The sequence below is a fragment of the Plectropomus leopardus genome, chromosome 2 (genome assembly GCF_008729295.1).
Source record: "Plectropomus leopardus isolate mb chromosome 2, YSFRI_Pleo_2.0, whole genome shotgun sequence".
Classification (NCBI taxonomy): domain Eukaryota; kingdom Metazoa; phylum Chordata; class Actinopteri; order Perciformes; family Serranidae; genus Plectropomus; species Plectropomus leopardus.
The window spans coordinates 34,145,275-34,415,599 of NC_056464.1; the positions used below are offsets into that span (position 1 = coordinate 34,145,275).

At 39.6% G+C, this 270,325-nt stretch overlaps 5 protein-coding genes across 7 annotated transcripts; 1 reads left to right on the forward strand and 4 right to left on the reverse strand.

The window, feature by feature from the left end:
* Positions 1–3,351: 3,351 nt before the first annotated feature.
* Positions 3,352–125,644, reverse strand: arhgef10la (Rho guanine nucleotide exchange factor (GEF) 10-like a). The gene is made up of 22 exons (XM_042509431.1): positions 125,563–125,644; positions 125,333–125,460; positions 123,182–123,290; positions 121,960–122,060; positions 120,168–120,245; positions 118,728–118,907; positions 117,502–117,618; positions 110,467–110,559; positions 109,377–109,547; positions 105,455–105,600; positions 104,409–104,581; positions 100,229–100,344; positions 98,780–98,907; positions 81,922–82,022; positions 64,036–64,157; positions 38,916–39,002; positions 32,630–32,844; positions 30,571–30,728; positions 27,759–27,901; positions 17,230–17,401; positions 10,427–10,549; positions 3,352–9,082 (listed from the first exon to the last, which is right to left on the reverse strand). Exons 2-22 carry the CDS (start codon positions 125,456–125,458, stop codon positions 8,538–8,540), a joined length of 3,204 nt encoding a protein of 1,067 aa, XP_042365365.1. The 5' UTR covers positions 125,459–125,460; positions 125,563–125,644; the 3' UTR covers positions 3,352–8,537.
* Positions 125,645–163,513: 37,869 nt separating this feature from the next.
* chd5 (chromodomain helicase DNA binding protein 5) lies at positions 163,514–221,092 on the reverse strand. The gene is given in 41 exon segments (XM_042509444.1): positions 163,514–165,062; positions 166,649–166,775; positions 167,886–168,049; positions 171,019–171,214; positions 171,399–171,531; positions 171,756–171,864; positions 173,272–173,424; positions 173,566–173,643; positions 173,734–173,929; positions 174,143–174,222; positions 174,359–174,491; positions 174,494–174,520; positions 175,584–175,728; positions 176,872–177,005; positions 177,804–177,892; positions 178,048–178,134; positions 180,478–180,652; positions 180,972–181,144; positions 182,255–182,501; positions 182,623–182,747; positions 182,867–182,984; positions 183,223–183,354; positions 183,609–183,750; positions 184,176–184,349; positions 184,600–184,721; positions 185,005–185,142; positions 186,317–186,517; positions 186,699–186,890; positions 187,630–187,738; positions 187,930–188,061; positions 189,923–190,134; positions 190,690–190,896; positions 194,220–194,438; positions 197,930–198,096; positions 198,437–198,563; positions 198,758–198,870; positions 198,957–199,198; positions 199,768–199,886; positions 201,230–201,448; positions 209,203–209,351; positions 220,903–221,092. Coding segments are annotated over 41 exon segments (6,000 nt in total). The 5' UTR covers positions 220,970–221,092; the 3' UTR covers positions 163,514–164,934.
* Positions 221,093–223,394: 2,302 nt separating this feature from the next.
* rpl22 (ribosomal protein L22) lies at positions 223,395–227,272 on the reverse strand. The gene is made up of 4 exons (XM_042509495.1): positions 227,194–227,272; positions 226,674–226,784; positions 226,270–226,394; positions 223,395–223,580 (listed from the first exon to the last, which is right to left on the reverse strand). The coding sequence occupies exons 1-4, from the start codon at positions 227,203–227,205 to the stop codon at positions 223,436–223,438; spliced, it is 393 nt and encodes a 130-aa protein (XP_042365429.1). The 5' UTR covers positions 227,206–227,272; the 3' UTR covers positions 223,395–223,435.
* A 1,465-nt stretch (positions 227,273–228,737) lies between these two features.
* Positions 228,738–258,669, forward strand: rnf207a (ring finger protein 207a). 3 transcript variants are annotated; one of them, XM_042509464.1, is made up of 19 exons: positions 228,738–228,820; positions 228,963–228,991; positions 229,205–229,395; positions 238,462–238,594; positions 239,407–239,551; positions 239,808–239,889; positions 239,980–240,055; positions 240,542–240,667; positions 242,918–242,964; positions 244,357–244,429; positions 245,812–245,880; positions 246,263–246,331; positions 248,264–248,370; positions 251,531–251,708; positions 253,656–253,841; positions 254,118–254,169; positions 254,261–254,378; positions 256,112–256,204; positions 258,159–258,669. In XM_042509464.1, exons 3-19 carry the CDS (start codon positions 229,205–229,207, stop codon positions 258,307–258,309), a joined length of 1,896 nt encoding a protein of 631 aa, XP_042365398.1. In that variant the 5' UTR covers positions 228,738–228,820; positions 228,963–228,991; the 3' UTR covers positions 258,310–258,669. The 3 variants fall into 3 exon arrangements, with proteins under 3 accessions (XP_042365398.1, XP_042365390.1, XP_042365407.1); XM_042509456.1 differs by lacking the exon at positions 228,738–228,820 and having other exon boundaries at positions 228,932–228,991; XM_042509473.1 differs by lacking the exon at positions 228,738–228,820 and having other exon boundaries at positions 228,932–228,991; positions 256,112–256,200; positions 258,159–258,298.
* zpr1 (ZPR1 zinc finger) lies at positions 235,880–237,664 on the reverse strand. Its single transcript, XM_042509485.1, has one exon. The coding sequence runs from the start codon at positions 237,531–237,533 to the stop codon at positions 236,202–236,204; it is 1,332 nt and encodes a 443-aa protein (XP_042365419.1). The 5' UTR covers positions 237,534–237,664; the 3' UTR covers positions 235,880–236,201.
* Positions 258,670–270,325: the final 11,656 nt, after the last annotated feature.

Sequence of the window (270,325 nt, forward strand, 5' to 3'; positions counted from 1 at the left end):
AATTATAACCATATATTTTAGATTATGTTACAGAAAAAACATTTATAAACTTTGTTGTTGTTGTTGCTTTCCTTCATTTTTAAATGTATTTTTAGGGTCATTTTTACTATTACTTTTTGCGTAGTACTCAGTACTTTTTAAAATTGTATTTTATTTATTTATTTATTTGTTACTAACTTCCTGCTAATTTAGGGACCGTGTCTTATGAAGTTGCTCATTGCTTTCTAACCGAGATTTTGAAAGAAGTCAAAACAATTTGCACAAGTTTTAAGAACATCTCATACATGAATTGCTTTGTAATACAGAGAAAAAATATCAACATGGAAACAGACTTCAAAACAACACCAGTGAAGAAACATGAGCTCTGCAGCACAACGCAGACACCAGTGCACGGAGCACAGTCAGCGTTAGCATGGTGAAATGTCTGACGGCAAACATTTGTCCTACAAACACGAACTTCAGTTAGCCGCCAATCTAACAAACAACACAAACAAATAAAAAGATGCTGACTTCACTCACCGTTCTCACACATCTGCTGGTCATTGATTTACACTCATTCTCTCTCTCAAATCATCAAAACTTGATGCTTGGTCAAAATACGCCACTCTCAGTACACTTCAGCGTCAGTTTTGGACGCTCGGGGACGCGTCAATTTCCACTCCTCACATGCATTGTGTCTTTTCAAAATAAAGTTCTGCTTGTTAAATGCATGCAGTCTTTTTTTAAAGTAATATAACAATAATATAGAACTTATATAGAAAACACACACACACAAAAAGGATCAGCAAGAAAGAAGCAAATAAAAGGAATAAAACAGGCAAATCTCAAAAGGCAGTTTAAGTACCAAATGGATATATATTTTTAATATAAGAATAAAAGATGATAAAAAATAATGCAAAAATAAGAAGACAACATCACATCACATAAGAAAACAAGAAGAATGAGATAAAACAGTAAAAAAAAATAAAAGATAGGTGAACAATTAAATAAATTAAAAATGAAAAGATGGTAAGAGCATACAGCACAAAGCATGTAAAGAAAATATACAAATATCTCTTATACTATACTATCTATTATATATATAGTATAGTATATATAGCAGTATATATACTATATACAAATATGATCCGTGTAAGCATAATAGGATCCCTTTAAGTGAAAAAGCAAACAAACAAACAAATATCTGTGCTTGTTAGTGTTCATATAAAAATACATCTCATATGCAGCCTCAAGGTGATTTACATGAAACTGCAGTATGTTTAAAAGCCTCATCTGGTCCTGATAATTATCTAAATGTTGCTCCACACACCTGAACCTCCATCTGACTGATATTTTTACATCATCTATGGTTTCTCTCCTCATTGACCTTTCCTGATAATTTCCTGGAGGCTGCTGAGGCTGATTTTAGTGGATGTGCGGCTCGCTCCGCCCGCACCACGCCACTTGATGTGACATTGTCAGCGCCAAAGGGGGGCCTTTATGTGGCCTGACTGCTCCACGTGGAGTTCGGAGGAGGAGGAGGCTATTAATGTAACTTTAAGGTCAAAGGGCAACAGCACACATTGACCTGATGATTGGTCACGAGGAAACAGCACTACGCTTTACTTCCTAGCATGATGGATGGATCTGTATTCTGTGCAGACTTCTTTGACACGTGTTGAGAGAAAGGAAGGATAAAGGAACAGGCGGGGAGAGAGATGAAGAGAAGCAGAGAGAGATAGAGGAGGGGAGGAGGAGGAGGAGGAGGAGGAGGATGGCAGGGGTTCCCCCGTGTGTTTTCACCTGCAGTTTGAGCTCGCTCGTAACAATCCCGCTCGTCTCCCTCAAGTGTAGTGTGCCAGCGACGACATAAGCCGCTGGCACTCCACCTAAGATGAAGGTGAAGAGGCATAAAGCCAAATCTCAGTGGTGATCATTTAACTAAGGTTACTCATAACTGCACTCAGAGAAAGTGCAGTTTGCCTAAAATTGACAAGAAATGTCAGTTTAAGGAAATTTAGGATGCTATTATTCCCTAAATCTTGTTTCGCTTTTGTAGCTGAACCCTTTAAGCCTGAGCAAATTAGTTTGATTTCTTTCAAAAACATGAGGAAAAGGTGATGTGTAACAACAGAAGAAATGACCAAAGAACCTAATAAAACAAAATTAACTGAAAATTAGTTAAACAAACAAAAAAAAAAGACACAGAAAGTCACAAAGAAGGAAATGAACTGGAAAAAGGGCTTAAAAATTATAATAATTTTATATATGAAATTATGATATTTAGAGATACATATTTTCCGTACCTTTTTTCCCTTTTTTTCTTAGACATTTTTCCTTAAAAACAATTTTCTGAATCTATGAATAAATTGCACTTTGTGGAACATTTCTTACCAAGCTGCTTTGCTTTTTTTCTCCCATGTTTTGAAAGAAATCGCACCAATTTGCTCTGGGTACAAAGGTTTAAATATTTGTGAAAGGCAACTGAAAATAACACAAGCAAAAGGGATGTTGCCCAAGGTCTCAAACGATATATTGGCTGAAATGAAATACAATATCATAAATGTCTATATTCACCTGAAAATAAGAACTGTTTTTATTACATACGGAGCAGGTCCTTGTATACAGAGTCCACCATATTGGTGCGCTATGTTTCTACAGTAGCCCAGAACGGACAAATCAAACACTGGCTTGAGACAGGAGCATTCGCATTTTCATGTCAGACAGAGATCAGCAGCCCCTCCGTGAAGAGAGCATTTTTTTTTTTTTTTTTTACATTTTTGTTTTCCAATGTGAAACTGCTTTAGTCAGTATTTTTACCAGTTGAACCCCTTGATTTCTTTCAAAACATGGAAAGAGGACAATGGAGCAACTATAGAAGAAATTACCCAAAAACTGGCAAAATAAATTCTCCTTTAAGAGACAAATAAAGCAGACGATATGACCCAGATGTGATATAGAGGGTCGGATATTAATAATATAACACCGATGAGAATAAAATTACCATTTACATTGTTTTTAACATTGTTTTTTTCAGTTCCTGTATTCTTACTCTTATGTGACAAAAATATTAGTTTTTTTTCTAAAGCACTGGCCTCCAGCAGATGCAGAGGTGAGTTTTTTTTTATTTGAATAACCAAAAAAGTGAGAAAATAAGCCAAACGATACATCAAAGATGGGATTTTCTGCTGCTGAGTCATAGAGAAGCAGCAAAAGTGCAACATCATTTGCATCATATTGCTACAAATATAATATACAGCATATCTCTAAAACCTAAACTACTGTAACTTTAAACAGCATCAACCAGCATCACTCTAAATTGGATTAAAAAAACACACCAAACTCACATTTTAACATGTTTTTAATTCAGCATAAGCTTGTTAGACAATGTTTAGACATTAACATTCAAATATTGTACCAAAAGAATATGAGCACTGTGGTTCCACATGCCTGAGATGGCACGAAGCGTAATACTTTTTGCTCAAAGGATTATTCTGGTTTATTACTTGTGTTTTGTACCCTTACTCTTGCAGGTCTGGCCATCGTTTCAATCAGTTATTGTAATTTTACTCACCAAAGTCATCAGTGAGATGCTGCTCTTACAAAGTCTGAGAAAGGAACAGTCAGATGATCAAAAAGGTCGTAAACTAAAGTGTGGTTACCTGACCTGAACCCGATGGGACCTGTTAGGACGTTGCTCGAAACTCAGTGTGCTTGCTCGGGGCATTTTGGCCTTTCCAGCCAGCAGCAGCAGCTAACAGAACGTAAGAATTGCTGGAAGTTTGCTTTAACAGAGGAGAAAAACCCTACAGCCATCCATGGTGGATGCCATCACCTTCCTTCACAATAACGCCAAATAAACCATGACGCTTGGATAATAAAAGTAGTTTAGTTAACAGCTGTTACACTTTAAGATGAGTTTGTGGTAGCGATGTGCGGGTTGACCCACAGCCTGAGGGGCTAACACCGTGTCCTAAAAGTAAGCAAGCATCTCTCTTTCCACACTGAATTGTTTAAAAATGCACTTCTGTAACGTCATGTAAACAAATAACTGTACCTATCAGCTGCGCGCTCTTGTAAACAAACCACGTAGTGTATCAGCTGTGCACTCAAGATCATACTCAAGACATAACCACTTTAAAGACGAGTGAGCCCTAGCTATCTTCCTACGTTTTATTAATAAACAGAAAAAACAAGATTTATATTGTAATATTTACTGAAAATGACTGACAATATAGCCAACAACAGGCAGATTGTTATTGAAAGAAACTTTAGCTCTGGTTTGCTGGTTTATGGGTCGGTTTTGGGTCACTGATTAACACATATGTTTACGGGTCAGAAAGGTTTGACTTGATATACACTTATTCAAACTCTGTTTAAATAACTGCATGACATTTCGTAACTTGCGAGTGTGACATTTGTGCCTTTTGATGGTGATTTACAAGGCGCCTCGTGAAATCATAGTAAACAGGTAAGGTGCAACTATGGTGATAAAAACTGTGTGACAGGGAAAAATGTAACACTTCAGTCCTGTTCCTTTAAGTTTCAGGTCAGGTTTTAACATAAAAACAGAATGCGTGTCGGGTTTAGGTGGGGCTCAGTTTCTACTCTCTTTGAACGAAAATATGCATCCGGAGCCAAAATATTACAAAGACGACACAGTTGTACAACAGATGGTCAACTGAAGGTCTCAGCGGTTTGGAAATGTCAAAGTTGAGCTTGGAACTCGAGCTTGGTCTATAAACTGTGACGGATCATTTCAACACTCACTTTGGAGAATAAAATAAATATTTTCCTGATATTTTTTTTCCAAATAAGTCTGGTTATCCAGGGTCTATAAACCTGTTTGATCATGTGACTGTTTGCGTTTCTTCTTTAAGAAATGTCACCTTGTTCTCAGATCTCAGCAGTTTGCTTGTAGAGTACGTGCTGTAATAACTGATGGCCAAATCTTTAAAAAAAAAAAAAAAACATTAAAAAAAAGAACCAACTTGTAATAAACTTTAACACCACAGGAAAATAAACGGTCTTATACAGTCTCATTTAAAACATCAACACTGTTGCAGTCGTCTTTTCAAAAGGGATTAATTAGTTCAGTAACAGATCTAATTAGTAGTACAGTACGTTCATTCATAAGTATTAATATTCAGTGCATGGATATTACCTGTACACATGAAGTGTGAGCAAATGAAATGTATGAGTCAGTGTCCATCAAATGTCACCGTACTTTGGAGATTAAATCTCAGTTGTTGGCGGAGAAGCTCATGAAACTCTGTGAACACACACTGATTTAACAAACTGTCTCTATAGTGACCATCAGGGCCGCTGTGGCTCCAGCGGCTTTCAATCTCACATGAATTAACAGTATACGTTTCTGACGTGACATTGAGATTTACATTTAGATGACAGCATCCAAGGACGGTTTACATCATCGTATATTTTCCTTTTTGAATGATTCTGGCTGACAGCGAGATGTTTAAATGCTTTTGAACTTCGGTTGTGAGGAGGAGAAGAAAAGGGAAAATAAACCTCAATGTGCCTCAGGGAAATACAAAAACATGAACTTTACGCTTCATCTGTGATGAAAGGATAAGATGAGATTCCACGTGTGGTGGAGGGGCTAAGTAGAGATAGAGGTGGAGAAAAATGATATACCATAACCTTCAGCATCGCTCGGTTTATTGAAAATCCACAAAGCTGTGTTCATACTCGGAAACTTGCATGATACTCCACCTACTCGTTCAACATGCTGTGAAAAATGTGCGCTGTAAGATATGTACTTTTGCTTCTGTGTGCAAAACAGATGCCAATGTCAAACGTCCAGGCTGAAAAATGCTACGATAACTTTTAATTAAGAAGTTATGAAGCAAACACTTCAAACACTGTACCACTGAGTGCTTCTCATACCAGCTCCCATTCAACAAACTCCTGTTGTTTTTTCAAAAACTCAATATTTCATAAGTTAAAAAAAAAGAAAAAAGGAGCTTGCAAAAAGCCTCGAGACTTTTATTATTAAAATGTGGTTAAAAGGGTTTTATAAATAAGCCTATTAGGTTAAAGACAGACCATGTGATCTTTTAACTTAAAATCAAAAATGGAAATATGAGGTTTCCACCCAAAAGCCACGACAAGCTGTTTATGTGCATCCTCAAAATTTGATCATAAAATAGTAACATTTGCATTAACATAGAAGAATTTACTGAATATTAGCATGAAAACAAGTGCTGATGGGACAAAGTTTACTGAATGTAGTCTAAGGTCTCCACCTGCGCAGAAATCCAACCTGTTCTGAGAGTTTTTTAACAACGGATGAAAGTTTTGGAGTCAGTATGTAAACGTGACTGACACAACCTGAGGTCGTATTTATTTTTAGAAGTGCGAAAAAAAACGACTCGGTGTGCAAAGGCCTTTAGTCTGGAACCTCCCTTCATTTTCTGTTTCCAACGGGCGTCATTAATGGTCGTACATCAAAAACCAATCAGGTCGATGAAACCTGACATAGTGCTCTATAACAGACTGATGAAACCGACTACAGCGTGCAGCGATGAGCTGTGATGGTGCAGCACCAACATATCTGTGCACACCTTTCTGCCATCAGAATATGAAAATAGTCCTTAAACATAAAGTTCCACATCAGCTGCAGCCAACTTGTTTTCAAGAACGCCTCAACAGCGCGCCTCCTTTTTTTTTTTTACATCTTCCAATTTGTGCTGTAACATGTACACACCGTCTAATGACTTCACCCATCTTTTCCCGTCGTACAAAAACTAACAGCTAGGTCTTCCTGCCAGTCGTCCGCTTCGTTTGTTCACTCGAAAATCTCGTCTGAATGTGAGACTTGCAGTTTCGAGAGTCGAGACTCTGGTTGTTGGTGAATGGAATCTTTTAATGTGCTGTTTTTGGCCAAAATGTGCTTTTCACACACTTTAGGTGCAGAACTGTTCATTTTATCACCACATGTCCTTATGTGTGGAGTCTTTCACTTTTTTCAACATCTGTTTAGATCTTTTGGTGTGGGCCAGATTTAGCTGTGGTGTCGCCAACACGAGGGCGCGCGGCTGAAGAAAACATCATCACATATTTCGCACAAGTTTCCGTAAGTTGTCAGACATCTGAAACACACACCATATAAAACATGGCTGTGATTGGCCGACTCCAGCCAAGCTGTCTGGAAATCTGTCTGGACAGGAGGAGGACCAGACGCATCTGCCAGAGCAAATAAAACCTGCAGACTCGTCTCGTCCTGGCTAATATCAGAGATAACACACATCAGTGCCTGTTACTGTAACACAGACCCTTCTGCTATGTATTGTACAACACCATTTTTAATCGGAATCATATTGTATATTAATGAAATTTGATGTGCACGTAAACATGCTCATCAGTGTCTCTCTCAGGTTCCCTCCGTTTGCTGCAGCTCTTTGATTACATCATTCGTTTGTAGCGTTTTGCTTTTGATGTGTAACTGGAGTTTCCAGCTAAAGTGAGCTGCGAAACAACTCTGTGTGCACATTTGTTTTCTCTCTGATGGATGACGGTGAATAATGGAAGCGATATCTGGTATTTACAGTACTTGGGCAAGATAATACTCTAAAATGTGGCACCAAGAAGTTTCATTTCCTCAATAACTCTGTAATAATTACAGGATTTCTACAGTGCAAATATAGATTCTGTAATGCAGAGCAATAATGTCTTTGACTGGTGAAACGTTTGTTTTGTAAATCAGTGGTTTTAAAAACAGTTTTGCAGTCTCACAACCGTTTTGTTTTTTTCTGTTCTACCATGACCCTCTTTAATAAAGGCATGGTAAGATCTTGGAAGCGACCCATTTTTCGTAACCAAAAATCATTTCTGCAACAGCTGCAACAAAACAGGAAAAATGAAATAGTTTTTTTTTTTTTTTTTTTACGAGAGCACAGATTCAATTTCGAGACACAATAGAAGTATCGTACATTCACATTGTATGGGATGAGAGAGAGGCTGGCAAAGCTAATAAAGTGATGCTAATGTGCTTTGTGATGCGGTGGAGGTCCCCAGCTTTCAGCTCTAAACAGATGGGATCTCTCCCACAGGATCAGATAAAAGATGTCCATCTCTAACTCTGCAGAGCATGGCAGATTCAGCAAAGGCTGCCTGTGAAAGGCGTGCTGTCCACGGCCGCTCACACACGAGTCCTTCGCATAAAATAAATGTGGCCGAGCCGACGCCGCAGTGATGAGGTTAAATTGAGGCATATCAATCTTAACGAAGGCGAGAAGAGGAACCAGATCAAGACAATCACACGGAACTAATCTGTGTCGGCTTCTGGCAGGGCTGAGAGGGCGATGACGCACAACCCTCAACATTCAAAGCGTCCTATAGGCAGACAGTACCTCTGGTAAACAGCACGTCTTAACGTCCTTATTCCGCAGGCTAAATCACCTCAAGCTCCACGACATCGGCAACGCCGTTACATCATACATGTTTATTCAAATCCCTTGAATTTATAAGCGCCTGATTCAAGGCTGCGCCGGGTAAACGTCTGTAAAGACCCGTCACCTTAGCGTAAATTTTCCATATCACACCGTCAGAGGGAGCTGCCATACCATAAGAATATTCTCTAAACCCTCGCCGCTTGTCCTAGTACCTGCTTCTGATCCCTTTCTCAGTCTACGGAAGCCCTTGCCTCCAGAGATAACCGCCGCAGAGATCACCCTGTCCCTGCGTCCCCCGTCCCTCTCACAAGGACGTCCCCGAACCCACATTTCAGGGTCATCGCTGAGCTCATAGATAGATCCATCTTCCACACTGTGCTCCAACGACTCCAGGGAGGAGTCAGACGCTTCGTCGCCCAGCGCCGTCAGCGGCCGTCCAGGTAGTCCTGATGTGGAGCGCAGCTTGTACTGCAGCAGAACGCCGCGTCCTTTGCCTCTCCCGTCTTCCTGGTAGGACTGCTGCAGGGATTCCTGAGAGGACGTGTTACTGCGGTCCTCGCCACCGAAGGCGGAGTCTGGGCCGTCCGCGACAGAATCCCTCTTCAGCAGGTCAGGAGACAGAGTGCTGGAGGTGGCGACCAGGAAGTCCACCGGCCCGCAATGGGCATTCAGAGAGACCATTCCCTTTCCTGTCGGAGGCAGGCAGACGCGTTATTTAAATGTCAAAGTACAAAGCCAAATACATGCCTCGGCCACTACCGTTCAGCCCTTAACCCTTTGTTTAGCATGTTCACGTCTATGGGTAGGATGTAGACTAATAAAATGTTTTTAATTTTACAATTACCAAAATTGAAAAAAAGAAGAGAGTTCAATAACTTAAGATTATTTATTTATTCATTTTTTCAATATTTAGTGTAACATAAAAATTTGTTGACATTAATGAGAAGGGCATTCTGTCACATATATATTTTTTAAAGTGAAAAGTACTTGTAAAAACATTATTCAATTAGCCTTTAAAAAACTTTTGAAAGATTGACATTTTAATACCATTTCAGGCCTTATTTTTAGATGAATGAATTTAATGCTTTGTAAGGCTTTTTAAGGATTTGCGGGAGCCTTGTTAACTGAAGACCAGCAGCGACGTTGCTGTTCTAATATCAGTGCAGACTGGCAGGGTATGAGCACAGGTTGCTAACTTTAGCCTGCAGATTACCACTAGTTGTCTGGTAATGAATCAATGTTTTTTTTAATTTGATGATTTGTTTGATCGATTCATAGTGTGAAACTTAAGATGTGAACGAACCTTTTGCTTGGATGTTGCCCAAGCAAAAGAAATCACCATATTGCAGCAACACTCGTCTTGTCTCTTTACATAAACCCCAGCAAAGAGATGACACAGGATCCTGAAGGGTTGTCCCGTTTCGTAGACGAAGATTTAAACCAACCCCCATTGTAACCTGGTTCTGAGGGGCAAGGTGCGACCCAAATGCAAAGGGTAGGAGTAAAAATATGCACTGTGACTGGGTCCAAATCATTGTCAGTTAAATCTTTTTATGCAAATCACAGCACAAACTGCATGGGTTGAAAATGACTTGCGCCCTTGGTCATGCTGTACATCACTTAACTGTATTTTTTATTAAATGCTGCTGCTGTAACATTAATAATAGAAGCTCAGGTTTGTGCTGTTTTCACATAGCATTCAATAAACTAGCTGGGAATAAGGTGGTCATGGTGTAAGGTTTTGTGCGAGTGGGAAACTAAAGACCTCATTCACTTGGCATAATTAACAAAACGCTGTCAGGCAGTTTTTAAATTACCCAGCTACAATATATATATATACAGCATGATTTGTGTGTTGCCTGCAGGGTAATATTTGCAGTGATTCCTGGAGCCACAAGAAAAATGTGGAGTGTGACCTCAATAATGGGCAGTGCAGAGTAATTTTCTATCATGAAAAATAACTTCTTTGCTTTTCCTTTTGACCTCTCGAGAGGCTGTTCAATCACAGTCAGCCGGCCCCGTCCGATCCATACCTGTTATTTTGGGGATGCCCTCCAGTTTGGGAACTGGAAGAGTGATAATTAAGCCTTGGGCGGTGCCCACCCACAACAGCCCCTGGCAAATCAGCAGACTCGTGACTCTCATGTTCTTTTGACCTGCAATGTAGAGAACATAGAAAATTGATTTGAGTTTTCTCCACCACCTGCTGTTATAAAATTACACATAGCACAGAGTGCTACGACAGAGTATGAAGATTTTTTTGTATAGCATAAAATATGCTCCCCGTTGACTAAAGGACACAACTTCTACAGACTTCGTGGTCAATCTTTTAGAGAGTGAATTATGAACTCCAATTGATTTTATTATTTCCAGAAGTTCCTTCAAAACACTGTATTTTGGAAGCTGTTCATTCCTAGTGTGATGAAAAAGGTGAAAAATACTTTGATTGTTGGTTATCAGTGCTTGCTCTGGGTAATGTTTAAGCTCTGTGATCAATCTGTATTTGACAAGCTCAACACATGCACAGCACAGCCACCTAGGGCTCTGGGTTACATAAGATTATGAGAAATTGGATTTGTCTACTTGCTACTGACCCAGTTGAAAGAAAAACTTATAGAAGCACAAAGTAGGAAACCCGACTGTGAAGCTGGTGTTTTATGTCTCTGCTTGATATCTGGGTAGGTTTGGAAATATTGAGCTTTAAAGTTTTCACCTCCCATTGTAACAGCAAAACTGACATGCAGAGAAATTTTCTTTTATTGGTAAAATGACAGACATCCTGAAGCTACTCTAAATACTGACATTATAAGTCTTCTGAACAAAACCTTACCTGCGCATGTTGCACACAAACACAGGTGTTTTCAATCATTTTTTTATTAGATCAGACTTCTTCTCGGGCTTTTTTGGGTGTGTTCAATTATTTTGTGTCAGACATCTTACTGACCTTTTGCAACTGTTGTTGCTGCTAATGGCAGAGCGACATGATCCTTGAACATGTTCTAGTTTAATGTCCTAAAAAAGCAGTAAACACACTCAACTTTAACCTGAAAACGAATCTAATCATCCAGAACAACTGATAAGTTTTGTACACATTCTGTCAGTAGTTTGAACAGAAAATTACACTAATAGGTACAATTTTTCACTCTGATGTCTAATGTTAAGGGCGATACGAGGTGATATGGTGAAAATAAAATACTATGATATTTTAGACCAAATACCTTGGTATCAATATCAAGGTAATTGTCAATAATTGTGATATTATTGCAGGGCTGACTATCGGTGCTTTCACAAAACATTTACAAAATTAGATTTCAGATAAATAGTCATCAGTAATGTGGATACAAAAACCGAGTTGGTCCTAACCGAGTTGGCAACCGAGTTGGCAAATAATGGCAGCAGGAAACTGCTGCCATTACAGAAAATGACATCACTTTACTGTAATGTAGCCTTTAAAACCAGGATAAGACAACACTATGAAAGCACTGGGATATAACGTCTGAGACTAGCTACATATCACAATATATTATCAAAATATTGCTCAACCCTATGAAAGTTTCATGTTGTAAGAAATAACAGAGAGTGATGATTTTGAATGAACAAAATGTTAATCTGTGTTACACTTCATTTTAATACAAAAAAATCACTGTGGGCTGTTTAAAGGAGAGATCTGATATTATATTCTTCTCTTATTTTTACATGCCGGCTTTATAATGTCTTTATGTCTTCTATGTTTATTCATGTGAAGCACTTGGTGCGTGCAATGTCTTTGTTTTAAAGCACATTGGGGTGCATTTCTTGTATGAAAGGTGCTATAAAGTAAAGTTTATTATTGTTATTACTAGTTAAGGTCTGTTCAGACCAAATACAAGGAAAATTTCTCACTAAATAAAATAAGCGTCCACACTAGCTTAAATGATTTCACTTGAACAAAAAATCTGCCTGACACTGTGTCATAAAATTTTCACTTTCACTACAGGATCATGGTGGAAAAAATAATAATATAATTGCAATGTCTATAGAACATTTGAAAAAAAAAATGCCATCAGCACTTTGGGTTTTGTCTTGTTTTATGGGCACCAGAAAAAAACAAAAGAAGACAAAACCAAAAAAGAGTGTAGGAAGAGTGTGGGAAGGTGGAGAGGTAGACAAAGCTAGAACGGAAAAGATTTAAGAGGCGCTGGATTATTTACACAATCTTATCATATGTGTATTATGAGCATGATATTAGTATTTCATTTATTAAATATCACAGTGATCGTCATTACTGGTGACAAACTGTGACACCCCTCGTCTGAACATACCTTTAGACTCAACCTGGAGCCAGAGAACACTTTAACAAGACGCCTTTAGGTTAAATATTTAGTAAAGTTATTAAACAGATTGGGGAGAAAGACCTGCAGTGTCAATAACATTCAAAGTTTTTACTTTGAGGTCAATAATTTCATTTCAGAGAGTGCCTCTAACTCATCAGATTTGCACAATGTGAGTCTATGACTCATCTCTCAAACAGAGCACTACATATCTGTCTGCAAGTGGCATGAAATTTAACAATGACTTATTATTTTAAGAGTGAACCACATATGTAAATAATCAAATTAACATATTTTATATAATAGTTTGTGTGTACACTGCAACTTTAAGAGGTCGACCTGCTGGTATGAATCACATGTAAACATAGACAAAGTTGCATTCATTAGTTCGTAGGTTTGTTTGTTTATTCCTGTCTGCAGCTAATCAGATTCAATGAGAGGTTGTAGGTTGGTGTTTGTTTTTATTGCAGTTCTCTGTTAATGAGAGGAAAGAAGACATTCAGGGTGATTTTCTTTCCCTTATAGAGCTTGTTGATTATCCTTTAGGGGAGTATTTCACTGCTGGAAAGATAGCCTTTTCATAAAACTAGGATATCACTGCAGTAGAAAGATGCAAGTAGTTTTGAAATTGGTGCTACATGACCAGAGAAAACAGAGCCAAAGGACACTTTTACTTTTAGAATGCACACCACCGCACCAGACCAATAAACGCTCCCCCAGGTGGGTGACCAACACGTTCTCATCCCAAGTCGTCACATATTGCTGCTTTGTCAGTGACCTTCTACATCTACATATTGCGCTCTAAGTATCCTTCTGCATATGCTATTAGCATTTCGGGACAGCACTACTGTGATGTCAACAAATGCACATGGTGGGATGAGACTGTATGTGGTCATGTTTAGGCAACATAAGCACATGGCAACCAGTGCCAATTATGTTGTTACTGGCAGCATTTCAACCTGACGCCGTCTAGCGGTGCATCATGTGGACATGACAAGTACCATCCGACCGTGTTCTCAACTAATGCTGATCATACAAAACAATATGATACGATACGATACGATACGATACAACACTATGCGATATGATACGATACGGCACTACACGATACAATACAACACTACACGACACACACGACACGACGCGACGCAACGCGACACGACGCGACACGATATGATATACTTTATTGTCCTAGTGGGGGTAATTTGTCTTCCTGTTTTTATTCTTTGTCTTTGGCTGAGTGCTGCACAGATTATGCCTCCACACTTACAATAAAAAACAATAATCACACGATTACATCAAAAACAACAGTTTGAACAAAAACATCAGATGTACGTGTACATGCGTATCATGCTGCCGCGGCAGGTGCCATCCAACAGTCCGCTGCCGTATGATAACACCGTGAATGGTTCTGTGCTGCTGCACAAAGTACTGCAAAAGCAGTCAGATTTGATAACTTCAGATGAGGATAAAAATTTGAGGTGACAAATATGCAACGCTGTAGCAGAATCTTGGTTTATAATTAATAATAATATAAGCACTGCTTAGTTGTACCATTTAATCTCAGTTTTTTTGGCCTCAGTGCAGGAACAGTATGGCACCCACTTCCTGTTCACAAACTCTCGCTATTACAGCTAAACAGGGTTTTAAATGTGTTCCTAAGAACGTTTTAGATGAGAGATAGACAGTGCAGTAATGTAATCTTCATTTAAATTCAATCAGCACTGCTTAGTTTTACAGTTTGATCGGATTTTGGCCCGAGTTTGAGAGAGACACCGGTTAAATGGAGGGAATTTTTTTTTACCACAGTTCATTTACACATACCGCCCAAATTGTTTTGATACAAAACTGAAAGTCAGCAAAGTGTCTCTTTAGGCAGTGATTTTCTTTGGATAAAGGTACACATTCTCTTCCTGTGATAGAGCGTGATGCAACAGAAGTTTTGTGCTGTGAAGTTTTTCCATTGCAGAGCTGTTTCTGCAGCACTGCGTTAGTGACGGGGAGGGGATAATTGCAGACTCTTATTATACATGCACATCCTTTGTCTCCACTTAACAAAAGGAGTGAAAAACATTGTTTGTTGTGGATTTATTTTTGCATTCCTTCTGTGGTCCCTCAGCGCTTGGCTCCCATTGTGGCCTAGTTATCTATAGAACCATTTACCATAATATCCATGGCAACCGTAATTGAATTACACCAGCACTCATGTGATCGCAACTAAGAGAATGCTCATTTACATGGGTAGCTGTATTTACATGTTTGTTCTGTGTCATGCTCAGATTATGATGATTTGCACGAGTGGCTCAACGGAGTCATTGATTAATTCATTTTGCTGTGCAGAGATGAATCACCCGAAGTGGGAGCTGATGCCGTGCGTGGAGGAGGAAGTGGAGGCAGAGCAGCGGAGCGCATTCAGCAAACAGAGAGCAGACGCCTTTAGGTGGAGACCTTGGAGGGTCACAGCGGCGGCAAAGACCGGCCTTTATCTCGAAACTGTCTGCCACCTGCTCACATCGCCTCAGAGTCTATTTGTACTGCGGTTACAGAGTTTAACTGAGAGAGTGATGCTCATGAACACCCACTCCATGAAATCTGAAGTTAAGTCGGAAGATGTGGGCGCCTGGCATTGTCTTTAAGAACAGTGATAAAGAGGGATAATGACAAAGGCACTTGAGATTAAGGAGGTATAGCTTAACCTCGAGCAATCTTGCACCTCCAATTTTTGCAGCGATGCACATGCTCTTCAGCGTGTAGTGGGTTTATCGTGGAAGCCGGTATTTGCCTTAAAAAGGAGATGTCTCCAAAGATAAATGTTTCCCTGTGATATGTCACAGAGGACTTTATTTTGGAATATTATTTTTTCACCCTAAGGATAGAACTATTAAAGGCATTAGTAGAGAAGAGATCAGCAGTTTCCTCTGCCTCAGAAACTTCTCTGTTGTTTACTGCAACTGGAATTCCCTGTTGAGTATAAATCACATTAAGGGGAAAGGATTAGGGGGTATATCATTACTGCATGTCCTAGCATAAGTCAAGGAGAAACCTAGGGGAGCAGAGACCCATTGATAGAGAGGAACTATCAGTATTTCATGTGCAGTATCTGTGGTTGTAGAGTGTCAGGGGGGATCCTCTTTTCTCTTGTGAGCGCAACAAATCACAACTTAAGTCAAAGATCCTCTTCCTTTTGTGGACCCCAAAGACATGAGCTGAGCAACTCTTTTTCTTTTCCCCGCATAACTCCCCCCTGGGCGAAGCCTTGAGGCTGTCACCCTCCCTCAAATCTGCTGCATATTTCAAGGGGAAGCACTGGCGCCCGGTGAAAATGACCTCTGGGTCACCAGTTCTCTCCAGATACCACGGCCATAGGAGTCTGCTCTCCTTTAAGTCTCCCCTTGAATGAAAAAGAAAGGAACTTTGATCTAAAAGAGAAAAGTTTGGTGTATGAAACATTCCTGTTTTTATTCTTTGCTCTCTACACAACTCACCAGAGAAAATCTTTTTTCTCTGATGAGATGAAGTGCTACCACAGCTTTGAGTATTGCTCTAAATACATCAATCACAGTCTGGTGTGACTCAACGAAAGGACGGAATTTTCCAAATCCAGATGCATTTAAACCACCCTCCGAAGCTCAAAGTGATCTTCACATGTACTGAATGAATTAGCTGATAGCTCACGTGCCGTGGCGTGAACACGTCTGAGGCAGGCTGACACTGAGTCACATGTACTGCAGTTATCACCATTAGACACTTTTAGGTATGCTTCATTGCTTACTAATTTGTTTACCATACTTTCTTTTCTACAAAAAGGGGAAAACACCCACACTGGCTGATAAATATTTCATCCATCATGAAGGGAGACACACAGGAAGTAATGGGCTATCTGTGGCATCCTAAACGGACTGCAGAGAGAAGTGAAACGGGGGGTGAGAGGATTTTAAAGCAGAGCGGATGAGATGAAACATGGAGTGCGAGGGAGAAAGTGGGACAAAAAGAAAGGGAAATATTAACTCAAAAGGGAGGAAAGTGGGGAGGTGCACACAGAGAAAATGAGGTAAAACGGGCATGATACCACAGAAGCGTGGACGTTTAAAGAAAGACAAGAGCGTTTCCATGGGAACCCTTAGTATGAAAATCTTAAAGGCTGCCAGTTGACTGCTCCTAAATGACTTTATTTCTTTTTATTAATCCCTATCTCTCACCCCATGGCTTTATTATGGCTTTGCAAAGGCCTGAGATGGATACTTATTCAGGTCAGTCCCCGGAGTGCAAGACCCAAGGAGTGACTTGGACAAGACAAGAATACCACTCTGGGGAGGAGAGCCCTCTGATTGCTCTGATATGGTAAAGACAAAAAATGTGACAAATAAAATTAAATTTTGTGGTTCAATTCTGAAACAATAAATCGTGACAAAGAAAAACAATTGTAGTTTTTTTTTTTAACACCAGAGGAAGTGTTTCAGCTGCTCTGCAGGACAGAGGCTGACCTCGAAAAATGGAGGTCAGGATCAAGTGTGATGTGTGAGTACCAGTGTTCAGCAGCGTTGAGCGTGTTGAGATGTTGATTTCCTGCAGAAGCTCCAGTGTTTCTGTGTGAAAGAGACGGATGGAGGAACCCTCGGAGAACGCCATCCACACCCCTCCACCGGCACAGGCCATATGTGCGACGCTGACCATCGGGTCTGGGTGGACTTCGAATTTCTGTAATGGAAACAATTTTTTATAGTTTAGCTTACTTATTATTTCTGTGTCAAGCCAAATGTCTGGACCAACCCACATGAGACTATAAGACGCTGTTAGTTTACAAAATGTTCACTGTGTAGTAAAATAATCTATTGATTTTATTACATTTATATATATTTGGTCCTTTTTTTCCCCCAAGAAAACCGAACATTAAGAATATTGCCAAGCATTGGAACAGTTGTCATATTCAGAAAATGGACATACATTGTTTTGGGGTTGTAAACAGGAGGCCCTACTACAGTACTAAGAAATTTAATTATAATTTGCCTAAATATCAAAGCAGAGAGCGAAAGGGAGGTAAATGACATTTTAAGCAATGAGGATGGGCAAGGCAAACCAGCAAACTTGTGCCTTTTTCCAAAACATATGTGTACCATTTGTCCATCTTGTAGTATGTAAATCATTTTTCAGTCTTAACCGGAAAGTCTGTCTTTTCATCAGTAGTATAAAATATAAAACAACAAAGCCAAAAAAAAAAAAAAAAAAAAAAAAAGCTACATCATGAACAGCCTGTTTTCCCTTTCAGGTCACCGGTTACTGACCCTTGCTCACGCCCCCACTTGGCCTTTGATACCGACACACAAGGCTCCCTTCAGTGTCTGTATCACAGACTGAATAAAAACGATGGACGACATAACAGCTCCCCAAAAGTCAAGCATCGTCATCTTGGTCGCCCCCTGGTGGCTGGCTGTAATATAGGTCATAAACCCCGCCCCCCTCTATTTTAGTGGATTGAATATTGGCAAAACATAAATTCATGCATCAAACACATTTTTCCAAAAGACGGTTTGTGTCATTTTAGATAGTTCTAATAACTCTGATATTTCGATTGGATTTGATTAGTTATTTGATGCTTTAGAAAGGGGGATTTGAATCTGAATCTGTGTGCTCGGGATCAATGGCGCTGCTTGTGGGTGGTCAGATGGATGAGAGGGTGGGAGCTTGACACTGAGGAGATCGCTACACAGGCTTCAAATGATGTCACGAGTGCAAGATGGCAGAGGCCATATCCAGGACATTTTGGCTTCATCTTTGTACAGTGAGACTTCAATCTACAATCCTGAGTCTTCAGTCTTTATACAGTCAAAAGTCTATACGAGATGCACTGGGCTTTCAACTAACTCCAATGTAAACCCATCAGTGGAAATATTAGACACTCATAGCAACTGATGCAGTATAATGAGCAAAAAAGTCTGGACAGGGAGGTTGCGTCAATAGGTGGTTATAACAAACACAGGACTTTCACCCAGAGTTTGTGAAACCAAAATTCAACAAAATTTTTACCTAAACCGGGATCTTTTTCTAAACCTACTCAGAGAACTTTGTGCCCAAAACCCAAAGCCCAAAAAGTAGTTAATCTTATAAGTGTATTTTAAAAATACACTGTACATGCATATAATTAGCAGAGACTGACATATCCAAACTTGATGCTAGAGGTGCAACTATAGCTGTTTATCTGCTGTTTATTCTCAGAGCTTTTATACTCTCATCTCCCCAGCTTTCCCCAAAGAACTAGACAAGTTAAATGTTTCATATTTGAACAATCATCTCAGTCTGTGAGCATCATCCATATTTACGAAATTAATATAAACTTTTATCACACTAAACAAAGTATTGCACAGTTCCCACTTAAAGGGAGATAGGGGATAATATTTTTTTACATCAGTCAAACAGCACATCCACTTTCCCTCTCCGTCAGTCGTACATTCAGTTTCAGCAGTAAGTGGTAAAACACCAGCTCTCAGCTGGGCACACAAGGATCTTTGCTTTTTAGATATAATATAATTCTCAGCACTTTATTCATATTTTTTCTTTCTAAATGGATGCATGAACAGTTCAGTCCATATATCTTCAGCACATTGCTCTTTATACAGAGCAAACACAGATTCTCAGAGAAAACAAATGTTGACTTCTTTTGAGAAATGCCTCACCAAACTCACTTATAGAAAAATGTACACACAATTCTTGACTAAGAGACAATAATTTGTTTATATAAGTGTCTTTCTCATCAGCCTGCTCTTTTTTTCCATATTGTCTATCCAATTCCATAACTGATCAATACATACTGAATCATCCAGCATCCCCCACAATAACTACTGTTACTTTCTGTTATGAATAAAGGCAACATGGGAAGAAGTGTTATCACCCACATCATCCACAAATGAAATTATTTCCATGATGGAATAAGAAACATTTCTGAAACTAAAAGGTCAGCTCTCTCTGGAATCTTATACTGGTCTTTCAAACAAAACATTTTGGAGGAATCTTTCTCCATATAATCTGTGGACAATTCATTTTTTTCAACATTTTCTTTGGTCATTTTTATTTTCAGCCTACCATTCTGTAAGAAGTTTAACAACATCACAACAATTTTCTCCTTCACTCATTAATCGTGCATATTTTATTTTTCAGACTACAGAATCCTCAAACAAAAGGAAAAAGAAGACAGAACGAAAAGAGAAAAATAGTGTGAGAGGACAAGGAAACACTTTACATAAATGAATTAAACACATACAAATCAAAGCAACAAAGGAAAGTCATGACTGCGCTGACTGTATCCTGCTTCATCATAGGACACACATTGATAACACTAGTTTTTAATTGGTATGCCAGTTATTGTGACAGCCACTTTACAAGTTGTGTTCAGATATGTCAAAATATTACAAGAGAACTGTCATGATTATATCATGACATTATTAAGCCAGTAGACGCTGCCTGAATCTCACATGCAGTTGTTGCTCTACACTCGTTTCTCTGTAAATAAACTCTAGCTGTGCCTCCTAATTTTGTAATTTACAGAGTCCCTGACACACGGGGCATATTTTTGCATCATTCCCCTGGCTTCTATCTTTTTAAGAGCACAATGGAAAAAAAGAGTTTCAGGCACACAGTCTTAATGAGTAGCTTGAAATAAATGCAATGAGCCTTATCATGGAAACACATGCAGCCCCTGCGGTCCAAGGCGTGACAAGGGTTGGTTTGGGCATCATCTTGGAACTCATATCACTGTCAATGCACGAGTTGCATGAGGCTGGGCAATTAGTCAGTGAGAGCGGGTGAGTGAGGATGTGAATGCCCCCCCCCCCCCCCCCCCACCCCAACCCGAGTGCACCGGCGGACAGGGATTACCACCTGTTTGTGTGCCCTTGCCATTGGGTCCTCCTTTGTTTGAAATTAGGGAAAAGGAGAGAAGCCTTTGATGTGTTTTCTCTTTTAATTGACTCCTCAGCAGTTGGTGCCTGCTCCGCCAGGGAACGGATGTGCAATGCATCTCTTCGTTTTTCAAGTGCAGCCATCAAAAAATTAGATATCCATAATAAAAAGGCAAATTTCACCTTCAATAACCCATTGCAATTCAAATAAGTTGACAAGTTTGTGAAGAAAAACACAGCCTCACTGCACTGGATATGCTCCGTAATTATCACATTAATCATTATCAAGCGCAGTGGCTCTAAAAGGGACTTGAAGCTAATCAATGGCTGAGAGGCTGTAATTGTTAGATGCCATCTTGCTTACCATATGTTAGAAACCACCTGGAAGGCACTGTGGGCAGCTAAATGTATATACAGTATAGTCTCATCTGAATGGTATACACCAAAATCTCAAAAAGTGTCTGAAGTTGACTATAAGTTGTCTATAAAACCTAAGCAAAAAGGTTTGATTTCTTGCAAAAACAAAGCAACTTATCAAGAAATGGCCTAAATATTAGAAATTGGTGAAAAGTTGCAAGAAAATTACCTGAAATAATATACACAAGAAAATACTCCAAAAAGTGCTGAACATTTTAAACACACACACCCTTTTTAAACACACATTTTCAGGTCTTTTTTATCACCTTTTACTAATTTCTTGCAATGAGTGGGACATTTCTTGCCATGTTTTCAAAGAAATCAAACCAATTTGCTCCGGTTTGAAGGGTTAAATAATTTAAAGATTGAGAAAACAATGTTTTTACATGAATATCAATTCACATAAAAGCCAATAAAGACCAAACAAGTTGTTGCTCTGTGTCAAATAAAGGATAAGTACAAGCCTTAACTGTTGCCCCCAACCAACAACCTGGTATTAGTCTGCTGAATCCAGCGCTGCTTACAGAGATGAGGTGGTCAGTGAAGCTTGACAGCAGTAATGTGCCCTTTACACTAAAGTCGACAGTGTCACACTAACAGCAACATCCCTCCACCAGCAGTGGGAAATAACAGCCAAGCTGAAGCCGCAAACACTACAGCTGGTCTGAACAGCTCATTAGTCCTTCATTACGCCAGGTGACAAGGTGTCTTTGTCCTTTCCCAAGCACTAAGTCCACATCTCCACTCTGAGCTATGGCGAGGGAGTCGAGTGGACGTGTGAGTGATAGGAGAAAACAGGTAGAAAGAGAAATAGTAATGAGAAGAGGAAGGAACAAGGCTTGCCAGTCAGTATTGATCAAAGCCTGTATGTCCATGCATGTCCTACTTTGTTAAGGTTTGGTTACGACTCAGACCACCGCAGTGTTGAAGTTTGTGAAGCTCTGAAATAAAACATAGATTGGCCTTTAGAAACTCACAAAGAAAGCAGAGAAGTGTCTGAAATCATGACCCAAGTGTTGTACAAAATGATGTGTAGAAGTGTGTAAAAATCAAACAAACAAAACATTTGTAAGATTTAAATCAGCCCCTGCTGTGCAACTTTCTACAAAATAAAAATATAATTTGATTAGTTCAGGTTTTTCCTCATTTTCTCCCCAATTAAGTTGTTTCAAATTCCCATTGCGTGCCACGATTCCTGCTGTTGCCGAGCCCTTTTAGTTGGCCTGATGGGGATGTAAACTTTGAGGTGGCACACAGACTTTTAGAGATAATATAAACAAAGGAACGTCAGCCTTGGTTTGGCTTGTGATGCCATCATAAAAAATGTATTTTGCTCATTTTAACTAACTTAAGATGTGACTATATACAACGTAATGGATCTGCGAAGATTGCGACACCAGTGGTCGTCTGGTGGAAGTCTTGTATGCCTGCTCTAAAGGCCAAAGAGAGTGGTAGCAGTGACAATCATCCAGGTAATTTTATAGGCAGCAGTTGAACTTTTTTGGCTTTATGCAACGCTGAGCAACTTTCATAAAAATGAACGGGGCTCTGCCTCCAATGCTGCAGCCAGCTCTCTTATTAGATCAATGGTCTGGACACAGTTCTCAACTTGGAGGTGGCAGAGTCGGCAGATAAAAGTACTAACTCCATAAACAGTGCTCACAACAGCAACAGTGCTGACAAAGTTGAGGGTGTTGATAAAAGGGGAACTGGGGGCCTTTTTTTTCTCCTTGGATGGCAAAGGTATAATTACACTTCTGTCTATGTCTATGAGCAACTATGCTACTCTCTGTTTGATTGGTTAGCACTTGTTGTGTTCCTTGGTTGCATCTTTGCACTGATTTTATATGTAATTTTGTCATGCAAGACCCTCACTTCACGTTCCAAGTGAACATGCATCAGAGACAGAGTACGGCGGGTCATGTTTTTTGTCATTCTAGGTAAAGAAATCCTGGAAACTACAGGCTGAACACTTCCGCACCAATGCTGGGATGGCATAATATGGTAATCACTGTATGAACGCGGTGCAGAGCAGCGGTGACAACCTAGCTAGTGGAAAAAACCCACAGGGACTCACATGTACTGACATGCATGAACCCTGGACCGTCTACCACAACAAAAAACAGAGAAGCTCAGATTACAACACAAGAGGTAGTGTGACATCATTCTCTGCTCAGATTACTCCACTATATCTTACATCTTATATCTCATAACTGTCTTATATAAATAGTTTGCTGCTTTATTGATGCTCTGAATGTCATATACAGCTGCTTTAACTCTCAGGCTTGTCTCCAAGTAATTCCCTTGATTTTAACCTCTGTGGTAATATCTAATCAACAAAACTGTCAAAGATATCATTTGAGGCTTTGTGAGCCTGTTACTGGATATCTGCATCTTAAGACTGATGAAACAGCTTTGAAATCCTCAAATTCCTTCAGCTATATTTATCTATCTCTTTCCATGCAGCGATTCTATTGCTGAGGTTTTGTCAGCACTATAATTTTCATGTATCCCCACTGGGGTGGAGTGTACATAATCAAATAGTACAAAGCTGAGAGTACACACACATTTTTAAGTGGTGATGATCCTTTGGGTTTCTGTTGCAGGTGATTTCATCCATAGTAAGTATACAGCTGTGTTTACCCAAACCAGACTGAAAAGTTTGTATTTGAATAATACGGTCATCAAAGCATCGACTGTGAAGAGACCAAATGAGCCAGTAGGGTGCAACGGTCAGCAGAGTCAAACGAGACGGGCTACAGTGTCCAGCAAAGTCCTGATAAATGATTCAAAAGTGCAGCAAATCTGACAAAGCAGTGAGCATCTGCAGGGGAAAACAACGGGAAGAAGTGAAGTGAAAATGTGTCCACGACCCTTTAGCCTCGCTCCAAGTCCTATCTCTCGCTACAGGTGCTAAGTAATGCTTCTCCAGATCCTGGATATGCATCACAGCCCCTGTGAAGTCAGCCCTCTTGAGTCCATATTAGTGAAGAAGACAAGGTTAGCAAAGAAGTAACCAGCGCTGACCTGGTAGGCTCTGTGGGAGATACAGTGAACCAGAACTGTGCCTCCTCTGCGTGGCCATTCAGCTGATTAAGCTCGTCTCTCTGGAGGACAGAGCTAGGGAAAAGAGGTGAAGGTATAAAAGGAGACTTCCCTTGCACAACTCACTCCTGATGATGAGGATCTTGAGGCAGTCTCAATAAGTTGCTGTCTCTGTATTGATTGTACAGATTTGTCTACGCTTCTTCAAATTTGTTGCAACTTTTAAGAGACAGAAATGTAAATGAAAATATAGAGGTCGACCAATTTAACTATGGTTATCTGCAGAGCTGGGTGCAGATAAGGGCCAATGGCTACACAGCCTCCACAAGTCACAGAGGGCCGTACATCTACGACCTAAGCTGAAGAGGGGAGGATTGTGTTAAATGATGAGTGGATACAGCTCCAGAGAAAGCAGGTCCTTTCTGCTGTGAAATGTATGAAGCGTCTAAATGTATTGTACATTTTAACATATATTTATATCAATTCTGTGGTTGAACCACTTCAGCCTGTCAAGCACTGAGACCCAGGGATGATCTTTTTCTGTAGGCTGATTCGACAGTTAGTGTCACCCTGGTTTCCTCTACAAAAGAGCTGATGGTATTTTTTCATTGGATTTTATATTATTGCAGAAAATATCATCAGTTCATTACAAATAACACATCTTTTAGGATTTTTGAAGGCTAAATGCAATCCCCAGAAGTAAAACGCTAATGTCAGGCTATAGATGAACTGCGCTATGGTCACATAATTTAACGTCATTACCACTACGAGGCTGTAAAGCCATATTCGGCGTGAGGATGTTCTGTAATCTCATCTAGCCATGTGTTAGCAGCCACCTTTTTTTAAAGACACACAGAAGCTTGAAAGTTCACCTGTGGGGTATTTAATGATTTTATCTTGTAGGAAAAAATGTTAAATCTCTTCAGACTGTTCCAGACATCTAACAAAATCCCATTCAATAAAGCCACTGACTTTTAGACAAGGGAACCACAAGTGGGGAAATGCTAACTCATTTCCACATTTTAGGATTCATGATATCATCCGATTAATTGGTTATTGGCTTTTTCCTGGCCTAAACTATCATTTTATCAGCATTTAAACATCAGCTATCAGTCAACATTTACTTTGTACTTTACATGATTAAACATTTTGCTACTTTACTGAATGTTGTTCATCTGCAGACTTTATATTTGGCGTACCAAAACATCTGTAAATAAAGGTTGTAGATATGCCATTTTCCTTATTCTGTTATTTTTTCTGGAAATGTAGCTCAATTATATTAAAAATGGAAAGCTAATTTATATGATTGGGGCTGTAACACTTATACATTCTGTTCATAGTTTGTTTTTCAGTTTGTACAGTTTTATTTTTTTATGTGATAAACTTATATTTACTCAGGGAGGATTTGCTTCGCACACATACTCCTTTTCAACAAAAGACCTTCTACCCATTTACACAGCCACGCACACTCACATCTGGGAGCTGTAATTAAATGGTAATGGTTTGCAGTTCAGTATCTGAATATCATATTAACATTACCCAGAAGAGTTGGTTTTCTGTCATTCATTATTGTCTACCACAGCCGCAGAAGATGCCCCCCTATACACCTCTAATGACACACTGCAGATGAACACCTTGGAGAATGACTGCACAAAAATAGAAAGCATGACAGAGACAACATCCGGGGTGATTTTCTGCAGATAACGCTGAACATTTCTGTACCATAACTCTGGGCTCAGAGCACTACAGCTAAATGAAGCTTATTTGTTTGTGAGAGCTCCAAAAAAACATTGTATGAATCTACAAAGAGTTTGATTCGTTGTCCATGCAGCAGCTCCAGGCAGTAAATCTTGATGACATCACAGATTACAAAGCTGGCTCTCTGAGGCTGTGTGCATAAATCTTTTCAGAAAATGAAAGGAGAGGAATTTTTCCTCAAATGCCGCAAAATAACATCAAAACAAATAAATAAAGCAGCTTGTCAAGCAGTTTCACATATAAACTCATCCATTTACATCTTCAGACCGTGTTTTAGTGAAAACTGAGAATATTTATCAGCTCCAGAGATGGGTGGAGTTGACCTTGTAAGTAGGGATGTTAGAAACATGACAGATTTCCCTGATGCACATTTCCTAACTTAGGGAATTTCTAAGTTTTGATGGCTGAGTGCCAGTTTTGGGAACCAGCATATGATTGAGAGCTGCACAGGAAAAGTGCAGTTGCGAGGTGTCCACCTAAATCACTTACTTTCGCTAACAGCACGAGCACTGACGACAGTGTAACTCCGGCAGCACTTAAGGTGCCAGTAGCTTTCTTTAAATTGTCAGTCCTAACCTGACAGACACTTCAGGGGGGCGTAGTTTGATGCGGAAGCAGAGTGTATATAAATGTACGCTATTGAAAGAGAAAGTACTTAAAGAGAGCACATTTATTTAAAATACAAAAAATGCATTTCATGTCATGTTAAGGGCTGAACAAAATGTTTCTGAGGGCCCCCATTGACCTGCAGGCTTCATTTTCAGCTTGTTAGATAATCCCTTCAGACTAGAGCTTCTGAAATGATACATATTATAATCTCCAGTTTTTCTGCAAAATTGTTAAAATAATGTATTATTTAATAGCGGTGACAATGTAGGGAAGGCTGAAATTGTTTTCACCTCATGAGTCAGTGTGTGCCATGGCAAAATGTAGTCCTGGCAACACCAACTGCAGTGGGAACTACCACAGAAGGTGTTTTGAGTGTTTACTTGGTGTTTTTATGGCTGTCTGTCTGTAGACAGATTTTGTCAACATGATAACGTTGTAAACGTGCAAGATGCTGTCATTAAAATCTTAACGGGTGTACAGCTGAGATCAAAATGAAGGCCAAGTTCAAAGATTGGCGTGGTCCTAACAATGGGGCCAGAGGAAGGGGAACAGTAGGTAATTAAGATGCCGCTGGTTCCCCAACTTTACGCCCCTGGCTCACAAAACTTTACAGTTGTGTAGTTGAGATCACTATGGCAACCAACTTTAAAGATGGATGTGGTCCGAGCAAAGGGTGCCTGAAGTAGAGCAGCGGCCAGTGTTGGATGTTAGCGCGAGCCACTACCCACATGTCGGTAAAATATGCAGGTGGCTGATACATTTTCTTCATTCATCAGACAAAAAAATGCAATGGTATCATATTTGAGCAGCTGGTGAACAAAAAAGTTAATTTCTAACCCTGGCAGGGGCCACTGACCCCCAACTTTATGCCCCTGGCCGAAATTTACTTTAAATCAAGGAATGCTATATCATGGCTGAAGTGATCCCATTGCAAAATGGGCTAAAGTTTTTGCCGTGTATGCCCTAAAAACAAGGCAATTCCATCCAGTTTTAGTTATTTTCAGTTATGTTTGTGTTAGAAAAAATATCCTTTAGAAAGTGCATACACAGACAGAAAATGAAGAGAAAACATGTCCCATTATCTAATACACAGTGTATATATAGGCAAATTTAACAAACCATGCAAAAGCTAAATAAACAAACAAAAAAGCACCTATATATATAGATCAATAGTATACAACCACTTGAAGTCCTGCTCAATGCTTTCCCTTTAGAGAGGAATATCCATTTGAATAATGTACTCCTGTGACAGTTTGCTAAGGTGGAGGCAGTATACTCTTTACTTACACAGTGAAGTGTAACATTATAAGCCCAGCAATGATTCAGTTATTTACCTGAGTGGCGAGGCTGGAGATGTCCATGGCTGTGACAGAGTTCCCGCAGCTCGCCCACACTGAGTCATCTAGTACCAACAGTGTCCTCACTGGTTCTGAGCCCAGGCTTACACATCTGCCCGAGTCTGGGTCCCAAAAATCATCTGGGGGAGAAAAAAAACACGGCTCAAAACTACAACCAAGATATAACGAGGATGTGAAGAAACACTTAAATAACTAGCTATTATCACTGCAAGGCTACAAGTTTTATTAATAAACTCTGAACACATGCCCCACTTCTGTTTGAACACTGTCACATTGAGCGAGGCAATTAAATTAAATTCTTCCCACTTGTATCACAGCAAGTTGGCTTGGTGTTTACTTTCAAAATTCTCTTAAAGCTATTTAACATCGTTGAGCAAATACTGAAGCATCAGCAGAGAGGGCTCACAGTGGAGCCTCGCTCTGTCTCGCTCGAATGTGAAAACAGCCATGTGAGAGAGAAACGAACAACAGGTTGACCAAAGAAAGACTCTGACTTCCATTTCAATCGCAACACTGCGCAGCACAGTGTTTGCACCTTTTCCACCCACATGCTTATAACTGTGGTGTACACTTTAATCCACTTGCTTCTTCCCTCTCGCTCTCTCTCTTCCTCTCTCTTTTTGCTTCGTCAGTGTGAAAATGGAGCAGACCTTTCTTCTTTGAGTTTTAATCACGGGGCACACGTTGCAGCTACCACAGAAGCACATCATAAAGTGAATTACATAAGCATTTCCTTTGCTATGCCTTAATGAAGCAAAATTAGAGAACGGAGAGCACCCAGCCATTTAATTAACATTTTGAGTTGTTTATTTCTGCCTTTCATAGCAGAATAGCTTTACAATGCCTTCTGACTCCCACAGGTTAATTGCTTGGCATGTTGTAAAGGTCATTTTTTCCACCTTTTCAAAATTCACTCTTGTAAATGTCCCTCTGGCCCCTAAGCAAGACCACGTCCACGATTCTCCCTCTTAAATGCAGCACGAGACCAAAAACTTCTCTGCCTCCTCTTGCAAAATAATTTCACTGTAAGTAGACATGATGTCGGATGTGGATATCAGAATCAAAATCAGAATGCACCTTTATTGCCAAGTACATTCACATTTACAAGGAATTTTACTGTGTTACTATGGTGTTTTGGTGCAAAACAATTAACATAAAGGAAGAATAAAAATATTAAATTTAAATAGTATAAGAGCTAAAGGTATAGGAGCAATTTAAAAATATATAATGAATAAACAGAATATAAAGAACACAAAATGTGTGTACAAAAGGTGCAATTGAGCAAGTACAGATGTGAAGATGGTTTGGATATCTTGGTTATGAGAGCTAAAGCATATTATTCACTTTGTAACAATGCGCTTCATGTATTCATGTCCATTTTGATAGTCTCAACCGAAGCTTTGACATTTCCTGGCTGCTTCAAATGTGTCTTTAGACAGTTGCATGGTAGTCAAGGGCATAAATCTTTAACAGATGTGCCGAATCCACAAACATTCCCCAGCAACCTCCAGAGCTTTTCTCCTGTCCCTTTTTTTTATACAAAGCATGAATAGTAATATTTAATCGGCGTGCAGCAGCTTGGTGTAATTAATCATCCTTTCTGCTTGGGAGGAGAGAGGAGCACAGGAGGAAGGCAGGCGCGTTGACATACTGTGGCCAGGTAAGAGGAACTCAGTGATAGAGCTATTGTGCTCCTGCTGGCTGTGAAGGCTGCAAACCACTGCTGAGATGGTGTTAACCCCCCCCGGACTTGTGCGATGCCTGACTAAACATGGCATGCTATCGACCACATGGTGAAGTGGTATTTTCATATTTACAGCGGGTGTGAAAATTGGTAGAAATGTGAAGTTCTGTGAAAAGGGAAAGTGATTCGGTAACACTTTCTAGGAAGAACACATCTATAATGCATCATGAAGGCATTCATAGTGAATTATAATGCATCCGTAATGCTTTATTGACGACATTCATTAACACATATAGTGCTTACTGATCAGTCATAAAACATTACAGGCGTGACTTATAATGATTTATAAATGGCAAGTGTCTCATGGATGCTCTTGAATAGTAAAGCAGAGGCTGACTGATGGGCTTATAATGCATTACAAATACCTATACTCACCTATACACAAACAAAAATAAAGTGTAGTAATGGCTAGTGTGCTATAACAGTCGATGGTGCTATCATTAATTATTGTATGTGATGACTAAAGTGAGGTACACATGATGCATTTATTAAAATTTATTAAATAACTGTTAGCGTTAAGTAAAGAGCAAAAATTTTCATGCATTTATCAGAATCTATGCTGCATCATAAGTGATTACAAACCATACACAAGTATACTTTGAAAATACGTTTAAAAGACTGAAATCTTTGTTTACTTTCCTAAACTCAACCTATGTAACTTTAGGTTAAGTTCATACCGTCATTTAAAAGCTGTATGTGCATTTTCATAATATATACAAACCATTGTATAAGGACACATTATAGAATTCAGACACAATAACAATGACAATACTAATTTATTGTATCCACAAGAATACACAATTAAAAAATATTATCTTGATAATAGCTTTTGTTAAATTTGTTTTGCATCTTAACTTCATTTTTGCTTAATTTTTCCATCATATTTGACCATACAACACACATTCTAAAAAGCAGAAGTGACAATTACACGTTCTCATTTTCCCAACAGACCACACACGGAGAATGGCCACAGGGAGCAATGCTTCAAAAACACAAACCTACAGGCATCAGTCTGAAAACAAAGCAACCTTGGAAGCACCTTACCGTTGTTACCTCTTCCATAAACCATCATGGTCCCATTCCGCAGGCCTGCAAACAGGAAGCGAGAGGAGTGCCTCAGGCACAGCACAGGGCAGCCCTCTGGGTTATGGAGGGTCAATAGGCATTGTGCTGCAGTGTCCACACTGCCGTAGACCAGAATGCTGGAAGAACAAAAGCAGCACAAGCCAACGTGATAAATGAGCGTCATTTGAAATGACAGAGTGCCTCGTTTTCATGCAGTTTGATTTAACAGTGCACTTTGGAGCAAAGCATTGTGTATGTGCAACCACTCTGTCTTTCTTGTGTTTGAAATGCCATCTGAACTTTGCTGCATCTTATTGTCTTCTTCAGAATGACAAATGCACGTTGCTGTTTGTTTCTCTGTCTGAGAAGAAAATGTTAAGTAGCATTGGAGATGACAGTCTTTCGAGTGCGCTAAAATGCTGAAATTGTCTTTTTTATTTCTCCGTACGTATTTTTTTCTTCTTCCCTGGACAGACACTTGCATGAAAAGAGAATGAGTCAGCAAAAAAAAGTGCTGACATATGATTCAAGCTCTTGTACAAATGTCTAAACACTACTGTAAATCAAAATTACAGAAAAGTGGTAACACAACGGCTAAATCTAAAATTCAGGAAAACTATCTGAAAAAGCAAACAAGCAATTTATTCAGGGTAACTATGACAGGCGACTGAGATTAAACCTATCCTCTGTTACACACTGAGGGGATCAGAAGGTTTATTGGATTTGAAAATGAAACTGTGATCTTAGCAGCAGTAGCAGTATTGACGCTGTGTTGGGGGGTATCAACTCTGATTTCTTGTTTTGATGAAATATTGACAAGGAAATCTATAATGTTAGATACTGCAGGAGATTGTAACAAAGGATAATGCAAAGGATATTATTTTACCATAGAAGATGTGGAGTATACTGAATAAACAACTGTGCACTTGAATTTATATTTATTGTTTCTATTTAACAACAAATCTTATTTCCAATTAATCAAATGCAATAACGTTGTTTTATATAACTTAAAAAGAAGCCTGTTTTTCTTCCCTCTCGTGTGTCTGTAGTTCTCTGTAAATAGGCATGGAGTATCCTAAAAAAATTAAAGAAAGATATTGGACTTTTTTTTTAGTGAGCACCCTTTTAAGTGAGAAACAAACAATGAGCAGTGAAATAACTGGAAAGATGCCATCTCCTCCTTGTGACAATATAAAAAGTAAAATAGGAAATCAATATAGGACTTTACGTTAGCGAGCTAAGTAGATTTTCAAGTCACTCATGCGTATATTCGACCCATTCACCAGAATAAATGTTGGCATTGTACATTTCTGCAAATGAAAAATGTCACATTTGTACGTTATTATGTAGCGGACACCTAAGAGCTTAATGTTTTTTTTTAGGCTTTGGCTGGATATACAGAAATGTCGTGGTTAAAAACAACCACTTTTTGTGGTTTTACAAATAACAGCAATGTCACAGTAAAAACAAAAAGTTGCTTTTTGTGGCAGGAAGCACAACAATGTTTCAGTAAAAACTGACTGCTTATTGTAGCACTATCCGGGCAAAAAAACACAGCAATGCTTCTGTAGAAGCCAACCACACTTCCTCGTATTTTCCCAACAGGAAACGTGGCAATATCTTGGAAAAAAACAAACCGCTTTTGGCACTTCCCACTGGTCACAGCGTCATGTTGCTAAAATAAAAACAGACATTTGGTGGCTAAAAAAGCAGCTGAAAACTTGGCAATGACTCACTTAAAAAATGGCTGTTTTTTTTTTTACTTGTTGGTTTTGAAAAGTGGTCCGCACCTTGGCAGGGGTCTAGACTGTCACGCTATACACGAGTCTCTCCACCTCCTCGTGAGTCAGCACATACTATGTCACTATATGAAACGTATAAAACATAAAAATGTAAAGTATTCGCGATTTGCACAAACATACCAACATTTTCTTCTGGTGTCTGGGCTGGGATATCATGACTATCCCAATACTGAAATGATAATATTGAATATGAAAATTGTGTAGCATCCCATCCCTTTATGTGATTAGTCTCGTACCGTCCATCGTCTAATCCAACACAAATGTTGGCGCCGATCCCCGAAGTGGCCTTGTGAACTCCAGCCTCCGCTTCGTCAGTCGGAGAAGGTTCTGGCACATATTCCAGGCATCGGACAGCAGAGCCTACCTGCAGGCTCTTCACAGTCCTCGGCATGGGCCTGTTGAGGGAAAATATCTCTATCTGCCCATGCGAACCTTCTCCTCCACCGGCCACCTGTAGGGAGAAAAAAACCTGGTTGAAAGAGGTCAAGACCCCATGTTAAGCTGCACCAATGGACTGAATCATAATGCCACGGGTAATAAACTATTCTGCTGAAACAGGAAAAAAAAAGAGATAGAAAGAGCAGAGAGCAGAGCCGGGCCAGCCTCCCTCAGATCATGCTTGCAATGTGCGTTCTCTGTCTTAATCAAATTGTAGAGGCCAGAGGATAATGTGTCTTTGGTTAAACATTCCCTACCTGTCAGCAATTTAGATTTCAAAAAAGTTCAAATCAATTATCCTTTCAGACCTTGTCGTTTGTAGTCCTCCCTTGCTTCTTTTTTTTTTTTTTGCGAATATCACTTAGAATTTTAAACATATTATGTAATGGATTCACAATGTCATCTCTGGAACATCAAACAATTCTTATAACTCTGCGATCTTTTCATCAGCGGAGAACAGAGGGGCTCTCGTAAGTTTCTGAAAGGCTCTGAGTTGCTTATCAATGAGGGTTTTTTTTCTTATGAGTTTACAAGATCAAGTGACTGATCTATTGCTCCAGTCAGTTCATTATAAAAGGAAAATAAAATAATTTTCAATCCATTGAACTGACATTTGATATTAACGTGTCCAAGGTCACACTGAAGACACTGCTCTCTGTACCAGAATAAGTAACGCACAGAAAAACAAACTGAGCTTTTGAAAGCTGGGAGCATTCAGTGGCTTAATTTGGATCAAGTTTCTGTAGATGTCGGTCTCTTTTAGAAGAGGAGCTTGTTTGTTAGGTAGGTCCCTAACAAACAAGACAGCAACCTTAGATGTTTTTCAAAAAGGTCCACCAATCATACCATGCTTCCCAAGGCGATTCACACCCCGCGGGCTGAACGTCTGCCTCAATAGAAGCTTGATTTCCTATGTACCACATTTATATTGGCCTTTGTGTGAGCCTGTCAAAGCCAATGCAGAGGGAAGGAAGACAGCAGGAGCCCTCCAACCCATCTCTCATGCAATTCCAATTAACATGGCATTGCTCCCATTTCCAAACAATTAAAGTGTCGCTGTGGGTTTTCAATATGATTTTAGTCATTACTCCTAGGTTGCTTGTCCGGACGAAATACAATGTCCTTCTTGGAAAAAGAAGCACGGCTGCTTGCTGCTAGACGGCGCAGATTTATTCTCCGTATGCATCACATCGTGTGAATGTGACATGAGCTAAATATAGTCTTTAGCTCTTCTCCTCCACGCTCACCCTTATTTGCATGCAATCATTTGTTTGATTTGTATCAGCGTGCAGAATCTGGACAGGAGCGATCCTGTGGGCTCTTGAGAATGAGCCAGAACAAATAATGGTCTGTTGCACAGCGTGAAAAAAAAAAAAAGATAGGGAGGACTTATCTTGCAGCGGAGGAGCCAAAAAAAAAGAAAAAAAAAACACACTACGGCTTCAAGTGACTCTGTGTAACCAGAGCTGGAGGCAAGGCCCCTCTCACCCAGACTCCTCCACAATTAATACATTCACCTGTCCTTCTGTGCCTCCCAAAACACTGCACACTGCACACACCACAGTAAACTGTTCCCGTCAATGAACACTGTCCCCCCTCCTCCCTCCGTTTCCCTTCGCCTGATATCCAGAGCAGATACTGTGTCCTGACAAAGTCATCACTACTTATTTAGAGAAATAGATATCTGGAGTCATGCCCTGGACAGATCCCTGCTCTCAGCTTGGGAGAAGCAAAAACTTCCCAAACAGTAAATGCTCTGCCAGCATTAATTAGATTGCTCTGGACGAAGTGAGGAAGCGTGGGAGAATAGTCATGATGGCACACTCTGCTCAATTGTATTTGCCACATTAAGAAGCCAAAACCATGGGTCACCAGATTGTTGATGTACTCTGAAAATGGATGCTTCTCAAGTTCCCATCGCTGACATTTGCTGTGAAAGTGTAGAAGAAGAGAAACCATAACAGCAGATTTAACGGGAGCTTTATCTAAAAATGAGATGTAGGTTGTTGGGGAAAGTGGGACAAGAAAGGTGAAGGCAAACAGGGAAACACTAGGGCATCAGGCTGATTAGACACAATGTCATTACTCTGATCAAAGCACACAGAAATCCCCATAGCCCATCTCACTTTAACATGATTAGTGTCATCCCTTATTTGACAAGCCTGCCAGGGAGGTAGAACCAACTGGAGGCGGAACGCTCAGCCACTAATTATTCTTGCTGGATCAGCAAGCCTTCACTATTATTTTTTAGCGGCTACCAGTTTGTTTTTGCTGTGACTACTTGCGCTGTACAGTAGGCTTGGGCAGCGTCAAGGTATTACAGTATATCAGGATATTTAGAAATCCTGAGAGTATGTTTTTTAATACTGCCATCCACACAGCTGCTCCTCTTTCTCTTAAAATCATTGTATGTAGTGCACAGCATGCACCACCAGAGCTCAGTCTCTGGTCTCTGCTGGTGAAACAGGCAGAAGTGCTGACAGACACCACAACACCCAGTGTTGGAGGGATAATTTACAGAGCTGTAAACAGCAGAGAGAGTAGGGGAATAAATGCATAAACATTGCATGCATTAAACATCTAAAAAGGAAAATTAAGGATTTATTTCCACCAAACAGGAGCTGGTAAGTGTTGTAACAGTGAACCTACTAACTTGTTACTAGAAAGGTAACCAAGACAGTGTGGGTGAGTTCTATTCTGTAACTTTTCTGTTTGACTAAAATGTGTTTTCTGATGAGATAAGGAGGCAATTAAGCCTTGTCAGTCTTCTGTGACTGAGGGAAAGTTGAATTCAAAAGCTGTACAGATATATTTCTCTGTTTAATAAGGAAAATCGGCGCAAGACTTACTTTTTTACTTTTATGAACTTTTTGTGGGTTTCTAATGAGTATTTATTAGTCTGAAAAGCTGAAAGTAAGCAGCACACTGAGACTGTCTGTCACATAAGGAAGGTATGAAGGTAATATATATTACATAGCCAAGCTCACCGTACCGTATGTAACATTCTTTGTGCCTGAAGGGTAGATGTGCTTAGTGTTCAAGGAGCTACTTATCCTGTTTGCAAGGTTGGTCTCCAAAACCTCCAAAGAATGTTCTCCTAAGTTAAGTGACTTGAGAGTCCATTCAGTATGAAAAACTGTCAGCTGAAAATGTGGAACATTAAACCAAAAGTCCTCCAAGTTGGATTGAGCGTTAAACATCCTTGAAAACAGCATTCTCCATGAAGGAGCCAAAGTCCTTGGGGTCTCTACAGACAAACAAGCTACTGTGTATCAAAGTGTATCAAAATCTATTCAAAATATAAAATGTGACTGCCTCTAAATGCAATTATAATTCAATTCAAAGGTGCATTTTCAGTGTTTACTGAGCATTGCTCCATTTCAGTTAACCTCAGTAAACATTTTTTTTTTGCAAAGATTCAGATTAAAAACTTTCTTCTTTTGGTACTTTCATGCAAAGACACATTGCAGGGAGAGATTGGGTTCCAATCTGGCACATCAAAAAATGTGAACTTAAAATTTAACTTGAACTTAACCAGCTTTGAACATGATGCCCTGATGATTCGACTTTGGAATTGAAAACTTTTAACTTCCAAGTTTTCACATTAAATCCCCAAATAATTAAAAAAAACTACAACAAAAAGACAGAATTACTGCATTGCAGATCTACACCTCCACCAACCAAGTCAAGATGCAGGTTACATCCCTGTCCCCAGATTAACATGTAGCCACAACAGTAGATAGTGTTTCAAATATGGACGTGGCTGCAAAGAGGCTGCATATTCTAAAACATGGATGCTTCACACACATCTTCAACTCTTCCAGCAGCAAAAACTATCAATTCAATCAGCACATTCACAAGGGGGAAACCCAAGGTAAATGTCACCAAATATCTCCCCTTCTGTTCCTTAGATATGATGTGGAGTAATGGCCAGAAAAGTGTTCTTGAAGAACATTGTGATGTCAAGATGAAGTTAACCTTTGACCTACTGGATATAAAATGTGACCACTTTCTCATTATATAGAGATTTTGTGTGAATCTTTTGTCATAATTAGAGTATGAATTTTTGGAGTTAGAGCCAAAAGCATGTCTTTTGAGGTCACAGTGACCTTGACCATTGACCACCAAATTATAATCAAGTCATCCTGTACTCCGAATGGACTTTTTTTTTTTTTTTAAACCAAATTTGAAATAATTCTGTTGGGCATTGTTGAGATACTGCATTCACGAGACTGAGTGGGACAGACGGACAATCCAAGCACATAAAGCCTCTGGCCACAGCTATTGAAAGAGCTGAGGCATTATAAATATAACAGCTACATGTGGGAAATGGGCATTAGATGGTCACAGACATATTTAATGCCTATTAGGGACTTGGTCTAAGCCATGGGAAGGCATGCAGCCTGTGGCTCTTAAGAAAAATGACCAAAAATGACACTTATTAACCTGCCATCCCTCTATATTCCTAGAGTCCAGACCCAGACACCATCCTAATTGGACTCAAGACATACAACTGATAAATTATTGAGAATCATTCCATTTTGACAGAGCATTACTGCACTGAAAAAAATATAAACACAAGTCACAGATTTAAGTTAAAGATCTTAGAATGGTTTATGCTCTCAATAAGTAAACTCTCAAAATTATGTCACACATTTCTTAAAATCCACAAGAGTGAGCATGTCTCCTTTTCCACGTTAATTCATCCACCTGACAGGTGTGGCATAACAGGATGCTGATTAAGCAGCACCATAATCACACAGGTGTGCCTAATGATGGTGACAATAAAGGTTTGATCATACAACAACATTCAACAGATGTCACCAGTTTTGGAGGTGCATGCCATTGTCGTGCTGGCTGTAAGAATGTCCTCTAGAGCGGTTGTCGTGAACTGAATGTTCATTTCACTACCAAAAGAAATTTCCAGTATTGTTTTCTTTAATTTGGCAGTATATCCAACCGGCCTCACAATGGCAGAAAACGTGTAACCAAACCAGCTCAGGATCTCCACATCGAACGTCTTCACCTCAAAGATCTTTTGAGACCAAAAATTGTTTCTAGGTTGGTTTTTCTGCTGAGTTTGGGTTCAATTAGTTATTTGATGCTATAAAATATGGTGTGACAATATGATTAGCAGCTGTCCACATTAATCAGTGCGCGCATGATCAGCGGAGCTTCACGATTTGTTGGAAAGGTGTATGGGCAAGACCTTGAGTCCAAGAAGCGTGAGATGGCACCGCCTGTATATGGGATAATTTGGCGTCTTTTTTGTAAAGTGGGAGGAAGTGGTTGTCCATCTTTATATACAGTCTAAGGGGAGGAAAAAGTCCAGGGCATTTCTGTCATCTGTAATAGTTTGTGCTCCAGGAGAGGTTGAAGGTCAGAGCGGCCTTTGCTCCTTCAAACACTGAAATCACTGTACCCTCAATACCGACTGCACCATATGTCCTTTTCCAAACCAGAGTGAGCATCCAGCCCTCTTTAGAATAACACCACAAAAGCAGAAGTCTGAGACACTGAGCTGCAGTCTGTGTCCTGGAGGACCCACACTGGATTTAGCCACCTTTTAGGCTGAAAGAGGATTACCTGATAAATTGCCCACCTTCTCCAAAAAGGAGGGGGAACAAAAATTGAAACTTAAAGATTAATAGCGGATTCTCGGCATCATTTTTTTTCACCTGAATTTCCACTTTTTTCTAGATCCAGCTAAATTCCCACAAGTCCGGGGATTTCGATGTGATACTCTGGCGGCACAATTTGCCCCACTCATCATAAAACACTCTGTAGCAGTTACCCACCACTTGCCTTTATACTGTACTATATTAATTCACAGTTTCCTGGCGACGTTTTACAGAGAAAAATTGTGCATGTCGCATTCTTAGCCTTAAGATACCTTTACTCATTCTGTTTTTAATGAATGAGAGCAGAATTTAGAAAGGACGTTTAAACGGTCATGGTAATTGCGTTAAAGGCTAAAATTATCAGCAGCTGTAAAATATGCATTGTTTTGCTTTGGCATTGGTTTGAGGTTTTTGATGTGTCTGCCTGTGTGTCAATATGTGTGTCAGAAAACACATTACTTACCCAGAAGTAGCCTTGAGGTAAGGAGGTGCTCGCTGCAGAGAAACCCAACAACGCACAGTGAACAGGATTGTGGAGGGCAGCTTCGAGCTAGAAGAGACAAAATTAATATTGATTTAATACATATCATGGTTCAATACTGCAACCTTTTTTTTGTTCTTTTTGATGAAGTCTAAAAAGAAAAAAAAACCTCTATGTGACCTTAAAACTGGCACTGACTGCTGACTTTTCACAAGGATGTATGTGAAATTAAACTTCCTGCTATATAAAGTACCTCAACTCTGCTGTTCATGAGAACTTTGTCATTTCACATCAGCGTTGATGGATTTTCACCAGTATTATAAGCCATAAATGCAGGGTCCCCGCATTTTCATGGACACAATAACAAAAACTTTTTCATGACTTTTTAAAGATCCATAATAACATTTTCATGATAACATATAACACAAGCAGAATTATACAGTATACACTTTACTCCAAATGTTAATTACATTATTATACAGGCAGTCCCTTGACACAGAGCAATAGATTTACCTAAGTGGGAGAGTGACAGATGACAGATCAGTTGACACATTAAAAAAAGAAAAAATAAAGATAATCCTCTGTACCTTTCGAACTACTGTGCTCTAGGTTCCACAGGTGTGGAAATTTTGGGACTTATGACCCCATGTTAAACCACACTGTCACAGCATTCTTTTTCTTGCCTCACTTGCGTGGAATAATTAAAACACATCATGTTCAAACTTTGATTATACATCATTCAAACTAGCTGGCATACGTGAAGGTAGAGACAGAATGGGGGGAGAAAATTAAGAAATGTATTTGTGGTAAAAAAAAAAAAAAAAAGTCATGCATTGATGCTAAGCAGAGCAGAGCTATGTTACGCCAATAACTACAGAATTTTCATTACATGCAACACAATTCCATGACTTTTCCAAAAATTTCCAGGACTTTTCCAGACCTGGTAAAAGATACTGTGGCATTCTATGATATTTTTTCAGGTTTTCCATGACCGTGGGGCCTCTTTAAATCTAAGTGTACGGAAACTAGGGTGGGTACCCTTCATATTTGAACCAATACTGTTACAAGTACTCAATGGTACATTTTGTTTTTTCTGTACTTTCCGTTCTCTGTATTAAGAAATATTTCATTTTTTGAACAAGTTGTGGTGGACTAAAACACAATTCTGCTCCTCTGGTTTTATCTGGTATGTCTGCTCATCTAGCAGGGATACTAGGCTATTATTAAAATAATACAGAAGAGAAAATAGACCAGAAGCCTCAACTATTGCAACTGATTGGCACTGCAGCAATAGTTTTGACTAGGTGAGAAGCTGATAGAGTGGCAGTGAAGCTCCCTGGCGGGCTTCTCAGTTTCACGCCGCTTCGGCCTCCTCTCTGAAGGTTAGTCAGGCAGCTCTGCACCGTGGCGGAGATACCGACAACTGGCAGCGTGATCACACGTGAATCATTATTCCGTAAAATCAACGTAATTTGGCCAGTATCCTCAAAAGAACCAAGTTCGGTAACCAATCTTGATGGAAACACTGGTTGTGACTCACTAAACACAACACACTGAAACACCAAAAACAATGCTTGACATTTCAGTTATTATTGGAGGTGCATTGGGGTTTTGGCCTTGTTTTAGCTTCCATTACATAATTCTTATTTTTATACCATTAGATTTGTTATCATGCCTAGTTTTGCTGTTACTTTTTTGCTGTCCGCCTACAAGGGTCCTGAACATGCACCGTAACTCCTGAACCAAGACATCAGTCTATCTATTATCAATAAAAAAGCCAACATTTGTGAGAGTGAAAAAAAATCAATAATCCTTCGACATAAAGCAGATTTGTTTGCCTGAAATGGAGTGATGGAGCTTGACATTTACAGTGTAGTGTGTGTGTCGTGTGGCTGATGCATCTAACCCCCCGTGGTGAAAGCTGCTTTTCCAACCAGCAGTCTGTCTGGTAGGAAATGATTATTATTTTGGTGTATGACCGCTAAGGGTGGGCCATGTGACAGACGGAACAGCTAATTGTGTGTTGCTGGGGTCGGTGAGGGGGTTGGGACCCGGTGAGTGTGCGGGATTGGGAGGGGGAGGAGGGAGCGAGGAGAGGGTCAGCGATGAGCACCGCACGTCTTTAACTGTCGTCCTCCACGGCAGCAAGCATCAATCACAGGTAATTTATAGCCTCTCCTGGCCAGGACCCTCCCCCTTTTTCTCTCTTGTTTGTAAACACTAAAAAAAAAAAAAAAAAAAAAAAAACTGGCCAGATTGCTGCTCTCCCCATCTGCACTGCGAGGCTACCCCCCCACCCCCCACCATGTCTGTCTCGATCTATTCAAATTCACGACGCAGATGCATGGCTCATCCTCTCTATCAATCTCTCAGTCCCACTTTCCCATTTCTCATTCCCATCTTTTACTCTTTTTTCATGCCTGCTTTTTCCTCTGTCTCTGTCTTTTTTTCTCCCTCTCCCCCTTCTGCTAGTCCGCTGTCAAGTGCAATGAAATGTTTTTTTGATAGGTAATTAAGCGGCCGCCATAATAGTGTCCATATGGAAGCCCTGTGGTTAAGAAGCAGAGAGCGGCGGTGGACCAGAGGGACCGAAGCACTATAATGACCGGTACTGGTAGTTCGATGGTGGTTGGATTTTATCAGTCACCTGAGACTGGCAAGCATTGTAGGCCAATCTTCTCAGACCTAGATTGCTTTGTATGTTAGCACTCTCTAGAGTCTGTCTGGAAATACTAGTGGGATTCCTCCACTCCGTCAGAACAGCCCATCACAACTTCATAAGGTATTCAAAGGCAGGAATGTGCATTTCAGACAGAGAGCTGATATTTAAATGAAGGGGCTCATCCTTTATAAGATATCCACCATTTGAAAAAATTGAATCCTCTTGTAAAATAATTGTGGTTATAAAGAGGAAATCTCATTTTGTAATATTGTTCTAGCAATGAGCTGCTGGCCCATTTACAGCCAATTCCTGAACATTACATTACAATTTGGGATGCATGTATGGGGATGCAGCGAAAATATGCTTGGTTTCACATGTCGGTCTTTCGGTTAATTTTGCTACTCTTCACTTTGATGCACTGCAAACCAACTGATTCTGTTTGGAGGTAGCCGCACTGCTCATTTGGTGATTACTAGGGGTCGACCGACATTGTTTTTTCAGGGCCCATAGTGATACCAATTATTAGAAGTTAATGTGACCAATATGCATTTACAATAAAAATGAAAAATGTTTTCTGGTTAAATAAAGGTTATACAAAAGAAAACTATTTTATCACCATTAGTTCTGTTAGCAACATTAGCAGTGTGAGCATAGCTAGTGGTCACTGTACAGCACTTTACTAGTCGTTCAACCACTCAAAGAGCTTTCACACTACGAGTCACATTCAACCATTAACGTACACATTTGTGGCCGAGGATACCGTACCAGGTGCTATATGCTACCCAGTTTATTGTTATTCCATCAATGGATGACTTGCTCTACCACCTGAGCCACAGCCACCCTGTGTATGCTAACATAGTTAACAATAAAGCGGTTTGTGGTTATAATGAAGCCATTTACTCAATGAGTATTCCTGGTAGGAGAGCACAGGGTGGCCACCATTTTTCCGTCCCGTCACTGATGCACGATGCAACCAGCTATCTCCCACCAACCCGGGTGCTGTACAGTGCAGAGCAGCTAAGGTTTATGTTAGCTAACCAGTGGAGACTGGGGGTTGGGAACTTTCTGAACAGAAAATTAAAAACAAGACATTTACATTAAAAAACATTAAAACTTCACTTCTTCTAAATGGTTTAGTGCTTTGAAATACAGAGCTAAAGCTCACCAAGTCAACAAAGTGCTGGACTAAAAGGGGAGGCCTCTTATATTTAACATCAATTTGCTTTATTTTCTTAAAAATTAACTGGTTAGTTAAAAGTTTATGGGAGCAGGCAATCAAAAGCAAAATTAACTGAAACCGACATCCCTAGTGTTATTTAAATCTAAAAGGCTTAAATAACATTAAACATGTTTTTTTATATTATCATTTTGGAATAATACATCTGAACAAGCAACATTTTATGAGAACGGTTCACTGGGCTTCATGTACACAAGGATACTGAGACGAGGAAAGATTGTGTTCACATTAAAGTGTAGACAGTGGCTATGATCAATACAGTAAACCATTGGTCCACTTATTGAACTTCTTTAAACAGCCACTGGGAAGAGTCTAGCTGAACATAACAGCAAAGCCTGTGTGGATCATTTCCACCTGTGAATGTGCAAATTATTTCACCATACACAAAGGAAAAGCGGTCTTCAGCTATGACCATCTCTGTGGCGATCCAAATGCTAATAAGGTATCACCGAGGCACCATTTAAAAATCAATGAGATCCAAGCTTTCTCCAAGTCAATTGTCTCTCTTGTTTATAGCACTCTGTGTGTGAGAGTGTGTGTGTGTAGCTGTAGGTGTGAAGTAGAGAAGCTCAAGCTATTCCCAGGTGTGGAGGAAGGATGAGAGAGGAAGGTGAGCCTGTAAGCCGGCTGAGGGAGGTTTGATGGAGGACTTCGGGGAGCGTGGGTAGGAAAAGGGAGGAAACGGGCAGGTGAGCTAATTAAAGCGAGATTTGTTGATGTGATGAGAGGGCGGCCTCCCAGCTGCTGGTTACCAATGACCCAATGGTCGACAGAGAGTCCGCCCCACCCATTACCCCAAGAGGGCGCCAGCCCATATGCTGGATCCAGGTGGCAATGGTTAGCAGAGGCACATGCATTGCTTTCCTGGAAGATAAATGTAAAACGTGTGTAATTACACCCATTCCTGCAGGACAGAATGGATGGGACCATTTATTGTGACTGTCTTTTATCTACTGCAAACATTTTCTGCCTAGTTACACACACCCACAGCTTTTGGCTCTGTGTGTCAACAAATGGAAGAAGCGGCAGTTATTGGTAGTGGTCTAATATGACAGGGAGGGTTTTAATGATTCATGCTTTCGGCTGTCAGACTGTCAGAGCGGTGTCCCCTTGGTAAGAGTGACTTTCCCAAATCCAATTAATGTTGTTTTACTTCCCAAGGCTACTCAGGTGCACTGATTTTCCTTACAGCAATATTCCTCAGTAAGCACTGTGAAATCTGCTCTCAAATGCATGGGGGGATTTACCACACATCAGATTTGTGACAACTGCAATTCCAAAAAGGGCTCATGCATCACATCCACCAGGGGCCCACAATGTTATCAATGACAAGACACACTGCAGCCAGCATTGCATTGTTTGGCCTCCACCGTGCTTATGTAATTGATTTTCTTTATTGGAAAGAGTCCTCTATAGTCACTTATGAAATACTGTATTAAGTGAAAATACTGAGCACACATTTCTGCCCCGTTCAAATGAAAAAAATGAGTCTGCAAATGCTCTATATTGCACCGTATAGTCTGCTGGAAATCAAATAACAAATATTATCTCCATAAACGGCATGCGGACAGAGTTCTGGGTGCTGTATATTAGACCCAGGGAAAGAAATATGGCTGTATTTTTTTTGTAATTCCATAGTCACAGTGCCTTCCCCCAATTCCACATACCAACAATCTTTTACACGCACTAACAAGCACTAATAGAAAACTTCCACTGTTTATTAACTGGTAATTGACTGGTGCTGGCGCTCCCTCCCCACTGCAACCCCACCGCCTAAGGCTACAGGCAGGACAGCCGCAGAGTGAATTGCCAGTCAACCTGAAATTACTTACATCCAGAGCACTGCTACAGGTAATGCACACTAAACAAGCCCGCAACATGAGAAGCTTGCAAAGTTGCTGCTCGGGTTAACAGGAAGGCTGATGGAGAATGGCATTTCAGCATTGATTTCTTCATGAAATATCAAAGGATGCTGAGTTTGTTAATCATGTTTTTTCTTGATTTGACCTTTCATGTCAACATAAGTTGTATGTCCGCTCAGCACCTTTTGTGCACTAAAACTTGTTCTGCAGCCGGTCCTAATTGAGTGACAGATTTCTGACCATTACACTAAAATTCCCTTCAATCTGCTAATAGACTATATCCATTTGGATGATACTACTAGACACAGAAGAAGGAAGGTGTGACCTTTCCTACTTTCCTTCTTTGATTGTTTTTTACTCCTGTGCCAGAGGAGGCAAGCAAGCAAGGACCTAAAATAATGCAAAAGTTGTACTTTTAATAAAAGGAGAATGGTAAAAATGTTGTCAAGAAATATCCATGTGATTTTTCTTTAAAAAAAGGAAAAACTGAAAAACAGATGGTGAAATTTGAATGAGCAAAAGAAAGTGACGTTTAGCAACTGTTCAATGAGTGTGACTGACCAGTGAAACTGAGAAGTGAGAGAATCACCAGATTTCATCTGTGCAGGGTGACAGCATCTACAAAAGCATTTGATTAAGAGAGAAAAAAATGCCGTTTGTCTGAACGAATGAGATTATTATCCCAGAATTATCAGAAAACCTTTTATGAAAACAAAGACATAGATAAGTCACTGAAACATAGTTTAATTTGGAATTAAGGTCTCATGTTCCCTTTCATCAGTCAGTTGAACTGACCCTTTATTACTGATAATTTGAAGCAGAATATTGTATTTTACAAAAGCTGTAATGTCTTACTTTGAGAAAAAATATCTGCTGTTCCTCCGAATAATAGTTGACTTTTTTTCATGAAAACTTTTTTATCATTCGGGGATAATAATCATATTTTGCAGAAAAACAGGAGATTTTTTTTCCTAAGAGAATGCATTATGCCTTTGGTGGCAAACCACATTATTCTGAGTCAATTCACCAAGAACACAGGGTCAACTCACCTGGCTCTGAAACAAAGGCAAGTATGCTAAAAATTAGACCTTAATTGCAGGCTTAACTATATTCCAATGACGCATATTTGCTTTTATTGCTCAACAATTTACTTTTGCCCTGAAGAAGAGAGCAAAAGGTTTCTCTAAAAGTATGAGGTAAACTGACATGACTCCCGCTGTGTCTGAAATCACTCCTTCATCCAGTCAAAAAGGACTAAATAAGGATTTCGGACACTTGCATCATCATTGTTTCATCAACAGGTATAATGTTGCATAAAGGTCATTTTTGATATCCATCACAGCCAAAGCATTCAATTGTGGGTTTTTACAAAAAAAAAAAAAATAGAACAAATGTGTGACAACTTTTTTTTTGTTCCACTGAGGGTGCTTCTAGGGCACAGTACAATGTACACACTTTGGATGATTAGTGCACTCAAATAATTGGGATGCAAATAGGGCATGATGTTGGATTACTTGAGTTTACAACAAACAAACCATGATTCTATTTTCCTTTTATTCACAACGGTTTGGGTTTCTGCAAAGTGAATACATTGGAACTTTGCAATTCTTCACAATTCAACAACACTGCTGTTGGAAAAGATCATGATTTGACTTAAAATACCAAATGTTGATGGCACAACCAATGCTGAAAAAGTGTGCTGCTTAAAAAAACATTCACTTTGGGTGACAATCTTGGCTGGAAATGCAGCTGATGTCTTGCTAAATTTAAAACAAAAACCAACAACAACAAAGAAAATAAAAAAGGTTTTGTTTGTTGGTCTTTAACATTGGTCGCAACGCCATCAACTATCCCCTTCATCTTCTGATGATATGCTTTGCATGAAATGTAAAAATGTAACATCTTTGTGGTTTGCAAAAATGTACAATTCAAACATTTTCTTCTGGCGATTGGATAGACATACTGACATATTATATTTATAAACTGTCATTCTTTTAACTAAAATAAGAAAAAGAAAAATTCAAACAGAACTATGCCAGTTGAATCGGATGTGGCAGTTCAATACAAGGATTTTCCGATTCGTTTTGTTTTCCATACAAAGTTCTAAAGTCTGAACTGGCTCCATGGTACATTCAGTGTGATAGCGGGAATCATGTCATATAGTAAACGAGCTAACAGCGCTAACTACAGATCACAAATGCACAACATTTTTTGCCGACACTAGATATCAACAGAAGCCAGAAACTGTATCATATTGACTTTTTATGAGCTGTAAATTCACCACTTCTTCAGCCTACGGTGAAATCCCTCTCTTCCTCTGTGCTGCTGTGCTCACTCCGCAGCAAAATCTGGGACCAAACATCCCCAGGAGTACACTGCAAAGAAACTTGACAACTTGAAGCAATCTCAGTCAATTGAGGGTCTCTGACTGATAATTCGAGCCTTTGACTTTCAATGGACAGCCCTACTTAGCTGCCAGTTTATTTGGTACACCAAGCTAAAAAAGTGCAATTTGAAACAACGATCCTGAAATAAGGCCCTCGATTTAGAGTGTTGTTGATACAGTCTCGCCATTTGGGAGGCAGCAATTTGTGATGCAGCAATTTGTAATGCTGCTGAGTTATATTCTGTTATACTGACAGGTGCTATGTTTATTCTGGCCGTCCCATTTATACTAATGAGGGTAAGCTAAATAACAGAGACGGCTCTCTGTGTAATGTAATACAACAGCATCACAAACTGCATCCTTTAAATGATCATACAGCTGAGTGTATATACAGTGTACAATATGCTACATAAGCCCTTTTACACACACAATGTTTGTGGACACACAATGTACGGGGACAGCAAAATGTTGTTTGCTCATTATCTGTTTTCCAATACATCATACCCTCATAATGAACCTAATACAAAAGGACAACAGGATCAAAGTTGGAACTTGCTTTTCATGTTATGATTTCATGAGCTCGATGTCACCCTGTGATTTAAATTCCACCAGCATCTACATGCAGAGATCAAAGGGCCAACCACCTGCTGTGCTCGCAGGCCTGCGTTATGTTCAGAATATTCAAAGTCATTTGAAGACAATAAGATTAAACCATCTGCACGACAGGGCTGAGTAGACAGTCTGACTTTTAACTCTTGATAGGCCTCTATCAGGTCCTTTAGAGGTGGTTAGGACTTGCGGCATCAGCTTATTATTAAAACCGGCTCAGGACATTTCCCTCAATTTAATAACCACTGTCTGTACAGTAACGATTCCCTGTCTCCCCTGGCTGTGCCACAGATCATATCAGCAATAAGTGGAATGAAGTTGGAGAGTGGTTTTGCATATCGCTGCTCAGAGCCACAGCCTGACATTGGTAGGACATCACAAACTCATATTCATGACTCGACTGAGATTTTCTTCCTCGTGTCCTTCACCGCTCCTAGCTGTACGATTGCAACACGCCCAACAAATGTGATGCAAATTCGCTGTGTCGCTATGCCCCCTCTTCACACACACACTAAAACACACACACACACACACGTATCCACACACCCACACCGCTGACTCCTGCGGCCATGGCAGTTCCAACTCTGGATGAAAGCAGCGTACTGCCCCTGCATTAATGGGTTCAAAAGAGGACTACGGGCCAAAACTTCTCTGTGTAGTCAATCACTTCCTCCATCTTCACTTCCCTTTTGCCAGAGACAGGAGACATCCGCGCAGGGCTCAGACAAGCTTTGGATGAGCGATCTTTACCCACCTCAAAGACAGAAACTGACACAACTGTTTGTCAACATGGGGTACTAGATGAAACCCTGGGCACAAGAGTGGAAAAGGCTTTCTATAATCCTTAATATCAGATGGCAGGAAACGCAGAACAAAGGCAGCTCTGGTGCCAGCTCAGTCCTAGCCATGTGGTGTTTGCAGCTACTTATGCCAAGGAAGCTCTGCACATCAAGGAGCACCTCCCAAATTTGAATCTGCCCCTTACAATCCTTGGCTCCCAATTCTGTGGTGGCCTGTTTGGCACAACATAAGACAAACAGAAATCACAACTGTTTCACAAACGCTGATCTGATTGTTCACCCACACCACTTTAGGCCCATTGTTTTAAGCCTGTATTTTGATAATTTTGAACTAATTATTTCATTTCTTGACAATAATAAAGGGGATACTTTGCCAATTTTCAACCAGATTTGTATTGACAACGGGGGTAGTATCTGTAAATGAACTGTGGTACACTTCTACCATCTTACCAGCACCCAGGTCTCTCTGCTCATCTCTCAGATCAAAGTCGCTGGATGATGCTTAGTGATTTTTGCTGGGTCTTGGGCTGGTGCTCAAACTATTGATTGTACTTCGGCTTATTTCTTCATGCCCGCTACCACGGATATATAGAGTCTAGAGTTTATATATCAGTCTAACGGCCTCAAGACTTGTATGTTTCCTATTTCTCACCTGATATGTTTTCAGAAACATATTTTAGTGCACTGTTTGACTGTAATACAAGAATTTGTAAACAGGAAATGGGTGCTGTACCGATTCTCGGACAGTAAAAAACCGACGCTGAAAAATACTGAAACCCATCAGTAAAACTAAGCAGTGCTGATCAAATACAAACCAAGTTTTTGGAGGTGTACTGCCTATTTCTCCCTTATAATGTCACTGTTTGGCTATAATACAAGAGTTTTTGAGCAAAAAGCTGATGCTATACTTTTTCCTGTATTGTAACAACTGAGGCTGTTTCTCACCTGAAATGTTTTCAGAAACATATTTTAGTGCACTGTTTGGCTGTAATACCAGAATTTGTTAACAGGAAGTGGACGCCATACTCTTTCCTGTACGCTAAAAAATCTGAGATGAAACAGTAAGACTAAGCAGTGCTGACCAAATATGAACCAAGATTCTGTTAATTTGTTGTCCATTTCTTGTCTCAAATGTTTTTCAGAAACATTATTTGGCTTAACTGTCATTCGGGATTGTTTGTTACCAGCTGGCCGGCATATCCGCGCTGGAAAAACAGCAAAGCTTGGATTATGTCACCCACTAGCAGATGTGTTTCTTAGTCCAGGGCAATCGGTACATTCTGGTAGTTGTGGGTTTTCTACCTATTAAGCAAAAGCAAATTCCACAGTCTCTTTTCTCTGGTTATGTTCCACCAATTTTGAAGGTATTTGTGTCTTTCTACTGCACAGACAGCCTAATTTGATGGGAACACCATCTTTCCAGCTGTGAAATACCTCTTTATTGTCCTATGCGAATCATCTGTTTTATGACAGAGCTGAAAAAGCAAAGATCAAGTCAACTCATTAGTTTCAGCATACACCAATTAAACTGAGTGACAATATTTTTTAAATCCCACAAAAAGTTCATATTTGCACCTGCTTTAAAAGAGAGTGGAACGTAAAGACAGCCTGTCCTTAAATCTCCCAACACGGCTAACAACAACAAATTAAGCAGCATTCAGAGTGGTAGTTGTCCATATCTTGAGAGCAAGTAGCAGGAAGACTAATTAGCAGAGCAGAGAATAAGGAGAGAACATATTACTGCAACAGACAGGATTGCTTTGGCACAATAGGAAATCAAAGAGGAGAAAGGGCTTTCTTCCCTTTCCTTTTGAATTGATGCAGTTTTTGCCTATCGCCCTCTCCACATTGATGTATAATCACAGAGGAAGAATGTGACCGAATTAGCACATTTAGCAGATCTGCAGGATTTCCCTTCTGGGTACATAATTTGTTCCTGCATACTATCTTGACAAGTACAGAGTGAGCAGAAACCCAGGGCCAGAGAAGGAGGACTCTACTCTGAGGCATTGCTAGAGTGTCTATGATTCCCTGTAATTAGTATGTTAACTGTCACAGCAACAGATCAGGCCCTTTGCAAATGACCCCGCTGTCAAACGGTGGGTGTGTCTGCCCTTTCCATGTATATACAGGCACTGCACTGCCCTCTATTGGAAAGGAGAGTCATGAAGGGGAAAGAAAATGCACAGTGGCCAGACAGAGAACATCATGAGTAACACAAACCATGTAACTACTATGTAATTCCCATGTAAATTATAATAAGACAACTGAACTTACATGCAGTAAATGAATCTCTTTAGCACAGCCTTACTGTAAAAAACAGACTCAGCGTTTAAAAAACACCTTGATCCTGTCATTAGCAGCAAATTAAAAAATCTCAAATCCTTTTCTCCATTCCTGATCCAGCTGTTTAGTAAATTAATTAAAAGCTTAGGTACACGGGATGTAATGATGACATGACTACATTAGCATGCTGATGCTAACACAGCCTCTTGGGTATTTGTGCTATTCATTTCATTACACACAGCAACTTTGCTGCCTACTCAGGCAGCACAACCTGTACTGCTGTCCGAGACAATAAGTGGTAGTGAGAGGCTGTTCTGTGGGCAGCCCGTCATAATATCAAAGCTTTATTTACAACTCGCGGAATTAACTGACGGAGAATCTTGTTTTCAAAGATGCTGAGCATGTACAAAGACTTAAAAAAACAATCAATAAGCAAACTCAAATAAATTAAAAATAAACAGACAATCAATGTGCAAACCAGTTGAAATAGAAATTAAATCATACAAAGCAACAACAAATGGTAAATGGATCTGCACTTGTACAGCTTTTCTAGTTGTTTAACCACTCAAAGAGCTTTAACACTATGAGTCACATTCACTCATTCACACACAATTCACACACTGGTGGCCGAAGCGTTCATTTTGTAATAATCTTGGAAACCAACTGCCTTGAAAAAGGAAAGTACATATAACTATAAATCTTAATTTATGAGCACTTTATATTGTGTTAAGTTTACTCGAAATTTAGCTGTATTTACTTAATTCTGTGAAGTTTTTGCAACTTAAAAATGGCAAGTGAAATGATCTTGTTCATTCTAAGTGTTGGCAACTTCCATAAACCAAGTTAGTCTGACTTAACCTGATCATGACAAAGGGGATTTTGCCAGTGATAAAGTTAGGAGTTCTGTTTTCTTAACATGTTTAAGAAAATACTATCATTGACTATCGTGTAACCAGCAGAATACAGATATATAGCACAGTATACTGTTTACCAAAGTTGCTAAAACTTGATTGATTTAATTAAACTTATCATTTTTAAGTTGCAGCATCTTCACAAAATTAAGTAAATATGACTACATTTTATTTAAACTGAACAATTTGATATCAAGTTAATATATATTAAAATTAATAGTTATATTTATTTACACATATTTTTAAAGGCAATCGGTTTCCTATAAATGCAGGGGTTTTTTGTAAAATCGATTTGTTAGATTTTGCAGTGCATTCAAGCTGCCACATGCTACTCAGTTTTGAAACACTCAAATGCATTCACACAGTAATGAAACAGCTACTGGGAGCAATATGGGGTTCAGTATCTTTCCCAAAAATACCTCTACATGCGGACTGGAGGAGCTGGGGATTGAACCATCAACCTTCCATTCAGCGGACGACGTGCTCTGCCTCATAAAAGTAAAATACAGGATAATAAACATGCTATGGAGTAGATATCTGATAAAACTGTTTACAATCAATTAAAACAAGATCTGAAATTAGGAGTTTGAATAGCCGTAATGGTGGCAGGGAGTCAGGGTTTAAGGTCTTTTGCAGATTATTCCATATTTAAGTAGCAATGTAAGATAATCGTATTTTTCCAAGTTCAGTTCTGATCGAGGGAATGTAGAGCTACCACCCATTCTGTGAGTGAGTACCAAGATCATTTGGGTTCAGAGTTAAAAGGGATGAAATACAGGATCGAAGCATCTGTAGCCAAGCTTTATAGATGAATGAAAACCAGAGATGGTACCACCTCACAGCCATATGTGGCCAGCCGACTTTTTGGTAGAGATGGCAGTGGCAGGTGCTGTAAGGATCAAAAATAATGAACCAGGGCTGAGAGGGAGACAGCATCTAGTGACTGTCATGTAAAGGCAACATCAGGCAACAGATGAAAATATTGATTCTACAATTGTTTTCTATGCAAAATAGGAAAGCTATTTTACTGTTTAAATTTAGTAATCAGAGTGTTAATATAGAGTTAAGGTTACTGTCTTATCAGATACCAAGATATCCCATATAACTCCTCTATGTATTTAATATAACTCTCTTTTTTATATATTCAAAGCTTCTCTTGATGTTTTTGATGATGAAATTGTCACCTGAAATCAAAGAACATTTATTTCAAAACAGGTGCGTAGGAGAAGGACAAGTAGGACACCAATGGCAGACAAACTCCTGCACACCGTCTACCTTGCAAAAGAAATACATTTATTGCATTGTTTCTGTATCTAAATCTTCATCTGCACCTTAATGAGGCAAATGTATGCCTAATTAAGGTCTAGTTAGGGAAAGATTGCGTTAAATGTATTTCTTCAAGTTAAACAGTGTAAGGGAGTTTGTCTGCAAATTGTAAAATAAAAATTCTAAATTTGAATAAAGTGACTGATGGTATCAAATGACTTTGTCTTTTTTTATTAAATCATTTTTCTCCAATGAATATACTGTCATCAACATAAATACATGTAGGCAGCGGACTAATCTTAGAAGGAATAAAACAATGATGAGAAAATAATTGTGCCATTAGCAACATTGCGTTACAAAAGAAATGGAAATGAAATATATCAGAATATTTTAATCAAAGTTGTTTAGTCTTTATTCTAAATATCTGAACAGTCTGATGCTGTTACTGTTTATTTATATAAATTATTTCTCCGACTGCCAGTTTGCACTATTGTCTCTTGTATATTGTACTTCTGTGTGTTTCTAATGTTGTATTGTTTTAACGTGTTGTATGTATCTTTGAGCAAATCTGAAGACAAACGTCCACTAAGGTGGACAATAAAGTCTCTCTATCTAGTTCTGTGTGACCGACACACACTCGTGCAAAGGACGAGTCGGAAACAATCCTACGCAGCCACCACTGGCATCTAATCCTACAAATATTATAATACTAATAATATGAGTGCAGCCAAATCTTTACCTGCAACTGCGATGAAAAATAATGTTTAAGCAAAATGAATAGATATGCCAAAAAAGAGAAAATGCTGCACATTCAAATGACCATTAATAACATGATTTTTCTAACGGATCAATTTTTGAAGGTTCTCGAGAACTCAGAATCAAGCACTACAAGGTAAAAAATATCAACAAATCAAACATATGATCACTGTGCATGTTTGTGTGCATTTTCTGGTCTTATTTAAAAATATATATAATACGCACACCTCTATAGCCGCCTGTTAATAGCAGCATATGTCAGTCAAGATTCACACCGGGAGTGCCCACCCACCACAGCTGCCTCTCTGTGATTTTGGGTCTGTGTTTGCTGTTGACATAAAGGGAGGCGGCACAGCTGGTGTTGCTGCTTTTGGGCTTGAAAGTAGCTTCTAACCATTACTTGAGTTCAATAAAGTTGAGTGCTGCTGCTGCTTAGTGCGGGCAGAGGAGAGATCCAGATCTACAAAGAGGAAAGCCTGACCTCTGTACACTCCTGTTACATTAGCCAGGATGTTGGAAACTGTCACAACTCTCTCAGAGTTGTTCTCTGCAAATGCCAAAGTTTGACTTCTGCCCTGACCTCAGTGAGAGGTCCTCTTTGATCGGGAGTGTTAAGCAGTCAGAGCTTGTGTGCTGTCACTGCCCCCTGTATTTGTGACAGTGACATGTTTGGTGTGTCTGCAGTTGGGTTTTGCAGAGCTGAGCCACGCTGACCAGAAGGGCCAGGGCCATATCAGCAGCAGCGACAGGTCTGTTGTGATCAAGCGTCACACAGAGAAATTAGACTGACGCTTCCTCCTGTGTTCTCATATTCTGCATGCAAAAAGCTTGTCTCCCCGCTTTGAACTCAGAGGATCAGCAGCATTGGTCTGCTTGTGTGGCGAGAGCTGTGGTACATGTTTACAAAGCTTCGAAGCCTAAGAGTGGCCCCAAAATGGACAACTAGATTCGTAGTAAGCGCAGGTCTCATTGCATTTCAACAAACACACTTCATCAATAAAAATTGATCAGGAGATATGTTATACTGAATTCCACAGCACATACCCCTTTGCAGAGTAAACCTTGCAAAAAAGATCAGTTTTACACAACATGGAAATGTGTTAGTATCTATGAATTAAATATTGCAGACAGACCACCTGTTGGATTTGGTAGTAGAAACAACATTAGGTTCTGCCCGAGTCCTAAAAAAACATCAGCTGGATGCCTGATGTTTGGTGAGCATCTAATTCGGGGCTGGGTGATTAAACAATTTTGGCTTCCAATGATGATGAAAACAAGATAATTGCGATAAAACAATTATTTTGCCGCATTCAGTTTCACAATGATGTTCTCCTTTTGTCTGTTGTTATAAAACCAGCACACCCCTTTCCATCACAGCAGTGCTCAGTGTTGCCAACTTGGCAACTTTCTTGCTAGATTTAGCAAATTTTCAAATCCTCAAGTGACTGATTCTGAACATAACATGCTGCCACCGCAACCACTGCAGGTGGAGCCTGTTGAGCTTTCATCATGTGATAAGGCAGAGCTCACACTATGACTGCAAACATTTCATTTACAATGGCATCACCTAAATTTGTTGATTTAGCAAAGCAAAAACAGACTGGAAGGTGAGTCTTTTTCTGCACAACGTTCAGGCAGCCTCACACTGCAGACTCTGACCAGGGTGCGTAATTTACATCAGCCAAGCGCCAAATGTGTGTGGGTTTTCCATTTGGTGAGTAAATCTCGGAAGGCTATCCATCACATTGGTGGGTAAATGTTTGTGCCAAATAACAAAATAAAACTATGCTGAGAGTCCCTACCGCAGTTTGGTGTCATTTGTGGGCTCGCTGCTCTGCTGCACCTCTGATGCTGAGGGGCCATCACAAAAACACAAGGACACACACCACGTAACCAGCTGTGTTTTTATGTCTAAAAGCACGCATGCACGCAGTGTGTCTACTGAATTTGATGAATTTAGAGGAATTTGGAATTAATAATTTTATCATTTTGGCAAAATACTTCATTCACGTGTCATTTTCTCAAGACCACACCCATATTCATCGCTTTCCAAAAAGAAATAAAATTATTTAAAACACTGAAACAAATACGAAATGACCCTACAGGCCCTACATCTAAATTAATTTATATGTACCCAGCTCCTGAATGAACACAGATTTTTTTTTCTTTATTTCTTCTCCCCTATTTGCTTTTATATTTTACTTTTTGATTGTCTGCGGCGGTCTGCGTGTTTTGACTCTTTGGGTGCTGCTCTTCTCTTTCATGCAAAAATGTGAACATGGCTATGATGTGGCTTTTTTGACTGTTCTTATTTAATGTTCAATTAAAAAACAAAACAAAAAAAAGGCACGTCTACTGCAAATCTGACTGTCTCTAGTGCTCCTAATTCCACGCAGGACTGTTTACTGTGCGGGAGAAGAAGCTGATGGATTTACAAAGCCCTCAAATTTACTTTATGACTTGATCCTTTTGTACATTCAATAGCAAATTTTACAGTTGAATTGTGAGATCAGTTGTATTCAGTCTTGAACTTATTTTCCACTGATCAGTATATCAAAGTAATTTTGCTTCAGATTTTGCTCTTGCTTCTTCTTAATGTTTGTTTCCAATGTAATGTGGGAGAGCAGGAAAGAAGAGACAGAGAGACTGAGTTGAGTCAAGTCTGTTTACTCTCCATCAAACAGCTATAATAAAGGTTCAGGACAAGCTCACAGCTAACCTGCTGGCAAAGGCAACAACAAAGTCAAAACTCTATTTCCCAGAACCCCCCTCTCTCAACTCTTAACTCTGCTTCTTAAGGGAGCAGCAGTCTCTGGTGGATAACGTCTCTATAATGTGGGTCACCACAGTAATATCTTTAATACCATTTTATCTCAATAAATTGTACTGAAACTTATGTATGCCGTATGTGACACAAAAAGGCTGTTTATTATTTAGGGAATTTAAAAAATGTACTTGGCCAGTGGAATTTTTTCATGGAGTCCACTTGGCTAGAGAGGAAAAACAGTTAATCTCGGAAACTGATTTAAACCATTCCAAAGTGAAAACTAATGCTATAGAGTGTTTATAGCTGCGGATAACTGATCACACCCCCATATACTGGACACCATAGAGAACAACATATTAAAGCATATGGTTAATATGCTACAACTCCGCTACAAAGTGCCTTCATGTTTGCATTTTAATAAGTCCGTTCTGCCTGTTCTGTATGCACAAGCACAAACTGCAGTTCAGGAAATATCAGGTCAGTCTCACGATGGAGAATTACATTACATAACTGACATTTGTGTTATTTCTGTTTATTTATTTTTCTTATTGACAATATGCCAATATTTAAAAGCCTTGACTGTTACAGCAAGAACTATGACCAATGAGCCACCTACAGTTGAATTTATTTTTTAAAGTTCAAGAAAATACTCTATTAAAAAGGCATGTTTTTTTTTTTTTTAAAATAAACTCACAATGTTTTGAAAGCCAGTGATTAATTGTGATAAATAATTGTGATCTCAATGATGACTTAAGTAGGAATAATTATGATTTTTTCCCATAATTGCGCAGCCAAAATCGAACTACGATAAAGTGTATTTGTGTTGCCACAACTGAAATTGCCAACCATGCAATGGAAATCAAACATGCAGAAACTCTGGATCTGTTTATAAGCACTCACTATTTTGTGTATTTAAATCAAAGGGAAGTAGAAAACAAAAATTTTAACATGACACCTAAATGAATTAGCCGTTGAGTATCCACTCATGGCACACCAGCAAGATTCGAGCATCATTTGTGAAAAATGATGATGAAGCCAAGTAGAGCATGGCACAGCCAGCGCTGTTGGTCATAATCATGATTCCTCTGACCCTGATAATTACAGAAAATCCTGCGTACTGTAAAATTATCCTGGACTCCAAATAAGCGAATCTCAAGGAAAAAGAAAAGCTGATCTCAATGAGGCTCAGGTCTGAAAGAAAACGGCGTGCAGTCTCCAAACAGTCTCAAGCACAGGCGCATCCCACTGTTTGTGTTTTTCTGTTTGCAGGAAGGATATTACTGCAGAGTTAGAAAGGGAGCTGCTACGCCCCGGTGGAGCGGCGGTTAGAAGGGGCTTTTAATCCATGCTGTGGCATCTATTCTCGACAAATCAGAGAGGTGGCTGATATCTGCTACTCTGAAAGGTAGCAGACGACCTTCAAGAACAATAGAGGGGGGAGCGTTGCGTAAGGTGTCAACTTGATGACTTTACCAACAAAAATTTGAATTAAAAAAAAAACAGGCTATAGGTGGGTGAGGAAATAAATCATCAGAAAGGCGGTGCATCAGGGAAAGGCCACCTTTTCACACTGTCCTTTTCCTTTTTAATCCATATTTTATAGCATCTCATCTGTGGCTTGCTACAAACTCACACAGCCCTCGCAGTGAACCTTTTTATTCATCTTGGCTGCACAAGCCATTGAGTCATTATGTACGTAAACAATAAATGCAGTGTGTTTGCTGCTTCCAGCGGTGCCGCTCTACAAGCCAATTTTCTGTACATGCAGTCACTTTCATGTGGCTGGCTGAATGCACAGTGTTGCTCTCTTATCACTCCATCAGCAGGGAAGATGGATGACACAGCGAGTCAGAGGGACACGCACAACATGCCCCAAAAGCACCGACTAGTCCAGTAAACAAGCGCAGACCCCAGTCGTCCCGATGCAGCGTGATTTCACCAGATGACGAAGACAGAAATGACCTATAGCAAGTTTAATGGATTTCACACCCATGCCAAAAAAAGAAAAAAAAATGCATAAGTATGTAAATAAATAGTAATAGTGATCTGTGTGATCTATGTAAACTAGTGGGGAGTGTATGAGGGCTGAGATGTGACCAAGCTTTGCGGTTTTCTGAGCTGAGACACAGAAGCTAATCCTCTCAGAAAAAGAGAAAGGAAGCTAACCCTGATGCAGCCCAAGCCCTTTTCCAGTTTGTCATTCCGCACTTCAAAGCATACATGATGAAATCCCCCAAGGTATTATAAGAGCTCTGGCATAGCAGCCATCCTCAACCCTGTCCTAGCCTAATGCCTCATAAACGGAGTCTGGAAACATGTCCCTTTTACTATTTTGAAAGTCTTTGTAGCCTTGGATCTTTAAGAACCTTTTAGAGTTGCAGAGGAAGAGGTGCTTTCCTACTCATTATGCGGTCAGGGATTCCTGCCCCCCCATTGCTGTAAAACACTGCACATACAGTATGCACATGCACCTCTTAGATAATGTTTAGATGAGGACAGAAACCAGGCATTGATTCTCTTCAAAGCTTTGCTGAATGAGCGCTTACACAGAACGACAGTGCACAAGAAAATATGTGTCCTAGATAGAGACAGGCACGTAATTTAAGCCCTTCAGTTCCATTCAGTGACGCCATCCAATGCCACTTGTTATACAGCTTGCTGAGCTGTCTGATCATTCGGTTTCATAAATACATCTATTATTGGTCTCTGGGCTTCCCACTAACACAGCCTGCTGGACAGAAGTGAAAGAAACAGCTGAGACTGGGTTCAAACAGTCAAACAAGGAGATGAGAGGAGCAGCTTAGTTGAGTTCAAGAAACTGCAAATGAATATCATTACCATTCATGCCAACAAACCGCCTCTGTTAAAGTGTTTAATGCAAAAAAGGGAAATATTCTTTTGGCTGCTTCTTCTGGGACAGTGAGTTGCAATATAAAAGGTTAAGTGTTTATTTTAGGGCTGCAACTAATAATTGTGGATTAATCATTTAGTTGATAAAGTGACAGAGAATAATGAAAAATGAACATTGTAAATTACCAGAGCCAAAGTTCGGATATTCAAATTGCTTGTTTTGTTGAACCTGTAGCCCAAAACCCAAAAGTATTCTCATTTTGAAAAGATGGAATTAGCTACTGTTTGGCATTTTTCCTTGCCAAATAACTTAAAGGAATTATAGATTTTCATAAAGGTGGGTGACTGAGATCCTGTTTACACCTGGTATTAACGTGTCTTGGGAGATTGGTTTACAAGTGGACAGCTCAGAGTACACGTTATTGCAGCCAAAGCTTCTGTAGAGACAAAACTGCTACTTTTAGCCCCTATGCTAGTGCACTGCAATGAGGAGAGGCTGCAAAATAATATCTGCCTCTGTCCAAGCAGCACTTAAATATTGTTTAAAATTAAGCTTGTACAGACTAAATAAAATTAAAAGAATACGCAGTACATTTTCACTGGCCTCCATATTGCTTTCTACTGTTTACCAACCTGTTTTCTGGTCTGTCTGTGACCTTGAACGTGACACAAACAAAAAACAACAGAGAGGCATACTTGTCTACTCTGGAGTAGTGAACATGGCTCTATTGGCAATGCGGAAGTAATCTATTACTATTTTTCCTTGTTTAACATTCCTGCATACCAGCACTAATTTTGGTGAAAAAAGAGTAGGAAGAAGGGAGGGACAGCAGGGTATGCTGTCTCTTTATAAACAAAGAAGGATAAAGAGGGGCAAGGAGGGGCCGAGCAATTCACCGGGCTGTGTAATAAAATAAGATTTTACACATGTTAAATATTAACAGCTATTGTATATATAGTGTGTATATAGCATGACAAACCTCCTTCTGGATGAAAACAACACATCTCTTTGCAAATGAAATTAATGTGCATATTTGTATATACAGCGAGGAAGTGAATTACAGTAACACATGGTGCATGTTGAGATGCATTCTAATGCCAGGTGTGAATAGACAGACATAAAGCTGTCCACTTGTGATCCAGTGACCCAAGATGCACGTTAATACCAGGTGTAAAGAAGCTCTTATTGTTGTTGTTTGTCTAATGTATTGAGCTGACATACTATTTAAGCACTGGTTCATTTTGGCACAGTGATGTATGCTAGCATCAAATCGGTGCACTTAGTAATAATATAACTATCTAAAAGTGATTTTTGAATTGGTTTTTTCGTCAAAGATTTAATCAAAGTTTGAACTGATATTTTTCTATTTATCTATTTATCTGTTATATTTAAAGGCATTAAAAAACTGACACCTTGCACCAACATACCACTTGTGCAGAAAAGGACATTACTTGTTCCATTTAACAGCTGATTCCCCTGGTTCAGCTGTTACCCTTTCTGCTATGGTATCTCTTATTAATCCCTTAACCCAGCTACCTCACACCCTCCCTTCGGGCCAACTGCCAAACCTGCTCTGTTTCATCTTTCAAAATGGCAGAGAGGGCAACGAAACGGAGCGTGCACGGACTCTTTAAACAACAAGGACCATCAGAATGTGGTTTGTCTATTAACCGAGATAACGTCTGACTCCGTGAGTGTGTGTGTGAGTGAGAGAGAGAGAGAGAGGAAGAGAAAGAGAGGGAGAAAATGAAAGAGATAAATTGAGAGGAGTCAGTCTGCCCCCGCTGTTCTCACTCAGCAGACTTGCGATAAGGTTTATCTCCGGTGCCTAACGAGTTCGCCCAGTAGCCCTCTCCAGCTCCCACCGAGTGGACCGGGGCGCACAGAGCTGCACACAGCCAGCAGTTGGTTGAGCTCCCTTAGGTGACCTGTGCATGTTGTTCATGCTACGCTGCTTTAGAACTTTATTTTCTGTAGGAAATGGCTTCGGCCCCTTCGGCCACATCTCTTTTAATCTGGGATTTCTTTTTTTTTGCCTCCTTTTCTTCATCCTTTCTACTCACTGTAACTCAGACTGCCAAGAGAAGCTGCAAGAGCTGGAGAAAGAGATGCTGCGGAGCTTTGGCACAGAGAGGCGTGTGTGTCCCAGAGGCAGTGGCTGAGGCAAAGATGGAGACACAGAGAGGGAGAGGGGGGCTGCTGCTGAGTTAAGCCCCTAATCACAGTCTGCTCTGCATGAAGGACTTAAAGTCACTCCATTTAATGCTACCTTCTCTTTAGTCAAAAAAGGGAAAGAAATACTACTGCTTACCTCTTCAGCTTTCTGATACCTAGGCCTCCATTCCTATCACATAGCCATTCTTATGATGCACACAAGTGCATCGTCAAACGCATACAGAGAAACGTGCAAGTCAAGCACAAACACAGAGACGGTAAAACTAACAACATATACTTGCACACACATCAATGTTTTTGCAGCTATGAAATTTCAGATGAAAACATACAGAAAATAAAGCCACGTGAAACAATTTCATGGTAAACCACATCCGTGACTGACGTGCCTGCCATGCCCTTCACTGGCGTGCTCAGGTGCTTCATTTGTTTGTGCGAGAATACGAGCAGATCCTCAGAGACCGCGGGGTCCCACTGGCTCAAAATACATTAATTGACTTGGCTCCGCTTCCAGCCAGGTGTAACACACTTTGGCAGACTACTCCGGAACGTCGGCGAGATCTCTTTTGGGAAATCCCCCCTACCGTGTCAAAGCTACACTTTCCGCACTTCCAGCTGCCGTTTCACCTCACCCTCCAAGATCGTCGGCGTGGCGAGCAGACTATGGGTTGGCGTATAGGTCTTAATCTAATGTTGGAACATTGATTTATGCTTGGGTGTCCCACAGCCATTAAGATAATTGCATGATCACTTTATAACATCCTCCCCCGGTGGCCATGGTAATTTGGCTCCCCCCACCACCCACCTTGCTCAGTCAGACTGTAACCACATTATAGGGGTAGAAAATGTGGTCGGAAATATCATCTTTCAGCCCCTCCAAATTGATTTTATACCACTTCTACTGACTTCTAAAACCCTTTTAGTCTATCTCTCACCTGTGCTGACCATTTGATCTATTGGAGGCTTCCAGGTCTTAACAGCTTGTATTGATCGAAATTCTTCAGCGAGCATCTTAAGGGGATGCTCTCGTGTCACCTTGTAATTCCAGCAGACCAGGTATTTTTGAGTGAGATCATCGGTGAGACAACGTATTTTTAGCCGTTAGGGCGAGACAAGTGGGCTTTGATTGCCTTCAATGGGAAATGACTGTGTAAAATGGCACTATGATCTCTGTCGACAGAATCTTTATTAAAATAAAGAATCCAGCAGCACTATGGGCTAATGGCTGCTTAAGAGGAGAACTTAGCGTCAGTGAAAGTCAAATCGCTTTGACGGATTAAGCCAAAGGGAAGCACTTTGCTTCCTGAGTATCAACACTCAGCAAAGCTCAGATAAAGATACAGTGATTTGAAAGTGACGGCAAGAATAACTGGAATGTCATCTGTTGCATCTTTTAATCAAACACTTCATCAATTCATCAGTAATAGTGATACTGTTGTGCATGCAATTTCATTACACTGATAACAGTGAGAGCATTAAAAAGCAGAATTTCTTCATAAGGTATTATGCTGGGTGCTTCCCCACTGGGAAGAAATTTCATCTTATCAATTAATTTTTATACTTGGATATTCTTCGAATTTCTTTTTAGCGTATTTGTTTGGAAACAATTTGGTTTTTTTAAGTAGGTAGTATGACACTGATTGTGTCGTTGGGAACTAGATGAGTCAACGCTGGACAAGGTCGGGGGTACAGTGAGGTGACGTTGGTAATGTTATTGACCTTCATGGATTCACAGTACTGTAGATTGTTTTCAGGTGGTAGTTGTTTGTGTTGCTCTGCGATGCGGATACATCTCTGTGCTCTTTGCATACAATTTGCTTATACTGCCAAACAACAGGTGATGATGGTTGATGAACGGTTAATTTCGTTTGACCTGTCTGCAGTTGCAACATTCAGGGAAGCTTTTTAGCGGGATAAGGGTGCGTGCTTAGCAATACAATGACTGCATCAAAAGTAGAGGTTTGGCTGTTTAGAGTAGGAAACGCTTGATTTGATATGCAGTGGAGATCTCTAGCCTGAATTTTAAACAAATATCATAGTTAATTATGTCCATTTTAACATGGAAAGCCAAAAAAACATGATCATGATAAATATTCAGATCCTGCAGCCCTACATACAGGGAGCCATTTCATTCACTGGATGTTATTAATCCAGTATATCTTAAAATAGCAAACACTAGCTGTTTGTTGCTATATTAATGTTCTGAATGTCACATATGGTGACTTTTATTATTTACAGTGATTTATATAAAGTACAATTGGTCAAACTTAAACACAGGCTTTCCTAACAATAAGCAGTTTCCCCTCCATAGCAGGTTAATATGCAAAAAGCAAAAGTCATGAGCAAAATCTTAAAGTACAGTATTACACTGATTTTATGAATGCGTTTGATGCATATAATTAAAGACTATGAAATTCAATTTTCTTCCTTTAAAAAATGTACCTTCAGTTTGAGAGTTAATCTGATTGAGATCTTTTTTTAGTAAATCTGATCTCTTTAAGAAATTATTTTTGTCTCATAATAGTAGCAGGGTTTACCTTTCTCTCTGGCGACTTTGTAGCAAAGACAGGCATGTGACAGGCAAGCAGCGGACACCAAAACGGCGCCATCGTCTTCCCTTCATCTTCTCCACATAGCCAGCCTGGTGAGTTCTCCTCTCCTGAAATAATAATAACAAAAAAAGAGTGACTTTTTATTTCTTCACACAAAGGTGGTACTAGCTTAATGTTGTTGTAGTTTATCATCTTGTTTTGTTGTTACTGACATCAAGCATCTGATCCTCACAGTGAGCCAAGCTGTAAACTCTTCTTAAAGCCATGTCAAAACCACGCAGGATAATAGGGTAGACATTTCCACACCTCATGTATGTGTTAGGAGTGCTGTTATTACCCTGTGAAAGTTATAATCAGCCAGAGGCTTATTCCCTGTTGTAGTAGGCGAGGCCAGGTACTGCCAACACAGGGCCTCAACAGTGATTAAACCTGCACTTAATCAACAGTGAGAGGCAGTCCCAGCAGGAAAAATGCAACTGCTGGATTTGAGTTATAATAATGGATTTGGTTGGCATGTTCACCATCTCCGCGCTCATAGCTCTGAGCCTTACAACAGGTGCACCTCTGACAAGGCGCCGGGCAAATCTGCCAAAGTGCTCCCATTATGTAATTTTGTAATCATAAATTTCAATTTACAGAAACTTAATTGTGCATGAAATTTAACAGCTTGCTAAAATTTGCTTCCTGTTTAGTTACCATACATTGCCTTGGAATAAGCTACACGTTATATCTGTTGTCTGCCTCCGAGGCACTGTCACAGATGCATCATTTGCAGCAGTGAAAGTGGAAAGCAGAGTTTTTTTTATAAGAGTTTCATTGGCTCTTACTGTGGCAAACAGGTAGGGGGAGCAGCACCTAAGGGCCAATTAGATGAGCCTGTACTGACAGACAGCAACAAGGTTATAAAACTGGTTTTATTTCTCAGTTTTGCCCACACAGATACAACACTTGTTGTGTCAAACCTCAGCGATGCTAACAGGACAGTTCACCCCCAAATGAAAAATACACATTTTTTCCTCTTACCTGTAGTGCTATTCATCAATCTAGATTGTTTTAGTGCGAGTTGCAGAGTGTCTGAGATACTGCCTGTAGAGAAGTCGGCCTTCTCTCCAATATAATGGAAGTAGATGGCACTCAGCTTCTGGTGCTCCAAGCGCTAAAAATGAAATCAATTTGAAAAACGTAACAGCAATGTCTCTTTCCAGAATTCATGACCCGATTTCTAAACATAATCCACAGACCTTGTTGTGAGCAGTTTCATATAGGAACTATTTTGGCAACCATATCACCATATCATATAAAAAGTAACGGCATCCTCCTCAGCTGAGCTGTAATGTTAGCTAACTCAGCAGTGCTAGTGGAGCTACCAGTAGATGCATAATTCACTCAATAGTTCGCGGGTGCAGTCCGGTCAGCCCATTCTTATTCCCAACTCGTCATATACGGCTGCTTTGTCAGTGATGTAGGTGTCAGACACCGAGGCAAAAAGGCACCAAGTGGTATGATACGCACCGCACAGCGACAGTTTGTAACGCCACCAGCAACTACGGTAGTATAAAGCAGTGGTTAAAAGTGGCGAGTTGTACTCCAAAAGTGGGTGGCAGGTCTGTTCTGAAGGGGCTGTAAGTGACTCCTGAACATGTAAAGTTTGTAAAAAACACACTTTTATTTGAATTTCTGACACAAGGCATTTTTTTTGAAGGATAAGCATGCCGTTTCTTTGCAGCGTCACTGATATTAAAGCACCAATGTGCACTTTTTTGGTTGCAGTGCTATTTATCTACTAAGTGTTACATTACTGCACTTTATTCTTGCAATATGTTTTCTTTCACTGTGCTCTAAGTCCTGGTGTTGAGAGAGTGTAGAGCCTACATTTTCTGAAATAAAATTTAATATATGATGGTAAATCATCTTAGCCTATGTGTGGGTGAACTGTATGCTTGTAACGAGTAGATACTGTACATTTCCTGTATAAACTGAAGTGTATTTTGAAAAGACACAATGCAGGTAACAAGCATAAACTGACATGCCATCCTGGTATCTTACCTAGCACGTCATATTTAGTTATGAAAGTCCACTGATTAAGCAGCGATATTTGACGAGCTGGGATGAGAACATGTTGGCCTGGTGGAGAGAAATTAGTTCCTACATGTAACTGCTCACAGCAAGGTCTGTGGATTACCTTGAGTAATTGGGTCATGATTTCTGGAAAGAGACATTGCTGTTGGGTTTTTCAAATGTTTTTTTTCTTTTTTTGGTGCTTTGAGCACCATAAGCAGAGAGTCATCTAGTTCCATTATATTAAATAGAAGGCAGACATCTCTAAAGCAAATATCTCCAACAATCTGCATCTCACAGTTTAGCAATCTAGATTGATGAATAACACTACAGGAAAGAGGAAAAACATGTATTTTTATATTTGGGGGTAAACTGTCCCTTTAAAGCTTACATATCTGAGATTACCTTAATTTTCAATATAGAATAGAATAGAATAGAAATACTTTATTAATCCCATGAGGGGAATTGTTTTGTTGCAGCAGCTGAATGAAATATTCGTTAAAAAGGACAAAAACATATGTACTCCGCCTTGTAAGAACAATAAAGAAAATGGTACTCTTATATCAAAATATGCGCACCTTACTTCTTTAACAATTGCCACTGAAATCACTGAACAAACGTAAATGTGACATCACTCTTGACAGTTTGCAAACAGGAGATCACAGCGGAGCAATCCTCTTCACATTCACAGCTTGACTACATCTGAATAAATGACAAAACGTGTTTATACAGAGCACAAAGATAAAAGAGAGATCAAGGACAGGAGTGAACAGCTTTGGGTTAGTGTGTTGCATCTTTTCATATATGAAAGATAGAGCTTTCATCCTGTGTTTGTGTGCTTGTTTGCTCCTGGATTTTTCATATTTCCTTCTTCAAATCTTTTCAGCACAACAAACAAGAGTTTCATTCACCTCTATTGTATTCTAAACAGTGGATATCTCACAACATCTGCAAACGAAACAGAAACTATCTGCACGGCTGCACAACTCTAGGGTCAAGATATATGCTATAAGAAATGAATGAATATTGAGAATTTAAGGAAAATAATGTGTCAAATAGTTTTTTTTTAAGCTTTTCACAATGCATTTTTTGCTTGCATTTAATCTGATGATGCTTGATGTCAAAGGTGCAAGATACTTCAAAAATGTAATCACGATTCATCATTTAACTGCTTCACCTTTTGCAAAACATTGAGACTAAACAGTCATGCTCTGAACAAGGTTACAGAGAAGAACGGGGAGACAATTATCAGGTTTTAAATCATTCAGTCATTTATATTTACAGTCATCTCGAGTTGTGGAGTGTTCTTTAATAATTCATATTTTGGAGGGGGGGTTGGCCTGGGGGCTGACTTTTCCTCCGTGAGCCCCTGCTAGGATACTGAGGGGTGTGAGGTCACTTATTAAAAGACTTTAATTGAGGGCAGATTGCTGCAGGTGGGGCAGCAGGTCCAGTGGTTTCCTTTACCCCAGAGTAATCATCAACTTTCTTCAGCTAATTATTAGATTAGCATAAATAATGTTCCATTTAAGTGTGCTGACTTCTCCTACTGAATTTGTCAGTCAGTAAAATAAGTCGAGATAATTTAAAAGAGAGACACAGAGCGAGAGATAGAAAGACAGAAATAGAAGAGACTGGGATACACACTAGCGGATGGAGAGAGAAAGTTGATGTAAGAGAACACAAATTAGCCTTAACCTTCAGTCTCTGCCATGCAGTAATGGTGATGAATAACACTGATCAAATGATAAGCACAGACCTAAATCGACAATGGCACCAAATAAGGACATGCAGGCCCCTCACCTCAACACACACCCTCTCTCTCTCTCTCTCTCTCACTCTGTCCTTCTATCTCTCCCACACACACACACACACACACACACACACACACACACACACACACACACACTCACATCTACACTTATTTGCAAAATAATTTCATCAAATGGACCTCTAAACACAGGAAAACACAATAATAATGACTCGTTTCTCTGCCGCATATCTCTGAGGAATTTTCTGTGGGTACATCACTTTCACAGTAATTTGTAAAAAAAAAAAAAAAAAAACAGAAGAAAAAAATCATATTTTTTTTTTGTTGGCTTTTCGGTTTTTATTCAGGGGTTCTGCATTTCGAGGCAAGTTAGATTTAAAACTTTTTAAGACCATTTATTGTCTCTCAGAATTAAATTTTATACCAATTTTACAATAACTACATTTGGAGGGGGGAAATAAGGTTAGGGAGAATTTTGCCAAAAATGTTTACTGTGACAAAAAATGACTTAAGGTTGCATCGATATATTGGTTTGAAGGTATACTAAAGTATGAAAATTGACATAAATTAGACTGTGCACAATGGCTTAGCTACAGTACTGGAAAAAATGCCATTAGACACCGAATTTCACAATTTTTTTAGTTATTTTCACACTTTTTACACATACTAAGTTTTAATTATAGTAATAAACATTAGTTTGACTAAAATAGCCCCTCTTTTTTAATTTCATTAAGGTTCATTGTAACTGTTAGTAATAATAATAATTCTGTATTTATATCTATACATTTACTGAGATGGTCATACTCATAAACTTAGCATAAAAAAACACAAAGCCTTGTATACATAGCCTTGTACCGGTTTCAGCCATGCTATAAATATTTTTCTGAGGCTTAATCCTAAAATTAGTTAATTAAATGCCTTTTTAGACTTTTTAAAGATCTGCGGGAATCCTGTTATTATCTTTGGGAAATTCACACACTACAGGAGCTCAAGAGTCAGAATCAAGAAAACAAGCAAAAAATATTATAGGAATGGATTTAAAAAATTACAAAAACACAAATTAGCTAAGATAAAAATAAAATAATATCAAATCTGTATACACTATATGTATTTTTCACTTATATAGATTCTTTATGTCAATGATTGATAGTTGCACAGGATAACTGGAATGAAGGTGTGTAATGCAGGCTCATTTTACTACATCTGAAATACCACCCAAGACATCCCTCTGTAATTTCCATAGTGTAACATAATGAGCGTGGAAAACGAAGATATCACTGAGAAAACTGCACTTCATATGTTTTGTTCCATGTGTTAATGCTGTGTTTACCCCGGTGCAATACCCTGTGAATTGTGCCTCATAGCACAATAACATCATGTTTGATTTAACATAAATAGAATTGACAGAAGGGGGAAAAGCACTCATGTCAGCCTCCTAATGGTGATTACAAGTAGGGGGCTAAGACATGCAAGTTTGTGGCTCCTAATATATACCAATTAGTGTCAAATAGTAGAAGTGTGTCGACACAGAAAGCAAACCACAGCAAAGCCACTAATGCCAGCAGTCGGAAATAATACAAATCAAATCTGTTAGTTGCATTACTGCTCATACAATGACCTGGTTATTGTGCATGTAGATGGTCAATTAGTTAGATGTACAGGCTAGGAATTCAAATACGTCAAAACAAAAAACATAGGTTTCATTTCCTGTAGTGTACACAGTGTAGACCTAATTTCATTCATAAGCAGCTGTGTCAATACAAATCACTGAGTATATTTGTTAATCCGCTGTAGGAAAACAGCAAAGCAAAGAGGACAACATGTGCATACATCGTATAGATAAACATCTTAAACAGATAAAAAATCAATTTGATTTGAGCTTCATGACAAAACAGCTAAAGCAAATTATATCAGAATTCATTCGGAGATATATGAGGAAAAAAAAGCTTAAACGTGCCAAAGTATATTCCCTAAAAACACAACAACAGTGCATAGAGTTCATATTTTCTCCACAATGCTATAACAAAACATTGTCAGAAAAAAGTCAAAATATTGTGATTTTACGGATAAAACTAGAAATACTGCCTCATGGTTGAATGCCAGTCAAGTTGCACTTACAGTTTACATCTATGTCTGTGAAAACATGAATGCCTCACACAGACAGCAAAGTTTAGTGTCAGCAGTTCAGTATCTGACCAAATGTCTCCCACTCTGTTCCTGACCTATGACATTGAGTAATGGCCAGAAAAGTGTTTTTGCGAAACATCATGACGAAACAGTGAACTCGACCTTATAAAATGCCATTCATCACTTTGTGGAATTATTTGTGTAAATGTTTGTGTAAATGTTGTCATCATTGGCGCATTAATTCTTGAGTTATAGTCAAAATATATTTTGTGAGGTTGCAGTGACCTTTTGCTCATAAGAATGAGAACGATGAGGTCGCAGTGACCTTAAACCTTTGACCTTTAACTACCAAAATCGAATTAGTTCATCGTTGAGTTAGATGACATGCAGTCGAGGGGCTTTGGTGCAAGTAACAAAACACAAACGAGCCCAGGACACAACTACGTAGACGAGCGCTTCAGTAGCACTTCCAACGGCAACTGGGCGATAATGTAGCTGGCTACATTGTTGCTTTGTTGCTCGTAGTGTCAACACAGCATAAATGCTTAAGTTACACCCCCATTTACTTCTATTTCCAGTGGCTACTAATTTTGGAGTATCACATTAGGCCTGGATCTGCAATTGCTGCATGGATACATTGCATGGAAGACTGTGGGGGGCTAGATTGGTGTAGCGATTCCCACCCAGAGGTATCTGTACCACAGAGAGTACTTCTGCAGTTACCGGGGGGTATGTGGATAGATTGTGGAGAAGCTGAGCCCAAAATAGAAACTATGTCTCAGAAGGAAAAAAAACACAACCCATATTTGTGTTTTGGAGGAAAATAACACACATCCAATATTACGAATTGGTATCATCTAAAGTATAGTATATTGTCAGCTGATTCCTCTGGGAACAGTCTAAAATTTGTCACAGCAAAACACGTGTACTGTCACAAATGCAGTAACACTACGTCACTGGTTTTGAAATTAGAGTGCATTTTACTGTGCTGCAGTTTATTTATCTCCAGTGTTAATTAAAAGCAATCTATATGAGTGATGAGATTCCACAAACGAAAGGTTAAGGTCAGTTTTATCTACTGTGCACTCAGACTCGGCTACTGTACAATAACTGTGTATAACAACATCATTTGTGAAGGTGTAGGATTGGAATACTAAGTAGGGAGATTTAGTTTCTCAGTTTCTTTATTCCAATCATGCTTTTGTTTCAAGTCTTTTGCTGATGAAGATTAATTTGCAGAGCATGGCGCTCTATCAACCCCAGTGACACAAAGGGCAAAGATATAGACTAATTAAATACACCAGTGCAATTGATATTTCCCATGGATCAATGCGAGTGTGGGATCTGTTAATTAAATCCGTGATAATGTTTACTCATCATAAACATTTCCCATGTTTGAGTACAGCGAGATAGGGAGATAATCTTTGCTGTCTGACAGATTAATTTTAGGGCTAGGGGAAAATCCCTCCAGCACATACAAAGTGAATGCCTTTTTTGTGAGGGGGAGTGTTCGGTTGAATGTTTATATTAAAAAGTGTTATCAAAGGGAATCTTTCCAGCTTCCTTTATTGAGCAGGCGCACAAAGCAAAAAGATAACAGTTACACGTGAGGTATGGCTAATGTAATTTGGACAGATGCAGAGAAATCAGCCACCGCAGCAGCCAAGCTATTTGAAACCTTGGGACTAATGAAAGCAAAGCCCTCGCAGTCTCTCCCAAAGCCCATGCAGCAGGGTGGATTTTGCATTCTCTCCCCCTTTGCTTGTCCCCTGTGCGGTATACATCGGCATGGCACAGGTTATCACACAGTGGATTAAGAAGGCGTGTCAGAGTGTGTGCAAGAACCTCCAAGCTACACTCCACTCATCTATTGATCCGTGTGCAAGGGGAAAAAAGCGAGATACTGGCACACTTAGCAGTGTAACCACAGGCAACAGCCCCCTGCCTGCCCTCTGTTCCCTGCAGTGGGACTGATTGCTTGTCTCAATCATCCTTTCACCCCCTCCTCCCCCTCAACACGTACACACACACGCATAAACACTCACGCCCACACAACTTCAACAGCTCCCTCTCTTTGCCGACATTCATTCCTCTGCTTCTGTCTCCGACATCTCGGTAGCAATCTCTCATGATTTGACGGCCTCTTGTTCTTCTTGTGAGGGCCATCAAAGTCTGCAGCCTTAACCCTGTCTGAAAGGGCTGGGACTGCACGGTAGGAAGCAATTAATTCTGCAGTGAGAAAACCCATTAATTAGGAAATGCTTCTGGCTATTTCACGAAGACCCTTCAGAAACAGTAGGGCCACTCGGAGAGGCATAAAAGATGCAGTGGCACACCAGGTTATTAATGGACCCCGGGGCTTTTGGCGAAGCACCACCGTGGGGTAATTTTCACTTTCTATTTCAAGGCCTCGTAACTACACCACATGCACTCACAAAGGGAAGACTGCTGTTTACTGGGAGTGTCTCTTATCAGCGTGGGCTGCCATATTATATCATGTTAAGCCTGACCACCACAGAGGCTTCAACAACGAACTATGAAGCAAAAAAATTCTCTATCTGTCTGTCTGTTTGTCTTTTGCATATCTCAAGAACTGTTCATCCGACCTACTTCACACTTGGCAGCTGTATTGCTGAGGATCCAAGGAGGTGCAGTGTCAAATTCAGTGCAATTTGGACATGCATCATATTCAATATTAGCAAACTATAAGTACGAAAAAAAACAGCGGCCTGTGGCTCTGTGCAGCAGCAGAGGCGGGGCTTCAGGAGCTGGTCACACCAACCGGTCTTAACTAAGACTGGCCCTAATGGCGGTTTTTGTAAAGACCAGTTTTTAGGGCCAACTTTAGGTAGGTTGAGGTAAGTTTATCAAAGAAAACTATGACCTTTCCCTTCATGACAAAAACGAGACTCTGAAGAGTTAAAAATAGAGCTTGACAAAATAAACTATGACAAAACATTTGTCTCATTTTTGTTGCCCTAGGCAAATGTTGTCTTGCCTCAGCTTTCAGTCCCCTTTCTTAAACTGGGAATGTTGGTACTGGCAGTGATAGGAAAGGTATTCAAAACTGTTGTTTTTTTGTGTGTGAAACTATAAACCAATAATAATAGTAAAACTATTCATACCACACTGTGCAAGCATACACATTTTTACATTAACTGAAGAGTGAAAAAGAGGCATTATTTGTACATTGTACTTACATTCACCTAAGTCTGATTAAGGTGGAGCTCTCAACCCTTACATGATTCTGAATAGTTTAAGCAATAATATATTATATTTTGTGAAAAAAATCTGCAAATCTACAACATAACCAGTAAATGTGTCAGTCAGTTAAATGTAGTAGTAAACTGTGTGTCACTGAACCAGAAGTACACAGTAAGCAATATACAATTTAGTTGCATATTTTGTAAAGTGCTTTGGGGGAGTTTTGTTTGACCTTTTAGGCACAAATAATTTTTTAAGCAATATAATAAAATATTTTTCACATGTAGACAAATCTATAGCAGCTAGGGGCCCAGTTGTACTGCTCAGGACCCGAAGAAACAGTGTAGAGTGTGAAGTCATTTGTATGAAATGTTCTCAAAACAAAGCTGCAAGCAGAAATACCACAGGCCCAGCAGCTGGCCCCTTTCAAACAGGCACATTGTGAAAAACCACCATCCACGGACTGCAAAATTTTATGGAAATGCTCAAGGTGCAAAAAGGGTTAGAGAAGACCTCGTAGCATTAACAAGGCATTGTTAATGGGCAATACGGGGAAAGACTTTAATACAGCATGCATGAATCTCGCTACAAGCCGCTGATACTCACACATGTGGCACGGGGAAGGCTGTGAAGTGCAGCAGTGGGATATCGCTATGTTTCCTCTAAATTGAGGTAACAGGATAAACTCTGGTGTGAAGATGTGTCTGGGAAAATGAGTTTTGTGATGTCTAATCACTCACTAAATCATGCATGGGAACATTAGCTATTTGTGGTGTCCACCATTTGGGGACATTTCGGAGCGCGGCACCCATTTCAAACTAAACAAGATCACGGTTCGGTGCGTTTGATATGCCGATTCAACTGTAGGTCTCCCTTGAGCACAGGGCAGGCCTTCCTCCGCCTGCAATGACGAGGAAGCCTCGATGACAGTACGCCATCCGTGAAATTAAATCAACAACTCACTTATTGTAATTACATTTGGTTAAATGGGAAGGCAAAGTGTGGGTGTAATGCAATTAACATGTAATTGTCATCCTGACCAGGTTGGTGCTGATCTATTTCCCCAAAGGATTCAATGGAATCCATCAACCCGCCCTCATCTTTACCATTTATTTTTAAGTGAGTGATTCCATGAGTGCCAGCTTTTCACAGACAGTGCTGCCGTGTACGTGCGGTCATGAGAAAAGTATTATGTGTGAGCTGCATGCTGCAGCTAATGACTTTTTAAAATCATTATTCACATATTCTGCTATGTTAATGTCACTATTTTTGTTTTTAAATCTGTAAATATTGTAGAACAAGAAATTGTAGTATGGCTTACTATATTTCAGTCAATTAAAAATATAATCACAAGTGTGTAGGTAACTGAAAATGCAAAGTTTTATTATAATATTAAAACGTGGAAAGTTAAAAGGGACAGTTCATCCATAAATAAAAAATACATACTTTTCCTCCTCCCTGTAGTGCTACTTACCAATCTCGTCTGGCTTCTCTCCAATATAAAAGAACTAGACCTTGTTGTGAACAGTTTCGATACGATTGAACAGTCAATCGTATCCCCCACACAAAGGAAGTGTGAACAAAAGGCTCATGGTCAGGTCAGCATGAGATGTAAACATTAATGCCATCCTCCAGTGCATGCTCGGAAAAGCTTTTCTCTCCCTGAGACCCTTTAGTGGATAAGGAGCTATAAGAAACAGATAGATGTGCTTTGTATCGGCAAGTTATTCATTTTATAAGTTACAGGAGACTGATTTGTCACTCAGTCCTAGTAAAGTTGCTCCGGTTGTGTTTATGTCCTCAAAACTCTTATTAGCTAATCACGATCAACATTTCCATTAACCTCAGTTTGTGAAGCTATGTAAGAGAGAACACTGGCAAATAATGTTTATAGCTGTTCATTTGCTTTCCTTCCAATCAGTGTTATCTCTATCTAGGTGTAATTGTGGTTAGTTAAGACTGCAGGGATTTAAAATCTACAGCAAGATATGATATATGACACATGATATGAAAGTAGGGATGTCATAATTTAACCTTCCAAGATTATTTTTGACCTGTTAAACATGTTGGTCTATTGGTAATTTCGTCACTCTTCGGTTTACTGCACTGCAGACCCAAAAGCATTTCTGTTAAAATGATGGGCCCATGGTCTGGTCGTTCCTCCAGCTCACCTCACCAGGACTGCGTTACCAGCTGATTACTGAATGAGCACCGCCACTAGCGAACTAACGTTAGCTCACACCAATTGCCTTAATTGGCAGGATTGGTTAGGTTTAGTTAGAGGAGTGGGATTGGTTAGGGTTCAGAGGCTGTGTATGGCACATAAGGCAGAGTAATAGTAGTAGTAGGCAGAGAAATTTACTTTCAATCATTGTGTCCTGGAGCCGACTTGATTTGCTGCACAAAGCATCCTGGGATACCTGTGTATCAGATCAAGCTGGCGACACAAAAAAAGGAGTAATAATTTTAAAAAAGTAAACATTACTCACATCAGCACAGCCACTCAAGCTGCAGCTTCAGTGACTTTTTCAACAGGTCTGTGTAAATCCAGGAAATGCTCAAGTGAAACTTATGGGAAATGTGTCATAGTTGATCAACTCCCTTTTTTAAAAAAACAACAGATTTTTCAGCAAATATCTTAGTTACAATAATATTATCCATGTGAATCTACCATTTTCCGTTAAATCTGTAAAATATGTCAGAAGTCGGTTTGGTACTGCCAGAGGGGATTTTATGATGGATACAAGCGAACAGCGGGGCAGGGTGGATGAAAACTGAGGCGAATTGGTCGCATAAAGTGGGCATGCAGAATAAAGCAGGCCATTCCTTTGCAATCCTAGGATTAGGGCGGGAGGATATGGCTTTAAAATAATATCACAATATTTTTGGGCTATATTGCAATACACAATATATATCTTGATTTTTGGAAATCTCCTCTAAACTACTTAAATACAAAATTATTAAATGAACTACAGTTACAGAAAAGGTTACATAAACTTCTGCTATATAAAGTTAATAAAATGCTGTTACAATATTAAATAAAATAAAGTAGAATAAAGTACTGTTATAGTAAAGTAAAATAAAGTATTGTTATAATTAAATAAATCAAAGCACCATCCGCAGTGCTTTTAATCTGAAGGACCCAGCTTGTGTTGGGCCAGAAGTGTTGACGTTTTGCTGCTGCTTAGTGTGCGTCTGTGAGAGGTAGAGAGCCGTTAACACCACTGGCCAGCAGTCCGTCAGCAAATCCAACAGAAAATAAAATAAAAGTAAAGACTTTCACATCACAAAACATTAAAATTCCTCACCCCTAAATGGATAGCGTTTGAAATTCAGCCCTAAAGCTTACTGAGGCAATGGAGCGCCGGACAAAAAGGAAAGGTCTCTGGGTATTTTACATCTTGAAAATTAACTACTTAGTTACCTGGTAATAGGTGTCTGCTAAAATTGACCAAAACTGACATTCCTAGATACTACATACAAAAGGTACTTCTACTGCTTCTTGGCATAACAGATAAGAGTGTTAACAACAAAAACTAGCATCGGTATAGCAGAGCAGCTGTCAGTAAAGGAAACATCCTAAAATGGTTTAAAATACACGCTGTCCATCATTTTAACTAGAGATGATTAAATCAATATGTTAGTAAAATATGTCTCGTGGTTGAAAGATGGTCTTTATTCTGTGTCTTGAGCTTGATATATAGAAACAGTCTCATTGTTTGATGTCTTGACTGCGGCGGCAGTTTCTCTGTAATGTATCCCCTCCTCTCTCCTCACTCCACTTACTTTTACTGCCAAAACTCCTCTTATTTCTCTCTAATTCTTCTTTTATTTCTTGTCTTTGCTCTGCCATTTCATTCCTTGCACCTCAAAGTGTGTTCTTGTTAGTGATAGATAATCGAAGCTTATTTAACTGTTGTTCTCATGGTAACTAGCACTGGATTGCGGTGTTGGCTCAAAGTCTAAAACCTTACAGCCCCAGATGTGTCAATTTCTGTGGATCAGTGGAAACTTTTCTAAGTCAAAGACGGAACAAAAGATTTTATGTTGATCTCAGCACGGAGTATAAAGGCTGCGACAAACACTCGAGGCTACAAGGTAGAAGGATAGCAAATCAGACAAAGACAGATTGGTGCTGACAGTTGTACCATTATCCAGTCAATCAATAAGAGATGAAAACAATGTGCAATATTTACATTTTGATAGCATATCCTTTGTCTTCAGGCTGTTCGGAGTGTGTTTTCCAGGTTTAAGATCAATAAATGTTTATTGGTATTTTCTTTCAGAGTGAATGCTTAATAAATTCTTTTTAATTTCTTTTCGCAAACAGCGTTACAATAATATTCTTTCAATCCCCTTCAAGTCATACTTGATATTAATGGTTACTATCATCATTATTGCAGGATAGGGCTTTTCCTCCATATGACAGCTATGCTGACGGCTAACTGCAGTAAGTACAACTTTGGTCAACACTTTGTTATAACTGAAAATTTGTTTTTTTAAAAAAATCTGTTCTCTCTTTTGACAAAATTTCCTGGTTCAATCTTGTTCTGTTCTTGAGAAAATAGGGTGCAAAGTTTTAAGGCTGCACAATCAATCAAAATATTATTCAAATCGCCAAGTATAAAATTGCCAGGGCAACAATTTTCATGGTAAAGGTAAAATGTGTCACAACATTCTTTTAGAAATGAAACATTGTGGTGCAACAGAGATGCCCCGGCCTACGAATGTCATTCCAGACACAAGCGGACATGCTTGTTTGGTTCAGACCCAAGAAAAAAATCATCATTAAGATTATTTTTCAGTGAAGATAAAATGCAAAAACTACAATTCCCACTAAAATGTGCGTCTTATATCACAATCGCACTACCTGTCAATACAACTACCTCCCATACACGACCTCATAACTGTACCTGACAGTTTACTATTCCGTTTGCACATGCACAATTGCACTGTTCGAATTTGCACTGTACTGTTTTATTTGCACTGTTCTTTCTACTGCTATTGTAAATTTCTTCTATTGTAAATTTTTAAATTTCTATTTCATATTTCTTTTATATTTGCTAAACGTTAGGCATTCTGTGGACAGCAAAGTAAGAATTTCATTGTACAGGGAAACATGTTTCCATACTGTGCATATGACAATAAACACTTTGAATCTTGAATTGAATCTTGAAAATAATCACAATATGTTTTCGGGTTTTTTTGCTTATTGTGCCGCCATATCTGCCTTTAGTTCCCCTAAGATTTGGGATTCTATCTGGCCAAAGAAAACTATATTAAAAATATTACAGCAAATGGTGATCGTGAGAATGAGGAAGATGCCAACGAGAGTAATTGGTAATGTGACCGTAGCAAAAGCAAGATTAGCAATAAAGTTTTCCACTGCAGGTCTTGGTCAGGATTTTAAAAACATTTCAAAACACTCAGATGACTTTTCATTCTACACAGGACAAAAACAACAATCTTCTTTATACTACATAAGTTGCTCAGAGAGTCAAAAAATGCCGCCACCCAGTGCGTTGTACTGCTGCAAAAGGGTGTCTTGGTACCTGACGCCAGGTGCCACCCACCAGGCATCGGTATTTGATAAGTTAGTTTTGAGAATGTAATGTATAGGTAATACGAAGGCAAAGTGCCACGACCACAATTGTAGTGCATTTTTGAGTGCGTACATTAAATTACTGATCATGTTTTTTAGGCATAAAACTTCCTCGAAGAATATCTACTTAAAATGCATTAACACTCATCAACCTAAAACATATTTGGCCTGGTAGTCAAAAATTTTGAAGCCATTTTTCTTTTTTTTTTTAACTGCTATTATTGCTGATGTTGTTGTTGTTTTTGGTCTATTCTTTGTAATAATTAATTGACATTATGCATCCTGCATCTTGCATTATTCGTCCTGTGGTTTTAATATTTTCCTGACTCTACCCTGGTTTCTTTTTCGCTTGTGTTTAATAGGACTGTTTGGCTTTCTGCTGCTATATCGCTGTCTATGTAGCCCATTTCTGCTTTGCTTTGTCACCAAAGCATATATATATTAAAAACTCTGTTTTTACAGGTGCAATATAAATACTTATTATTTTCTTCTTTTTTTTCAAACAGCATTAGTGTAGTTACTGTGTGTGGTTAGCCTTTGCAGGGCAGAACGGATAACTTGCTGATGATTTGGCCTTGAGTGTCACCCATGTCCACACAGCAGCCATAGGGGAGCAGAGCTGCATGCTTTAACTATGCCACTGTCCTCATCGGTACGCCTGCTGTGTTGCTGATAAAGGTGTGAGCAACAAGGAAAGGCTGTGGATGCTGCGCTTCACTGCAGCCAAAGCATCCTCTGCACTCAGCCTGATGTTTTTGATGCCACTCTGACACAAACCATATACAGCAAGCTCTACTGGCGAGTGTACAGATGTAGTGTATGCTTCATGTACCTCTACACACACCCACTGTGAAAGGTAGGTCAGTAGTACTGGAAGAAAAATCCAATGTGTTCTTTTTTATTGTCATGTGCAAGGATGGAGAATCTAACGATGCAGGGGAGGCAAAGTCTTGGGAAAATGTTTGTAAAGCACAAAACACTCCAGGCTTTCCCATGACCTTCGCCAAACTCGAGGGTCATTGATCCTCCCAGGGCTATGCTTGGGTAGCAAAAGCACAGACAAATATAACTGTACTCATCTGAGCGAGGCATTTAATGGTGTCCTTTAATATACCTCCACTGACTTCCTCTGAAACCTTGACTGTTTCTGTGCTGAAGCTCACAGCAGTGGCCTCTGGGATCTTAGAGACCGCAAGGCGCTGTGTTGAGAGACATACCGCATGCACAACAAACCCAGAATAAAGTGTGTGTGACAAGGAAGAGCGCTCAAAGCGACACAGAGAGTAGGAAAGGAGGGAGGCGAAAGAGGACCGGGGTGGTGAGTGGGTTGAACATGCGTGCCATCATGGCCAAATAAGCAGATTAATGTCCTCAGTAGTCCCGTCTCTGGATTTGCAACTGGATGACAGCACGCATTGATGAAGCCCAGAGAGGAAGACCTCCTATGCTACAGCGTGGTCAGACTGGGCAGAGCAAGGCATGAGCCGAAGGAGAGAGGTTAGGAAGATAAAAAAAGAACTGTGCTGCTCCCTGCTGGGCAGGGTCTGGTCATTCTTTTCTTCCATTAATGTTGACCACTGCTGAGTATTCACAACAAGTGAGGTATCCAAAATATGAAAGAGGAGCCGTACAAATGATTACAGAATTTAAAGGAACTCTCATGCTTCACAAGACCTAGTAAGTAACTTCAAGAAGCCCTACTATGCTTATTTTTGGAAACATAATTGTACTTTGTGCACTGTCGAATTTGGTGCAGTTCGGACACGCACAACACATTCAATATTAAGAAACTATGAGAACAAAAACAGCTTGCTGTGGCTCTATGCAGCAGCAGGAGCATGGCCTCGATGCTGGTCACACCACCTTGTCTTAAAGACGCCCTATTATGCTCATTTTCAGGATCTTATTTGTATTCTGGAGTCTACTAGAATAGGTTTACATGCTTCAGTATTCAAAAAGATGTGTCCCATACTGCCCTTTGCTCTAGCACCTCTGTCTGAAACAGTCTGTCTTATGTCCAGCCTCCCATGAAGCCCAGTTTGCTCTGATTGGTCAGTTGGCTCTCTCTATTTGTTACATTGTGATGTCACCAAGTTACGGAAGTAAACACTGAAACTCAAACGAGCTGTTTCAGGCAGCTTAGAAGCTGTGCCTCCTGAGGGAGAGAGAGCTCCTTTTACAAACACAAAAAAGCTATACAACACAGTAAATGAAAAGGGAAAACACAAAAAGCATTACAGGTCCCCTTAAAAAATCCACTGTGTAGTATTCAGGGGATATACTGGCAGAAAAGGAATATTATATAATAAGAATACTTTCTCTAGTGTATAATCACCTGAAAATAAGAATCAGTGTATTTTTGTTACCGAAGATGAGCTGTTTATATCTACATAGGGAGCAGGTGCTCGCCTGTGGAAATCGCCATGTTTCTACAGCAGCCCAGAGTGGACAAATCAAACACTGGCTTTAGATAGGGATATTTCACATTGGCTACCGCAGTTAGCAGCCCCTCTGCGACAAGCAGTGTTGGAAAACTGCAGATTTATTCACTTTAAACCGCTTTATTCTATGTTTTTACCAGTTTAAATCACCTAGTCTGTTTGTTTTGGAGAGAAACGGACCTCTGTGGATAATTCGGCTCTAGGTTAAAACCTTCTGAACAATGATCACAAAAGGAATTCTAACCAGGAGAAGTTTCAGGTTGTTGCAATCCGCTAGATGCCACTAAATCCCCCTAAATCTTACACACTGTTCCCTTTAAGTCCCCCTGTGGCAGCACAATCCTTCCTGAATGATAAGTAATGTTTGTTGGTATTTTAGAACAGAGGTTATTAATTTAACGTTGTTTAAAAAGTTTGCCTCTCTCCTCAGCGCATAAACTTCAGATGACCCAGTTGAGTGTCTGTTTTTTTCTCTTATTATATAAGTCGCAACACCAGTTGTGCACTTAGCCAATAGAGAGTGGAGCAAACACTGATGATGTGTCTGAGCCTCTGACTTAAAACATTGTTATTACATTTCATTGCATTACATCATCCTGTTTAAATAGAAATGGCATAGTAATCCTTTCTGTGCGTGCCTCTGTGTGTGTGTGTGTGCGCGTGCTTACGTTGTGCGATCTTGGCCAAGTGCAGACGGTTGACCCAGGAGATCTTACTGAGGGGGCTGGGAGTGTTGAGGACCACCATGAAACTGACAGGACGACCTGACCTGGATGAGAGCAGCATGTGCACACAAACACAGACAAATTAATGTTGAATTCTTACATGTTTGTCACAAAGTCTTCACCAAACAGCACAGAATATACACATTATTGTATGTTTAGTTGGTTGTTGGTTTTTCACCTTATTGTTTAATTTGGTCAGACAGTTTCCATCGTTGAGGCCCAGAAATAATCCTGGTATTTATTAGGATCTGATGTCAATATATAGGAGCAGCAACAGCATTTCATTGTAAAAGCCTGTATTGTGTAATGACAGCAAAGCTAAACCTTGAATAGAAATTCATTTCTCTGACCAGAAAAAAATATGTGCAAATGTGTCTTTATGCAACCCTGTCTCCAAGAAATTACTTTTCACACCAGTTTTAGCCTCTTTTTACATTAGCTATCTGTCTTTTTGGGATTGATTTTAAGATCTTATTACTTTTTAGGCTCTTCATGGCCTGGCTCCAGATTACATTGCAGACCTTTTAATCCCTTATGAACCTTTGTGCAGTTTAAGATCTTCAGGCAGAGATCTTTTGTCTGTTTCAGAGTCCAGGCTGAAGACGAAAGGGGACAGAGCTTTTGCAATCAGGGCCCTGAGGCTCTGAAACGACCTGCCTGAGGATATAAGGCTGTCTGAGTGAGTGTCCTCATTTAAGTCTCCCCTAAAAACATACCTATATCAGAGAGTGTATCCTGATTTTATCTAAACTGTCTATTTTATTGCAATCTCATTGATTTTATTTCTCATTTATCATCTTGATTTTAGTTTGGGCTTTTTACTCTTATCTTTTATTTTGGTGAAATTTTATGACATTTTGGATTGTTTTATGTTCCCTGTGTTTTAAATGTGTTTAGATTTAGATTGTGTTTAGCACTTTGTAACTGTGTTGTGAGTGGTGCTGTGTAAATAAAGTGTATTATTTATTATAATTACTAAAAGTTCCCCTCCGTACATATTTTAAAGTATGTAAAAATACTCTGCTATGATTTGTAATTTGTTTAACATTTTTCCCAAATATAAAATTCAGTCAGACAAAGACAACTAGTAGACATTTCATTTCAGTTTCTTTTCACTTTTTCTTGACTTGTAGACTAACTGAAAGTGGTTAACAAAGCTTGTGAAACATACAATAATATCTGCTACAAGAGTTTTTGGTAGATAGTACAAGGAAGCTTCGGGGTCCATTTTTCATGCAAAATCTGCACACTCTGCCATAGTACCAAAACTCCCACAATGCAAACACTAAGTCTACTAAGTCTGCTCTGCACTGGAGGTTTGAGATTTCTTTGCAAGTGTTGTGTTAAAGTCTGTCCCCCAGTCAAATGGTAAATATTTCACCTGGCACAAGTTTGAATCCATTTTAGGGAGGAGCACAGACGCTGCCCCCTTCAGTCGAGGAGTGTGAAAACACCTCTCTGGTGACAAACTTTGCACGGATACCACTCAGTTTACTCAAGGTCAGACATTTCAGGGGATATAAACTAAAGAAAAACACAGATTTATCAGAGGGGCTCTTTAAGTGTTTTCTCAATTATTTTATGCTGACATAATCGATACCCTGATTATACTCACAGGTACTGGTTTTTAATCATTAATGAAGTACTTCTTTTATCTAGCACACCAGAGCTGTAGGGAGGGACGTGGTCAGAGTAGATGTATGTAGCAGACATTACACTAAATCAACTGGATCAATTTTCAGTCTGAGCTGTTTCTTCTTAATATTTGTTTAGGCCAAAATACCTGCTTACAGGTGATCCATGTGGAACACTTTTTAGAGGAAATATCAATAAAACACAGCGCAAAACCTGTAAACAGATATAAATGTAGGCAGGCTGGTACAGATATTTAAGCTCCGTTCCCAAAACAAGAAACCAGAGGGGCATTCAACAGGTGGAGTTCTGAATGCAGAACAGCTTTAAATGAACTCCTGTATGCACTGGATACTCTTCTCCACAGTAATGAAATCCGATGAAAACTAAACACTGATGCACACGCATCCTTTAGATCTGATACCAGGTATGTCACAAAGGAAAAGACTTGGCATTTAAACAAAAAAGGTCATTGTTATAGTCTCTTCTGCAATATTTACTTCAGTTATAGTAAAATTTAAAAAATCCAGCGGAAAAGGAATCACTTCAAACCTACATTTTACCCTTTAAAACCATAAAAAAAAAGGTTTGATTTCTTACAAAGAGATGGGGAGATGGCAATAAGCATTATGACAACACATGGCCAAAAAATTGCAAAAGAAAATAAAAATTACCTGAAAATAAGCGCAAAAAGGTAAAAAAAAAAAAAAAAAAAAAATGCTGAAAATAAAAATGCATTTTTCTAAATATATTTTTCTGTAATATAGTTTTTAATATTAAAGTGTTTAAATTATAAAAATAGTTTTATGGACATTTTACATTTTTTTATATTTTTCAATATACAATTCTCACCTCTTTTTAAAAACAGATTTTAGGCATTTTTCTGATCACATTTGACTACTTTTTTGCAATCAGTGGGACATTTATTGAAAAGTTGGTCATTGCCTTTTTCCTCAAATCTTTTCAAAAGAAATCAAACCACTTTCCATAGGTTTCCAAGGATCAAATAGCTTGTGAAAGGCGTCTGAACACAGCTAAAGAAAGCCAATGTCAATTGAGGTTTGAAAGGGTTAGCCCTACATCTGAAAAACTGACACTGAAGAAATGAGAAATGGACCTTGACAGTAGCCATTGAGGATCATATGCCTTTCCTATCATCTCTTACTTTACCCTGATAATCAGGTTGAATTTACTAGGAGCGGTCCGTCATCACAAAAAAAGCAGGAAAATGTGGGACTTTTATATGAAACAGGGAAAAGTGCATTTTTGGCATAAACTGCAAATGCACTATATAAAAACAGAGAGCAGAACAATCCAGTCAGAAAAACAGAGCAACAACAACAAAAATAAATTTTTCATTTCATGGGACTTTAAGTTTAATACATCAGGATTTTTTTTCTGTCAGAACAGCTGCTTGGCCGCTTGTAGTTTTACAGCAGTTCAGTCCAGTAAGCCGAGGCTTTATGATCAGCCTGCGCGTCAACATTCAGGGCAGGTTGTGACGACCACACAGTCTGGTCACAGTAAATCGCTTCTGGGTGGGCTACGGCGCTCAAAATGCCACTAATGTGTGGGCTCCCCTGGGATCAGGCACGAGCAGTACAGGCTCTGATCACTCAGGGCTTTTTGGTGCCAATTCAGACACAGCGGGAGACCAGATCTTAGATGAGTGTGTCAGTGTGTGCATGTGTGATAAAGAGGGAGAAAGATGGAAGGAAAAAGAGAAGAAACAGCAATGATGTGAGTGTACGGGTCAGGTTATATCATGGATAATTTAAAAAATCATCATCAAAAAATCTGTTGCTTGCAACAATGCTTGCTTGTATAAAAAGCTATGAAAATATATGTATTTAACAACCTGTAGTTAACTTGCTGTAAACATAAATTCAAAAAGTCATATGTCCATCCCACAGACTGTATACAAAGATGGACAACGTGCCTCAAATTACTCAGACTTGATAAAAATGAAGCCAAAATATTCAGGATATCTTGTGCTGGTGATGTCAATTGGTGCAAGAGTCAATCTCCACAGTTTCAAGTTATTATCCGACAATTTGGGAAAAGCATCACTGATTGCAGTCACACTGATTGGCACAGACAGCTGTCAATCATTACTTTAGATCCCTTTTTTATAGCATCAAATAACTAATTAAAACTAAACTTATACTAAAAACAGACTGCAGCATAATATGATGGCAGAAACTATCTTTGGAAAAAATGTATTTCACTTTTATTTATTAATTTAGTTTTTCAGCTTTTAGTTTGGCCCATATGCCACCTGCTAATACGGAGGAGGTGGGGTGTAAGACATATACTGCAGCCAGCCACCAGGGGGCAATCGAGATATTTTGGCCTCACTTTTGGGTAGCAGTCATGGCTCTGCCATCTTTATTATACAGTCTAGGGTCTATACTATGGGCTGGGACACATGCTGCGCCTATAAACACCTTGAAAACACAAGGTCGGGGACTGGGTGCTACTCTTGTGCTTACTCTATGCCAACTTTCATGGGTGCGTCTGAGGTTGCCAAGCCATTATTTAAGTAATGTCTGTGGGACAGTTGTGAGGCACACGGTAGCCGTACACTGTGACATGTAATGATCAACTTCTCCATATTTATTATAAACCAATATTAAAGGAAGAAAGAGAAGATATCTACCAGCTGTGATTGGTTGTTTCCATTTACTTTATACAAAGACGGACAAAATGACAGTTCTCCTAGAGCGTAGCTTTTCAATCTCAATCGCCCCCTGGTGTCTGACTGCAGTATAGGTGATAATTACCGTCCCTCCATGTTAGTGACTGGGATATGGGCCAAACTAAAAAATCAAATTACACGCCAAATAAATTTTTCCCAAAGATGGTTTCTGTCACTGAAGGTAGTTCTCATCACCCTGATGTTTGTTCAAGTGTTTGTTTTTATGATAAGATCGACTCTTTTGAGTTATTCAATTCTACAAAAAGGGGATTTTCTGCCATGATTGACAGCTGTGACGGCCAATCCGTGCCCTCACATTTAATGAAATTGTTCACGATTGGTCGGACGGATGTTTTGATGGAAACTCCCCCACTGTCGATATCGCTACTGCGCAGAATCCGACTCTCAGTGACATCACCATCACATGATGGCAACTGTTGCTGAGCTCAAAAGTTAAATATTGTAATTCAGGGCGCAGCAATTGTGCACTGAAAAACAGATGCTTAGGAACACTTGCGTGCTGCTGCCGCGTCTCTCTTACTCTTGAGTGCGCTTGTTAGTTTTTCAACAATATTGGAATTTCTAACTGTGATATAATACCTTAAATAATATTGATATTCAACATTCAGCCTAAGTGAATGAGACAAGTGATGAGAAGACTGCACTGCGGGGCTATGCAGCAGTGTGTGTGTGTGTGTGTGTGTGTGTGTGTGTGCACACGTGTGTGTCATCTCGCTGTCAGAGAGAAGAGAGAGCGGGAAAGTAGCATTGATAGTCATGATTCTGCAGAACATAAGTAATGAAATTGTTTAAAATACTCAATTTGTATTGCACAGCAAACTCGACAAACCGATATTGTGGCAGTAGATTTCGATCATTAACATCAACTGAAATTTCCTGCCACGTGTTTATAGTAAATACAATAGATTTGAGGGTGCAAAACATGCAGCATGTGTATGAGCTCTTTTTGGACATTTTGTGCTTTGTTCTGTTTCATACATAACCCTTTTCTTAGCCTTTCTTGAAAAGGCAATTTCATTCTCAATAAACCTTTTCACTGCTTAATAAGGGACAAACTGGCATGAATACCAAACATTAAAGTCAACACGAGGTGTATTGTGCTGCAGGAGATGGTATGAAAGGTTTCTATGAGCCGCTCTTGCCTTGAAACTGGGTCGGCATTGGAATCCAGTGTAAAAACCATATTCAAGCCCACTGCACCTGCCATTCTCTGCAAAGCAGCAAGAAGCTACAAACTCCTCAGAGGCACTTTTGAAGCCTGCAGGGGGTGAGCTACTGATGTTAAAATCATAGATTTTTTGGTGAAACATTCCATTAACCTCTAAGAACATTCTGGCAAACCAAAACACAAACCTACTTTTCATGAATTGATAAAGGGGCTCAAAAGTTTAACATAAACAGAATCATTTACCAAAGCTCAGGAGACAGATGTTTTGTTTTAGACTCTGTACGGAGTAATCTATGCATATATTTCCGCTGTGAACGCATAATTTAAGGTTTCACAGAGTTGAAAAATGTTCTGTCTTCTCCTTCGATGTAAATCATGTGAAGATATTTTGCTTAAGGCCTTGTAAGATGTCAGATCACACATCTTTATACTTGAATTTGCATTTTGCCTCCGTCCCTGTGTGGTAATTTGGGTGATTTTGACAAGCGGTAAATATGTTATCAATGTCTTGTACATGTGTGACAAAACTGCATTTCTTTGTGGTGCCCATGCAGAATAGAGATGGCACAAACTATTTCCGAAGTCACATTCAAGAATTAAATGAATAAAGCGATTAGATTTTTTTTTTCTGACAAAACTATTTTTTTTACAAGCATCAATACAAAAATAACAGCAACAAAAGTTCTACAACATGAAATTGGTGCCAGTAGAGGCTGTATTTAAGTGTGTAAATTAAAATGTGTTCTCATTTATTTCTATTTAACTGTTGAACCAGAAAATGGATGTGTCCTAAATTGCTCATTTTTTTATACGGAATAATTTAAAATTTAATTGAATGGCTTCAATTTGAGGTGATATATAATAACTGATTATTATTCTCACATAATGGCAAACTTATCACTTGGCTTCTTACATCAAATTTGTGTTATTAAAGACAAATGTTTAGACAAGGGATTTTAGTTTCACTGGCTGTTCCCTTGAGGACTGCGGGACTTTAAAGTTGCCAAAAGTTAACACTCTCACTGAGCCTCCACAAGCCATCGGCTGTTGTGTCTCCTTTTATCCCCTCAGGTCTTTCTGAGTGAAAAAGCTACAAATTGTATGTAGCTAGAACTGGGCTACAAAGCACAAGACAATGTGAGGCAAACAAATAAATGTCAGTCAAACAGTGTTTTTACAGCCCGATCTTTCATGGCTGCTCAAACTTAAGCACTCAGGTGTCTGAGATTGTGTCAAGCAAGCCCTGGGACCCAATGACGTTGCATGCTGGGAACTAAAGCAGCGTTTTTATATGAAAAAGACAGCGCAAATATGATCATCTTTTTTATGTCTCAGTAAAGACCAGTGTTACAGAATCAGAGGCTAAGCTGCTGATTTTTGTCACAGATTTCTCATCCAGTTCTGTGACCACAAAAAGTGCAACTGGGATGTTGTCTCTGTGACACTTTTACCAGGTAAGTCTTTCTTCATCGGATCATTCAAGCTACTGTGTTATTACTTGAGGCAGGGAGAACAGAGAAAGCTGTCCAAGCTATCCAAAGAAAGACATGCTGCTAAATATAAAAGAATATATATAAAAAATAAAATAACATGATATGAAACACACTGGGTATAACTCCATGAGACCAAGGTCATCCTGTCTGAAGACCACAAAGAATTTCTGAAATGGAAATGACCACCAGAGAACCACGGGTATGTCTAATGAGAGTGCTTTAGAGAGTTTCACCAGCTAATAAAAAACACACCTAAAGTCAATACCAAAGTCGATACTGAAATGGGCCCCGAAATGCAAGGTCTCTCCCAGAGAAAAGTGTTTTTAAGTGGATTTTCCCTTTGTGGGCTCAAATGAAAGCTGTGACTGGAATTGCCACCTCACAGTTGTATGCCTTTGCCAACCAGTCAAGTTCCAGTTTACATCCATGTCTGTCCAGACTCTTATGTTGCCATGACAGCAGACAAAACTTCAAATACGGATGTAGTTGCAAAGAAACTGTAATTTCTAAACGTGGTGATGAACAGTGTGAATGATATCTTATTAGTTATTAGTGCCCGACAAATGGCATTGTCATGCTGTAAACTAAAGTTACATATTTAGGTTAGGTTTAGGAAAGTAAAGTCACCTGGGCTGGGTTAAGGAAAAAAAACTGGGTTTAAAGTTGGGTCATCAAAATGTGGACAAACTAATGACATACCTTACAATAACACAGAGCTCTCTTAGTTCCACATGGGACAAGTTTTCTGGAAGAAAGCCCTGTGTTAGTTTGACCCATCCAACTCACCCTGCCTCCTTGCGATGAGTTTCACTCTTGCTACTAGTTTCTTACTTGACGATTTCATGGTTATAAATCAACTAGTGGCTCAAGTTCACATGGGTTATCTGCCTGGCTTCACACAGATCTTTACCTGACAGAACAGAAGATCTTTTCAATCAGCACAGTTTCAAGGTGAACAACTAAGGTTAGTATCACTAATTCAGTATCTGACCAAATGTCTCCCCTTCTGTTTCTGAGTTAGTACCCATGGGTAGATTTTGTTTTGCAGTAAAAAAAAAGGAAGAATTCATCCAGACAGAATTCAAAATCACAACACACACTGAGGAAAGACAAAACAAATAAACCAGGACAAAAGGTGCTCAGACACATTGCTATCAGTAGAAGACTGGGATAAGGTAAAAATCACAATATCACACTTAATATATAAATAAATATGCACAAATGTTGTTATGACTTGCTCAAATGAACCATTGCAGCTATAACAAAACTACTCCTGTAGTGTTTTGTTTTACAGCTTAAGACCGTAGGCCTTCTACCAGAGGGCAGAAGCTGAAATTCCCCATGCAAAGGATGTGTCAATAGAAACAGAGCTAACTATCCTCTGCGGCTGTCTGGTGTACAGGGACTCTGGTCTTAGCTGGAACTCACCAATCAGACGACTGGACCATTTCACAGTCAATTCAACATTTGATCCTGCTAGACATTTGGGTGAAATTTTGTCATAATTCATTTATGAATTCTTAAGTTAAGGCCAAAAACATAGACTGTAAGGTCACAGTGACCATTGACCACCAAATTCTACTCAGTTCATCCTTGAGTCAAAATTTGTGCCAAATGTGGGGGAATTCCCTCAAGGTGTTGTTCAGATATCTGGTTAACGAGCATGGGAAAGCCAGAAAAACAAAACATAATGCCTCCGGCAATGGCTGTTTGCTGGCACGGAGGCATAAAAACCAACAAATGACTGTTAATAAACACAGCGTGTACTTTATACATGCAGAGGTTGTGTTACATGCCAGATAGAGAAGCACGCAAACTCATCTCCCAGCTGTAAATCCCCACCTAAACATTTAGCTTCCTCATGCAATTATTTAGTAAAATTTATGTCAGCTTGTTATCCTGTGTTTAAATATGTCACTCTCTCTCCTGTCAAGTAACATAAAATAATTTCTTAATGCTGAGCAGGCTAAAGTGAGACTGGCAGCCTCGGCCCTGAGTTAGCAGTGACTCAGCTGGTGTCTGTCCATTGACGAGGGCACTCTGTTGTCTGGATTGATCAGACTTTATTGGAACTTCAAGTAAGCTGTCTGGCCAAGGATGAGATGTCTTTTTAAAGCACTAAGCAGCTTTCTGAAATAATGGCCCTGTTTCAGTCACCTGCACAACTATTCCACGGTGATTCTGAGGCGATGAAAGAAAGAAAAAGAGATCGCAAGAGAGAGAGAGAGTGAGAAGAACAGGGTGGGAGGGTGAGTGTGGAGGGGCTGGGGTCTCAGGCGCACATAAGGAAGACAATTTCACATTCAGACATCATTAGAAGGTAATAGAGTGGAGAACAGTGCGCAGCCTGAAATTCTGCTTCTGTCATACCTGCCGCTGCCCGCTGCAAATTCATTTTCATTTCATAGAGGAAGGAAGAAAAATGGTAGAGACACACACACACATACAGAGAGAGGCAGAGAAAGAGAGATTGCAGTCAGGAAAAGAATAAAGTAAGTAAGATCTCAAACTTCCTTGACATGTTGAAAAAAGTGGAGCTTTCACAAAGAGGTGTAATTCATACCATTCGCTGCTTAAATATAGCAGAGGCAATTTGCCGAAGACAGAAGGGGAGACAGGGTGTGACGAGAATACAACGACTCACTTGGTTGAATTCTTTAGGCAACACTTCATGCCCACACGGCCTCAAACATGCTAAACTGAGCGCAGTCTCCGATTCCTCCCTCCTGCCCGCTGATTGACAGCCGCAGTGCAGGTGTGGTGCACTGCCAGAATAGAGAACTAGACTCGGGCATGCTGGCAGAGGGGAGATGAGGAGAGCTGAGAGGTAAGGAGAGTCAAAACGGGAGGGGAAGGGGAGGGGAGAGAGGGCAGAGTGGGGGCGAGGGAGCGTAGCGAGGAGCCGGCCCGGCTGATTTATGGGAGCAGGTCAGTGCCGAAGCACACGTGTGACATTAATGCACAAGGACGGGACAGATGTAGCAGTGAGTGCTGAGTGGCAGCCTGTCATGCACCCATCCTTCAGTTCACCTCCAACCGCAAGAGAAACAAACAGTCAGAGGGAAAAATGTGCTTTGCAAATGGTGAGATGAGTTAAAGGAGACGGTTCAGCGTCCCTGTGAGAGTTCACTGATCTAATTCCGGACAGACCTGACAATCAGACACAGACAAATATTACAAGAGATAGACTTAAAGTGGGTTCAGACTGAATGTGATTTATGGTTTATGGAGGTGACAAGATTGTATTCGAGATTGTCGAGTGGATACAAACAGACACAGGATTCTCTGTCGGCGATGCAAAATGAGCCTGAAAATAACAGAAACATCTGGAGTTCCTGGTAAGATTTCAGATCAGTCAATCACTACACAAACACACACACTTGCTGCTACAGTTGATATTTTTGCAGTCGGTACATTGGCTGTTTGTGACGTGTGAGAAAAAGGTGAGAGAAAAACTGACGGTTTTCTTCACCTGCTGTCCCCTATTACTGTATCAGTATCCTTTTATGTTTGATAAATTATTAACATCTGTACATCTGTTATTATCCTCCTGTATTTGTAAGTATTTCCATATTGTCGTCATGTTTACATTAATTGGTAAAAAGATGGAAGAAAACTGTGAACACGTTTCGCATGCCATACCTTGAGTAGTCGTCCTGTGACTATCTGCCCCCACCTTGACAACTAACTATGTGCTGCAAGTGTGAGTCACTAATAGCACATTAACACGCCGTTCCTGTGCATAATGCAAGATAATAATTATGTATTCAGTTTGGATTGACATTCATACTGTTGAACACAAGTAAATGCCTGGTTGTCAGTTTTTGTAACACACATCTCTGCTACACCAAAGAATTATGCCAGACCTTGGATAAATATGCATAAACAAGGTTACGTTTAAATTCAATGGCTTGGTGGAGTGTTTATTATCAAGATGGCAACCAGAGAGTGGTGAACAAGAGGCAACCTCCTGAGCTGAGAATTGAAGTCAACATGTAAGTGCCGAAAAGTTCAGTTTCTCAAATGGCCACTTGAGGTTGGCTCCAAAAACCTGTCAGTCTCAACTAAATTCCATGTCAATATCCCCAACTTCACAGCAGAAATAAACATGTTTACAGCGTGGTACAAAAAACTACTTTTATCTCCCCATAGCTGAGCTACTCATTTGTGACAACTGTAAACGGGTACATTTTTTATATAACTCACCTCTTTAAATGTAATTAAGGCTTAAAGTTATGCATAAATAAGGGTGTGGCCTCTGTGAGTGACAGATAGCTGTTGTCGGTTACAGGTTTCTACCATTAGGTAACATTACAATGCCGTTACCCCAGATTCACAGTGTATTTAGCGTTGCTTGTAATAAAAGACCTTCTAAGGAGTCGTATGTTCAGTTTTTCTGTTAGTACAAGTACAAGATCAAGTACATTTTATTTGAATCTTTTTAAAGCTGTTTTTGCTTGCAAAAATTAGCATTAGTATTACCACAATAGACCGTTGATGTAAATGCACCAGGCTAACTAAGGTAGCAGCTAGCATTTGGGCTATCTTTTGCTTGTCTCTAAATATAGTCTTGTACGTAAGCCACACTTGAGGCTTCAAAATGGGAGTCCACATCATGGTGGCTACATCTGTTTGTTTGGGGGGTTTTTTCTATGGTTGGTGGTGTGTTTATTTTGAAGATGGCTACCAGAGGGTAGTGACCTGGTGTTTCTATAGAGATGAAAATTAATGCAGCAATGTACATGAATCCTGTCCAACTATCTTGAATTGAATAGATTATTGATAGCCAAGAGGGCTAAATATCACCGCCAAATATCAGCTTGGGACTACAGTCATCCTACAGTGGATATACAGCTTTGTGTGGCATCAAAGTACTACAAATATGACAAATTAAGGTTCAACTCTTGTTAGCAATTTGCTAAAAGGGTCAAGTGTAAAGGATATAAGCTGATCACTGTACAACATAGCAAAACATAAATCATTAGTAAAGAAGAAGCAAATTAATTTAGGATAAATAGTATGTGAAGATCAGATGAAATATCTCCCAGTAAATGAGCCAAGGAGCACATTTCCCTATTTGTTTTGACTACTCAAGCAGCAATACAATTTTTCCACCACAGCTGACCAAAAGAAATGTATCTTAGGTGCCCTTTAGCCCGTCTGCACCTGATACCTTGCTAAAGTGGAGGACTGTGGTTGTTCTTGGTTGTTTCCAGGTGTGAATGTGTCTACATGTGTGAATGCAAAGAAAACAGCAAGCTGTGCCTGGAGAAAAAAGCTGAAAACTGTGGAGCAGAGGTTGAGGTGTGTTGCAGAGGTGCAGAAGATATTCACTTACCATTATACACTAAAGCACAAGGATGACACAGATGTTATAGGAACACTCAGTCATCTCAGAAGTACACTTGGAAGTCTGACTGAGAGCTAGATGAGGAGACATAGTTCATCTCTGTGAGATCAGTCTGAGACACAAGTGTTCCCTTAAACGCTTGCTTCACAAAAAAGAGTATCCACAGTAACAGGCACACTCTTTTTTTCATCATTTGTCAGTGCCGTGAGTTCCTCAAATGAAATTCCATTCACCCCAATTTTATTAGAGTGGTAGCAAAAAACTGAGAGGTTCATATCTCAAAATACCGGCAAATAAATACAAAACTACCTGCAAGGAGATACCACTAGCGGTAAGCAAGAATTTAATTAACTTTTTTTCCATAATTTGGGTAATAATTTGGGAAAACAAGCCCTTTGAGTGGGATCCTGCAATGCAGCTACCCAAAGCACACCTTTCTTCACAGACGGAACAATCAGAGAAAACCCTCGGCTCTCCAGACACTAAAATGTGGTCTTAAGGACTCTCCAGAGCCTCTTTGAGAGCATGTCTGTTGGCTAAGAGTCTGAACCAGAATGGACCTAAAGACCTAGAGATGGAACCTGAATCAGTCATACTGTTTGACTGAGAATGTAAGGTCTGCCATTCGCCTTGAAGGTAGCCTGCACAGCCTCCATAAAAGGGCCCGTAAAAAAAGAGGCTTCTGGCTGACAATACTGTTGCTTCGTGTTTGCAGTGCTGGTGGGAACGGAGGATGAAGCAACAAACACATTTGGCTAAACTATGAAATTGAACTCTGTATCTATCGCTTGCCAGTATGGCCCATGCATCTCTGCCTGTGGTTGCTCCAGCAGACGCAGTAAAAGGAGGATGTTAATGAACTGCTGTCACACGTAGGCTGGTGCCTTTGAGGCAGCAGTCAGGATTCTCTCCACGTACTCAGTCTGTTTGCAGTGTGGAGGCTGTGATGTGCTGCCTGACTGCAGAGAGTTGCTCGCGGCCAGACAGGAGGGGACCAACTCAGTACAGGGGGTCCCTGCTGCGGTCCCACTCTCTCACCAGCAGAGCAAAGGCGCGGCTCTGTGTGTGTGCGTGTGTGTGTTTGCGTTTTGGCTCCTGTATGTGTGTGTTTCTTTGTCTGAGATGCATGCTGGCTCGTGCGCAGGTGCATTTGTCAGCAGGAAGCACGTGTGAATACATGTAATGCGCACATACACACTGCAAGCACTGTCGGGCCCTGTAGATTGTTACTCAGATTAGCAACAAAACGGATAAGGATGACAAGGGAAAACACAATGCATGTGTGTGCGATTGTGTGGGTGTGTTTGAGAGAGAGACAGAGTCAGTCCGCTGTTCTCCCCTGCAATCTGCCACTGCTGCACCCTGGGTAGTGTCAGAATGGTTTGGGCACCCGCTGTGCCACCTGTCACCCCCGGCCCCGAGGCTCACTGCCGGTCCAGCCACCCGACACTGAGGCCCAGCCTCAATTAGATTGCTATCACACAACCAGGATTGGCTCTTTTTCCCAACAGGAGATTTCTCTCTTTCAGCTGACATTGTTAGCTTTTACCTCTATACAAAAAACTCCACTCTCCAGGTGTGATTTCAGCGTAGGTCTTGCTCTACATTATTTAAGTTTTAAATACAAATCTACAGCTTGGACATATGTAGGGGTGGGAAATCTCCTTGTCAGTGCGGCTGCTAATGACATTATCACAAGAACTCAGCAAATAGGGTACCCCTTGAAGGGGAATTCGGGGACTCTCTTGTAAGCATGACATCTGGCTCCACCAAACATCTGAGTAAGCAGATTGGCCCTGCAGGCCTGGTGTGACAGCCGACGAGGAAGCTGGGAGATGTGGGAGAACTGATCTGCACAGCTCCACTGCTCAAGCTGTCACTTTAGCTTGGCTTGGCACAGTTAGATTCTCCTTGGCTCTGAAGCATTAGGCCCACTCTTCTGACTGCCGCTGCCCTGCTGGCACCAAGCCAAGTCTTTCATGGGGGAGGTCAATCATCACTCTCACTCTTTCTTTCTTCCTCTTCTTCTTCTGCTTAGTCGCTCTCAGCAGGGCTCTTGCTTTTCTATCGCAATCTTTCTCTTTTTGTCCTCCCCTGCCTCTTTCTTATCCTATCCCCACCAGAAGGTACGAAATGGGATCCATTATAATCTGCCATTATTTGCTATTCCCAGTTCCTGTGGAGCACTCTGAGCTACTCATATGCTCTCTCCTTGCCATCTTTGTTCTTCTCTAAGTAGGCGTTCAGTCGCTCCGTAGTCTCTCCACCCACCAGGATCCACTTTGGCATGTTAAGTAGGGTTGGTCATCGAGTCTCGGGCATCGATGGGAACCGGGACTAACATTCCGATTCTCCTGGAACCGTCCAAATTTTTAATTTTCGATTCCTAATTTCGATGCCCAGTCCGCCGACCGAAAGAAATATGCCAACATTGAGGCAGAACAAATTGTATTGCTAATATTGTGGGTCAACTCAAATATCCAGCTAACGTTAGCCCGTGTACTTTTTCATAGACAAACGACCTAATGTTAACGCTAACGTCAGCCAGGCAGTTGACCAGATTCTGCAATGTGCTACTCTGTTCACTCGTTCAAATTCAAACCATGCCCAACCCTAATGTTAAGACAAGACAACTTGTTATGGATTACATAAATGCTCCACTGAACAAAATGGATGTTAAATGGGCTGCAGTTACATTACACCTTTGTACCTTACTGGATAAAGCCCTGAACAAGACCCCTCAAATTCACCCATTCACACACACATTCTGTCACCAACCGTGGCAGAGCTGACATGCACGGCGCTGGTTTGTCCATCAGGAGCATCTCGTGGTGCAGTGTCTTGCTCAAGGACGCTTTGACATGAGGACAGGAGGACCAAGGGATCGAACCACCAATCATATGATTAAAGGTTTGCAGTATTCCACTATTATTCAGATAATGACGACCAAAAGACCACCCACTCTACGTCCTGAGCCACAGTCGCAACCTGTTTGGGCTGATGGAGTGAAAATCTCCAACATTAACGGACATACTAATAATCCACTTTTATTCTAAATATGACAAAATTCTGAGCATTCTTTGGACATACAGCCCATCAAAAATATGCATCTACACTGAAAGTTTAACGGCAGTTTGCCAAAAACAGCTTCTTTCCCATTTACAGTCAGCTATGTGTGTTTTCATGAATGCATTGTACACAAAGCAACTAATTTGCAGTTTACAAGGCTGCGGGGTCGAGATACGTGCATTAAAAAAAAGCCTATATATTTGGTTAGAAGAAGAAACACACGTATTTTAAATACTATAAAAGATTTGGATATTAACAGATTTATATCACAACGCCAAACTTTTCAGGAAGGTAGTTGAAAGAAGCCTGTCTGCATGGTCCGCCACTAATGGAAAACTCTTAAAAAATCCTACTTTGAAGCAAAGAAGCAAAATGGCACAAGCAGCTCCAGATGTTTAACTTTGCCATATTTTGATGTGATAAACTATGTGTTAGGGCACAGTAAACAGAGAATGCACGACTGCATGTAAAAGGGATTAGCAGTTGTATATTCATTTTCTTTAGTCATGTTAAGTAGCTTTTTGGGAATATTGTCTTACAAACACTGGAATATTCTGTGCATAGTCATTTTTGCATTGCAAGTAATCTACTTAGAAGCCAAAAACAACAAAAACTGAACTGTTGGGGTTACTAACTTTTGTACTTACCACAGTTTACTCTTGTGTCTTAACTCTTATAAAATCTAATATTAAAAACTAAAAGCGTTTTGCATTATTCATACAACCCGGAGATAAATAATAGTACTGTAGAGTAGAATCATATAATACATCTCCAAATGCTGAATATTTTGTCTTATAATTTATTAATTTGGCTTTTCAGCAAAGACACTGTGGACATAAAATAATATGAATATTAGTTGAGCAACAGTTCTACACCAAGGTCCAATGTTAGGTAAAGGCTGAGGCAAAAAGTGTCTCAATTAAATCCTGCAAAAGGAACATTTTGTGGAGGCTATTCATTATTCTCTCCAAGTACCTAAGGAAATGAGTTATTTGAGTCAGGTAATTACCCACTCACGACAGAATAAACTGTTCTCGCTTCTAATTTTGCAAAGTGCATATATGTAACCACAATGTCTTGCATTTTTAGTCATCCTTCTCTTTCCTCCTATATTTTGGGCCACAGTAGCTAAATACATTTAAGAAAACATGTTGCAAAACCTCATCAATATGTGCATTCAAATGTTTGTCAGTGGCTGTTATTTTTTAGTGGTGAATATGGTGACCATTCTTCCAACTTTAGAAGTTTTTTAAATCAGTTTGCAACATAAGAGAGGCCTCTGCTGCCACCTGTTTTGTTGTCTTTGCTGTTGTGGTCATTTAAACAGTACATTTTACTTGGAGCACATCTTTATGCGAGATACTACTCACTTGTCTGGCCTGCCGGGCACCTGCAGGCGTAAGCGACATTTGTTCGCACTCTGGATCTGTTCTTCTTTGATGCGGATAAGCCTCTGTAGAGCCAGACACCAGTCCTGGGCCACAGTGGTGTTCAGGTTCTTTGAAGGAGAAACACACACAGTTAAAACTTGTTTTTCAGCTGGAGCATACAGTAGGTCATCTCCCAGGGACATGAGCGTACAGGGCACAGGGGCATACTGTAGCTGTACTTACATATTGATATTCTTGCACATAAACAACCGCACATCCACTCGCGGCGGTACATTATTTGACGCTGTGTGGATGTGACATTTTTATCCCCTCAAATGTAATGTTGAATTCACTTCAACACCAGCATCCACTTTACAGTAAAACCTAGTTCCCTCAAGTCAAACAGAATCAAATCAATTTTCTGAAGTCAATGAGCTGTGCTGAAGTATTTTTGTCTGTTTGTTCGGTGGACAACATTATAACTGAGTGGAAAGTGAAAATCAGTCATTTAGTTCCGTGCCAATATCGCTCCTCCTGAGGACATTGTGCTCATTAAGTGCAGGGAAGCAAAGGTGGCACTATTAGCCTGAGAGGCTCTTTGGTGATTGCTGGAGTATAGCATCCCGGCTGTGTTATGTAGTCTATGGTACTGTTAATGTGTTAGTGGCTGACTACTGGGAAGTGTCCTGATTTGAACGCCACAGGAGGGGCGCTGCCAATTTCTCCTGCAACATAGCAAATCTGACACTTCTGTCTACTGTAGAATATCAGAGGGAACATCGCATTCCCACCATTGTGGCACCGTTGATGGGAGATCGATGGGAGACTTCATGCTTTTAGAAATTGATGATTCAAGGAGAATATGAGACGGCTCTCTGATCACATTTTCAACAACTAGAATTCTTTTGCAATTTCTTTAAGAGGAATAGCAGAGACGAGATTTCCCCTAATGGTTATCCGCTTGCATTGAATCAGACTATTCAAATTAGTTGGGCATACTTCAATTTTGTCTTTGCAGCCTTTGTGATTCCTTAGTGTGTTCTCTGGGCTTATTGCAAAGTAAGCTGCAGTTTACGCAAGACATTTGTATTTCATATATTCTACCCATATATATTTCCATATATCAGTCAATATCTTGAGATGACTGGCTTATAAATAATTCGTTACACTGAAAGTAGATTTTGAAGGAGAGAGAAGCACATCTGAAGGTCAGCCTGGAGAGGTTTTTTTTTTTTTCTAAGTGGCCAATTTGAACTGAAGCTTTTAAAGAAAACCCTGAGAGAAAAGGGCTCAACTGTGCGCTGGTGTGATAGAGTGAGATGGACTGAGGAAACCCGTGCCTGAGATCTCACCTTTGCCCTGACTTTGTTGCATTATATATGTTGTATGATACACATTTTCCCAGTGAGACAGTGCAGCCACAGCAAAATGACATGAAGCGACACGTACCTGGTACATCCCCTGCAGCGTGCCCACGAGGAGAGTGACCTCCTCCACAACAGAAAGGTCGTGTTGCAGCTCCTGCAGCTCCTGGTAGAGACGTGGAGGGCCGAGGATGGCTTTACCTGAGAAGAGGGCAACACACAAAGCCTTAGAGGTTGTAATAATACGAACCCTTTTATATATTTCCTATGCAAGAGAAAAATAAGTACACTTATACTGTTTCAGGAATGAATCACTATTACCTAATTCATATATCCCTCTAGGACACAATACTATAAGCAACAAATAATCCTTCAAGAGCCAGCTACCGCAAATGTAACTGTAAAATGTGTTTTGGGGTTGCCACACATTTTCATGTACAAATATCTTCAAACTTTTCAAGGACCCATAATGAAAATTCCCATGACCATTCACAACATATAACAGAAACAAAACACTTTACAGCTCCAAATGTTAATTATATTATAACAAGCGATCCGCAGACAGAGTGGAGGAGTGACAGCTGACAGTTCAATTAGCCTGTTTGTTATTTTCTTTCTTTGCTCCGAACCTTCGAACTACCATGCTCTACCCTAGGGGTCAACAGATTATCAACCTGGCTGATTATTGGGGCCAATATTTGGCATTTTGCCAATTATCGGGGTATCTGTGTTTTATTTTAATGATCGCCAATAAAATTAATTAATTAAAAAGTGCAGAGAAAGGGAACTTGCTGTATCTGATGTTGAACGTTTCAGTTTTGACTAAACATTTTCTAAAGGCATCCAAACAAGGTTTTGTGTTGGAGATTGTCATGTTCCAATTTCTAATACTGATTTTCATTTTTATTGTAAATGCATATTGGTGCCAAATATCTGTTATCGGTCTCATTAACTACTAATAATCAGTATCAGAATCGGCCCTGAAAAAAAACAATATCAGTCCACCCCTTCTCTACTTCAGAATACGTTCAAACAAATCCAAAGTGTGCAACCGTAAGTCCTGAATGTGGGTTTTGCTCAAAGCATATCTGGACACTAGCTCTCCATCCACCAAAGTTTGCTCGCTCGCTGTGGGTTTTAAAAGGGTTTGTGGAGGTTGATGAGGACACCATCACTGCTGCTGACAAAAGTCTACTTGTTGGTTGCTAGATGAAAGCAATTTCTGATGCACTGTGATATAGTTTTAATATATTCACTAGACACCATTAGACTGTAGAAAAAAAAAGTGCCCTCAAACATTAACAATTGTGTTGAGTTCGAATGTACGTTGTAAGATGTTCCAGGTAGATGCAGCAGAAAAACTAAAAGCAGTTTTTCCAAATTCAGTATTTGCCTGGGGAACACTGAGTGTTAAGCCATCACTTGGATATGTAGAATAATTACACAAAGACTGGTTTAATAAAGTGCTGAGGTATGGTAGCATGTTGCCTTTCAAGACTTTATAAATGAAAAGAAACCACAGCCGATCTCTTCTCACAGATAAAGGTGCCCATCACACCTTATCATAAAAATCGCAATGATGGGTGGAGTCACTGTTACTTGTCTTCAAGATCAGTAACCAGTGAAGGTGTAACTTGACTTGATTAAAAAAAAAAGATTTCAAGTAATTTTCTATCAGTCAACTTGTTATTTGACGGATACAATACCAACTATATATACTATAAACATAGTGTAGATGGTATAAAGACCAACTCTCGTGGTGTAAGTATGGAAAGCGTTCAAGGTTAGAGAGTTCTCCCCTCAAAGAGAAAACAATGACATTGCCTCTGAGAACTCATGGAAGTGCAGAAAGAAAAGTTGCTTTAGCTGAAACTCCAGTGGCACTAATAAAAGCGGTTCGATGTGCGTATGGATCGATCTTCATTATTTGTTGAACTACAGAGAATGAATTTATGAGTAAAAAAAAAAAAAAAAAATATCAGATGGAGAAACTGTTACTTGGAGCTATGATGCCCTTTTGCTGGCCACAAGGAATGCAGGTGTCTCATTAGACGCAAAATTCAGCATCGATTTGAGGCCCGCTACCTTCAAAGTCTCTCTCTCCTACTGCTGCGAATCGATAGCTGTGTCTCCTCCTGTCTGCCATCCTCCGTCCTAGCTCCCCTGGCCCACATCTCCCCAGCAGCAGGCTCCACAAGAGCTGCCTAATTAAATTCTGCAGGTAGATTTTGCTCCTGAGCTGTCCTGCACTGTCACCGCTGCCACATAATAAAGTAGCAGAAGAGCTGAGCCGGTAGGCGGGCTTAGTGAGCCATGCTCCTCCGAGGGGACCTGCCGTCTTTTGTCTATCCACGTGCATAAATGGAGTGAGAGTAAAGCCGTAAGAGGAGAGGGACTGAGAAAAAGAGAGTGGTGGGCTTGCATTGTTCATTTAAAGAGCTCCATTGTAGCTTTTGGGGTTTAATGGGATCTTTGTCACAGGCCGCCAGTGACATCTGTCATCTGTGTAAAGAAATCAATAGGTGAGACATCTGAATATAAAAGGGTGCGCTGTGAGCTGCACGAACAATGTCTTCCTGTCCTCTCCAAAGGGATTGCCTGAAACCCTGTACAGGTTCGTTGAGTCCTCTGGGGCTTGCTGTTGGCTACGGCCCTAGAGGTGAATGTGCTGAGTTGTAATCCAGCGTAATCCCGTTGGTGAGGCAGGATATGGTTTTCACACTCAGACATGGCTATCCACATCGGCCGCCAGGCACGTAGCTCACTGGTGTGGAAGGCCGGAGCCCAGAGGGGTCCATCCCTGCTTTCTCTGGAATAAGTCAGCAATCTAGCTCTCAGCTGCTGTGCCAGTGACGCCGGCCAGTGGATTTAAAGACAATGCAGCTTCCACACCTGCATCAAAACCCCTGTCTGATCCGCAGCCAAAGCCCAGCGGTACATTCTGACAAAAAAAACGCACTCCTGACAGCAGGTCAAAAGAGAAGCAGCAATAAGGGAGGTGTAATGGGGGCAGAATGAAGGTAAGACGGCGTAAACAACTGGAACACTCTGCTTTCAGAAAAAGAGCACGTATATCAGCGGGCTTGCCGTGTGTTGGTAAGAACAGACAGAGTAAGAGACAGTCCGACAGAGACAAAAGGGTAGAGTAAGAAAGACGGGGCTGCATTTCCCTAAAGGCCAGCTTTCTTCAATAAAGAAGGGCACCAGGGCCTGCAGAAGATGAAAAATGACTCCATTTTGAGGCATGCTGAGGGAGCGCAGGATTTAGACGAGACACCCCACTGAATGACATCACAGGGGATGAAACTATAAATAGATGGGACAGCCTGTCTGAATGAAAATTTGGTGGGAACGGTCCCACAGATGTTCGGGGAGGTTTCTGGATAGGCATGATTAAGGTGACCGCACTGTGTCGAAAAGGTGGCAAAAAAAAAAAAGAGAGAGATTGTCAGAATCCAGCACCCTCTGTGGGGCATAACATTTGCAGAGTGAAGGAAGCAAGACAGCTGCATTGAGAGCTAACCTTAAGTGATCCAAAAACCTTGCAGCAAAGTTGTGAGTATACACTACCTGAGCAAAAGCAAAAACTTAATCCGGTGAGAATCTGAACCAGCTCTCAAAACAGTTGCTGCTTGCCGAGCATGACACGGGGAGCTCTGAAGAAGGCGCCATTAATATTTAAGTCATGGAGCTGCAACTTTAAAAAGCCGGTACCATTACATCCTGATAAGGCTTTGTATCTCCCTTTTCCCATGGCACATTTATCAGGGATCTCGTCAAGCTCTGTATACACCAGAGTTTAGTGAGGGGTGGTGGGAGAACTAGTGTTTCAACCACCGATTCCTATCTACTGCTACTGGCTCTCTAATTGGGCCTGGAAAGGGAGGGAATAATCTCTGCAGATTGATGACTCCACTCAAAGATGTGTTTGTGGTCTATCAGAGAGTGAAATGAGACTGTGGGGATGCTGCGGCAGGGGGCTCTCTACCCCCACATCTCTCTCCAAGATAAAACACCCTAGGCAGATTGGAACAAGTGACCGTCATCACTATCCTCCTCACAAACACATCCTCAATCAGAGTGACAAGCAGCGCGGATGCATCTCCAGCCCTCCGCGGGACACTTGAGAACAGAAACAGATTAGCCTTGCTGAGTCAGAGTAAGGGGCTGAGACTAAAAGTCAGTCCAAGTGATGAGATTAACTGGAGGATGACACATGGGGGAGAGGAATGAGATACAACTAGTTTGCTTTTTTTAGTTTTTACCTGAAGTGCAGGGGACGCTCATGCGCTTTGCTCCGCTTGGTTGAAAGAAGGTTTCTTTGCTTTGAGAGCCCTCCTGCCCCACCTCGACTACTTGCACCTGCTGCAGGGGGGCGCTCCACTTCATGGTGTACTTGGGGCCGATAGGGACCAGGCTGCTGATATCTGGAGGCCCCCTGGTGGAGAAAAGAAGAAAACAAAAATTAGAGGAGGCAGTTTAGAATGAAAACAACCTGAGAGAAATTCCCTCCCTATCCGCATCCTGCTAACAGCACTACACCCGCCTCTCCATAGGAGGAGAGATGTCATGAAGACAACTTGGGAGTGGGAATTAGAATCTGTATGATCAGCCATGTTCCCTGCCAAAATTGTACCCCTGGCTGTGAGGAGGAGTTCATTGCTATTCATGTATTCCTGTAATCACGCAGACAATCAACATTGTGATCGGTTTGTCAAGATCCTGGAGGGCAGACAAAGTCAACTTCGGGACACTTGAGTTGAATGAGACGTAGAGTGATAATTACTTTGAAGGCTTAACAAGAGGGCTTTAAGCGACATCTTTGACAGGAGCTTTGCAAAATATACAAAATCCCTTTTCCTGTTTACTTCGAGAAAGGGAAAGCAGAGTGAGGAAGGAAGGGAGAGAGAGAGAGAGAGATGTGATCAATGGTGCTGTCACAGAAGATAAATTGGAAAGAAACCAAAAAATGTTTTATGTCAGTAATCTAGGACTCCTGTAGCTGTAGTTAGGCATTCTACCATTTGTTTAAAGCTGATAAAGCTCCTGCGACTCCAGATAGTGCTCAAATCCCCTAGCAGCTATTTCTCTTTCCTATGCAGTTTGCCAAAATATCCTTGTAAAACCTAGGGCATCACATTAGAGCCCTGTGCCACCTAATAGCTATTTCTCCAAGCAGTGCAGTTTAGCAGACTCTCCTTTCAAAACTTACACACAACTTCATGCTGGAGCTGCACATTATGAACGCATTAGCAAAGTATTTTTGAATGCAAGGGCATTCGGTTCGACTCATTCTGCAAGAGGGACTTACTTGACATTTATGTTGGCACAGATGAGCACATCATCAAAGAGGAAGACCTTTCTCTCCTTCGACTTCAGGACTTGTCCCCGTTCGCCGTACACAGTCTCAATAAGCGTCTCACAAAGGACCAGTGACCCCTGCTCCGAGTTCAGTTGCTAAAAGGGACACAGCAATCAGATCAGAGACGAAGAGGCGACAGCATCACAAAGGGCCAGTCCTCCAGAGTTCAGATCCTGGAGGACACACAAGTCAGTCTGGGAGAACAGATGTCTCATCGGGGATTAGAAACGCATTCATGCTGCTGAAGGTCATTTAATGTGCGCATACGTTAGGGCTGAACGATTAATGGTGATGTAACAGAATGCAACTTTCAAATCGTAAAAGTTTCCCCTTTTTTTTATATGCTACAGGATTTAACCAACCAGAGAGCTGGAAACACCTGCACACACGCCACCATACGCTCCACATGTGACGTATGCAAATGAGAGTAGTTGAAGAAAACAGTTTATAAAAGGCCATGCACAAGCTTTGATGCTCGCAATACTACTGTATAAAAATGGCCATGGCCCACTTTAAGTGCAATCCTCATATTTGTTTATTAAACTGTTGTAAGATTAGCGTAATGTGTGCATAGTGAGTGTGTAGTAGTAGGGTTTGTAGAGAGAAAGCGTGAAGGTGGGTGCTCTCAGGGAAGAAGGGTGTTGACAATTGGAGCAGAGGAGAAATTAGCTATATTAAATGTACAATAAAGGAGATTAAATGTACAGTTTAGGTTTCAGTTTGTCCATAATAACTGATCATTTAAAAAAAAAACGTCCTGTGTCTGGCTTTCCAACTTCTAGATAAATTAACAACATGTTTAAAATTTGGTTAGTATGCACTTAAGTTTGTGTGATTTGTTACTGTGACTATCTGGAGATCAGTGAGATTAATATTTATATTTAGATTTCATGTATAAATGTTCACACAAGGAATATTGTTTTGCAGTGTTTTGTTGTTCTTTTTTCAGATTTTATTTACATTAAGTTATGGGGATTATATTCCATGTTTACAAGGCTTTTAGTTACAAGTAATGTTCTACTATGACTGAAGATTTTAACAATTGATTGGCTAAATAAACCAAAGAAAGGTTATTTAAATAAATTCAAGTAATTTGATTTCACCATAACATGTAGGCTATTGATACATGAAAGAGCAGTATATATGTTGACTAAACCAAAGTTGTATTGGTCATACTAGAGATGTCCGAAAATATCGAAACAATTGAGCATCATAATATTATGTTTTGTGATATTGTATAGATTCTCAAAAACACAATAACTTTTTAATTGTTAGTATTTTTATATGTTCACCTAAAAAATGATCATGTAAATGTGAATGTCTTTGCTCAGATTGCAGAAAAGGTAGTGCTATGATTTTGGTGTTACAGGGACTGTGATAAATACAAATACAGATCCTGTGATATGACTGCAATGACAAGTATGTATATATCAAACTGTTTTGCAAATGCAGTGACAGTTTTACTAAAATAAGATTTATTTTTCACAAAAATCTACCCGTGTTAATAATTTTTAGGGCAAGAACCCCATGACCAGCTTAATTTTTTTAAGAAACACACTATGAACTAACATTAATGCATTTGCTGTAGCAGTTGACAGTTTATAGCAGTGAACAATTGCTTCAAAAAAGGAAGATTTAATTAATTTTTTTTTATCCATCTTCCATTAACATTTTTAAATGAACATATTATAGTATAATTATTTTAGTAATAAAGAATTACTGATATTTTTAAAAATATCTCTAGTAATCTACAGGACTCAGAGCAGCCCTATGGGCTGTCTTATCCTCATTTCAGAAACACTGCCTTACAGGATCGCAATATATTCAGTATATTGAATTATAACCTCTGTATCATGATACACGTCATATCCCATGACTTATGCAAATACACAGCCCTTTGGCATACTATAAAGTCATTTCTTGCTTCTATATGGTGAAAAATGCAGATAAGGAAAAAATGGAAGATAAGGAACTTAAAAAAAAACTCATATCAAATTGTAATTGCAATATTGCTAAAAAAAAATAAATCGCATATAGATCTGTTTAGATCTTTCACACACACAAGGCAGACATACATCTCTCCCCTGTTCCTTCAGCAAATGTAATGTAAGAGAGAATGTACATGTTCGTTCACTATCTTTGTCTGCACACACGTGATGAAAGGAACCTAAAGTCAAACTTCAATTTAATGGGGCAACATGAGCTGCCAGAAACTTTTTTTTCTCGAAACACACTTTCAGCAGATGCTTCAGATCGTCTGTACCATGCTGTCCGTAACTACCACAGAGTACAAACTGGCTTAGCTTACTGTCTGAGCACTGGGACACACAATCCTTTCCACCACAACAAGGCAGCTACACATGGATCTAAGCATAAACAGTTTGCTGCATGCACACCTTTACACACACATGCACCCACACACACAGACACAGTTAATGAATCCAATAACAGATGCAATTTATGCTACAGTATGTTGGCACATGCTGTGCTTTCCAGTCATCCATATGTTTGGCAAAAGGAAACCGCAAAAGAAAGCTCTTTTTCTTTTTATCACTTTGGTCCAGCTCCTTTTATAACTGCCTAAATCAATACTTTTAGTTTTATGCATACTGCGCCAATCTATGCCAGACTCATCACAATTTATACTGCAAGCAGCAGGTTACGTCCAGCTATGGAGTTCACATCCTGATACTTTGATGTTTGTTTGTTAAAAGGTGCGCATATTTTGCGAATAATGAATCTCTCTGCTGTGTCCATTCGACAACCTGCAGTGCAGTAACGCATCGGACCACATTTCACAGGGAAGGATGTCCTATCTGCAGGCAATCTGTAGCTGCTTTTGGCTGTGGCTCAGATAGCACACAAAATGAGTCATTAGTCTGAGTAGGACTGCCGTTTGATGGCCACAAAACCGTACAACTCCCTCAAGAGGTGGGCTGCTATAAGAATACACCCTTAAAGTCTTCAAGCATCAATAGGCACAGAGGACATTGCACCGTGCACGTGTGCATGTGTGAGCGGGAGTGCATGAGTGTGCGAGTGTGTGCTAAACCCATTCTCACTCACATTGTTATCTGTCCTATTCCGGCGACTTAGATACTTTGAGACAAAGAATGAATATTTCATTGGATGGTTATGGGGGCAATAGAGGATACTGTTTCCTATTGGAATTCTGCAGTGTCACCGCAGCAAATGGAATTCTGTGTGGAGTGGAGGAGATTGGCCGAATCAGCTCATCTCAGAGTCCTGGAAAGCAACGGCTGATAGAGAGAAATAAAGAGAAGGGGAGGTTGTGTGTTAGAGAGAGAGAAGAAGAAGACAGAAGCAGATGCGGTCACACTAGAGAAAGAGAAGAAGAGTGCATAAGTGGAGTGAGAAAGTAAGCAAGAGAGTAAGCAAGGGAGTGCAAGAGGGGAACAGAGGGGAGGTAAAGTGGAGAGGGAGGAAGAGCGACAGGGTGAAAGAGATAGCTCTCTTACAGTTTCCAATTAAATGTCTCATTTACCCCCTAATTCTTCTTATTCAGAGCAGCATTTGTTCAGATTTGCAGCGGCAGGACTGTAATTTCAGTGTGGTAATGGAGAGGCAACGCCTCTGCCATTGCATTTGGTACTGTTTAGGAATGATAATGGGCATCATTTCTGGAAGATAATTTCTCTAAATAAAAATGCCTCCCCAGATTAATGTGTGGGAAAGTGATATAAGCGATTGCTGTATACTAGTTTAATTTATAGGTGTTTGGCTCACAGTGATAACAACGCAGCGGAGTTAAAGGTCTTGGGGGCTAGCTCGCAGCTGATGAGATTGGGGCATATGTGCGTGTGCAAGTGCGTGTACATGTGCACGAGGGAGTGCATGTGTATCCAGTCACCTTACTGAGCAGGCGATCACTGACGCTGCGAGCGAGTTGTTGAGTCTCTGCAATCTGGTCAGCTACTCGTTTCTGTTCATTCAGCTTCTCGGCCAGCATCTCCAGCTCTGTGAGAGCGAGCTGCAGGGGCAGACGGTCCACGTGGCCCTTCGGTGTATTCTTGAGCATATCCTAGAAAAAGGTAACAAGGAAAGTTTTAAGTAAAGATACTATAGAGAAACTCTCTCTGTTCAAGGTCTTTTATTTCTGACTGTATGTTGCTATGAATTGAATAGTAGCAAAATAATATGTTCTGCTCGAGAGTTTTGCAGTCTCCTTGAAAAGTTTAAATGTGGGTCAAATTCCCTGTTTGAGTTTAGGTGCGAGACTATCGCAGATTCCAGAGGATTTAACAGTGTACGCCACAATAGCTTTCTAGTGGCTATGTAAACTGTGTAAAGCTCATTGTATTGCAATGTCTCCCCTTTAGTAAGCAGTGTTGGCTAAAACAAACAGGTCTAAGTGTAGGCTTTGTGGCTTGTGTCTATTTTTGTCCTGCATCTATGACCCAGTGAAAGCTCTGTGTTGTCTTGATGTGCATCTCAGATGTACCTCAGCGCCTTGAGCCCCAGTTCCCTGTAATGTATGATTTAATACATACATTTCCTATTTGGAGGACTGAGTTTGGGCTTGAAGAAAATGCCTGATTCACATTCATGACTTATCTTTTGAATTCATGGATAATCAATGCCTACTGAGGGATGAAATGAGCTTCTGCAGATCCGGAGAGTCAAGCTCAAATCCAAATCTTTGCTCAGAATGGAAAGTGGAAGTGTCAGGATGTAAAGCCAGCATTGTGAAAAACTGATGTGGCTAGCTACTTTTTTAGCTCTAGCGAACCTCAGTGTAAAAGTATACAGGGTGCGACTTCTTGTACTTAAGATAAGCTAAAATATACACTCCAGTTTGTGACCTTGCAGCTTTGCATTCGTGTTGCTGAATTTTAATTCCACTCTAGTCTCTCATATTGGAAGTGTTCAGCTAGTGAAATTAATGAATTAAAAAATAATTTAAACATCTATCCCTTTCCAAACAACAAACAATTTCATACCTGCAGGAGCAATATGAACTGAGGGAATCGCTGAATTGGTTTAACCATCAGGCCGTACAGAGTGATCCGGTCAACACTGGATGCTTGCTTCTTCTACAAGCAAAAAGAAACAAAAATAAATCAGAAAATGCACTTGGAAAGAAGTTCTTGCACAGCAAGGCTTTTAGGAGGAAACTATGCTATTCCTACATTAAGAAGAGTTTGTCAGAATCCTCTATAGACCTTGTGTGGGCGGGTGAGTGGGTGAATAAGGTATGAAAATCAGGGTCTGTTATTCATATGAGAGTATGAAAGAGGAGATTTTTTGAGTGTGTTATATGTCTAATGTATTACTGTAGGCGTAGGTCAGGAGAAGATCGTTTCAGTGCAGTGTCAAGTCTGTGCCACAATGACACCATCAGTGTAAAAAGGCAAATCACTGGGCACATTTAATAGATGGTATGGTGGCAAAGGTTAGAAAAGATCAACTGTGAGACAGAAATACAAAATAAAAATAAAAAGACATCATCTGCTCCAGTATACAGATCAGGAGCTAACATATAATCTGTTTTCTTTTTACTTTAAGTGTACTTATTGTTTCTCAGGGTGAGGAAATTAATTTTGCATTTTTTAGATGATACACACAGATTAGAACTAGAAATCTCTTTAATATACACTTCATATTACAAAATAAATTAATTTGATATTGAGACTCTGATATGAGATACAGATAGTGCCTGAGATTTTGGTAAATGTAATATCATGATCCAGCCTAAATGTGTTTTCCTAGAAGTTAATGTTGCAGTCTATTAAATTCAAACATCAAATATCTGAGTATATCTGTTTCCAGCTGAGGGAAATTAATAATGAAAACCTCATCTTTTTTCTCATGAATAGATTTTAGTCTCTTTCACATTTTTTTTCAATACTGAATATCATCACATTGTATTAAAAAATAAACTCAATTTTCAAGGCACAGTATTAGTTAAAAAATGTTGCGATAACTGATTTTGTTACCACTGAACTGTAATTATTAAATTGAAACCACTAAATGTGCTTAATTCTTTTTAATAAAACAAGCATAGCATTAAAATTATATATGAAAATCTGCATACCGTAAAACTTCAAAAACCAGCCTGGTTCTTCATTTCATTCAATCACTGAACTCAACTAGCTGTCATTTGGGGCAGGCATTTATGTCAGACAGGCCTTTAATGCTTTTCACACAAAAGTCTTGCCCAGAAAAATGTAATCAAATTGTTTAAATCTTTATGAATATTACTTGTATAAAAATTACATCGAATGACATATCAATTACGAATCATTTATTTGATCAAGCTCCAAGACAGCGCATCTACGCCAACCTCATGAATGCAGAAAGAGAGAACCCTGTAGCAAAATACTACCGTAGGAGAGATAAAAGTGGAAAAAAGTTGATGGCAGCAACAAGAAAGGAGTAAAACACGCTTGGACACTTCTCTTCTTTAACCAGCAAAGTAACTAAAACCGCCTACAATTCAAGTTTTTATGGTAGTTATATTATCTACTTAGCTGACAAAATGCTCCCAGGATAGGATATGGATGTTTGTGAATGGATCATGTACTATATACTTAAGAGATTCATGACTGAAGATTACATATTGTAAACCTAGTTCTTAAAGCAAATCTGGAGCCCTTTGGCAGGCTCTGAAGCCTCAGCCACTCCTCTTGGGTGCCTCCTCCCTGGAATATAAAAAAATGGGCAGGGCTGGGGGGCTGAGACACACCCAGTCAACCAATTGTGCCGCCTCTCAATCCACAGCACCTCCCTGCCCCATGCACACACACAAAGTATTTAGTTGGCGAGTTTCTGACATACTCCTTACTCTGGTCTTTTTGTAAATATGTAGAATTTTAATACTTTGCACTCGAATGTCAAAAGCTGAACTAAAATAAATCAACAACACTACTAAAGACTTGTGTATAAACATTGCTATGGAACTCAAAAAGTGGTATGGGAGTTTAGTTACTCTTTAAATTCCTTAGTGCATGCTATACTGACTGAGGAAGCTGATGTTGTAGCTGGAAAAATTGTTTTTCTTCGAATATCGAACTATTTAATATAACAGTAACGTAATCAGATCAGGAAGAACCATATGTTGGCTTGGCCTCCAAGTAGCCGAGGGCCTGCTCTAGACACAGCAAAAAACTGAATTTCCTTGGTCTTTTTGCTTTTACAACAATCTCAACTTGGGCGGCCTCAGCTCACCTGCTAGAGTGTGCGCCCCATGTGCCGAGGCCTTTGCAGCAGCCCAGGTTTGATTCCAGCCTGTGGCCCTTTCCTGCTTTTCATTCCCCCTCTCTCTCCCACATTTCCTGTCATTCTACAGATGTCCTATCAGTAAAGGGAAAAAATCCCCCCAAAAATAATCTTAAAAAAAAAAAACAATCTCAGTTTCCAACAGAGAAATAGGCATCCCAAAATACGAGTGCTGAGGCTTTTAAAGACGAGAATACGTTCTACTGCTTTTTGGCTGAAAAAAAAAATTTATTCAAGCCAGAGTTTGCAGCCAAAGACATGCAGCGGAAAGAAGCCCAGGCTGCGGTTGCATGAGTCGTGCAAGAGGATATTGCCAGCAGGGACCCTCCAGAACCTGAGCTGCCGGGGGCAAATACTGACTGACTATGCCTCTTCTCAAATTGCCCTCCGATAACAAAAGATACTGAATCATTCGGCTGCAATGAATTTCAGCGTGGGCAGCTTCTGACCTATTTCACTATTCTCTGTCTTTTTGAGGTGGCGGTGTTTGACCTCTGCTTTCCAACCAAGTAATCAAAGTGGCCAGCAGAACCAGGGAGTGCAACCATGAGCCTTTGCCCAATATATGGAACTACAAGCTTTCAATATTTCTCCATGATGGAGGCAAGGAATAAAGGACTATCAGATGTTCCCAGAAGGCACCCAACAGCTTGGAGGTAGAACGGGCAAGGTGGCAATGAAAGGCTGCTCATGAGAGCGCTGAGTGTTCTCATTGCCCACAATGCACATCAGGTTTTCCACAGATCCATTTCAGGTGGAGCCATACAGTTTGGACACCTTAATGCTTCTAGTGTACATCTGCTAAGAGAGGAACAGCATTGAACTCCCCAAGCAGGGGAGTGAGTTGGCTGTTTATAGCAATTAAGGTTGGTACAAAAACTTTGGCACCATTTTTGTGCTAAGTGCTGTATGCAAATAATCAAAAGCATCCTGACCACTTGCAGTAGCTGCTCACAATGAGGATCAGCATGCGTGGGCAGTTGGAGCAGTACCAAAAACCACAAAACGCAAACAGGTGGTTTTCCTTGACCACAGGTGAGTCGTCTCAGTGTCGTGTTTTTCTTCCAGTTACTGAATGAAAGTGGATTCTAGTACCACTGGAAAAGATTAGAGCTGACTGGCTGAGAAAGTAGCTGCAAATTTCAGTATGCTGCTCTGCAGAGAAGAGTGGTCAAGCTTTAAGATCCCATTAGTGGGCGAGACCTGTGTGAAATGCAGCAGGCAGTTTCTCAAAACAGGAAACAGATTGAATTTGTTAGTCACTTTTTATACTATATCTATCTGGCTTGTAAACAACTCGTATTGACAAATTGCTAAAATAAAAATAGACATACATCTAGTCGTGATAAATGTATCAGGAGCATTTTACTTTTTTTCTGTAAGACATATTTCTGGCAAAGTCACCTACCTCACTGAGCAGAATTGCATTTGTTGCCAGGCAACCTTATCAGCATAGCAAGAAGCCTCAGCATTTAGCGATATGCTGGGACCGATGGAACTGTCCCTTATGCTAATTTTGGGTTAAAACACTTGACACCTACTTTTCATGTCAAGAAAAATGGGAAATGGGCAAGGCTGGATATGTCATTGAACCTGTCAAGTGGACACTTCCCTCCACAGCTGATGTGAACTAGATTAGGACCATGACTTCTCCAGCAGGCTCAATAATAAGTCCAGCCATCCAAGTACCGGCTGCCTCTACACTGGCTCTCACCACTGAAATGCATAACGCAGCACTTCACTGTATGTACATATACAACCACTTTCATCACTATTGGTCTCAATTCTAATAACCGAATGGCATTCTGAGATTTTTCTAAGTTATCTGATTTGCTGTTTACAAAAAAATAAATGTTGCTTGGACAGTTGTCAACATTTATCCAGAGGAGGAGGAATCATTTTGACAACTTCTTTTATTCTATCAAAAACAACTAATTCACATTAGGCGTGTAACAGTGCACTGAAGTCACAGTTTCAGTACAGATCTATATTACACTGAAAGAACACTGAACCAACACTTTCCCAGAAAGAAACCAGTCAAAACAGGCTATAAAACACATCTCTTTGGATTTGAAATTTAAAATACAAAATAAAAAGAACAGTTAAGCATTTGTGCATCAGGAGGAGTGTTACATTTGGTTCCACTTTGGCAATGCCAATGTAAATGCCAATCGCCACAACCACTGCACCAAGTTAAGGTTAGTTTGAACATTTTTTGACAAACACTAATTTTTTTGACAGACATTCACTTTGGACCCAGCAGAATCTTCCTAATTTCATTTACTCCCAACAGGAGGAGGATTCACCTCCCAGCCCTCCTGTTAACTGCTGGGAGCTGATGCTAACCCTAATTTAAGCTATGGATAAAATCATGTGCGCGTCTGCATGACCGCAGCTGTACGCCCACGTCCAAAGTGGAACGTATGTCTGAGCCTGAAAGGCTTCTTAAAGCAGCAGAGATAAGCAAGAATGCTGACTTGTCCTAGTGATCAGCACATCTGGGTGAAGATGTCAAATGGTCTTTAGCATGTTGTACATGTATCCATTCACAGACTGTTCAACAATGGAGCAACGCAAACACACCGTCTTATACAGAGCCCTCTCTCTATTGTACTTATGGCGGACCAGGAACCCACTGACGAGACTTTCAGCTCAGACATTTCATTTACACTCACCATAGTACGACTTACAGCACGACAATCCACCTGTTGCGCTAACCTTTGCACTTGTTGCTAACAGTGGAGAGCTTAAAGTTTTCAGACAGAACTCACATGTAAAATTTGGTTCTGCATTATGTGCATCAAACCACATATCGTGTATTCTGCATGCAGTTGCGTGCATGCAATCATGACCCCTCTACTGTGACTGTGTATAAATACACGAATCATTAACCTTATTTAAACCGCTCACCTAGAGACATATCTTCAAATGTAGCTCTCATATTACGTTGTAATGTCTGCAAACTATTTTCAAACACTGAATTTAATGGCCTCTATCCTCTAAATCTACTGTGCGTGCTTATGATTATGTGCATCCAGTCAGTGCCCCGACAATATTTTAAAAGCAACATAATGAAGTCTGTCATTGATTCACTGTTTTTTTCAGTCTGTGTCTAGCCAATTTATTATTTGGTTTGTCTTCATATTGTCAGTGAGAGCTGCAACAAGCAGCGGGAGAGACGGAGGAACCTTTCAACAGAAAGGATGGGACACATGTTATCTAGAGTTACATGCTGGGCTGTCAGCTGTGTGATCTGGTTCTGTAAATCAGCATTACAGTTCAATGATCCAGGCCATACTCATGCATGAATGCTGAGCGCACAGGGAATTGTTAAACTCAGCACATTTAAATAATTCGTTGGCACTCTCTGTGCACCCTGGCCCTATTTTTCCTTGTTCATGATCCCTAATTGATATCTGCAACATTGAATAACAGTATATAATGCATCTTGATTGAGGTTGTCAAAGTTTCATCTTTTCACATAACCACTAAATTAAGCACAAGTGTTGCAATTTTATAATGTTTTGTGAATCGGCCTGTTGGGCATTCATTCATTTGCAGATTTCTCCATGTTTTATTATAAAACTCAGGAGAGCTTTTCATGATACATTAAAAACTACAATTACTGCCTTGCGGTTGTATGCCTAAGCCAACAAGTAAAGTTACAGTTTACATCCGTGTCTGTCAAGATTCATATGAAGTCATGACAACTGACAATACTTTAAATATGGATGATGCTGCTGAGAAGCTACAGATTCTCTCACTCACATCTTAATCCTGGCAGCACAGAAAAACTATACAATAAGAAGAGAAAAGTGTTTTTGCAGAACATTATGATGTCACAGTAAGGCTGACGTTTGACTTTTTGGATATAAAATGTCATCAACTCATCAATTTATCCCATTCAACATTTGTGTTAAATTTTGTAATAAATAGCGTGTGAATTCTTGGGTTATGGCAAAATCTGTTTTGTGAGGTCACAGTGACCTTTGACCACAACATTTTAATCAGGTTATCATTGACTTCAAGTGAATGTTTCTGCAAAATTTGATGGAATTCCCTGCAAGTGTTGCAGGTTGCTGCACTCACGAAAAAAGGGATGGTGATCGTGAGGTCTGGGACCATGACCTTTGATCACCAAAATCTTATTAGTTCATTCTTGAGTCCAAGTGGACATTTATGCCAAATTAGAGGACATTTCTTGAAGGAGTTCCTGAGATATCACGTTGACAGAGTATGGTGTGTGAACGCCTCTGGCCACAGCTGTTGTCAGAGAGGATGCATAAAAATATATGTGGATAGATACCAGTTACTGATGTAATCTGAAAATAATTATATAATAACAACATGACTACAGGACATTACCTGGACATTTCCAGCGTTAGAAATAACACAGTGGTTTATACAGTGCTTCAATCTATTTTCCTACGTAAAGTGAATATTGCATGGTAAACAACACAATTTCACAAATTTAGGACACACTTTAAACCCATCCTCGAATGTAAACAAAGATTATGTATTTTGTGCAAATAACCACCTTTTTACACACTGAATTATTTGTCTGTCTCTTTGGAAACCTGAGAAGTACAGTATGTATTATTAAAGACCTTAGCTTTGGGGCTTTGCTAGATTCAGCATCTGCTGAACACTACAAAGGAAAACAAACACAGGAGCTAAAACACAACTGAATTTGATTAAAAAAAATTTTTTTTTAAAAACATCATAAAACTTGTATTATGCTCACAGGCTGAACTCACCTTCAAGAATTCCAGAAACGCTGGTTTGGACATGCACGCCTTTTTAATGAGAGCCATGGCATTGGTAAAGTTGTTCACATAATCACTGTATACATCTAGCACCATGGACTTGGAAAACTGTGAAGAAAAATGAAACAAGAACTTTTATCTGAATTTGTGACAACAGCCCTACAATAACAGGGTTTGTCCTGCCATGTTATTTTTTTCTTTACATCAACATTCACAAACACAGTCATGTAATTTCTTCTGACATCTTCGATGTTTGGTCAACCATCCTATTTGCAGGGCAACCCGTGGGTAATTTCAATGTAAAGAGAGGCAAGAAAATGGCCATTTAAGTATAGTGCTTTAAAAAATTGGTTTGTTTACCATCCCAGTTACCGCAACACCCTTCACGAGCCATTTAAGAGGTTGGGTAAAGAGGAATGAGGTGGCTGAGTGTAAGACAGAGTATGTGTGTGGGAGGGGGTGTGTCTGTTGTGCGGCAGACATTTATTCTTGCTCCTCAATTAAACCCACACCAGGCAGCTGATAGTGGCAGTTTGAGGAGTGGTGGGGAATTAGTAAACCTCATGAAGGAATTAACCCTCTTTGCTCGCAACCTGCTTCAGGATCCTGCCTCTCAGATATAACTACAAGCCCTGCAGGTACAGATACACTGCCACATGACAAAGGGGGCAACTCGATGAGGCGTTTACAGTCCCAGCACTTTCCTTCTCCAGTGTGGTCTCATTTGATAGTAAGTCTTGGGATATCAATTGAACAGCCCTATAATGGCCTGCAGAGAAGGAGAGGGTCGAATCAGCCCCTCTAATGGGCACATAATAAGAGGACCTTATGGATGATCACACTGCAGAGACTTACAACAGAAAACTCACACTGAACCCTATTGTTCCAGTGCCAAAATTTGCAAACACGCATCCCAGAGAGCATGCAGTGGAGATATTCATCACAGCTGTAATTGATTCCATGTTTGGGGTAAACTATCACTGTTTGCTCAACCTAAAGCCTGTAGCTCATTATAACTCCTGTGGCAGAGGCTGGGTTACACAGTTAGATAGAACTGCCAAGAAAAATATGAGTTCCTTTATCCAGCATGCAAGTCTTTGATTGCATGGTAGACAGAAACAAACAATGCATACAAGCACATATATAAGGCGGCAAATAAGCCTCCAGTTTGCATTTCTATGTCACAGATACAAACATGCACACGCACGCTCACTTACAGAAGCGACAAATAAGTCTCCGATTTTCTCACAGCTGTCCCACTCTGCCACACGTGACGCTAGTGCAATCTGAAACATGGAGTGGCACTGCGTGATCTCCCTCATTCTGAAAAATATAGGCCGGATCTTTCTTGGACTCAGGATGCGTGGTTCAGCCTCCATCAATGGTCTCTGGTATTCCTGGTGAGATTGTGAGAGAAAATTGGGTTTCTTATTGTTGTTGATTTGTATGTATGTGTGTGGGTGGGTGGATGCTTAAGATGAATCAGCAGTCCACCTTCCTTAAGCATCTCTTCTTTTCAGCGCTGCATAAATAGACAAGTGAGGGGTAGCAGACAAATATCCTCTGAATCGAGGAAAATGAGGAAATGTAGTCATGGTGACTGGAAGCACATCAATCCAAAGGATTCACCCACAAAACAGCATTTGCCACTAGCAAACATGTTCAGAACTCAAGGTGACTTGTAATCATAAAAGCCGGAATAATAATGGCAAAAAGCAGCTCCCAGCAGAGTTACAGATGCAAAAGCAACGTGGTGAAAGGGGCATTGATTGATTCTTCACTCGGCACTCATGGGGATATTAGCATAGCCTACAGAAATGAGTTGGCAGGTTCTTTGTGGACAATGTTCTTTGTGGATGCCAGTAAACATGACTTCTTTGAATCTGTACATGTATAGATATTGTGTGCAACTGAAACGCGAAAGATGAAAACCACTATTTAACACCAAACCTGTATCTATCTGAGCAACAGCAGTGGTAAATTTTGTTGATGTTTTGCAAGTCTCATCTCCACAAACCCATCACAGCGAAAATGAATCATTGACAGAAGGAACACGGACGGGCAGCACAACATGAACAACTGTTGCAATCTGTTTTACAGCAATAATGAAAGTAAGAACCCTCAATGTCTAATTGTGCTTGTGGCCTTTCATCTTTTTATGTTATCTGTCTGGAGAGACTGCATTTACCACTTGGCTGGACTCTCTGAATAACAAGAGCGATTTCAAAAGAGCTAAACCTCCCCAAGTATCACACGCAATCATGTCACTTGACAACAAAGGTAGCGCATTGTATCTTGACAGTGAAAGATTTTGCAGTGCATAAGGAAGCCATTGATTGCTGCTGATTCCATTTCAGTAGGCTCCTCTTATTTTTCTGTGATGAGGAGATAACAAGTCTCCTTCTCCCCACTAAAAAGAGAGATTAAAGAGGAGAGGCAGCACCCCATCCTGCGCAAGCCCGACAGTCTCTCTCTCCCTCTCAGCATCAGCACAACGCCGCAGAAATGAGGACGGCTGTTTTATCGGGATTACTTATGCTGAGACACCTCTGTAATTTGATGGATATCACCGCTTCTCTTTTCAGCGTGATTCATAATGGCTAAATGGTGAAGATATTGCATGTGGCAGAGGAGGACAACAGGGACTAACAGCTCACCTGCAGGATTCTCCTGAGAGACTCCAGGTAGCTCCGCTCGCTCTGAATGATGGAGCCGAGGATATGGCGTCTGACAACCTGCGTAGACAACAGACCAGTCAGGAAATCTAGCACTAAGAGGACATGATGGGGCTGCAGTGTGCGGTATGCTTTCAGTTAAGCACGCCGCAGGTTGATGGATTGCACTATAATCATGTGTTTGTCACAGGAGGGGAAAAAGACTCAAAAGGAGTAGGAACAAGGCCTCCATCGGAGTTCTGAATCATTGTATTTCCTGTGACATGAAAGTGGCTGTTCTAGCTGCTGTAAACACACTGCTTTATCAAACAGGATCAAGAGAGAAGAGCTGAGATGTGTAAAAATACTAAAATAACAAAGTAATACTTTGAATAGAAGCCTAGAACCTCATCTCATATCTGGGTACAGATTATGTTCACATATTAAAGAGGAACTCCAGTATAATTCAACCCGGCCCCTATCTTTCCATGTTTTGTGTCAGCGTTACCAATGGTAAGAACAATTTTTGTAGCTGGCAGTGGCAAAACAGTCTATCTTTTGGGGGAGGTGCGTCCTGTCAAACTACTTCCACTAAAAGTGTTTGCTTTTTCCTCTGAGAGTGTGTTTTGAGTGTTTTACAATATTACAGAAGGACCCTACAAAGAAATGAAACGTTTTTCCGCACTTTTTGCATGATCCAGTCTATTGTGTATCTGTTATGTGTCTCGTTACGCTAACGAGAAGCCTGATTCTGAAATCTCACAAGTAGTGACTTGTTGCAGAAAGAAAATGGTGGAAAATAAGTGAGGGAGTTAGAGAGAGGAGCCATGGTAACACTTTGCTGTGTTGTGGTATGGAAAGCATATCTTATCAAAGATATTTTTAATACCATGGCTGAACATATTCAGCTGATTTCAAGAATGTGAAAAATGAGGCTTCTCCTTCAAAACAGACAGGAACAAACTAAACGTACAGAAAAATGTTTCACTTCTTGGTGAGGTGCTTTTGTAATCATAGTCATAATAACAATCTGAGTCTGTCAGAGCCAAAAACAGGCACTTTCAGTGGACGTAAATTGACGGGGCACATTTGTTTTGAAAGACAAAGCTGCAGACCTGCCTCTCGGTACTTTACCAGTTTCAAAAATTATTGTTCAAGCCACTTAGACACAAAGACATGAGAAAAAAGCCGAGGTACAGACTTAAGTAATAAATCTGATGACTTCAGACAGGCAGTGAGAAAACCAAAAAACTTGCAACTCCATTTGGAGTTGCAAGTTTATAATATATAACGCAAAATATATATACCAATAATATTTTCATTTGCGTACAAAAACCATGTAATGGTCAACAACTAACTCATTGCAATATGGAAAACTTGTGGGTTGAAATATCAGACAGAGATGCAACAACTTCCAGCTTATTTTAACAAATAAAAACAACATTTTAAAAGCATTCCTTAATTTTTAAGTTTAATATATGACTTATATAATATATGACTCTGTTGTTATAATTGCATTACATCTCGTAAAAAGCGCATTCTGACTTGTTTGTTAGAGCTTGAAACTCAAAGTTTAGCACTGGAGACTTGACTTGGAACTTAGGTTCTGGGACTTGAGTGCAAAGACTCGAGATTTCTTTGTGACTTCCATAACAATAACTTGTTCCCAAACCTGGAAAATAGAGTACAGGTAAAAAAAACAGAGTTTTCCTTCAAGTACCTGCCTCTACATTTGCAGATTACAGTCAGTTAGGAAAGAATGGGAAGAAATGGTCGCAAAAATTGTCAGGTTCACCTGGTGGCTGGTCAGCCCCTCTGGCATGGGGCTCAGCTGTGGAGGAGGATGCTTCACCTCTGACACAGCAACATCCAGGTATCCTGCATCGTCCTCCTCTTCTGCAGACATCCAGAAATACAGAAGGAGAACCATACAGACAGGTTAGGAAGAGAAAGAGTGAGTGTGTGTGTGTGTGTGTGTGTGTGTGTGTGTGTGTGTGTGTGTGTGCAACAGAATGAGACAAAGAGGGAAAAACAGAGGCAGGCTTCAGATCTCACTGCAGCTGGAGACACAATGCGACACACTAAGTTTATTACCTCGAAAATATGAAGAGATTTCTATACTCTCTGAAAAATAGACAGCGCGCGAGAGAGAGGGAGCTATGGAAAAGGGACCGAGAGTGAGAGAGGCCTTTGGAAAAAAAAAACTTTCAAAACAATACTGTATCTCTGAAGGAGTAAAGGAGGCACACAGAAGTGTGTCTGCAAAAACATGATCCAACATATTCTCATCTCTGCATTGGCACAAAGACATTCCACAGTCTCACAAAAAAAATCCCCACTTCACCCGTACCCATAAAGACACAGATACCAAAAGCTTCCATCGTTCCAATTAAAGACTTTGGAATGATAACAGAGGATTGGTGGAAAAGAAATATAATGCCGCACAGATTTCCCTCGATCAACACCTAAAAATAGCAGCACTGGCCTCTTTACCTCTTTGTGATGGCTCGGAGATTTGCTTGAGACGTGGGTCTGATATCTATGGTTTATGGAGCTCCTCGATACTCCATTAATGGATGGTAATCTCTCTCTATTGTTCAGCAAGGGTTCCTATAACACAACCTATATTGTAGCACATGGAGTTGCTTCATCCTCCTCTCTCTCGCGCATCAAAAACTTTGCCCGACCACAATGTCTGTCTTAAAACTGAGAACGCCTGTCTGTTTTATTTATTATAGCTGTAATCAGTGGGATCTTTCTTTTTCACAGTGCTTTCATTTCTCCCTGAAGGGATTTGTATAAAGAAAAAGTAAGACTTTTTACTCTATCTGCCTCAAACACTACTTTGGCTTGGATAGCTTTGCACATAAGCAACTGCCTATAATTCAAAGAGTCAAATGTAAGGAGTTAAAGCCCAGACTTCATAACCAAAAGCCATTATTCAAAATAGTTTAACTTTCATCCCAAAAAAGCCAGCTGACCAGCATTTACAAAGTTTTCACACTTCCATGCATTACCCAATTGATCTTTTCTCTGCAGGAAAGAAACTTTTCGCATGACGGCTATTTTGGTCTTTTCAAGTCCATCCTTGGTTCCGCTTCTCGCCGCCTTCATGAGCTGCTGAACCTGGTTGGAAGGAGCACACAGAAACAACGGACGAGCGTTAGAGTGCGGGGAAAATGCCATGCTGCGGAGATTTGATAACCTACGGTGCTCCTCTGGAGAGCGACGGAGAGAAGAGGCGCTCAGTGGGCTCATCATGAATCTCGCCATCTGGGACTCCCTGTGGGTCGCCGTAGAGCCTCTAATCAGCGTCTATGAGCATATCATGGGGAGATTATGGTAACAGAGTGAGCTCCACATCAGAGCTGCACTGCTCGGTGTGGGAGAATTCAGTTGACCACAAACTCCACCCCGAGCATGACTCCACAGACCGAGAATACACACACAGGAGGTGGTAGTATTTTTAAATGGCTCTACTTCAGGAAAGTAGGTCATTAATTGGGGGCAAGTTGCACTGGTGTTTATGGAAGTAAATACAGAATATTATTTAATAATTCATGTGTCCCATAAATGCATCATGATATTAAACCCGGCAGGGGAAAAGAGAGAGAAGAGGCCGACAGAGAGTCTCAAAGCAAAGTCACAGTCCAAAGGAAAGCTGGGAAGGATGGTGCAGAGAGTCGGTTAAGCCTTTGAGTCAGCTGAGCACACAGCAGCATATTTCAGCTCTGGGTGATCATCAATCCTATTGACAAACATCTAGCGGAGTGATTTGAGCTCTGCGAAGAAACAGTGTGATATAGCTGTGTTCGCTTGCTGCTTGGTGATATACCTTGATGTCATAGTTGTGCTTGCCAGACAGCCTCATGGCCAGCTCGCGTTTGGTCCTGGCACAGCGTTCCCTCAGCCGACGCACTTCAGGAGAGAGCTACAGGTGTTGGACAGGCGGGGTCATGGGGAGGGGGAAGGGGGGGCAGGGTGCGTTTAGCCACGAAAAAGAGGAGGAAGAGTAGGGGAGAGGAAATAGAAAAGGGAAATGGAGGCAGAGTGATCAAGGCAAAACAAGCTACGCGACATCAGGAATTAATCACAAGCATAGACAGTGAAGGCTTGGAGCGCTGCTTTTGGTCAAAGGGGTTACGCTGTATAAGACTAATGGACACTGATTTATAGAGGATGGAGGGGGTTGCAGGCAGATTAGGGCAATTATTAAAGAAGCAAACTGCTCTCCCAGGCTGCTCGAATTAAGCAGTGAACTGAACAAGCGGAGAACTTCAGGTACACTTGGTGAAAAATTAATCGGGTGAGACTAATTAAAAACTATGTGTTTTTGATGAAGGCTGTGCTGGCCGGAAATTGTTGTCGGACCTTAATAGTCAAGGTTTCTTCATTAATAGTTCAAGCGGTGCAGCTGGATCCTTCCTTTTGTTCAGTGGCCTGGGACAAGCATGCTGAGAGAACTGTGGGGGGATTCACACCACACCTTCCTGTAATTACCTGAGCAACTCATTTTCAGTCCCGATGCCACAAACATTTTTTTCCCCCGATTCCTCAAAGCATTGATTTATCACAGGATTTGCTTGGATTACAATGGAATTATTTCCATACATAAACACCTTCAATGTGCAAAAATATGCACTGGTAGGTATAATTATATGCATCAATAATGATTCACCTCAGCAAAACATTTTTTTTTTATTAGTATGACAGTGGATTTTCCCCGTATAGGTGCTTGCACGTTAAAGGCTGGTGATGCATAAAGGAAATGCAGCACAGTGTGAATGTGCACACAGTGCCATCATGTGGAAGACTGACACCGTGTAGCTGAGCTGCACAACACTGATGAGCAGCATCCTTGGCAGAGAGAAGGCAAAGAGATCTGAGGCTTTTCAAACACAAAAAAATGCCTCTTGTTTACTTTCATCCCACAATGAAAGTTTAAGGCCTAGACAGCCTATTATATATTTTTCATGTTCTTTACAGTTTCCTTCCAGTTCCATATATTAATAAAGAGGACTGCGACAGGGGAGCAGGAGATGAAATATTCCCCTTGATTATTTTTTTTAAAGTTCTGGAAACCAACCATAACAACCTGGCTGGTCACGTAAAATAAACAGATTTGTGTTAGATAAACACACATATCAGACACACAGTTACAAAACTACCTTGCTCCGTGTTGGTTGTTTGGTCTCATTATCAGACTGTTCGTCGTAGCTTTCAAACTCGCTGGAGCTCCACCCATTGTCTGCATCTGCAGGACCGCTGTCTCTCTGAACATCCTCATAGATCATATCTGCAAAACAAACGCACAAACAACACAAATCAGAAGCTCCTCGTCAAGATTTCTGACAGGACAAACGTCCTAAACAGATGCAATTTTGTCACAGCTACTAACCGTCGTCAGGAGAGAGGGGGTCCTCGCTTGGAACATCATCATAGATCACCTCTGAAGTCTCCGCCGTCTGTGGCTCAGCTTTAGCCACACATAAAGCTGGCAAAGAAAAAAACGGTAGCATCAAAGTAAACAAATACTGTTTTTAAATAGAAAGAGAGTGGTGCCTTCTATCTTTTTATCTCCCTCTCTGTTTGATAGTTGCACCTCCTGTTGTTAGATCAGTCTTTTACATTTCTCCCCCAAACACAACACACACAAAGACATGCACGCACAGCTCCAAACTACATCACCTGAATCCTTTTGGCACAGCAGAACAGATAAAGGACACCAGATCTTCTCGCCTCTGGTTAGTAAATTTGCAAAGCCTTTGAATATTTACATACTTATTGCATCTTTTACATTTAAAGGTCTTGTCCCTTGGGGAGATCTGGCACATCGCGCGTGCATATTGCCATAATGGTTATGTCCATGTGACGCAACATGATTGCATCCAGCTTGTTTGAGCTATTGACCCACTCTATCTCCACGCTCGGCAGGATTTGTCATTAACTGCTTTGAGAGTGTTTCAGCCTAATTTAGCTCAGTGAGCTTTATTGATTTGGTTTTAAACTGTGATTTGTCTGTAACACTTTCTCCTAAGCCCTGAACAGCAACAATCACTGTTTTCAATTAATCAGATTGGAGATGTGTATTCTGTCATGGATTATTTCTCAGAGTTCAGTCTAAAAACTCGAAAGAACCTTGGATACAATCCAGGAGATGAACAAAGAGCGACTGTTTTTCTACAAAAGAGGATTAGCTACACAAATGTTCTTTATATATCACTCACTTTCCTCCGCTTGTGCATTCAGAGAGGATTCAGAACAGAGAAGAAAACAACTGGATTTGGACTATCAGCCTGACTATCAGCATATCTGCAAAGTGACTGGGCCTCTTGGGAACATGGCTTGTTATTTCAAACATGGTAAACCAGAAGTTCCCTGCTGTGTTTTCTTACTTTTATTTAACTTTTCTTAACAGCAGCAGCACAATGGCACTCCAATAAACTCATCTATAGGTCACAATGACACTAAAGAATATCAGAGAAAATACTGCTATTATAAAGAGTAGTTGTTGAAAATGTGGGCGAGAGGAAATGTAGAAAAGCATTAGCGATCAATGTTAGATAATCACATCAAAATGTGCTGTGACTGCACTGGAGGGGTGAAGGGACAAACAGGAAATAATTATTCATAATGATCAGGATAAGGTACATTTAGTCAAACTGAAACAGAGGCTTTCCAGACAATAAACAAATTTGCCCTCCACAGCAGGTTAATATGCAAAATATTTTCAGGAGTCTGGTGTTTGAAAACTGAAGAAAAAAAGTACCAAATGGAAAAACAAATATTGCATAAAGATCAGAACAAAAGTCTTATTAATTTAAGTTGTTTTAAGTTACCTTGCTTTTTCCACTTTCTGTATTATAATTTTAGATATCTGGGAGAACAGAATATTATTTCATTATTCAGTCAGTTAAAATATATTGTACAGGTTAAAAATGACAGCAGAGGCCTGTGTGTGGAAATACATCAGAGGAGTGGGACATAAAAAGAAAAAAGCGCCATGCAGCATTGCAGGGCTCCTTTACATCTCTCATTTCTGAGCCACCTTCAAATAACGGCAGCACTGCTGACTGAGTCAAAATCCAAAAGCAATTTTCCCTCATGGAAATGGTTCTCTATTGATCCTCATCCTGAATTAATTGGATTCATGTCATGTCTGTGTAGGAATCAAATCATGCCACAGAAAATGTGTGCCGAGCCGGTGCCTTTTGTGTCATTATGTGTTAGACTGTCCATGTATTTGTGCATGCGGATGTGTCTATACATACATATGTGAGTCTGGCCTCTTTCACCATAGAAATCAATGAACCATAAGATGACCGTAGGCCTGTAATATGGTGTTCTTGCCACCTTTGATCAAGGTCAAGAGATGTGATGTGCAGTGCTAACAAAATACTGGTAACAATTTACACTGCCAGTGTCATTATGGTGTGGTTCACAGTACTGTTTACGCAACTCTGGTGGCTCAATTGGTTTTCTAACAGATCTGTCTGCAGTGTGAACACCATAATACATAGGTGGAATGAGCCTGAATCCCAAGGCAGGCTTAAATTTAATCTTTTTTGGTCTGAAATTGAACCCTTGATCTACAATATAAGGTGCATCACTTCCCTGTCAATGTAATTTAGTTCTGTACCTGCCGAGATGTCCCTGGAGTCGGAGCTTTCCTTGATACTTTCTTTGCCGTGGTCTCCTGAATCAGTCGCCGTCGCCTCAGGCACCACAGGAAGCCCCCGGAGCTCCTCTCCCGCACGAGGAGCTGAGGTACTGGGCTCGGATGCTGCTGCAGAGGCCCTGGAAGGTACCCAAATATTGGTACAGTTAAACTAACACTGAGTGCTATGTGCCTCATTACGAGTTAATTCCAGTAAGAGGAAGGGGAGGCAGAATGGTTGGAGGTGGAGGTCAAAATAGTTCTCTGCTATCCAAGCATGCAAATGCACACTCCCTAAAGTCTGACGGAGCACATATTGCTGCTGTCAACTTATTCTGATGTTTTTTTAGGAAACTTTTTTGGAAGGGAACACTGTTTTTCTCTATGGGCAGCTGTGGATTTTCACCTCGACCCAGATATGGCATTTGGAGGAATGTGACGACATTGGCCTAAGAACAAGATACCTCTACCAGCGAGTTCATATAAACAAGCTTCACCTTGAATTATATTTGGCAGCTATTCATTGTGTGGATCAAAGTTTTGTTTTGTTAATTACTCAGCATTGTGGTGGATGTGTTTTTTTTTTATTTTTCACAATTTCCACTTGATGTACTGCACTTATTTTAATAAAAAAAATATACAGCACATGAAGTCTTTGTTTGCCTACCCTTGCATGTATTTTGTTGTAGTTATGGAGTCAGATACAGATTAAACCTTTTAAAACATTTATTTCAAAATAACACATTTAGAAGATTGTCCACAACACATTTGAGAGTTAGAGCAAAGTTAGCATTTTGCATTTCTGCAAACCACAGATACATTAACACTTGCACGTCATCATGCAGCTGATGCATTGAAACTTTTCATTTTGACAACACTGTGGTTCAAATGTAATTAGGTTGAGGCTCAAAAAACTCTTAGCTTAGGTTACGGAAGGACCATGTTTTGGCTTAAAATACCGGGTGGGGGGGGGGGGACCACGGCTGCTACAAAAGCTGCAATGTCAAGGTAAAAAAAAAAAAACATGTTCAAAGACACTATCACAGCTGGAAACACAGCCAAGTATCCCATAAACCACCCATATCTGGGGGCTTAAAAGCAACTGGAAAAACAACCAAGTCGCACGTAAACACCCACATTTGGAGGCTTAAGGGACGCAAGTTGTTGGGGGGCTGAAAAGCCACTAGAAAAAGAGCCACAGGTCGCTAATACACCTGTCTGAGACGAAAAAGACACACTACAATGGGTCTCTAAAAACACCTACATTTGGGGGCCGAAATGCGGCTGGAAAACACAGCCACCGTTTGTTACTTAACAGACGTGTTCAGGAGTTTAACAAAAGCAAAAAAACACAGCAGTAGGTCCCTAAAAAACAACCAGTTTTGCGGTTTGCTGGTCTCAAGCAGTGGTCTGCAGCTTGGCAGAGGTCTCACCTGGCTAACACACCATCCACCATCCTTTCTACTTCCAGATGACAAAGTGAGCTCATACACTACGTCACTTTAGAAGCTTTAATGTGATACATAAAAAGAAACGTAAAATGCTGACATTTTCTCCCAGCGTCCTAGCTGCTGTCCAGCATTGCTGTAGGCTCAATTGGGTTCTGGGTGCTGTCTTTACCTTTTATTTTATTTTTTAAGTGTAGTTCATGTCTTTTCTACCCACATAGGACACAATTATTTTTGACTTCTCAACAAGTTGTGCTAGAAGTGACAACTTTGGCTGTATGTGGGATATGTTGATCTACTTATTCAGAAAAACTTTTACAAAACCACATGTGTACAAAAGATATATAATCACAACTACCATTTGTTACTCGAGTGACTTCACTTGCCCCCAAGCACTGTCAAATCATTACATGTCATGCCTGCGGCTTACTATAATCACCGCTGGCTTTTTGAATGAAAACATGCCCTGAACCAGCTATTAAAAACAGCCTGACATCACAAGGGAAAATCTTGTTGACACAGCTATCACATGGCCTGTGTTGATGCTGCCAGTGAGGGATTGTCCTCCCCCACATGACTGATAATATGACAGGATCCAGTGTGTAGGAGAGTCCCATCTACACTAATTAAATCTGTCCCTCTGCTAAACACCTCAGCAAAGCTTGTGATGCCAGCAGCAGCAGCAGCAGCTACTCAGAGTGATGGGCAACTTGCAGACAAACAAGACATGGCAGGAAAATAATGTGCACAAAATGGCGTATATTCAGGAGCTATTGAGGTGGCAACCTTGCAGACTCTTATTTTACATTTTAGTGGCAATGGAAGCTGACTATCTGTATTCAACGATCTTGCAAACCATTATCTTTCCTTGTAGGGTACGGCACCAGGTGAACCGTGTATTATGAGTCAGAGAGGGAGGAAAGCATTTTTGGAGTAAACAAGGCTCAAAAAGTAACAGTAGGTAGTTCAAGAATACTGATAGATAAGATTCACCACATGAATATTGAGACAGTGTCAGTCACAAAAAACAGGTTCTGCGATGACTTTAAAATGATTTAGCTATTTCAGCAAACCCCAACAGTCTGGTACTCTAATCTGCTCCAAAAAGAAGGAGAATCAAAAAATTATATACAGTGGAGCTGCAACGATTAATCTATTAGTTGTGTCAATTACTGAATTAATCGCAAACCAATTCAATAATCGATTAGTTGTGTTTTTATTTTTTCAGACAAAAACGTCAAAGTTCTCAAACTCCAGCAAGATCCAGTGTGCAATATTTAGGAAGATATATTGGCAGAAATGGAATATAATATGATAAGCAGCCCATCTGTGTTTCAGCCGCTTGCAATCTGCAAACCCCCACTAGATACCACCAAATCTTACACACTGTTCGTTTAAAACTGAATATTTTCTGGGGGGTTTTAACGCATCTATGAAAGTAAGGTGACTAGCTTAGCTGTTGACAAAACAAGACATTTGCAGATGTCACATTGAGCTTTGGGAAACTGAGTGATATATTTCACCATTTTTTGACATTTTATAGACTTAATAACTAACCACTTAACTGAGAAAATAATCGACCGATTAATCAACAATGAAAATCATTTTTACAAAAAAGTTTGGCTGAGGAGTGCTACATCACATGTGTAGGTCTCAAAAACAGGTGCTCTTTGGATTCAAGGACAAAAATGACCCAAAGAGGGAGAGGTTAGACTTGTTTTTCTTTTGTAAATAAGTCAAAACAAAAACTTTCACAACAATTTTTTTACAAAAGTTAAAAAACCTTTAATAAACGGGCTTGACATCTACGTGTTACAACATTCAATGTTCATCGGGGCCTGATTCATTTTTACATATTTACAAAAGAAACAACAAGTGTAACCTCTCCTTTTTTGAAAATAATTGTTAGTTGCAGCCCTAAAATATAACTATGACGTAAATATAAACTCATAATTTACCACGTAGAATTCTACACATTATAAATGCTATATAAATACAGTCCTAGTTCTGGTTGTGTTTGTGCCATGCTCTCCCTGTTGTGCTATAAATGCCCACCACATATCTGGAAGTAGACATAATGCCTGCTAACATGTCATATTACAGCTACTGATAGTAGCCATTTGGTTTTGTGGCGGTGTCAAGCTGCAAAAGACTGTAAAGTATTACTCTGCTGCATTCTCTATGATGCTGCTTCATTCATCTCAATCTAAAGAACAAAACCGATCTCAACCCACATGAAAACAATATAAAGAGCTATTTGTCAACACATTCCTTACGATAAATTGATCCCTTGTCATTAAAATTGCTTGTGTGGAAAAAGAGTGGAGCTGGAAGAATGGACGATATATATAGAGCTAGTCTGCCGACTGTATGCATCCATGTCAGGCGTGAGTGATTTGAGCCATGTGGCTATCGATCCAGGCATATCTTTGCGCACCCCTTCACAACTTATCTGTGCCTATAAGCCCTAGTGAGTCATATAGCTCAAGGAGAGAAACAGGAATCATTTTTCAATGCAAATGACATAGCCGGAGGCAGAGCACAGCCTAAAGTAGACTCTGCCTGAATGCAAATCTCACACTTCCATCTGTGTCCATTCCCTTTAGCTACTGTGTCAGGGCAGCACTACCTGCAACAGCTCCACCTGTTTTGCCCCCTGGTCTCTCTCGAGCATAGGTGTTCTTTATAACTGTGCAGGCATTGTGCTGACCATACTGATGGAGCTCTATTTGTCCTCAGGTCATATATCTCCTACATAAACAACTGCCCACTCCTCACATTGAACCATTCCCACAATGCACACAGTGTTACCAGCCGAAGTTGTTCTGCACACAACGACAGACTCTAATTAGAAGTCAAAGTCTTTGCTTCGTAGCCTCTCATTATGTTCGTATGTTTGTTTGTTGTTAATGCTCTCCCAGTATCACTGTTTGATTTTGCTTCCACAGCACATCCAACTGAGTACAACAAGGTGAGGGGGTCTAAAAAAAAAAAAAGTGGCTGTGAAAAATAAATGTGTTCTAGTTTTTTCACAAGGGCAAAAGTCTAAAGTTCTGCAAGGCTATAAAGGGGCAAAAAGGTGAACTCAAACAAAAAAAAGTAACTTTGATGTTAGGGGAAAAAGAACAGTTGAAGTAAAGTTATACTCTCTACAGTTAGAGCTCTGTGCCCATTAAACAGAAGCATACGTGTCACGTTGTCATGGTAGCTTTTGTGCTAATCTTTTCAGTGCTGAAGTTCCATGCGATGTGGTTAATGAAAACAATCTGTCAAGGAGTAAAAAGTGAAGTCAGTAGTAAATGCTGGCATCAAACACTGCAGCAACTGCATATAAAACTCGCAGGAGAGAAATGCTGCCTTGGGCCTAATAGCTGTAACGAGCTGATGTGCTGTCATTGCAGTGTTAAGAAAAACCCATATTTCTGCAATAACAATCGTAAAGTAATTTTGGCAATATTATCCAAAAACTGCTGACAGATCTGGTGGATGTGCTGACAGTCTTAACACCTTGATGGTGGAAAGTGCTATTGATAGCTCTTCTTTAAAAGGCAGTATATTGACTAAACCCAAGTGGAAATGTGCACTCAGCAGAAATCTCCCTGCATGAGAAATTGCCAAGACCTCATTGTGACTCTATTGCCAACACACACACACACAATATGCAGTCCTTCATCGCACACAGCAAAACATATACTGTACACACACACACACCTGTACATAAACACAACCCCCTCTTTTCAGCACAGGAAAGCCCACAGGAATCCAAACCCTGAACTTCACTGTCAGTAGAGTTTTCTGAGCACATTTCCTACAGCAGAAGCACAGCTGGGGGCCTCAGCAAAACCAGACTCTGCATGGTTTCATCATGCAAGCCAGAGAGGCAAGACAAGGCAAATTTATTTATATAGCACATTTTATGTACAAAGGCAAACCAAAGTGCTTTACAGATTAGTCAGGTCAAATCAAAGCTAATATTAGCCCTAATCAGACTAATGAATTATTATATCATAAATTCAATTAAATTTCAAATTTATTTATTAAGACAGGATAGGAAGGATGATTCTGGTAAGATCTGAGCTAAACATTTTTCATGTTTTTTGTTTTGTTTTTTAGCCAAGAGCATTATAGTAAATTTCATAACATTAAATCAGCAATAAGAGTATGTAATGTTATTCCATGGTCTTTTTTTTTAATAAAAGTAATATTCATACTGGTTTAAATAAACAATCTGATAGTATTCCCAATCTCTGCTTAGTAAGAGTCTTATATGATAGACATTAAAGGCCCATTCCATACAGATGTCTGTTAAGTTTACTAATTGAGGCAATTAAAAGCCAGGACAGGTAATTAAAGTTTTATGGTATACTCAGGCCCCGTTAGTTACATTAAAAGTATCAAATTACTTACCAGATTGGTATCAGTATTGCTTTAAGGGTACTGGTATTGGTTCTTGTATCATAATTTTTTAAACGATATCTAGCCCAAGTTGTTTGTCTCTTCTTCACACCGCTGAGCTCCCATGAGTGTAACAGAACAAGGACTCAGCCCCTGCTGCGGCAAAATACCACAAGCCATAAATGACAGCAAAATGCAGAAAGACTGTTTATTTACATCATTTACAGAAGTTATAAGCACTCGTTTCATTTGAGTTGAGCTTGAGAGTTTTGCTGCCATCAATGGTGCGTGGTATTTCATCGCCCTACTCGGAAGAAAGACCAACAGAAGCGCTGAGCTGACAACAACACCACACCACTGCAAGTGGAACAAAAGCCCCGCAAGAGAAAAGCCAATAAGAGTAATATATAAATGTAGCATAATTCACAGAAAAGATGTACAGACAACTTTAATAATGTTAGAGAAATTCCCTCAATACAGCGACAAAAACAAAAAGATTAAAGTGAGATTTTTTATTTTAAAGTGTTTTATTTTGTAGAAAATAATAATAAATAAAAAAAGAATGTATTTTGTAGAAAATAATGATAAATTAAAAACACCAAGGTAAAGTTTGAATGCAGGGGATTTTTTTTCTCAATATATTGCAGAGCTATTCAACTGACAAGTGCAGGCTTTACATTGGATATATTTGCATAACTTTTAAGTAATTGAATTGTGCACTGCGTAGCTGTATTTTTCAGGAAAATAGATGTATTGGATTGGGACTTTGCATTAACAGATACTTACTATTAAATGACTCAGTTAAGGACATCCCTAAAAAATGCATATAGTACATTACGATTCCACGTATCTGTGGACTACTTTAGTATGGTTGCCACTATCTGGTGGTTCTAGCAGTTTCAATGTTATTGTGCTTTCCCTGTATGAAGGTGGTTAAAGTTTAACAGCGAAACACTTTCTTACAGAGTTTATTTAATTTTGTTCTGTATTGACTGTTGAGATTCCAATTACTTAGGGCATTAAATAGCTGTCTTTCAAATGCAGCGCCTTGGTTCAAGCAAACTACAGAATCCTTTAGAAAATACTGACTCTGTCTATCAGCTCCAGGGCTGTTGTTCTGTAGGTGACTTTGACTGCCGTCCTCCTCGTGGAGTGGAGCAGCCAAAGAGACAGTTGCTTTAGAGGAATCAATAAACTATCACATTATCATTTACTGTGCTGAGGCCTTGAAGCAAACTGTCTTTTTGATTGTATGAAAGATGTCTGACTGCACCAGGGTTGGGGTCATTTCACTCATACATCCGCTCAGACAGAAATATATTCTAAGACTACAGTTCACTTCGCATGAGCAATGATAAAGTCTTTGACTGACAGCTGCATTTTAAGGCGACTTATTGTGCTTTTCTTTATTTTCTGTCATTTATATATAGTGTTACAATGATGAATATTCATGTTCAACATTGGCCAAAGATTCAAATAATGTGGGAGTATATGTAAATGTAATTTATGAGCAAAAACCTCAGGCTTCAGGCCACTTTTGAAACAGTTTCAAATGCTTTTTTCTACTTTAAGAAAAGCTGACGTCAGCCTGTGACAAATTTCTTTATTGTTATCTGTTCCAGGCTCAATACTGCAGGTCTTGTAGCCTACGCTGCTACGTGTAGCTGCATGGTAATATCAGAGAAATCTGTTATCTTAGTCACTGAAGTTGTGAATTTCACCATGATTTTGGAGCATATTCCTGCTTGAACATATCCGGTTGTAAAAGATTTGGTTTAGACACTTATTAGTGATTTCTTTTCAGTAGAAAGTGCCACTATACATTGTTACAGTCATTCCCTGGCTGTGAATACACTGTTACATGTAGCTACATGCTGACACCAACAAAAAATGTAATTGTGATTGCTGAAGTTATTATTTAACTAATTAGTTATTATCATTTCTCCCTAATTTCCAATCATATTCCTGCTGAAACATGCCTAGTTGTAAAGATTTTGTTGAAGAAGCTTTTAATGGTGATAGAAAGTGCCATTATTCTCCATCACAGTCAGTCCCTGGCTGCTATACTGTGCAGAGACACAAAGATATGGAAAACCCGAAAACTAGGGGTTGACAGACTATTGGAGGGGCCAATTTTGGGGGCCGATATTTGGCTAATGACGATTATCTGTGTCAGCGTTTTATTTTAATTATCGCAGGTAAAATTAATTAATGAAAAAGTGTGCATATTTCATACAACCGACAACAGGGCAGTCTGCAATACCTGCAAAGAAAGTGTCAGCATGGGATTAACTTTTACTTTGTAAAACCTCAGGGTGCTATATCTATTTATTCATTTTTTTATTTAAATTTTCATTGAACTTTATACAAAAACAATTTTGTGAGAACTTGACGTTTGTGATGTTGTAAGTTTAAGTTTTGATTAAACATTTGCTAAAGGCATTTAAACAAAGTATTGTATTAGAGTTTGTTTTATTCCAAATTCAAAATTTCGACAGAAAAGTTGTCATTTTTATTGTAAATGCATATCAGTTCAAAATATCGGTTATCAGTCTCATTAACTGCTAATAATCGGTATAGGTACTGGCCCTGAAAAACGAAAATTGGTCGACCTTTAATGAAAACACCAACCAATCAGATCAGATTAAGCTTTTTTAGGAGGGGGGCTTAAAGAGGCAGGTGTTAAAAGTGTTTCACATGTAGGTTGAATACAGGTGTTCCAGCACAGACAGTGTGAGAAAAACAGTCTTTTTGAACATGAAATTATGTTAACAGGTTCTAGTTGAAGCCCAAAATACACGTATGAACCAGAAAATAAGGAAAATTCCATATGTTGACGTAGGAACTCTAATTCTACTCTAATAGTTCCACAATTTCTAGATGTCATTTTACCTAAATCACAAGAAATTGTACCCCTCGCAGTACAGAGCCACGCAGTCTGTTTCAGTTTCATGAGCAAAGTTTTTTTGAGATATCTGCGTTTAAAAGGCCCTGCACACCCACACAGCCAGGTGTTTTCAGTAACTCTTGCTGATTAGACCTCTGCTCAACTTGAAGGTGGGCGGACCCTTGCTGGGTATTATATGCGAGGTCCATGTACTTATACGGATGATAAAAGTGTAATTGTCACACCCTAAGTCGTGCAGCAAAGCTATCAGGAGAAGAGGGAGCTGTCACTCTTACACGCCCACACGGCCTGAGAAGAGGTCTAATCAGCCACAATAACTGAAATTACCTGTGTGGGTGTTCCATAGGTGTGCCGAGCTTTTAACCTTGTGCCACCATCCAAATACAATAAAGAGGAGCTGAATTTCATTAGTGCAACTCAAAGTTACAAATATGACATTTGAAAAATGGGTCAGAAACATTTCTTTCCAGAAGAATGTTCCAGTTGATAAACAACAAATTGTAGAAAAGAGTTTTTTTAAATTTTTTTAAATGGGGGCATACATACCCCTTGGGGCTCTTTTGGGTACTGCAGGGGATATATAGGATTTTATTTTTAAATGTTAATTGAAATTATTTCACTCATGCAATTCCTAAAATAATTATTTCATTAACTTGTAAAAGCAACTTACCAAAAGGTGCAGTTAAGTGCAATATCAATCAGTCTTTGAGTTATTGTATAATGAAAAAAAAATGTTTGCATGTCATTAATTAAGTGAAGAATTCTAAACATTTAGCTTTTCAGAGCTGCAATGATTAATAAATTTATTTAATAATCCATTAATGGGTTTGAGCAATGTTTTAAGAAAGAAAAGTGAAAACTCTCTGATTCCAGCAATGTTTATTTTTAGGAGAAAGTTTGAGAATCATTGCTGTAGAAAATAGTTCCCACAGGCTCTTTCCAAGGCAGACATTCTTAAATGTCACAGCAGCAGAAAAAGCACAGGTGCAGATTCCCTGGTATTGTAAACCCTAGTTCACTGAAATGGCTTATATAGACATTTAATTGAATTAAGCCATCAAAGTTAATGGTTACACCTGTCTTTTTCTGCCATTAAAAGTCAAAATGTTTGAAATGAAAAAGATCTTTTATGTCTTGAAGGAATATAAAATCTAATGTGGGCACCACAGTTTTGTAGAGGTTAGCACTGTCCCATCACAGTAAGAGGGTCCCAGGTTCAAACCCAGGTTGCGGTGGACCTTGGTTGGGGGGCCCTTCTGTGCGGAGTCTGCATGTTCCCCCTGTTTCATCATGGGGTTTCTCCGGCTTCCTCCCACGGCCCAAACACATGCAGGTTAAGCGGTGACTCTAAATTGCCCGTAGGTGTGACTGTTGTGAATGGCGTGAATGGTTGTCTCTATGTGTGAGCGCTGCGATAGTCTGGCGAACTGTTCGGGGTGTACCCCGCCTCTCGCCAAATGACAGCTGGGATAGGCTCCAGCCCCCCCGCAAACCTTAAGAGGATAACCTGTTATGGCTAATGGATGAATGAATTTCTGGAAGGAGACTGTGCTATTAGCTTTTTCAGATGTCATTATTTGGAGCTTTGAGCATCACAAATTAATGTTTTGAATAGCTGAAAAAAAATCTTAGTGATGGCTTCGTAAGACTTAACCCTTTGAAACTTTGAGCAGCATAATTTGTCTTGTGCTGCTTTCAGATGGCTTTCACAAGTATTTAAACCTATGTGAACCCTGAGCACATTGATGTGATGTTTTTTTTTCACAAACCTGTGGAAAAAGGCAATGAGCAGCTTGGTGAGAAATGTTTCACAAACTGCAACAAATTATCAGAATCGGATATTTAAAATTATGTTAGAGAATTGTTTTATTTTTTAAAGTACTTTTTCCAGGTCATTTCTGTTTATTTATTTTTTAATTCATTCATGTATTTATTTAGTTAGTTTCAGATAATTTTCTTGTACTTTTTACTAATTTCTTGCTGATTTTTGGACCATTTCTTCTTAAACTTGCTCACTGCCTTCTCCCTGTGTTTTTGAAAGAAATCAAGTCAATTCACTCATGTTTCAAATGGTTAGGTAGAAAAACACAACACTGTTTACATGTCTTTACCACAAGGTTACATGGAAAATAAATGTTTTTTCCTGCTCAGGTGACTGACTTTCTAACTTGAATTTATCTTGACACCTCATAATAGAGTATAAGCAATGCTCATCATATTATACCAAATGCATCATCATGAATAAGGCAATTTTGTGATTTCCCTCTAGAACTGTATCAGCAGCATCACTTTATACTTGACATTACCTCTCGTCACTGTGGGTCTAACACGCCATCTGGCATCTAGATGTTGTACAAATAGATGCGGCGTAACATAACGGTATCTCATACCCACTGTGGCGTGTTTGGATGGAGTGTAAGCATGACATTATCTCAGACATAATGACACACAACACTGATGATTCTCTGCCGCCCTTTAGTAATTTTCCCCATACTGTAATAGGAATCAAAGGCAACTTACCCACTGTGTGACTCGTTAACTGGAACATCTGTCAAAGTGAGGAAAACAGCAACCATGAGTCAAACTACTCCAAAGCGAAGGGGAACGTTTGAAAAATGACAAATGCAACTTGTCAGATTTTTAATAAGACAGCTTGAAAGACTGTGACTTTATGTTTTATACAGTAGAACTTCTCAAAATCTAAAAAGTTTCTGTCAAAAAATTAAAAACGCTTGCATGGAGGATACCAATTCTGCATGGTTGTACTGTGTTTTCACAGCAAAGGTACATAGAAGAAAAGGGCTGTTAGACAAATGTTATGATCGATTTCCTTTTGGACTCCATCATGTAAACTTATGTCATCTGGTGAGGGCGGGATCTGAATCTCAGCTGCTCTCAGCCCTCGATTACATAACAGTAACAGACCTCCACTGCACACTATTATCAACACCCAGAATTCCCCAACGCATCCCCACAGCCCACTTAGCGGATTACCGCACAGACTTGGTAAAAAAGCTTTTTAATTAAGCATTAATCGCTTCACTTTGTCCAACAGAACTTCTCCAAGACCTAAATCTCTTTATCTGGGCGTGTAATTACCAGGGTCTGTTTGGCAACATTAGCCAGGTAGTAAATATATCATACTTATATCTACATAACTTCATCCAATTAAGGGGGAAGTTAACTCTGCTCTGTTTGCCTAAGGCAATAATTAAATCCTGTTAAGGAGAGATTAAAACAACATACAAGCTGAAGTCACTCAGGCAGCATGTGGTTTTGGAAAACTGATCAGAAACATTTACATAGTGAAAAATAATATTTTGAGTCAGTTCATTGTACAGTGACTAAACAGGTAGTGGTTGATGACAGTGCGCATGTTGAGAGAATGGAGTGTGCAGGTTTTGGTTATGGTACAACGACTTGAACCACTACCCCATGTCTCTACAGTAACAAAATAAAAGCTTAGTTAATTTGAGCCAGATGGTGTCAAACAGTCACAGTCCAGACCCATCTGCACAAGTGGAAAACAATGAAATAGCCTACATTGAGTAATGTGCTGTACCTTCATTTGTTTTACCTGTATGTGGTATTTTTCAATGTGCCAGATGAGTTAATGACAAACTTCCACTCCACAAAAAATAAGCATATTCTATTCTTTTCTTGCTTTACATCAGTTTTTCAGTTTTGTGCTGACATTTCATACTCTTCACTACATTCACTTTAACTTCCTTTATATTTATTTAGCAGCCATAGTTATCAGTTACATACTTATATTAAAATTTAATCCAAAATATATTTTCTGCCTGTAAAATATGATAGCGTGCTCATATGACTAATTCTGCAGTTTGACTAACAATTTATAAAGTATGCATGTCAACAAGTTTACAAATAATTCCACATCTACCTGTTACAACTTTAATATACTAGCATACTAATGTGAGTCAGCGCATCGGTAACAATGACCCAATTTAAAACAAACTTTTTTACGTTTTATTGATACAGAACTCTAAATATGACCATGACTTACATAATAAATACTTTGGTGTTACGGTAAATGCGCTACAGTAACCTTAAGGTGAAGTCAGCTAAAGTTACCTTTGTCAGTTAGGTTATCTATTGACGTGTAAAGTTATACTAGTAAATTAATACGATAACAGTGATAGTAATGTAAAGATAGACATTACAGTGACTAATATTTTCATAGGTTGAGTGTTTCGTTTACCGTCTTACCAGGAGTTGGAAGGAAATGTTGATATAATTTTGCATACTTCTGTTCAGTATGAAGACTGTTCCTAGCTCAGCATTAGCTAGGTGCAGGAGCTGAATGTCAAGACGGCTAACGTTAGCCTACGCCAAAATGAGGAAAAACGTACGCCCTCCGTTACACCGCCTTAGTTAACCTTACACCAGTTTCTTCTTAGCTGGCTATCAAGTCACGTACATTCGGGTAACTAGCCTAAAACTTTGGGTTTGTTCAGACTAGGAAGGTGTAACCGTATAAATCATGCGGTTAAGATGAGTTGTATCTTTAGCTTGCTACTTATCTAGCCGTTAGCCGTTAGCTCAACTGTCAACAACGTTCGCCAAAACAAGGTGTTACGTCACTACGCAAGATTGTCGTCACTGTTGGGAAACGCCAGCGACAGTGAAATATATATCTCTATATCTATATCTATATCTATATCTATATCTATATCTATAACTTTCTCTCTATATCTATCGATCTGCAGATTGAGATAGATATAGACAGAAAGATAAATAGATAGATATGCATGATATTAATTACATAAATGTGGCAAAGGGCAAATTCATTTATTTATTTATGGATTTATTTTATAATCATATTTATTTATTTCCTGCTCATGTTTATTTTATTGATGTGTTTATTGATGTTATTGTATATTTTATTTATTTATTATTTTATCCTATTTTATTATTTTCATTATTCTTATTCTTATTGTTTCTTCTTCTTTATTATTATTATTATTATTATTGTTGTTGTTGTTGTGTTGTTATTATTATTATTATTTTTTGTTGTTATTATCATTATTTAAATTCATATTTACTAAAATGGTATTCCATAGATATTGGGCACCTGGTCACTAACTGTTTATAAAGCCCCAGCCTCAAGTGAGCGCTGTGAGGGTACATGTCAATACAACCAGGCACATAACTTAAAAAAATATATATAGAGGGCAGAGTCTCTGCAGAAAAACACACCACCAAACATTTCTACTAGGTCAAAATGATTCATAGTCAGTATCTTATTTTATTTTTGTCTGCATCAAATAAGCAAATTTTTCTGTCAGTGCTACTGTTCTAATTGTTTTGTGATTTTCGCAACAACCATGCACCTCTATACATTGTCTAAGATTTTTGGAGTTGTGCACACTGTTTTTTTTGTACATGACTAAACTTTTCATGTACAGCATGTGCATTTGTCCACTACATTTAGGCAATGAATAATGTTTTCTGAAAATATGTTACCTGCAGTAGAAGTTGAAACTGCATCCTGGCGACGGTGCACTCCTGTCCAGCAGGAGGCGAAGTTCCCGACAGTTTTGTGCAGTCTGTGCCTGTTTGTGGTACACTGTGTGATTGTGTCACTGTCCTCTTTTTTGGAAAACTGGACAGCTTTACCAGAGTCAGAGCGAATCTCTTTACTATCCTTCTCAAGTTTCTCTTCATCTGCGCTGTCCTCAAACGAAAACGCTTCCCCTTGCTCCTCATCTTCGTCCTCTTCATCCTCCTTGGGCGGTTGCTGGGACATCACAGTCGACATAATCCCTGAAAAAGAGACAAATTTAAGTATAAATAGATGAATTAAAAGTGACAAGTATGATTAAAGAATGATTGATACCTCATAATCAAAAAAGTACAGAAAAAAGATAAGTTTTACTTAAGGCTTTGAGTGACAGAACGATAACACTTAATCTTCTTTAATATTGGAGACACAGACTAATAAAGTTAAGGTAATGCTTATTCTCTCTCCTGGGATTAGCAAACTTTGAAAAATCTTGCCCAACTACAAATCAAAAGCAGAGAAAAGATTGCAATCATGTTTTAACTGGTCTTTTCTCCTGTATCTGATAAAAAAAACTGCACTTTATATGAACACAGGTGTTATTGCTCGAGCGTTTAAGAGACCTTTGTGTCTAACTGACTGATGGCAACTACATTTTTTGAATTTGGTCCAGTATTGAGCGAGACAAAGCAGGTCACAGTGTAACGTTAACGGCCATTTGTGAACTGTCAATTTATGTTTTTTGCCATGGACGGGCTCAGATTGTTATCCTAAGTGTCTGAATTTTATTTCCTTTCAAAAACATGGGGGAAAAAAATGAGTAACTTGGTGAGAAATTTCCTGCAAACTGAAAAAGAAATTAGTAAATAATAATAATATTCACCTGCCCCAGATATGCCTATGCACCGCGCTGCACAAAAGCATGGAAAATAACAAAGTAGGTTGAAAAATACCAGTTATCCTTTAAAATGGTATTTTCAGAGTGTTTTTTTTAACTTCCACCCTTCGTGTGATAGAAATTATATTTGGAAAAAGGCAAAAAGAAAATGAAGTGAAAGATTGGTATGTGCTCTGGTCTTTGTAAACAAAGCAAAGCTGCTTAGCAAGAACAGCCGTGTAAATAAAAAACTTATTTAAAGATAAAAAACCTCAGTGTTGTGCTAAACAACACTGAACTGACATGAACCCTTAAACCTGCAGCGTGTTCACAACAAAGAGTCAGACTGAAATCCTCAGACTCGTGATCGAGCTTCGCAGTGTTTTCTTGCAGTGCATTAATCAAAATATATAAACTGAGTAACTTTGTGTGAAAACATAAATGAAATAAAACTGAAGTGATGAACTCTGTGCTACAGAGAGTAGTGGTGGAATGTAACTAAGTAGATATACTCAAGTACTGTACTTAAGTACACATTTCAGGTACTTGTACTTTACTTGAGTGTTTTCTTTTGAGCTCACTTTATACTTTTACTCCACTAAATTTGAGAGGGAAATATTGTACTTTTTACTTCAATAATTTTATCTAAAAGCTTTACTTACTTGTTAGTTTACAAATTAAGATTTTTGTAAAAGAAAATTATAAAATAAATTAATTAATTTAAAAAAAGAAAAAATAAATATATGAAAGAGTTTAGATATATGTTTTTTTATAAATTAAACTAGCCTATAGTTTGTACTACAGTACAGCTGAAAAGATTTATTTGATAAATTAATTAATTAGCTGATTGACAGAAAATTATTTGGGCAATTATTTTGATAAACATCAAAGTAATTTTCTTGTTGTTTATTACTCTTTTTTTTTTGTGTTGAGGGGGGTTATGTATTTTTTGTTATTTTTTCTGAATTGGGTAGGTTTGCAATTACAATAAATATTTAGATAATTTTCTTTTTTAATAAATATTTAGGTTATAGGTAATAGGTTATTTTCCTTCTTTTTTTTTCTTTGTTGTAAAACAGTTTTCAAGTTTTGGGATCTTTTCAAAACGTTCTGAAATTGGGTACTTTGGCAATTAATTTAATAAACATTTAAGTTTCTTTTTTTTTTAATAGTTTAGAACTTTAAGGGTATTTTTTTCTGAATTTGGTACTTTTACTTTTCATACTTTTTCCTGATTATACTTATTTATTTTTACTCAAGTAACATTTTTAATGCAGGACTTTTTCTTGTAACTGATTATTCTCACAGTGTGGTATTAGTACTTTTACTTAAGTAAAGGAACTGAATACTTCCTGCAAAAAAGAGAGAGAGAGAGAGCAACAGTATAATCCTTGCTCTATAAACATTATTACCATTAGACTGTTAGTTAAATCAAAGAGTCTGACGAGGCTTAGTGGCAGATTAATTAAGATATCCACACAGCTGCTGATGAAACCATTTGCCCCAACATTACAGACCTCAATTATCTAAGAGGCTAATTTCATCTTTTCTTATCAAGGAAAACAGGTATGGCAGCAGACAAGACATTTTTGGGAATGAATTAAAAATAATGAAAAATCTATGCAGGCACACCGTATTTGCAAGCACATAATATACTTTACAGTGATTTTTTTTTAGACCCCTGGTGCTTCCTCGACAAACAGCCAGGCCTGTAAAATGTCAGCTGTAATCATGTAAATTAGACATGTTGTTAGCATATTTTCAAAATAAAATAGAAATTCTCCATGACACACATGCCCTCGAGGTATTAAATTGCTGCACGCAGTAATTCTTTCATTATTACACAAAGTGGGGATTTTCTATGACGTACAGAGTGTTTCTGCGCATGTTGGTGTACCGCTCAATGAACCCAGCATCTGCTTTGCATTTTGATTAGCACCAAACTGCTTTCAATGCCGGAACATTCTCGGGCCTGATGGGGCTGTTTGTCGGGCTCCTTTGGGAAAATGACAGCATGGAGCGGAGGCGGCCGAACACGGGCCGGCTGTGAAATTCAGTGTCAGCATTTGTTGTTTAACCTGGATACACGGGCTGTCATGATGTCAGCTCTCATTATCTTTTACTGCAGCTCGCTGACGGCTGAATGTGGACATGTTTGTTGGGAATAGTGACGGCTTTGAATCCTTGAATAACCACCATAATGTGTTGAAGAAGTCCAGCAAAAACTAAAAGTTAGTCAAAACAAACACTGTTGCTTTCTGGAGGAGTCAGTTCTCTGCCTGTTTACGAGTACGAGATGCCACAGAAGCCTTTGGACTCAGCCACGTCCTCTGTAACACAAACACAGTTTTTCCAGTCGGCCCACTCATTGGTCAAATCAACAATGACTCTTTTGTGGAGGGAAAACTTCTGCTCAGCCTCAGAGAGCATTGTTTCTGCATTCGTCACTGCAATACTGATTAGCTCACAGGTCATCTGGGCTGTAGCTGTGCACTGTATGTTAACGCTCATGTCACTCACGGAAAAAAAGAAGGATTTTGTTAGAAGACAGCAGCACGCCTTGGGGGGGTATTACAGTATAAATGAGTATTTAGAAATCCTCAAAAATACAGACGCTCCTCTTTCTATTTAGCTCATACGGAGATGCTGTATTGACGATGTATGTCGTGCTCATCACGAGCGACCAGAGGTCACATCCTCTGTTTAGTGTATACGAGCTGTTAACCATCAGGTGGAAGGTAAAGGGTGCCAGCTCTCCGAACTAATCGGGCTCACAGATCAATGCTCTGTTGACCAAACTGTGAAAAATACCTGAACCTCTGTGTGTGAGGATGCAGCACCTTATTATATGATCAACACGTGCTCACTCCAAACTCCAGTGAGAGCGTTAGGTATCCCAGCCGTTTCAAAAAATAATAATGCATATAAATAAATGTTGCTGCTAATCTTTTACATATACCAGGCTGCAATAATCAAACCATAAATAATCCAGTTTGGATGAAGCATATCAAAAATAAATCATTTATTGTGTATTTTAGACCATAAAATGGAGTTGCATCATGACAAAAACATGGCAATTTGAGGGTTAAAATAAAAGAAAATGCATTAATATTTGATATGTATGATTAGGACTGATGCTGTTTTAAGAAATTATTATAGCTTGATTTTGTATGAGCACATTTTTGTGCGAAGGGACATTAACGTAACTATTTTGAAGGTGCATCAAAGGGTTAATGATATGGTCTATATTTAAGTTTTCTGTTTATTTATCTGACAGTTGATATACTACGCACATTTAATTTCCAAAAGGATCAATATCTATCTATCTATCTATCTATCCATCTATCTGCTGTTGGAACAGGGAGCTGTGCTGACAAACACAGTGACTGTGAGTGATGGGCATAACGCGAGCCGTGCTTTTAGGCCAGTTTTCGCAGAGGCCAAACTGTGGAATTATAATTTCCGAGTCTGTCACGTGGTGCCATTGGGTGCAAAAACACTTTTTTTCCCATTGACTAACATCCCATTGACTAACATTGTGAAAGAGATGCCTGTAAATCAGTGGATTTGTTTTATTTTTTTTAGCTTCACAATACCTGCAAAATGACTTCCTGGAAATATCTGACTTAGATCCATTCAATCTGATAACACTTTGAAAGTCCCAAATCAAATTTTTTATTCCAATTCAGGTTAGCAAAGTGCTAAAATGCAAGTAGCAGGGTCGGCCAGAGAAAGTCTGTAGTGAAACTGCTCTATAAGGCCAATGATGCGGACGGGGTTGAACTTTTTTGGATTCAGGCGCCACTGAGCAACTTTCATAGGAATGAGAGGTTCCCGTCTAACCGCTGCATCCAGTTCTTGTTATACATGAGTGAAGGTTACAGGTCTGTGAACAGCCTGCCAGCTACGGCAGAGAGAACGTGGGGGAAAACAGCACATCTAGGCCTCACTCTGTGAATTAAAGGGATAGTTCAGATCTTTTGAAGTTGGGTTATATGAAGTATTTATCAATAGTCAGTTTATTTTTATACGGTTGATCCCAGTTTGGAGAAGCAGGCCGGAGTCTGACATGGAAGCTAAATAATGTACTGCTGTGGACGGGGTCAGCAAAAAAACATGGATTTTAGCCACCTAAAAAAAATGAATAACAGTTTAAGTGTAGGCAAATTTAAAACATTTTCACTGCTTTACTGTATCATCACACAGCCATTTTTTTTTTCATTTTTCAAGCCGTTACATCACTCCCATTGACAAAAACAGGGATTTAACATGACTGAAGAGAGGAGCTGCTGGTTTACTGCTGCCTCAATCAGTTATTATGTTTGTGTCATTGTGTGACTTCAGCCTTTAGTTCAGATTTACACAGTAACACAAACCGAGGCAGCAGCAGACCAGCAGCTCCTGCGTTAGGCAAAAACAAAAAAAGTAGTGTTTATCTCAATGGAGTCTGGTGGCTTTGAAGAGAGCATCGATGGGGAACTGAAACCATAAACGGCTTCCTCATATAGAAACAGGCTGTCTGACAGAGGAAAAGCAGTGAAAATACACTTTTAAAGTTTTGCTGCTGTCCACAGGATTAGAGTAGTATGGCACACAAATATCCTCATATACCATAAACTCTGGCAAAGTGTCAGGAAGGTTTGACAGAATAAAATACTGCCCAAACCTCAAAAGCAAAATCTCCTTTGAATGAACTGTAATCATCCGTGTAAGATTTTAGTGAAAGTTGCCGCCGCTGTTTCCACAGATGAAAGCCATGCTGACTGAGCATTGAGTCTTGATTGTTTACTGGAGTGAATTGGATTAAGTGTGCATAAGACATCCTGATATCCTGGAGACATAATTGATATTTTCACATTATTACAAATCAACAAGGCAGCTGGTGCCTTGAATAAATGTTGAGCTTGATAACGCTGATACAAAACTGGAAGTTTTTCCAGTTAAAATAACCCTCCTCGGGATGAAAATGACAGGTATTCTGAGCAGCCGTCTTTGAGGGAAGGCATTTGGACAAGTCATCAAACACACTGCAGCTTAGAAAAATAAAGAGCCTCGGGAGTGGAGCTGTGTGAAAGCTATTCTTGAGGGGAAAATAAGATACATCACAGAACGGAGATGAAACCAACTCCTACACACCCTGTCCCTGACCTACATAGAGCTCTGAAAACTCTCCCGCTGCGTACCAAATGTGCTAATGAGTGGAGGGATGTTATATGGGAATAAAAGAAAGTGAGGTATGTGTTTGCTGTCATGGGCGGGCCGTGGCACGCCAGGTCAGACGTGTGCATCCTGACTGAAAACCTCAAATATCAAATAATGTGTTGTTTTAAAATGTAGCACTTCTTGGATTTGCATTTGTTGGTCGCTTGAATTATTTTGTGTTGCTTTTCCCTTCACGTCCTTTCCATTTAAATTGTGCACTCTTTGATTACTCGGTTGGATCTGGTGGGTATTTGGCATCTAATTTATGTTGCCTGATTTAATCTAAGCTCCCTTTTTGTGCTGTACTTCATTTCACAAAGCAGTCAGGGTATGTAATCTGCTTTTAAAAATGAAATGAAATCGCAGGGTTTCAAAACAAAAAGAAGAAGAAGAAAAAAAGAGGTGCCGAAACACTAACAGTATTCAAAGCTCTCTGTCAGGATTCTGCAGAGCTGCATATTTAGTTCGAGCCACTGATTTACAGAGTGCTATGTTTGACCAACTGCAGACAAACCTAACAGCCATCGGTCAGCGGCAGTCGGGTATATCAATAGACAATGGAAGAGGGCAGCAGCTGGTGACGACTGAATGAACAGCACAGGGAAATGTAACAGAAAGTCAGTGAGAGCACGGCTACTTAAGCTTCTCTTAACAGAAAATGGCACACAAACACTCTGCAGACAATGACAGACCGGCCGATCATCAACAACAACAAACGGTGCCAGGCAGAGACGTTTCTGCCTCTGGCGCCGCTTCGTTCTCCAGCTTCCCCCGAGGACTTCCTATCAAGACGTACAAATGTGACTCGGCCAATTTAGGGAACCGCAAACGGCTCCTTGAGAACAGACGGAATATATCTTTCTTTGGTTGTCAAAAGACATAACAATCTGAGTGGGAGTCTGTTCACAGACATTTGTGGATTTCATGGGCACGCTTAAACATAGCATCGCCCTTCCAAAGATTTTTAGAACACAGAAGAGGCTAGGTCTGTTGCATTATATATTATGAATGGTATGAATATTTGAAATTTCACTTTAAGTGAATTTCTGTGGACTGTGTGCCAACGGCACATCATATCGCAGTGTAAACACAACATGATCAGAAGGCTATCTGTGCATATTTGAGAAACTCTCCCCGAGGTCTGCCGTCATGTTGCCACCGTTAAGACGTTCAGGGACATATTATTCATTCAGCAGCCTGTCTGGCCTTCAGATGCCCTCTGCTGTACAGAGCAGCTCCGGTAATGTCAGTCTACAGCAGCAGTGATGTGCTGATGGTGTCACATTAGTCAAGGACACAGTGGGAGTAACCTCCGCCTCCCAGCTGGTATTTGTGCTCACAGCACAATGCTGGACTCCTGTGTGCTGTGATAGACAAACACTGAACAAAGATAAGAATGTCCTGAACGTGACTTAATGATAGCAGAGTTAAATAACGACGAAGGTTTGGGAACATTTTTTTAAATTATATAAATAGTGGAAACAGGTGCCTATAACATGTTAGGGTAGAAAGACTCTTATATTTTATTGTACTTTATTGTAACAAATGAGATGCTTCGTTTATGTTTATGTGCTGAGATATGAATGATGTTGCTGTTGTTTGGTTTTGTTTTGGTGGTTTTTTTTAGGGGGGTGGGATCATGTGTTGTTGTTTTTTTGTTTTTTAAAGATGGCTGTATTGTTTATGTTAATGTGTCTGTTTTTTTTCTTCATATGAAATCTGATTAATCCAAAGTCTTATAAAAACTTAAAAGACAAAAAAAACAGTGTCCTGAATGTGGTAACCTCGCAGCGCTTTAGTGTACTTAGAAAAATAATTTTGAAACCAAAAAACATTCATTTCCAGGATAGTCTGGAGAAAGTACTGATTGGCTCCTTCAAGTTAATATACTTAAATAGAGCCTTTCAAGTTTTTATAAGAAAGCCTGCCGTTAATATTATTATTTGAAGGTTTTACATTTTGTAGTGGTCCTGTTTTAGACTATTTTATGCATTTCCATATTGCACTTTTACCTGTTTTGAATTCAATAGTTGTTCTTTTATTGGCATTTACCTGTTTTAAATGAGATCATCTCCTTTCATTAGTGTCTTATCTGCTTATATGTGGTTATTTCTTTTACTCTTAATTTTAATCTGTTTATATGAGCTTAATTCTCCACATTTTACCTACTTATTTATGAAATTATCTATTTGAGTTTGCACAGTGCTATTTTGTTATTTGTGCTTTAACGTTCATCATGTTTTTTAATTTTTGTTATTTTATTCTGTAAACCTTTTTATCTGGGAAGCACTTCATGCTTAAGCTTGAAAAGTGTTATAAAAATAAAGATAGCTATTATCATAAGTTTGTTTACTTTTTGTAAATTATATTTTATTATTATACTTCATTGAAATTATAGTTTCTTCATGACTCTCCATTTAAGTACCGCACATTCAACAGCTGGTGCCGCCTCAAAAACTTCTCCTCAACGCATATATTTAAGTTTAAAGATAAAATAATCATTAATTTAATGCACTGATTCAGCACCACACTTGTGTCCAGATAGACTATATAAGCTCAATAAGATGTTATGAAAAATATCTTATTTGTAGCGTCCATGTTGTTTCCACATTACAACTTTAAGCTCATGAATACACTGAAGTTGGAGAACAACCGTCCGTGGAGAACAGGAATGCACCATTGGCCCTGGCGGACGTCCCGGCTCAAGACGGATTTATTCAGGCCTTGCATGGTCATTCAGTGTCGTTGCTGCACTGCGTTGCAGATTCACAAGCACTTTGACACTCAACAGGCTGACTCGGTACATACTGAACACTAAAAAGAGTTGTTCAAAACAGATTTGTTTAGTTTGTTCATTTCTGTCCATCACTTGGAGAAAGTCATTTATCTGGGGGATTCCTTCACACAATAATTCAGCATATAACAAGTTAAAGATGAATAACAAACCCTGTAACATAAAGTCACTGCTCGCGCACAGGCTTGACTAGTTGTTAATAAGTGCCACTGACTCAGTATTTATCTTTATGTGTCGGTATTTCTTGATTTCAAAACCAAATCCAATCCATCACTGGCTCCAGGCTGTGACAGAAACTTCTGTAAACTTATGTGGGGGAGGATAAGTTCAATAAGTGCTGCTGTTCCTCCTGACAGCCAATAAAATTAGATACAAGTCATTATTTACTCAGAGGCAGTGGTGGAGAAAATACTCAGATATTTTTACATTAGTAGATGTACTAAAACTACAGTAAAGAAGTACTAATTACAGGTGAAAGTCTCTTGTTCAAATCTTACTCAAATACAGCACAGGTACTCAAGTACAAAAGTTTTATCTTAAAAATGCTTTTTGTGTGTTTTTTTGTTAAACTGTCTGTCTTGTATCTTCGTTTTTGTATGACTTTATATGATGAGCCATTGTCTGTATTATTTGACCTGTGTGTGTCTTTTCTTTTTCGCTTCTCCTTTTAAAACTTCATATTATCATATCATTGTGCTGTGTCTTTATTTTGAGCTGCAGATGCCAAATGGTTCTAAACTATAATCTGCTACTGTGCACCAAATTATATTACATTATATTGTATATTATATATATTGTCATCACTTTAATAGTAAAGGTGGAGTTTAATTTAATTACTTAATATACTGCTGGTTAGTTGAATCAGTAACAATACATAATTTATTAGTTGATTTATATATTATTTTTAAAAATAGGAATCTGTAAAGTTATGGTGTTATCAAGTAAGTAAAGTATAAAAGTACAATATTTTTCTTGGAGGTACTAAGTAGCAGAAAATGGAAATACTCAATATAAGTACCTAAAAACTGTATTTAAGTACAGAACTTCACCTCTCTATTCCAGTGTTAGAAAAATGCCACCATCATCTCATCTCTTATGCACATTTCAGGAGAACATAAAACAGCCATTTAGAATTTCACTCCGACAAAGTTTGGGGACGAACAAGAGACAGACTGAAATAACGACGGGACAAAAAAATCAATGCAACAGAAGCTGAGATATCCTGACATTTAGTTCTTTGTGCGGGTCAAATTCCAAAAAAACAATGAATCCTACACTTCCCCTGATGCAGAGATGCTCGAACTGCGAGGGCGGCGCAGAGGGAGCGCTGTGAGGAGAAGAGAGGTGGAAGCGACAGGTGCACGATGCCATTCGAAAAAAAGATCACAGTTTGGGTCGCTGTAAAGGCTCACTTATCAACACAGCCAGCGTGAAGCGCATCGTGGACTTAAAGAAGCTCTGTATGATAATAAAAGTGAGTCTATGATTCAGAGGTTGTCTGCACGTGGCTCTCAACATGACGTGGTTCACAGCTGATGGTGCTAACAGTGCAAACAACCATAACAGTGTTAACCCGTTACTGACCTCAAAGCATGTGTCTGATGTAAAGTGAGTATGTTTATTTATTTATTTAGTTATTTGGGTTTTTTTATTCTATCTATTGATTTATTTGTTTGGTTGATTATTTATTCATTTATTAGTTAGTAAGTTAGTTACTTCATGCTTTTCAAGAACAATTTTGATTGCAAAACTCTAATTTAACTAAAGGTGGGCGCTACTCTTCTGCAACGTCTGGTGTGTCATTATCAGTAGTAAACTTTTTATTAGAGCACAGAAGAGCGGCAGCACGTAGGAATTCAGTGGGAAACACGGGACACATGCAGTGACATGCAGCGTCTACAGCTGACAGAGAAACTCAGATTACAACACAGAAGAAGCTTGACTTCATTCTCTGCTCAACACGTCATCTCTGCACTATATCTTTGTGCAGGGAGTAACTTTTTGGTTATATTGATGCTCTAAATATTACAAAGAACTCCTTTAAAACACTCAGCACCACTGATTGCTGCAGTTAGAGTCAAAAATTCTCATTGCTTCTAAGTTATAACTCAGTCAAAAAGAAACAATGTGCATTTTTTTTTCAATTCAGTGCCTTAACTTTGCAAGGATAGTCTCTCAGATATGCATCATTTCAAAATCTCAAAAAATAGAAAAAATCCTCACTTTAACTCCACAACTTGCCTGCAAATCATCATATTTTTTTAAGTTTTCTTCAGCAACAAAACAATCCAGTGATACTTGCCTGTACATCCATGGATATACTGCAAACAGGAACTGTTATTGTGGCATACTTGCCAAAACAATACACACATACAGTAGAGGCTGAAAAAATAGTTGTAGCCCACAGCGTGATGCAGATGATATCCCACTTTTGTCCGGCACAATGACAGACTTTGAACAACAACAACAACAAAAAAAAAACAGCTCTGATGCAACAAATAGTTAAACACTCCCTGCCTGGTACACGCCCACGTCTCCTAAACTCCACTCTTCCAGGGTTTAAACCCAAACTGACATGTCATCATGGTTATTTTGAGTCTCAGACGTAACACAGCTTCTCCACAGCCACAAACAAACTGTAATGAAACTGTCCTCACAGGCTGTTATCCCCGAGACACATGAAGTCACCTTTATGAGTGGGAATACCTCTTTTATATGTTCTAGCATACAGATTAAACTTTTTTTCTACCAATTGTTTCTTTGCATAGAGGGTAAGCTGCCCAACAGACACATTTATAAACAATCTGCTTTTGCATTTTAATAGACAGCCTCAGTGTTTTGCTCAAAGTTCAGTAACTGAAGAATTGATAACCAGTACTATCAAACATTTTGCACAAAGTCACTTTAGGAGAACTGATTTTAGTTTGTGTGACGATCCTGTTTGATATTTGTTACCTGTGCATATATGTGTCCGAATTTAAAAGTTAAATCCATTTCTGATTCAAAGTCAGCACTCTAGGGTTTCCTTTCAGATATTGGCCTGACCACGCTCTGAAACAACAATAACACAACAAGTACACAACAAGTACAACGTCTACAGAAACTACTGCAACCACTGGGACACAACACAGAGCACAGCACAACTAAAGCTATCTGAACTACAATTAATGTAGATCGAAAATATCTGATGTAAACAGCCTCCGACAACTTTGGCAGACGCAGTGACCCAACTCTTGAATCGCACCCAGTTGTTGTCTTTGGCATCAGTGGATGTGATGGTCTGATGTCTGATGTCACTTTTATCTGTGCTAAAGAGTTTGTCTGCTCCTTTGATGTGCCGGTCAAATCAGATATCTCCTGTGAAAATATACTCCTGAATCAAAGTGTTCGGTCTTTATTCAGGAAGCGGCCAACTATCTTCAATTAGCTTCAAGATATTCAGTGATGATTATGAGTTATATTATTCAAACCAGTGTAGCTGAGCTGCTCTGGCTTTGAGTCTGTTATCGGAGGAGCTGAGGGCCCTGACACACCGAAACAGCTGTTTTAAGGCTGTTTGGTCAGTGTTGGGCGGGTGGTGAGCGAAATGTCAAAAACTAACTAAAAAGGTAAAGGCCCTGACACACCAAGCCGATGAGCATCTGTTACCTTAGTTCTGGCAGTGTGTCCCGCTCTGTTAGCACTTGTCCGCCCTTGTCCGCTTTTTTTTTTCTACCCAATTCAGCATGTTGAATCGCCGTCGGCGGAGCCCGTCACTGAACGAAATCAATCTGATTGGCAGCTTAGCTCGGTGCACGAGAAGAGAAATGGAAGTGGTCAAAGTAAACAAAGAGCTTAAGTCAAAAGAGGGAGTCAGATTGAAACAAATTATTACATAAGGTAAGACTGTTTTTCTTTATCCACTGAGCTCTTTAACAGAAACAGTTCTCGATGGTTTCTGTTGTTGAATAGCTCATTGTAAATTACATTTGATCTTTAAACATCAGGTTGTGCTGTTAATGTGCTAATGAGCGCCTTCAATCCGTCACTGTCACTCTTCAGGGGTCACTATTTTATTGACGAATACAGACTACAACCGCCTGCTGCTACAGAGAGTTATTTCCTTTCGCACCGGTGCCGAACATACATGCTAACTCGCTGTTTGCTGAAGTCCTTGCGGTGTGACCGAGTGCAACTCCTTTGTTGTCAGTTTGGTGTGTCTGGGCCTTAACAGGCAATAAAAAAGTTCGGGTGACTGATGCGAATGTGACAACAAAACACTGCAGGTTAGCTTCAACAAACATCCCTGAGTTTATCCTTTTAGTTAATTATCTGCCATTCCCAAAGGGATGCAGTCAGTGTGTAATCCAGCACACCTTGAAACATTTGGTCGGCGCGTCGCCGCTATCAAATGACTGATTGTGTACTTGAGCACCAAAAGACCTCGCATGTGTACATCTGTGTGAGTGCAGCTTCTCATGGGCGAATGTGTAGCTAAAGGGTTCCCATTGATAGTAAGGTCTTTGTAGTCGCTTCAGGCCATGCATGCATGGATTGTTAATGTCTGTTGGAAATGCTGGACTGTGACTAAGGAGACAAAAATCTGATACAGTGAATCCATGGAGTTTCTCTTTTTTTTAAAAAAAAAAGGGCACTTGGACATCCGGTTAGTGAGGCAGAAACAGTGGCCTAGCTCAAAATGCAAATTACTTTGGTCAGAGGTCCCTTTGCCCCCCGCCTCAGCCCTCTCCTCCCTGTCTCCCCTCTCTATTCTACTCAGAGTATTGAGGCAGCGTGAAATCCATCCTGGGAGGGGCTATTGTGCTCCGGGAAGCAACCGTCAAACTGGAATGGTTAAGGCCTGGCCCGGGCCGGGGGATCTCTCTCTTTTTATAGCCTGAGGCTGTGGAGGAGCTGTGCAGTGCTGCTGAAAAACAGCCAGACCAGAAGTGAGGTCTGGGACAAGCCACCAATCTCTCACTCATCCTTCCTGGTGTCTGTCTCAGGAACTGCTGCTATCATAACAAGGCCTCACGCTCTGCAGCCCGCGCCGGCTCTCTGAGGCAGGCTCAGGTTTAATCGTCCATGATGGTGTGTACTCTGCCAAAAAGGCCACACGGGTGTCTCCCATTCCCATCCTCTCCTCTTCCATGTTCCCCTTGTCCTCTCCTTTAGCTGTCTGTGACAGAGATTTACAAACCAGCACATAACCCCCTCCACCCACCCTGGCTCCCCTCCATCAATGGCCCCCTTTGGACAAAGCTGCAACATGCTAGCCACGCTGAGAGGAGGAGGGAGAAAGAGGAGAGTGGAGGAAGGAGAGAGTGTTTAGAGGACAACAAATGAGACGCCTCTCACCTCCTTGTCTTCAGCAGTGTGTCCTCCGAGAAGCTTCAGGCACTCCCTGGTGACCCTTTAATCCTGGTGTCCTCCCATACACTCAGCTTTTACCACAGTGCCGGCTCCAGCACAGTCATCTCTGTGGTCTCCTGCGGAGGGCTGCAAGTGGCCGAGAGCAGATTGGAATGCTCCCTGTGCTGTTTACTTTCCCACAACTTCTCCTGCACCGTGAGCACTAGCAGCTAGAGATGAGGTAACCCTCTGTGCTCCCTCCCCTCTGCCTGACTGTCGCTCTGGATCCTCCCTCTATCTCCCCTCTGTGTCCCTCTCTTTTTTCAGATGGGTCCTTTCCCCCCACTCAGCCCCTCCAGTGTCTCATTCTGTCCTTTCTTTGGGTTTTTTCTCCCTCCTCCCACTCTCCAGACCCCTGCTGCTGCCCAGACCGCAGCACAAAGCAGTGAGGGCTCTCACACTCCGCCGGCCAATAGCAGAGCGACAAAGTCAAGCATTCAGCCAATGAGAAGCCCGGAGAGCTGTGTGTGAACCAATCAGCGGAGTTCTTTCGAACAAGTGGGCTGGACAAAAGGAATTAGGGGCAATGCTGTCTGGGAACACTTCCGCGTTGGACTGAAGTTCACACTGAACTGGAGTCAGCTGTGTGAATTTCACATAAACGGCTGAGATTTAAAGGAGAAGGTGTTGAGCTGACACAGGAGATTTAAAAGGAAGCAGCCGAATGAATAGGAGCAAAATATGTGATGCATTTTATAGCATTTACAGAGGTAAAAATGATACTTCACTCATGCAAAAGAGTATTTTATGTAAGGTAAGTATTTTGTATAAAAATATATACACTGACTGTTGGAGGTAGCTTTAATGAAAACGTGTTATCAGCATATAACATTTAGATATAACATATAACATTTAGATTTATTATTTAGTATTTAGATATGACATATAACATTTACATTTAATATTAAACTTTTAGATTTAACATATAACATTTACATTTAATATTTAACATTTAGATATGACATATAACATTTACATTTAATATTAAACTTTTCTATATAACATATAACATTTACACTTACACTGGAGCAAGACATACAGACTTAATGGTGTATTTACCACTTTTTGTGTTTGTAGTTGTTTTATGCCTTTTTAAAATAATTTTGTATCTTCTCGTGGAAGTTTTGAACTTTTAGGATAGTTTATTTGCCTTTTTTGCAGCTGTGTCCCCCTTTTTGATTACTTTTTGTCTCAAAGGTCATTTTGTGTCCCTTTGTTGTTGTTTTCCCCAGTTTTGTAGTTATTTTTGCATCTCTAAAGCAATTTTGTTTCTTTTTTTGGCCTGTTTTTGTGTCTTTGTGTTTTTCTTTTTTCTAGTTTGGTCTTTTTGCGTCTCTGTGATACGTTTTAGTTGAGATTAGGACCCAAAAGAGCAGGCAGGCAGGTTGTCATAACAAAGTGCAAGTTTTACTGTAGCTGGTAAAAATCCTCCAAACATGTAATGATGATACAGACAGTCAAAAAAAGAAAGGAGAACCAAAACTAAAAACAAACCAGGGAAGGAAGCCAGCCTGCAACACAAGCAGGACACAAAACCGAGACAGATATGAACACAGACAAACTGGCAGAGGACAAGGGGAAAGACACAGGTTTATATATAGAGGGAAGAAGAAGACACAGCTGGAGTGGGTGGATGAGGGCAAAAGGAGGGAAACGCAGGGATTGGCTAACAATATGTGGTAGGTTACACCCGGGTGGAGAAAATACGACTAAAACAGTGCAGGTGTGCAGGGAGGACTCTGGGACAAGAGAGGACTAGCGAGACTGAGAGGACAGGTGGGACAGAAAACAGACAGGAACAGACAAAGGCAGGAAGTAATACAAGACATGAAACATGAATAGCTTGACTTTCAAAGTAAAACAGGACATAAACAACAACAAATCCCAAGGATAATGGCATTTTGTGGTTGTTTTGAACTTTTTGTGGTCATTTTGTGTCTCTTTGAAGTGATTTTGTCTCTTAGCAGTCCCTCTGCATCTCTTTTTTAAGTTTCTTCCTGGTCGGTATCAGCCAGAGCTATGTAAGGTTTCACTTTTGGGAGGGCACACATGACAGTGGGGGGTTTGCACATCCTTCTCTTTTGTTCTAGAAATAATTCTTGAGAATACTGAGAGCTCTGAAAACGTCGACTAAAAGAATAAAATGAATGAACCTAAAAAATATGAAATAAGATGCTGAATGTCAAAGCAGCACAAGCTGCAAGTCTGCTAAAAAACAGACCACCACCAAACAAAACAAAACACTGGAGCTCGCACAAAACTTTTCAATATCCATACTACCATACTAATTAGTATTCAATAACAAAAAATTAGCATGTCCCAATAAATAACAGTATGTCAGATGTAGTATGCCTGAAATACCAGGCTGTTATGCTGCATACGGGCACATTTTGCAGTACGCAAGCCAGCATGCCCTCTGGCTATTCTGACCAACAATGCAGTGCACGATATTATTATGGGCACTACTTAAAGATTTTATGCTCAAACTATCTACAGTTTATTGTATATCACACAATCAAATAAAGACCTGACATCGGACAATATCATCAAACAGTACATACTGCCCAACAATTATTATTACATATCTACATATGACAAGGATCAATTATTTTTATTTGATTCTTGGTTTAAATGTAGTAAGGTTATGTATGCAGACATAGCTGTATAAGAACATTTGTTTTTTTAATATATTATTATCACGGTTTTTGTTATCATTATGATTATATTTATTTTTCAATTTCAAGTTTTCCCCTTTACCAGATCAAAGTTCAAGGCCCAGTCTTATGATGAAGCAGTTTGTTCCAGTTGTATGCATACTCCATGCAACAGAGTGCACTTTTTTAGTGCAGCTGCACTTTGCACGGATTGTAAAAAGAGAAAACATGTGATTTGGATTGCAGGGTGTGTGCATCAGGGACAGCAGGACATAAAACCTGGAGCACATGCTCCATGATGATGCCAGTATGGTGGTATTATTAAGTTTGAGAGTTTCTCAAACTTTCATTCATGATCTCTTTTTTTTTTTTTTTAAGTCTTTGAACTTGTCTGTGACTCCTCTGTGAACTGCTTCTGTTTGCTATTTTTGACTTCACCAGGGTTTCTATTCCTGCCTCTAATCACATTTACAGCACTGCTGGCTCATGCAGATTGTGACGTGCAGCGCTGGAAGACGCCGCGCAGCCAACACTAGGCGATGTACGAGGTCAAGTAAAGACGGTCAACTGCCTTAATTAAATCTAAAGTCCTTCTCAGTTAAGCTCATTTGTTCGTTCATGCACCTTCATTTGTCTACGAGGGGAACAATCACACAGCGTTACTGTTGTCCAGAAGATTTATTAAAACACATTGAACAAATACACAGAATACAAATAAAAAGATGACAATTTCACTTGTTCATTCAATTGCTATACAGCACAAATATCAGAACCATAACACTGCTTGGAGCTCATTGTCTGTAAATGCTAGATACACTACCGCCTCCCCAAAAGTGAACCGTCATATCAAACGCTTCACATGCTGTGCATTCACTGCAACAAAGGTGCCTTTTATCAGGGTCTTTTGGTAGCTTTTGAAGCCATGTTAATAAGCATGTACATACATTGTTAACATATTTATAATATTAGACTGAAGCCTTTTTTTTCTAACAGACATTACATTCATACCGACTTCAGTTTGATTGCATTTCATTGGAGTATTGGTGTTTTTGACGTCTCGTGGTCATCACTCCAGAGGGAAAAAGGACATGATTTTTGATTAATGAGTACATACGGTGCACTCTGCAGTTCTATGGCAACACCATCCAGCAGACATTCATCTTTTTTTTTCAGTTTGATACATAAATCTGTACGAGATGGACTTATCTCTGAAAAAATCTTTCAAGTATTTACATGTTTCTGAGGTTCTATCTGTCAAGCAACCTAATACATGTCGTGGTCAAGTAATCAATGGCATGAACAGAAACGCGAGGAACAAAACGGCACCGATAAACACTGACGAAGAAGAGCGCAGAAAGCTGATATGATGCACTTCAAGGTTCATTTTGTGGTGCTTTAAAAGTCAGTCTGGTAACGTGCTGAAACTGGATTTTTGAGTTAAAGCATGTTATCTGATGGGGGGGGGGGGGGGGGGGGGGTCGCAGTAACACAATGTGAAAAAAGGGGGTCAGAAGAAAGCACCTCAGGACAACCGTGTGAAGTTGCAAAAGGAGAGTAAGAAAATACACTCACCAACTCTGTACAACACTCGCCAGTTTAGATGAGTCCAATCACAATCGTCATCCCGACAAAGTCAAATAAGTGCTGTCAATGGCTATAATAATACAAACAGGTAATGCCACTGGTCTTTGGAAAAAACAAAACAAAAGATAAACATGTCAGTAACAATTTGCACTTTGAGTCCAAACATTCGAGCAACGCCTTCGTAGAAAAGGAAACATAGTAAGCTTGAATTTATAAAACATCGTCTTACTTATGTGGACGGCCACTTTAGCACATTATAGATGGAATGAACAGGATATGTAGGTATACCATGCTGACGTGTCTTCGCAGGTAGAGCAACAGGCGACAATGTGCACTCTTGAAAAGAGCCCCAAAATAACTGGCAGGAGGTGAAGATGTTATCTAAAGAGAAATGCTGCGTGACGTTGGCCCTCACTGTAGAAGCACAGAGAATATTCCTGCAAATGTATGTTAAGACTGTGACACGACCAACGACAGTTAGGGCTGGGCAATATATCGATATCCAGAATCTAAGACCATATTTAAAGACGTCTCATATTACGATATCAATATAACATGTCAAGTGTTTCCTGGTTTTAAAGGCTGTATTAAAATAATGTAATTTTTGTGAACTTGCCAGATTGTTCTAGCTGTTCTGTTATTTACCACAGAAATAAAATTACAGTCGTAGCATTCCCATTCAAAGGATACAGTAAGATGGTCCGATTGGCATACATTTTTATGAGTACTGTTGCCTTTGCAAGTGTTGTAGCATCGTGAGATATCTTCCTTAGAAACTAACTTGCGGCCGGTCGGAAACCAGCTGACGTGAGGTTTTTTTTAACCAAACGAGAAGTGGAGAAGTAACATTGCATTTTCAAAAACAGCAGTTTGTTACATTTGAAATATCACTGTAACTGTTTGCTTTGCATTAAATTTCATGCTTGTTGAAACTGTAGCTGCCTCTCAGGAAGGAGTGCGGAAAGTCACCCTCACACAAAGGTGACGTTTTGAAACCGAATAAGCAGTGTAGTACTGTCGTTTTTAAATAAGTACACTTAAAATATCACTGTGACTGATATTATTGTTTTGCTGCCATTAATTTCACGTTTGTTAAAAGATAACGCAGTGTAGCTGCCGTGTTCACACAGCGACAGGCTACAGCTCATTTCCAATGGATGCCACCGACGTGAAGCTACAAACTTGTGCGTTTTTTGTGGACAATGCACTACAGATCAAAGTTCAGCTGGCAACTTTTTACAGCGTCTCAATAATGCAATAAAACATCAACCAATCATATGTTTTTGTTTCTAGTTGTATTTAGCTTAGTTAGCAAGTGCTATAGTAGATTTATGGGCTTTGCTGGGCACACGCGGATCAGAATAATCGAATACATCGTGCATTTATTTCAGGTGTGTAGGATGGGCACGAGTAGGACTAAATCTGCAGAGAAACTCCCGCACACTGTAACGCCTGATGAAGGTCTTTGCAAGTTTGACAATGAAGGAGAGTTTCTCTGCAAATTGTGCAAAGGGGGATGAAATGCGGCGAAAAATGTGATGTTAAAATGGGGCTCAGACATTGATCAAAAGCAAAGACGTCTTTTTGACCGAATACAGCTAACGGTGCTTTGCTGCACGGAGCACACACACACACGCCTGTGACGACATGACTACATTAACAAGAGCAACACTTCAGCTCGCCGATAATGTGTCAGGTCATGCTGTGACGTTGTTGCTCTCTGCGTGAACGCAGCATGACAGCCGCTGCTGCTCAGCCGGCGGCTGAGAGGCATCGTTACCGTGGAGATAAACAGCGTGAAGAGCCATCATCCACCACAGTGAATTAGGGATTTATTATGACTAAAAAAAGAGTTGGTGGTTGTGGGCTAGATGACCAACAAGACTAACTAGGTTTACTTTGTTTCTGTCGAATTTGAATGAAGTTATGATGAGTGAAAAATGCGATTAAGCTAACGTAAGTCTCAGTTTGGTGAAAGAGAGAAACTTAAACTGGTGTAGGGATGCCGAATATGAGCATTTTCCTCAGTTGATCATTGGTAACATCAACGATCATTTATGGGATTAAACATGATTTAAGAAAAAAATACTCCTTATAACTAAATAATGCTTTGCATTGCCTGCTTTATGGTCTTCATCATAAAATAATAAAACTGCCTCCTTTGTTTTTTAGGCTAGTTTATAAATCACAATCAGATCTTTATTTGATCGATTCAATTTCACATGTCCGATCAAACTCTTAACGACCGATTCATCGGTAGCTGATTAATCATTCCTAGTGTACGGCTTTATTTTTCCGCTTTTATAAGAAAACGAAGGGTAATATGCCAAAACTGTTCCCAAACTTGTGAGTGTGACACCCTTTTTCACCCCCGGCCACATGTGGTGTCACCATAACACCTGAAAACAATCACCATTTTCTCTTCTAGCATTATCTTCACAGAAATGATGAGGAAAAAAGGCAAAGAGTATTTTAGCAGAGGATTAGTATTAGCTAGAGTCTCTCTGGCAACTAAAAATGTCTTTAAGAAAGTGCCCTCAATATTCTTAACCCAAAAAAGTGACTGAAGTTTTATTCCACAGACAGACAGTGAAATGAACTAATCCAATGTGTTCATGATGAGCTGTTTGTGTTGGTTTTACTAACTGCTTGACTGCTTTTTAATGTGTTTTCTGTGTTTGTTGGGCCAAAGACAAATTTCCATCCTGGTGGACAATAAAGATATATTCTATTTTATTCTATTCTATTCACCTTTGAAAACAGTTCAGTCTTATCTGCTCATTTTACACCTATGGCCTTTACCCACTTCTCATTACTGATGATTATTGATCAAAATCTAATTGTGTACATGTTTTGTGAAAGCACCAATAGTCAACCCTACAATATCATCGTAATATTGAGGTATTTCATGATTTATTTATATTTTTTCCCATATCGCCCAGCCCTAATGTCAGTCTTCAGCTCTGTGTTGGAAACACACCGCATCAAAGAACAAATCATACAGTATCATCTCCTCTAATGGCACCAAGTGACCTAACACATCTTATTTAACCTCAACGTAAAGAGAAGCAAACAAAAAAGCTCATCTTAGCGACAAATACTCGACTTAAAGTGGCGCTGCGCCGTAAGCACATATGTTCTTATGCGGTTCTAACGATGAAAGGGAGCTGGGGAAAAGTCCCTGGGATGTACGTAAAATCTCCACTCAGGACTCTGAACGTTAAAGAGCCCTGTACAGTGTGTGGATGTGGACCAGATGAGTTCCTGTTTATAGTGCAGTCCCACTGGTCATGGCCCCAGGGTTAAGCTCTACAGCCACTACTAACATTCAAATATAATAAGAATCACAAATATTGTACCGTACACAGAAATACTCAGTCTTCTCTGAAATGCGTTTAAAAATTTTGCCACTCCTGCGGCTTTTTCTCCTCTGCTCCATCTTCACGTACGTTGGCAAGGCTTCTGATTTCATCCGTGTGTGTGTGTGTGTGTGTGAGTACATATTTTCACTATGATTAGACCTATGTGAGGTAAAATAAACAGCAGTCTCTGAGTATATACAGTACAAGAAGCCAACCCACGCAGGTTACAGGTACTGCAGGTTTTTGCGGAGATTACTTTCTCCAGATGAACAGCGGGTGGCAGTCTTTAGAGGATTCAGACAGACTGTGTGTCCAGCTACTGCATACATGATAATAGTTTTTGATGCTTTCAAATCAATACTTTATCCACTGGTTACTACATGAATGACAAAAACACTTATTCATTTAAAGTAACAATATTGGCCCTCAGAAAAAACCTATCAGACCATGACTGAAGACGTCCTACACTCCTCCTCACAGGGAACACGCTCCAGCGGGGCACAGTCACAGTGTACAGTGAATAGGCAGATGGAGAAAAGCAACAGGGCGCACGCAGGATGAAAAAGTCTGGCGCGAACAAAACACACATTCCAAGATTAGAATGAGCCCCAATCAAGAGCATCGGAAAACTCAAGTCATGAGTTTCGCCTCGCAGCACGGGGCTGAAAATAAAAATCCTCCTTCAGAAAGGCTTCTTCATTTCCCCTCCTGATCCTCGGCTCTCCAGCACTGGTTAACAAAAGCAAATATCGACTGAAATACTTCTATAGGATCCTCGAAAAGATAAAAGTGCAATTGTTAGGATAGATACATCTGCATTAATCAAAAAGTGAATCGCCTCAGAGAGCTCTGTAGGTTTGAAGTCAGGAAGGAGCAGGAGAAAGAGGAGGAGGAGGAGGAGATGGGCGGCTGTCATCCACACGGATTCCATCCCTGGGAGTTTTCTGACCTCGGGTCAGTTTTGCAGAGCTGGCCTAGTCCTCAATGCAGATGACATCACTAGGTTTGCCCGACTTGAGGTCGGGCGTAGCCACGTCTCTCAAGGAGTCGAGTGACTTCTTGTCCAGATGGCTTGTTGGGGGTGGAGGGCCGTTAGACGACACTGAAGAGGGGAGAGAGCTTTTATCATTTCATGTTTTTGGGTTTTTGTTTTTTTTTAAAAACAGTGGAAATGTCTCAGAGTGACACCGGCTTCTTTTGGCAGTTTGTCATAAGATTCAAAGAGACCACTATTATCACTGAAATTTTTTTTTCTTATTTCCGTCATTATGTCAATGTGCTCGCAGCACCAGCGTCAGGTAGCCCACTGGTAACAGGTTACCGTGCAGCAAAGAATCATGGGAGTTTAAGATCTTTTTGGGCGGGCCTAAAACCATAGCACGTTGACACACGGAGCTACACTCAGCATAACTCCGCCCCTGACAATGTAGCAGTATAACAACGAGAAGCATCATAAGCATAGTCTGGCGAATGGGCGTGGCCTCCACTCCTCCAGCGGACACGCCCCCAGCGTTTCAGATCAGAGAATACTGTGCATGTTTTCATGATTTTGAGACCTTCTTTTACATACATGCCGATTTTTTTGGTCATTCAAATTTGTCAGGTGTTTAATAACACATCTTTCTGTGATGTGACAAACTCAGAACACATTTTAATGATCACTTTACCCGGATTATAAAAAGCATCTGTATAGGAATTTATAATCATAATCACTAAAGTCAGTTTCCACTTTATCTATGTTTTACTTTTCCTTGAACGTTAAAGTGAGAATTATGAACCGTTTTGATTCAGTGTTTTTTAAAACAGAACAAGCACAGTAACTTAAGTATCTTTTTTTTTATTTAAATAGAAAGCTAAAATGCCAAAAATGTCTGCAAATTCTTAATACCTCCCCCAAGAGGGTATGTTTTTGTTTCTGTTTGTTTGTCTGTCAGCAGGTTTACTGAAAATCTACTGGCTTGAATTTCATGGGTCAAGGGAAAACCTATTAAATATTGGAGTAGATCTGAATCACAGGTCAGATACAAGAATTATTTTCACTTGCATTAACATTGCGAGACGGGCATTTGGCCTTGGTGGAGATCTTTCTGATTGCCATTCTAGTTTTATGTGCATCTAAGGCATGTAAGACGGTCACTAAGGACGTTGGTCACTAAGCTGTGATGTATAGGAAACTAAAATTATTACTCAAATAAGATTTGCTCAGATGAGGGTTTATATAAAACATGTATGATTGTCTGAATGCTCGTACAACAATAATCGGCAGACGGGATGCTTCAGATGGCCCCATGCTCCAAATCTGAGCACTTATGTTGGTGAATACAATCTATTACAAATGAAACTGATCAAAATGAGGCCTTAATTGTAATAATCCAGAATCCTCCTTTAATTTCAATTTAGCAACCACCCAAAAAAAAAGCAAGAGACCTCATCCATTACACCAACTGGCATACCGGTATGTTGGAAACTGGGATACATGTCAAATTCTAATTTTTTATTTTGGGTGCAATTCATGGAAATGTCCTTTAAGTGTTAGAAAAAAAAGTATATCTCATGATTTCTATAAGTCAATGCAAAGCTTAATATCACTTTGCAAATAGTATAATTTAGGTTGTATGAACAACTTCCAGTGGCACCTGTCGTACGTCACCTGTAACACAACTTCCTACGGTAAATGTGGATCCTTACCGCTGACGTAGGGCCCCAGAGGCATCTGACTGTAGTTGACCATCGGCTGTCCACCCGGTCCTCTGAATCCTCCACCGAAGCTGCTGCTGTACATCTGAGAGCAGCCGAACCCGCCCTGACTGAAAGGCTGAGGAGCAAACATCGGTTATCCTGCTGCAACTTTACATGACGCCTCTACGGGATAATAACCGAAGAGTGATGCTACAACAGCTTTTATTACTTCCACGGCAGGTTTGAGTGATGTGAGAGAAGTTTTCTTTGTACGGTGGGAAAATAGCAAAAACAAGAATTACCTGTTCAGACTAATATAATATATCGTATGTAGTGAAGACTTTCAATGAATAAAAGGTATCAACTGTATTTTTGGCAAAGTGGAAAGTTTGACCCTCAGAATCTAATCAGTTTATCGTCGAGTCCAAGTTGACGTTGGTGCCAAATTTGAGGAAACTGCCTCAAAGCGTTCCTGAGAAGGAGACGGACGAGCAACCCCAAAAAACATACTGCCTGTGACCACGGCCGTAACCGGGGCAGAGACATGAAAAAAAACAAAGCAGAGCAGGTCAGATAGCCAACTGTTTCCCTGGTTACGACAAGAGTTGGCATAGCAACCAATAAAGCACAGTCAGAGCGCCTGACCAATCGGCTGCTTGGCTGAAATGATCTCTTGTATAAGAGAGAATAAAACACACACATTCGACTCTGGCGAATAGGTGCAGCAGAGATGGAAGTAATGAGACAATGCAGCCTTTGTTGAATCCTCGGGGACTGAACTGTAGAGCTCAGCGGTGAAAGTAAACAACTTAAGGGAGACTCTTTTTTTCCTCATTACACCTGGGGAAACTCTTCCACAGGGGATAGAGAGCTGGAGCCTCCGCAGGTTTTCGGGAGGAATAATGTGGTTGCTGAGTCGTGACTACGGAACACTTTAAAGTTTTTGGGCCATAGCCTTTTATTTCTGAAATTTACTCAGCCCTGAGGCACATTTTAGGGAGCCTTGTTTCCTCACCGGGCTCCGCTGCATAGTAATCTCCAGCCAAGTCTACACAGCTGAAGAGAGACGAGTAATTCTTAGCAAAACAGCTGTGAAATTCTTCATCTCGTACAGCTCTTAAAACAAATTACTCTTGTGTTTTTAATCAAACAGAAAACTTGGTTCTATGCGACTTCATTTTATTACCAAAGAACTGATTTCTTTCTGAGGCCGCCCTGACCTTCTTGACCACCGGCTCTGGCTCACCTGCTGCGGTGGAGGCTCGCTCCCTCGGCTGGTGAGGCGGCTCAGGATGCTCCTCTCAGACATCTGCAGACGGGCCGACACCGGCGGGATCCTGGACAGCATGTTGGGCAGTCGGGTCACATCAGCTTTCATGTCACTCAGGAGCTCCTCCAGCTGGTTCAAGACTGTGAGAGCACGAGAACACACACGCCACATCAGAGACAGTAGTTTTAACACTCATTTAAGGCGCTTTCACATCAGCGTCACGGATCTGAGTACACCTGACTCCAAAGCCCAGTTTGGTACATTAGTGTGAACTCTGCCCATCTGGCCTGAGTCCACTTGAAAATATGCTCTCAAATACCTTTTAAGTGCTCTTAAAATCCATTTTTATATACTTGCCATTTTTCGATGTTGTCTTTTTAATGGCATGTACACCGCAGTACAACGCAAACATGTGGAAAATAACGACATTGCTGATGTGAAAGATGAGCGGCGGGTGGAGAAGAGTGGCAATTGTACTGGGGCACGGCACGGTCTTACCTAATATGACAATGTCCCTAATTCCTGCACATGCAGCATCATTTAGTGATAAAAATATCAATGACAGAAACCGCTGATCAACTGCATGAAAACATTTTTTTCAAATCTTATTAAAAAAGAGTCTAAATAGCATCAAATCATAAAAAAACAACTAAATTGTGTAATCCAGGGCCTGAAATCAACAACTGTCAGGAACTACATGCCATTAAATTTTTAACTGACAGATAAATCAATAAGGGTCACAGACAACAACATTTTAAAAAGAAAACATTTTAACGCCTTTTTTTTAAGACTTTAGCCTTGGCTCTTTTCCCAAACTTTCATCCTGCTAATCACTGGAAACATGTTCTTGACGGTGAGTCAAATTAACTCAAAATTACACTGCTGTGTCAAACAGGATCTTCACTGGCTGCTTGTTACAGAAGTGGTGTGGAAACATCTTTATTCACGTCAGTTTTTCCTTCCATTTACTGTTTTCCATTTGAAATCATGTTGATTTAATTCATTTTTTTCATGTTTCTACAAAGACGTGTCAGTAACTCAGAACAAGAAATAGTAAGGTGGGTCAGTTGCCTGCGGATAAATAAAGAAGTGGTCCTTTCTGATGAAGGTCTGATAGACTAAAAGCTCACACTTATAATTTGTCTTGATTTTTTTGTCATTTTTTGTTGACCCTATTGTAAAATAGCAAAAAATAGCATTTTTTGTATTACTTGTAATTTGTTACCTTAGTGAGGTATTTCTATAAAATCCATCTGGGTTTCTAATCTCTCTGTTTTTCTGTATTCTTTTTGACCTATTTTCTGTTACTGTTTTTAACGGTGCGAATAAATTAAAAAACAACAACAGACAACTAAAGTGAAACACTGCATAGATCGAAGGGCCCTGGCACACAGAACTGACGGGCCACCTGTGAACTGAGTTTCCCAGGTTTTTGCAGTTCGCCCCGCACCGTTGGCACTAGTCAGCCCCTCATTTGGCTTTTTGGAGGATTAGACATATTGAATCGGCCTCGCAGACAGCGCAGCGGGTCGGTGAGAGAAATCACTCTGACTGGGAGTTCAGCTCACAAGAAGAGAAACGGAAGTGAGGAAAGCAAACCAACGACGAAAGCCAAGAGGCGGCGAGATCAAGACAAACTTGTTACATTAGACAGCGTTATTTTCTTTTCAGCCACAGAGCTCACAGCAGAAACGTTTCGTAACTGTTCGCTTGCATTTCATGTGCTCTTTCAACATCGACACATGGCTAGTAGCAAACTAGTAGTCGTGCGAATCACCAGAGACCCAGGATACAAAATTATCACAACACTGAAGTCCTAATAAAATATTATATGCAATATGAGTTTTGCGGTTTATTAAAAACTTAAAACTGCTAATTATCGCTTCAATGGAAAACATGTTTTTATCTACTAAATTCAAGTTTTCAGTCTTTTCAATTCACTTCAGTCATTTTTATTGCAGCAATTGCAAAAAATATATTTTTCTACACACTATTATTTATATTTTTTTTACCTTTTTTTAAACTGCTAATTATCTCTTCAATGGAAAACAGCTACTTTTATCGTCTTTTCAGCTCACTTCAGTCATTTTTATTACAGCAATTGCAAAAAAAATGCTTTAGTTGCCTACCAAAAGTTTAATCTGCATTTGTATATTTGAACATATTTTTATAATATAAAAAAAGCAATACTTCTACCTATATCAATACTTTATTGCCAAAAAATATATTGCAATGCTATGCTATATCGATATTTTTCGCTACTAACTAGCGCCCTGAATCCATCTGCCTTCTTGTTTCCCTTTTTGAATGTTGAATACAGACGACCAGTTTTTGGTGCATAACATACGTCCTACCTGGCTGCCGACTGGAGTCTTTGCTGTGTGTTCAGGTGCGACTTTGTGGCCGAAAAAAAGGTGATATGAGCCAACACAAGAGATAACCTTCACCACTGCTACTACTTTGATGCCAGTTTGTTGTTTCTCAGCCTAAAGTGTGTGGAAATCTCTTCTATCAGTTCGGACTCAGCACTGTGGTAAAGATTGAGCCATGTTAACAGCCTGAAGAACAGATTGGTCGGTCATCCTGCATCACAAAGAGATTATCTTAGTGCACCAGCAGTTTTCACTAGTTTTAATAACATGAGACTTAAATGTTTCAGCTACAAAACAACTTGATAAGGATTTTATTTTTGCAGAGGAGCTAGAGTAATCACAGCGTGGCATTGATTTTTTGCTTGTTAAAAAAAACGTATTCCAAAAGAGCATCACAAGCAAAAGAAAAACATATCTAGTATTTAACGAAATATGCTTTCTGAATACAGTAATTGGGAAATTTTGATAAGTATAGGGGGATTTTAGGGGATTAAGATTTTAAAATGTGACCTTGCTTCTTTAATGAATGTTTTATGCTCAATCTGTTTGTACACCACAACACAGCACAGATGACCAGTGGGCTGGCAGATGTCTTATGAAAAATTTATATCAGTAATTTTGCCCTGTAAATGACATTTGTGCAGGATTGTTTTCCCAGTTTACTAGCCTTTGGCAGGTGGTGCAGCGATTCTGACAATTATGACTGTTGCTATTTTTTTTGAAAGTGGGCAGCAGACCTTTGTGCAGCACGGCGTTGGCAGGCTTGTTCCCGGCCAGAGACTCTTTGGACAGGTGCTGGTGGGACTCTGCCAGACATTCCACCTCGGCGAAGCGAGTGTTGAGAGCCATGGCCGGGTGACTGGGGTCCTGGGTCATATTCAGGTAAGCTGCCCGCCTCAACTGCTCCTCAATCACCAGAGCCTGCTCCAACAACTACAGAGAGAGAGAGAGAGAGAGAGGGAGGGAAACAGATTGTGTGAAGCGCGACGTGACAGGCAGAAGGTGGCACAATTTGAAAGACAGTGTTTCAATTTGCATTCAGATATAACAAATCCTTTAATCCTTGAATTATTTCAGCCTTCAGTAGTTATTTTTAATTATAAAAACTCAGGATTGCCTTAAAGCGGCGAGCCAGGAACTTGTTCTTCATCTCTAGGTAGTTGCCCTTATGCATCTCGGTCTTGAAGGGCTCATTCAAAATAGCATAACGTGGGTCATTCTGAATGTCTTGCCAACGAGCATATCCGTGTCTGAGAAAAATTCCCGGTCAAGGAAAAATAAATGGCAGCACAGAACCTCATAAAATTCTTCAAATAAAAAAGAAAGATAGGTTTTTTCAGAGAGCGTAGTTTTATATCGCTCCGCACAGTTTGTAAATATCAGCCTTTTCGACTGCAGCTCCCCGCAGGTCATAAGTAATTACATTACTTTGCCAGATGCCGAGCTTCTCGGCTCTACATCTGGGAAAGGATACGTTACGATGCCAGCTAAAAGCCAGTAGTCATGGCGACGGTGCCAGATGTCGTGCATCTTTCCAGAAGACAGCGCCGCTCGCTCTTCGGTTTGCCAGAGGGTGTGCAACTCTGACGGCGGAAACATAAAAAACAAACAGTTTTTACAAAAACAGAAAAGTAATATTCAAGATGTTTCCAAGCACATAAGAAGAAGTGAGAGCACTTTAACGACACAAACAAGATTCATGACCAAACAAAGTTGTTTCATCGTGGCACCTGAGATAACCTGTAGTGACACAGTGGAAAATAAAGTTGTATTATTGGAAGAGGGGAAGTTAACACTAAAACATAACATGAAGACATGAGTGAGTCCCACAGTGTTGTCCTTCTATTGAAATTACATTTAAATGGACAGTGTACAAGCAGCTAGCTGGAAATGAGCAACGTAGAATAAATGTTTGCATTATGTTTCTGCAAACCACAGATTTGCTACATTTTCACGTTATTTTGTAGCGAAAACTTTGAAACTTTACGTTTTTGGTTTTTTTTTACATTTCAACAACTCTATGGTTAATGTGCGGTTAAATTTAGGCACACACACCGCTTTTCATTGTAAATATTACTTTTTTTGTTTTTTTGTTCGCTTTTTATGTATTCATTTCTCTGTTTTCTTTTTTACATGTTCAAAATAAATCTCATCTGATCTAATCTGATCAAAAAATGACCATTTAGTGTTTGTTTGTTGGGTTCATAGTGTAATGTGCGTTCAGATCTGGGTTGCATATAGCAATTATGAAACATTGTGCTGTCCAATTCAAGAATTATGTTCATAAATGCTTTGGAATAGTGATCGACAAATTATCGGCCTGGCGGATTATCGGAGTCCATAATTAGCATTTTGCCAATTATCTGCATCAGTGTTTTATTTTAATGATCGACGATAAAATCAGTTATGAAAAGGTGTGTGTATTACACTCAGCTAACACCAGGAAGGCAGTCTGCGATACATGCAAAGAAAGTGTCGGCATGAGATGAACTCTTACTTAGTAAAACCTCAGGGTTTTTTAAAATTTTCACTGAACATTATTAAAAAAATGCTGGAAACTTGCTGGATATGATGTTGAAAGTTTGCTAAAGGAATTTAAACAAGTTTTGTGTTGGAGTTTGTTATTTTCCAAAAATTAAAAATTTTGAAAGAAACATTTTCATTGTTATAGTAAATACATATTGTTTCCAAATATCGGTTATCAGTCTCATTAGGAACTAATAACCAGTATCCGCCCTGAAAAACCATCAGTCGACCCCTACTTTGGAATAAAGATTACTGACTTTATACATATAGTTTATATATAGTAGTAGTAGTAGTATATATATATATATATATATATATATATATATATATATATATATATATATACAGTTTATAGCTCTGTCACTTTTCTACCAAACATAAACAGCATTCTGCTGATGGCTTTGGTCATCTTTAGTCACTGCCTGGTCCATTCAGGATCAAAACAAAGTCAGATTTATTCTTACCTGTGAAACCTCCGTCAGCAATATTAAACATAAACTTGGCTTTATATCCATTCTTGTCCTCCTTCCTGCTCTCATCCATCTCGTCCAAAGTGTCTTTGTCTCCGTTTAATCGGCCCTCTAATGCATCTTCACTCTTCATATCATCTGCAACAGCTACATGTATGACAGAAAACTTTCTTAAAAGAAGTATCTTTATAATGGCCTGCCACTAAAGTTTGCTTTGAGTTCCAAAAAGCACAGTCATTGCACCATTTTTGAGCACCTGTTTTGTTCAAGGATTCACAGCATGTATACCTGGCTTATTTTCCTTGTCTTCAGTTTTCGCCTGAGGAGAATCACTATCTCCTTTTTCTGTTTCTTTGCAGGGCTCCGCTGCGGATAACAAAAGAAGAGACTCAATTAAATGAAGTTCAGCCTTGCAGAGAAATTAAATTTGCAGCACACGGATTATGCACCACTCACTTTTAGGTGAGGTCTGACTGGATGATAGCTCTGTCTGTTTCAAAGCAAGCTCTTTCGAGTTGGCAGATGGCTCCGTCTTTGCAGAGGGTGACTCGGTTGTGTCCCTCTCATCTCCTGTCTTCTCCTCTGAGCTGGCCTTGCTCTCTTCTCCATCAGCTGCCTTCTCAGGTGCAGATGCTGGCTCTGCACTGGAGGACTGCCGAGGGAAAGACAGACGCAGCAGCAGGGGAAAGAGGAAAGTTGGTAGAGGGCAGAGTTAAAAGGTGTCTAAGTCTGACAGAAGCGCCTTCAGAGGATGATAAAATGAGTGTTGTTTAAAGTGTGATGAGCCGTGAGATGATGGACAACAACACAATAAAGGGAAACACAGTGACAGTGATGGATGGTGGAAGAAAAAAAAAGGACTCACTTCCTGCTCTGATGGTTTCTTGCTGTCCTGCTCTGTGGTCTCCTTGTCTTCAGCGGGACCCAAGAGAGACTCCGTCTTCTCTACAGTCCAGAAAACAACAACAACTCAAACTTTGTTTCTAGGAAAGACACTTTCTTGGGATAAACTTCACCTTACAGCCAGATTAAAAAAAGACAAACAACACACACACAAACAACGCAGACTCTTTGCTCTGACCTGGCGGGACAGGAGTGCCGGGCTGCGTGGCGATGGGGCTGGCTGGCACAGGGGTGTTGGGATCAGAAGATAAACTCTCAGTCAGTTTCTTGAGCTCCATGCCGATGGGAATCAGATCTGGAGAACTCAGCTTTTTCCATTTACGTGCTCAAACTCTTGCACCTACAAAAAAAGAGATTGGCTCAACTGTAAGAAAATGAAAGTCCTACGCTTTAGTGAATGACTGACTGTCCTAAAATAAGGGATCAGGCAGACCTCCGCTGTACAGTCTGTGTGGCACATTGAACCAGATGTTTTGTTTAAATTTGTCTGTATCTGTCTACACCAACTCTTCCCAGGTTCAAACTTAGCATTGTTATAATGTAAATTTAGCTTTAATTTATTATTTGTCATGGATCATGTGAAAAAGCATAAATAACAAACATCAATCGAGAGACTAGATAGACTAGATATGGCCTTAGATTTTGGTTATCGTAAGGCTGCATTACAATAAAGTGATGCCATTTTCTGAACTTACCAGACTGCTCTAGCTGTTGTATTATTTGCTTTTACAACTTTAATGATGTTTATTTATCAAAAATCTCATTGTGTAAAGCCTACAATATTGTGGCAATATCGATAGTGAGGCTTGTTGTAAAAATAGTGATATTTGATTTTTCATATCACCGCTACCACTAACTAGTTACTTCACTTGGAAAAATATTTCTCTGTTTTACATATATTAGTTAAAGTCAAAACTGGCGATTGGCAGGCATGTTTAATGTTACAAGTGTAGCACTAGCTACTTTTTGGAAATTATGCTCCAGCTTCTGATGACTTCTTGTTAACATAGTTGACTGCTTTTATTTGGACCGAGCCACTAGTTTCCTAAACACCAGAGACAGTTCTTACAGTCTCTGGTCTTTACTAGCTCATTAAGTTTTAACAGTGAAACTAAATTAAGTAAATCACTTGTTTGAAACTGGCTAGAAGTTACTAAAACTTAGAATGGACTTTACACAAACTTAAAAGCTCAAAAGCTCCAGAAAACAATTGTTAGGTTTTTTTCTTTACCCAGGTTTATGTGTTACGTTTAAAACAGCAAGGTACCAAAATAATACTTTTTCCTCTCACCTGCCTTTGCCTCCGCCTGAACAGTTTGACCTACTTTTTATAATCTCCCAGCGCTTCAGCAGAAGACTTGGTATTCTGTGTTGAAAAATGCCTTTGGTTGAACAACCGGTACCTTTTTCCTGACAAGGGACATGACGCCGATCCTGGTAAGAACATGCTGACGAGACAGTCCCTCACGTGGGACTCCATCAGCAAAGGTCTCTGCTCCGTCTGCCCCCGGCTCACACAGGTGTCTCATGAACAGAGACACATAGGCCCTGATGAGAAAAAAAACACTTTACAGTACATGGACTGAGTCCATATTTTAAACAGCACAAGTAGGAGAAACCCTTCTACCATGAGGAGCAGATTTTTTAAAGTATATATTAGGTTTTATTGATGTTATTCTTTTGGTCCTTTTTGTTTTTTATATTTGAGTTACAGCATATTTTTGATTTCTGATACATAATTGAGTCACAATCATGGGCGGACTTCATCTGCAGAATGTCACTCAAACCAACATGTACCAACCAGGGAGAGACTCAAAAGAAGCACAAAAGGAACAAAAAGACCACAAATAGATGCAAAGGAACTAGCAGAAGGCACAAAATAACAACAACAAGGGGCAGAACAACCACAAAAATACATAAAATTACTACAGAGACTACAGAGACACAAAACAAGCCAAATATACACAAAATGAGTACAGCACAAAACACAAATCAAGTAAATAAAGGCAGAAACTGACAAAAAAAGAAACATAAAATGAGCAAGACACAACAATAAAGGGGCACAAAATGACTAGGAAATAATATAAAAGCCACAAAATAACTACAAAATAAACTACAAAGCCACAAAATTACTACAAAATAAACTAGACAGACACAAAATGACTACAAAAAGACACAAAATGATGACAAAGAGACACAAAACCACAAAAAAGCAGAACAACTACAAAGAGATACAAAACAATGACAAAGCAGAATAATAACAGTAATAATACCATTAAGGAGTATGATTCCAGCTTTAGTAGTAATGGCAGCAACACTACTTGTATTTTCAATATGGCAATCACAGGAGTAATAGCAGTACTGAAAGTAGTATTTAAGTGTAGATGCTTTACTTTAAAAATAACAAACACAACTCGGAGCTACTTGTATTCTCAATATCTATTTATGTAGTGTTTGGCCCTGGTGCATTTTTAAACTCTGAAATTAGAAACACCAATCTTTGCAAACTTGATATGAGTGCTGTGGAGCTTCGCCCTGGGCTAACCAATTAAATGTGAGGAGTGAATTAAATAGCCCAGAGCAACCTCTTAACTTGATGGCGGGCAGCGCCTTGACTGAAAATTACACTGTGTGAAAAGAGAAATTTTGTTTAAACAAATAACACTTCTTGGGTGTATCGCAGCTTATTACCTGAACTCGCGCTCACTCTTCCCTCTCAGGTCCCGAACCAGCCAATGGGAGTTAAAAGCATCCTGAGGAGGCATGCCCCAGCGCATGATGGCGTTGAGGAAGGCTTTCCTCTGGCGAGCGTTGAACCCAAGGACCTAATAATAACAAGAAACAGATTCAGACAGAAAACAACAAGTAAACAACAGTGGAGGATGTGAGGTATAAAGTCAAAAACAGCTAAATGAACAGCTTATACAGCTTGACAACCCCCCACATAATCGCTCATATATGTATTAAAACGTGTGGAATTGACATATGTGGTGTAATGAACATTCAGTACATGAATGTTGTCGGTTTCAGACTGAAGATGTGATAATTTATTTATCTTATTCTGTCCTGGCTTGCCCCCGCAGAGAGGTGAGCAAGGCCACAGTTTCAGCTGCAGAGTGTTGATGCTTGCAGAAATGTTGGCCTTAAAGATACACTCTCTGAATTTGTAATGGTAACAAATAACAGCCCTTATTATACGTAAATTCCCCCCTATTAAGCAAAATGTACAGAATGAAGAATTATCCTCTTGTCTACTATGTCATACTGCCAAAATGTTACTGCTAACAATGTTACAGAGAATAAATATACAGTATATAAATAATTTTTTAATAATATATTTATAATTTTTATTTTAGTACTTTTTTCAGGACATTTCCTTTTTTCTTTTGTTAATTTTCTTGTAAATTTCTACAAATTTTTCTTGTTAAGTTTCTCACTGCCTTCTTTCCAGATTTTTGAAAGAAATCAGTTTGTTCAGGTTTCAAAGGGTTTAGGGAGCTAGAGTATGCTGAGCTTTCCTCATGCTGCTTGTTTGTCTTAAACATTTTTTGGATGTGTGCGACTACTACGCTTTTTCTTGAGTAATCGATGCCTGTGAAGGACCTACAGCCTGTGATTCATACCTCAATACTGCCCCCAACTCGTGCCAGTAAGGGTGGCAGAGGTTTGTCTTTCTCATTCTTCAGCTGCCGACGAGACTGTCTGCGTCCACCTGCAGAAGACAAATAAAAAGCATTATTATTATAAAGACCTCTTAACCATGATGAGCTCACTTTGAGGGAAGAAGTTTCTCTGCTGAGTTCGTTTTATGATAGTATCAAACCTGAACAATATAATAGTTGTATGATGGTGGTTTTCGCCGCCTACCTTCAGGCCTCTCCTCGAAATCTTCGTCCTCGTCCTCGGACCCCACAGAGTACTCCGAGTGATTGTCTGAAAGATCATCCTGCCACTCTGAGCCACACATCAGAAAGAAACAGTACATTGCATTCGCTTCTGTTGGTGGCCACCTGGGGGCGCCACGGCACTGCAGATTACTACAGACCACTACAGCTCGGCATGCACATATTGTAGCACTTCTGTCCTCTGGAAGCGAGGTGAGAGGTGACTACTCTGCCAGACAATCACTCTAAACTTAGAGTGTACTCTGAGCCGTGATGGGCTCTGAAATCTTTACTCTCTCACTGTCAACTGCTGTTGAACTGTGGCAATCAGGACCTTGGAGCCACTCTTAAAAATACAACTACAGGATAAACCGTAGACTAAAAACTGTTGAACTGTGAGAAAGAAGTGCTTTAAAATGCACTAAAAAGACTATATAAATGCACGAGATAAAGTAGAGCTTTAGGCCAGTGTAACACACTCTGTGGCAGGTTTAATGGAGGTCAACAGCTCTTGTTGAGACTTACAACCTAAGAGGATTTAACAAACATGGAGATTAATTTCTGTGCTGTTCTTACCTGAACTGATACACCCAAATTATTCAGTGTCAAGATAATATCACCTTGTTAGCTCCCGAATGAAGCCAGGTAGCAGCTAGACTGCTGTGACTGGGTTGTTTGCTGGATATCAGAGTCGATCATATGTTATAAGAAGAGCTGTTGACCTGCAGTAAAGCCAGCAGAGAGGGCGTTACACTGGTCTGTACAATGTCATATTACACAAACATCTGGGCACATTCATACATTTAGCTACAGTGTTATTTGAACAGAAAATGTGCCTCAGTCATTGCAGCAAACTGATGGTTCATGTCCACAAGATCCATCAAATCTGCAATTTCCATTCATTAGCCCCTTTTACATTGCATGTTCAAGGCAGGGATTTCGTGCCATAATGAATGTTTCGCCTCAAATGTTTTCTGAAATACATTTCGAGTGAACAACTTCTGTGATATATAAGAAAGTTTGCAAACAAGCCGCCACGTTGGTCAAGTTTCAAAACTGGGAGCAGACAGCCTACGTACATACCTTGTGGCACACCTATAAAGCATCCTATGTTTGGTAGCAGCGTGACCCCATGTGCCTAAAAATGCCGCTATGGACATGTCACATCTTCAGAGATTCATTACCAATTGCCCACTTAACAATCCATAAAGAGAACTTCTATCATGGAGAAACTATTGTGTAACTTCAGCGCTCAGCTCAGAGAAATATCTGCAGCACAGCAAATAAAGCGTTAGTCTTTAAGCTGATCTGTTTAGCTGTGGTTACTTAGATAATATGTGTTTTCATAACCGGCAACAGCTCCCAGAATGCCATTCAAAACCCAACACTTAGTATTGACTGATGGAGGCAGTAATACACCTCGCAGCAGCTAAACTGCTGGAAAATCATTTGGAGAACACAAGAAACAGATCCATACAATAAACCCCGAACAGGACCCAATTGAGGGGCTTATTTAGAACATAATGTCTCTACTTTCTTAGAAATATGCTTGTGGCTCTGCTGCCACCTGTCCACAAGCCAGCTGAAAAGCCAAAAAGCATGTTTCCTCTGCATCTGGTGTGCGCTTGTGTATTTTTGTTCATATTTTAATATGGGGAAGAATGCCAAATCCTGGCACCAGCATGTTAAAATTAAAAGCAGCAATAATAGAACATGGCTGTTACTTCCAAAATGCTGCCAAGAAATTATTTTGTATGATAATATTAAATGTTAAAATAAGAAATGAGTCTTCTACCATTCTTACACTTGCTATTTTGACTGCATAAATCCATTTACGCTGACCAGTGTGGCAAAATGCAGCGAACTGTGTGAACGCGGATGGTATACTCTTAACCCTCGAAAGGTTCAATCAATCAATCAGTTTTATTTAAAATGTAGAATCACCACCAAACAACAATGTAAAAGGGGATGTTTGAATATTATAAATAATAAGGATTGAAATAAAACAAGTTGATTGTGGACACTTTTCACCCTCAATGATCGCCATCTTGGCTATATAGAGGTGGGGAGGGACAATCGAACTTTTGAAAATACTGAGGAAGTTGCAGTGGTTGTGGTTGCTACGGTGAACAAGCAAACAAGCCAACAGATATTTTGTCAGGTGACAGTCACGGTCAAATGTTGGCGAAAATGCTCTGTCAAAGGGGAGGAAAAAGTGCACAACAACCGTGTTTGATTTGAGACGACACTACTCTGTCAAAAATCCACACACTACTCAATTAAGTACATACAGAGTACTATATTGAAGTGTAGGTTGGAAGTATCTAACTTGAGACACAGCATGGGTGAAGACATATTCAAAAATAAAGGCATGCCAGTCCTGATTGACAAGCACCACATGTCTGCTGCCTACCTTGGTCCTCCTGGGTCGTGTCGTTGTAGTTGACCTGCTTTCGGATGCGTTTGCCTTTGCCGAGGTTGCGTGCCAGATCCTCCTGCTGCTGCTCGTAGTGATGGCGGAGCAGCTTCTCCCAGTAGTCTGGATCCACGTTCTCCTCCTGCTTGATGATCTCCCGCTCCACCTCCTCCTGCACACGGACACACACAAAGACAAATAGCGATGATGTTAAATATGAAATGAAGATGCAATTGTTATATGTTCTTCTTCCACCTTATGCGCTAATAATTCATTGTCTAATTATGTTTGTTTTAATGTGCCATGAAGTTACAAGGCTCAGGTACAAAAGCAAAGTTTATTTTAAATTGAGTAATCTTGTTCTTTAAAGTTCGTCGTGCAGCAGAATCTAACAAATAAAGTCAAACAACCATCTCATGAGATCTCTAGGCTGCTTTTTATTTGTGCGACTGCAGATATCATCAGGCTGAAAAACATTTCTATATTCTCACCTCTCCATCCTCTTCCTTCACCACATACTGAGCCACCTTGAAGGAGCTCAGGTACTCGTTCATGTTCTGGATCTCAGTGTCTTCAGTGGCGTCCTGGCTACGGTCCAACAGCTTCGAGATAGCGTCATCATCGTAGTGAATCACGTTGCCCTCCTCACCCTCCTTGTTGTCACCTGTTGAAGAGAGTCGATGACTAACAGACAACAAAAATGCAATTGTCCCGGTCTAAAGCTTTGACCTTTGAAAATAAGGATTTGACTAAAAGGAGAACTTTTACATGACTGGACAACCAACATTAATATGGACTCCCTGACATTTTGTGTTTTGGTCACTTGTTTTCAAGCCTGTCAGAGCCTTTTCTGAGATAAACAAACAGTCTCCAGTTTTGCTTTGTGACTCAGTGGCTTTTTGGGGAAATGTGAATCTGCCAGAGTATTTTATAGCATTAGACAAGAATATTTTTAAGAGACGAAACTCGCTGCGAATTAGCACAAGTTTCAGCACAGAAAGAGCAAGAGAAAACACAGTTTCTCAAGGACTGATTACTCATCGGGTCTACCAAGCTTAGGCGCCCCTATGGCCTTCAACTGTAAACTGTCACTCAAACTAACACATACCGACCAGGGGGGGACTTAAAATGACCACAAAGTGCTGCAATGGAAGTGCAAAGAGAACAAAATATCTACAAAAAAGGGCAAAACTTCAAAGCAATACAAAATGGCCAAAAAAATACACAAAATGACCTCAAAGACACATCAAATGACTACAGAGAAATAAAAATGGCCCAAAAAGGCACAAAATGACCTTGAAGAGACACAAATGACTAGAAAATACAAAAATGACCAAATATACCTCAAAAACACACAAAATGACCTCAAAGAGACACAAATGCTAGAAAATACTAAAAGCAACCAAATATCCAAAAAAGTGAACAAAATGACCCAAAACAGACACAAAATGACCTAAAAAAAAACCACCAAATGACTAAAAAGAAACTAAAACAACCATAAAAAGGTCTGATAAGGTTTTTTTGCATCACTGTGCCCTCATGATGTCTCATGATGTGGCCATGCCAACCTGCATTTAAAAGGGTCAATGAAAACGTATTATTTGGAAACACAAGAAATAACGAAACCTCCAGCTGTGACATTTAATGATGATATAGTAGTTTAAAGCTCAATTTAAAGTGAGAACAAATGTCCTGATTGAGTGCAGAAAGGGTATCATATCAAAATCTGTACCGTATTGTTTGAGCTAGAGGACCATGTGGTGCGTAGACATACCCATAGTTCGTGCTGCTTCCATTTCATCTTTGAAAAGCTCCTCCGTGCCAAACTTTAGGATATCGTCCAGTTCTTGTTTGGACATGGAGCCAGTTTTGGAGCCCAGGCCGGGCCGCACCACCAGGTGGGTCAGCATCATCTTCCTCTTTGCCACCTGAGTGATTCGCTCCTCCACTGAGCCTCGCGTCACGAAACGATAGATCATCACCTTCCTGTTTTGGCCGATACGATGAGCTCTGCTAAAAGCCTATAAGAAGGGAGAGATGGACGGATAGGAAAGTTACTGGGATTACATATAAGTGAGCAGCTGATATTAACAAAAGCTTTCACACAAAATCATTGAAACTGAAAGTCTGAAAAATGCGTACTTGGATGTCATTGTGAGGATTCCAGTCCGAGTCGTAGATGATGACAGTGTCTGCGCTCGCCAGGTTGATGCCAAGACCTCCAGCTCTTGTTGAAAGCAAGAAGCAGAACTGCTGAGCGCCCGGTGCTGTGACAAAAACCAACAGCAGAGAGGCGGTTAGTGTGTGAGAGTGAGTGAAAGCCTTGAAGAAGAGAACAGACGTCCACATGAACTCACACAGACAGATTCTGGATTAACAAACTCACCATTGAAGCGGTCAATGGCCTCCTGCCTGAGGCCTCCAGTAATTCCTCCATCAATACGCTCATATTTATAACCTTCAAACTCCAGAAAATCCTCAAGTAGATCCAACATCTTTGTCATCTGTTAAAAAAAAGGGGAAAACATGGTATTATAATATTATGTAGCAGGGACCAGACCTAATGAAACTCTTGAAATTAAGACTAAAAATCTGCACTCCAAATGGTCTTGGATTCGATGTCTGGGATATTAGCTGATTTACCACCTACAACTGACATTGGCACAGGAATGGCATTTCATGGCCACCAATCAATGAAAGCGATGGCTTCAAGCCCAGACACAATATTTATTCGACTATTACCTGAGAGAAAATGAGAACTCTGTGTCCTTCATCTTTCAGTTTCTTCAGCATTTTTTGAAGCAGCGTCAGTTTTCCTGAGGACTTCACCAGCAGGTTGCCATCATATGAGCCGTTGGGTAATACAGGAGCTTCCTGCAAAGACAAAATCAAACCCAGGCATCAGAGATATCTTAATACTCGGTGAGTGTAATTATTGGCTTCAAGCCACAGTACATTTAAATGTCCAACCAGGAAATTTTTGTCATCTTGTGTCAAAAAAAAAATTGCAATATACATTTCTGCAAACCTCAGGAATGCCTTGCAAATTTCTTTTTTTTTTTTTTTTAATTTTGTGTTCTCTGCCAAATAATACCTTCATTACACTGGTTTTAAAAATGCTGCCTTACCACAGCAGCCACAGGGAACAGGTAGGGATGGTTGCAGCACTTCTTCAGGTCCATCATAATGTTGAGCAGGGACACCTGGTTCCCTCCACCTTTGGAGTTCAGAGCCTCGAAATTCCGCGTCAAAATAAACTTGTAATATTTCCTGCAGGTCAGAGGTCAGACATCAGATTGAATCAAGAGATGAATTTTAAAAAATAGCTCACCACTTTTGGCAAATGAACTCATGAATGAAACTTGATAAAAGGCAGAGAAATGCACAAGAATTAGCATCACATATTCCTGAAGGCTGCGATCAAGTGACGAATGTGTGACGGGAGTTAAGAAAGAAGTCCTCGCACAGAGGGAGGTTATGGTTGTGGATTGGTAAAACAAACATAAAAACGGAGAAAAGCTCAACTTCCAGTCACATCATCTGGGCATGTTAGTCTGATAGATCGATACGTTTGCATGTATTTTAAAAGTCCAGTTTAGTCGGACTAACACAATAATTCGATTTTTCTAACATAACGTAAACATGCTGCACGTCAGCTCTCGTTACAATGACTTCTTTGTATCACAGTAACTTACTTCTGCATGGGGCTGAGCTCCACTCGCACAATCAACTCTGTCTTTGCAGGCATGTTCTTGAAGACGTCGGCTTTCAGCCTTCTGAGCATATGAGGGCCGAGCAGGTCGTGCAGCTTCTTGATCTGGTCCTCCTTAGAGATATCAGCAAACTCCTCCAGGAAGCCATCCAGGTTACTGCACAGATGTAACAAAGAAGATTTTTTAAAAAAGTGAAATTTAGCCACAGAGAAAAGACAACCTCCTGCTTCTTAAGTTTTGTTAACGACATTTTAATAATTCAAAGTATAAATTCAAGACACACAAGATCTGTCTATCCATCAATCCCAGAAGGGGATGTATGTGACGCACCAGCTTGAGGACACTGGTAAAAGTGGAGAAGGAAAGAAAGACAGGGGAATGATAAATAGAAGAGAGGAAGACTTACTTGAAGCGCTCGGGGGTGAGGAAGTTAAGCAGGTGGAACAGCTCTTCCAGGTTGTTCTGTAGAGGAGTCCCAGTGAGCAGCAGCTTGTAGTAGATCTTATACCCGTTGAGGATTCTGAAAAACTGGACAGGACGCATTGTACGAGATATCACACACAGTCCTCAAAAAAAGAACAAAATGACGCATGTTAAACTTCCTGGAGGTGAAACTCCCAATTTTACCTCCAAAATCACCTATAAGACATTTCTCGTGTTCTATCAGTCTTTTTTATTTCATGGATATGTTCATGCACAAACATTTCCTGCTCATATCTGCCTGTGTTCCTGCTTCTTTCCTGTTTTTGTGTGTTCCCGATAATATCTATGTTGTTTCTGCGTCAGTGCCAGAAACGCTGTTTTTTTTTACCTTTGATTGGTTGTTCTTCAGTCGGTGGGCCTCGTCTACCACCAGGCAGGCCCATGTGATGGAGCCCAGGATGGCTTGATCTATAGTGATCAGCTCATAGGAGGTCAGCAGCACGTGGAACTTGATGGGAGTGTCTTTCTGCAAGAAGTAAGGTAGCAACAAAATACAACATAATTTCAAGCAATTTAGATGTGAGATCAAATGGTGGAGGAAAAATGAGTTAATACTACATCTACTGCGCTGTTTGCTATGTTATTCTTTAAAATGAAGTGCTAATAATATGTTATGCTCATTTTAAGCTGCAGGAAGCAGTAGTTTTTTTTGTAACTGGAAAGCCAATGTCAGGTAGGATGTTAAAGGCACACTTCACCCAAAATCAAAGATACTTATTTTTCCTATTACCTGTAGTATGAATCTAGATATTCTCGGTGTGAGTTGCTGAGTGTTGGAGATATCAGCCATAGAGATGTCTGCCTTCTCTCCAATAAAACAGGGCAAGATGGCACTCGGCTTGTGGAACTCAAAGTGCCAAAAAATAATTTGGTAAAGTCAACAACATCTCTCCCTAGAAATCATAACCTGGTCACTTCAGATAATCCACAGACCTTGTCGCAAACAGTTTGGTGTTGGAAATATTTACTGCTACATCTACTGCTAACAGTGTTCACATCTTGCCATAGATGTAGGTTGGGGGGACGAACTTGTGCATCTGCCCCCCCATTAAAAACATAAAAGCAGCAGAGAATTGAAAACATTTCTACAAAAAATTGATGCTGAAAAATATACCACACTGCAGAAAAGTAAATGTTTGATGATCAAAATTTCCTGGAGAAAGACCTCAAACTCCCCATTTCAAATGTGTCCTCCTCAATGTTAAAACAAAACCTACGCCCTTTTATCTCGAGGTGTCAGGAGCACGATCCTCTCATCCATTAGTAGTTACATGCTTTCTTCTGTGTGGTGATACGGCTGACGAATGCTGTTTGGTAGAGAAATAGTTCCTACATGAAACTGCTCACAACAAGGTGTGTGGACTATCGTAAGTAACCGGGTCATGATTTCTGGAAAGAGAGTTTTTCAAATGTATTTTTTGTTTGAGCACCACATACCTGAAGGCATATATCTCTATGGCCAATATCTCCAAAACTGAGACCAAAACAATCTAGACTGATAAATATCACAACTGGTAAGATTTGGAGTCAACTGTCCCTTTAATCACCCAAACCTGGCCCTACCTGCAGCACAGATTCACACAAATGTAAGCAAAGTATTTGACAGTATTAAACCTGCAGTCTGTACGAGCGTGAGGTACCTTCATGCGAAACACCTTGCGTCCCTGTTTCACAGCATTGTCTTCAAAGGTGAACTCATTCTCCCTGATGATCGCCCGGCTGTCTTTGTCTCCAGTGTAAGTCACCACGTAGAAATCTGGAGCCCACATCTCAAATTCCCGCTCCCAGTTGATTATAGTGGAGAGGGGCGCACTCACCAAGAACGGCCCCTTCGAGTGACCCTTCGAGAGACGAGGAGGAAAGACGTGACTAAGCAACTCTCACATCACAGGAGGAAGATATATATTCAGTTTTATCATTTACTTTTGTTCTTCTTCATCTGTATTATAAGATTTGGTATTAACAGTGCACCTCTTACGTTGCACTCAGGGATAATAAAATAGGTCAGTCTTGCACCCTCACCTCCTTATAGAGAGAGTAGAGAAACACTATCGTCTGCACCGTCTTTCCGAGGCCCATCTCATCAGCCAGGATGGTGTCAGTGCCCTGCGCCCAGGAGAACCTCAACCAGTTCAGGCCTTCCAGCTGGTACGGGTGCAGCGTTCCCCCGGTGGCGTTAATGTACCACGGCTGGTGTTCAAACTTGATGGTTGGCTGGTGATATGAAAACACAGGAGCATTTTGTCAAGTAGTTACATGCGAAAACGACAGCAATTTACGCGACTTTAAGCCTGATGTAAATAGGAATTATATATACTGTGTAACAATACAAGAACAACTCTTTTATTATGCTAAATCATGATAATTTTTGACTGTAGCAAGCAGCCAACAATAAACAATACAGTCTTTTATTTCTAAAAAAGAAAAAAAAATCTAAGTTAGACTTTATAACAACGATCATTAATACATGATAACTTGTGAGTTTATTAAAGTTATTTAATAGATATTTTACTATAATCAAATAATTATATGATCATAAATAATGTTTACATGTTATTAATGTTAGAAATTATTTTATTTTATTATTGCACTCATTATTAGATTTTATATATTATATTAAGTATTTGTTTATGGTAAATAATTGCTTTGAAAATCCTAAAGAAATTGCTAGTAAAATATTTCTCATATAATTTACAATACATAGATGGATGGTTTTGTAACATACAAACATATAATATTATATTATATTTTATTATAGCATTACTAAAAATCTGTAAACACAATGAGTTCATTGTCTTTTCCTTGTTTGTGAACAGTAAAATAACTATCAATTAAAAATTAATTAACTATCATTTTACTATTTATTAATGATTTATTATAAATTGATACTCAGGTGATTAAGGCAATTCACTGTACTCATGGGACCAAAGTGCAACTTAACGTCCAAACTTACGTCTATGATGGGAGCATCAGGGGGGACCTCCCTCTTTGGATGGTCGTCTTTGAGTTTCTTTCCTTTCCTCACCACCAGGGGGCGTTGGTCCTCCCCCAGTATTTGTTCCCTGGCAAATAATTGCAGCAACATGATGAGCCAAACATCTCAAACAGGGGCATCACAGATAGAGGGCAGGGCAGAGGGGAAACTGCAGCATTTGCCTTGTTTGTTTTTCTGTGTCAGGACTCATTCTGCTCATCCTCAGCCTCATCTCCACACTATTATGGTTCAAATAACATGTTAGTGCTGTTAACCAACCTGTGGTCCCAGTACGAAGCTTTATGACCGTCATATTCTGGGACGTCAAAGTCGTCGACCTCCCAAGTGCACTGGTCGTAGGGCAGATCTCTCCACTTGATCAGGTAATGCACATCGCCATCCTTATCAAAGCTGCACAGAAGAGAAAACACAACCAAAGAGAGAAAGAGAGATCAGAGATTTTAGGACTGTATAGCAGTAAAAAGCTAAAGTGGTAGTGAATAACTTTATCTCGTATTTGCCAACACTGTCATGACATCCACACAGAAGTGCATGAGACAGATGTGTAAAAAACCCTATTCCTTCAGCTCCTCATAGAGCTTCTCATGGCATTTGCAAGAATCTACTGCTGCTGAGGGAAACTTAGTCTCGTACGACTATACATCCATCTAATCAGATTTGGCTGTTCAACATGAATATTCTACTATTCATTCCTATTTTTCCATAAAAGTTTGAATGAATTTCAGCAGGATGTTCATCTTGAGTGCAAGGTTCACGTTACGTAGTAAGCAAACCAAGTTAAAGCTCTGAGCTAACGCAGGCTGACTACGCTAATATCAGACAAAAGCAGGAGACTGTATCGTTTTAAGTTGCTGTGAGCTGTAAATACACAAGTTATATGCAGAAGGCAGAGAATAATGTTATTGTAAAACCTGTTCGGGCTAAACGTCCTCCGTGCAGCTGCCTTCGCCTCACTCAGTATAACCCTGGGTCCGGGTCCACAGCTGCCTGTACTGGAGAGCAGCGTGAAAGCAAGGAGCCATCTCTCTGCAGCTAAATTTGGGGACTAGAAGTCCCCAGAAGTAAACTGCACACTGACTGACAAAAAAAACAACAACTGCTCAACTTGAAGAATCTCAGTCGACGGAGGGGCATCTGACTGATGATGTGAATCTTCAACTTCAAGGGAGCCGCCCGATCTCTAACGCAGCTGTCAATCATGTCAATCACTGTTCGTAAATTGTGGTCAAACCTGATCAAATTTGAATCAAGACTCAGCCAGAATAAACTTTCTCATTTCACAACTAAACAGTACACTAAAATATGTTTATGGAAATATTTGAGGTGAGAAAAAGGCAATGCAGTGACAGAATCATGATTCATATTTGATCAGAGCTGCCTTGTTGGACAGTTTGACTGCAGGTCACAAGCAGTGATTGACACAATTGACAGCTCAGTTAGGGACTCCTCGGCTCTGATTGGTTGTTTTCATGTACATTCAATGGATGAGAAGCACTAAAAGGAGGTAGAACATAATTTATTTTACGGATTATCCGTCCAAGGTACAACCATCAGGATATAGAGACAGTTTCAGAAAATATGACCAAAAGTTATCTTTGTAAATGTTACCAACCACAGCTCTTTTTAAAGGGACAAGGTAGATTTATTGACTAATTATTATTTTAAATGATTTAAATATAGATTATTTTATGATTTACAATAATTTAAAATAAAAAAAAATAAATTTATTTTATAATTCATCAATTTATTTATTTGTTAAAGATCATTTGGGACAGGATACATATTAAATAAAAAATCATATTAAAGTAACTTATTGTCCTTCCTGCAATTGCATCTGCAAATGGATGTGGCTGATACTTAAACAGCATCTGCTTATGTGTTCAGAGTTAATCTTATATAGTAAAACTGAGGAATGTACTATACTGAATCTGTCTGATGTATGTGTATGTATACCTGAGAAATAAATGTACTGGTCTGTTCAGAGAGAAAAATGTTCTGTGCTGTACCTCGCTTTACTTTTTGCTTGATTTTAAACCTCTAGCATCTCCATATTCTGAAATATGCTGTGCTGTGAGGAATAATCTCCATCTATAATGTGATAATACAGAGCATATAAAAGCACGATGACACCGAGCATAAACCAAACTGAGCTGCAGCTTACCATCAAGAATCTGAAGTCTGTAAACAACACTGAAATAGTCTATGAGCTCTGATGTGAGAAATAAGACTTTGTGTAACTGTGAGCAGACACCTGTGGTTGAGTATCCGGTGGATAACCATCCACTCTGGTTTGATGCCATAGCGGTAGAAGCGCTCCTCCATCACAGCATACTGGGGGTCTTTGCTCTTCCTCTTCTCGCTGTTGAGCTCCTCCTCTCCGGAGCCGTAGTCGTACGGCGGAGGTTCGTCCATGTCGTTCTTGCGCTGGTAGTTCCGATACATGACGGTATGGTACAGCTCCAACTGCACAACCACAGACAAAACAAAACGATCAACTCTGCTCAGTTTCATTCATCACCACCTCTGGCTTTTTTTTTTACAAGACTGCAACATATCACCTATCCACAGTATTGAGACTAATTTGATTAAGCGACTTTAAGTTCCAGGAGGGATTTAATGAATGGAAGAAGGATACTAAATAAATTAGAAAAGGAAGGACAACTTCTCCAGGGCCAAATCTAAACACAAGCAATTCTTCAGACATCATTAAATTAAATGTCAGCTAGGTTTGAGTGCTCTGAATTGCAAAGTAATTGTGATTGCAGTTTAAAATGGTTAGACGTGGGAAACAATGTGCACTTATATGGCCTTGGCATTTCTTTGACTGACAGCTAAATAGCTAAACGAACATTCATTATCGTTTCATATTAAACTCCGAAACATGGTCAGGTGAAAAAAACCTCTCCTGGCTCGTTGTGTGTGTGCCGCTTTTAGCAGAGAGGAAATGCACTTCAGTTCCCGTGGCCAAAAGAGAGCAGAAATGTTAATTTGAGATTGGACCTACTTCTGTCGTCTCACCTGCAGCTCGCTGACCCAGGAGCAGTGCCAGTACGAAAGGCCAGCCCACTTTACGAAGAACTCCCTCTCTGGGTGGCCCTTGAGCGGAGGCTTGGTCAGTGGATCATTTGGCTTGCCGTCGGGGCCTGCGGGCAGTTCAGCTGGCAACGGGGGCTCTCCCCATGTCCAGTGCAGAATCTTTTGGACCTTACCTTTGAGGGGAGGACACTAAGAAAAAATACAGGAGAGGAAATGTGATAGATGTAGCTCTCTATACCTTGTGTTAAAGCAATAATACACACAAAAAGTTGAAAATAAGGGAGGTTTCAGAGAAGGTAAGGTACCTTAACCCTTTGAAACCTGATCAAATTGGCTTGATTTCCTCCAAAAACATGGCATTGAGCGACAAAAGAAGAAAGGACCCAAAAATTAGCAAGATATTAGTATAAAGTAAGACCATCGCCTGAAAATTAGTTAAAAAAAAAGGCAAACAGAAGTGGAAAAGTGCTTAAAAATTATGATAATTCTAGAACAGAATTTTAAATATGTAATTATGATCATTATAAATATTGTTTATTTCCTACACATTGCTTTTTAAAAAAGAATTTTCTAAATCGACTGATTTCTCTCCGTTTGTGGAACATTTCTTATCAAGTTGCTTATTGCTTTTTCCCCAATGTTTTTGAAATTGATTGCACCAATTTGCTCAGGGTTCAAAGGTTTTTAATACTTGTGAGAGGCGTCCGAAAGCAGCACAAGAAAAGTGATGTCGTTCCAGGTTTCAGGGTTATGGGGTCAACACATGGACCCCTCAGACAGGTCTCCCCTGTAAATTAAGTCTTCGCCTCACTGAGCAACCACCCTCCCTCAGAGTGTTATTTCATATTAATATACAGTGTAATTAGAGCCTTAGGTGGTAACTTTTCTAAAATATCTTTTTGTCATATTTGCCAAAACTGTCACTAAATCAACACAGCAGTACATGATACAGATAAACTGTGAAAAAAAGTGATCGACCTCCTCCTTGTATTTCTTCTAATGGCATTTCCGCACAAGAATGAAAACAACCAATCAGAATCGAGGAGTTTCTCACGCAGCTGTCAATCATGTCAATTACTGCTCGTGAACTGCGGTCAAACTGTCAAACTAGGCAGCGCTGATCAAATATAAATCACGATTCTGTTAATGCACTTCCTGTTTCTGGCCTTAAATGTTTTCAGAAACATATTTTAGCAGAGCTGACCCAAATGCTTCGAGCTTCAATCGTTGCCATGGTAACTGACACTGATGTGGGCATCTGTGGCTCAGAAGAAAGAGCGAGTTGTTCTCTAATTGGAAGGTTGGCGGTTCGATCCCCAGCTACTCTCGTCTGCAAGTGGATGTATTTCTGGGCAAGATACTGAATCCCAAATTGTGGTGGTAGTTCCATCGATGTGTGATTGTGTATGAGTGTATCAAAAATTGAGTAGCAGCTGGCACCTTAAATAGTAGCCTTGGACACCAGTGCGTGGACGTACGTGTGAATGGGTGAACATGACTCGTAGTGCGAAAGCGCTTTGAGAGGCTGAATGACTGAAAAAGCGCTATGCAAGTCCATCCATTTACCAAATCATTGTACAAATGCTTCGTTTTGTTTTGTTTTTCTCCTGCACACTGGTGGAGGAAACTGGACGGAGGTGGTTAGTGTCAGACATGGATGAGGCCAGTATCCTCAGTGCAGTCCATGACACCCGCTTAAAGCAAGTTAATTGGCTGTCTGACGAGGAAAAGGAGCAGATGGTTCACATCTGGTAATGTGGCCGACTTGCAGCATTCACAGTTATTGAAAACTTTCTGAAAGCGCTAATTCCAACCAAAGTAGGGTCGATCTCGGGTGATCAGTTAGCATTTATGACAATGATCACCCTGTCACCCCGATCCCGGGTCCTACTGCGTCCTGCTGAAGGTTTCAATATTTGCAGGTGAATATCATTGAAGTACTGAAGCTCCAAAAATCGTATTCAAAGCAGCCCTATATTTTTAGTGTACGGTTTAGCTGTAAAATGAAGAAGTTGGTCTGGCAGGTGGAAGGTGCCTCATTTCAGCCTGAATGTTTTCAACATAGCAGCCTTGTGACAACTTCCCCATTTTACAGCTAAACAGTGCACTAAAATATGTTTATGAAACATCTGAGGCAAGAAATAAGCAATGCAGTTACAGAATCTTGTTTTGATATGTGACCAACGCCTCCTAATTTGACTGTTTGACCACAGTTCACGAGCAGTGATTGACATAAAAGACTCTTCGGCTCTGATTTATTTATTTCCATCAGCCGAGATGGATTCTAGCAAATGCCATTAGAAGCACTGCGAAGAGCAGGAGGTACAGGATGTTTTTGTCTCATATACTACTGTGCGGATGTAGAAACAATTTCAGCAAATTACACAAAAAGTTATTTTTATAAAAGTTAATTACCCTATCTTTAAAAACATAAACAGGCTAACTGGATACCTCAAACTGCTTGAAATTACTTTTACTACAAAAAAACCCATCAAAATCTGACCTTTCAGTTAATCTGACCCTCTCATTACCTCACAACTGCTTTTTTTTACTAATTATATTTCACACCTCATCATTCATTTATCAGAGACAACACACATGAATTAACATCAATATGATGTAAATCTGTCAAATTTAGCTAAAAGGACTATTTTCACATAAACCTGACACATAAAAAAAGAAGACAAAATCACATCAAAGCTCAAGAGAACAACGCACCAAGAGTGTAAGTATGTACTTATGTTACCATAACTTCCAATATACAGTAAATCACATGCTGTACTTTAACTATAGTCTCTCTTTTAACTGTTTCATCATTATATCGAGTTTTCATCGCACATGTCAGACATTGATAGTTACACGCATATATGTGTGAACGAAAAAATGAAATTTCTGTTATTGTGTTTTGCGTATTACTTTGCCCAGAACACATACGCTTACAAGACACCATAAATTAATACAAGCCTGGAACAGAGAGCATTTCTAAACATCAGAGAGAGTCCAAAAATAGAAAAACTGCTAAAGCATCTTTCACAGTACAATCAATGGTACAAAAAAAATCATAATTCACTGAAACATTTACTGCGTTATACTGGAAATATTTGAATAGATTCTAGTTAAATAATCCATCATGTCTTCTTTTCCAGGCTTTTGGGACAAAGTTAGCAGCAAACTGAAACACCTAAAATTAAACAGCCCTTCCAATTAACTCTCTTAAATCATCATTATATGAACAATAAAAAGAAAAGGGGACACACACATTCCAAAAATCATACACCCATACACACACACACACAAATATATGTACTTTGCAAATGTTATAAAAAAATTAATTTGTTGAAAAGAAAGGAGGGCTCAACAAAAGAAGCTAGACTGCATCTATTTTAACTGTCTTTTTAAACTCACTGTTATGTTTCAGAGTTGCACACTCAAACATGTTATTCATGCACAGTGATGGTAAAACGCTGTTTTTCACGTCTTTAGATAGCGTTTGGAGTGACGTATGAACTCACCATGCAGCGTGGACACAACCACTCCCCGTTGGGTATCTCGGGGAGAGGCGGGTTGAGGCAGTGGATGTGGTAGGAAGATGGGCAGGTGTCACAACACAGCAGCTCTCCTCCATCTTTACACACTCGGCAAAACTCCATGTGGTCGTCCTCTTCCTCGCCTGCTGGCTCCTCCTCCTCTTCCTCCTCATCTTTGGCTTCCCACTGGATGCCCTCTTTCTCCTGAGGGACAAACAAGTGGTGAAAGTTGTCTCTGAGGGTTAAATAGTGCTAAATCAAACTCACACACCTTATTGTTTGTAAAATAAAGATGACCCACATTATTTCTACAAGGACAATTTAAAGGTTGAGTTCTATATTTTTCAGCTTGGACTCTATTTTGCTGTGGTTTTGTTTCTAATTGAATAATGTGAACAATGATTTTTGAAACTGGTCCAGTATTGAGTGAGAGCGCTGCAGCCGTTAGCTGTAAAACAGGCACGTTTGTACCTTAAAACCAACTGAAAGTGCTGTTTTTTGGTCACTGACAGGCTCATTATTATTACAAGTGTCTGACAATTTATGGAAGGTATCCCTACAGAGATAGACTTTTTTGTTAAAGATTAAGATCCTTTGTGTTTAACCACCCCAAAATAACTATTGCCAAACCCACCAGACTATCTAAATAAACAGTAATTTTATCATTGTAAAGCACACTTTATTCAAAGTTGATGGAATCAGCAAAAATCATCTTGGTTTGTCTTTCCACTGTTCAACAATCACCAACTCTGGTTTGGCTTAAAATAACCCTTTTTTCACCCAGACAGATTTGAAAATATGCCGACATTAAACACACTCAAAATCCAATTTTTTAAATGGAGTCTGGTGAGTTTGGTGATAATGATTTCGGGGCTGTTTCTAGTTTAAGAAAAGCATCTTTCTCTTAAATAAAAAGGTCTGTCTCTGAAGGGTCATTTTCATAATGTTTTCACACACTCAGAATAATAATCTGAGCCTGTCAGTGGCAAAAACAAGCACTTTCAGTGATCATATATTGACAGTGCCAACATGGCCCAAGTGTTTTCAGACTTTTGTCTCAAATCTTTGCCTTTGTCTTATAAAATTCTGGATACTTCTATCTATTCGTATTTTTGATGATATGTGTATCTTTTAAGAAAAGCAAAGTCACTATTTGGATGAATTACTCACAAACTGCATATATGAAACCAATAATTTAGGACTGCAGTTTGACTTAATTTGAAGGGGCCAGAAGCCCAAAAGGTTTGGAATCACTGCTGAAAATAAAAAGCTCTTCAGAGGGCTTATTCGCTTTATATGTCACTCAGAAATATCCCAGTGCACTTGTGCTGTTTAAACAGAATATTCAGAGTATTACCATGAAATTCAAACATGTAGCCATCACAAAGAGAAGAAACTGACACATGTGCTGTCATAACATATGGTGGAAGACGTCTTAGTACCATGGCAGTCTAGAGCCAGGCTTGTCAAAACTGAAAAAACAACATGTCATTTCACTGGATATGAAATACAACATTAAAGAGTCTCAAACGAAGTTTTTCACAGCTGGAAAGACATTAAACTGGGCTGTTTATGCAGAGAAAAGACGCAAATACTTTTGAAACTGGTGCTACATAACCAGAGGAAAAAGAACTGTGGCATTTGCTTTTGCTCATGAGGTAGGAAACTTATAGCCGCTAGAATGCACTGCATCACACCGGACCAATAAATACTTCCATTGGTGGGTAATGTAATGTGAGCTTGTCCATTTCGACTTAGGAAATATTATGGTGATCATCTGGTGACAAATTATATCGAAATATAGTTACACGATAATAAAATCTTAGTTCCCATGTCTGAGCAATTTTAAGACTTGAAACATTAATTTAAGTTCATTTAATACCAACTAAGGTCTTATTTTTCCTTATTTTTAGATTAATGAATTCAATGCTTTCAAGCCTTTTTAAGGATCCATGAGAACCCCGGTAATATATATATATATATTTTGTTATTTTTTATTTTATTTTACTATATTTTTTTTAAGCAGTTACTAATTTTCTTCCATGTTAAAGGTTATTTTTAAAAGGGTGTATGATTTGTGCACATTCAAAGACATTGTACTGTACAGTCATCCCCCACAAGCTCACCCACAAACTGTCCTCACTTGGTCTGCACCCTGCCCTCTGTGACTGGCTCCTAGACTTTCTGACTGGCAGGCCCCAGTCTGTCAGAATCGGTAACAGGACTTCAGCCAGCATTATAACAAACATTGGCACCCCACAAGGATGTGTCCTCAGTCCCATCCTTTACACCCTGTTCACTCATGACTGTGTCGCCTCCCACAAGGAAAAAATCATCCTGAAGTTTGCAGACGACACCGCAGTGATAGGACGCATCACTAGCGGTGACGAAGCGGCCTACAGGAGGGAGTTGGCCAGTCTGGTGTCATGGTGTGAGGACAACAACCTCACCCTCAACACAGACAAGACCAAGGAGATGATAGTGGACATGAGGAAGGAGAGGAGACCTCAGCAGCCACTCTTCATCCGGGAGCTTGAAGTGGAGAGGGTGAGCAGCTTTAAATACCTGGGCATCCCCATCAGCGAGGACCTCACCTGGACACTCAACTCCACACAGCTGGTTAAAAAGGCGCAACAGCGGCTGTACTTCCTGAGGAGGCTGAGGAAATTTGGCATGTCGCCAAAGATCCTCAGCAACTTCTACAGCTGCATCGTTGAGAGCATCTTGACCAGCTGCATCACCGTGTGGTACGGCAGTGCTACTGCTGAGGACCGCAAACGCCTGCAGAGAGTGGTGAAGACTGCTGAGAAGATCATCAGGACTCCACTGCCCTCTCTGCACACCATCGACCACCGCAGAGTCCACAGCAGAGCTGCCTCCATCCTGAAGGACCCCACCCACCCCCAGCACGGTCTGTTCACACTTCTACCCTCAGGCCGGAGGTGCAGAAGTGTGAAATGCAGGACCACTAGACTAAAGAACTCTTTCTTTCCCGCTGCAATCAGACTCCTAAACTGCTGACAGGAGCTCACACAGCAACTACCTCCCATACACGACCTCATAACTGTACCTGACAGTTTACTATTCCGTTTGCACATGCACAATTGCACTGTTCGAATTTGCACTGTACTGTTTTATTTGCACTGTTCTTTCTACTTCTATTGTAAATTTCTAAATTTCTTCCATTGTAAATTTTTAAATTTCTATTTCATATTTCTTTATATTTGCTAAACGTAAGGCATTCTGTGGACAGCAAAGTAAGAATTTCATTGTACAGGGAAACATGTTTCCATACTGTGCATATGACAATAAACACTTTGAATCTTGAATCTGAAGGATTGAATGATTTTAAGAAAATTCAGTTATGGGGCAGTAGGTAGAGCGGGCGCCCCATGTATAGAGGCTGTGTCCTCGCCGCAGCGCCGGCGGGTTCGATTCCAACCTTGGCCCTTTGCTACATGTCATCCGCTCTCTCTCTTCCCCTTTCACGCTTACACAGTCCATTCGAATAAAGGCATTAAAAGGCCCCAAAAAAATCTTTAAAAAAACCAATTCAGTTATTTTTTCATAACTAGTTTTTAGTTTCCTTGGCTCAAATGGGGAATAAAAAATAAAAACCCATTTGTATCAGTATCAGTGCAGAATTTCACTGTTGGTGCATCTTTAATATTGATATGTCAAATTTTTGTACTCACACAGTGTGGACAACTCCATTTGCCCTCAGGGGCCTTCTCCAGCTCTGGGTCCAGACAGACCAGGTGGTACGCTCTGGGACAGGTGTCACACAGGATAATCTCTCCACCCTGCTGGCAAACCTCACAGTAGTCCTGGTGGTCTGTCTCATAACCGTCACCATCTTCCTCTGGAGCAGGTAAAGGAAGAAGCAAATATGAGCGATTACCACATGCAGAAATTCACTGAAATGCATCTGTTATCAACAGTATGAGATAAAACTATTTACACATTACAGTGAACAAACTCTAAATGTGAATGAGACTCTGTGAGCATGAGGGCAATAGCTGCTGAGAAAGAGCATCTGCCTTCGGAAAACATTTCCAAAACAAATACAGCTTAAAAAAATAAAATTTAATTTCCTCGTTACCCGTAATCAAACAGTCTGGTTCTGAGGGATTTAAATGGGATTTTGGAGGGGGGGAATAAAACACACCACAGAGCATGGCGTGTGTAGACAGTAAACATACTTTTCCTTTTTTTCCGCCCACGTCGGGCCTTTTTCTTGGTGGCGGCCCCCGAGGTATCAGAAAGCACAGAGGCACTGTGGATGCTGATGTCATCAAAGTCTGACTCCTCCAGGAAGTCCTCCTCGCTCTGGAAAAGCACACACACAAACACACAAACTGAAAAGCTCAGAGCTACACAAAGAATTAAAATAAACCAAGTTTCAAAGTGAGCGCAGTAAACAGTCTGGTCACTTTGATGCCATTGAAAATATAGAGTTGTGGAGAAGCTCAGAGGATGAATGAGCAGAGGAAGACGGTTCTGGAAGAAAAAAAAAAACATACCGAGGATGCTTTCTTCTTCTTCCCACTCTGGCCCGACTTTGATTTGGTCTTCTTCGGCTTGGGTTTCTTCTTCACCTCCTTCACAGTCTTGCTTCTCTTCCTTACTCCTGGTCCTGAGACAGACAAACACGTTAACCGAGCGGTGTCCTCGCTATTATTTCTAAAAATATGTATTCAGTCACGGTTCACCAGGCCTTACCCTTTCCCTCTTTGGTTTTGGCTTTTTTGATTGGCCCCAGCTGAGAGCTCGGCTGGCTGCTGCTGACAGATGTCGGCTGTGCCACGGTAACTGTTTCCACGGCGGCAGCCACAGCGGCAGCCACAGCGGTGGCAGATGCGCCTTTGAACGGGTTGTTGGCACTGAACTCTCGCCACTTGGCCCCTAACACTGTCATCATCTTTGACATGGGAATCTTCGGGTTCTTCTTGGCAATGAGAGGCCTGAGTAAAACCAGGGGGAGAGAGGAGACAACAACGGCAGCTTTATTATGTCACACTTCATTCCCGTTGATGTAATTTCTACTTCCCTCAGCGCTGGAGGGAACTGGGTCTTGATTTGCTGACATCCCACTGCCCCTTAAGTTTTGTTCTCCCTGCTTTGCTGTGTGTATGTCATGTTTGTGATTTGTCAGGCAGCAGCTTGAGGTTTGGCACGCTGGCCTGTGAAAGATAGTGGGTCAGAGCGCCGAGTCCCAGAGCCTCCCGGCTGTCACAGGCATCCAGTAAGCAGCTGACTACTCACAGGGGGCACTGCAGGAGCTCATGCTCCACTTTGTCGGAGCAGGGGCTTAGCCGAGCCAGACAGCCCCAGGTGAGACAGACTCTTTACAACAGGCGAGCTTTCTAGCACAAACAAAAAGAGCAGTGTTTGCTCGTCATAGCACACTCTGCACTCACTGTGGAGTTTTTGTTGGAAGTGTCAGCGCGGGTTTCTGACAATTCGCAGAAACAGAAGCTGAACAGAGCACTTAACACAGGAAGATAATCCAGACACAAAATTAGATGCTTGCCTGAGGAACTGGCTGAAAGCCTTGTAGTTTGTGATGGTTTTGTAGTCGTCCTCGGTGAAGCCATACTGAACGTCTTCCAGACCCCACTCCTGCATCAACTGGCTGGATGATTTGGGTTCCTGGGGAAATACAGATGGTAGACATTTAAATTCATATGTTAAATAACATTGAATGGAATAATTCACCCCCAAAAGGACCATCTGCATATTAGTTACTGATGGTAGTGAAATGTTTTTAGTTTATTTTTTGGGCATTTTTATCTTTTATTTTAGAGCAGCTGATAGGAAAAGTAGGAGAGAGAGGGAGGATGACATGCAGCAAAGAGCCACAGGTTGGTATTAAACCAAGGCCTAGAGAAGCTAGAGACTGCCATGGTAGTACAATTTTAATGTTTTGCGTTGTAAATGTCAGGCCTTTTATTTTATTTTCTGTTGACTTTGCTGAAAGACTGGGGGCTTTCTGTGTTAACATGTGGAAACATGGCGCCCAGGTCTCCACTGGTTAACTGGTCTATGCAGCTCCTCGCTACGTCCCAACTCAGGCGGGAGCTAGCAGTCATTAAGCGATTATTGCTGTTATGTAAGTGTCCATATTCCCCCAGGTATCCCTGGTGAGTAAGCATTTTAATGTAAAGCCGCAAAACCCTTATAGCAGAGTTAACTATGTTAGCACCACAGGCTGAGCTGGTGCTGCTAATGGTGCTAACCAGACTTTCAGAGCTTTTCTGTTGTACATGTGCTGCCTTTTATTTTACTTTCTATTGGCCTTGCTAATGGTCAGACAGCAAGCTTGGTTAACATGCAAAGAATGGCAGCCAGCCTCTATTTTCACTGGTTAACTAGCTGCCTCCTCTTTGCATTGTGCAGCGGCCGGCCAGGACCTAGCTAGCAATGAGGCTCATTCAGCGTTTAGCGCACCATCCGCACTCACACAAGGTAGCTTTGGTGAGTAAGTGGCTTAATTTTGAGCCGCACAGCCCCTTCAGGAGTGTAACTATTTTAGCACCACTAGCTGTGCTGATGCTGCTAACAGTGCTAACCATGCTAAGAGAGCTTTTGTGATATAAATGTGTTACCTTTTATTTTATTTTTTAAGCCAGCCTTGCTGACAGACAGGGGACAAGCTGCACTAACATGCCAAAACATGGTTCCAGCCTGCGTTTTTTACTGGGTAACTGGCCACTGTTGCTCTGCACTGCCCAGAGGCCAAGTCTGGAACTAGCTAGCACCACTGCTCATTGGGCAATAACTGCAGCACCGTCCCAGCCTTATTTTGAGCCGCAAACCCCCTTTGGCACTGTTAACCATGTTAGCACCACTAGCTATGCTGACACTGCTAACAATGCTCACCTCACCAAGCTAACAGAGTGCTATAAAATGTTCCTGTGGTATATGAAAAACTCTTAAAATCCAATTTATTGATGTTAGACAATCATATCTAGGGTCAATGGACCTAGACTCACTTTCATGTTCCCATCATCATCGTCATCATCGTCATCTTCCTCATCTCTCTTCTTCTTCCTGGGCTTCTTCTCTTTCTTCTCCTTCGGTTTCTTTTTCTTCTTTTTGGTTGGACCATACGCGCTGCTCTCACTCTCTGAGCCTATTTCTGGCCGTTCCCTTTCCTCCTCCACCTCTGAGGTCTCCTCCAGGTCGCTGTCAACTCTTGGCTGGATTCCTCCCTGAATTTGACAAGGACACATGGACACATGTTGTATAAATAAATACAGTTTTTGGTTATTTGGTCTTCAATATCAGGACATGAGCACATGTCAGGTTCAGGTTTCACTGATCTCTTTCATTCTCCAGCAGATAAAAATGTGTGTATCTTTCCAAAACTACAAGTACACTTGTGCTGAATGGAATTTCACCCTGGCAATCTTCACATGTCTTTGATATAGTCAAGCGCTCCTGCCAAACAGCTATTTTTATAAATGTAAACAAGCAGAATCTGACTTTGAATCTCGCTTTAGCTCCCTACCTCAAGATGTGACTGACTGAAGCTGGCATCAAAGACCGATTCCTGGGTCTAAACTGAATTCAAGGTCTGTATTTTACCATTGACACAAAAAAAGGAAATCTATCTCCAGTTAAGAGCTTTCCTCAGAGACAGAATGTAAAATTTAGTGATAAAAATAAGGATAATTAAAATATGAAACCCAATGATAAAGGGCAAATAAGCATGGCATTAATTTTACCAGTGTGAGGGATTAGAGCATCCAGAGAGGCCACCCACACTAAAAACATATGCTGTCAGACTACTATAAAGCACTTTGGATAAAAGCTTCTTCTTGATGGCATTTGCATAAATTAAATTACATCACTCCAAAGTGTCACTGCTTTCCTAATATTATAACTCTTCTGCCTTGTGATGAAATGTAAAATTACATTAGGAGTTAGCGGGGTGAGTTGATGAGGAGTCAGAAGCACGTTCACCTTTTATTGAACAGCAGAGTGAACCCACAAACAGAACACCTCCGGGCGGTGCAGCAGCCAATCACGGCTCAGAGCTGAGACTGAGCTGCGTCCTGCCTGTTTAATATGAGACATCTGGACGGCTATATGGATTTAACAGTTAACAGGTGTTGTTTGTGTGATCAAGAGTGTTGCATATGAACAAATTCAGTGGTGCGTGCTCATGACGACATGTGTTTGTTTGAGTAAAAAAGGAACAGGGAGAGGGGAAAATATCTGGCGTTTCTCTTTGTATGCACCTCGAACATTTGCGTGCTTGTGTGTGTGTGGTATGTATGTGCATGGAAATAGACTTTGGGGATTGAACCCCTTAATATTTAGAAAATGTGTACTAAAATTATGAAAGTAGCCTTTAAATTTGACAAAATAAAAGACACTGACACTGTAAATTGATGCACAAAATGCACAAATTGGTGCATAAATATTCACCAGAATGCAGGAAAATAAATGTTTGGTGCTCAAAATTTTCTGGCTTTGCTCCCCCCAACCCGCCATTTCATATGCGTCCCCCTGAATGTTGAAACAAGCCCTATGCTCTTGTCTTTGTGCATTTGTTTGTGCACACTTAGTAAATTTCTGAATCTTTCTGTGATCCAAATCATTTTTTGTGCATGATTTGTTTCAGCATCTGTTCCTTTCCCTCTCATGTAAAGACAAGTTTGTGTGTATGTCTATCATACATGTACAGCATGTAGGTTCCCCGTCTGTGAACATGTGTGTGCACACACTACGGAGTGAATTAGTGCACAGCGGCTTTGTGCTCCGCTCGCTGCCTGTTGCTCAGCAGGCCTGTGTGGCTCCATGGAGAGACTTACAGGCGTTTTGCTCTGTAGCGCAGTGGAAAGGCTCACGTTGCCGCAGCGCCCGCCAACCCTACCAGCAGCCTGGCTGTGTTGCCATGGAGACCAAATTTGAGCAGTGTCTGGCTCTCTCTCTATCTCTCTCTCTCTCTCTCTAGTTTTCTCTCTCTCATAGCTCACCCCCTCCCGCACGCCTTCCCTTTTCTCTCACTTTCTCTCTTTCACATCTCGCAGCCCCCCTTACATTATTTTCTATCTCACTCTCTCTCTGTACAGCTCCCCCTTTCTTTCTTTCTCTCTCTCTCACTCTTTCTCTCTTTCCTGCCACTCACCACCACCACCCCCCCAACACACACATACACACACACACACACACACACACACACACACACACACACACACACACACACACACACACACACACACTCTCTCTATCACAGTGGCAGCCAATGGAACGGCGCCATCCAATCAGACACGTTTGCATAACGAGCTTGTTATGCAGAGGCCTGTGGTTGCAGAGCTGGTGCTCCAGCACCCGTCTAGACAAATCTCATTTATGCATAAGAAGAAGAGAGAGAGAGAGAGAAAGAGAGAGAGAGAGAGGGAGTAAATTGAAGATAGTGTATGGGGGATGGGAGTGGGGGTGGAGATGGAGGAGGGAAAAGCAAAGAAGCAGAACCACTGTTGAGAGCAACTGCAAAGACAAGGTGGAACTGTGCAACAACCTCCCCGTGGCCCCCGAGTTCATCGTTACACACATATCGCAGGACCAGAGCGGACACTGGCAGCAACAAAGAGGGTGTTTCTACTTTTAGAGGGCAGAAAATCAGATAAGCGCTGATAACGTAATCAAATTAGATGCTTCCCCATAATGGCTCTGCCTCGGGGAGATTGCAGAGGATGCGCGCGGAAAATGAGCGAAGACGTGGATATTCAATAAAATCTAGTTCAACAACAACTGGAAAAAAAACCCCCCAAAAAACAACACTGCTGTAAAAAAAAAAACACTTTATGGTTCCAAAACAACAGCCTCTTCTCTTTCCCTGGAATCAGCAACAGCTCTCTGTTGACTCACAATCCTTGAGAGGATACCGAACTTATAAAAACAAGACATCTCAAACCCGACTGTATTTCAGCGAAAATATTAAAGCTACGAGCAGCTCCCTCACTGCTTCATGGATGTTTTATTGCGGCCAAACTGCAGCCTCTTCTTTCTCCAATAACATTAACTGCCTTCTATAAACTTCTATTCCCTTGATTTAGTGTTTTTTTTTTGTTAAAAGGCGCACAGAACATCCCTTCATGTCTACATAGTGCCTTTGTTTCGCTGCAGCTGAGAGAGAAAAGGCGAGTATGTCTCTCCATGGCTACCGTTCCTCCCGCCAGCAGCTCTGACCTGAGACTGGGATGTGCCACTGACAGTCTCTGACCCCAATTGACTTTTGGCCCCTGTCTGACACCAACCTTTGGGGAGTGATTGGAAGTGAATTACAGCAGCGGCAGCTCCTCAGTGGAGAGAAAGAGTGGAAGGAATAATATGAAGGGTGGAAAAGAAAGAAAGAAAGAGAGTTCCTGTAACTTAAGGCAAGGTGGATTTAACATTTTTTTATTGCTACTAAGAATCAAGTTTAAGTCAATTTTATTTTGCCTAAATGTTTATTGTAACATAAACCTTTATTTTGTCCAGTCAGAAAGTTAGAGTATATACGGCAAAGGTTGAAAACACAAACCTTTTAAGAGAGTAACACATGGAAGGCAATCAGCATATTACATTATCATAGCAGTAGCTATTTGAATTACTAACAAAAGTGGGAAACTCTGGTAATTTTGGACAGTTTTCTAGGCAAAAGATTCCCTTCATGGCGAGTTTAAGAAAATGAATTAATTAAATCACTTAAAAAAAATGTTACCAATTATATTTGAGATTTTACAATGCAACATCAGAAAACAAATATATGTCTGTGTATTTTTTAAGTCATCTGAAAGATTAATTTAAGGCAATTTAATACCATTTAAGGCCTTATTTTTAGATAAATGAATTCAATGCCTTTTAAGACCTTTCAAGGACCCGCAGGAACTCTGAGAATGAAAGAAAGAAAGAAAAAAAAAAAGATTTGCAGCTCGTGTGACGCACAGGCAGTAACAAAAGCAGCGGCATCACGATCAAGGCAAAGTGAGGTGATGCATGTGAGAGGCGAGAGGCGAGGGAAGGAAGAGGAGAATACAGAGCAGAGTCTGTGTGTGTGTGTGTGTGTGTGTGTGTGTGTGTGTGTGTGTAAGGGAGAGAGAGAGAGGGAGGAGAGTGTCAGAGGGAGTCCCCCCCTCATTAGCTCAGTGAGACCCAGAGCTCAGTGTTTACCACAAGCAGCCAAAGGGCCGGGTGGCAGCCTGGCCAGCCAAGCTCCTCACAGCACTGCTGGCATCTCCAGCCAGCAGAGGGGAACATCCTGGCTATGTCGCTGACACTGTTAGAGCCGCCGCCAACACAGGCGGGAAACGCACTGGGAATACAGTGAATTCCTGCAAGCACTGAATTAAGATGCTTCCCTTGTTTTTTTATATATATAATTTGAGGTTTTTGGATGTTTTTCTAGGTTTTTTTAAAAATCATTTTGAGGGTTTTTTTATGTTTGCTTTTTCTTCTTTTTTTAAAAAATAATTTTGAGTTTTGCAGTATTTTCTCTATTTTATTTACAATAATTTGAGTTTCTTCCCATTTTTTAAATAATTTTAAGTTTTGGGATGGTTTTTTATGTAATTTTAAGTTTATGGTTTTTTTTTTTTCTATTTTTAATTTTTTTTAGTTGTTTTGGGATGTTTTTTTTTTTTTTAAAATAATTTTGAGTCTTTTGTGGTGTTTTTTCTCTTTTATTTACAATAATTTGAGTTTCTGGATTTTTCTTCACATTTTTTAAATAATTTTAAATTTTGGGATGGTTTTTATGTAATTTTGATTTTTACGTTTTTTTTCTATTTTTAATTTTTTTAGTTGTTTTGGGATGTTTCTACTTTTTAAATAATTTTGGGTCTTTTGTGGTTTTTTTCTCTTTTATCTACAATAATTTGAGTTTCTGGATTTTTTTCCCTATTTTTTTAATAAACTTAAGTTTTGGGATGGTTTTCTTCATTTTTATGTAATTTTGAGTTTTATGGGTTTTTTTTCTATTTTTAATATTTTTTTTTAGTTTTTTTGGGGATGTTTCTTTTTTAAATATCTTGAGTTTTTGGGGTGTTTTTTTTCTTTTTTTGTTTTGAGTTTTTTTGGTCTGTTTTTTTCAGATTTTTCTGCATTGGGTACTTCTACCTTTAATACTTTAAGTACATTTTCATTATTATACTTACTTATTTTTACTTAAGAACCATTCTCTATGCAGTACTTGTAAATGAGTATTTTCACAGGTTGATGTTGGCACTTTTACTTAACAATCTGAATACTTCTTCCACCACTGATGGTGTTACATCAGATTTTGTATCCCCTCAAATTCTGTGACCTAATTAAGAATCGTCTTTTGACAAGACATCTTGTGACAAAGTCAGTGTCTCCCTGGGGTTAGGTTAAAAGAAGGGCACTCTACATCCCGAGGGTGAAGCTCGTGGTGCACTGGCTCAGATAAAATTTAAACACCCTCATAAAACTCATAAAAAGATATTAAAAGGATCCCAGTTAGGCTGTAGGGAATTAAACAATGATCCCAGCCTGTCCTCTTCAGCATGTTATTAGTATGGGTCTCGCCTCCAGGTTGTGACCAGACTCAACCCCGCTTAGGTTTCAGTCTTGCTTGTGAACAACTGGTTCATAGGTTGGGTATTTGGGGTTGGAGCAGGCATCAGGATCGAGGTGAGATTGGTGTCAGGTGTAGGGTGAGTTAAGAGTCGCAGAGATAACTGTTTGGAGGTCGATTGGACTCATTTTTTGGGATAATGTTAAAGCAAGAAGAAACACAAATCAGTGAGAAATTTCAACACAAAATACTGCGTAACACCAGCCTACAGTCTCTGCTATCGTTGACCTCATTTCCAGCTGTAGTAGTAAAAAAAAGAAAAAACTCTTATAAACTCACTGAATGCTACTTGCCCAGTAACAATTGGCACACAGACAAAGTTGGCAACTAGTCAGTGAACAACACACTGGAGAATTTAGCAGCCAATAACCCAGATGTTACCCTCAGCCAAACTCCCAAGTTTTAACTTATAGAAGTCAGTGGAGACCAAAGCAGAGTAAAAAGAAAGGTGAATATTGCATTTAGGCCCTACAGGTATATGAAACATCATATTTTCCTCAACGGACTTTTAGGTCAAAATAACATCAATGGCGGACTAAGCTTTGTGTTTCTATTTTGACTCCTTTACACTTATAGTTTTTTCACCAATTCAGGGACGAAAGTTTCCACCTGCTATGCCCAGTGTTATTTAGTCCAACACAGCATCGGCAGATGATGAGACTATTTCCAGAGACTGTCGATTAGAGAGGAAAGAGCATCTATCGTATCTTTGAGTGAATTGTCCTTAAATTGAACAGCAATCAACAGTGATGAGATCTCCAGTATAAAGGTAACGTTAGCCTGGACACTTTGCCACCTTTGAGACGAGGGGAGACTGTGGAAGAGAGGTAATGTCTGTGAGTATCTGCAGTTATTTTTGAGTTCTGGTATGGACGGAGATATTTTGTCAAATGAGGGTTTGTAAACAGGATTTTCTTTTTTTTAAATGGAGGGAGAAATGTCTGTTTAAAAAATATCTGTGTGTGTTTACAGCTCAAAATGACTTCTAATGATGCTTTTTTTCTTTTAGATTTGAAAATATGCAAACCATTGCAGACATATTCACCATTTTATGTCAGATTAATTCAATTTCAAAGCAAAACTATGTAAGATTTGAAGTATCACATCCTCTTACAAATAACATGATGAATTTATAGGCGAAGCAAAACAACCTTGTTCAGTTAGGTTTTTTTGTGGTTACTAATGCTGGCTATTGCTAGCTCCTGTCTGTAAAAAGACTTCTTTTACACTACATTTTAGCGTTTACTGTACATTCTTGATTATCCAAGGTTCCCACATATATTTACCAATTTAATTTCAAAACTTTTCCACAACTTTTACATTAAATTTCATCCCATATCCATAACTTTAAAAAAGTTGTTTAAAAAAAAGTTAGCCTTAATAGCAATAATGCCATACATTATTGAACAAGCACCCAGGTATTTGTGCTGGTGATTGATAACTTTATTTCCTCATTAGACATTTCCGCCAGCAACTCGCTGCCTGATCCAACAGACCAGTGCAGAGAATCCGTCAGTGCAGTGGTTATAATTTTGACAAGTCTGAATGCATTAAATTGTTGTTAATTAAAGGTTTTATGTCTGATTATTGTTAGCATTAGATTTCAAATTAGTAATTTTTAAATTCATTTTAAATTCATAATACAAAAAACATATTAGGTATATATCTAAACTATATATAGTAACAAAATATATATATATATATATATTGCTTCACAACTTGTCCCCCAAAAAACATCTGTTAATTTCAAACCATTGTTTAGGCCTGGAAAAACGTTTCTCATAAGGAATTTAAAGAATGTGGGAACCCTGATTATCAATTTTGCCCCCAGTGGCCACTGTTGGGCAAAAGTCAAATAGGCCAGCTTTAAAAGCTTTGTAATTAGCTTATCTTAGTGATTAGCAATCTCACCATAACAAATCTGGTTAAATTAAGTGTGTTAATGCCAAGAGCACCTCAAACCTCTGACCCGATGTCCAAATGTTGGAGACTTAAGACTGGAAAAATTCAGCTGTCAAACTGCTCTATCACAGCTCCGACTCCCACTGCTCGCTTGGCACAATCACTATACTTCTGACCCAGAGTCCCTACCAGCACCACAGGCACAAATCTACACTCTAAACTGGCCCTCCGTGCCCACAGCTTACACTGGCAATGACAGTGACACTGCTGCCAACCTCCTCTAAGCCTGAGACAGTCCACTGCCTCTCATTTAGATTACAGAGGCGGCCCGGCAGCCAAAACGCACCTTTGATCCAATTGCAGAGACATCAAAAGAGCGGTGGTTTGAGAAATAGAGAACGCAGGGTGCAGCTTGAGCCGTGGAGCTGTTGTGTCCGAGGTCAAGACTGATTGTGCTGAGTGCGAATTACACCTTACCTCCTTTTTCCTCTTCTTAACTTTGGGCATTTTCCCCTCTTTCATCTTTTTGGGCTTCTTCTTCTTTTGTTGTTTGAGGGAGTCGTTGTCAGAAAAGATGTCAAGGGGAGTGAGGGGAACAGTGTTGCGCTCACCTTCGTCATCCTCATCTGGACACAGAAACAGAAACATTATCTGATTAGGAACACAGTGTACAATACAGTACATACAGTGCTCGTGATGATGTCAAGTTTGAGGACTCTACAGCCAATTCAGCTTCAAATGAGTCTAAATCATTATATTGTGGAATACAGTTTGGCATATACACTGAGGTGCTAAAAGATTAGTTGAATAATCAATTTTTAGATCAACAGAGAGCAAAATTTACCACAATTTTGATCATTAATTAATAAACGGCTTGCTTAAAGGGAAACACTGCCGATTTTCAACCAGCTCAGTGTCGTCACATTGTGTGCAGATGGACGAGGTTTGGCTATTTTTGTATTACATGGAACTGTCCGGAAATAACTTAAATATACGCCTCTAACATGCAGACCAGATTTTAGGGATTTTAATTATGGACGGATCTATTTATCCACTAAAGCTGTGAAGAATGTGTCCCTTCCTCAGAGCATACGTCTGATCCATGGCAGTCACAGTCTTCATTTGGCGTGCTTAGTGTAATTAGGTGACGCTGTTCTCCAGAAGGACCTTCATCACACAGAGGGTCTCCTCATAGATCAGACTGGAGATGGTCTTTACTTCATAACGGCAAGCCAGACGTTGGATAGCAGGCTTGGTGATTTACAGTCATACCTGGTGCATTGAGTATTTTACCTCCTTTTCCTTTGCTACTAAACCTCTGATTAGTGACTGTGTTTAGTAGGCCACTTCTTCAGATACCTTGTTTTCAAGTTTTTCTTTTAAAAGAGTTTTATTTCAGTTTAAATTTCGGCTGTTATATGACTGTTTAAAACATATGTCCGGTATTTGTTTTATATGGTCGTAATTCTAGGATATTAATACTGCCCTCAAAACAAGAAGTCTACGATAAACCCTGCAAGTGCCCACAGCTCACAGTCTATCTGCTGGCAAAAACTCGTGGGGGTGACCTGAACCGGTCATCAAAGTCCACTAGCAATTGAGCAGGGGGTTTAGGGTGCTTATACCACATCCGGAAGCCAAACACCGTTCATCTGCACACACTGCTGTAATGACATAGAGTTGGTTTAAAATCGGCAAAGTCTCCCTTTTAAGCTATTTATCAAAGATGTCAAACATCTAATGGATCCACTATTAAATGTGAGTATTTGCTTCTTTTCTCAGTTTTACATAGACCGTTTCAAACTTGAAAACTGAAACATTCGAAAGAGAGGTATTTTCTCCGGGAATGTTTGTTAATGTTATAGCTGACAAGGAAACTATAACATATTTTTATTGATTCCTTGGTAGATGACAGGAAGTAAACAGGGACCAAAGTGGTTGCTCACGCAACAGAATAGCAATCCTTGAAAACATTTGCAATAGCAAACCTTAAAGTTGCAATATCTTTGAGTTTTGGGCAGTTGAGAAGAGAAGACATCAACTCGCCCTCTGGGACATTGTGGTGAGAATTTTTCACAATTCTTTTGACATTATACAATACAGAATTTTCCAACAAACAACACTAGACTAATACAGAAGTAATCCTTCTCGATCATAACTTATGACCCACAAAAAGTGTGTGCCGGTGTGTCAACTTGCCCTTTACCTGTATTTATTTTGCTGTGTCCGGGACATTTTGGGGCACAGCATGCAGGTCAGGTCAGAACCTTATAAAAAAAAGTAGCAACCTGGTGCCGGACCATAAGAAAAAAACCCTCAAATATAGCTCAAGAACCCCAAGCAGATGAAGGTCACTCCAAAAAGACAGTGAATTTGGGCTTTAAGTTTCACTTTCCTGCGATAACGTTTAAGAACACTAACCCACAATTCCTGCATAGTATACCTATATTACACAAAACAGTCAATAACATAGCAAGGAGGACATTAGTTGATCATAAAAATAATCATTAGCTGCAGGCCTAGTATACTGTGAAAGCACAGCAAAGTGAGAATTCAGTTGGCCTGTTTTTGAAAATAAAAATGATGAATCATTGCCAGACCAACAGGAGCACTTGGCAAAATAAACCTCATAATCACACATCATTGAGTGTGGATCAACTTCACCCGTCAAAGCACAAATAGATGGAGTGCCTGCCCTGCCGCTAAATGGGAACTCCCTGGAGGACCACTGAGGTATACTGAGCATATCTTCTGCCTTTAATGCTTGCTGGGACTAAAGCGACCTGCTGCTGGTTGTCAGCTGCACTGTCTCAAAGCTGCTGTGTACAAACGTGCTGACTGCTGAGCGCAGCAGACTTCAGTGATGCCATAGTGGGTCACAGAGGAGTAAGTAAGGAAGAGAGGCAGTCCCAAACAATACATCACTATAAAGAGACACGCAGAGAAACACACACAGGATTCAACCGCCCCATAAAGGTCGATCTGATCTCGTTCTCTTTCCCCGACTGTCTTTCTGTCTCTCTAAGTCTATCTGTCTGCGTGTCTCCCTCGCTCTCTGCGTCTCATGCAGACAGACTGGAGGGCATGAAATATGCAGCACATGTATCAGAGTCAATCAGCCAACACTAGCCCTGCAGTCTACCACTCCCCTGGGTAGCTGCAGTGAGAAGTTGGGGAGGAGGGATTCCTGTGTAGTAGACACACAAACCTCGCCAACCACTTATCCTCTATTTAGCAAAACTAGCAGGAGGCACCCCCACGCACACGTGCACATACAGTACATGCACACCAGTGATTTAAAGCTTTAATCTGTGGCACTGTCAGCCTCACTGTGTTTCCTTTGACCAACGGATGAAGTGTGTCACAGATGAAGTGTATTTTGGTGCTAACTGGGGGTAACTTTCACTTTATGTGTCTGATATTTTAAAGCTGCCAATTGACAACATTTTTCACTTATCTTTTTGCAATTATCTTAAAATCTATCAATTTTCATGCTCAATAAGATATGGCAACCTTTTATCAACTACATGGATAATCTCCCATCCCACAAGATTGAATGATCTGTCTATGTTCACCAAGCTAGTGTTATAATAGACCATGTTATTATGGTTAATGCTATCCTGTCTCTCAAGTCTTTTTTTCTGTTATGGTATTGTACTTTATTAGGTTTTATGTGAATTGTTATGCGCTAATTTATTTTTTTGTCTTCTAATTTATTTCTGAGTTATTTATAATGTAAATTGGTGTTTTTGTACTGTCAGTTTGTGACTGTGTCGTTTGTTTATTTTGGAAAAAATATATTCAAAGTTTTTTCATGCAAAAAAGCGTGTGAGCTCTGTATTCAAAAGCCTATAAAACAGCATTTACAACATTAAAACTCCAAAGACGTCTGCACAAATTAAATTATTTGAAGGTGAGAAGCTGTTTAAGGCAGGATCGCCTATTCAGTGTCACTGAAACTTAGATTAAGTGATTTTATGTTTTGCCTCCTTGTTCTTTTTTCCCTCCTCACACACACACACATCCACGTGCTTCTCCCTGCTTTCTTTCTTTTTCTTTCTAAATAAAGCCTCGAGTTTATGTATTCACTATCTCAAACAGGGAGCTCTTTTATGTCTCATGTTAGTCGCCTGCCAGGCGAGTCTCACATCTCTCTTACACACACAGATGATGACACGGCTCAGATGCAGATGGAGACGGCCCTGGATTACAGAAAGCACACAGTCCGTCATTCTGCACCTCTTTCTTTCAATGAGTAAACTATGACTGACAGGCTGACCACACATCACTGATTAGATACACCAGATGACGCAGGACTGAGTGTCCCTTGCTCTGTTTTTTGTGCAATATATCACTCAAGCTTGACAGTGGTGATGCAGCGTTACTGATGTAGGTTTTAAGAGTTCAATTATATGCAGCAGATCACTCTAAATCCTTTTTGGCCAAGCTGGCGGCATGCTGGGGATGGCAGCGTTGGTCTGCTGATTGTTCAGTCCATGACTTTGTATCTCAACAGCTACTGAATGGATTGCCATGAATTTTTCTAGAGACATTCAAGGTCTCCATAGGATGGATCCTACTAGCATTGGTGATTCCCTGTTTTCCCTGTAGTGCAACCAGCTACTGTCAAGGTCTTCCCTGTGAAACATGTCAGCATCTACTGGTTAGACTGGCATGAAATGTTATAGAGGTATTCATAGTCTCCAGGGGATGAATCCTACTGGCTTTAGAGATTTCCTAACTTACCCTGTAGCACCACCAGCTGGTTAAGATCATGGATGTTGCTTAAAAAAAATACCCGGTTTTGAATGGCAAAAACGCAGCACTGCTTTTTGTTGCTTTCAAACACTGGTTTCCTGAGTCAAAGTCTGGTGTTTGTTTTATCCATCCACCACCTCTAATGCCCACCCTGAACAGACTTTCACGCTCTTTAAACTACATCAGTAGCTCTGAGCATCCAATAATAGTGGAGATGACTTTACATTGGAGGTGGTGGAGAGATGCTAAACAGCATCCCTGGCATCAGTACAGTGATGCCTGAGACGCTGCCTGAGCGGCGTATTTTGACGTTTAAGTAATGAGACCAGGCTTTTCCTTAAGCACTTAAAGTCATTGTTTTTATTTTGGCCAAAACGTTGGTTTAAGACCAAATGCCTGTAAAACTACTCCAACCATCCTCAGCTGTACTTTGTGTTTAGTGCTAATAAGCAGATGTTAGCATACCAACACACTAAACTAAGATGAACAGATTCTAAACATCAGCATGTTAGCATTTAGCTCAAAGACCTTTAAATTCACCCACCAAGTTCAAGTTGACTGATTCATCTGACATCACAACATGAAACTGAGGTTTCCTGGTTAAAATAAAAAATGACCAATGATTATCCAGTCAGCCACACGGGTGGGACTAAAGAAACTGTCAAGCTATTGTCAAGCATCATCATGCATCAGCGAGTTTAGAAAAGATCAAGCCGCTGCTATCGAGGCTGTTGTGAAACAACATATCTTCTCAATATCGCCCAACATCATAGTTTGTTTTACTTTGCTCTTCTCCACTCTTGACCCTAACAAAGCAAGTGTACTGGCTACATACTAGTGTGCACTTAAAATGACGTTAGATTCGGGCATATACCTTTGTGTCTAGAGACTGGTTGGGAAAAATCGAATCCCCCTCTCCCACAGAAATTGGTCGGAGTGGACGCAATCTCACACTGAAGATGGAAACGGAGTGTAACAAGTTGACATACTACAGCCTCGAAGCTGAGACAGACTTGTTAAAAATCAAACTAAAATATTAAACACATACACAAATACTCTCTCAGTAATGTACCTCATTTATAAGCTGAAGGTGTGACAGCAATGCAACTGACTGATAAAAAGATGTCTGTGTTTAACACCTGCATTGCCTTCTAATCTGAACCCTGCTGACAGTAAATGGCCTGTGAAGTCCCCAAAGGGAAGGCCACCAGGGGAATGATAATCTTTCTGCTTGGTGAGCGGACCAGGCCGTGCCAGGTGTTGGAAGAGGGGGGAAGGTCGCTCAGTCATGTGGCACAGGGAGACCTGGCACCAGATTTAGTTAGAAAGAGGACCAACGCTCCACTTGGCAGACGAGCCTTCTGTAGAGAGTGGACGGATGGCACAGACACCGTTCTGACCTTCCTGCAAGGGCTTGGCCACCGGACTGACCCATTAGAAGGGAGATTCATGAGCGACTCCCAAGTGAGGAAGCTCGAGTTTACTGGAAAGCACATTAGCCGTTTCTCTGTTGGCCCCCGTGTGGAAATGCCCACTTAATGTTGCCCTGAACTGCCACGAAGGAGAAACCAGAGCCATAGCTTTTCCTCTCTTCATTGATCAAGTGCTTATAGCTAAGGCCTCAAAGGCCTTCAGAAAAAGACATCCATGGACTATTATTAGAAAATATAATCATCAAAGTGATGGGAGGATAAAGGCTAAATAGCACCATTAAAACCATATTTATCATAGACAATATATGCACGGGATCATAATGTGTGCAGAATAAAGAAGCTGTAAAGCAGGCCAGAATGCTGCACTGCTTATCTGCAAACACACACATAAAAAAAAAAAAAAAAAAAGAGGCATCTTTCATGAACAGGCTTCGTGCACGCGCAGCAGGAAAAAATGGTGTCAACTTTCATAGTGAGGGATCCAAAAATAGACCCCTTTCCAATTGGGGATAACATTTGTAGGCACACAAAAGCCCATGATAATCTTTCAATTTTAGGGAAGAACAAAACAATTAAAAGAGAAAACACAATGGAACAATCTGTGACAGCGTGAGCACCCGCAGTGAAACAAAGGGAATTAGGCCACTTTATGTGCCACAACAAATAAAGGCTGTGATAGGAAAGCTTTTAGGGGTCTGAAGCCCCCCAGGACCAGCTTCTACATTGTTGCGTTTTAATTGCATGGAAGCATCTTGATGCGGCGGAAAAATCTGACCTGGATTCCTGACCTTGTCTGTCACTTTGAAGCCTGTTGATGGAGGTCATAAACTGTCTGAAATACTGCTTCCTGTACCGGCGGCATAACAATGGATTTGCAGCACTTTATTACGGTCATCAATATGATAAAAACAGAGGACATCGAAGATGTTTAGCACTGTTGCTGAGAACCGATCATACTGTGAGAATAACCTGAATATCTTAATTAAGCAACAAAAAGCATAATTAAGACATTCATTAAAGTGTATTTACTCGGATGTCCCAGTCAGATCGAAAGTATTGGTATCCCACCTGATCAATCTCTGTTTTGATTGATCTGGATCAGTTATTTTGAGCACCGCCCAATCCTTTGTTGACATCCGCCGTGACACAGGTGTCATAAACAGAGAGCACAATTTGCAACAAATATTCAGGTTTTTGCAATGCTGCTACTCCAATAAGTAGAAAATGTTTTTTTGTCATGTTTAATTTAAGCTGCTACGCCACTTAAGGTGGAATTGAAATGTTTGTTGTTCATTGTTAGTGAACTAGTTTTACTACAATGCTGTAATAAGCTGAGCAGTTTTTTATCTTTATTTGTTGTGAGTGGGAATGTTAAAGTTGAAGTGGGATTGTGATTATATTACTCATTTAAAGTGTTCTGTATTTTTATTAAAATGGTACACAAAGTGGATTTGAGAGCAATTTCTAAAGACACATTTTGCATTGTTTACTTGATTATTTCATTTTTAAAAAATTTGGCACTAGGTAGATTTGAGAGCAACTTCTGATACACGTTTTACATCGTTAAAAATGTGCTACACTAAATGGAATGGTGATAAGAGCCAAATAAAAATATTTTCAGTTTGTGTACATTGCTATTTTGTAAAAAATAAAATAAAATAACCCCTAGGGAACTGTTTGGATGCATACAATTTTTCTTGTATTGCACTGCAGACCTATTTAACTGTCAAGCATATAAATTGGATTAATTTTAATAACTTCAAAGTACTTAAAGTGTTCACTGTGCGGCTGTATTATCCAGGTAAATATAAGTATCAGGACTCTGGATCAGCAGATCAAATGGCTCACATTGGGATCAGACACCAAAAAAATGATAGGGACATTCCTAATATTTACTCATAAATACATAGTGTCATAATGAGGCATTACAGAGTCCCTTTGATATGTTTATAGTCAGCAACTTTAAACACAAAACCATATCAAGGCAGCTACAAATCAATTTCGACTGACACATGAAAAGGTTTTGATTTTTCGAACTGGATTACCACTCACATATCTTCACTCACCTGCCATAATCAATTGCACCTTTCCTCTCTTATACATGTTTAACCAACTAGAGGGTTATTGGGGACACGCATCAGTGCTCGTGTTCTCCCTCAGGCTATGGCTGGCAGTCATAGATGATGCTTCAACTGCTCAACACTTCTCTCTGTCTCTCCCCTTCCCTCTCTTAGTCTGTCTTTTTCTCTCCTTACTGCACACCAGCCAATGCAAGCTGCTGCTATTAATCTGGTTTATGAAAAACTGTCTTATGTGTATGTATAGGCTAAAAACTGGCAATTACCAAAAACCTGTCCTTTGACAGAAAACAGTGTTTTGGACATAGATAATAATAATGTGCCGATGATGTGCTGTTAGCTGTACTGTCATTACTGTATCCTCTTTGTTGTGACAGCGCAACAAAATACACCAGCATTCAAGGCTCAAGACCTTTATGACAAGCATGAAAAATGAGCAAGACATGCACCATGGCAACCACATTGTGTGAAAATTATTCATTAATTTTCATCATTTTATCCCTACATGTACACCGTACCTTCCCAGGACATAGCCTATGCATTTTCTCAAACCAGAAAGTACTTCATATAGACCAGAAACTCCTGTCTTAGTGTTATCACTCAGCAGCTATTAGAGGCAGAGACAACATCACATTGGCTATTTACACTCTCAACCTTCCTTAGACGCTCAATCTAATGTTTTAACTATAAAACTTTTCCACATTGTGGTGTGAACGAAAAAAATAGAGCAAAGCAGCATCTTTAAAAGGTTGCCCCTAACATAAAACCACCAAATCATCTGATGCTCAGAGCAAGCGGCAAGAAAAGAAAGACGAAAATACGAATATATTGATTGCACTGGCCAAACTGACACCGTGGCATAAAGATGCCTGGCTATCCTGCCCGGCAGAATGCACTTCATCACCTCAGCAACCTCTGACACACCAGACCAGGAAACAGCCTTAGCAATTTACGACCTGGCTTGACTGAGATGTAGATATTTGATGTAGCCGGCTTCTGGCTGCGCATGACATACATCCCAAGTTAGCACTTTAAGTGTATGTCAAAGGCATGGCAGCTGTGCCCTTTAGCTAATCCCACCATTAGTTTATTTTATCACAGCAGAGAAGAAAATCTAAATGTTATACTATTAAGAAAACATCATTTTTGCCAACTTATAAGCCCAGTGTGTAGGATTTAGGGGCATCAATGGAGTGCTGCAGGGATGATGTTTTTTTGTAGGCCAACACAGAAGTTAGTGATGCCCTGATTCCCTCGTCAAAAAGACTATGGGATTTTTATATTGAATTTTGGATTATTGCAGTTTATGATACTTATACGTTCTATTCAGCAACACAGTCTTCATTAATGAGAACTACTTTCAGGATTTTTGAAGTATAAATGCAACTGCTAGAAGTAAAAAGCTTTATAGCACTAGGCTATAAATGCACTACAGCATATTCTGCTCTTTTTTAGGTAAATACTGTGTTTTGGATTTCTTCGGCTAGAACATGTTTACATGCTAAAATGCTCCACTTCAGCATCTGTCCCTTTAAACCCCTCTCCCGAAAAAGCCCAGTCAGCTCTGATCAGAAGTTTGATGTGGTCAGTGTTTTCGGGTCTTCCACATCTGCGCTCTTAGCATCTCTGTGCGGGAATTACTGTAATAATGCGTTCACACTACGGGCGACACAACAACAGCGTGACCAACTACATAATTGCCAAGTCGCTGTGGAAGTGTTGTTCATACTCTTGTTACCATAGTTACGTCATCACAGGCTTGTGTGTGCCTGCTTACTTGCCACAAAGCACCTCAACTGAGCATCAGCTAAAGTCTGTATTGAGTCATAAAAATATCTGTGCTTATGATCAGTGTCTGAGCCCCATTTTAACATTGCATTTCGCCACCCAATATCATCCTTGTGTGTGCACAGAGAGGCACAGGCAGCTAACATAGTGTCAGCTAACTTAGCTAAATAACACAGTACCACAGTCAATAACAAATGCTTCACCACGTCACTGGAGCACTGAGAAAAGTTGAAGCCGGCTTTACTTTAATTTGTACCACATCACACTCGACAGCAGCAACAAGTGTTAGTTTGATGCTTCATGTGACACACTTATACTGAAAACACATTGTAGCCCATCACTGTCACTCATAGTGTGGATGCAGCATAATGGCACTGTAGCAGTACTTTCTCCCTTTAAATAGCATAGTTGTGACATCACAAATTCACAGAAGTCCTAATAGCTCATTTTAAGGCACAGTCTCTGAACACAGACTGTTTATTTCTCTGTGGCCTGAGCGTCTTGCTACTTTCACAGTGCTTATATAGCACCCTGTGCCTCCTCTACATTAAAAAAGACAGGGATAATCTAATTTTTACAGTAAGAGACCTTTAACATCGCCACCACAGCAACAGCTGTAAAGGCATGTTTAGTGTGGAGATGTTCTGTAGTCTTATTTGGCCACTTGTTAGCAACCACCTATTTTAAGCCACTTAAAATCTTCAAAAATCACAAGTGCGATATTTACTGACATATTTTATGTCATAAAACAAAACGTGAAAGTCCCTTTTACTTGTGTTAACCACAGACCGCATTTCAGGCTCCTAATTCACTTTAAGAAGATTACTGTTAGTGTCAAAATGCTAACTCATTGCCGTGTTTTATTCTCACTCACGAAAAATGTTTTTCATAACCTTGCTTTCATTGGTTTCTCATCACATGAAAATACGAATCTTAGCGTTTTCGTTACCTCAAAAATGAGCCGTTGTTTACACACAGAGCCGGTCTTCGTTGCCTCAGCAGAGTCCGCCATGATGTTTCTACAGAAGCTCACAGCGGACAAACCATTCACTCCCTCTAAATAGGACCATTTGCATAGTTGCGTATGCCACCTTAGTTCTCTGCGCACTAGACGTTTAACACTTTGACCGGGATTTCCCAAAACTAATTAAGTGTATTGTTAATTTGCAGCACATTTTTTAAGACAGGAGATGTGTGGACACCTGCTATAAGGACTGACAAATGTAAAAGCCAAATTAAAAAAAATCACAATTTGGAAAGTGGCGTCTTGTTGACACATTGTATAATCTTGGCATCCCATGTGCCTTTATTAGTTTAAAAAAAGGAGTGATAATATTATTGGTTCATTGCCAGGGTGGTTGACAGATTAATTTTACCTCTGCAAGAAATATAGTATAAATTTGGCTCGCATGAAGCTTCCACCACAACTGAATGAGCTGTGTGTCAAGAATGTGGGTTACAGTTAATTTCACTTAGTGCACGACCTAGAGCTGAAGGGATGTTGATGACCTAACCGTGGTCACTAACAGTGCACGGGAGGAAGGCACACTTGATAAGCACTGTTTACTGTAGCCTACACGTGGCTTTCACACCTCTGCGGCCATGCAGTGCTGGAAAAACATTTAAAGTTGGAGCCTGATCACAAGTGGAAACAGCATCCTCTACAACAAAACCGACACAGATGTTGTCGCTGCTCTTAAAAGCATATGCACACAATAACCGAGACACGCAGCATACACTGTCATAGCAATGAATAAACTGTCATGGTTTTAAAACAGCTCTCTGAACCCAAACTTGTGTGTTTTAAGAGCGATTGTACCCGCATGCAGCCAGTGAAAAGGGGGGGGAAAGACCACAGCAACCATGCAGCAGGGTTTTCATCATGCCCCCAAAATCAGGCTGGATGTGAGGACAGCCGGAGGCAAATCCTAAAACCCGTTCCCACCTTAAAGACACTAGGTCGTGCAAAAAATAATAGCATGACTCTGCTTATTGCACCCCACCCCTCCTCCTCCTCCTCTCTGGTCTCAGGAACGCAGGACAAGCCCTTTTCCCCGCATTCAAGGCGTAGCGGCGCAAAAATAATCTGAAGGACACCCCGCCTCCCCCCTTTCCCTCACCTGGCATATCGTCTTCAAAATCCATGTCGTCTTGTCCCTCGTCTTCATTACTCAGCGACCCCGGCATCTTTATCTCATAGCCCCCCAAACCCCTTTTAGGCTGAGAATACTGAAAGTTAACCCTCCAGACGCCGCAGCCCAGTCTCTTTCTTCACCCAAAAAGAAATCGTCGCTCAGTTATGGGAAAAAAAATAAATAAATATTTTTTTATTTTTTATTTTTTTGCAGTGGATCTTTTTTCTCTCCACGCGTGAAAATTATAATTATTTTCCCCACTGATCTCTATCCAGGTCTTCCAGTCTGAAAAATAAGAAAGACAAAAATGGAACACACATGCCCAGATTGTGACGTCTGGTCTGTTGCCATGACGATGCATCCCATAATTTCACCCACAACTAGTTAGTCATGCTCTCTTAGTTACCACTTTAACTAGTAGTGTGCGAAAAAACACACCGTGCGGCAACGCCGTGTGTCCGCTAATAGGCGGATCCGCTCCCCCGCTCCCTGTCGCCTGCCCGTTTCCTTTTGGAAGTCCGGAGGATTGAGACAGAAACTTCTGCTGCTGCTTTCTCGCACAGCTGCTTCACTATGCACTCACAACCTTTACTCTCAATATGAAGCAAGGCTGCAGGGGGGGTGAAAATGACAATTATTCCCTCTGAAGGACGCATGTTTATATCAGTTAATACATTCTGGGGCCAATTCACGCTTTTAATTAACGCCTAAATCCTAATTAAGACTCAAAATGTGTTTCTTCATTTTGCAAAACTCCCACTTTTTGCAGATAAATAGAAATAAATAGATAAAAATACACAAGAGCAGAGTGACGACTGCATGCTGTGAGAAGAGTCCTGACTGCCAGTGGTCTAACTGTTGTCAAGGTTTCCACAGCTGTAACACAGGATGCCCCACAGAGAGCTCACCACAGAGAGCACACTTGATGGATCAAAATACACAAATCCATAGCTCAAAGTGTCCTGGGTGCACATAATGCAATGGAGTTAAAGTTTTAATTGTTCATTTTAGTTTGCACATACTTATGCATTAAAAAGACAGAAAAATAATACTAAAAAGTTTCTACGTTGTGCAGGAGAGGTTAGAAGCCAAACACAGCTTGTGGAGATGCATCCCCCCTATTAAATAATAATAATTATTGAAGAGAAAAACGAAGATTATAGACCTAAATGATCAAAATGTTAAGGCAAAGTTGATAAAAATGTAAAAATAACCAAAAGCTTGTATTTACAAAATTAATTGCGTTGCAACTAAATCAAGTGTCACAAGTCTTAGAAAATCAGAGTACTTTTCAGATGTTTTTTTAAATTACAATATGGAGATGTTGATTGTAGTAATGTAAGTAGTTTTTTTTTCAAAGAGGTGGCCCTCAGTATTATAAAAAATATTGATTACATATTGATTTAATTGTAGCCTATTATTAAATATAGCAAGCCTAATTGTTTTGTTTGACCTTAATCTCCTCTATTGACTACTTTGAAATGTTGTCTTAAAGGGATAGTTCAGATTTTTTATGAAGTTAGGTTGTATGGACTTCATCTATAATCAGTGTATTACATACAAAGGAAAATAATTCGAAAAAGATATAAAGAATTATATATAACTTTTTCTTAATCTAAAAAGTACTAATTCATTAACAGTGTTCCCACGCATTTACATAGAGATTTCAGTACTTTTCAGTGACTTTTCAAGAACCCCTTTTTTCATTTTGCAAATATATCCAATTCAAACTTCAGCTAACTGGCCCACATGAAGGGATAGACACAGGGTTCCAAGGTCATGGAAAACCTGGAATAGTGATGGAATTTCCGATTCTTATTCTCCAAGCCTTTAAGTCATTGAATTAGTAAAAACAGTACTTTTCTGTGGATCACCGTCCACATCATTAACACTTGAAATAAAGTACTTACAGTTGTATTCATTTTAAATAGTAGATATTCAATAAATGCTATTATGGGTTCTTGAAAAGTAATGGAAACATTTTGAAATGTTTTTTCATAAAAATGTGGGAACCCAAGAGACAGAGCACGGAGAGAAAATTAAAAAACATACGTGATTGTAAACAAAACATCATATCGATGCATATTACAGTTGCATTGTGTCGACAGCAAGAGGAAATACTTTTGTTAAAATGTTACATAACAGGGAAGGTTATGCACAGAAGTTTACGGTAACAATTTCATTACAAAAACAATATTCCATGACCTTTCCAAAACTTTCAAAGATTTTTTTTCGACTAATTCCAGACCTGGAAACTGATTTAGAATTATAATGACTTTCCAGGTTTTTCAAGAAAGTGGGAATCCTGTATTAGGATTATTTTAAAAGTGCTTTCAAAAAATAATGATTTTAAAAACACAGCAAAGCATACAGTGCTAAGTTCATACCTCTGGTATGCACATCACGATTTTGATTTGTGTGACGACCGGAGAAAAAAAAATTAAAGCAAATTTAAAAAAAAAAAAAGGCTAGACAGATTTTCCTTTTTATCCTCATTTTATTAAAAGAAGTATGAGGTTTAATCTTCATCCTCCTCCTCCTCCTCGTCCTGGTTGATCTGGAAGTAGCGCAGCTCGTAGCTCTCCTTGGTGTTGGCCACCACCCGCAGCCAGTCCCTGAGGTTGTTCTTTTTCAGATACTTCTTGGTAAGATACTTCAAGTATCTGTGCGAGAGGAGGAGGAGGAGGGAGAAAGTAATCATGACTCAAAAATAGGTAATATTATGAACTTGTCTGTAATCACCTTGAATGTGCATCAGAGGGTTTGCAGGTCTGCAGACATTAAGTGCACTTGGACAAACAAACGGGTGTGGACTTAATGTCGTCGTACACAACATGTGACAGTTGAGTCGACTCTGATAATAACCTTTAATAATATAAATCTCGCTTTAAAACTCTAATTTCATATAGGATCTACCAAGTGCTTTCTGTTAGGATTTTGGATTATTAACTTGCCCTAGATGACATACAGGTAATGTCAAATAATAGAAGCAGTTTCCATATATACACAGATTAAAGCAGTGCTGTGTGTCACTTGCAGAAATGCAGTTAATGTACATTTGAGTACGTATGAGGATAAGATAGCACACATACTTTATACCGAGGTTACTAATGATTTTAATAGGTAAACACACAGAGACATCTCCCAGTGCCTTTTTTCCCAGCATAACGTGTAAAACTTTCACATGGTTTTGGTTTTGAGATCTTTATTAATGTATATTTCAGAAGAAGTGGAAAAAAAACACCATTGTCTTTTGTATTTATGGAATTTGTTGTAATTTCGCATTACACGTTCAAAATAAAATGATAAAATGAAAATGAAATGAATGAAGTTCTCCATTTCAGAATTAAAGTGGTAGAGTCACCCTCTGGTGGTGGTGTTCCTATCTCTTAAAAAAAACATTCAATTATCTGTCTGTACTAAAGAAATGTTTATATTAGTCTCTGCAAAATAATGTTCAAGTATATTATTATATAAACACAACAGTTAGGCTATGTTGATTTTAGTGACGTATTGGAAAATTTTCTATTCAACTATTTTTTAAACATTGTTAACTTAAAAACAAGGATCATTTTCAGGCAGTTTTTGGTGCCCAGACTAAATCAGAAGTTTAATTTAGTCCTGTTTTCCCACTTGACCATAGTGGTTAATACCCATATATACACATATCCATGCAGATATTTACAAACAACAACCAAAAAAACAAACAGGTTTTCTACATTAACAAGAAAATAATCTTGTTAATTCAGAAAAACAAGCAGATTTTTTCCCATGAAAACTTTTCTCAGAATTCTGAGATAATGATTCTTTTAAATCAGGAAATTAAGCCCAATAATTTTTTTCTTAAATGATCTGCTGAATTGACAACATCTCTATGATGACCCACAGACCTTGAGAGTTCAAGAAAGACATTTTGACAGCCCACTGTAGGAAATGCACAGGTGTAAATAATGTCATTAATTTAGTTCCTTTGGTTTAAGGGTCTTGGTATTGGGGACATTCGGAAACAACAGAGACAGTCGATGTCATTAGTAAGACCTGGTGCTTCTTCTACTAACACAAGTCAAAATGTCTGCTGTGAAAAGGGCCTATACATGTACTTTTTTACAGTTGATTTAATAAAAATAAATAAATAAATAAAATCTACCCGAATTGGACTGGTGGCACAAACCTCTGAAGTAAAGATTTTTAAAAATCCTACAAATACAATCAGAACTGACTGCGTGGCTTAATACCACTATGAAGCTAAGTGCAGAAATGCTCTTGTAATTTGGTTGAACTGACTTAAAAAGGCTAAAAGTAAAAGGTTACGTGACAAAGACAAACTTTGAGACAGAATGTACTTTCAACTCATCTTACCAAAGCTTTTATCTTTAGCATTACTGACAACACTGTTGTAGAAGAGTCCTCTTCCTGGGTTCATCCATATTGTTGGTGAGCACTTCAGGTCATTAATAATTACTCACTCCATTTAGAAATGCGTGCTTTAGTGCTATGATCTGCTTTCTCACAGTCCTTAGCTCGAATAGAGACCAGGCGTTTTTAACACCTACAAAGCTTCAGTCAAAGCGATATTTATTTGATCGATGCTGAAACTCAAACAACACTGTTTAGAAAAGATATGTTCTGTGTTTATGTGAGAATCTTTAAAGCTGTTTGAGCTGACTTGTAATAATCAGGTTCTACCATTTTCATCACATATTAGGAGCTGAAATACATCCAATTTAAAATATTAAGTAATTTCTTAACATTCACATTTTAGGCTCAATTCTTAAACTCAGCAGTCCATGTGGATTAAGAAAGAGTGGTAAACTACAAATAAGTTTCAGCTCCATTTTAAGTCAAGGGAGAGGACTCAGAAAACACATTTCAGGTTGAGTATCACTATAATACACTAGTAGATATTACAATAATATAAAAAAAAGCTGGATTTTTTGTGTCCTCTCACTTCGGTATATTAATCTAATTTCATGGATAAGTCTTGTTGTTGAAAGATCAGTAAGATCAACTCAAATTCATTACATTTTTCAATAAGATTTTGCCCCTCAAGGGGAAATTTCATCTGCAGTTGGCGGTGTAAAACAATTTAAAAATACAATAAACAGGCACATAGGACATCACAGCAGCACACAACCAAACTTGATTAAAAGCAATCCTGATTTCTTTCACATCATGTGGAGTTTTCCCAATTACTCCGCTGCGCTGGGAGACAAACTACTCCTCAAATTAGATATCTCTGTTTTTGCATCTTTTGCGGCACTGTGTTAAGCACTGGTGTATTAGTACATGACGGTGATACACAAAGAGAGATATTTATATTGCACAACTTATCAGTGCTGATTGTGTTTGTACCTCTTTGAGAAGGGAACTTCAGAGTTCACAGCGATTTTACTCTTGCTCCTTTCAATGGACACGACACCACCGCCGAGACTTCCAGCTTTGCCGTTCACCTTGATGCGCTCCTGCAGGAACTGCTCCTGCATATGTCAAGAAGACAGGAAGTCACACAATGGTTGATACACACAAGGGATTTCAAAATTTCACAACAAAATGTTTGATGCACAGTGAAAGAGTGTCTTGCAAGTACTGATGTGACACATTGTGGTTGACACCTTATTAGTTTCCATTCAAACCAAACTGCATTAAGTCCTTACTTTATTACTAATTAGTCCCACTGATATGACAGCAGTGTTTGACAGCTGCTCGACGTTGTTTAATGGACAAGACGACTCGAAAACCTGAAGTGTTTTACTCACAAAGTTGGCAGCATCCATGATGCCATCCTCCACAGGATGAGTGCAGTCGAGGGTGAACTTCAGGATCTGCTTCTTCTTCTTCCCACCCTGCTTCCTGACCACCTGCTTTTTCTACCACAGAAATTAACAGGGTCACTAAAACTCCCCAAAACAACCGACATAACATATGTGACTCAAACACAGTTAAATGACACATTAAAATAAATGGTCAATTATGTTAAATTATCATAGGTGATAGGCCGTCACGTTAACAAAATTGTCCATGACTCTGTTGAAAGAAAAGACCTCCAGATTAATTATTAGCAATTTAACTTTACTACCCATGTACCAATGCTAGCTACCGTTAGCAATTAGCCCAACGTGGCTTCAGCAGTAACAGTAAACAAAGCTGCAGAAAAGACGTTAAAACGTCCAAAACTCGTGTATTACTGAACTCCGATAACACACACTTCAACGAGTGCAAGAAAAAAGCTAAAACATATCCTCTATATGCATTTTATTTGATCGTTTTACTACTCACAATCGGGGCCATGGCTGACACATTCAGCAAAAAGGAAGGAGCGAAGGCTGCGCAGGAACTATAATACCCGGCCGCACAATCGAGCGCATCGATTTATCTGGAATTGATTAAGCGATTCAGTTGCGGTGACCTAGCTTAAACTTTCATGCTAATAATGCGCAACCAGAGTTTTTACAAAGCAAACGATAAAAAAAAACCTCTTAAAGAGAAGCAAACTGGGACAACAACTTTTGAAAAAGGTCAGACTTATCTATATTTACAAAATATGTGTTGCTGAATTAGTAAATTGTCAATTAACTAGTAATAAATTAATCTTTCACCCCAAAATTAACCTCGTTTAGCTGGGTTATTAGCAACGATTGTTAGCTAGATGTTGGCTAAACTTGTTTGATTAATATGTTTAGAAGAAATAATACAACTGTGAGACGGATGTATGCATGCATGTATGTATGTAAATGTATATAAATCCATGACAACCGAGAAAGACCGTGAGATGTGGTCAAGATTATCTGGTCAGTTTTTATTTTATGTCCTTAATTTACTAATATGTAATAGAATATAGAAATTGTGTTGAAAAGTTGTAATTAATTAATTTATTATTTCTTTGTTTGACCTAAAACTTGTCAGCTGAAGTGAAAAAAAGAGAAACTGTTCTGCCTAGATAAACATAAAATGTAATATATATATATATATATATATATGGATAATGAAGTTCTAAATGAGTAATAGATTAACATGGATTTAAACTGAGCGATTCTTTTAAAGACAGATCTTCTTTCTCTTTAATTAATACCAAATGACATTTTTCTGTTATTGTCGAGTAAACTTTGAGGGAAGAGCTCATGAGGGGTCAGTGTTTGTGGGACTCTCAGACGGAGATGTGTTTTTACAGGGTTTGTTTAATTTTTTAAAAACTTTTATTATCATTTTTAAATTTTCATAAAAGCACTTTGTAGCCTTGTTTTGAAAAACACTATACAAATAAAGTTATAGTATATAGTATATATTATATTATTAATTTTTGCATAAAATCACTGTCTGTACATAATTATTATTTTTTTAAGGGATACCCTTCATTTTATTAAATATATCATTCATTACTGTTTCACTACATTAAATATTTTTGCTCTTGAATTAGAATTGAATAACTCATTATTATCTGTAGTATCTTTGGTACAGACAGTGATTTTATGCAAAAAACAAACAAATAAAGAACAATACCCGGCTTCACTTATATGGCGAATTTCTAAAACGGGGCTCGCAAAGTGCTTAGAAGTAATTAGAATAATACATTATGTGAGAAGTTGAAAGTATTCTTCTTTAAGTGTTGCAGCAGATTAAATGATTTGCGGTGCTGTAATCTCTCCCCCCTTTACCTCCAGTCACCCTGCCGCGCAGCCCAAGACGTAACAACAGTGTGTGTGACATTAGAAATAGGACAACTGTATTTTTAATCTCTATGGCACAGCAATATTAAATGTCCTTTTTGCACTTTGGCAGCACTTGGGGGCTGGCATGAGGTGGGTGCTGTCAGCTGCCTGGCGGTGGGACCCCATCGGCCGACTATTGAAGAGTTTCTGCATTGCTGTCATTCCTGCTGGGGGGTAGCTGATAGCACCACTGAAAGGTAAGACAGTGGCTCTCTGTGCTTTCTGTGGACTAGCCTACTGCATTTACAGTAGGATTTGCTGGCTGGATGTAACGTTGGTGCTGACAATGTCTTTGTTGTTATTTACTTGCCATCTTTGGATCATGTGTTGTCACTGAAGCCCCGGGGACGCGTTACACAGCTGACAAGGTAAGAGACAAAGAAAGAACCTCGTTCACTCCAATAAATATCTGACTCTCTTGATCAAAGTGTTTCATATGGCATACATATAAGCCTCTTTTATAATAACTGGAATATTTTGGGCATGCTAAAGCTCTTTTTTTCATGATGATGTGGTATTTGTAAAACTTGTCAATCAAGTGGTACTCACAGTTTGTCATTCTTAACATACTCTGTTCGCAGATGGCAGGAGGAATCTTCACCAACTTGGATAACCTCTGTAACGTGGACTGTGCTAACGTCCACCCCCTGATGTGTCACCTGTGTCATGAGCAGTACCAGTCCCCGTGTTTGTTGGACTGCTACCACATCTTCTGTGCCCGCTGCCTGCGAGGCCGGACCAATGACAGCCGTCTCAGCTGCCCCCTCTGTGGGTAAGAGAAAGCAATGTGAGGTTGATCAGGATCAATTTAGGCTGCATATAGATTATCGATCTTGAAAGCAATGAAACATTGTGGAAGTAAATAAGACACAAGTATTTGAATTTAAACAGCAGTGAACATGAAATATTTAAATCAAAACACCACTGAAATGATAGAATTGAAGTATTTCAGTTTGAAAACGATGTATTTGAAATTAAATTATTACATTTCCTTATTTTTAATATCTTGCAAACTCCCACACACTCTTACTTGCAAAAGTAATGATTTTATTGAAATGTATGAAGACAAATTTGTCTGATGAAGGTTTCATTACCTAAAACTGCAATGAAATCATTGTTTTTGCAAGTTAGACAATGTTGTGTTCTGCTCGTCCCTCTCCTACGCACCTGTTTGGAAATAGATGTGCAAAGTATTCTTCTGTTTTTAGGTTACATATTCAAAGGCTGATCAGATTTTCAGGTTGCTTAAATTTGAATTTTCAAACTTGAATAATTTATGTTTTTTTAGATCACATTTTAGCGAAAATTTAATTTTAAAACTTTAAATTTTGGATCTGAATTTTTGAACATTTAAACAAAAAATAATTCAGATTTTGAAATTGGAATTTAAAAAAAAATAATTTCAAAGAGGTGAAGTCAGAGCAAATACATTCAGATACAAAGTAAATTATTAAAATTCTATGAAATCAGTGGCTGTTAAATTTCAAATACTTTTGTTTCCTATATGCTTCCATAAAAATGTAAACATATTTTCTTTATCTCTTCACTCAGATTGCATCATAAACAGACACTATCCGCTGAAACTTTTGTCTATTTTAACTTGACAGAGAAATATTCTTCCTCATATGTGCAAAATATGAGGGGAAAAAACTTATTATATACCTTAACTTATAAAAATTATTAATGTTTAGATGAAATTTCTGAACTGTAAGTGGATGTTGAACGATATGTTTTGGAGTCTGTAACTGAAGGATTTCTGAGCCTGGATATCACATATATGGTACATAGATCCCAAACAAACCGACAGTATGGTGAGGCTGAGTGATGAGTGGGTGATCTCAAACTGCGCAAACATGATTAAGTTTTTTAAATTAGTGTAAAATATAATTTTGCCCCATGAATTCCCTGGAGGGTCAAATGTTTTGTGTAAAAAGCCCATTTTTCCCACAGGCCCCAGTTTTGGGCAGCGTTGCTCAAAAGGATTCGTTCCACATAAGTTGATTAGTAGATTGGTTTGGTTCGTGCAGGAGATTTGGGGAGAATCCTATTGGTTTCAGAGAGCATCAGGTCTCTGTGTTTTGGTTATGGGGTGCTGCTCAGTTACCCTCTGCTGGACTGGTCCGGGCAGGGCAGGCCTGAGTGGCTGGAGCAGCTGCAGGGTCATCCCAGTCTGATTTAGTTCTTGGCCCCGAGCGCTCAGCGGGGCCGGCAAGTTCCTCTAAGACCAGTCACACAGCAAACAAAGCATAGTGGTATTTGGCACCGGTGCCTGCAGCTTAGGGCAATCAAAAGCAGTCACATGATACCAATCCATTTCATCCCCTATTAAGGAATGACTCGTGGTTACCAGTCACCTTCAGGTCTGCAGTATTAACTTTCACCCATCAAAGCGCACAGAGAGGTGTGGGAAAAGGACATTTACTGTGACAGTGTTATACCAGGAGTCTGTTCCACAGCATCAGACACAAGCTGACCCAGATTTTTCGGTTCCTCTTTGGTGTGGATGCAGATGATCAAACAGTGATGATTAGTTTCAGTGTTACTGCATTGTTTCTCTATTCAAGAGTTTTATGGATTAATTGATTTACTTTATTATCCCAAAGGAAAATTGATTGCAGGGGCACAAAAATGTAATATGCAAAATGAAAAACACGCATTAAAAGAAAAAAATATCAACAGGGAAACAGAGACATAAGCCACACATGGCAAACAGTACACAATACAAAACATTTAAAAATGTTTTCATATTTTACCTCACTTCCATGGTGTAACCATTGAAGCCAAGGCAATTTGCAACAAAAGAAGAAATGGACCTAAAATGAGCAAAAAAATAGTAAAAAGTACAAAAAATGTTCCTGAAAATTAGTTTAATTAGATAAAAAACATAACAAAGAAAAGACCCTCGAAAGCATCCTTAAAAATTATAATAATTCTGTAGCATAATTTTAAATATGTTGAAATGATAGTTATAAAATTATATATAATTATAATTGTCAATCTGTGGGACACTTCTTACCTTGTTGCTGCTTTCCTTTTTCCCATGTTTCTGAATTCAAAGGTTTAAATACTTGTGAAAGCAGCACAAGAAAAGTTGCCTACTGATGTATACGTAATAAACGTTGAAAGTATGTTGTAGTTAAGGTGTCAAACTGAAAACAGCTAACAATAATAAAGAAAAAAATAACAACCTGCCCCCCTCCCAAAATCAACATTTTACATTTTTAATCCAATAAAAACACCATTTAGTACATAAAACGTAATACAAAGTGTAAGTGTTATGAAGTACATGTAATGATGATTTCCTTTAAGAACTATTTAAAGATTATGAGCTCTTGATAACGTGTACTCTATCATTCCATGTTTGTACACGGTGATATCTGAGCATGTTTTGTTTTGTAAAACGGAAGCTGAAGCTGATCGACCTGTCTAAAATGAATCTGTGAATTAAATATTAAAAAATTCCTAAAGGATGACGGTTTAGAGGAGGGTAAAAACATGTATTTACATATAAACACATATCTGATGAATATTTATGTCATATACAGAGAGAATGTTCAGTTTCCTGAAAAGTTGAACAGAGGCCTCATTAGAGGATGAGAGAAGCTAATCTTACATTAATAAAGTTTATTTAAGATTGGACGGGTATGAATCTGTCCGCATAATATTGACATAAATTAAATATGGATAAATCATGGAATAATATAAATTAAATATAAAACAAAAAAATTACAAAATTCCCTAGATTGCTGATGATCCCTGACGACAATTTTGTCACAAATAAAATTAATTGTTGTGTATAAAATATAATTATAAATGTGCCAAGACAAGCTACGACTGAACGTGAGGCCACTTTCACATTCATCTGCCTTATAGCTCTTTGATGTTAACCTGTGCTGAGGTCCATAATGCGTACTCGTCAGCTGTTAAAGTAACACAGGCTGCAGTGCTTTTTATTCATAGCACCAGATACTGAGAAAAAAACCTACGCAATCATTGGATTTCTGTGGAAATAACCCCTGTGGGCACAGAGCCGCCGTGCTCTGCTGTCTGGGCTCAGGCTACAGCGGCCCGCTGCCTGGCAGCTATTTCCATCAGCAGCAGCAGTCTGCTAACAGCTGCTCACTCAAGAACCATGTAATCTAGGAATTCACTACTCTGCTATTAGTAGAACACAATAGATCCCCGTTGCTATGAAAACTAGATAAAGCATGCAGAGCAGACGGGTGAGCAACATTAGCGTCGCTGCACTGAATCAAAATGAGGCAAACGGCATTATGGTTAAATCAGACAGGCCTGTGCAAATGTGGGTAATATGATAGAAGCTGGCTGCTGCATCTGCTGGTGTATAGTCCTCTACCTGAGAATTAAAGCTCATTGTGGATGTTTGTTTATCTCTTGGGGTTACCAATAATTGACTCTTCTTTCGCTAACTTTAAATTTAGGTATCAAACACTTCTTTTCCTGGATGCTGGTGAATTTTTGTGCACCAACTTTTCCTTTTCTGCATCAGTTTATGGCTAAAATGTCTTCAGTTTCATTAAAGTCGACATCCTCTGCTACTTTCATGTTTCTACTGGGGGAGGACAAATGCATGTTGTAAATATCTAAATATTGAAAAAGACGTGTTCTCTCCCTCTTGGTATCGATGTCTTTGCTTTTGTTGTTTGAATCATTTTTTTGGCTCTGGTGAAGACGCACCTGACGTCGAAATGTTAGTCGTCTAATTAATTTGTGTGCTCCAGTTAACTTTGGACCAAATCTCTGAGTTCTCTCCTGATACAAGATTGTTCTTCTCATACGAGCCTGTTGACCTTTTGAGGCGGTTGGTTTGCGTTTAACTTCATCTTTGCTAGCTGCGTGATTAGAAAAACGGTCAGTAGTTTATTTTCATGATTTAATTCACTGTAGAAGTGAGCGCAAATGTCAGCAAGACTCATAAAAGTGACTATTCTGATCATAGGTTTCACTATCTTCAGGGTTATCTCCTAAACTTGAGTTAGAATTCTAATTTGAATCATATCTATGCAAATATTTTCAGATAGAGGTCACTGCAGCAGAATATTACAGGCTCCATTACCTAATGTCAAATAATTTACGGGTCCTTGAAACGAACAAGCTTGAGAACTGCTGATATAGTTGATAAATTAATCAAGAGAAAAGTAGTTAGCAACGGTTTTGATAGTAAATTAATCATTTTAGTAAGAGTTGTTTAAGTATAAACATAGTCTGTTTCTAACCTCTGAAATTTGAAGATTTCCTGCTCGTCTATTTGGGTTTTGGACGGATGAAAGAAGGAATCTGGAGATGCCACCTTGGGGTTTGGGAAAGCATACAGAGCATTTTTCACTATTTTTCAAAACAAAATGGTTAATCAATTAACTAATAAAGGTACAGTCGTTAGTTTCAGCCCTAATATACATATTTATACTTAGATGTAGGGATGAGCGGGATTAGTGACCAGTCAATTAAATATTGCTACACTTTTTAGTCAGCACCAGAAATACTCGTCGGTTGAACAACTAAAATGAATCATTGCTATTTTATTCACCTAATGAAAATGTCTCAATCAGGTATGTTTCCAAGAGAATATTTCCAGTAGGTTTTTTTAAAATTTTTATTTAGTAAAGTCATGTTTTGTAGGATGATGTGCATTGTTCATGATGCACACTTTGCAGCAGCATTTAACATACAATCTGTTACTGGAAAAAGCATTTAATGATTTCAAATGGCTCTTACTGTATACACCAGATATTTTTTACAGACGATATTTAACATTATAGATTAAATTGCGCTCAATCTGGACTTTTTTATGAATGTTTTCTTACTTTTAGTCTAGTAAAATACTTTAAACTTATAATTAAACATCGGGGAAATAAGTCGTCAGGAACATTTCCACTTAAATAATCCTGCAGAAACTGTCATGGAAATCTGTAAAAAGATTTAGACTTCAGAAATTAATCAGTCCTTGTTTATCGTACAGTATGAATTCTGGCGGTTCCTCAAAATAATTACACAGATTAGTGCAGAAAAGCACATCTGCCAATTCAAAGAGCAGAGATAAACCATCAATTCAGAAAACAATTTATTAAGATGATGTCATGCTTGCAGGTGTACAATTTGACACAGTGCGTGGTCCTCGAAGACAGAAATAATTTAATCCAGAGACAACAGAGCGCCATCTTCTGGAATGTACCAAGGATGCAATAAACAATGAATTAACCCTTTGAAACCTGACAAAACTGGTTTTATTTCTTTCAAAGACACGTGGAGAGGGCAATGAGCAGCTTAACAAGACACGGCCCAAAATTCTCAAGAAATTAGTAAAACGTACAATTTTACAATTACCTGGAAACAAAAAAGGCAAATAAAACTTGGACAAGGTGATCAAAAATTAGAATAATTCTGTAACATAATTAATACATGTAATTATAATAATTTCTTATAGTTTTTCCCTTTTTGTTTTTCTCCAGCTTTTTTTTTAACTTTATAAATCAACTGTTTTTTTGTCATTGGTCAAACATTTCTCACAAAAATTGCTGACTGCTTTTTTCCCATGTGTTTGAGAGAAATTGCACCATTTTTGTCAGGTATCAAAGGGTAACATAGCCTCTGAATGCAGCACAAGAAAACTGAAGTCGATCCGTTAAAGGATTTATCTTTAATAGCTGTAACATTCGTGTGTTTTACAAATCCTGTCACTTTTGTTTTTCACTGTACATTTAGATAACTCAGAACTCCTCTCCCTGATTAATATGCCAACAGAAACAACCCTTTTCCCAGAGTTTAACTAAAAATGTGTGGAAATGGAAGAAAATATGGAGCGATAAAATATAACTGGGGTTTCGGCATGACGTTAACCAGTTATCAGGTCATTTAGTCAGTTCATTTTTTCCTCTTGATATCTCTCATGTCAGTCTTAACAAAATATGGCCCAAAAATAAGCAAGAAATTAGAAAGGGTTAAAACATTCCTGTGATAAACAAAAGAGAAAAGTCAAAAACAAGATAATGACCCAAAAAGTGCTGAAAATGTAAAAAGTGCTGAAAATGTTAAAAAAAAAATCTTTTTCTATACTGTAATTTTAAATTATTATATTTTTGTTGTCTGTACATTTTCCCTAGTTTATTATTATTTTTTTTATATAATTTTATAATAATACCACCTCCCCTTTGATTAAAAAAAAACAATATCACATTTTCAGGTCATTTGTGGGACATTTCTTTCTGGTTGCCTTTTCTCTATTTTTTAAAGAAATTAAGCCAGTTTTGTGAGGTATCAAACAGTAAAATAGCCTCTGAAAGAAATCTGAATGCAGCACAAGAAAACTGATGCCGATCCATTAAAGGATTTATCTTTAATAGCTGCAACATTCGCGTGTTTTACAAATCCTGTCACTTTTGTTTTTTTTCACTGTACATTTAGATAACTCAGAACTCCTCTCCCTGATTAATATGCCAACAGAAACAACCCTTTTCCCAGAGTTTAACTAAAAATGTGTGGAAATGGAAGAAAATATGGAGCGATAAAATATAACTGGGGTTATCAGGTCATTTAGTCCTTTCGTGTGATGCCGGCAGTTTATTTTTCCTCTTGATATCCCTCAGTGTTCATGTCATTCAGGCCGAGGTCTTCGTTCTGCTCAAACGTGCGGGTGTACTTCTCGATGGTTATCTCAGGATCCGGCTCTGGTGCGTACACGTTCTGCAGATAGCTGTTCCCCGCTGGGTCGTCCAGGATGATGTGGACGTCCATCTCTCCAGCTATGATCTTCTCTATCTTCTCCCCAAACGCATACAGCTTCTGCACCTTATCCGCTATGCCGCTGTCTCCGCTGACGAAGGGGTTTTTGGACACGATCAGGTCCTTGATGTCTCTCAGCAGCCCCTCCAGGGTGGTGAACTTCCCACCCACCGCCGCCATCCCCAGCTCGAACTCCAGCTCCGGGATGATGACGGAGCAGGTCTCGGACTTGAGGACGTCCCGGGACATGTCTGAAGCGTCGGTGACGTGCAGGGTGACCCTGGTGCCCTTGTCCTCCGTGCCCCCGCCTGATTTGACCTCGTTGGTCCTGTGGCCGCAGCTGTCGCAGTTGGTGGCCATGATGATGACCTCCTTGAAGTGAGGGATCTGGACCAGCTTCATGTTGGTGGAGGAGGGGGCGTTGCACTCGGGGCAGTTGGTGTTGAAAGCCAAAACCTCATTTCTCATGTCCTCGATGCTGTTGCCAGCCGGTTCCTCATCCAGAGCGTCATCTGCCCTCAGACCGAGCTGGACGTCCTGCTGGATCGTCCGATTGAAAAAGGACACAGTGAGGGCTTCATCTTTTTGGGGGGCGACTGGGTTTTCCACAAAACTGTTCCCAGATGGATCCTCGATCACCACGGTGAACTCCTCGTCGACCTCTTTTAACTTCTTGAGCTTCTGGATGAACTCCTCGATCCTGTCAGCCACCTCAGCGTCAGCTGCTCTCCTGGCAGGCTGGTCCTGCTCCAGTCCCGCAACTGCTCGGTCCAGCACGCCCTCAATGGTGGAAAGTGCACCTTTCTGTGTGAATGGAGGGATCTCAAAATCCAGCTCGGGGATCCTGGTGGTCGCGCTGTCTGCTTTCACAACCTCTCTGTTCAAGTCCTGCTTTGTTTTGACTTTGAGTGTGTAGCAGACGCCCTGGTCCTGGATCCGGCCCGCGGACTGGATCTCGGTGTTGGACCAGCTGCAGTTGGCGCAGCTGAAAGAGCTCACGATGACTTCTTTAAAGAAAGGTATTTTGGTGAGGAGTAAACGTGTCATACCGTTCTGGTAGCAGTTCATACACAGACTCTCGATCTCAGTCGGCTGCCAGTCGTCGCTATCCGCGCTGAGATCCTTGAAGAGGTTTTCCCCTTTCACATTTTCCTCCGAAATAACAGACATTTTCACGACCACTGTGTTTCACCTCGGAGGACAAAGTGAACAAAAGCGCTGCCGCTCCTCCTTCAGAGGTGTCTGGAAGTTTCTAGATAACCGCCCGCCGAGCCTCACTGAGAGCACACGCTTAATGTGCTCACCGTGCTGCTCAGCACTTCCGTGTTCTCTTCTTCCGTGGTCATGTGTCTTTGACGTCACTACCGCCCTCCTCAGGTTATGTGTAGTACTGCAGACAGTCTGACTGAGTGTACTTTTATTTGTACCTTTTTACCACTGTTTTTGTTATATTTTGTTTTGTTTCTTCTTTTTTTTTTCTCGTGTGTAAATTTGAATGTCTCATTTTTATCATTTATATACCACATTTGTACTTGATTTTTATTTTTTTATGTTTTGTATATTTTCTGTTTGTCAAGTTTAAAAAAAAAGTAGTACAGCAGACAGTCTGACTGTACTTTTACATTCCCTGTTCATTTTATTGTATTCATTTATATTTTCATATATATTTTGTTGGGTTTTTCTGTAAATTGTCCTATTATCTTGTGTGTTTATTTGTCTATCATTTTTATCATTTGTTAATCGTATTTTCCTTGAATCTTTCAGATATAATGGTTTGTTTATTTTTTTCATCTGCGCTGTACCTTTTACCTGAAGTAAAAGCTCAGTTTTTCAGACAGTATTTCCAATAAGGTTAAAGAAGGCAACTCATTATTTTACATTAAATATATCCTGCTAATTGTCTTATTGCTGGGTTTAAAGACACTTAACTAAACTACACTATTTTAATATTATAGTTAAAGCTACAATAAAAAGGGTTAAATACATGTATATTACTATTATTACTGGTATTATGATCTTGAAGTATAACACAGACACTTGCCAGTACAGATAGTTTGGTGATAAATGTTCTGTTTTTGAATGTGTGTCTTTGCCACAGTTACCCGTCTATAGTGAAAGGGAATAGCTCGCTCCCTCCAGAGGACCGTCTGCTGAAGTTCCTGGTTGACAACAATGCAGATGCTGAGGAGACGGTGCAGTGCGCCAACTGTGACCAGGAAAGTAACAAAAAGGTACAAATTGATGGACAGACCCAAATCAATATTCACATTTTATAGTGCAGGTCAACCATAAATTGGGCCTACATTATAAAAAAACATTCTGATCTGTGCAAAACTGTAGAGACATAATAACATCATAGACAGATAGTGAACACAGGCATTAATCAAAACACACTTATATAATATGAAAGCTTTACAAGGAGGTGTTGGTGACTCACAATAACACAGAGAAAGAGAAAAAAATGACTCAAATCCCAGAAAAAATGTCAGAGAAGACATCAGTACTGCAGAGAGCACGAGTCCTGCAGCGCTCAACGATGTGAATTCCTAAAAATGTAATTATGGCTGGAAATGTAATACATTTGCACTTAACCTGATTAACCCAATAATGTAATAGGTTGTCCAATGATGTAATGAAATATCCAAGAAACAGAGCATACATTTTCCCCCCATTATTACATCATCTGTCGCAATTATTACATCATCATTTTGGGAAAAACCTGAATAGTATTATATTAGTTTATTTTTTATGTAAAGTGTGCAATTATACAAAAAGTTTAACACTGTCAGTGTTTGTTTGTATAGAAATGAGTCAATCGCAGTGAAAATTGGTGTTCATCTCAGTGTTCAAATCCCTTGCTGCCACAGTGTCTTCTTTCATACTACCACCTGGGGGCGTCAAAGTGTGAATTTTTAAAATTGCACACATTGTACCTTTGAGAAAGGTGTATTTTTCATCAAATATGACTTTGTGCAGCTTTAAACAATGTAAGTCTTGCTCTACTTTAATTGCTTTTCTTCTGTTTTTTTTTGTCTTTGTTCAGGACGCAGGGGTGATGTACTACTGTAACACTTGCAGCCAGCCACTTTGCAGCGCCTGCAGGGAGTTGACTCACAAGGCCAGAATGTTTTCCCACCATGAGATTGTATCCCTGGCCAAACGCACACGAGCCAAACACAGGAAGTGCTGTGAGTGCCACCTGTAATTTACTCAAGAAGAACAACCCGCCAACAAGGCACCGGTGCAGAAGCATGTTGCTCCGCCTGTGCTCTGCTTACATTTCCCAAGCAGTGAAGACACAACATTGACACTTTATGCTAGACTTAATTAGCCAACCTGTGTTTATATATTCTGAAGGCTCTTGTGTTTGCATATCACAAACATGCTGGTATTAACTCTCACGCTCCTGTGGGCCAAGGTTAAAAGGCGTCTCTGTCTCCGCAGCTCTCCACGAGGAGCCCTACATCCTGTTCTCAACAGAGAATAAGTCCATGCTTTGCATCAAGTGCTTCAGAGACATGCAAGTGTGAGTGAATACACGACACAAGATGCACGGCTGTCAGAAGTCCTCCTCCTCTCCACGCACATTAAACGAGGTGTTGTTTGTTTACCACAGGGAGAGTCGGACTCACTGCATTGATATTGAAACAGCTTACGTGCAGGGCTGTGAGATGTTGGACCAGGCTGTGCTGGTGAGAGAGTCGAGTCTGTTCATCTACACATTTGGCATCATGAATAATTCAAGCACTCAGCGGCGGTGATGATATTGTGAGATGCAGTGCAGGTGTACTCAGAATTTGTGTAGCTCATTACAATGCAATTTGAATACATAAACATATAAATGAGGACTATTTTTTGGTGATATTTTGAGCTTTGCTGAATGAACTGGGGTCACATCCAAAAACTTAAAAACAAAAGCTGTCATTTTACTTTTATTTTATGTAGTTTTGCACCACAGCATATGGTTATTTATATGATATGAGTGATGTAACATAAGTAGTTCTGCTTTGGGTGCTCTGACTCAAAACTTTACAAAGGATTTTAATGATAATTGCATGAGCAATATAGCAAAATAGCCTCAATGATGCTCGCAAGCTTGAAGTTGTGATGCTGTGATGACAAATGGCCGTGCAGTCGTCTATGTGGCCTTCTCTCTGACAGCAAACCTCCATCTGTAGGTGGTGAAGGAGCTGCAGACTTCGGCTCGAGAGGCGATCGTTCTGCTGAGAGCGATGATCGGGGAAGTGTGTCTGAATGTGGAGGAAGAGGAGAGTGCAATCTGTACTCTGTTCAACAGCTTGCAGGTTATATAATGATCCTGATGTGATTTATTTTCTCAACTTGTTGTTTTTTTATCACCTAATCACTCATTGAAAAGACGAGCTCCTGCATGCTGACTTGAAACCACAAATTTCTCTAAATGGACAGTGTTTTGATTCCAGTTGAGTCCTTGTCAGGTCAAAATGTTTAAAAAAGGGCACCACACACTTACACAACGCATTCGGAGAGTATTCACACCCCTACATTTTTCTCACATTATGTTATGTTGCAGCTCTATGATAAAATTGTTTATTGTTTATTGTTTAAATTTTGATTTTTTTCAGTCTGCTAGTGTTGTAGTACCCGAGATCAGTATCGGGACCACTTTCTGAAGGTCTCAGTCTCAGGTCACACTCACCCAAATGTTTTACTTGGTCTTGTCTCGGTCTCAAACAAAGAGGACTTTTTTATTTCATGGCCTAGCAACTGAGGGGATGTTATTAAATGTCCTGTTTTCCTGTTCAAAGAGGAGTGTTTCATAAAGATGGCAAAGTTCTTTCAGCTCCGTAGCAGCTCTTTGCTCATAAAAACAAAGGAAAATCCCCACACATAAAACCAACCCTGAAATGCCTTTTGATCATTTTTTCATCAAGACATTTCTCCCTGTACACTTAAAGGTACGCGCATACTGTGTGCCAATAAAAAAAAGGTGACTGAAGAAGAATCTTCATTTGTTTTCTGTGGGTATTTTTATGGAAAAGTGGATCTTTAAGATTAATTTTAGGAGTGCCTCTTGTTTACGTGTTCCACATTTTGTCCTAAGTGTGTCATGCAGTGAGGGACTCACCTTGATTTGGTTTTGATGTGGTCTCTGTTTAGGTGGTCTTGACCACAACATTGCAGTCATACTTCAGTACTCCATAATGACAGAGAGAAAACAAGATTTTACACTTTTTTTTGTTTCAAATTTATCAAAAAGAAAAAAATGAAATATCACAATGACATAAGTATTTGGACCCTTTCCTATGACCACTGGAAATTTGTCCATTTCTCTTGATCTGGTTTTGGCACCTTGATTTTGTTCACCTGTGGTAAATTTAGCTGATTGGAGCTGACTTGGAAAGGCACACACACAAGATCTCATGATTGACGATGCATATCAGAACAAAAACCAAACCATGAGGTCAAAAGATCAAATCATTGTCCATTCAAAAAATATCTTCCAAAAACTTTGTGTCTAAATGTGACGTATGGACAGTATAACTATGCTCCTTCTAGTGTATCTCAAAGAAATACCTCACCCACAAAATGATAATTAAATAAATTACTTGTCCCGTGTTAGGTAAATTCTTGAAAAAACTGTTTTTCTTGCTTGCCCTTATTGTAAACGAAGAATCCAAAACCAGAGAAAATTCTTTATGAAGTGAAGCAATGGGGTCCACACTTTACAATAGCAAAATTATATCAAAACATCCATTTACAAACTCTCCCACAATTTCCAAAAACTGGTAACTACATACCAGTTGTATGCATGTGCAAGTGGGTGCATTTCAACTCTGCTCGTGCATTCGATTGTGCATTGTTCAAGCACAGGTGTGCTACCTGTCCGTGCATTAGATATGCAGATGTGTTTTATATATTATGTTTTAGTGAAAATACATGTATTTGGGAACTACTGAGTGCATAACGGGATAAATAGGGCTGGGATTATACAGCACGAGTTGTGTGAGAATTTGTAAACAGTGGTTTTGATATTATAATGGTTGTTGAACATGTTTCCCCTTTAATTAAATCAATGAAGAATTTGAAGGTTACATTTGATGAGTAATTGATACACAAATTGACATTTTGTGGGCAAAGTATTCCTTTAATATTTCCACTAACTATTAGAAGCATTACTATCATTTCAAACAGCTGGTGAGGTAGCAAATACATTTTGGAGTTTTTATCTGACAGTCCTGTGGTGTAAATATTTGATAAATTATTAAATGTCGACATCAGTCACTGTCAAATCATGTCTCTGAAAGTTAGAAATAAAATTAAGATTAAAACGCTCCATCTGACATCATTAGCACTGCTTGGCCACAGGAGGTCTCTGTTGGCCTAACTGTGAGAAAAGAGGGTTTTTTTCTGCATAATGAACAATCAAAGAGAGCAGACACCACACTGTGGATTTTACACCTATTTTTTTCCTCCACAATCTTGAAAATTCATTAGGTATTTAAGAGCTTGAGGCGATTTTCACAGCAGTGTAAGGAATAACAATGTCTGTTTTTTCTGTTCTTATCTGACAGGAAAAACTAGCAGAGAGGAAGAAGATTCTGCTGAAAGCAGCTCAGAGGTAAAATTAAATATATAAAGATTTAAACTTCTTTTGTGAAAATGCTCTTTTGTTGCCTTAAAGCTTGTGTTATAATATTTACCTAATTGAAAGCTATTTTCCTGCTGTCATTGGATCTCTTGATAGTTTTTCCATTGTATGTCACTTTATTGTACTTGAGGTGATGAATAGCAGCACCCTGTTTGCTCTGCAATAATCTCTTTCCTCACCAAACACATTTTCTTGGGTGATTTTCTTTTCAACAAAGCATGGTACTGAATTAAAACCACCTCAGCAGGATTACAGATTTAAAGCCAGTGGTTGCAGCATGTGCCTGGATCCAATCAATGGGAAGGTAGTCAGCTGAAAAGTATCGGTGCACAAATACACAGTATGTGAATTATAGACTTTCTCGTGTCCATAATATCAATAATAGCTGCAGTAAAACCTGGATGAGTTTCCTCCACTTTAAATAAAAACAGAGCACCTTTGGCACCTACTGTCTGAACTGCCGAAACACCAGCGACTTGTGTTTGCTGCAGCACCCATTAATGTGCTGTTCAACACAATATATCGTCCTGAGAAGAGAAGCATAGTTTTTTTTTGTAGCAGCCTGCCATGATGTTACTTACTTTGCAGCTGCTTGCTTGTGCAGAAACAAAACTGTAAAGCGGTAAAAATTAAGAAATTACTTTGTAGAAGCATGATGACAGCCACCCAAACTATTAAATTAGTATTACCTCACAAGCATCCAGCCACTGAAATAATTACAACATCCCCACCACAGTCATTAAAGTTTGATTTAATGTCATTCTGGGTTTGAAACTAATTAGTCTCTAAAATCAAATTATAGCACATCAGTTCAATTATATGCGAGATTAATGACTAATCACTGGCATATACGGTGCATGAAAACATATGCAGAGATTAAAAAAGTGAGTTTTATCTGCAAAATGCCATTTTCCAGTTTTCACAAGAAAATATCTGAATTATTTCTGAGCACTTCTCTTTTTCGGCGTGCGCTCCAAGTGATTGAATGAGAACAATTTTGTGCATGTGCGAGAGTGTATCGGGTTGCACTCTGTGGGGATCTTTAATGAGATTTTTTTTGTGTCCTCCATCTCTCTCTCTCGCTCTCCATTGCCTGGAAGCCGTCCAGTGGCTGGGTTCCCGGAAGGGTGTTAAAGGCTATTTATGTCAGGCTTTGTGTGTCCGGCCCTGCGTCTGTGCATGTGTATGTGTGTTACAGACAGAGAAGACAGATAGATTAGCTTCTGGAAATATGGAGGATGTTTTTTGTGGTTGCACTATCTGAGCTGAATCCTCTGAGTATTTCGGCAGGCATGTATGTGAAGGTGTAGCGTTACATGTTTGTGTGTGTGTGTGTGTGTGTGTGTGTGTGTGTGTTTGCAGTCAACACGAGGAGAAGGAGAAAGCACTAAAGGAGCAGCTCTCACACCTTACTGCCCTCCTACCAACACTGCAGGTAGAGTAAGATAAATCACACAATGAATCTGAGGAGTTGTGGGAGGATTAATGGGCCACGAAAGAAGAGAAAACAAAGTTCTGACGCACAAATTTGTGTTCAGTTTTAAAACTTTTCCTTAATCTTTGCTTTTTTTGAGTGAAATATCCATAATAACTCAGCCTTTTAGGGCCCTGATTGTTTAAATTAAATCAACTGAGAAAAATCTTGATCCACAACAGTACCTCCAGCTGCCAGTAGTCGAGTACGATGTAGCATAAAGTGGAAATGCCCAAGTAAAGTACAAGTACCAGAAAACTGTACTTGAGTAAATGTAGTTACTTTCCACCACTGCCTGCACTTCTATATGCTAATGGGCAATGAAGATGATTATTCTTTTTTATTTATTTATTTTTTTAAGATTATTTTTTGGGATTTTTTGCCTTTATTTGGACAGGACAGCTAAAGCGTGAAAGGGAGAGAGGGGTTGACAAGCAGCAAAGGACTGAGGCTGGAATCGAACCTGCGGCTGCTGCAGTGCCCGCTCTACCAACTGAGCCTCAGGGCGCCCCTGGAGATGATTATTGTTATCATATTAAGCATGCAGTTAGTTTTAGGATGGATTTAAAGGGACAGTACACCCCAAAATTAAAATGATATTTTTACTCTCACCTGCAGCACTGTTTATCAGTCTAGGTTGTTTTGTTGCAGAGTGTCGGAGATATCCACCATAGAGATGTCTGCCTTCTCTTTAATGAAATGGACCTAGATGGCACTTGGCTTGTGGTCCTCAACGCGCAAAAAAAAAAGAACAAACATTTGAAAAACTCAATAACAATGTCTCTTTCCAGGAATTATGACCCGTTTACTATACGAAACTACACCCGTCATCTATTACTGCACAGAAGAAAGCGTGCATCTGCTGCTAATTCACCCAGCACCACTGAGCTCAGCTGAGGAGGACGCCACTGATGTTTAAATCTCACACTGTCTCGAGCCTCTCATCCATGAGTACGTGCACGCTTCCTTCTGCACAGTGATACAGTAAGAAAATTGTTTTGACATGAAACTGCTCATAACAAGGTCTGTGACTTATTGTAAGTAACGGGTCCTGCATTGCTGTTGAGTTTTTTTTACATGTATTTATTTGTTTTATTTCTTTTTGCTTTGAGCACCACAAGCCGAGTGCCATCTTATTCCATTTAATTTGAGAGAATGCAGACACTTGGCAACTCACATCAAAACAAGCTATAATGATAAATAGCACTACAGGTAAGAGTCAAATATATTTTTGATTCTGACGTGGACTGTCCCTTTAATAATACTATCATTTTTAGTCTGTTGGTTTCTCATATTCCATATAGCTCATCTGAATCTAACTTCAAATATCTTGATGTTTTTAGGTTCACCTCGTCACCTGCTCGGCCTTCCTCAGCTCAGCTAACAAGTTTGAGTTTTTGGACATGGGCTATGTGAGTACAGCTGCATAAATTATGAGCTTCTTTTTTTTTTATTATTGCATTTCATGAGAACAGCGCAAGATGTGGAGTAAGAAAGTACAAACATAACCCAAAAAGTAAAAAAAAAAAACAAAAACAAATATATAAAGGGTTGGGAATACAAACAAGAAAAGGGGATGGTTCACTGTGTTTATGTGATATCTCACTATGAACAATATATTATCAGTAATTATGAGAGCACTTTGTTTACTGAACATCACAAAGAGCTTAAAGTTTATTCTGAAAAAGATTACAGTAGTAGGACTGAATTGGTTTTTAAGCGGAGGCTGTCCATAATGTGTCAGCGAGGTGAAACAGGTCACTGAATCACAACCGGATGTTCTTGCTTACACAGCAGCTCATGGAGAGGCTGAAGAGGATTGTAAAGCTCCCTCATCGACTGAGACCAGTGCAGAGCAGCAAAGTGAGTGGGAACTGCCTTCATGCAGAGCTGGAAAAGGTTACGTTCAGAATATAATTCACTGCAGTGAACTGATAAGTTGTTTCACTTGTTCCCAGTGCAGTTTCACCTCTCTCTCCTCTGTGGCCCTGAAGCCCAGAACCATTTTTCTTGTGAGGGAGTTGAGTTCAGCGCCTTCTAATGGGAACTTTAGTCACTTATTCACTTATTTATCACGACTGAGAAGGCGCGGTGGGACAAGACATTAGTCAACATCGATATGATGTAAGCGTGGCAGATTTAGCTCAGAGCCTAATTTTAATCTGCAGACAAAACAACATCAAAGCACATGTGGGAGGATAAGGAAGCAAAGCTCGTAAAACCCGTTATAAAACATCCACATGAAGAAAAGATAACAATCAGAACTTTGCAATAATAAACAAAGCTAAAAAATGGAAACGATGACAAAAGTTAAGTCTTACAAGAAAAAGCTAAGGTGGACACAGAGGTCAGTTGGAGCAAATATGCAGATCCTATCACTGTTTTCCCATTATGTAATGCAGAGTGTCTTGCTGTATGGAATCAGTGTGTAGTTTTTTCTCTGTTCAGCTTAAAACACCAAGACTGCAAGAAATCCGCTCACCGATTGTGAGTCAAATGCTTGAGTCAAGTTTTCAGACAGCGTACTACGTTGTCTCTGGCTGTTAATATTACATCAAACCCCTCTCACACTTTATTTGAAGAATATCAGCTTTTGCCGTCACACAGATGATTTAGAGTCCCACAGGCTTCGATTGATCGATTGTCAAACTACTAAATCAGAGTATGGCTTCTAAGTAGCCTCAGCGTACCTGGGTTATATACCTATATACCTGGGTTATGAGTGTAATAAGACTGATTATTTTGTTGCACTGCATCCACTTTTCATAATGTGTGATGTGATTTGTGGCCTTTTTTGTCTGGTTAAATGTTGTTTTGTATTTCTGTATTTATGTGAAATAGTTGTTATAATGGGATGCAAGAAAAATTTCATATTTTTCTGATAAAACAAGTGAAATTAAATCAAACCCATTTTATGTTTATCCATGGTTCTTAATGTAAACAGATAATTCGAATGTTATGCAATGCAATGGAAAAAGGTTTTTATTCTACCTGAAGTTGTTTGTTATTTTGCACCCTACCAAGTATTTCATGTTTTTTTAAACAGATAAATGTGAAAAGGGAAATAAATGTGGTATCAGAAAATAAAGGTCCTCTAAAATAAATAATGACAGTCCTTTGAAAAATGTCCTTTTAAAAAAATGTTATCTTGTTTATTGATTTATTTATGTCTATATTTACATTTATTTAAATATTAATTTCCTGGGCATGATTTATTTAGTTTAGTTTAAAAAAAAAAAAGAAATATACTTCCTAATAAATCATATACAGTTTTTAAATCAATTTGATGCTTTGAATGCACAAAAATTGAATTGCCAGTTAATAATAAGTTAGAAATACAACATTTGCCCAATATAATGTGACTTCCTGTATAAACCACACCCACTGCCGGACTTCTTTCCAAATACAGATACAAAGACAGATAATTTTTTCGGTTAAACTGATACAAATACAGATACAGTACACCTGTTGTTGCTTCACACTATGACTGGTATGATAGTTGTTTTATTTTGTTTTCTTTTTTAATCATACTTGTTTTTGCATTAAATAATAATAATTAATTAAAATAATAATAAAAATGGCTGTTGTTACAGTCTTTCTATTTTTTTAACATATTGTAGGTTTAACTGAAGGAATGGACCTTATGTCTTTCTTTCTTTCTTTTCTTTTATATTTAAAAAAATAAATAATTAAGAATAATAAGGCAGACATAGGCCCTATGTGCAAGTATTTGATTATAATTTCTTTTTGAATTGATAAAATGCATGAAGTGACTTAATCTCTGTCTTCCTTTAGATCAACACTGACTACAGGAATGAGTTTGCTCGGAGTCTGGAGCCCTTACTGCTGCTGGCTCAGCGCTGCCCTCCCTCTGTTGCCGGATCTATTAATGTCTCAGCAAGGTGAGATCATTTCTGCCAAATATCAGACAAATTAAATCACTAAGTTATCCCTTACTGAGAGGTTTTATTGTACAATGTGCCTCCACTGCCTAAATTTCACTGCTGCGTCTTTGGATTCTTCCAAGAAAACAAAAAGTCTGGGCCACAAATTTCACACTTGTGAAGAATCCAAACTCAAAATCCCCAAATGGTTTTGCAAGTGCAGATGGTAGACAGTGATGACTGCAGCGAGAGGAAAGGAGGCGCCACGCTGAGTCCCAGTATGGCAGAAATGCTGTCTATCTGTAAGCTCTGTGCACTGATACGTTTATGTAACTCACCTCGTCGCACGGGGACTGGGAAGGAGGCAGTTGATCCTGTTTTAGAAAGCCCTCTTTTTGCTGCAGCCAGGCCACAATCATGGTGCTAAGTTAACAGTTCCTGGAAGAGGATGTTTTCATTTTTAGTTTGTGTTTTTTTTATTTTTTTTATTTAGAGGCTTATTGAATTAAATTAAGTAGCTGAAAACCCCAAAAATCTAAGAGTCCTTTCACAATGCCATTTAGTTTTATAACTTCATAGATTCCTTTAAGAGTTACATCGAATCACACAGTAAACACAACCTTTACCTAAACACCCATCACTGTTCCTCAGTCCTGTCCCTCTCCCTTCACGTCACGTACACACACTCCTCTGACTGATTTTTTTCCACATCACTGTCCACCCCAACTGTTCACAGGTCCTTAAGCCCACCCACTAATGCCAACATACTGACAACTCTCCTTTCCAACTTGCTTAGCGCCCTGCCAGTGCAAGACGCAAAGTGGGCAGGGATTGGTGGCCGACCGGCTGGCACTATTTTTATCATAATTTCACAGAACCCTCCAGGATTCATCTGGAAGTTGGCATGCAGTGAGCGGTCGGGCCGCTTTGTTCCGGGCCGCTGATGTCACAGTTTTAGTCTTTAATTGGCATCAGTGATGGGAGGACGGAGGCTGGATATGCCGAGGATGATATGTGTGTGGCAGAGAGAGAAGGGTACATGTTCTAGACAGGTCCTCTGTTGCATCAACACTGGGCCAGAAGGAAGGAGTGGGAGCCCACCAGGTAATTTTGTATGAATTTTTATTATTTAACTAGTTTATTCTTCTTTATGGAGTGTCCTGAGCATGTGAGGCGCCTTTACTTGCTACGTGAACCCTAGCTTTTCTAATCGAATTTCTTGGATATTTATATATGATTGTAGGTTCAAGTGAATGTGTTTTACAGACTGCGTAAAAGGGTCAGAGTCAGTCATTTCTGCTGTCTTCAGTGAATGCCTGTTGATGCCACTGACACAAAGATAATAGTGGTTACACAAGGTGCTCGAGCCCACAGTTTTTCAAGTCCACCACATACTTCAGTTCACAGACGGAGGAGGAAATGAGCTTTTTCTCGCCGTATGGTTGTTCAGAAAGCCGCCCACACAGTGTAGCCCGTTACTCAGTGCAACTGAATATGTTGTTGTGTCTGATACATCTTCAGTTGCTGTCTGAAAGCTCCTTCCTCTTCTTCTGAGCCACTAATGCAGGATGCAGGATTGGTGGTCGGCCAGCTGGCCAGCCCTGTTTGTATCATAATTTCACAAAACAGAAGTGAAGTTGTACAGCCATGTTCTTTCAAGTAATAGATACTGCCGCATAAGCACTGGCAGTGTCTTTAATTGGTTGTGCTTGGACACAGCCTGGATGCTCAGAGGACAACATTCGTATGGGGATGTGAGAGGATGTATGCACACCCAGGCTTCTGCAGAATGGCTTCAGGGCAGTTATGCTGTGTTAGGCATGGAGCCAAGACTGTGGTCCTAGAACCAAGATAAATGTATGTTTATCTCGTTGTATGTGTTGCACGCACACACTGTCACACTCCTGGTGAAGGTGATGGTGAAGAGAGGTGAGTGTTTTGTGTAACAAATATACACAGATCACACATCTCATCATGTGTCACTCCGAACACTCACACCTCTTCATTATCAGCTTCAACAGGAGTGTGAAACTGTGTATGTTATACTGTATGTCTGTGCATGTATATACTGTACATATATGTGTGTGTGTGTGTGTGTGTGTGTGTGTGTGTGTGTGTGTGTGTTTGTTTGTTTTTTTGGACTCAAGTATAGAAAGAGCAAACATAGCATATAGCCAGACAAGAGCAAATACACAACAATACCCAACTAGCAAAGAGCATCTACAGAGTAGGGCCTGAGCCCCTTTTCCCATTTTCTGATGAAAAAAATCTTCATGCGGTTACTTTTAAACAAAAACATATTAGAAAATGAAGCTCACCTGGTAGAGTGTGTACCCCATATAGGCTTAGTCCTTTGCAGGGTTCAGTACCAAAGGCCCTTTGCTGCATGTCATCCCCTCTCTCTCTCCCAGCTTTCCAGTCTGCCTAGCTGTCAATAAAGGCAAAATTGCCTCCAAAAACATCTTTGAAAAAAAAAGAACGAAAGAAAATGAAGTCTGCAACCTACTGGGAGTTAATTTTTTTTTGGGGGGGGGCTTTAGAATTAACAGTAAAGTAATTCAACAACATGTAAAATGTTTATTTTATGTAAAAAGAGATGGAAATATAGAGGTGTGCTTGAGTGAAGCACTCAGCTGTACAAGTGCACTGAGACAGTAATACGTGAGTCACATGAGAATCAGTTTTCATAAATGTACATAAAACTATACAATATAAAAATCATTTTAATGATTGTGGAAGCAGAGCAAATATATATATTTTTTAGATAAGGTAATATATATATAAAAAATATATACACAGTTGCATATATTTACGTAAAGTAAAAGTAGTGAGTAGGTTGTGATGGTGGAAATTCTGCTGCACAGTGTTTTGCATGCAGTATGCACACAATTCCCAACTGATTGCAATGATTGCAAACTGTGGTTGCCAGTAAGTGGTAAAAAAATGCATGCAGACATCTCCATTATATTTATATAATATCTGTCAGAACAGACCTGTCTATAGGTTATTAGCAGTAGGATGTTATGGATAGAGTTCATTTCCTTCAAAATGAAGCTTTAAGCCTCCTGTGGTATAAGAAACAGGGGTTAGCTAGACATAATGTTTTATTGATGAAGAATAATGTAGAAATAATGAGAGAAAAAAAGGCAGTCATGGTCATCTTCGCCTCCCCCCTCAGGCACCAGTCCCCTCTGTCTGTGTCCTGCCGCTCTCCGTCTCTCAGCGAGATGCCCCTGGGCTCAGTGTGCGGGCGAAGGCCCACATGTCACCGCAACATCTGCACCAAGGTCCTCTTGGCCGAGGGGAGGGAAACACCTTTCACAGAGCACTGCCGCAACTATGAGAACACCTACAGGGTGAGTGCTGTGTGACCAATGATGTCCTATATTTACAGTTTCATTTCTGAAGATAACCTGATGATTTTCCCCAAAACAACATTTGGACAATACGGAAGTGTAAAGCTTTAACTTAAGAAATAAGAAAAAAAAATAAAAATCTACTGTTTTCTGACTTAACAGGATTAATATCTCTAAAAATTCTATGAAATTATTTTTTCCATAGAAACTTTTCTAAAAAATTATGAGATAATAATCCTGTTAAGTCAGAAAAACAGGGCTTTTTTTCTGAAGATGCACCACATTTTCACAGACTCTGATTCATTTGAGCAGATTTGTGAGGCTGTATTTAGAGACATTGGTGCTTTGAGCAAAATGTTTAGCAGGTATAGTGTTTACCATGTTTACTGTCGTACTTTAGTGTGTTGCCAATTAGTGCTGAACACAAAGGAAAACTGAGGCTGATGGGAATGTCGTTTGTTTTCGTCAAGTCAAAGTATTTTGACAAATTAAAATTTTAACTTGATGACACTTGATACAAGTTCGAAAATCAAATTAATTTTTTAGTTCATGCTGTTGGGGACACAGATGTTTGTAATATATTTCATGGCAAGTATAGAAAGTGTATTCCACTTGAAAGAAAGACATTGCAAAGAATACACTGTAAGTATTTCCAGTGTGCCTTTTTTACGGCATTGTAACTATAACGTAGGGCTGGACATGGTCATGTGTTGTGGAGCAGGTGGACCCAAACTCAGGAGACTGCAGGCAACAAAAACTTAAATACATCACTTGCTATATAAGGTTTGAGCAGAAAAAAGAAAAACTGAATACTGCAGAACAAATCTAAGCACCAAACAAAGGCTGAAATGAAAATTACTTAATTACAAACTAGTGTGATGAGGAGATGAAGTGCAGGTAAAGAAAATGGCAGAGAAGCTCAGGTGAGAGGAATCAGGTGATTAAGAAGAGAACAGGCAGGGAGCTGATTGGCTGGAAGAAACTCAGGCGCAGACCGGGACTAACGAGGCTGATGCAGAGCAGGTGTGACAAACGAGGAAACTACATCACAGAAACACAGGAGGGGGAAAAGCACAATAGTCAACCTTACAATATTGTTGCATTATTAATAATACAAATATGGTCATGATTCAAAGTGTTGTGACAAATTAGAATTTTAACTTGTGAACACTTGATAAAAGTTTAAAAATCACCAAAGTTTTTACAATTTATGCTGTATGGGAAATGAATGTTTGTGACATATTTAATGGCAAGTGTACAAATTGGATTACACTTGAATGGAAAAAAATGATTAACATGTTGTTGGGGTTTACAATGTGCTTTTCCCCCTGCGTTATAACTATAAGGTAGGGCTGGACAATATATCAATATAATATGGATATCGATGTCATGTGGTTTGAAACAGGTGCACCCAAACTCAGGAGACTGCAGACAGCAAAAACTCAAGATAGATCACTTTCTATTTAAGGTTTGAGCAGGAAGAAGAAAAACTGAATATAACAGAACAAAATCAAGCACCAAAAAGAGGCTGAAATGAAAACCAGGACTTAAATACAAACTAGTGTGATGAGAAGATGAAGTGGGGGTGGAAAAATGGGCAGAGAAACACATAATAGGTATCTTTTATGGATAAATTGACAAAAAGTAGGATATGTTTTAAAATATTTGATTAGTTTTATGTCCATAGTTTATAAATCTTCTGTAGTGGGATCCACACTAATTAAAAACTGCTGCAGCAACCTCTCTTTCTAGGATCCATCTCTGATCCTCCAGGTAAAAAAAAGAAAAAAAAGGCAGCTGCATGAATTCCTCTGAGAACTCAACCTGTGTGTTGGTCAGGAGGGTTTTCACACCCAGATGCACTTCAGCCAGCATCTGTAAACCCTCAGATCTCTGACACTGAAGCACCTCTCCAGCGTCATGTCTTATGTACGTGTGTGTTTACAGACTCTCCAGACAGAGATTCAGAATCTGAAGGACCAGGTCCAGGAGCTGCACCGAGATCTGACCAAGCACCACTCCATCATCAACACGGATAAGATGGGAGAGATCCTGGACAGATCGCTGCACATCGACAGCCAGATAAACTCCCAGCACTCCACGGTGGAAACTATGAGAGTCATGTTTGAAGAGGTGCGTCAGGTGGTACCTTGATGATGACCTTTAGCACGCACCGTCCTCTGACAGCCAGCTCTGACAAACAAAAAGTTCCTGCGTTTGTCCTCAGTCAGTACCTCTGGCTGCATACCAACAAGCTAACTTTCACCCATTGTTATAAATGTAGACTGCTAGAGATTCAAACAGAAAGGGGGAAAGAAAAGAAATGTCAAGGTATCCCCTGAGTCGAAACACTGCAGCACTTGTTATATTTTATTTCACGAGTTTCAGCTTACTGCATTCTCCACACAGATCTGGGATGAGACTTTTCAGAGGGTCACTAATGAGCAGGAAATCTATGAAGGTTTGTCTCAAAGATCTAAACATATTAGTCAAATATTTATCTTTTTCATGTTTCAAATTACAATTCCCTTATTTTTGTTTAATGTTTCCAGCCCAGCTTCACGACCTGATGCAGCTGAAGCAGGAGAACTCGTACCTAACCACAATCACCAGACAGATCAGCCCGTACATCCTGTCCATCGCCAAAGTCAAAGAGAGACTCGAGCCCAGGTGTTGTATTCAGAGGATATATTATCCGCATATTGGCCATCTGCTGCCTTATTGGTTGACTGATGATTGGAAGGAAATAGAAGCTCCCGTTGCCTCCAAAGCATAAAGCACCATAAAGCAGGAGGGGTGGTGGCGGGGGGGTGTTGTACAGTACGATGTAAGAGCAACGAAAAATGTCTTGTAAACAATTTTTTTAATGCATCACCAAACAAAGTCAGTGTTGTTTTAATTCACTTTTAATTTTTTTTTTTTTTACCTGTAGTGCTATTATCAGTCTCATTCAGGGCTCTTCAATGTTTTTCAGGCCAAGGACAATGTAGCAGAAAAAGAGGTGCAGAAAGGACCCTCTACGACATTTTTGTTTAAAACTGAGTTGCATATTAAATTTGGGGGATGGAGGTCACCTGGCAGAAGGTTTTATAAGCCTCAGGCTACAGTCTTGACCTGTATTTGCTTTTCAGGAAGGTTAGGGAGGAAACACCACTTTGACAAAGTTGTTGCAAAAGGCAAATCTGTTGGATTTATGTTAATGTGTATTTCCAGACGTATTTTAATTTTTAGGAATAAAACAGTAATTTTTTCGGAAAGAGACATTGGTGAGTGCACCAAAACAATATAGATTGATTAATCCTTTGAAGACTGAGCAAATTGGCATGATTTCTTAAAGAAACAACATGTGGAAAAAGGTAATGAGCAAAGAAATGGCCCCAAAACAACATGACCTAAAAAATTAGAAGAAAAAAAAAAACAAAAACAAAAGAAATGGTCTGAAAAAGTGCTTGAAAATAATAGTTCTGTAGAATAATTTTAAGTATATAATTATTTTGGACGTTTCCCTAGATTAAAAAAATGAAGAATAATTTTCCAAATCTACTAATTCCTTACCATTTGCAATTGTTCATTGCCTTTTCCCCGTGTTTTCAAAAGAAAGCAAACCAATTTGCTCAGATTTTAAAGGTATAAATAATTGCAAAGGCGTCTGAACGGAGCAAAGGAAAAGTGATGTCGATCCAGGTTTCAAAGGGTTAATAGCACTACAGGTAAGAGGAAAAGTATGTATATTTGACTTTGAGGTGAACTGTTCCTTTAAACATTAAAGGATAACGCTGAGTAAGTGCATTTATAGTCAACAAATCCCATTAAAAGATCCAAACCTACGGTGGATTATTTATAATAACAAGTATTCTCTGTGTGGTTTCTTCCTCGGTGTCACAGAGCTTCATTGTTGTCCAAAATCTATTAAAAACACATCAGTGAACCCGTGGTTGCACTGGGTGACATGTTCCTTCATTACCATGAACATGGCCACTGTAGTTTATCTTAACTGAATTCCACGCACACTGTTCTGCTGCAGTAAATACTCACTGGAGCAGCAAATTTGTTTTAATCTGCAGCTGAAAATACTCCACAACAAAAGCACTGTTTGCATCATGCTCACGTAAAACTACAGTGACCAGATGTTTTAGGAAATTGCTGACCCTTTTCTACAAATGAAACAATATCTTTGAGAGCTGTTTTTGAAGATTAACATCCTCAGAATGAGCTTTGGGCTGTGCACCACAAAGTTAGGAAGTTGGAAAGTACTGAGAGACAAACCAACATGTTGTTGGTTTTGTTCTTTTTTTGTGGGATTTGTTGAAAACAAGAACAATGCAGGAAAACATCAGTCTTATTGTTTAACAGCACCGATAACTGAAGAAAATGATCATATTTCAAAATGTATTTTTTTTTAGGTTTCAGGAGCCAAAAGAGCACCATGACGACCGCACGGAAACGATGCTGAAAATATACGATGACAACACAATCGCCACAGACAGTCAAGGCAGGTACTGTCATGCACCGTGCAGCTCAAATGTAGTTTTTCTTTATGTGAAATACAATATTTCAGCCACTGCAGAGTCTCTTAGATTTTGTTTATGATTTAAAAAATAGTCTGTCATGTTTTTGTGCCTTACATGATGATTTAAGGACTTCAATCTGCAGTAAAATATTTCCAGTCTCAACAGATTTCCTCTGGCTGGGTTATAATAAAAGCCTCGAGGTGTGTATTATGGAAGGAACGGATTTGTGGTGGATTTTATGGAGGAAACAAAAAGAAGTTTGTGTCGTGATATATGCTTTTTAGGGACGAGTCAAAAAAAATCAACCTTTTATCCAAATTTGTCACAGTAAATACCCTAAATGTTGCATTCAAAGGATAGTTTGGATCTTTTGTGTGGTTGTATGAGGTACATATCTTTTGTAAATTTACCTCACACAGAGGATGGCCCCCAGTTTGGAGAAGCAGGCTGGAGTACCGACACAGAACCTAAGCAGTGTACTACTGTGGATATGGGGCAGCAGCAAAACTTATTAGCCACTTTAAAAAAGGTGGACCTAAAAAAGTTAACATCACTTTAAGTGTATAATATATTTAGAATATTTTAGCTGCTTTACCTTAACGTCAGACGATGATTTCTGACAGTGAATTCAAACGCTTTCCTCACAGCCAGACTCCACTGAGAGAAACTGAAAAGTGATTTTACGTCTGATAAACAGCCAAAAAACAGGAGAGCTTCTTGAAACAAGTAATTCTACCAGAAAAGACGGTGCTCTTTGGTGAAAGGCATGAACAAAAGTAGAAAAAAGGAAGGAACCAAGGCTTCTTTAGGGAAAAAGTTAAAACGCCTTTATTTCATTGACGGGTTCTAAAAGTAACATAATTTGAAAGTATTTATTCTGTGACGATTTTCAGCGTACGACTTTCTACGCTTTTTTCAGTGATTTAACATCGTTGAACACAGGAGCTGCTGGTCTACCACTGCTTTAAACAGTTAGTTAGTTTATGTTATTGTGTGACTTTGGTGCTTCAGTTCATTTCATGTTTGTTTGTACTGGGACAAGTATATAGCATCAAACTGATGCCACATACAACAGCATTTATAGCCTGAGCATATTTGCAATGCCCGTCCCTTCCCTTAAAAGGGTTAGTTGAGATTACACAATAACACAAGCAAATTAACTGATTGAGGTAATTGACTAGACTTGACAATAGACTAGGAGCTCCTGTGTATAGCAAACTAAAATAACTTTTTTTTTTTTAATGGAGTCTGGTGGCTTTGATGTCAGCATAGATGGGAAACTAAAACAAGTTTTTGTGATGAAAATGTAGGAGGCGTAAATACGTTATGTTGCTGCCCCCATCCACTGCAGCACATCTTGCTCATCTCCCAAGTCTGTCTTCTCAAAACTGGGGGCACACTGACTGACATCTACTGTATGTGATACATGAGTATGACCAGTGTATCTGGGGCCGGCTCTTGGCATAGGCGATGTAGGGGGTCGCCTAGGGTGCCATCTGCTGGAGGGGCGCCGCCACGCCGTCAGTCCCCCTTGGCCTTGAGGGAAAATAATACTAAAATAATAATTTTCTATGCCCATTGGCACCCTCACTTTGTGTTTTCTGTCTAGAAAAAAAATATATATTAACATTACAAATAAATAAACAGTGACAAGTTCCTAAATTATGTGTGAGCATGTGATGTGTCGTTATTGGGTGCAGAGGTGCGGGTTAGGGTTAGGGCGCCTAGCGCACCAAATTGGGTAGAGCAGGCCCTGAGTGTACCTCATACAACCCCACTTTCTCAATCTGAACTATCCCTTTAAGAACAGGCCAGGTTTAGTAATAGCAGTAAGCGGTAAATAACCAAAGCTTTTTCCATTAATATACAAACATCTATTAAATATGTGTTTATGTATTGGGTTTCGGAGTGAGGCACCTCATTTATTTTTTCTTGACAGTGACAACCAGACCGGTGTCGCAGACCAAGACAGGCACAAGAACAACCGCGCACTGATCCTCGAGGCGGGGGACAGCTCTGTCAAGACCAATCGCCCGGGCAGGCCGAGGGTTCCCACGGAGACGACCAGCCACAATGAGCTGCCTTCATAAACACCGTGTCATTTGATTTCTGTCCCCATCTCCCCTCCCTGCTCCTGAGAGCATTAATTCAACCGTAACAAGCCCAGGACACTATGTGACTTCTTGCTCTGCTGTCCGGATACTGTACATAACATGTTGTCAGCGGTGTGGAGCTGTCAACAGCTTCAAGGTGAACTGACACACACGAACTGGAGGCGCATATATGGAGGTCAAAGACTGTCAAAGCCGAACGTGGACAAAGATAACATCGTAAAGAATTATGTTGGTGTTATTTAAGAGGACTGCTTTAATGAAAAAAAATCTGAGTGAATTATATCTAACTTTTCTGCCTTTTGTTGCTCTGTTTGTGCTTTGGCTGTTAAAATGATAAGTATGCCAAAGGTGTGAATTATTGCACTGTCTTTTTTCGGCAGTGTGTGTGGAATTGCTTTTTGCAGTATCTATTCTTTGCATAAAACATTTTTTTGGGGTGGAGAACCTTGAGGCTGATGATGGATGACTGCCCTGGTCCAAATCCCCAGAAGATTGTTGAACCGGTGTGACAGCGCAGATGGAACACAGCAAATGCAATGATGTGTGTGTCATTCTGGGTGTCAGTGTAGGTCACATGTTGATGTGTGTCTACTCCGAAATGAGGCAGTCGTTTCCAGGATGCAGCGGGGTTTTTTACATCTACATGCAAAAAGTGGAAAAGCTGGAATTACAGAGGTGTGTGAATGTAACTGGCCTAGCCTTAACCTCCATCTCCTGCTAGTTTTTTTTAGACTCGGTACTCATGCTCGATATCTCAGCCGGCCAAGGCGCTGTCTACTGGAGGAAATATATTCCTCTTGGTTTCGCCTCTAGACTGCATAGCACGTCCATGTCAGCAACATGCTTTAAGGCATTTGCCCTGCAGGAAATCAGCAGGTAAATTTCCTTTTCTCTTACCTCCCCTCTGCTCCTTCTTACCCCGATATTCTCCTTTCACTGCCAGAAAGATGGTCTTTTCCATAAAACTGGGCTGTTTGTCCAACAAAATGAAATACTTTTGAAACTGGTGCTAAAGGACCAGAGAAAAAGGGGCTTTGGCACTTGCTTTTGCTCAAGAGGTAACAAACCTACAACTGTGTGCCACACTATAAATTCAAATATTGCAATTTGACTTCCTCCCGCTGTACAAACATTAAACTAAATATCACAGATACAGCCACTGCCATCTCCATGTTAGTGAATGGATATAGGCCAGACTAAAAACAAATACATTTTTCCCAAAAATGTTTTTTGTCACTGAAGGTAGTTCTCATCAGCCTGATGTTTATTCGAGTGTTTATTTTTATAAGTTCAGTTTTAATGAGTTATTCAATTCTTCAAATGGGGGCTTTTCCGCCATGATTGACAGCTGTGACAGCCAATCCATGTGCTCCCATGTAATGGAGCTGCTCGCGATTGGTTGGACGGGTGTTTTGGCGGGGACTCCCCCACCACGGATATCGCTACTGCGCAGTCTCCGGCTCTCAGTGACATCACCCTTGCAACTTCAGCATAGCACGGGTACGTGGTGGTGTATCGACCAACGTTATATACAGTCTATGATTGGCACACACAGCTGTCAATCATGCATTAAACACCTTTTCTAGCATAAAAAAAACCAAACTTATCAGAAAAACGAACACTTGAACAAATGTCAGCATGATAAGAACAACCTAAAATGAAGGAAACCACCTTTGGGAAAGATTTATTTGATGTGAACTACGAAGTTTTAGTTTGGCCCGTGTCCCAGCCGTTAATGTGGAGGGGGCGGAGTTTATTTATGACCTTTACTGCCATCAGGGAGCAAACACGATATTTTTGCTTCACTTTTGGGGGGCTGTCTTGCTGTTCATGTTTATATGCAGGCTATGAGTCAAGTCCAGGTCATGTGACTTGAGTCCACTCCCTACGGTCCTGCTGCAAAGGCAGGACAATTTACTGTCGAGGAGCTGCCATATCACCTGAATAATTTGAATTTGAAATGATTTCAGGAGATAGTGTTGCCGACCCTTAAATCTCTTTTTTGATTCTTTTTCTTCCAGGAAAAACAACATCGTTAAGAAACACAGAGCTCGGTACACAGGAGCGATTGAGGGTGAAACCTCCCCACCTGCTGCCAGCGCAGAGACAGCAAACGGCCCCGATTCTCGGCACAGGTAAGGATGATAATGAGGAGCGAGACTGATGGCTCCAGCACACAGAAGGAGAAGGTTATTTACATTACACAGCCGGAGCTAAAGTGGGTTTGTTCAGAACCGCAGCTTCACAGGAAATATTGGGGTCATGCTGGCCTTAAGGAACGGTCCTGCTCTGCGGAGGAGTCAGAGGTGCAGATTCATTAAAAATACATTTGTGACAGCAGAGTAACAAATGGCTGTGCCTCTGCTCTGGTCCTGTACTCCCTCCCCGTGGTCATTCATCATCTGCACTCATCGAACTACCGGGTCCATGTTCACTGTTCATTATTCTCTTGCTCTCACAGCCTCTGCTGGGCTCCCTCGCCTACTGCTGGAGGAGCGAAAAACCCCCAGAAGGTTATTTCCCCTCCCAGATAAAAAAAATATATATATTTTTCAGAGGCATTCATGGCACATTTAAGGTGAAGTTCACAGAGAGATGGTTCTCATTTCTTTAGCAATTAAGCCAGGACACACCTTTGCTCCATTCACTTCACAGCAGGTGCCACCGAAGACACTTACAGAGGATTCACTGAAGGAAAAATCCTGCTTCCAAAGCTTTTTAACTCTAAAATCTCTATCACACAATTGAGAAAAAAACAATAAAGATAGAAGAGAAAGATAATGTGAAAGTTTAATGAACTCCTCGGAAAAAAAGTGGGTCACTGAAGAAATAAAGGCGTATGACATTAGGAAGAATACAATTAGAGCAAATAGTGCAGATTGAGGATAAAACTACAAATGGTTATATAATGAGGGTGAAAATACAGTTAAGAGTCTTAATTATGCTGCTGCAAAAAACCGCACTTGTTACGGGCCACAGATCTGCAACTGGATCCCAAGATTTTACTGACTAAAGACATATTTTAATAGATTAATGCGTTTGGTTTATGGATCATGGCTTTCAAATTAGATGAGAGAATAGTGGGGGTATTGCAGAAAGGAGGATTAACAAGTTAAGTGGATATGTTTGAGTGGAAATTCAATAAAAAGTCCAGATATCACATCTGCTGAAAGCTTTGACTCTGTCCAGCAGCTGATGCCCCAAAAGTGACCTCATGTAACGTGATCGTAACCCACCAGTGGTTCAAGGATCATTTTAAAGGACTAGTTTGGCATTTTGCTCCCTTTTTGCAGAGAGTTTGATGAGAGGATTGTTTCAGCTCTTGTGTCTACAGTGAAAATGAGGCAGCAGACAGCGAGAGTAGACTGGAAATGAGGGGAAAACAGTTAACTCGGCTCTGACCGAAGCAAAATCAGCTCCTCAAAATTATGAATTGTCATGTTTTATCTTGTTTTTTTTCATTCAGTTGACCTCTTATAGAAGTTTGATGCTTTCACTTAAGGAAAAAATGCCTGTTTAGTCTCAAAATAATGAGAAATGTTTTCATGGCAAAAAAATATTGATGAGATTTACAAATATGAGAAATAGCATAGGATTATTATGTGAGAAATGGTGGAAAGATAATCATGAAAAGTATTTATATTTAAGAGATTATTATCCCAGAATTCTGAAAAAATATCATGAATCACAAGGTTATCTTGTAATTCTCAGGAACATTTTTTATGGGAAAAAAACATGAATGACGTTGATATCTGAAAAGTCTGAGGGAAGTTCACATGGAAAAAAAAACAAAATTATAATCTTACAATTTTTAGAAAAGTTTATGATTTTTATGTAACTTCATCTCTGAAATTTGAGAAAAATATTAACGTGATTATTATCTGAAAATTCTGAGAAGTCAGTAAGAAAGTAATCTCTTAAATTGTTGTTTTTCTGAATTAACAAGATTATTTTTTCACTATTTCTGGATAATGAGCAGATTTTTTCTCCTATAAAAAAAGGGCAGAATTCTGAGATTAATTTAGAAAAACAGAGAAAAATATAAAAAAATAAAATGCATCACGCTTCTGGACCTTCCATGTATTTTCCTTTAATCAGCGATTGTGCTTTTTACTTTTTTTTGACAATATTTTCTCTCAAACTATTTATTATACACTTGCTTCTCTGTGAATATCTTCATTATTCTAAATCATTGTGTTGTGTGGAATCATGCAGATTCCTTTATTGAGTCTAATGAGCTCTGAACAGATTTTGTATAACAGCTTAAACTATTAAACTAAGTCTGGCTTTTCATAGTAAGTCCAGCGTTTCTTAGCCTCCTTACAGAAATTCTCCCATAAGATTACAGTTTTGAGCAGTGTTGACTTTATTTTTGTTTGATTTCAAACATATAAAAGCAGCCACTCCCTCGCTCAGGGATTTGTCCACCGCCGTCTCTGCTGGCGGCGGTGGACTGGAGGCATAATTGGAATCAATTTTGATGCAGTTATCGGTGGTGACAGATGCACAGGGTCAAGGGTTGAGAGCGTCCTCCCATGAGACTTGAGATGCTTGACGCATAAAAATGTCATTCCTGAATCAATTTCACACGTGAGCACTGGTTCATTCTCTGAGGGCGTTTTGAGCGTTACTGTTTCTTGTAGTTTTCTCACTGCTGACCGCTGAGTCGCTCCAGGCAGCAGGTGGAGGTTAAGTACGATGTTTGAGATCGGGGGACTATTACTCACTATTCTATCACTTTATTTACTGAAATCTTCCCACCCAGGCCAGGCATTATTTCTACTGAACACCTAAACTCCATTAGAGACATGCAAGTCAAAGCATGTCGATTTTATTTATCACTCACTGCACCCCGTGCTGTATAATTAACCCAGGAGTTATTGCCAAGGATTTTCATCTGACCCCTGCAGCTCTGAGGGTCATATTTTTTATTCCTATCCTCCTGGCCTACATCTGGAAGTATGTCAAGGAGAAACACATTTGCATAATTCTCCTTGTTTATTTATTTAATAATATTTAATATGCAAAGATATTTTAGCAGTCTGGAGTCAGTCTGAAAGTCGAGTTTACACAGAAATGATAAAATGACAAGAGAAAATCTTGTATAAAAGGGGCCAACCAACCACAAAAAAAGATACGAAATGACTACAATGAGACATGAAACAACCAAAAATAACACAAAATGACCCCAAAGAAATACAAAATGACCTCAAACAGATACAAAACGATCACAAGAATAGACAAAATAACCACAAGGAGACATACGATGACTACAAAGAGACACAAAATGACCTCACAAATTACAAAAGACACCACAAGAAGACATAAAATGGCTACAAACAGACACATGATGACCAAAAAAGAAACAAAATGACCAAAAAGATACATAAAATGGTTAAAAAATTCACAAAATAACCACAGGGAAAACATAAAATCACACAAAACAACCATGAGGAGGCACGAAATTACCACGAAATGCAAAACCATCATAGTCTGTGTGTCTGTTTCCCTTATTGATAGGTCCTTTTGCATATCTGGGCCCAGGGGACCACAGTCTCATAATCTGCCCGTGTCTCAGACACGCCACTCACTTATCAGATGTGCAGTGTATTTGTTTATATTCCAATTACAATAAGTTAAAAGTTGTTATTTTCAAGGTCTCAGTAATAATTTTCAATTTCTCTGTAACAAACAAAACAAATTTTTAAAAAAAATTCTGTTGGTAAATTTGATTTCACAAATATTGGTCATCTCGAGATGCTCTGAATAAGACGTTTCTTATTGTGCTGGAAGTCTGCAGCCCTGAAGCACGCAGATTCATTCTTTCAGAGACGTCTCCGGGGATTGTCACTAATGTAATAACAGAGCTGACAAATTGAGTTCCTTTTATTGCATCGACGAACAATGGCAGCGAGTGAGCGTGTCCTTGACTCGGAGGAGTCACAGGTGCGAGCCCGAGGATGTGTCAAACGTGCGTGCATGCGAGACTCAGGAGAGGCAGCCCAGCAGCTCCTTATTAATCAGCAGCTTGTTGGGCTGCTGGCCATACCTCCCCCCTCCATCTTCACCTCCTCCCCCACCTCCTCCACCTTCAGATACACCACCCTCTTCCTCCATCTCCCCTCCTCCTCCTCCCCCCACCTCCTCCTCCTTCAGATACACCATCCTCTTCCTCCATCTGCCCCCTCCTCCTCCTCCTCCTCTTCTTCTTTCTTACAGCTGTGGACTCTCTCTGATCAGCTCAGCACGAACTGAACCATTAATAAAGGTTATCTTTTAATTAACATCGCTCCCTGATGCCAACTGGATTCAAAAAGAAAAAAAGAATATTTCTAACAGATAATTCTGTTGCCTTGCTTTAGGCCAAATTGGCAAAATAAATAAAATATCTCGTCTGGGTAAAAATAATCAAATTTACTTCAGTTTTAATTACAAGAAAATTCGGTTGAAATTCCTGGCAAATTACAGTTACATACATGTAACCTTGTTTCCCCTCTCGTGTTTGGGCTTTTACCGTCTGTGCAGTGTCTGATTCCTTCAGTTTTATTGACAGCTATTGGCTGACATTGGTATTGGCTGACCTACAATATGGAAAATAACCAATAAAGTGTAGATTACACGAGAGCCAGCTGACTCTGAAGTCTCTGAATTTGTCCTTTCTTGGTTGGCAGTTTGGCAAGTAAACTTGAGAAGAAGTCATGAGGTGGTTAGTTGTTCTTTATTTTTCTTTTAAAGAGTTAAGTGACTTGATAATCTTTAGTGTTGGTTTGTTGATTCAAATATATTTTGAATATAGGAATAAAATGAGTAGAACCGAAATTAGCTGTTTGCTGTAGTCAGTTGACTTTTTTAAAAGAAAATGGCAATTTTTGTTGATTTTTATGCTGACAGCACACATTCGAGGGGCCGTAAAGTGTGATACATTCACTATTTATTTATTTCTATTGGTGAAATGATGTAACAAAAAAAATGTGGCATATAAAGTGAGAAGAGTTATTGTAAATAAACATTGTGATTCAGTCTATTTACCTCATTAAACAGAACTACAACCAATCAAAGTTTCTCTTTTTCACAGAACTAAGACTAACTTTAGCTTAACTGCACTGTATTCAAATGCAAAGCAAAAATCTGATGGTATTTGATTGGTTATTCTTATATTAATGAAAACTTTATTCTTTATTTTGTCATGGAGGTGACAGCAAAGACAATTAATTTATCTGAAAACAAAGAGTGACAAACAAACTGAGTGAGTGTGGTGGTCAATAAGTTAGCATCAAATTAATATAATTTACTTATCAATGTAATTAACTTGCACATTTCTGTGCACTGTTTTTGTGACACACAAGACTTTTAATGATTGGAAACGACTGTAATCACTCCTTTCATTGACATTTCTATATTTTAATGACTTTTTTTCTAATGGTTAACCGAACTCACTCCTATTATTGACACTTTTAGATGACTTTCATCGATATTTTTACTTTTGTTCAGGATTGCTTTTAATCAAGTTTTGATTGTGTGCTGCTATGATGTCCTATGTGCCTGTTTATTGTCGTTTTAAATTGTTTTGTGCAACTGCAGATCAAATTTCCCCATGAGGGACAAAAACTGAACTGAACTATTGTCAGCTTGTATGCATGAGTGGAAGAGAGCTGAGTGGAGCGTTGTATGGTAAAACAATTAAAGGATGAGGAGTAAAAAGTCTCCCCTTTCTCTGTCATCACGGAGTAAATGAGGAGCACTTTATAGCAGTGGGAACACTGGGCCCCAGGTGTTCCCAAAAACTAACGACCTGATCACGCCTGCCAGCATCTACAACACACAACACAAAGACAAAAACAAGCTGCAGCCAAAAAAGGCACAGTTGTCACATAATACACTAAACAAGACTTTAAACGCAACACTTTGGTTTTTTGCTCCTATTTCCACATGTTTGGGTTAAAGATCTAAAACCTTTTTTAATGTACTTCATAGACGTATTTCTCTAATAAAAAACTTTGTGTGACAAATGGTGGTCACACTAACTCATTCTTTGGAGCGTTTGTGACCAAAAAAATGAATTTCTGTAGTGTTAGTCATACAAAATCCCACTTGTTTTCAAGCTCACACTGCACCGTTTGGAGTGTCCTTTTATTGTGACCATCCCAAAGCAAACCTGTGTGGTAACGATGCTGTTTAATCAGCACCTTGATTTGCTGCACCTGTCAGGTGGATGGATTGTCTTGGAGAGGGAGAAGTGCTCTCTTACACAGATTAACAAGTTTGCAACCAAAATGAGAGAAATATATCTATTAAGTGCATAAGAAAGTCTTAGATTTTGAACAAGAAAAATTAAAGCAAAAAGAAAAGTGTTGCATTGAAAGTCCTGTTTAGTATAAATGGTAAAATATATAATTGCCTGTACACAAAGTTCACATTTTTTTCCATGCTCAGCTGATCAGCTTTACAGTGGAAAAAATACTCTGAGTTACACTAGCAATGAATTGAAATTATTTAATAAGAAAAGTACTATTTAAATACTGTATTTTATTTTCCCATATATAGCACCACGTCAAGGAAACTTACCAAAGAGGTATTGGGATTTTTTTCTGCATGTTATGGATCCATAAAATAAAACATTAAATTACATTACAAGAGGTCAATTTGATATTTTTGTTCCAGGTTGTAGTTTTGTATTTAACCCTTTGAAACCTGAGCTAATTGGTTTAAACTCTGTCCAAAACATGGGAGAGGAGGCAATGAGCAACTTAAATTATGGCCAAAAAAGTAGGAAAAAGTTACAACAGCAAAAAAAAATTCAGATGGTTTGACTCACAGGGTTTTAGAAAGGAAGAGACCTCTGCGGATAATTGGGCTCCCTTTAAAAACCTGAACAATGAAAACTAAAAGAAATCCCACCTTTATCTTTCACCACTGGACTTTTAGGTAGTTTTTGGTAAACTAACATCCCCAACTTTCACTTTCAATGCCCAATTATCAATAATTACTGTTTTTCTTTACACTGTTTCACATACTCTTGTTGCTTTCAGAAAAGTTGTATGTATAACTTTATGCGCCTACTTTTTTTTTTTGTTTTTTTTTGTTAGTGCAACATGGGGCCTTTATCGTTTTGGATCCAGACGGCGTGAAAAAACATGGTGTTGACTTTTCATTTTTCATATGTAAAAATGTACTCTGAGGTGTTGAACATGCCGCTGCTGTGTTACATGGGGATGTTTGTGTTCGTTTGTTCGTACGAATGTATACAAGATTGCTGCAGTTGCTGCAGAAGTAATAGAATTTCCATTCATGCTTTCTTAAAAGGCCCAGGAGGCACGCAAACAAGTGACAAGGCTTTTTACCTCAAGGACTCACGGCTCCGCTGCTGCCACGTTTGCGCACAATAGACCATTCAAGCTAACCGAGTTACTGCTTTGCAATAATGAAAGCCATCAGGGATGGAAACCTTGACAACAAGTTCACTTTTTGTGTGTACTATTTCCATACTTTATGTAAATCACGGAGGAACACTTGTTTTCAATTTGGGTGGGTGAAATATGAAAATCAGGTGTTTTTTCATTCAAGGTGCATGCGACGTTTTAACTCTAATTGTTGCGGTGCAAGAGGCAGCAGAGAGAAATACATCTTTCACTTTAACATCAGATTTTTAACATTTCTGTGTCATTTTAAATTAAGTGCTGTTCAAGTGTGGCTTTAACCTCTTGGTTGAGTTTTGACAAGTTTGGCGCTCACTTAAAAAAGCTACTTTGACTTTGGGAATATGTACAACTGAGTGCAAAAAAGGGAGCATATAGAGCAGGAAGATAAATGTTGTGTCTAGTTGGATAAATAAAAGCGGGGTATATAAAGAGATCTGTGAGCGGAGCGGGCTGAGAGTAAACAGAGATCTGTGACACTGGAGAAAATGAATACATTGGAGAATAATGGAGAGGGGGACATTTGAAGGCTTGGACAGAAGTCGCTCTCAAAATGCTTCATATTACTGAACACAGATGAAATTTCTGCTAAATCCTTTGCGCCTGCTGTTTATCTTTTCAACAAATGTTCTGTCCTTTTTTATTCGTAAGAGTTTAAAAAAAAAAACAACTTGCCAGATGAAATTTCAAATCAGAAGCAACCTTGAAATGAAAAACAACAAACACTCTCATCTTTTTATAACCAAAACAAAATGTGGCAAATATGAATCATGAAAAGAACCAAACTGGAACTGCAGTATTTTCATGAAAACATGCAGCTCATATTTTCATCTTTTTTGCTCATAATCCTCGTTCAGTGAAAACTAGATTTCAGGGGTAGTAACAGTCTTTGTATCTTTCAAAGTAAACAGCCCTGTGATTTTCTTTGTAAGGAGAGACATGAAGCTGAAACCACTACAGCTGCCTCATTTTAGGAAATGCCCCCTTGAAGGAGAATCCTTTTAGTAAATGAAACAGTATGAGAAAGCGAAGATACATTTTCTTGTGATGTTGGGTTTTTCTACAGTTTCCAAGAATGGATATCATTCACTAAAGGCATGAAGATTACAGAAATAGTTTTAAAGCTCTACGCACTGATTTTCTCCACAGTGAAATGATATTTTAGTTTTCTCTTGCACGACATAATGAATCCTATAGACCATTTTAAACTGCCTGCTCATACGTACAATGCTCCTGGTGCAAAAATGTAGCTACTAATATAATATTCTTATAAGGGGAATTACAAAAATATTAAGTGGGTTTCTATTAACCCTTAAATTGCGTGAATTGAAATTGGGGATATAAAATATTTATAATGGGAACACGTCAATTTCGAAAAAAATCCCCCCAAAAGGTTTTTAAGCTCACATGAGGTTGTATTTAAGGTGATTCGAAAAAGCCATATTTTGCAAAACTGCGAAGGAAACGCTTTTTTGGCTTTTATAGGTCACGTGATGCTGTGATGGCTATGTGTTTGTCAGTAGAAAGTGGCTCCCTCAGGCATGATGCAGTAGACGCTACAAGAGGTGTTATTGCATCGCATAATTCCTCAAAAGTTGAGCGGATCATCCGGAGGTTTAAAGTCCACAATTCCTCTGTGAAATGGTGGACTATCAACTCCCAGAAATCCCTTATATGTGGCCACTCCCATGTATATGGGGCTTACCTTTCCATTATCGCTCGCATAACATGCCTACGTCACCTTTAATAGGAAATAATGTCTACTGTGGTGGCTGCAATAGAAATAAACCTGCTAATGTTATGAACATCCATCGCCATGCTTCTTGAAATGTTGAGGAGAAGTTGCATAACATCACGGGAGAAGCAGCCTTACATCACTCAATCGAAATGCAGTCATTTGGAAAATGTGTTTTATCCACATTTTGTAAAAAGTTGCTTAAAAATTGCACAAACACGTAACTGAAACCGAATAATGTTGTCGCTCTTTCTTCAGGTCTTTCTGCACGCAGCACACTCTGTTTATCGTCAAAATGTGCAACAAACTGCTGCTGCAGCTTTTTGTCAACGGTGGTGCTGTTCTGTCCAGTTATCACAGAGAGCTGCACGTTGATGTCATTTGGTGTTGTGTTATCCTGGTGTTTTCCAGGGCTGAGTATTGGTAGACGGTACCTAAACCTCTCCTCGAGTACCACTTGTTCTGCATCTTTTAGATCTCTCTCTGCTCCAACACAGCTGATTGAAATGATCAGCTTGTTATAAACTCCTGATGCTGCTTAAAAAAGAGCTGATCATTTAATTTTATTTGTTGGAGCAGGGAGAGATCTAAGATGCAGGACAAGTGGTACTCCAAGAGAGGTTTGGGAAACGATGCTGTAAGGTATTGACCAAAATAACCCAGAACCAGGTAGGATTGAAACTCTTGCAGTCAAACGATGGCTGCAGTTATTGTTTTTATACTCAGATCTGGGAAAAAAAGAATTTTTGTATAAATGTAGCTGCATTGACGTCACCTGTCGGTTTGTGGACCGCTGTTTTGAAGCCTTGAGTTCGGAACTTCGGTTGTCACTTCCGAGCAA

Coding starts and splice junctions, on each gene's coding strand:
- arhgef10la (XM_042509431.1), bottom strand. CDS start 125,458: ATGATCTATGAGGATGTTCAGAGAGACAGCGGTCCTGCAGATGCAGAC. Junction 120,246..121,959: donor AGGGGCTGACCAGCCACCAG/GTGAACCTGACA, acceptor TTGTCTACGCAG/GTTGTCAGACGCCATATCCT. Junction 27,902..30,570: donor TTATGGAAGAGGTAACAACG/GTAAGGTGCTTC, acceptor TTTCTCCCCCAG/ATGATTTTTGGGACCCAGAC.
- zpr1 (XM_042509485.1), bottom strand. CDS start 237,533: ATGTCTGTTATTTCGGAGGAAAATGTGAAAGGGGAAAACCTCTTCAAG.
- rnf207a (XM_042509464.1), top strand. CDS start 229,205: ATGGCAGGAGGAATCTTCACCAACTTGGATAACCTCTGTAACGTGGAC. Junction 244,430..245,811: donor CCCTCCTACCAACACTGCAG/GTAGAGTAAGAT, acceptor TGATGTTTTTAG/GTTCACCTCGTCACCTGCTC. Junction 254,170..254,260: donor TGAGCAGGAAATCTATGAAG/GTTTGTCTCAAA, acceptor TAATGTTTCCAG/CCCAGCTTCACGACCTGATG.
- rpl22 (XM_042509495.1), bottom strand. Junction 226,395..226,673: donor TCATGGATGCTGCCAACTTT/GTGAGTAAAACA, acceptor TGACATATGCAG/GAGCAGTTCCTGCAGGAGCG. Junction 223,581..226,269: donor GAAGTTCCCTTCTCAAAGAG/GTACAAACACAA, acceptor CCTCTCGCACAG/ATACTTGAAGTATCTTACCA.